The 288358-nt window shown below is 43.0% G+C and overlaps 6 protein-coding genes across 6 annotated transcripts; 4 read left to right on the top strand and 2 right to left on the bottom strand.

Moving 5' to 3' along the window:
* The first annotated feature begins 89207 nt into the window (after positions 1 to 89207).
* LOC128711088 (discoidin domain-containing receptor tyrosine kinase B) lies at positions 89208 to 207499 on the top strand. Its single transcript, XM_053805951.1, has 17 exons — positions 89208 to 89322; positions 115352 to 115457; positions 137688 to 137919; positions 140024 to 140171; positions 149168 to 149347; positions 162247 to 162386; positions 167722 to 167929; positions 176505 to 176645; positions 178550 to 178767; positions 179722 to 179860; positions 184575 to 184953; positions 187424 to 187669; positions 189905 to 189997; positions 200481 to 200640; positions 200723 to 200872; positions 206093 to 206223; positions 207475 to 207499. Exons 1-17 carry the CDS (start codon positions 89208 to 89210, stop codon positions 207497 to 207499), a joined length of 2811 nt encoding a protein of 936 aa, XP_053661926.1.
* A 39962-nt stretch (positions 207500 to 247461) lies between these two features.
* On the top strand, positions 247462 to 250490 carry LOC128714547 (dynein axonemal heavy chain 1). Its single transcript, XM_053809421.1, has 2 exons — positions 247462 to 247605; positions 247677 to 250490. The coding sequence occupies exons 1-2, from the start codon at positions 247462 to 247464 to the stop codon at positions 250488 to 250490; spliced, it is 2958 nt and encodes a 985-aa protein (XP_053665396.1).
* A 15645-nt stretch (positions 250491 to 266135) lies between these two features.
* Positions 266136 to 271304, bottom strand: LOC128714050 (protein ABHD13). The gene is made up of 3 exons (XM_053808927.1): positions 271151 to 271304; positions 270319 to 271081; positions 266136 to 266244 (listed from the first exon to the last, which is right to left on the bottom strand). Exons 1-3 carry the CDS (start codon positions 271302 to 271304, stop codon positions 266136 to 266138), a joined length of 1026 nt encoding a protein of 341 aa, XP_053664902.1.
* Positions 271305 to 272327: 1023 nt separating this feature from the next.
* On the top strand, positions 272328 to 275039 carry LOC128714497 (nuclear pore complex protein Nup50). The gene has a single exon (XM_053809372.1). It carries the CDS (start codon positions 272328 to 272330, stop codon positions 275037 to 275039), a length of 2712 nt encoding a protein of 903 aa, XP_053665347.1.
* Positions 275040 to 275433: 394 nt separating this feature from the next.
* On the bottom strand, positions 275434 to 279182 carry LOC128712450 (DNA repair and recombination protein RAD54-like). The gene is made up of 5 exons (XM_053807342.1): positions 279119 to 279182; positions 278850 to 279001; positions 277426 to 277934; positions 276860 to 277355; positions 275434 to 276792 (listed from the first exon to the last, which is right to left on the bottom strand). Exons 1-5 carry the CDS (start codon positions 279180 to 279182, stop codon positions 275434 to 275436), a joined length of 2580 nt encoding a protein of 859 aa, XP_053663317.1.
* A 343-nt stretch (positions 279183 to 279525) lies between these two features.
* Positions 279526 to 283544, top strand: LOC128711075 (ER degradation-enhancing alpha-mannosidase-like protein 3). The gene is made up of 12 exons (XM_053805940.1): positions 279526 to 279695; positions 279869 to 280015; positions 280838 to 280990; positions 281066 to 281219; positions 281283 to 281846; positions 281913 to 282002; positions 282071 to 282323; positions 282391 to 282659; positions 282731 to 282965; positions 283036 to 283131; positions 283196 to 283368; positions 283437 to 283544. The coding sequence occupies exons 1-12, from the start codon at positions 279526 to 279528 to the stop codon at positions 283542 to 283544; spliced, it is 2412 nt and encodes an 803-aa protein (XP_053661915.1).
* Positions 283545 to 288358: the final 4814 nt, after the last annotated feature.

Genomic DNA, 288358 nt, shown 5'->3' with positions numbered 1-288358 from the left:
GGAGGGAATTTGAAAAGCGGTAAAACGTTGGACACATTTTCGCGCGCGACCACGAAACCTTCCGCACGTTGATGGATTGGCAGCTTGATTGGTTAGTGTCGGGTTGTACCGCACCCGATCTCCCACTGGGAGGACACCCGGTTTTTGGCGCTCGGTGAGATTGCGTGCGGTTTATGCAAATGATTTGCGGTTAACCGGACCAATACCCGGTTTTGGCCGGGGGTAAGATGCGAAGGAAGTGAACCGGAACGACTTAAAGTGTGTAAGGCAAAGCCACAGCCCCGTACGTTCGCGACCACAAACTATAGGAACTAAATTGGCACTTGAATTTCCTCTGCAGTTCGCTCCATCGGTAGCAAAGGTTGCATATCAAAGCAATCTGGGAAAGCTGACACTTCATTTCTTGTCTTGACGTTTACGTGGGGTTTGGGTAAGCGAGAGGCCGCGCGAGGGTGTGTGTTCAGTGGTTACAACGAATTAATTGTGGTAATTCCAATTTTATTTCTTGATGCGTGTATGTTTACAGGTTGAATTCGGGAATTCAGTAGTTCCGGTGCTCTAGTGATGATTGTGTGAGTTAACTCCGCACTGCACGTGTGCAGTATGCACCCGTGTGGTGAAGAATGTGAATTAAGTGTTGCACCGAAAGAGTCATACGTTGGGTTATAGGGCCCACTTGGTAGAAAGGTGCGCAAATTTTCGATGACGCACAGTGTATGAAAATAGTTTGTAATGTGTTTGAATCTGAAATATAACAACACAGTGCAAGGCCGAAAAAGTGTTTCTAGTGATTACTTGGATAAATTTGTGGAGTATTGTGTGAATATGTGCTGTGGTCACATTTAAAACGGTGTACAAATACTTAACCAGTTGTGAAAAAGGGAGTTCGTGTGTGTTGTAATGATTGCAAGAAAACGTAATTGTTAAGGAAAGTGTAACTTAAAACATCCACATTTTTGTAGACGAAATATCAACAAGTGCATCGAAAAGGGCATCTTAAGTGTAATTTAGCATCTGATAGGAATTGTTCAAGAATTGGCTATCATAAGCAAAATCGGCAAGGAACTGCAGCTCAGGAACTGCAGCTGTAGTCCAGGAACACTACAATACTTGAAGGTAAGTTAATGTTCAGTTATAAGTTTCATCCAATGCTTTCTCTGATTAATTAACTTGCCTTGCTGTTGCTCCGAGGTTGCTAATGGCGACGAATTAGGGACATAATTTATTTCCTTGTGAAAATGAGCATCGAAACGAGATGCTCATAACGTGGCATAAATACAAAAGAAGATATTCAAGATAAATACGTCAGCTTTTGGGCGATGTGCAGATGGTCGGTGCCACAAGTCGTTTTCCGCCCAGCAACTTTCTATCCCCTTTCTGGGGGTCGATGATGTAAGCGGGTCACATTTATCATCGAATCCATTCAAGCTGGTGGAACGAGTTGGAGCAAATGTTTGTGTTTTCGACCAGTCTCACTGACTGCGGAAACATACCGCCCGTTGTACTGTCCCACAAGTTCCCACGATAAAAACTAAAAAAAACTGCAGTCAAACCGTAGTTGGAGTGGACAGAGATGTACGGACAAAGGTACAGCGCAGAGGTGCATACAAAGAACATAATTTGTCAGTCCGCGCTAGTTTGATGGGGTTTTGAACGATTATGCTCATGTGCAGCAAAACCGAGCGAGCATAAATGTCATCTCGAGCGGCGGGTTCTAATGCGTATTTAAAAGGCACCAAAGAGTGGAAGAAAGCAGACACACGAAAGTTCCTGCACGCAGAACCTTCGTCATCGCAATCGGTCTATCTCGATCGGTGACGGTGCTTGGGATCACTTTTACAAAGTTTGTCTCTTCCAGTTCTTGGCGACCTTGGTACCGGGACCGGGTTTGGAGTGGTCCATTCTTCACGATTGATTGATTAAGATTTCCCTTCCTAATGATGACAATCGAGCGGAGCCAGCACGGCAAACCGTTTATTCTTCACCGTGGACTAGTGCTTCTGCCGATCCTTCAAAAACTATCGTCACACTGGAGAACGCAACGGGCGGAAGATCTCAAGAGCAACTTATTTTTCACCGGCGAGCGTCACGGGCCATGATAGAGTCATGGCAGTTATTGGTTTCTGACATTCCCGGGACGTGGTGGAATTATGATTGAATGTTTATTTGATTTCAAACGCACCCGTCCGTGCGGCCGCGGAGAGGATCGTTCCCCGGGAATGTCTTGACGAATTGAGACAGACATCATCAGCGCGGGCACAAACATTTGCAGCTGATTCGTATCGCGCGTTCGAGAGGGTCGGCATCCGTCGACCGCGAAAGGTGAACGACGACCACGTACTTTAGTGTTCCACCCTGGTTTCGTCTTCGCGAGTTTTAAATATTTGTGCGGATGGATTTCTTTCTTTGACTAAAAAGAAACAGGAAAAAAGGCATGCCAAGAGAGACGCCAAGAAGGAAATACATTAAAAGGAAAGAAAACAACCATCGATAAGCGACTTCATGGTGGAACCTTCCTCAACTTGAAATTTGAATATCGATTCGATCGAGGGAGGAACAATCTTTCCATCTTCTGGGGTTATTGGCGGGTGGGGAGTTATAAAAACATGCGCCAGCTAAGTAAACCTGCTGCAGCTGCAACGTGGTTGGAGCTCACACGGTTCTGTCTTTCAGCTGAGTCATTTGGATATGTGCGGGTTGTGTGTTTAGGATGGCATTTGTAGGTCATCGTTTTTTTTTTATCGGCGAGATATGTCAATAAGTCTCCTGAGCGGGATCACGCAAACGAGGATTGTGAATGGTTAGGATATGTTTGAAGCAGCAGATAGATTGATAAGAACATGTTTTTTAAGATGTATCTATTTTGATCCCACAACGTTGGGTGGAATGTTTTATTAACTTATAAATGCATTCATTGATTATGGAGATACCTTTGATGTTTGTCCCTTACAACGCCGGAAGGACACAGCATATTAATATGGAAGAAGTTTTTATTTAAGACTTATATAAGTATGCCAACTTCCATAAAGAATCAATCAAAAGTCCAATTTGCTTGCTAAATATTATATTAGTACCTAAGACTGGTAAAAGCTTTCATAACTGATAGGGCTATTGAAGCAATACTCATACGCTCTTTAGCTAGTCTTTCACAAAACCTCAAGTAAACACACTGTGAATCAGCCGGACATACCGCATGCATAAGTAACACTTTAACACCTATATTTGCTTGCCCTCCGATAGACTTCTGTTGATCAATTTCTCATAAAAATAGGTGCAGCTGATGGTGAGATAAGAAGGCCGCTGCTTTGCGATAAAGATGCATTCCTTTATCATCATGTTGCTACAGTTCCTTGTGCCTTTGCCTGGCTGTTCCAAACGCGACGCTAGATTCGTGTTCCAAAAGAGGCCATATTTAGTTTGTCTACCGTTTAAATCCCTGCAGTCGTCATCGTCTGCGACTAGTTCGTGTTTGTGCTATTCCATCTGAAGGCAAAACAAATTTGCTTATCAAACGCACGGAACAACTCGGGCTGAGTGTTGTGCACGAAACGACGCTGCGGTTTAGCGGTGGTACGATAACGAGAGACTAGAAATGTTGATTTAACTTCCCGCTTGAAGTGCGCGGGAGGCTTAGGCTTTGTGTATGTGAAGCCGCACGTAAAGCCTCGTACGGATGTGAAGACTACTCTTCCACCATGCAAAAAAAGGCGACGTAATCCAAGAAGTACGGTAAGGGTGCCAAAGATCGCGACCAGCTGTCGCCATGGGGGTGATGGTTCGCGAAGGCGCTAAGAGGGTCAAAAAAGGCACACCGTGGAGAAGTAACAGCGGAAGAAGAAACTGCTGTGTACAGATAAAAAAGCATAAAGGGCTCGCGTACGGTGTCGGGGTCATGAATTAGACCCATTGTTGTCCTTTTACGGGAATCTTCCTTTCTTTCGACGAAAAGGCAGAGATTACTGGTCGGTATGTCTGGCACAGTTTGACCCTGTAGTGGCTGGTTTCGTTGTCGTTCCATTCCGAAGCATCATCGCGATCATCATCGACAGCACGGGAAGAGGATGCCAAACCCGTGTCGTCATCCAGCTCGATGGATATATGCGAGCTAATTAGTAAAGCAAACATCGGTCCGCGTCCGAGAGCCATTAAAGTTATGCTTTCTTTTCCCTGTGACGGGGTTGACTTGAGGTTGGAAAATCGATATCTTCTAACCTTCCACCGTACAACGTACACCCATACATCGACCTAAACTCAACACGCTACAACACTTTCTTTCGTGGAATAAGCCACGGTTTCGCTGTTGGTGGTTCTTCGCCTCATGGTAATGAACTCATCGAAACGCATCGCCCCCATCGTGCACACCCGTGACGAAGTAAATTAGCGATCGCGATGGGTGGTGGTGTCAAGCGGGTCGTTTGTTCCCCGTTTTTTGTTCCTTCGCTCTGCATATTCCCCACTGCTCACAAGGAAAGTTTCCATTGATGTTCAGGGCCAGGGAACTAAAAGTAGGATAAGAAACGAAGACACAAGAATGAATCGAATGCAAAACATATTTTTCTTATGAGTGCCTTAGTGAGTGTGGCGAGAAAGAGAGATGTGTGTATGTACGAGTTGCCTGTTCCTCCTGTAAGTATTTTTGCAGTGCAAGAATGGATCGTTACACACCAACGTTCTGAACACTCGATATCGAACCCCGAAGCAACAACAGTGCTCCATCAAAGCAAAGCACACACAGACTCCCGCACCTAATCAGGCGGGTGCGTGCGTTGATAATTAGAAACAGAAGTGCATATGGATGCAGCTGTATGTGCAGCGTTGCACTCGTCCGCATGGCGAGACAGTTTTCTGCCTTGTGGGCCCGATCTGTTTGCCCGCGTCTTCACCACCACCGGCACGAAGCTGGCGACGCCGGTGACGACGATGGCGACGGTTGGTTGGCTGTATTTACATTTGTTTTAAAAATGGATATGGAAACATGATCTCATCGGTTTGTTTGAAGGGGGACCTATTCGATACGGTGGAGGTGGATTTGATTGTTGGCTCCCGTAACGGGCTGGAGCACTCATGGAACCGTGTACGGATATGTACATTTGCCCTGCGCGCGAGATCTTAATTTGCTGCCTGTGCCTGACGTTGAATTGTTTGTTGCTAGTGTGGTAGGCATGACATTCATGTCATGCTGTGGAATGTTTGCCGGTATGTAAGCATTAACCCCACAGATTGCCACGGATTGTTTGTTACAAAATTAGGGGGAAATTGTATGAATGAGTGCGCGACTACTGACTGTAATTGATGTTGGGATTAAGTGATCGAATTAGCTGCGATTGAAATTGTTTGGACGAATACTGGGACAAAATGATGTCAACCTTTGCTAGTGTAGATCTTTAGATCGACCCTAACTACTTTAGACAAGATAAGATTCAATAGCCTTACTTAAAAATTAAAAAATACTTTGATATGTCCAACTTTTATTGTTAAGATTGTATTACATATATGTCTTTTCATGACTGTTTTGTTATTGTATTGATTGTACAATGACAATTTATTGTAAATTTTAACAACTTTATTACTCAGCCTTAGAGCTTTATGTATTATTGAACACATTGAAATTACTGATATAATTCTGAATTAAATCCTTCATGATTTTTTTTTATAAAAGAGTCAATGAAGTTGCTCAAGTTTTTCAGTTGCATAGGGGTTCCAATTATTTATTTTCAAACCCCAGTTGCATAATAAGCTGTAACCGGAAAATTTTCACTAACAATTAATAATGAGCTCATAATGAAGCATCAATCCAGTGGGTTGTGCGTGTGCGTGTCTCTTGCCCCATCACCGGTCGGTTCGCTTCCCGGAACCCATTTATTGAACATCAGAGGTTTTTGTTTGACGTCGAAAAGCCGAAAATCACATCCACACCACACCTGCCATGTGTCCCCCATCCAATCCCCCATCGCTGTTTTAGCCATGTGTTCCCGAAAAAAGAAGGGGATGTTGGTTGTTGCTGGTTATTTGGCGCCTGCAACCAAACAAAAATCAAACAACCCATCCGGCTTTTCCGGCATTTGTGTGTGCGCTTTTATCAAAGCGCAACGCCTGCGGTATGATAGCGGTGATAATTTATGCTGCACTCGCGGGGTGGTTGGTTCTTTTCATCTTTTGCCGATCGAGTTTGTTTTGAGCTGTGGACGTGAAGGTAGGAGGGTGCGCAGAGACACGAAGATCATGATAAAGCGTGGAAAATGGTGCCCAATCCAGCTGGATTTTCCGGAAAATCAATTTATTTTTAGTGTCATAAAATTACAACAAACTAGGGACACTGGTTGGGTTTTGATTTGGTGGCCAGCGGAGCCAACCATAAAACACATCAAAGCTGTATCAAAGTTTCTATTTAATGGAATGTCACCCGAAGAAATTAGTCTGTAATGCATTTCCAAACTAAAGCCCATTATCGATCGCTTATTCGTTTTGAATTTCGAATTATTAGTGTTTTAAGTCGATCATCAAGCGGAAGAGAGTTTTTGCGCATACAGTTGTTAATTACGTGGATCTGAGATTTAATAGTAACGCCACGCGTTAAAACAGCTCAATAGAAGTGTCGTAAAAGCTCCAATTTGCAGGCTCTCCTAGAATTCTAGTCTCCAGAAACTGAACCGGACAGTTTATGTTCTCACCATTCTTTTTTTAGCTTCAAGTTCTTATCATGACGAATCACGAAGGAACCACAGAACGCTGCTTTGACGCTGTCGCCATAATCGGTCAAGCGTGGCCCTTGTGTAAGTCGTCTAATTGCTCACTCGGTGCAATCTTGGTCACTTTTTCTGCCTTAGCAGTTTATGGCACGCGCATTAGAAGGATTGTGCCGTTTTATTGTTTTACAACAGCTCCCAAACAAGCTGCGAGAGACGAAGAATGAGTAGGTAAAGCAGAGGTGATTGGTTTAAGTTGAACGTTTCCATGAAGCGATTTGTTGCGCCGGACGATCGGATTCAGAACTCCACTCGATACCCCAGCAACTGGATGGATCGTAAATTTGAGCATATTTATGTGTGTTCCACTTCCTTTCGCATTGCTTGCAGTGCTTGAGCATCGTGTGCGGGGCGTTGCTTTGGAGCCTTCGAAACTTCCCGTCCCCATGTTCGAACTCGTTGGAGTTTGGTCGTGCCGTTCGCGGGAAATAAGAGCTCCAATACGCACGCATTCGACGTACTCATCTCGCCCGTGCGTTCGTGACATTTTTGTGTGCTCCAAACTTTGGCATACGTTCTCGGTGGGGCTTGTTACGGCATGAATCATACGCGTGTGTCTCATATGCTCAATGTGTCTGTGTACTTCCGCTCGTACCGAACACATACCCAGCCGATTGTGTCCGAATGGGAAGAAAACGTGTGTCGCGCCAAGTGAATATTAACCAACGAGCTATTTCCGATTTTCGTTCCGGATTTTGTCTGCTGTTTGCGTGTAGGATGTTTTCTTTCTCTTGTTTTTTTGCGTTCGTCAACGGCTTGTCTTTCTCCAGCGCTTTGTTTTTCTCCACACAATTGAATTTATCATCCCCTAAACTTGGTTCCGTTTCCGAAATATGAATGATAAAGCAGAAAGAAGGGAAAGGAACTGGTGGAGCTGGGGTAGCGAGAGCGTTAGTTTCGACGGGTTGACAATTTTTATTATCTGAATCAATTTTTGGAACGCAACTCGGGGCAGACACTCGGTTCGCACGATAAACATGTGTTCGACATGGTAGCATAAAAATGGAAATTCAATAAAATTTTAACAATACCTTCGGCAGCCGGCAGAATACAATTCTGATCAGTATTTTCAGCTTTTGAATTCATTTACAGTTTTGAACAGACTAACGTTCGTGCGTACGTTTGGTTTACGATCGACGGGGTTTTTGTTTTGGGATCTCGTGAATTGTGTGTTCTTTTTGGGTTTCGTTTTGTTTTGTTACTCATACGTGATTGGGTTGCTTTATCAATAACGATTGGTTCGTTTGGTTTTGGTAGCTAATAGGATTATGAGCGAGTGTTTTGTTCGGCAGTAATGCATTTTATTAGTTAGTTTTTATTGAAGTTTGGTGGCTTGCATTCACCCGGTTTATTGAACGCAATGCAATGAATAGTGTTTATTAGTTCGAAAATTGTATGTCTCTTCACTTTGTTTTGGCTATTAAAAATCATTTGAATAATATAAAAGACAGAGATTTTTTATATTCTCTAGCGGATTTTTTACACGGGGAGCTTTAATTAAAACTCAACAATGTTTAAAATGTTGAGAAATATCGCCCCAAAATTACAGACCAATGTTACGCAATCCGAATGCTTACTTTAATTTGCCTAAGTGACAGCGGAAGTCTCGGGAAGGATTTCTCCACACCATCACGGGCTGCATTGGACGTCAATGCATTAGCGTGCGTCTGAAGTATTTGAACGTTCACTTGTAAATGCCATCCGGTCGTGGTGTGAATGATGCTTGGGCCGGTGTTCCAGCGCTGAAAGTTATACCGTGGCCGAGTTATTTGAATGATTAAAAAAAGCAATTCTGGTGAAAAATGATTGATTTCGGGTAGCACCTTCCTGTTCTGGGCCACCATACCCCCCCCCCCCCCCCCCCCCTCCCCACTGTTTGGTGTGGATGGCGATGAGTTAGAAAACCCTAGTTTCAGGCACATATTTTGTGTGCCGTGTGCGTTGTAGTGTTACGGAGAGAGAAAGAGAAAGGTGTGCGTATCAATTTCTACTAATGGAAACACTCGAGGTGTAAGTCACACACATTCAGTTTGCAGGTAGTAAAGAAAAACCGGAACGGCATCCGTACAAGGATGTTACCTGCAGTAAAGTACCGATCCGAAGGGGCCACAAAAAACGGGCCAACCCAAGGAAAAGGTGTGGAAAAACGAGTTGCTTCCGGGTTGGGGTGGGACTGGGACGTACGTCTGTGTGTATGTGTGTAGCAGAAACGTTCCCGACAGGTTGGTGGAAAGTGCCAGCATTTGGGAAAAAGCAGGATTTGATTGATCGAGGGCGTCCTCCTACCTTAGTGTGAGAGAATGCTTTTAGCATAATGACGAAAGATTTCGTCGTCGGATGGATGGTGCGGGTAACTTTTGAGGTTGTTTAAACCCGACGACCGGATAACCGACGGATGTGAAGTGGACCCGACGCAACGCTTCTTGCTACTGGAAAGTTCCGGACGGATAAGATGGTACGTTTTGAAGTGTGCAGTATGTTAACATATGTAGATCCTGCTCGTTCGGTAGAGAATGTAATCTTTTGCTCGAAGAATGCTGAAACAACTCGCCCGCTCGTTTGTGGGCGAACAGCAGTGGCGTTCCGGGGGCACATTGTTCTACTCGGCAAAGATGTCTTCCTGATGTTGGGAAAATTGAAAATTACACTCTCATAACTATTGAAACGTTTTTCTGGTGGTGTATTAAAATCACTGGTACGTACGTGAAGTACCGTCGGTGTGTTTTGTAGGAAAATGTTTGGAAACAACAGTAAATGCTATTACTGCCTACGGATGCCTTCATCTTCCTGGCTGCTCTTCCTTACGTAGGTTAGGTTGATTTTTTTCACTAGTTTTCTTACGTTTTTCTCACTTCCATACATACCGAGCGTAAGGACGACTCTTTGGTCTTTATGTTCTCGAAAAGCATCATGATTCCTGAAGCCACACTAACAAGATAACCTGTCTTAATACGATTAGGGCAATCGAATTCTGCTAGTCACTGTCAAAGATCGGCTACTGCCGGGCGGACGAGGGTTTTGGTGAAGCGGTGAAGCATAAAGGCAAGCATAAAAGCGAATGTCGGAAAATAAGTTGCTCGGCCTCGGCTCGGTGTGTTGGTGAAGGTGGCTGCCGTCATCCCAGCAGTCCCCACAGCAGCATTGTTTTTTTCTTTCGTCCCCGGCAGCGAGATGAACAAATCATAAATTAATTGAATAATTTTATTTGAACGTGCACGACTCGGCGAATTGTCGGCTCGGGTCGGATGTGGACGGACAGTGCGTCAAATATTTGTCAGTGCCAACAATTGAGCATTACGACGCGCTACAGAGAGTGGCCGACGTATTCGTGTGTAAAATGGGCAAGTAAATATTTTATTTTGGATGTTGATTGATTCAAGGAAATTAAGTGAAATTACATAACATTTGTCAAGTATTATTTGACTGATATATGTTTAAACATTAGTTAAAGTCTTAAATACCTTTTGAAGTAAATATTCAATTGGCACCTTTAATTATTCTTTTTCAAGGTTTTTTTCTCCAATTGCAAACAAATACCACAAGGCACTGTACAAAAACCCCCCGGGTAATTCGAATGTCATGCCCACTATATTGACTCGGGCCATCTAATTCCCCCGTTGACGGAATGATTCGTCATCTTTCGGGGTTAAACATAATCCCCAAACCGCGAAGAGTCACCGGCTTCCAGCTTCTTGTGCCGGAATAGGATGGGTCAGGATGGGTAGCCGGGAGGATTAGGGGGAGCGGTTTTGCTTTATGATGCTTTATTGTTTTGGTCGTTTCGTTTGCGATTGCCGGTAGCCCCGGAGTGGGCAGCACCAGAAGCATGTTTATGTTGGGTTGTAGTGGCGCGGGACCATGTACGCGGCCATGTACAGCCGGTCACAAACTACACAAGTGTCGGTCCGGAGTTTCGCCTTCTTGTGGCATGGGATACGCAGTGTGTTGGCCCGAGTTCCAATCAAAATCGTTCACCAATGCTCCCTTGCACATTCCGGGCGTCGTTAAAAAGTCAAACGCGGCTTAAGTGTCGGTGGAAGATTATTATTTATGTGTCGGGCGACGGGATTGTTTCGCTCCCGAGAGGATTGATTGTTGTTTGGAATGTCTGGAAAGTGTGTGAGTGTCTGATGAAGGGGTTGCCCTCATCTCATCGTGTTTGTTCGATCAAGTTGTTATCTTCATTAAAGTTTAAAGCCCGTAAAAGGTGTAGGATGGCAATGGACACGGACACATCCCACCAGCGTGTAGAAGTTGTTAAACGAATCGAGTGTGTGAAAAGCAGTGCTTTGGTTTTATGTTTACCACTAAGATTGATGTTTGAGGATATGCCACGATTTACACTTACAATAAATGTGATAATCATTTCTACGATGCAATAAGAAAAACCATCGATCTACATGAGAAATGATGTTCAATCAGTGAGGCATGCGAGAAATAATTACACTTGCAACAAACAGTTTTTTGTACGTTCATGTTTGCCTTATGCTCCATTGATGTTTGTGATGCATTTTCATTATTGTTGTTTTTTGTTGCTTCGCCCCCCAAAACACTCGAACGTATATTTCATTTGCGATTTTCATGAATTTCAAGTGGCACATTAACGTTACCCGCCACACCAATACCGTGTGGCGGGTAACGCGGAAGGAAACACAACATAAGAGTAATGATTGTTGAACACGAGCAACAAATAGCATCCCGTGAAGCCGTACAGAGCGTCTCTGAGCGTTTGCCAGAACAGAGAGGAAGGTTTGAAATAATGACATTCATTCATTTATTCATTTATGGTTATGCAGCCTTAAACACTTATCTCGCTGTGACATATGCTCGCTGGTGGTGGGGGGAAGGGCTATGAATGCATTTTTCCATCGTATTTTTTCCCGTATGTTTGGAGCTTTCTTCATCGTTCATTTTTTTTTTGCCTCCTTGTTTTTGTTGCTGGTTATGGTAAGAACTGGTGTTTTGCAGTGCTCTTTTTTATGTTCTATGCAAAGCTCTGCTTCACTTCTTGCAGCAACAAACGCCACCAGACCTGGATGATGGGTGTGCAATTGTAGATGGGGGGTTTTTATGGTTCTGTATATGGGTGTTTTTTTTTCTGCGCATTGTGTTATGTTTTCATGAATCGTTATTCATTTTAATTCCATCATGACCACCTTCTGATGGACTTTTGCGTGCTTGGGTGCAATATTCGTCGTGAAGGAACGTTCTTTTGGCGGTGATTTTACGGTTGGTTTACGAACGTGCAGCTACTTTTCGTGGTTTCATTTTTTGGCTTATGATTATTCTTTAATTGAAAGAAAGTTCTTATGGTAATTGCAGTTCATAGGCGTAAAAAGTAATGTAACATAATATCATGCAGTGAATTGTTGGTTTAATTAATTTGTATACTGCTATAATCGCTATACGCTATACAATTGCTATATGTCATATTTAAGAAATGGAATCCATTTATCATAGGAATCCTTTACGTTTTTACCTAAAGAAAAAAAGGAAATCTTGGTTGAAAATAATTAAAAACTTAGGTTTTAATTTCCACTACTTTGAGCAACATCATTATTGTCTATCTCTTCGACTTTGTCTTCTATTATCAAAAAAATGAATGAACTTATATTTATACTAGTTGCTCTTGTGCAGAAATACAAGGAATTCAATATTTCGACAAACAAAGTGGATAAAACTGTGAGCAGAGCACCATGCACTCAAAACTCCCCACGGTGTGATAGCCTGTCCAAATAGCTGCACCATATTCCACATTATGCTCACTGTCTGGAAATTCTACACACTTTCAGACACCGCCCCTGGGTGAACCTAATGTTGCCATGCGTTCGTACCATTATCGCCACTGCTGCGTCCAATGTTGTCAAAGTGTTTGCTTTTGGCGTACATTTTTGTCCCGTTCCCCCTTGTCACCGAAACGGAGTGGATTGCCCTTTCGGTTCAAACCGTGGTCCAACGGACGATGATTCGACGCCAATACGACAACTGTCGGTGAAGGTAATTGGAGAAAATGGAAATATTTTCGTCCCTCCACCGGGCACCACCGGCCACAGGCACTACAGATCAAATCAGGAGGAAAAACAATGCAATGAAAGGTGAAATGTAAATAGCAATGATTCAAACCAGCACCACCGCCCAGGTTGCGCCATGTTCACGACGACGGGAATTAACACTTCAAAGCGAAATGTGATCAAGCGAAGTGCGAGTGACAGAACGATGGTGAAGCGGATCCGGTCGGTATTTCGTGTCGCCGGGCTTTTGAGATGGCCCGTTGGGGTGGGAATGGGCGGACAAGGTTGCACGCCTGGTTTGGGGCATGTTTCAGGCGCTGTTGTTTCGACGTTGCTTGCTGATTATTCTGGTTGCCGTGTATCTCTCGTACACGTCATCCTGCGGCGACCCGGACTGTTATGCTTTATTGGCACATTTTTTCCGCATCGCACCGATTCCCGATTTGCTGGCGCGCTCTTCATCCGCTGTCATCATAAAATTAGTTCCATTGGGGGTTATTATGCTGCATGCGCCATACTCTCCCGACAGGAGGTCTAGTCCAGTCTCATATTGTATTCTTTATTATTTTTTTTTTCTTTTGCCTCTCTCGTACCACATCTACCGGAGACCGTACTATGTTAGAAGGGGATGATGTTGTAAGGCGAGTTCTTTAATGGTATGCAAATTAGTTTGAGAATGTATTTTTCGTTGAAAAAGGAATTTTATTTCTGTTTGATTTGCTTTGTGTTTTCTCTGTGTGCAATGAAAGCAGTGCATGAAGTGGAAAAATTAATAAGATTTCGTTAAAGTACAGCGAGTGGCGGTAGACATTGTTGAAGTAGCTTCCTGTTGCTTATTGTGACGCGGTTTTCGTAAGAAAGTGAGGTTATGTTTTATTAATACAGTTGATTTGTCATATTTTATTAAACGGAAACAAAAATAGCATCAAGTAATGTTTATGTTAAAAGGAAAAGTATTTTATTTAATTATTCATGTTGGAGGAAACGAACTCAACTTCAACAGCATCCAAAACTGTTGAGAACATGTTCTAATGATTTTGACCACTCCCCGTACTGCCAATGAGGGAAACAGAATTACAACACCATAAAAGTCGTAAAGCCAATAACTTACACTTTCGATTCAGTTTGTTTTCCACAATTCCCTGGAAACCCATTTCCCAGCCTCTGTTTCTCTAACTTGGACAACCATTCTGTGTTTGTGTGTAGTGTTACCACTGTACTTGGCAAGGTTACTGTGAGCAAGTGCAATGTTTTCCCTTTTTTATTTTCAATTTCCCTGATTGCTCACTTCACCGAAGGGGCCACATGTGTGGACACTGCAGGACTCGCAGCTTATCGTCGCACATTATGGCATTGCGGTGTTGCGGCATATAAAAAAGGACAAAAAAAAACACACACAAGATATTCTTACGTTTTCGGGAGAGTTTTGGTGCAAATCGTATTCGAACGAGGGTGCCAAGGACAAATTTAAGTGTTTTTTTGTTGCTCACTCTTGCTTTACTTGTCCCCGTTTTGTACCGTCACAGTTTGGACTGAATTTTCCGTGCCGTGGAACACCATCGCAGTTGTTAGAAGCAGCAGAACCAGTAAGGAATGGTAAAGAGCGGCAAAAGAAAACGTAAAAACCTTCACCGCCCGGGTGGTCATCGTGCCTTTACTCTCACCGGCGGGAAATTGCACAGAAGAAACGCTATAGTGTCACTCTGAACAACGGTTTTCGTGGGTTTGGAAGAGCGAGTGTTTGCTTGTGTTCTCATTCATTATTCATAATGATCTACCACGGTGAACATCTGGTTCACATTTTCTGGTAAGCTCTTTGGTACCCCGTTCTTCCAAGCGGGCCCGAGGTTTCGGTTCCTGGAAATGGTTTTTCCATTCGTTGATTCTGTGTTTTCTTCTGTGCGTGCGTGGGCAGGATTTGCGTCCGGGCGGGTTTTAAGATTCCGGATCTCATCGGTCTATAGCAAGTTTGGTTTAATGGTGACAGTAAAATATACCAACAAAAAAGTCACAAAAACTATGCTGCCAGAAATGTCCTTGCGGATGGGAAAAGGTTTTTGCCACGGTGACTCCATCAACCTTGAGTCTATTTATCTTTGTAAAGGTTGCAAATGGGATGGTCAACTTAGAGCCATGTCACCGAGGGCATTAAACTCTCTTCTAGACATTTTCACGACCCCACCAAAAAGCACCTCCTTCCATAAGGCTTTTCCTGCTTCGAACCATGTCTAGTTCTCATTTACTTCGCTTGCGTATTGATGAGTTGTTTGAAGCGCCCTACCGGTTTGGACGCTCCGTTTGGTCGACCGAAAAAACCACTGTGCGAGTAGCTAAAGAATGGCAACTGAAGTGAAAAGTTGCGAAGCAGTCAGAGGGTGTGGCGGTGGGCTTTGCACTGCGGATTGATGGAAATGAATGTGGGCTAAGGATGAAGCAAAAAGGTCATGTAACGATCCATCGAATGTCGCATCCGTTACGGTCACGGTCAACGATTTGTTACAGAGTTTTTCCTCGGTGGCTTCAAGTTTTCGGCACCTCCTGGATGTTTGGGTCGTGTGCAAGGTGGAGGATTCTTTTAGCAGTTGTCTTGGTGCGGAGAGTGGATATCTTTTTGGAACGGTGAAGGATTTGGATGAACCCACCTACCGGTTGATTGAGCGAACCGGGATTACTAAGAGAGCAGGAAGAGCCGCATTACCCGTATTTACTTCTGGGAAGTTCCTTACTGCTGCTACGCTGTAGATCTATCACTTTCTTTTGTGGCGTGTACTTTTGACATCGTGGACTTTGTCATGCTCCAAACTACCCAACAGACCTACTGTCATTTAGAAGGTTTTGGGGGTGGTATTTGTAAATAAACTCAAGCAAATCCACCTTTAGTAGCCACCCGGTGTGTACTAACCGGAGATGCGGATCTATACAATTTGCCAGATTGTTCGCCACCGGAAGAATGCTGTAATGCTGAGATGCTTCTTGAAAGCTGTGGCACCAGTACGGTGTGTGCTTGTAATTATTTAAATAAAGCTTGAAATTTAACTACACCCGTCAGCTGCTGTTGGAGGTGTAGCATGAAAGCAAATCTTGATAAGACGGAATATCTTGTCTTTCGGATGGTATCGCGTCTAGGAAGTTCCTGCTCGGCAAGACACGAGATGGTTCTTCATCTGGGTTAAGGTTTTTTTTTTGTTGTCGTTGAGGAAGTTGTTTGAGACAGCTGCTTCGTTATTTATCTCTCATCCGTGATAGGCAGCTGACGTGGACCATTACGCTTGGGACACATTTGCTTGGCGCTTTAATTCGCCTAATTGGAGTCACCAAGCTTCCTGTACAAGGTACAGCTACTTGATGAAGGGTAAAGGAATTTAAAATTGGAAGATACTTTTTTGGTATAATGACGAAGTAAGAGAAGATATCTTCCTTCTTTGTAGTATACTGTTAGTAGTCTATTCTGGAAGTTTCCGGAGAACTCTCCTGTAAGTTATTTTCTCCCGTGGGATGTTCTAAACTAAATGTCTGTTAAAGGATTTTTGAGTTAAATACTTTTATTTAAATTTATTTTATCCGAGATGCTCTCCAGAATTGTATATTCCTCTTGCCTTGAAAATTACTTAAATTTGAAGAAAACTCTCTAAAGATCTATGAAATAATGAAATTGCTCCAAATTGTGCAGCTGGAATTTCTGAACTACTCTTTAATTTGGAACCACTCGATTCATCGATTACCGCTAGGTCATAACGTCTTAACTCCTCACTCCTCAAGGACTCTTGCAAAATGTCTAGGCATACATTTTCACGCTGGATTAGTGTCCTACATGCATACGGATCTTCGAATCACGACATCCGATCGATGACCTGTTAGAATTGCTATCTTTTCTTGGGCACTAATCGGTCGGACGTTCTCTAATCGCCCAATAGTGGTAGTGGAGAAAGGGAACCGGGTCCCAGTTGACTTGGCCGTGTTCCGGTCGGAAAAACATGGAAAACCATTTCTCAACAACACTCGCACACACTCATTCCTCTCTGCTCGCATTGTCCGCTGTGTGTGTTGCTGTTATGTCCATTTTCATCCAATGCTTTTTTGTTGTCGCGCCGCTTCGTAAACTAGAAATCCGAAAAGCAAACAGAACCAACGACCGATTTTCGACCGGAATGGTGGCTTCATCATGGAATTGGCTGCACATTGTACAACGAGTGCTTTCGATACATTCGTGTTTTTTTTTGGTTGTGTGTTTTGTTCGTTCCGTTCCGTCTTTACGTCTAATCGTGTTAAGGACCACTTTTCCGTTATTTGTATGTTTTTCGTCGTCTTTTTCTTGCGCCGTTCCTGCCCCCGAAGTGAGCTAGTTAGTTCTTTTGACGGTTGTTGTCAGCCTGTGGTTGTGTCGTTTTTCCACGCCATTTCCACACCGGTTCCGCTCGATCAATGGTGGTCAATCTATTTGGTTATGCTTTCGTACATCAAATATGCTTGGTTCCTTCCTGTTGCGTCGCCCGTCGCCTAACTTACGGGGCCGGTGACGATGGGCAGGTCTTCCAGGAGGACGGTAATTTCGAATAAAAAAAAAAACGAATCAACGCTTGTTTCATTCGTTGTTTGCATTGCGCGCACAGTGATAAGATAACACACTGTTGTCAGTGATTGACATCGAGCAATAAATTATCGATATGCGGCTTATGAGGGAAGCAAATAGACGTACGCACTTTCCCACTCGGCGTTGGGCTTTGCGTGAAAGCGAGTTGTCGGGTGGAGTGGAGTTTGTGAGTTGAGTTATGTTTTTTTTTCGTTGTCGTTGTTTGTCTGTTGCCTACGCCTTAATCACGGAGGCACACGCAAACCGGACCGGATAGGGCAAGGGAACGATACAAATCAAACAAGCATAGTTCGAGAGTGATAAGATTAAGATGAGAGTGCACGCTATCTTCCTTGCCGCCATGCAGGGGTCTCGAAGAGGTAATGTCGGTCAGATTTGTTTTTCGTTGCTGTTGTCGGTGTTGTCTTCCTAATTTCTCAAACATATTCTAGATACCCCGATACTTGCAAGCGGTAAGTTATGGAGCGGTAGATTGGGAGATTTTTTTCCGTACGATCAGTCTTGGCTGTCTATGGTTGTACCTGTGCGGCACCTTTCAACCAGCAGTTTCAGATCAGATACATGGTTGTATAATATGACCGTTTGTTGACTGCACCATGACTAACCTGTCACCAAGTGTGCAGACCAACAACCGGTATCGAAGAAGTTGCACCCTCAACCACGCACAGGGTGCAGCGAACTTCATCGTCATGCCGCTTGAGCGATAGTAATGGAAAACATCTGCCAGTCGCTTCGACATTTATGATCCGTACCGAATGGCGATCGAACCGTACGAACAGCGTAGTTTCACGGTGAAGATTTGGCACGGACATGTTTAGATGGTTTGATCGTGAAATTGATTTTCTTCGCTGCTCGAATATTGATGTGATGCAAGTGCACAGTGTTGGGGTGTTGCTTTTGGGGCGACAAAATGGTGATCATAATTGGGAATGCAATTAAATGGCATAAAATGCTTTTATTTTATTGTGTGTCTTGTATGGCATGCCCTGCTATTGGAACCAATCAATTAATAACAGTTCTAATCATTTACATTTATTTGATTGAAATAGTGGAAATGCCATATGTGGACAGAGAGGGTCAACAAAATGTAATAAAACAATGATACTAAGCAGAAAAAGTTTGTATTAGTAAATAGAAATAAACTTTAAATAACGTTAGAAGATAGTTTTTTCGGATCATAATAATTGGGACATTAAAAAAGAAATTGTTGGAAAAATAAAATGAATTCTCTTCACAAATTTCCGTCCAAATCCTTACTTGTATGTTCCTGAGAGCGAATTACTCTATTTATCATTCTGGGCACAACTATCAGAAATTAGATTTAAAAGATCGTATCCTTAAAGTAAATTGCTTAACCGCTGCTATCGTGTTTGGTTTGTAAGCTTCATTCACTAGCAAAATGTTATTTATTGTCAAGTTATTTATTCTTTACCACACATGGCAAAACTTGTCGGTGCAATCGTTGCACCGTACGGGAATAAGCTGTCAAATAAGGACACCGGCATGGTACCGGCAAACATTACGGCCACGTTCGACCGCCATCCTTCGTTTCACCTTCCGTAATGTCCTAGCAGCCGTAACAATGTAACATCGGAGACGTCGCGTAAAGCGAGCGCATCTTCTACGCTCCGCACATGTCGATGTTGTTGGGCGTCGTAACGAGACGTTTCCGTAGCCATTTCTCAACCGTCGGCTTTTGCCCCGTACAAGTCACACAAAATCATCATTCCTCGACGATGGTACCGTTTTGCAGCAAGAAACTAGCAAAGAACTTGCCACCGCTACAACCGTATGTTTCGTATATATTCATCACCGAAAAGTTTATCCTTTCGTGTGCCCGTTACAAGACGCTTGTTTCGAAAGGCCACACAAAAGGACAAGGTTTCGCCGGGAAGGAAGGATGAGTTTTTCAGGCACGAGCAGCAGTGAGTAGCGTTCTCTTCTCAGCACATCGCAACCAGGATCTGGCCTTTGCGTTTAACCTCACAATGTGTTTTCCCTTAATGAGTTTATGATTGCACACCCCCGGGAAGGATGTTTTCGCTCCGTTCGCTTGGAGCCGCCGGGTGGTGGGAATATAGTTATTTTTCAAGCCCGCTTGCGTGTGGAGGCTGCGGGTATGAATTATGCTCAGTGATTGTGTTAGTTTGGTCTGGTGGTTCCTGTTTCCGTGCCGTTCATGCCGTTTGGGTTCCTTCTGATTGATCTTCGGGAAATACGATACTTTTCATCGCAGACAAAAGGCTGCGATTTTGCGTTGCTGCTTGAGATGTCTCGCGCCGTGATGAAGATGATGATGATGATGGAAGGGCCCTCGTGGCAGTACGCCCGGCTTGTAGTGTGACGGTGCTGACGTGGCTGCTGCCGGTTTTTCGGTATTAATTACAGCCGGCAGTTTTTCGGTAGCGCTGGGTGCGCTGACTTGTATGCGTAGTGAATCATGTTGGTGGCAAAGCACATACATAAGAGGAATGATCGCGCATTCCAGATGGGATCTGTTTGTTTGGATGGCACGGGTGACTTACTGGTGGTGTAACGTGGTGTTTTGTATTTATTGAATGGTTGGAACTGTGCTGCAAGAAGCGCAAGGCTTTCAGTGTTTTATGCCGAAAATGGTGAAATTTATGCGAGAATGAATAGTGTGCTGGGAGAGGCATTTAAGCGTATCATACATTGAATGCGGTATTTGACTATCGTACATAAATAGCAGACATATTCATTTGCTGCCACCAATACTTCTGCTGGCGATAGTTTCGGGAACTTTAAGTGAAACTACAGTATTAAGTGACACTTTAACATGACATGACTCATATTGCTAAGTATCTTCGCTGTATTATTTTGATCTGCTTATTTTGATGTGAGATATCATAACATATCCCTGTATTGTGTCATAGCATAACACATCAGCATTTGGTTTAAACATATTTCACATTTATACCAACATATGCAGCAAGCCAATATTTTATCTTCTATAGCCATATGGTAGCAATTTATGCCCTTCCCATAGCTTAAGCTCTTGCTGTGTTTGCTAATCGGATATAACAATGTTCTTTCTTTTTGGCTCCTTGCAGGTAACGTATCGGAAACAAATTAGCTCGTTCATGTTCGAGGGAGAGCTGATACCGCGTCCGGGAGTACTTTATTCCGGTTTTCGGCAGCTGATACGCAGGATGTATTCACAAAAAATCGTCCGACCACCTATAGTCGTTCTACAAATGTGACCTAAAATTATGCAATCATATTCAACGTGCCGGTAATTGAATTCGCGATCAACTCACTTGGTAGAAATCCTTTTAACGCAATGGTTGGGTTCGTTACCGCCGGGTTGGATGAAGTAAGGCGCACGCAACTTTTCAGTCCCGCTTTGGTGTTTCCTTGCCCCAGTTGGATTTTGATAAATGAATAAGGATGAATGGGAAAGTATTTCGAAATTACCCAAGCAACAAACAGGAGGGTATGGGATTTGCTGAAAAATGGAGTATGGTATGATGGGCAAAAAAAAACTTAAATACGCTAACACCCTTTCGATACAACACGAAACTTCGTGGACGCGAAACGCAAACTTAACTAATAATCATGAATACGGTTGTCTAATCATCGCAAATAATTTATTCAATATGCACCCTTTTACTGCCCCGAAACGCTTTTCCGCGCGGTCCATTTGGCATCGAGTGTGTTTGGGAGTGTTGGGTCGGCTTTTGGTAAAAAGGGGTGGCGTTTTTCCATCTTCCCTGTGGTGATGTGTGTGAGTGTTCCAAATGCGTTTCGGTCCCGTTTACCGAAAATTTTCCCTAATGTTAGGCTCATTTATGGTTTTTTTGTGCCTTTCTTATAAGCCTATTCCCCGGACTTTTGTTCCTTTGCTGTGCCTTTTCTGCTTTCAAGTGGTCCCTTTCACGAACAGGCCGGTGAATCCTTTACCTCACGTGCGCCATAAATCTCGAAACTCTCCTTTCTATTTATCAACCTGGTCGCGCGGGGTTCTCTTCGTTCTCTTTCGCAAGTCCCCAGTTTTTTTTTTTTTGTTAGAATATGGCAAGATACACGTCATAAGCGCATCATCATCAGCAACAGCATCGTCACCATGGGGGTTGATCCAATTTTTCTAGATCAAACTCGACGCAGAAAGGGACGCTTTTGAGATTTTTGGAGAAATTACGGACACTGTCCTGTTGCGTAAACCAATTTTGTGAACCTGTTTTGGGGATGTTTTTTTCTCGTTATTGTTGTTGCTGCTGCTGCTGTAGTTGATGTTATTGTTAGCCTCATCCTATGGGCGCAAGCCCAAATTGTACAAAAATTCCTATAAACCCATCAAAGCGCATTCATACACTCAGAGCGCCTATGCGGGAGGTTTTATTATTCTTTTATTTGGTCCCTTTTAGAATTGGCCCACCTGTCGCGTGGCCCAACTTTAGTTTGACAGCCGAGTTAGGGTGCTTCGAAATAACATAAAAAACTGGGCCAAAACTCCCACTCAAAAGTTTTAAAGGATGTTGTTTTTTTTTCCATTATTGCATTTACCTATTTTTAGCACACCTTTCGTAGAAGGATGAAGATTTGTGGATTATACGTAGTCGGACAAAAGAGGAGATCTTCACATATCCTTGATTGTTTGTATCTGTGCAACAGAGAAACTTCAGAGGAAATTTTTAAGGGAAGTTTGGTAGAAACAATAACAGTTTTGAGAACTATACGACACAACTGGATATCGCTCAAAGCTAATGTTGCCCTTAGTAAACCTTGTGAATCTTTCATGAGGAGTCATTCAAATCGAGAGATCACTCGCAGAAGATTCATCGTAACATTGATCGATCCTCATAGATTAATTATCATGGTTTTGTGAAATCTAGTTAAATTATTTCAGAAATTTTCGATATTATGAATCATGATTCCTAGGAGATTCCAGAATAGATATTGAGAGCCATTCGTTCTGTACTGTTATATTACAGAATGGCTGGGATAGAAAATACATTTATAGAGTTAAAATTGTTTGTTTATTTAAAACAGACTTTCCGATCAGCCTTGGATCTTTTAACTTGGCTTTAAAGATAACCTTTTTTTTAGAAAACTTTGATACTTCCTGTGTTAAATGTTGCATCGATTTAACAAAATCCCACTCACCTCACTCACACGCCCTACCTTAAACCTTCTTAACACACCCATTACTCGCATTACCAAACATTCCAGAAAGGGAGATGGACGTAAAGGCTATCCTCCAGCTCCAGCTCGAACTCCATCGTGGCCGAGTAATTAATCACTCAATTTTGCGTGGTTTCTCTCGATTTTCACTCCACCACCCGGTCTGCTTTCGGTGATTCTTTTGCATGAAAAATTGAAGAAAATGGTCTGCCTCGGACTAGCTTCTCTCCACGAAAGGGTTATTTATCAAACCGCTTTTTCATGCTGGTTTGCCTGTCCTCGTCCAGAACCGACTAGCATGCGAACGTACGAATACTTTGTTTCTTTGCCAATCTCACCCTCTCTCTCTCTCTTGTTTGGTCTGGAAACGGAAATGGGACTTTTTAGTGTTTTTCATCCAGCTTTCCATTCACGCTCGGTATCTCCTGTTGCGCGCACTGGCCATGGTGCATAAACCATTTCCTGGACGCTGGTTAGGGTTTGGTTTCCCGAAAACGTGTGTAAGCCCTTTTCCGCTCTGCAAAGAAGGAAAGAAAAATTGCACAAATATTTTAATATTAAGTTTCAACGAACTAGATTCCTTTCGACCAGTGCGGTGTGTATGTGTACGGTCCGGAGCGTTGGCAAACCCGAAGGCACAATCGTAACGCTGGCTCGCAAGGACAGAACGAAACGCAAACAACCGGTGGAAAGCGTAACAAAAAGCCCCCGGAACGGAGATTTGATGGTGCTGAAGATAGGGTGTTGTTAAAACAAATACGAATGCAAAGCAGAAATAGAACGCACACAAAAAAAAAGTTCATCAGCCAACGCAACGCGCATTTTAAACGAATATGAAAATTTAATTAAAAAATTCCTCCATTTCCGATTTTGGTTCGCCATTCCCCTGGGGGTGCCTCTGTGGAGGTTTGTTTTTGTGTTTTGTTTTTTTTTTATGCAAAATTCTTCAGTTAGAAAAAGGGGAAATGGTTTGTATTTTCCATAGGGTTTTCGGGGGGTATAAACTTGCCAACTAAAAACTGGACGAACACTGTTCTAATCTCTTCCTGTGAATTGTTTGTCCACTGGACACTGGGACTGGGACTATTGTAATGGAAAAAAGGTGAGGCTGAAGGGATACAGGGTAGAGGAACAGATTCCTGGGAAAGAGGACCATCATGTCCTGGAATTGCAAGTGATGATGACGCTTCATATTATATTCTCTTTCCACGTAACAGATTCGAAAGTTGTATATTTATCTTACGAATAAGACGGGACTAGAATACATTGGCCAAATGTTGTAAGTGTTGTGATAGTCCGCGACAAGCACCGAACTATATTCCAGAGGGTGAATAAATGATTTCGTCATTAAATTTTGCGGTAATGCATTTAGTTTGTCTAAAATCTTGAACGCTATTGATAAGTCTTTTCCCCCACGTATCGTGCAATTTGATTCCATCAAGTTCATTAATAATATCCGTTCCCGTGGTGATGGTGTAAGAAATTAAAGGCTTCCCTTCGGAAGGCAGACATTTGGAATGTTGACGCAGCTTCCCTTTGCGTGATGCGTATCAAAAGCAACACAACATGACATCCATTTTCACTTATAACTTCACCCCCCCCTCGGATCGGGTCGGGTCATTTTAAATGAGGAAGAGTAAGCGGACGGGTGATGATTTTCAATTTTTCCAGTTTACATTTTAGCCTCCCGGTGCAGTGCTTCGCTGTCCCGCTTTTGGCCATCCTGTATTTGTAAATTGTTATGAATAAAAACAACAATAATCATGATTTATTAAATAAATTTATCGCGCCTCGAAAAAACAAGAGGGCCCGGCGTGTGTACACTGTGTGCTGTCGTATGCCGTGGGTGCGTTTATGTGTGTATTTATGCTGTATTTATGCTACTACGCACCGGAAAGGACACACCGACCGCGATGGGCGGTGAGTGAATCGGGCTCTTCATATCAAAAGTAATAATAATAAATCAAACTGGGGAAATTAAATTTTTATTCTCACCCTTGAAATGTGTTTCGGCCATTTTCGGTCCAGGGGAAAATCTTCGGTTGGGAGTGGAATCGGCGAATGGTGACGTATGTGCGCCTGCCATTGAATTGCTGCTTTCCCTATGATTCCGTGGGCTCTCTCATTGCCCTCAGAATGGCCTTCGTGTGTTTGAGCATTCTTTTTTTTTTGTCGACAAGCAGCTGGACTTTCTTCCTAGCCACATATGGACTCGTTCCCACCGAGCGGGGAAGAATGGTCCGGTTTTGGGCAAGTGGTGTGTTATGCCCTTAGTCCAATTTTTCCTGGAACTTGCCCCTGATGGCGAGAGACGGCAGAAAGGATAAAATCGATCCATAAGCACGTTGGCTGTTGGAGAGGAATATTCAACATTAATCAACGCCATCCGGCCACTACCCTACAGCTGAAACTCCGGTTTATTTAAATGGTTTAAATCATTTGCTGGATAGTTGTGTTCTGCTGGCATCCAACGAACTGAACGTCCGAAAGACGCCACAATGTCTGAGGTGCGCACTCTTGGCTAAAGTGAGGAATTTTGGCATCGAGCCAGCAGTTTCTGTTAGGTGTGCCCTTAACACGGTGATAACATGATAGTATTAAGCAAAGTCGTGGCCCACAGCAGCCAGTTTCAATATGTTCCTGGCAATGCAAACCGAAGCGTGCCCGGGTGAATTCAGTTCATGGTAACTAGCAGCAAGGTTAAACCCTATATTGGTCGACCTGGATAGAAATGATCTTTTATTGTTTATGGGCTTATTTGATTTGTATTGCATTACTTTTCATAAAAAGTAATCAAATGTAAGTAAAAATTGGTTTTGATTTATGTACCTATGATCTATTGAGTTGTGTATCATGTACTGAATTTGACTTTATTTTCAATGAATAGATGCAGATTAATATTCAGTTTTTGCCATTATGTTTAACTTTATTTAAGAAATATTAATCATGTTTGTCTTTTTAGTTGATTATTGTAGATTATTCTTCTGATCCAAATGGGCCATTGTCTACAATTACCACTAGGTGCGTAGAAGATGGCGTAGGTTGTTGATTCTTAGCCTAGCGCTAGCTTGGCCGTCCAAGACTCAGTAGTTGACATTTCGGGAACCATGTTCTTTAAGTCGATGCAGATCATGACATATGTTGGTGGACATAATCGATTTACGCTACCCGATTAGACGATTAGATCCTCGCTCGGGAACTGGCTGCCAAACGTTTCATCTTTACTCGGAGGAATGTTGGAAGTGGACTTTGACCTAGATGCGAGATTTTGTATAAGAAACGCTCAGAAGAACGCTTGGCGTCTCAAAAGGACATATTGGCGTGGAAGGTCTGCAATGAATCTGTGCAGGACGAACTTTGTGAGTTGTAGCACGTACTCACTATCGTTCAACGAATTGAACTCTTCAGACTCCGGTTAGATGGACATGTCTTTTAAATGATACCAGACGACACAGCCTGTAAAGTGTTTTTATAACAACCACGTGTACAGAGAAAGCTTAACAAATCCCCAATTTAGATGACGTTGACAAGTCCGTCAGAAAAAAAAACCGGGGTAATGGGTTGACAGGCGACTTTCGACCAACAAAGGACTCTTGCAGGACTCTTCACACTTTGGTATGAGAATTGTGCCTGATTTATTAATAAGATTGTACCAAGTTTTAATTATTCATAATAATGATCTTACAAGCGCCGATAATTGACTCTCCCTACGTTTGTGAATCAGAGCTGAGGAAAGTTAGCTAATGAAACATTTATCACCATATTTTACTTCCGCAGGGTGCCAAAACTATCACCATTTTGTTTGATTGAAATCATATGATGTGTTCTGATTGCTTTTAGAATGGATTGTGCTCTTCGCCGTTGTTTCAAAACACATTAAATTGATTGAATCGATCGTTTTAGATCACTTTCCCTTTTCTTGCCGGTGATTAACACACCCACAGTAGCCGGCTGTTTCTGAAGTGTTGTTGCCAAAAACCCAGACCGAAAGATTATGATAAATTGCTACTGCACTACCCGGGCAGCTACGCGACACGATTAAAGGCCGGGCGCAGGTGTAGCCGCTTGACGTAGTTTGATGGCTGCCATGTTTGTTGCCGGAGATGAAATTAACGGGTTTCCTTAAAATCATTTCTTTGTCCTCTCGGCTGGAAACCTGTCATGTGCACAAGAAAAGACACATACACAAACCCACATGCCCAGGGACACGGGACAAAGTGGCAGGAAGTGATCCGTTTTAATTTATACCCTATCACCGGCAGACTAGCCTCCCGAAAACCGCCCGTCTGATGAGGGAATCATCAGTGATGATTTTCGCTTATTGGCTCACCCTTGGCAGGATACTGACCCAAACCCAGGAAGAAATACCAGAGTTAATGCGGGGTTCGGGGTGGGTGTGGTAGAAACAACAACACAGCACATTAATTCGAGTTCGGTGTGTTCCGGTACCTTTTGTTGGGACGAATCGGCACGAAGTCCTAAGGCATGGCACCCACCTGAAGGGCTCAGCTGGGGGTCTACATTTTTGGCGACCGTTACCAACCTTGCCAGCCCAGACCGATGTTTGCGAAATAATTTCAAAACTTCTCCCACTGTTGCCCCGTACGACCCTTTTTCGAGGTGAAGGGTTGGCCGTTTTTTGTCCTGCCTTGCTGAGCAGGGCGTCGTGTACGACGGTGGGCGTGTGCAGACGATTGAATTATTAGCTAATTTCATCCTAACACACATGCACGCACCATGGTTGAATGCGGAAGGATACGCTTTCGAAGGCTCTTGATTTAATTCAAGTGTTTCGGGGACTAATGGGTGGACAGAAGGTGAGCTTTATTTGTGTGTATGTGTGATAGGTTTCGACATTCAACCCGTTAGGGGGCTAGTGACCTTATGTGGTTCCTCCTGCGCCCCGTTGAGGCCTCTAAAGTGTTACTGTTTTTCACGGCTCTTAAGGCTCGTGTGGATAAGCGAGTAGTGTGACACGTCAGGGTTATTTAGTGCCTGTATTTTGCCAGCTGCGTGTGTGTGTGTGTGATTTTCCATGCATACACGAGGGAATTCATTTCGATTATTCACGTGTCCTTTCGGTCGATTATTGGCCCGACCTCTTCAGTTCCGGCAGAAGCGAAAAGGGATTAGCTTCACAGCTTCGCGTCACTGTAGCAACGCAATCTCACCGTTGTTCCGTCAGTCCCTACGCTCCATCGCAAAACCAACAGCGACGAAAGTTTGACGCCTGTGTTGTGTTGTTTGTGGCCGTACCGTTGAAGTGGTTCCGCTTCGGTGTTTCTTTTTAGAAACGAAGGGTAAAAGGGTTCCGGTGGATTAGCTGTATAAACGGTAGCTTAAATTAAGTTTTCAATTTGAAGGAAAAACAGGATCGACACTAACGCGCCACCACTCTGTTTGGTTTCATTCCCTTGCTACCTTTCCCAGCGTCCGATCGTTTTGAGGTTCAGCTTTGGACTCGGTTCCCTTTCGGATCCACGAATTCACGTACCGTGACACACTCTTGCTTTCGCCGGGCGTAAAAAGTACCCTAGCAATGGGTAAAAGGACACAAATCTTTCGTGCACTTCGCCGAATGCTTTATGGGCAGTGATTTTTTGGTGCCCTTTTTGTAGAAAAAAGGGGTGCCTTTGAGTCATGAGACCCCGAACACACCTAATTATCCCCTTTCGTGAGGTCGCTTTTGTTAGAGGAGTTTTTTTTCTGCTAAGGGATGAATCGAATTTCATCCATGAATAAGGTACTTAAATAAACGCCTGACGCATCGTAATTAAAATGTTTGCGTTGTTTAATTAATTTCCATGCAGAGCAGTTTTTTGCCGCTTGCAACAGTCTACATTTAAACGACCTTATTTAGGATATTTCTTTAGTACAAAATTTTATTTTTTTCAATGACGGATTAAACATAAGGATTTTGTATGAAATATTTTAAATGTCGATTTTTCGAAATTTCAAAAATTTAAGAAATAAATTTAAGGATCAAGACTCTTCTATATTTCAGGAAAAATCAAGTCACACTCTTCAGTTACTTAGAAACTCAATATGTTTTGAATAAGATGTGGACACTTTAGTTTCTTAGGTGCTCTCCACTTTGGGAATAAAATTTGACAACTTACCCAGGTATTCGCATCTTTTCCAGATAAAGTTGCTAAACACTTCAATAACTCATGTATCCACTGATTTTAAGAATTCTCCCTTTCTATACTTAAACAAGGATTACCTTTACAAACACACAAACTTAACCCTGTAATTGTTGAAAGTCAAGTTTAACAATGCAGAAACAATTTTTCTTGTGGAATTGTACGACAAACTTCGTGAAAATCACCATAAAAATGTCAACTTCGCGGATGATTGCAGTTTTATGGTGGACGATAGCTTTCCGCTTCATAATCGCTGTGAAGCAGGGCTTTTTTATTCTTGTATCACCGTTTTGTTCCACTTTTGTACAGAAATGAGCATGAGAAGAATGTCGTGAAAAAAGGTAAACCTGAAACCCGGTACCCACCAATGTTGAGCCCTTGTAACGTGCTTTTCTGTTGCTGTTTTATTTGAAGAGTTTATAAGGGCATAGTCACTAAAAAAAAGAGGAAAGGCGGCATCGTGTTTTACCGGGGTCATTCTATTAACTGCTAACTGCGCCAGTCCGTTGGCTGTGTGAGGTTGTGAGGTGTTTTTTTTTACTTCTGTTGAAGAGTGGTACACCGCAACTATAGCACGCTTCGGCCTTATGCTGAAAACGTGCCAAATGGCGATAAGGGGTTACATTATTCATGATTTCGCAAGTTAATGAGCGCTATCCAAAGCTTAATTCTTGTCGTTAGTGTATAATCAGCGCCGAGTGGAGCGCCGACTCCTCCTTGCTGGTATGGCGCTTTTGCGGTCTTTTTGTTTCGATTTTGTTGAAAATGTGTGTGTGTGTGTTTGGAGGGGGTTTTTAGTAAAGGACCGATGGGATTAATCGGGATGGAAATGTGTCCCGCGTCCATGTCACCTTCTCTCCGGCCTGGAATGACGACCGTTTTCCAAACTCTCTACCTCCAGATCCAACACCCCTTTTTCCCGGCGCACATGGTCAGTATGATAATGTGTGAGCAAGTTCCGGCGTTCGCCCTCCCGCTTAACGGGTTCGTGAGTGACCCGTTTGATTTGGGGCTCGGCACTGGGTGTTTGTTTAGTGGCCGTAGTAAATCATGTTGTTCTTAGCAGCCCAACGACCCATCAAAGGATTGCATGACTCACGGGAGTTTCGTGAACGCGGGTACCGCTTATAGAATGTACAATGTTACCTTATCGGAATGTGGAAGAATTTGGAGAGAGTGCTTTCTTTGATTTTTAGCTGCTAAAAAATTAAGCAGTTGAACATAATTATTACGTGAGTTTGGGTAATATTTCTTTCGCACTGTTATACTCAGCAAGAAGATGTGAATGTTTTTAAAGCATCACTTAACGGCGGGGCTTCTCTTTTCTTTTCATTATTTCTTCAACATATTTCGCGCTTTAAAACTGTTCATCAACCAACGACCACTTTCATGCGGCAACCAATAAAGAACCGCCGTCGTAAATTGACTCAATGTCGTGAAACTATGAAACACTTCTTGCCCCGAATCGCATACACGCTTACTAAGAACGCTGGTGCTTGCACGGGGAAGGTTCGTTCCGTGTGGCGTTACTGCTTACTTTCCGGCACGCCAACTAACGGACACTTTGGCGCCATCGCACATGGACCGGACCGCCGAAGAAAGGTCGTAAAAATAGAAGCTCTTCCGGATGGCTTCCTGTCTGTCCTGTCCGGCTCGGGGTGGTTGAAAACCCCACGTATGAGGAGCAACGTATGGGTAGTACGGTATGTGGTTGATGTGCTGACCTCAAACTATCCTGTGTCCTGCCCTGATGGTGGGGAAATTGGACGAATGGTTAGGAAGGAAGGAAGGAAGGAAGGTGGTTTGTTTTCGCTTTTACAAGTATGGAAAATTTCACACCGTCGGTTAGCCAAAGCGAAGATAATGGAGCAAACGAGGTAATGGACAAAGACTCCAAAAGGACACACCTAGTAGGAGTGTTTTGTTGGGAAAAGATGGCGCCCAGTCCGTGGATGGTTGTAAAATATTTTAATATGAATACCTATGGGTGGTATTATATTGTCCTGTTGGATGATTTTGTTTTGTTCGAAAATATCAGTTAATTGGCACAGCTCAGTAAAATCATTGTGCAAAACTCACATATTTGTTGGTTTTTCTTTGTTGCCTTGTGAATTCTGATGCAATATATTTGTTTTATTTGTTAAAAATAATTTTAATGCCTCCTGATAAGCTCAATGTATTGCAAGCGAATAAACAATACAAGTAGACTCTATTACTTAAAATATTGCTTCCCACGGACTCGAATCGAACAACTTGTGTTTTAGACTGTATTCCAAAATATAATAATTCTTGATAATAAAACGGCTTCAGTTAAACAATTGTTTCTATTCTTTCCATCAACCAATATTCCTATCTTCAGGGACCGATGTCTCAACATGATGAATAATAAATCAGTATTGTTTAAAAATAAAGCGCGACTCGCGATCTCTGTACCTAAAACCATAATAGTAATCTGAAACATAACGCGACTATTTGAACTGGTATAAAACATCTACACCGAAAGAAAAAGCTTCTCTCCGACAGAAGGTGCAACACTGGCCCTATTGGCCAACCAGTTGCAGGAAGCAGTTTGCAAACCACATTCGACAATATTTTGCCGGCGTCGCTTTCGGACCGAATAAGTGTCCGCCATTTATTCCTTCTTCATTCATAAACTACCACTGCAACATCAAAAAAAAAAAGGATGTGCACCTCCCCGATTATTTCGCTTCCTACCACCACATCCCCAACAGTTCCGGTGCTGTGTTTTGTTACTGTCTGTGGATTTTTCGCTCCTCAATTTCCGTGCCCAAAAGTCACATTTATCACCGGAGCATATTTTACGCCGACTGGCCCAGTCGCGACACACGGTGTAGCGGTAGCCTTCCCGTTTCAGTTTTTGCCCATTCTGGTTCCGGTTTTCCGTGGCGCTTTCGAACAGATAGCCAGGATAGTTTGAGGCGAACATGGCAATGATGATATGTGGGCATGTGTTTTGCTCTAGAGTTCCCGCACCGCAAGGTAGGGCGTTCGAGTCGGGTGTTTGGGCCGGTTTGCAGGTTCTGCGCTCTCGGGAGGGTTTTGCTATTTTCCACCCGGGGTAAACCGGCGCCACCGTGACTGCTTCCTATTACTCATTCGCACCGTGTTCTGCACGTGGTGTTTCGGGGTTTTCACTTTCACCTTTTCGTGCGCTTTGTTTCGGTTTGGGGTGTCCTGTTCCGTTCCGGGTGTTGCGGTGCGTTTGTGTCTATCTGTTTGCGATAGGGAGGTTATGGCGGTCTTCCATTCATTCCGCTTTTCCCTTTGATGTTGTAATTTATGTTCTCTCATTTCCTCGTGCACCGTCATACAGACAGAACCGGTGAAATCTCGTCCTTATGTTCCTGGTCGTTTTTTTCTTCTTCCCTCTCTTGTCCCTTCTTCCCTCTCTTGCACCATACAGATTGGGCTTCCCCCATGGACTATGTGCCGATTTAGCGCGTTTTGTGATAATTAGTTTAGTGTAATCTTTTTCCAAACAGAAAAATCTGGATTTCCAACGCCTATCCCGCTGTGCCTATAAGCGCAGCGTGGGGTCTCTGTTGAAAGAAGCATAAACGAAACCCGGCGAAAAGGGAAAAAATGGAACAAAAACAACATCAAAGGCACCATACAAAAAAGTGCTTGAAACGAAACGACAGAGAAGAGATCTTTCCCAATGTCAGCTCGACTATTGCTGGAAGTAAAGGTGACTGGCTCGAAGGGTCACAGAGGGTGAGGCACTGCATTTGTTTTTTTTTTTTGCGTACTTCCATTCTTCTCGAACGAAGGGAAAACTAGGCTTAAGCGAACAAATACCACAACGGCCGATAGGATATGGTATTTGGGGTGCTGGCTATTGTGCAGTTGCAGAAAAGCGTGAAGTGATGTGATAAAATGCAGTGCGCACACTTCGACCGATTTGGGTTTTCACCGGAAAGGAAATGCGAGAGGTTTTCGCTTTTCTTTCCGCATATCTGTGCCAGTACTTCGTTTCGTGTTGACATTCGCTGTGAATGAGTAGCAGCAAAACGTGGACATCCATATGGCACGTAATGTTGGGTGGAAAAGAGGCTAGTCATTCATCCCTCGAGATATGATCCCTTCTTTCCACCAGTTGCGTAGAGTTGGTGCACGTCCTATGTGGGGAAAGAAAACACACACACACACACACATACATATAGTGTAGGATTTGTACGAATAAAGGCTACATTTGTAACTGGTAGCATGGTAGTAAGCATCGAGGACAACACCATTCTTCCGCCGTGCGCACGACGATGCGACTGTAGCGAAAGTGCAATATCAATATTTGTCCATTTTACTGCTCCCGTGCACAAATGCTGCCCAGACGTGAAACTCCCTCCTTCCATTCACCTCCTTTTGCCCTTGGATGCTAGGTTCGTTTACCATTGAAACGTGACGTGCCGGGTTTAAACGGTTCCGCCAGCCCAGTTCCGATCGGAAATCGATCCGGTCGGACAAATTCGAATTGCACTCTTTTTTTTTTGTTGCGCTGCAGAACCGAGGTGCTGGTGGTGACCCGGGGTTTTACCCCCTTTGTTAAGGGTGGTAACACAAAGAAAACATGACTGGAAAAATAAAACCCCCGGGTGCGGGAATTGGGAGTGCGAGTTGCATATGGGGAAAATGCATGCTGAATTTAAAGGACCTTGCTAAAGTCCGGGGGTCCGCTGTAAATGGTCGTATTAAATAAATTGAACCAATAAACAGAACCGTTTAGTAGTGGATGGGTATTAAGTTTGGTGTCTGTTAGGTGGTGATACGTGGGATGGAGGGTTGGAATGGTGATGGCGGGACGATGCACAAACCCTGGTGCAATGAGGCAATGAATATTTTGCGTTCTGTTTTTTCATCTCGTATGATAATGTTTGCATTACAGTTGTTTTTAACGATACTTCTCCGGTGCAATACATCGGTGTCCTGTTTTTCAGACCATTCACGGTCACAATGCAATGGTTCGTTAGTAATGGCATTGAAGCTTGAAGTGTGATTGTTTGCATTGAATTGAAAGCATATTGAGGTCCAAATGAGGCCAATTACTAATCTTAGCTGGTTGAATTCTTTTAGTAATAATTTTATATCTTGAATGTCTTTGAACTCTTCAGAAACTCCTCAAATTAACACCTTTATTTATAATTATTTCATATTTAAGACTGTTAAAATGTAAGACTTATATCAAGCGTTTAGCCTGTATCGGGACTTTACAATTGGATATACATTAAAATCCATTACGAAGAATAGGATCTCCACCAGTGGTCTTCACATTTATAAAAAATCTCCCAGAATAGACTAGTACGGTGCTGAGTAACTCCATTTAAATGAGTTTTCCTAGAAAACCATTCCAAAAACACGTACTCCACCAAAAATGATCCAATCCTCTTGAACAGTGTGCTTTCCCGGGTGTTGTTTCCTTTGTGTCAATGTTGCACTTTGATGCTTAAGCACACTTCTCAACAGTCTGCACCCGGGCGACGACACGCTGCGGTGGTAAAGCATAGTTCCTGCTAATTTATGTGAACATAAGAGCAGCGACTTAGCATTTCAGCAAGCAAGCGCGAACCGAATGTCTGACGACACCGACGTTGCCCATTTTTTTGGGTAGGATGAAGTTGAACCGCGGGACACACAAGGACGGAGCTACGTCAACGGAGATTAAGAGAGAGTGAGAAAGTAGAAGGATACGATGTAGTGTACTGGTTGGTGTATATTCGTGACTGTAGTGCCGTATGCCCGAGAAGGATACCGTGTACTCGGCGAAAGTAACCATAAAATAGCGCTTTCCATGTTTTCCTCATCGCGGACGGGTGTGACTATTTGCACGACTGTCGGGCTTTTACTTACACCCGGGATTGGGTTAAATGGAGAAGGTAATTTTTGCCATTTGCCCAAAATGGAGCGGTTCCGTAGCCGAAAGGACTAATGAGTTTTTCCTTGATACGACACCCCGCTGTGGGTAATATATCTATCCATATGTCATGGTGAAGTATCCTGGGCCAAAGTATTGCCAGTGTAAGCTGATGAATTGCTGCGTTGAAGAATGAGAAAGAGGTGCAGAATAAGGTTTATATCTGAGAATATTACCTGAAAGGTTGTAATGGTTGATGTTTTTAAAATTATATTTGAGTTCTTCGATGGTTTCATAAAATATACATAAATGTCTAACACTATCATGATCTTAATGTTTGACAAGCGTTTGAGTTGCAATAGGATTTCATTTTATCGACGTCGATAATTTACAGTAGTTTAGGTAGCCCGTCACAACTTTCACACATTTTAAAGGATTAACCTAATCAAGTGTCGGTTTGGGTAACAGCTTAAATTGATAATGCCCGGGTGGCAGAAGCGACTTATCCCATGAAGCGCAGGCCGAGACTAAGCGGTTCAACCAATATCCGGATGAAAATGATTTCTTCCACTTCACGTTGAATCGATTGCACCCAAGCAGCTCAGCATTTGGCTGCATAACGTCACACCTAATCTCTAACTTTACTGCTGCCCTCGCAATCAAAATACTTTTCTGCTTCGGTTTGCTGCCCAGCGTTGCTCCAAGTTGTTCCCACCGAACGGTTATTCCCAAAATGATCATTTTCCGTTTGGTGCGAGTGTCGCTCTTTGGATGGTAATTTTATGCTATGCAAACGCTTCGCCACCTTCTTTCCAGCCAGCGCCAGCGGCCACTGGCCGCCAGGTTTTGGGAATCTGTTGAGTGAGTTTGTCGTTGAAAGCAACGAACCGTCCCGATATGATAATTATGTGCACGAGACACACAAGGTTAGGAAAGGTCGTCATTTTTTTCTCCACGATTTTCTTTTGTGCTTGGTTGTGGGCCCCGTAAGAAATCGACTCACCAGGGACTGCATCTTTAGGCGGCATTCGATCGCACATCATTAGTGATAGAGTTTAGATAGGCAATCGTTCGAATTCCTGTGGTCCTTCCTTACGTTGTATTATTTTCTCTCATCCGTCCTCCCCGGGGCATTAGGGCTTTAAGCGAAGCGTTTATGCTTATGTCCAACCCCGGGGTGGGATTCGATCGAAATCTATCCGGAATTTGATCGTTTCAACGTTAGGTTATCGGAGTGCGCCGGATATGTTGCATTTTCTAGTTTTCTCCAGCATGCTTATCGATTGATTGTTTCGAGTTTGGGGAAGAAAATTGAATTCTCGCTGTTGGAGAGGCCGCAGGCCATTATGCTAATTTGATAATTTATACGATTTATGATCCGTCGCTCAAGCGACGTGGTATGGAAATGTTTGTTTGGGGAATTGATATTAATGTTTAATATATTTGGTCATCAAAACAGGTGGTCAAATCAGTGGTCAGTTGCAAATAATTAGAGAATAGGGAAAAGATTTTAATTAACTAATTTGGTGAAGTCGACATCGTTACGCAGCCTGATTAATAGAATGGTTTTAATATGTTAAATTTATATTGATTTAGAATCATTTATTCGGGTACTTTAATCGTTTTTCTGGTCTCTGTCTGACTGGATTTAGTTTTAATACTTTCGAATCAATTGTATTGGATGCAGTGTTTAGACTTATATGATAGACTTATATGAAAGTTAATTAATCACTCATAGAACTCAGTAGCCAAAAGAGCAAATTATCGATTTATATTTCAAAGTTCTACAGGCACTACCAATTTCCGATATGTTTGCTGATGTGTGCCTTGCCGGTTTTAAAAATAGTTATTTGTTCAATGTAAAATGTAACAAGGGTTTTTTTGTACCGATCTTGTACTTTAATATTTATCGCCATTTGTATCGTTACTTATCGTTGTTGTTTATGTTGCCATAAAAGCAATCTTTTGCGTACATGCCACAAAAAACAGACACGCACATCACACGCGAAAAAGCTTGAACACCGAAACCATATGGGGTTGTATCCTTCGATCGTGTCCTCCCGGAACCGCTGCAAGTAAACTGCAAACGAACATTCTATCAATATTCTTAATGGGTTATTGATTTTACAGACGAACGTGCGTGGTTTGCTCAATGCATGTATGCAGATGCAACACCGCTGCACCCATACTGCACATGGTCTCAAAGTGATTGCATTCGCTTGCATGGCTGCACGGAAGTTGGTAAAATGTTTCTCTGTGCGGTGTCTACGTGTTTTTTTTTTTTTATTTTTTCGTTTTCCTCGCATTCCCCGGGAGGCTACCAGATATACTTGTCGTGTTCATTTTATCATTTTCGTTATTTGCTTTCGAAATCTGTATGCGAGTCTTTCGTTTCAGTTCTGTTTTTGTTCTGTTCTGCTCCCTACCATTCATTTCTTTTTCCCATTTGAACATTCGCTGCCCATATTTGCGTATGCAAACGGGCGGTATCGATGCACTTCGATCGTCGACCGGACAATCGCAGCAAATGCGCGCTTTTCTGCTACCAGAGCACACGCGAGTGCGTTGGCGGTGTGCTACCGCGATGTGCGCCCACCGGCGACAGCGATGATGGTGCATGATCGCAATAAAACATACTTTTATCTTGGCACTTGCTAAACGGCTTACTTTTCATGCACACAGTGTAGTCCTGGCGTGCTTGAAGGGCAGTAGCTGGACATCCGTTTTAGGGCCGTTCTCGCCCATCCCGGAAGAAGCTTTTTGCTGGACAGACCAATTTCTCACACTTCGACACCGGGTCTCAGGCAAATGGGCGGAGCGGAAAGTGGCGGGAGAAGATTTGAAAGAAAATCATGTTTTGTTTTGTTGCCTGATTCTCATCATGATGGAATGAAACGTGATCGTAACGTACGTCCTATGGAAAACACGTTTTATTCGGTTTTTTATGTGTGAGGACATGTTGTGCTTGGAATTATAAAACTGTAATGTGAGTTGATTCTTCAAAAAAGGAGTTAAACGTGTGATAAATTTCCTCACTTTAAATGTACAATAATTAAACTCACAAAAGGACTTTAATAAATTTATTTTTTAGTACATTTTAGTACATTTGTACTAAAGTTTAAATTGTTTCGTCCTTCATAGAGCTGCTGTTACTCTGTATGAAAAAAGAAGCTTGTATGGCAGCAACGTAACATTACCGGTTTTACAAAAGAGAGACAGAACCATCACGGGTGTACGTGCCTAATCTCGTACTTGTACCATCATCTGTACGACTCGGCTGCAATGTAAAACACGAAGAACTCCAAAAGTTGAATCCTCTTGAATCCTTACCTACAGAGCACAAAAAACGCAACACCGTATTCGATTTTCCCTCGCAGTGAAGTGGAAAACAAAAGCCACCTAGCCGATAGGGCGCTGAAAAACGGTTGCCTCGGTTTACTCTATGCAGGGTTGTGTAGTGGCACTCGTTCGCTTAGAACAGAGTTAAATGTGATAGAAAGATGCACAAATCAACTACCGAAAAAAAAAGAAACAAAAAAAAGGACAACACCACTATAGTGTTGGACCTCAGCGGTGTTATCAACATAACTCCTTTTAAAGTCCCTTCGAGAGCCCGCTCGGATGACCTTTTCAACCAGCGTCTGGTTGAGATAAGGTGCGCGCCGTACTCGGACAAAACAGGATTTGACACCGTACTATGAGGTGGAAGTGGCGCTGAGGGAAACAAAATAGAACACACTCCGCACATAGCACACACTCACTAGTATAAATAAGTGAAAGGATAACGCACTGAAGTGAAACAACCGGAAACGCAACGAAACTATCTGGTGTATTTTTGTTCGAGCTTGGTTTGCTGTTGTCTTTTTTTTGCATCCACCCTGAGCACTTAGAAATTCATTGGAAGTTGATCGCAGTGGAATCCAGTTCGCGGAAGGTTTTTTTTGCAGTGCCGGGTTAAGCCATCGCAAATGCACTTCAGCGACACGTTTTTGTACTTCCGTTGGATTTTTCGCAGTGCGTAGTGTATCGCGTTTTATTTCCTTTTGCTTTTACCAGTACAATTGGATGTCCTGTGCAGCACACTGAGCGAAATGTTGTGTGCTTGCGGGAAGGATCAAACTGAAAATGGAAATGATATGAATAGAAAAACTGGTGGGTTTCTAGCTTAAAATAGGCTCGAGGTAAAATTGTCACTTTTTGTTACAGTTTACAAGCTATATGATGAAAGGTGAAGCTAATTTAAAATGCGTTCGTGATAAAAATGATAATTGCTTCTGTTGAGGATTTGCATAGCACCCATGCAAAATAAATTCCATTTTATTACGTTTTCAATTAACCTATTCCTAACCTAACCTGGAATCGATGTAACATTTAACATTTTGTATTAAAAACTGCATCGATGTACTTTTGACGATGGCCTGGACTTATTGCAACTGCGTCAAACTTAAGTTACGATACTTGGTTCTGCTTTTTAGATGCCTTGACGATCGGATGTTCTTCAGTTGTGTCGATCTCGATCTTGAAGTAGAAGTCTTCCGTTTGATTTGTTTGAACCATTAAAACTGTTCTGTCGGACCAGCCATGATGCCATTGGAAGTTGAGGAGAGAAGCTCTACCAGACCATTCGTCAAGTGATCTCTTGATGAGCATGATGAATTGATTGTTCTGAATCATCATAAGTTGTAGGAGAATGACAGTTTTCATTTCCACTGTTCTTCAAACATAGAATCTTCTTCTTTGGGAGCATGGTGTGGGACTTGCCAATGTTTATATCATTGGTAGAACACCTTTGGTATCTAATTCACTCACTTGAAGTTGTCGTCTAGGTTCAAGAGGATCGCCCAAACCATTAGAACACAGTTATCGTTTTTTAGGTGAGAAATATTTCAACATAACTTTCAACTGTACCTTCTGCTTACGACTCACAGTTTCGCACACAGTTAAAGTCTAAATCTTAATCACCGTACAGTACAGCCGGCTGTTTTGTCATCAATCAAAAATATCACACCTAATGGAATTCTTATCTTGTCAATAAATCATGTCTTTTTACTACTTCCCATTTAGTACCCCGGAGTTGTAAACAACTGAGATTTTAATGCCAAAAGAAAATACAAACCCCAAACATACTTTCCCGTTACCGTCAGCAGCACCTCCATTTAAAATGATTTTTCAAATCATGAAATCAAATCATGACTTTGGTATATTAGGACGCTTGCTCATTGGTACCGGCAACACAATTGCCGGGACAGTTTGGGAAGCCTTTCGCCAGAAAGATCCTTAAATCCTTTTTGATTATGTTAATTATCGTGCAAAGTGTGTCCATAAACCGTCGCTTTGATCCGGCGCTACTGGGCAAGATTTGGTGCGCAGTTTCCGTGATGGTGGTTCCCCGTAGTTGTGAGAACCTTCCAGAAGGTCATGACACGCTGTTGTGAACCCCAAACAGTGAAGGATCCTTTCGCAGCTCATTTCGCCTCCTGTTGGTGGGAGTTCTCGGGCTGGACAGGGGACTGACGGGCTGGCACGTTGTTCGGGAGATTTAGAATTAATTGCCATCCCGAAACAGAGCGGATTACATCCTTTTGCTGCATCTCGTTCGGACCATCGGCCGACGAGGTACACTGTCGTAAAGTTTGATGTTTCGAAGGTAGCCTGATGATCTGGTGGCGATGTTGCTTCCTGCCTAATGGAATGAATCGCACCAGATTTGCTCTGGTGTTTTGTTCCACGGGAAAAACGGTCCTTCCCATGCCCGTAAACGACAACGCTCTTTGCTACCTCAATAGAATTCTATTGCCGGGTTTTCTTACAAATGGAGCCAGGTCGTGCCATGCGGATGATGTTTTTGCGCTACCGTTGCGCTACGGACATTGCCGGCAGAGGGTCATTAGGGTGTTGCCTGATGCTTCTGGGAGCTTCCAAAGAAAAGGAGCTGCAAGAATTAACAATTTGCTGGCCCATTTGAAGCGTCCGGATGCCGGGTGGGTTTTTCCCTCCCATTGCAGTGCGTTGTTGTCCGGAAAACATCCGGCAGTACGGAAAACATCGAACAAGAACGGCAACTAGACAGGAACCGGTCAGGAATTTGTGCAGCCAATTTCACTTGTTCCTGTGTTGTTGTTTTTTTTCTTCTCTCTCGGTTGTTTCATTTCTGCTTTGTACTAAAAACTGTTTCCACTTACTTTCTTCCCAGTCCGCTTTGCGACAGATTTACGTAACGGAAAGCTTGTCACAGGAGGTTGCGGTAGTAGCTGATGGCATTTTATTCCCATTTCCGGCTTTATTTCCAACCGACATTCCTGTACGCTTTTCCATTCCGTCAGGAAGGGCGGGTCGACCAGGAGGGTGAAACGCACCGGGGGCGGACATAATAAAATGTTGCTTTATGAAAGTACAATTATTTTGTATCCTCGTAAAATAAAATCAATTAACGAACGCTCGTCGTAGGAGCAGAAGCAGGAAGGAAGCAGAACCAGGTACCGGCGGGGTGACTGATGTAGAAGGTAATCAGGGGTGGGAAAATCCTGTCCGGAAGGGCAAAAAATAATGCTAAAAGCATTAAGCTGCTCAGGCCTGCAGAGAGCATAAATCGATGGGTGCTCGGAACGTTGAAGAAGCGGGGCGTTTGGGCCGACCCGAATGGAGCAGCAGGCACTACCACCGGAGATTGTATTACCCGATTTCCCGGACTCACTTTCCATCCTAAAAGCGCTCCGAAATGAAAATCGATACAGGAAATGACCTCGATGATGGCATGTTGAGATAGGCATGGTAAAAACGCGGGAAATGGGAGGCACCGACACCGAACCCGGCTGCTACTGGTTGTTATTGTAACTGCGCTCGCTTTTAATTCTCAAGGTGGCAAGGACGTGGAAACAAACTTCGCCGGCTCGGTAAATTGAAACGAACTTTCCCGCGCTGCGCGCAACACCCGGACGCATGCAACTTTGGTTCGATTGTTGCAAGGGAGGTTTTGATTCACTTCCCCCTGGGACGAGATGGGTCGGTGAAATGATTTTTGTTTCTCTCGTTTCGATTTCAATTAATCGGAAACGTGCAACACGGAATCCAGCACTTGCAGAACGAGGTGAAGGGCGATTCACTCGGACACCGAGCGCACAAGTTTAATTTGGCGCTCTGATAAAAGACATGAAGAACAAAAACTCTGGTTTTAAGTTTTATAGAACACTTAAATCGAACTTCTTTGATAACGTGAGAGAAGGTGCTGAATGACCTATTTTGTTGTTTTTTGGAACATCATTTGACCGTTTTAGTGTTCATTAAATGATAGTAAAAAATCTCACATTTGTATTTTATTCTTTTCATTCCAGGTAATCGTCGTTGGCTGAAATTACACATTAAAATGTTCGACGAGAATGAAAATTGATCAAGTAAGCGTAAGCATCGGAAAACGTTTCATTCATAAGCTCCTGTTCGTCGAATGGTCATCCAATGGTCGACAAATGTAAATACAAACACGCTAAAACGGTTTCCACTGTTACAATATTGCCACCATCTTGCTATCTTCAATGACTGATGTAAATTTGTGTTACCTTTTTACTGGCTGCTCCTATCAAGCCTTCTTGGTAAAACTGATTGTTGGGAGAAGTTTGTTTGAATACTTTTTTTCTCTCACCCCAGAATTGCCTTTTCTTGGTCCTGTGATCCTTTCTGTGATGGGATTGAAATACGGAAAACAGCTTATTTGCATTCGATTTCAGCTATTGTGGTGGGGCGACCCGTACAAAGAAAGCGGAAGCGGATGAAATCAAATAAAATAGTTGCCCATTTGTGTAGGAAAATGGTTCTTACATGTGTGCACACAGAACTGTTGTGATCGATTTTTGTACGAGAATTGGGCGGCTTGTATCGGGAAATTGCTTCCAGTCATGAAAGAAGCTTTTCGACTACCCCAAGCAATTGTTTGTTGTTTGAACAGTTGTACTACATTTTTATATCCTCTTGCTTGATATTACCAACAAATATTTGTCCTAGAACTTCTTTTCGATGTTGTTGTTCGATGCTCATACACGCCGTAAATTTTGTTAAACATGCTATAATGGACAAAATGGCGATCTTGTTGGATAACTTTTCCATTTCAGCTCACATACTCGGTTAAAAACGAATGTTTACATAGAAATGTTTGCTGCACGATTGAAAAACCACAATAAACTTGCGTGAATAAGACTATCTAATGGTTTTTTTCTCTCTCTGTTGGATCGAATATGCAAAACAAACGTCAGATTCCGATGATAAAGTGAAGTTTCGGCAGTTTATTTATCATTCTGCTGGAGGGAGAACAAAAAAAACCTTCCAAACGATTACCGTCCCTGACCTTGATGATTTATTCGCATTTAAATAAATGCCGGTGCTGACAATATTTATGAAGCTCTGGTGATTGTTTTGTGAGGCGTATTTTTTTTTTTGGTTTTCTGGTCTGATTTTCTATGCAGATTTGTTATCGTATTTTCGGTAGGAAAATTGCTAACACGCAATGGTAAGTTTTCCCGAAGGCAATGCGTGTCTAAATGTCTTATCACTGAATCAAGGTGGGAAATTATATCGTTTTTTTTTATTTCAGCTAAGCTTTGTTATCCATTGAACTAGTTCTTTCGGACGGTTGGTTCGAAATTATTTTACCTCATTGTTACACAACATAATTTTCCCCGGCCTGCAAGACACACTTCACTTCGGCGCACAATTCGAAGACGGTTTGTAGTCCTTCAGCTGTCTGATTGAGTGTAGGCCGCATAAAACTTTAACTCGCTGCACACCGTACCACTCCGACAGTTTGTCTGCAGCAGGTTAAAATACTCCACGCGCGATGAACATCGACCGTCGGTGGGTTTCAAGAAGCAGCCGGCGGAAAAATAGGAACATTGTAAAAGTGCCAATGTTAGCTGTCCGGTGCATGTTTGACCGTTTGGGTGGCCATGGACACGGTGGCACCGTTCAATGAATGGTGTGTGCATGCAGAATGCGAAGCACGCAGTACGAACGCTTACCCACACTCAGTGCTTCTTTGGATGTGGGAATCGTGATCGAGTCTGACAGCTCGACCAAACTTCTGCACACTCAGGGTGGTGTCTGTTATAGTTCGGGAAGGCTCAATGAAGTTTCAGAGTGGGTAGCATGGCCACGCTGGAACATTGTTTGTCTGGGTGGTCAGAACATTCAACAGTGCCATCGTGAATGTATTGAACTGAATGATTTATTATGTGTTGGGAGAAATGGAGGATGGGAGAAATAAGCCTCAAATATTGGTTGTATTTCAGAAAAGTCAAGTTTTCTAACATAGTTTAAAGGATATAAATGTGTTGTGCTTAAAAAATCTTATATCAAAAAATGAGTTCTTGAATGTATGTTAAAGATTCCTCAATCTCTAATGCTTACGAATTTGAGAATTATTAAAGATTAGTGGAGTTCCAAAGATCAGTGAATCAGTGAATTTTACATCTGTATTGGTTTCTGTCAACGAAGAGTTTCAGAACTTTGATTATACTTTTACATAGTACAGCGAGATATATATTCTTCAAAAGGAGATTCATTCCTACTTATATACATTTATACAGCTGTAAGAATCTGATTTATATTCACCCAAAACTCTGCTAGCAATTAGAAGATTAAATGTCTGCTAGTGACAGCAGTGAAGTTTAAAGTTGCCTTTAATGTTACCGTTATTAAAAGCGTTGTTCCAGCCGATGAAAACAAACCTAGAACGTGGAAAATAATAAAAGTATTCAAATATTTGGCTTCGACTCACCAACCGTATTCACCTGCTGCGTGCAAACAGTGTGCTACTAGCGCCACAAACACACTGATGACCCTTAACCCACAGAAGAAAGTGTTGGAAGTTTGGTCCTTGAATGCGCCTCGGTACTATGTTTGTGTCCTACGCCCATTGCCGTACGGTGGTACCTGCATACGCACGGTTATACAAACAAATAGCATAACCATTCATTTTACTAACTTGGTGCGTGAAAACCAGTTCACAGCAGAGGGTGTAAAGGATGAGTTCACAAACAAAATAAAGGTCGGAAGAGGAGAAGGACAAAATATCACTCGCACGAATAAAACGAAGCATATAAAACAGTGTGTGGCGAAAAAACGTGAAAAATGGCAAGCGAAACAAAAACATTAACAACGATAAATGGATCACGATAAAGCGGAATGACCATGTGGAGGAACAGAACTCAGGAAGCGAATGAGTGATATCGAGGGTGTTTCGGAAGGGCGTTTCGCTTATCCGGCTGTCCTCGGAACACTCGGTGCAGAAAAAAAATCATCGAAATTGGTGTAATTATTCCCTGCAACAACGTTTGACCTGAACTTCCACGCATACATCACGGCAGTGGAGTAGATAAAGCGCGTAATGGAAATGAGAGTTGGCGAATGTTTTGAACGGAGAGATAATCGGATATTGTAACAGATTAAATGGTAGTTGATTCGGAAGCGCTACCTATCGCATAATTTAGTTTCGTCAAACAACAAACTGTTCGATCGGTTTAGGTTGGTTTGGCTTTTGTTTTTTGAAACCTAATTGTTTTACCTAATGAGTCAATCTCGCACGTTTTGGCATTGGACAAAATCAATGGTGAGTTGTTTATCTGAGCTGGAAATGAAACATATTTATTCAGCAAACTCTTTCCCACCCATCGACAAACGGTACCTTGTTCATCGATCCAATCATCGCGACATTGTTCCTGTCATGTTCAATTAAGGCTAAAAACCTTCGCGACGCCCTTTGCATTCAAATGCGTTGCGTGCTCTTTTCGCTGGTAGGCGTTTTTAATGACTCCTATGCACTGGTGGTGAAATCGATGCAGGATGCACTGCCGGAAGAGAGGAGTGCATAAAACGTTCCATCTTACTTCACTGTTTTTGGGGGTGCATTTTGGTGCTCTGTGGTGTGTTCCCAGACAAAATCCACTTCTCCACGAAAAAAATCGACTCGGCAAATGGCTAAACTGCTAAACAAAAGCATCACAAAATAACTTTCCACCAGCAGCAGCACAGCAGACCCCCATCGCCAAACCTGGTGACATGCTGGTGCTTTATGTACGAATGCATCTTTTGCATCGGTTGCAGCACGTCGGAAGTGGTTGCGGACGGATGCTTCCATGCCTTCATCTCACTCATCGACCAATTCAAGTGCTCATTTATGTTTTCGGCGTCGATTCGTTAGCGAGACTCCGGCTGTCAGCCAGACTGATTCTTAATTGGTCTCTATTCCTTTTTTTTCTTCTTGCTCCCTGCGTGCCTTCTTGCTGTGGGCGCCAACGCCAAGTCTTTATTCGGACGACGACTGTAGCAGTATCCATTTTGTGGGGGGTCACCTCTGTGGTTCACTATCGCCGACGTTCCGGTGAATCGTAAATCACGCGTTAAAACAAGCAAACATAATAATTTCCAATCGAGTTAATTTTCCTGAATTATTAACGCACCCAAACGTTGTTGTCTCGGGGGTGTCACTCGCACGATGTGGAAGGATATAGCAGACAAAAAACATAAAAAGGTTGTGTTGCTGATGGCGAAGTGTATTTTTTTTTTAATGTGAAGTCACCGATCCACGAGTGGGATTTGCTGATTTGTGAATACTGTGGTAAAACATATGTTTTCCAATGCACTGCACATTGTTCAATTTTTGTGTTCTTTCTTGATTCATTTAACTTATCATTGATAAAAATGTTTAAAAACAGTTAAATAACAATTTTGCCTGCTAAACCTAGTGTTGTCTTCGGTGAAATGTCATTCAAATGAATCTTTATTGGGGAGTTATTAGGTTATTAAGTTATTATTACGAGGTGTATTATTTGCAATAGAAACTACAGTTTTAGTGAAGTTTTAGAAATAAGACATTATTTATTATTTCAACTTATTATGTCAAAAGCTACTTTTTGTTAATTTTTATTCGTTCTTAATTTCTTTAAAAAATCACTTTTTGATTTCACAGAAAAGGCATCCCTTCTTAACGCTTATTTTCGACAAAGTCCTTCAGCTCTTCATAGCTCACCCGTGGATAGAGTGCTTAAGAATGATATTTTAAACGTTTTACCAAATTTTTCATGTGTTTCTATTCCCGCCCAAAGATGTCTTATTCACCACTCCATTGAATAACGAGTGGGTTAGTGTGGGCACTTTAATCGACCTCCTCACGAAGAAGTAAACGTGTCGTCCGTACGCATTTCGGAACTTGTTCTTTTCTAGATGCACCGAAACACCACGCAACCGGATGAGATGCTTCGCGTCGTTTAGCTACCAATAAATTGACCAGATTGATCCACATTATTATTTTTTCCCTCATTTGCGCCTATGCTTCGGTGTGGACTTTCCACCCCATCGCTTTCACTGCCTCCGGAACCATCGACCGGAGAGAAGGCGGAGATGATGGGGACCCAGTTAATGGTTGGATTCGTTAGCATCCCCGCTGGTTACTGTCGATGGGGCAGTGTGGTTGGTGATTTAGTTTGGTTTAAAAATTTGGTTAATCCAGTTGAGGGACTAACTAATGGCTGCTTACCGATGAGCTGTTGGGGGAAATGCACGCCCTAGTGTTTTGCTAAGTGGCAATAATTTTTCCCCGATATTTGGTGTTTCGTTTAGTGGGTATATTTTTAACTAATCTCATTTGGCTTACGTTTGATTTCAAACAAGCTTACCAAACAGTGGAGTGTGTGTGCATGATAAATGATTGGGAGCTTTCTTACAAACGATTTCGTTACAGCATTTCTTTGCGCTTTCTTTTAAACAATTTAAATCAGCACTGGAAAATGTGGCCTTGTGGTGGCGTTTACATAATAGGCTTAAACATTGTTTATAACCATACCGCGTGCGTTCCGGCGGCGGAAAGAAAACTCCACCGGCTAATAACGTTACGACGACCAACAGCAAAACCTGCTCATAATTTATAATTGTTCTTTGCTAACTAGTTTAGATCATACTACGTCAACCGCAAAGTCGGCGGACGGTCTGCAAAAAACCGTTTGTCGGAAAATTGTCCCCACGACGCCTTCTGTTTCGGTGGGCTATTGCTATTGCTGTAGAATATTAAATTACGTCAAAATTGTCTCTGATTAGGAACGGGCCTTTCGTTCGTGCGGTCGGCCAACGAGCGGTACAAGGCATGTAGCAACGTACCTAGCCTGGCAAAAATGATCGTCTCGTAATGTTTGCCAGTTTTCTCATCCGACCAACCCGGCCTACTGCTACTTTGTGTCGTATGCGAAGCCAAAGGCCATCTACGAAGGAATTTTCCAGCCTGAGACACGGGTCCTGGTGGTGGTTCAGAGAAAGAAAAGAAAAAAAACACGAAACCACTCTCGTTCCACCCGTAGCGCCATGTTTTGCGGCTTAACACCGTAACACAAGTGAGCGCGAAACGGCAGGTTTTCCAGCAATTGGAAAACCCCACTTCATCACTCAATCAGCAAACTAAAGGAAAGAAAAGCCGGGAAGCCGCAGAAACGGCGTAACCGTTCGTCGGTCACCCTTACGACAGGCTTCGGCGGGATTCTTCAACTGGCACGGGGGTCTCCTGGTCTTTGAACGCGCATTGGTCAGAATGAAAAGAGGGACAAAATGAAGATGATACGTGCAGAAGTTGTTGCTTTCCTTTTTTCTGTGCCCTTTGTGCACTTTGAAACAAAGCTAGAAAATCAAGTTTCGCAACGTAATGAGATTGCTGTTTGTTTCACTTCACTTACTTTCTAGCTCATACACAAACACACACTCTCGGTGTGGTCAATACGTCGAGTCCTTTGGTTCCGTCGTGCAAAAGGGCAAAATATGTCCGTTGTTTATTTTTGTGGAAAAATACGGAGACAAAAAAAATCGAAAAGTTTTCCCAGCTTATGTATCCTCACTTTTGTTTGTCTGTGTGGTGTTTTTTTTCTGCTATGACCCAAACGCCCAAAGTGTGCACTAGCTGCGTATTATCCGCATTGATTTTCCCAAGTTTTTCCGCTTTGAAATATTACATTTCCAACACCGGAGTGCCTTTGTTATGGTCTTTCCCTCCCTCCCCTCTTTTTATTTTGTTTCGACACCTCGCATTGTAAAATGTGCTCTGTGGTCGAGCACACTCGAAACAAACAAAACCTGTGCGGAAGGAGTTGAAAATAATACTAACACAACTTTTTTTTTCTAAAACGAAGCAACCGAGGGGAAAATGCGATCGAGTGACAGCAATTGATGCAACTGAAGCGTGCGGCCGGTCGTGGAAAAGTCATTTTTCCTAACCACAACTCGTCGACTTAGTGTTCGGGGGTTTCCGTCCCGATTTTCCTGTCGATTTAATGATATATTGCACACAGTGTAATGGGTGGACGTGTACAAGGATATCAGGTGCACGGCTGTTGTTCCATAGCCGAAACAGTGGATAACAGTGGATCGTTCGGTATTATTTTGTTATAGTGCAGCGAAAAGAAAATGCAGCGTAATTGAATGTCGTGCTGTAGTGCGCGAATGGATAGTGTATTTGGTTTTCCACATTTCGAATTTTCCGCACAAAAGAGGGAAATTTTCGTTTCTTTCCAACAAAGCCCGAGAGAAACGAGTAAATTTAATACTTTTAATAGAGTGTGCAGCTGGCGAACGTGACAGTGGCTCGTGATCAGGGATGGAAAAATCCCGACCATATGTGCCACCGCGAGGACTGTGTGCGGGTCTTCCGTTTGTGTGATGCTTTGTAGGTGACTTTGCATTATCGATATTGTTTTCCTGTGTTGTGTGTTTTTATCACCTTCTGTTTTAGGGGGTTGGCGGTGGCAGAAGAAAAGGGAGTAGTCATGATGTGGTCATTTATTTTAGCCATTTTATCGTCTTCCATTACCGAATTAAAAGCAGCAGCGAGCAGCACATCATTACCGGAGACATATTTGATTTTTGGTTGCAATATGGACTGTGTCCCTTTTGTGTGTCCTCTTCAGAAACGGCAACATTTTGCAAGGCTGGTTATAAATAGTATTCCCTTTAATTTCTCTTTTTGAAATTGTACTCGCAGGCGCTTCTAAACGATTTCTTGAGAAAGGAAAAAAAGTAACCAAAATGATAATGCAATAAAAGATCCCTTCGCATCATCGCGCCGGTTGACATACAGGCCCGGGAAGCAAATGGCACTCGTCAGCCGGTTTGTTGCACCCTCGGTGGGTCTTGAGGACTTCCAAAACGTTTGGTGTACGACACGTGTCAAGCGTTCGACACTGATTGACATAACCTCTTCGCCCGTTTTGCGCTCCGTCGGATGTGTATGTGCGTCGGGTTGTCAACGGTGTGTGTGTTTTTTTGTTGCTTCTGTGGCAAAGCTACTATTTGCTTATTTATTTGCCTTCTTTCGTCGTAAAGTGGCCAGAATAGAAATGGTCCCGTAGCAAAACGATGCAGTCCATGACGCATTGGATAGCAGGAAGTGATGGACATGTTGCGATGTAGTGGAGTTTGTCACTTTGATGTTGGTTTGTTTGAATTCTTGCTTGATTTTTTCATCGAGACGTCATCATAAAAGTATGAAATACAAATTTTACTGTTTTTGAAGATTTACAAAATTATTCCGTTGCGATTGTGGTGTAGTTGAATTGTAATTTATCGTGTTACCTTATTGCCATAAAATTCTATGCAATATGTTCAAATTAAAAGTAAAAATTTATTTAAAATTTTGAATTTCTAGGACTGTCCCTGGGCATACAAAGACACTACCATGACTGCTTGTTTCCAAGCCTTAAATTATCTTAATTTAAGCTCCTGTCAAACTTTCTGTCAAATTCAATCTACTTCTGTTGCATTATCCAATAAAAGACAAACAAACAAACCAATCCCGAAAAAGTGGTTCCGATCTCAATTGTAATAGATAGCAATTGGACACTAGGATCCCTCCAGTAAACTTCACTCATTGTATCAGGAGTGACAGTTTCCTTTGTGGCATTGTGCATCCAAAAACAGCAACATGATTCAAATTGAATTCCCGACCTAGCTGGCTAGCAATACAAAGGTATGACGCGACGAGTTCCCTTGCATCGTTTCTTTGGGGATTCATTTTTTCTAACCGTCACCGGACACACACATCAAACACCATTCCGCCCGTTCGATTGGGTCAACCGAAAAAACAAACTTCGATAATTTAGTTGCCAGTTGCTGGGCTCGTTGGTGTGTAATGAAGCTCCTTCTGTCAACGCTAATCCCTTCCCGGAATTGACAGATTGGAGCCGCTTATCGGTGCGTTTGCTCACGGTCTGCCGGTGTCCGCCGTCCGGATCCTGGAGTTGGACTGCTGTAAGCTGTGGGTGAGAAACATGTTGCGCCTGTCAAAATGGGACGCACAGGAAACAGTCCTCCACCCGATTTGCTAATGGTTTCACTCACTGTGCGTAGTGGACTGGGAAGGGCTGGCTTTTTTATTTCTGTTGTTGGTTGCCTGTCACCTCCAAACCTTAGCCAGCGCTCTAAGATATTTTTTCCTCCTTCAGCTAAACACAGTGATGTGTCGTCCCGAATGGGAAGCCTTCTGATTCGGGAGCATTTCCGACACACTGCCGCCCCTAGACGCACGTCAGCGGTGCGGGGTACAGTGAGGAGACTAATTTGTTTCTTTTATCTCGCTAATCTGACAGCACTCGACCACTTTCGATCATGCTTGGACACACGTTGGACTCACGATGGGCAAGCTTTTTTTGTTGGTCCGGTGCAACTCGGAAACAGCTTTGCCCCGCGCTTGTTGTTCTTCTTGCCGGGCAAGTTTGTTCTTTAATGATGCGTTGGTACGCGGAGCGGACCAATCGATTACGCCACTTGACCCAGCGAGAAATCGACCCAGCCAGCGTAAGGAAATCGATGTCAGTCAAATCCGGTGCGACGATAAAATGCCCAAAAAGTGCCACGCAGTTGCTTCTTAGCACACAGCTCGGGACACGAATGATCGATGAGATCGTATCGTGAAGGCATCGGTTTGATGAGGATTGAGTGCTGTATACACTTTGTTTTGTTGATTTTCTTTCTTTCGCTTGAACTTTTGCTGTTTGTATAGGAAGCTGATGGTTTTTTTTTGTGTGTTAAATGCGATTGCATCACACAGCGAGCGAATTAGTAGCTAACTCCATTTCAATGTGGCTTTCAGCCTTATCGGCGTGTTATGCACAATGTTTAGCGATACTGGTTTGTGATAACAAGTGTTCCAATTTCAGACACAATCGATTGTAATAATAATCGATTGGATGTATAGGTTTTTAATCGATTAGCCTCCAGCTATGGATAAAATATTCCCTGAAATGGTTGAGTTTAGTAGATCAATATATTTTACGTACTCTTGGAACCCCTGAGGTAATACTCAGAATGTGACTTTATTAAATTTGAATGATCTGACGTTCAATTCAGTATTATGTTGTACTTGTTTCGAGTAAAATACCATGATGAAATTTGACATTGAGAAGGGGCATAAAAACAAACAATGATTGTAGAGAAACTTCACTACTTTTTAAGTATTATGTATAAAAATTGATTGTTGTGGAGATTCGATAACGTAAAATAACGTTTCACAAAATTACAGAATTAATAGTACTTTTACTACTTGACGAAATATCAAAAAACGTTTAAAATTTAGTCATTTGAGAGTTTTTTTTTAAACGGTTGTAAAAGACACTTTTTTCTGTTTTGCCTTTTTTATCGCATGACCTTTCAGTGCGTCCGGCCAAAGTGGGTGAAAAATTACCAACACAACACTTCGTAAAGTGTTTTTTTTTCTGCGTTTCGTAGTACCGTTTTGCTTCCAGCTGCTGTTGCTGCTACACAATATCTCAGGGCACTCGAAAACAAGAAGGCGAGTTTCATCAGTGATAATTCCAGGCACTCGCAGGCACCCGGCCGCGGATAGGGGGACGAAATTTATCTTAATAGAAAATCAGCATACTGTGTGTTTCCAACGCCCGCTGTCGCTGGCAGCGGCGGCGGCTGTCGATAACGACGCTATCGAACGACAGCGATCAGGCGGGATGCCACGAATAATTAGCATAATTTAATCATTCTATCATTAAAATTGCTTACGAAATTCCGCCAAACGCACGGTCCTTTGGGGAGGGAGATGGAATCATGGCGTGTGTATTTTTTTTTGTTGTTTTGCCTTTTCGCAACTCCAGCTTCCACACCGGTGCTGTCGAAATGTTGGCTTTCTCCGAAATAACGATGCCTCAACATTTCGCTGTGACGCGGTTTTTGATGTTTTTCTTTTGCGCTACGCGAGCGTACAAAAGCCCATGTAACGCAAGCTTAGCGGCGCACGAAAAACGGTCGCTTTTGATCGGTGGCAAGGATCGGTGGCGCTTTGATGTGTACGTACCGTGCTTAACGATTTTCCGTCCTGCCGTCAACAGGTCGCGGATGGCTGGGAAGAAGTAGTAGCAGAGTAGTGGGTGGGTGATGCTAAAATATGCTTTATCAATTTTTCACAGGATCCATTTTCCAGCTCGCTGCCTGTCACGGTGGTTGTTGATGTTGTTGTTGTTGTTGTTGTTGCTGCCGCTTCTGAGCTCCCCAATTGTGTAAGACACACCTTACACTGGGATGGTTTTGATGTGGTAGGCTTTTGGGCGATGGAATGCTTTACATTCATTATTCTCAACGATGGTAATTTCACCTGCAACGCGTAGGCAATTGTTGATGTTTTCGTTCGGCAGAAGCCTGCGCACCAGAATGGCGAACAAGACTGCTCCCGTTCGGTTTATTATTTCTTTTCTTCCTGTTTCGTAAACCGGAAGCTGTACGGGGTTTGAATGGAGAAATTGGGAAAATGGCACACAAAGCACATACTCATCGCGCTGCGTTGCTGGTGCTGCACGAAAAGCACACATTGTTGCGCCCTTTTTTCCTGCGGATCATCATTGTCTTGCACTGGATGTTGGTAGCCCTGTGAGGCAGAGACTCGAACCAACATGAATACCGTCGTGTTTAGTCGATTTATCATTCATAACGCATAATCAACATATGCAACACGTGAGCACGAGAAAGAGTAAGAACGAGCTTACGCACAAAACATCCGCTTCTCACGTACGGAAATCGAAGAAATTCGAGGGCATACTAGCTGTCGGTTAGGTGGCTGAGAAGCGAATAGAAAATCCCTTCCGTCTATGCAGCTTCTGAGAATTTTTCCAACGGGAAGAATACATCACCCCAGTAAACAACATAAACACACCGATTTAAACGTCACCAGATACGCGTGTTTGAGCACGGCTTCCGGGTACGCTTTTTATCCTTTAGTTACCAGCCCAGCCATGGTCGTAGGTTCGCGAAACGTAATACCGTGAGGCGGTTCAGGTGTAATTGCACTGAAGCAAAACCACGTAATCCTAGTGCAAGCTAGCATTTGGTGCTTGTTCTGGTGCTGGTTGGCTTCAAATGTGTTGAAGCAAAGTGTGACGCAATTGTTTTGCCTTAAATGGATACATTTTTCGACAAATAATGTTCCATAATCCTTACAAATTCTAGGTGTAGTCTAAACCAAAAATCAAAGGAAAGGATTATTTTTTATCACTAGAGTACTTTACGGTTTAGACAAACTAGGTGGTACTTTGTGTATCTAAAGTCTATTGCCTACGGACTTTTTTTGATAATCATTCAACGTTCGATTCGAATGCGATAGCTGGCTTCGTGTGTTTGACCATAGAGGGCGCTACATTGAGCGGCAAAAGCGATCGAGCCTCGGATACCCGATCGAAGAGGATCAATCTTTTCAATGTTTCGGCATTCATGAAATCCATGTGATCAGTGATTTTAAGCTCTCAATATAGTCAAATCTGAAGCAATCGAAATGACAAATTAAGTTTGCTAAAAGAAGTTTAACGAACGCTATTACAAGTCGCATCAACCTGTTTTTTTACAGTGATGTATTCTTATTCTAGCTGACTTTTAATTCTAAGCATGATGAATCTACTACTGAAATGCTATTGTATACCAGCAGATAGTCTCTTCATCGGAGAACTTATTTTAAATGTGAATTGGACCAGTTAATGTAGTTAATGTTGCACAACATAATTTAAGAATAATTAAGTGTCGTAAGAGAAGCCCTTATTATGTCGTTGTTGACTGTCGTACACTCTTTGTTAAGTCGTGAACTAGTGTAAATGAAAATGTCATTAGTAATGTTTTACTGTATTTTAGTTTAGTTGCTATTCCTGGTCAAAGTTTCAACGTTCGTTAGTCCATCTTTTTCCCTTCTAATCAACAAATACAAAACGAAACCTATTTTGGTACATCCTTTAGTCATTTCGCACCAAACAGTGCAACAGTAATCAAAATAAAACTAAACTTTTTCCCAGAATCTTCCCGTAGATCGTATTTCCGAACCGTACGACGAAACGTGTGTTTGACGCTCTTCACTGCTTTATGTTGCCGCCTTCCGGCCGGTTTAGGGGGCATGATATTGCTGCTCCGAAATAAATGATCTTCGAAACGAGAAATGAAGCCAACTTTCTTTCCACATCAGTGGTGGATGCGTCCCGTGATGATGCTTCTGCAGCCCGTATCTGCTCGGAAGGGAAAGAATACCTTCTTGGTGATATTCCTCACTCAGCCCAACCACGGATATGAATCCGGAAATTTGGAAACTTCTGCCATGTCGCGCTCTCTTTCTCTCTCTCTCTCTCTCTCTCTCTCTCTTTCGCTCTCTGTTATGCAGTCCCATCGAAACCGAGCGCCCGGTTTGATTGCTTAGCGAAATGGCAAGATTGAAGTTCTGCACTCTACTTTCCCGGTTTTTCACTCGTTACCTTTTGCTTTTGCACAGCCCGAAAAAGGACATTTGGCGCTCGGCAGTATGGCTGTGGCATAGATTAGCTTTCCTTCATCCGGAATCATCCACTATCCTTCTTTGCAGGCTGGTAGAATTGTTGAGGCTGAAGCCAGAAAGTAATCCAACCAAGGATAGGTAAGGTTGTTTAACATTTCTTCCTTTCTAAAATGTAGCCCGGGCAGGTTTTTAGCCCTTCGCTTAGGTCTCTTTGGTCCGCGTTGGTTAGCCCCGAAGTGGCGATTCACTTTGAAGTCGATGCGATGCAATTTCCTTACTCGAGAGTGTATCAGAGGCTTAGGGAATTGCAATTTGGGTTATTGGAATGTGGCATAGCGCACCGGGTTAGGTGCAATGAAGAGTTAGTTCGCTTCAAGCGTTGGTACGCTGATTGCCCGTGGGGTGTATTAGACTTTTGAGTGAACCGGGCGCATGATGGAGCATTGGGATGTCACTCGGAGTGATCGAATATTTACCATCCAGTGCAATTTTTCCTATTATCTACAGAATATGGAAGTAGTGCTGTAGCTGTTGGTGGAAGTACTTGTGGCAATCGTTTGATTACTCAAAACCGTTTTTCAATATAACGTTTTGAGCATATATCTTGCCCTATTCACTTTTCAGTAACTGGCACCGGTTACCTTTTTGTTGAACGGTTAGTCATCGTACATACAGAGGCAGAACACCACGAACCTCATTAAATTGCCGTCAGAATGATTGACATCCTTAATCACGCGCTAGCGGTACGGCACCCGGAATCTAGGCGAGTTGGTTAAAGGACGTCCTAACGTTCGCTTCAAACGAGTCCATGTAACGAGCGGAACTCGTCCTAATCCCCAGTTTGGAGCTTAAGCAGAATGTGAATGTTTATCCTTTTTCGGATAGACGTGCCAGTACAAAGAAAAGCCGTCCATGACAGCATAATTTCATTGTTTCGTTTCTTGAAGCTCAGAACAGAAGGATCTAACCCCGGTACAGGTAGATCTTGTCTTTTGCTCTTCGGTGATCTACCGATAGAAGATGTTCGATGGTACATCTTCCTGCCTGGTGGGCCGTACTGTACACCCCACGTATTGGTGGCACCGAGAGTAACGAGTCGATGACACAATCCCACCTCATGACTCTGGACCCCGGTATACGTTTATAAACACGTGCAAAGCAATAATCTCCAAAGACAAAGCAATGATAAACGCAAGACTCTGTTTCGTTCGTGTTTCGTGTCGTTGCGTTGCTAAAGCAGAATCGAAAATCATCCCAACTCATCTTCCCGATAGCATGTGTTTCGCCGGCCCACACACACACACACACCTGTGTTGGGTGGCAATTTTGAGGTCGATTGCCTGACACATATCGAATGCGAGGAAAGAATCGTGAGCTTGTCTCTCGGAGAAATGCCGCATAGAGATAGGGGCCCGGTAACCTGAACCATGATGAGCCGCATGCCTGGTGCGGGGGGAAAGGAGCATTGCAGGCTTAATAAAACACGGGTGACAATAACAGGCTAGAGTGGGATTTTGAGCGCAAGATAGGGCGAACCACCCCGAAATGGAATTATCCGCACGTCGCATCCGCTCGCCGTGACAGACATGTTAATTTAATTAGCTTTACTTTCACTTGTCACATGTATGAGATGAAGATAATACACTTCTTCTCTGCAACCCGAGCACCGGAGGATGATGCGGTCGGTTCCGATAAGCGAGACGCGTTCCTTGGCGCTTGCATCCCTTCGTGCTTGAATGCGTACACGCGCGCAGTGTATGTCGATATGTGTGCCGGCATGCGATGCGGCATGTGAAGCTGGAAAACTCGAGCACCAAGGGATCGGTTCTGTAAGTGATATGTAATGAAGGAGCGAATGTGAAACACCAAACGGTGCAGGGACGTGTGTGTACGTGCGCTATTCGAACTCACAAGCAGGGACGTACAGTATCCTTTGATGGTGGCAAAAAGGCTCTGGAACGGAATGGACGGAACGCTGCTACCTCCCGGACCATATTAATTCCCGATGCGATGCGAGCAATGCTGTACGGTCGCTGTGGGGCGGGTTTTGATTGGTGGGATCCGCATTATACGGTCACTGATTGTGACGGTTAGCGGGTGCGTGTTAGGATCTGGCGTACAAGAGAGCGCCAAAAAGTAGCATAAAACGGATCCGTAAAAGGTTAAGAGGACTTCACAGCTCGGTTCAGCTCAGTTCGCTCGTTTGTTTCACGGTGAAGAAGCTACAAGCAACAAGCGACATCGAACCTGCCTTCCATCATGCGGTGGCTATCATGCTCGCGCTCATCACACACACACACATACTGGCACACATGCGGTAATGTTTGTGCGTTTGTCGATATCCATCGGGACAGGAGCGACGGCACAGGCACAGATGAGGACGGGGTCGGTTAAACCAGGGCTGATTACTGATCCTTTTTTGCAGATAAGCAGATGGATGATGATTTTCCGTTTTCCACGGCTTCCACAAACGCTTTCCTGTATGTGTAAGTGTGGCGGCGTGATGGTATATTTCATCAAGCTCTACTATCTCCTCCAGAACGGTTCGTCCAAAAGTGGCTGCAGAGGTGGGCTGGAAATTTATTAACCCGGGATTTATGACCCTACAAATGGCAGTTTGTTGCGTGTGTGTGTGTGTGTGTGCGTTTTTTTTTGGGTCGTTGGAAATATAGGGTGGTACCACACGCTCTCATGCCCTTTTGCTTGCGTTTATCCGTTTTGTTCAACTGGCGGATGGCGAAACGACCGATCCTTATCGTAATGATGAATGAATGAGGTCACAGGACAAAGTTTTGGTGTGTTTGGCACATCGCATCTGGTGTGTAATTCCTGGTCGAGAGGCGCGCGTTATCGGTAATCAAAAACGTTTGCGACGGGAAGATGGAGAAAATGCGTTACGATTTTTTGCTCGTCCAGCAAGTATAGTTGAATGTTGATCGACAGTCGGTGCTTGCTTGTAATTGAATTAACAGGGTTTGATGAGCTTCTGGTTCTGGTTGATAATGGAGATACTTTGTTTGATTAAATTGTTTCGGTTTTAGTAACACAATGGACTATTTCCGAGAACCGATTAAAGGTTTTGCCACGTCAATTGCACGCGTATGGTTCGGTTTCAAAATGGAATATCAATCGGTAATTCTACTAAATTGTTGTCAGTTCTGCTAGTTCAACGCAGTTGGAATACCCTGAAACGTTTAACAAGAATAACAACAGCTTAATCCATTACAAAAAGGCTTGACATTTACGTAGAATGCCATAATTTCGCGTGTATAGGTCCATCCTTGTGTAACACTACCTCGAAATTTCAAGCACAATTCTAATGGAAAAAAGTGCTAATTGGCGTTTACGTATTGGATTCGTTGAAAATGAATTTTCCGTGAATAACACTATCCTTAATTTCTGATACACAAGTGAAAAATTTGGAACGTTATGATTGATTAAAATAAATTAAATAAAATGATTTTTAGAACAATCATTTTCATAAAATTCTTCAGCTATTTAATGAAAATCTCATTCGCTTCACATTAAAATCATATATGTGCTATACGTGTAATGAAGAACCAAAGTTCTAAAACAGATCATTGATTTATCTATGAACATAATAGAATTGCGGGTGGTAATATTGGGCGCTATTCTGTGCTACCACACTCCAACCTTTTTACATTACAAACTATTCCAAATCTCACAGATAGAGGAATGTTCGTATACTGTTCCGATTCCCTGCATGAGTCCTAAACTTGCTTCCATGATAAAAACCCATGAGCCACCCAATGATTACACCCGAAGGCACTGTGGGTTTCGGAGAGAGTACGAGAGAGATCATTGAATAAATATGTTGGTTCACCCCTAATGTGACTGACTTAATTAAAATCCGAACACTCTGCACCACAAACGCTTTTATGTGCATCCCAACAAAGCGATGGTTATTGGGAGACCCGGGTCGGGAAAAGAATTTCCCGACAAATAAACATAGCTAAAAGTTGACTTTTGGACTCGATTGCGGACTCATCGCCGTGTTTGGAAGCTTTGTTTTGTGATACGGTGTTGGTTGGTTTGTGGGGTTGATCGGAATGGGGTTAAAACCTTGGTATAGATATGCATGCTGCAAATTTTTCTTCAGGGTTTTGTTCAGAGTTATCAGGGTACATTTCAGAGGTTCAGGGGTTTAGCGACGGTTTTGTTATGACAGCCAGATGGGATATTCCAATCATTAGCCTGTGGGTGTTGGAGATGTAATGAAATTATTCTCCGTCCGTGGAAGCTACTTTATACGATAAGTTAAATGGGGTATGGTCTGCCACTTAGAGGTTGCTGTGGATAACGATGTGCGAGATATGAACGTAACAGGGTTGGTTGGGTCTGTTATTGGAATTGACGATATGGTTTATGTAATTATAGAAACATATAAGTTGGATGTTGTTAACAGATATTAATCAAACTCAAAGAGGTTGACGTATCAAGACGAACTGACTGTGACTGTGAGACTGTGTGAGATAGATAGTTGTAAGATTCTTGATTCTTTTAATTATTAATTGAAATGTCCACAAATGACCTGAGGAATGCAACTACAATTTGACGTTACATTAAAAAATGGAATAAAAATAATTCACTTCCAAAACCTCTCTGATTTCCGAGGAAGTTAATTTACTTTGGGATTGAAATGTTATTTAATGACACGTTTTTGCATTCTTGTCAGACACGTGATTATTCAATTTATCATTTTTATAGCAAATTTGATTTAATGTTTGATACAACAGAAGAAATTTCAAAGGGTTCATTCAATCCTCCGATTGGCTTTCCGTGCACGATTTTCCCTAATATCAAAAGAAAACACGCCCGACATTAGTTTGGGATGGAACCAGCTCTGACGATGACTCAATAATTGCAGTTTAGCGCAGAACCTTTGCCATCCTTAAGCCTTTGAATTTCCTGTGTCTGGACCGAAAAGTTTATTGATGGGAACGCGTGCCGCTTTTCCCATCCCACCTTAATAAAACCCCCGGACAGCTTTCTTTCGCCTTTTAACTCCCTGTAACTGGGACGGTTCTCACGCACTTGGCACGGTACGGCATGTATTTTATGGGATGTATTTTGCCACCAAGGACGAGGAATTCAATTGTCATCGGTATATTACTTTTTACGGCCCTGTTGCTCGCGCCCTCGGGCATCTGGTTGGGTGGGATGGTAGTACTTTCTTCCTCTGCTTTTTTTATCAACTTGTTAAGGGGCCAGCCAGCTGCAAAGTACAAATCCCTTCAGGGAGGAAAAAGTGGTTGATTTTATCCAGCCTCCCAACCCCAAACGACCGGGGCGCTCGTCTTACTTCCCATAAACTCTCACGCATTTGCTAACTTTCACTCTCGGAGGACATGAATAGGGGCAGTACACACCGAAAAAAAAGAATCCAACATCCCGAAAAGAAATCCCAAAACCACCTCTGCGTACGACGACGCAAAGAACGCGCACGTCTCCGTGGCCGTGGTGTTTTCCCCCTTGTTGGCAAAGTAGCCCTAGAAATACCCCGTCAGGCACCAGTGATTTTTGAAGGGGGCGGCATAAAATTAAATCTGCATCAGGCAGAGCATCATCGGGCACGGATTCCACGGCAAAATCTGTGTGCCCTTGTGTGAAGAGTCCTGATAAACACTTTAACCACCGGGCTGTACGCTGCCAATGTTAAGGGGCACACGAGGTGGGTGTGTGTTGTGTCGCTCGAGCGTAACCCTGGGAAACGAAAGCGGGAGCAAAAGTTCTGATTGCTTTTCTCGGCCCTGTTCCGCGGCACTCGGAAGGAACTCGTCGCCGAGGTACGTAAATGGGCCTGCCGGGGAAGTAAACATATATATTAGCATTCAATGACAGTAATTTGTTTTGGATTATAATTACGTTTTAAAGCAGTTTCAATGAAATAATGCTACCCCGGGCAACGCAAATATCGTCCTTGACGCGTAATTGAACCTCGGGGATGTATGTGGTCTCTTTTGTGAGGGAGGTTATAAGTTGAAGCAACTACTTGACGGCTTTATTAAAGGACAGTTAGTCAAGTTAAATAAGTTTAAGTATTTTTTTTTTGCGGGCCATTGTTTGAAGTTTTTACTGCAGAACATAAATTCCCCTGAGGATATTGGTTTCCCTCGCAGAGAAGAAACATCTTGGACAAATACATCTTGTATGACCAACGCTGTTGTGTGCAGTTTACGTCTTTAAAGTAAAACAATATGGGGTGTCCCTTTATGGAGAGTGTTTTTTTTTTCGTCCTCCAAAAGTACACATCCTTTCGGTAATCCTTCATCTTTGTATACTCTTCGACCATCAGAGTTGGTGGTTTCTGGTGAAATCTCCGAAATCCCTCCCCTTATTCGCAGTGACAGAGTGTTGGGGTTTCTAGATGCTGTACACTGCAATAGGCATGTAAATTTTACAATTCCCACCCCTCTTCAACACGTTTCGGGTCCAAGGTTTGGGGAACACACACACACACACTCCTGGCTTGAAAATCTTGGAACTCCACCGTGGCGAAGTAAAAGGTTCCGGAATCATCCATTGCCGGGTCCCACTGGCACATGCAGAACGTTCTGCCGGGTGGGTCCTTATAATGCTTTTCTTGTCCTTACCCATATAAAGGAACATATTTTTGCCCTTAGAATGGAAACCCGGTCCAGTGGAAAGATTCTCAGATACACGGGAAAAAGTGCGTACGGATGACGTGACTTTTCCATTAACGCTCCACCGAACAGGAGAGCTGAGGAGGGTGTGCTGGGAGGGATGGGAGTGTTCGTAAGCACATGTCCGCTGGGAGTGGTAAAGATTTTTCGTTACCGTCCGCAAAGAAACCGTTCCCTTCGCAAAACAACAACCACAACAAAAAAACAGCAAACGGAGAAAAAACCAACAGCAGGAAAAGTAAAATTTGTGTTTTGATGCTTGGTGTCGTTTGTTGTTTGTCGGAGTTTGCGTTGCTGCGTTGATGTGACTTTAATGTCTTCCGCGGTGCCTTCCATTTGAGGCTACCCTTCCAGCAGGACGGATAAGGACACTCCTGGTTCAATCCCATCGGAGACCAAGCACGTAGTGAAGGTAGGTGAATATGTTTTTTATTAATGTGCTTCGGTGTGCGACTTTATTGGCACACACTCGATCGGTGTGGTAAGGGATTCACTGAGGCACACTTTAGAGCGCGTAGCGCAATGGTCTTAACTCAACCAGCCGGTATGGTTACGCATTCGGTAAGGCTTAATGGGTGACATAATGCTTCGCCTGCGGGGTGATTGTGGTTTCGAGAGAAATAATGAGCCCGTTGGGTATTGCTGGTGAGAGGTAAGAGGTACCATTTCATTACTCCACTGACAGCTGTACACCTCCCGATGTAGTTACTATTTGCGTTTTGCGAGAACTGTGTTGGATGAACTAATTTCGAATGCAAATGTCTTCACACATTGAAGAGCAATGTCTGATCCTGCTTCACACTAAATGGATTTTTTGACGAATCTGTTTACATAATTCCCCAATTAAGAGCATTGGCAGGGAATTGATTAAACCCTTCTCAAAGTTCCTGGGTCTTGCTCCCTCTGCGTAACTGTGTGTAATTGTGTTATGTAAATCCTCCGGATTTTGAACTACACCCTCACCTCATAAACGAACTGCTTGGTGCATAACTTTCTTGCGCACACAACAGCTCCAAATGGGAGCACTATCGGTGTGCTCGGCTTTTTGGTTGTAACCTGCTCTAGCATTCTAGCTGGTTCTACGTTTTTGCGCTGGTACCAGAAAACAGTGTGTCAACCTTGCCGTGCAATGGTCCAAGCAGAGGAGCGCGAACATGGCAACTCGTACCCCGGATGATGATGCCCGGTACGTGTTGGTAAAGCTTGCCAAAGAAATAACCGGCGGCAATTAAGTAGTTTGTTCTCTAATTTAAATTTCTTGCAGCGCGTGCAGGACGAAAATTTTGTGGGTGTGCAGCCCATCGCTGCCAGTGAGTTTAGTTAATGAATGCTCGTGTGTCGCACGAAAGCTTGCTCTCGTAGGAAGGTTACTCTGTGTTCCCGTTACCAAACGACAGGCAAGTCAATCCCTCCCTCCCGACAACGGTGTACATTATTCGGGGCAATTTCCAGCCAGCCGTTTGGTTTGGCAACAATGTCGTTGACGTTGTTTGACGTAACAATTTCCAAGTCCTGTCCGCTTCCGGTGCCTTCCTGTTTGCGTTGGTTACGGTGGTTCACCCTACCTGTCCTATCATGGTTTGGAGTAAGTTCGCATAATGTTTACCCATCCGGAGCACCGAGAGCAGTGCAAGAGTTTCGGGTGGGAAAAGTTGTCCATCTTTAGCCACTCGTCAGGTGACCACCGGGAGCTGGACCAGCATATGGAAACGGGCGCGGGTGGGAGGTTATGTCCGGGATTAAAAGTTTTCCCCAGCCACTCCGGACGTGTGCATCGGGACACCGGGTGTCGATGAACTTGCGCTAACTAGTGGTTCTTACTGGAAGGTGATAAGACACGTCAAGCCTAGCAGAAGGACAAAGCTTCGGGCGCGTTCACTCTATCTGGTGCCCCATTAAGCTGGGAACCAGCATGCAGAATGGGTTCCCAAAAAAAAAAAAAAACCAAGGGACGATTGGAGACAGCAGGAACTTTTAATCACTTGTGCAAGCGTTAAAGGCACACCTTTCCGCGCACACTCATTACGGTGCCGGTCGTGCCGATGGTTCGGCTATGCTGCCGAAGTGTTTTCTTTGGGGCTGTAATTTAATTTTGCAGCACCACCATTAAATCTGTACCGGCTTTCTTTCCCACCCGTTAAAGCATCCACCGATGGTTCACCGTTCGCTTATGGCGTCATAATTCGTGCCCGAAACGTGTCATATCGCTGCGATGTGCGGTACCTGTTTGGCAAATGGCAAATGATGGGAAAACTAAACGACTTTGCGCCAAAAATTGATTGGAATTTTTGACGAGATATCTTTCATCGTACGAGAAAAAGGGAAACTAACGACAGTGAGAAGTTTTGTGCAACATTCTCTAACTGTCATGCTTGTGAGGTGTAATAATCGTAGTTTGATAAGTTTAAGTAATTCCTCACGAAAATATTATGTTTAGTAAAATCATCATGATATGTAGATGTTGTTGAATACTTCAAATGTACTAATCAATTTTTCTTTCATTATTTTCAGGTGAATCAACAAAATGCATACTATTTAGTGAAAGGCTGTTCTTCTTCATAGTTGAAATATTAACCAAAAAACCATTAAAAGGACATTAAGAATTGTAAGTGTTGTCTCAATTTTCCTTTCCCAATCTCTCTAGTTGAACAATATGGAAAATTTGAAAACGACACAATGCACTGATATTTTAAGGATTATGATTTGTTCTTTCTTTTACACTGCAAGATCTAACTATAATTCTGCAAAACATCATTGCGTTTCCTAATTCAATCAAATCAAGTCACACCAATGAAAACAATATTAAGACACATACTTTTTTCCACCACCAAAGCAATTCACTAGATTAATCCATTGTCCGATATGATTGGACCCTTTAGCTCCGGTTTCTTACTCTGCCGGTGATATACCTCCTATATCTGGTCACGGCAATCGCTTGCTGTCGGCTTACGATTTCATTGCTTTGTTTTGTTTCGCGTACAGAAAACAACCCCACCCGCTAGGCTTTCTTCGAGCGCCATCCTCTTGGAAAGACACCGTGTGTTGCGTTACCTTCATAAATATAGATTTCAGCACTGCATCGGCGGACTGCTACTTCCGTTTCCTTGCGCGAATTGGCGAGGCAAAAGGTATTAAGGACGGCAGCAAGGAATGGCAAAGATGAAATAGAGCTCAGCGCTGCCGGACAATGGAACTTCTGGCGTGGAACAGTTTCCCCTTGCCCGCTCACCCCAAACCACCGGTCACCGGAAAGGGGACAGTAAAGCAGATTATAAATATCGTTTATCTAAACGAAATATTAATGGACTCTTCGCCAGTGGGCTTTGTTCGGTGGCGAGTTTTATGTTACACTGGCGTGCGAACGTCTGGAAGGTTTTGGGTAAAGGAGGCCGTAAGCTAGCCAACCTCTCTTCCTGCCCACACCATTACAGCTGGGAAACACTAGGCACCAACTTGCCGCACTGCCAACATTTGCCCTTCCCGGTGCCCGTGCTCGTGATGGGAATTTTGTCACTTGGTTCGTTTGAAAAACCCATCGGCAAAGTACGCGCTGGGTTTTTTTTTGTGGGACGCATGGAAAAGCATGAAACTGTAGCATGAAGCGTGCCTGAGCGAAGTGTTTCCACTCTCCCGGCTCCTGTTACCGCCGAACGGCGAACAAACTTACTGTGAATGTGACACACTCCGAGTGCGGGCGCCGAAACGTTCAAGTACAGAAGTTTGATCGATTTTCCGATAAAGTGCGCACATTGAAGAGAAACGGCATAAAACATGAAAAGAAAATATAAAGAAACAAGTAAAAAAAAACTGTACATCCTTCCCGTCGTCGTTACCGGCTGTGCAGGGCCGAAGGGATCGTGACGCGACCGTTTCCGGTCTCCCGATCCCCCCTCCGAGGATCTGCCCGGTCGAGTCGTCATGCCTTGTTGTCTCCCTGGGTCTCGCGCTCACGTTGGATCGCAAATGGTTTTTCTTCTGGGTGTGCAAAATCGTAGTCATGTTTCCAATTAGGGGGAGTCACACGGCGCATTTGATGCGAGCACCACGCGTACACCACAAACCGGTGGAATTGCTGGGAGTCGTGCCAGATGTGTTGAACTCCCGTGTGTGTGCGTCGAGTTGGGAGGCGCATGCGGCTGGTCCCCGTGGGGTTCGCATTACGTATGTTGAGCTGTCACTGGCTTCGGCTGCTGTTTTTTTTTTTTTTGCCACGATGAAGAACAACCCAAGTCCTCGGAACTGAGGAAAAGCTTGCCTGCCGGTAGTCGGAAAGTTTCAGTTTCACACCATCAATCTTGATGAGAATTCAAATCTGAGCGTGTGTATATCGGGAGAATCTGGCGTAATCGCGTGAAGGTGGAGCAGGGATCCGAATGGAACTTGCTACTCTCGTCGAGGTTGTCACGCGCGTGGGACTTTGGGGTGGTTTGGTTTGTGAAGTCTTGATGAAACTGAGCGATCCTGAACGTTGTTCGTGCGATTTGCGAGAACCGGCTTGGTTGATACATACCAGAATTCGTTGCCTCGAGGACATATGTCAATCGAATTAAGATAACCGTCACCGAAATCAAATCACCCAACGATCATCGATTGGCTCGTGCTCATGAACATGAGTGCTTTTATGGTCAGAAAATGGGGGAAAAAAGGGAAAGTGAGCGATATCGATCACGTGAATTTCTGACAGCAGCGTTTTAATTGTGAAATATACTGCGTGTGTGCACACATAAAGCAGCAATCAAGACACAGAGCAGCTAGACGCCCTTTCCTTCTTGACAATCGATTATGATCGGCAAAGGTGTGTCATCGCTTCGAACCGGACGAGCAACAGTGGCACACTGTTTAAGCTTGACATTGATATAGGTCTCGCTGGAGGTGTAGTGGAAATAATATAAATCCCATGGCCCGGACCTCAATGGAGCGAAACTTTGGGTCAGTTATTTATGCATGCAATGATGCTGCCAGCATAAAGCTGATCCGTCTCGAGCGATAAGCCGGGGCAAAATATGATCAAACTCCGTCCGAGACCACACGCTACGCTCACGAGCGACCTACGGGAAGGAGTTGTATTTCAACGTGAAGCAGCATAACGAAGCAACACGGTGTCGTGCTGTCTTGGCTGTGTCGAGCAGGGCCTGAAGAAGTCGAGAGTTACTCAACATCGCCGGTACTTCCTCCCCAATCCCCAAGTGCATTGTCGTTGTGGTTGGCAGAATTTATTGTCCATTTTTATGGATTTGACAGAAGTGTTTCGATGAATTGAAAGTAATGCAAGAGCGGGAGGATGAGAACAGAATGTGTGTGGCTGTGTAGAACACACACGCAGGAGGGCGAGTGAGAAAAAGCCAAAGCGGGACAATATATGACGGTTATAAATAATGACTTTTATTTTTTTGCGATCCATTGCAGAGCTACTTTTGCCCTACAATGAATCACAGCAATTCGTACGAGTCGTTTGTGTTTAAAGATGGGTCACATCTAAGATATGGCAGCTTTACTTACTTGTAAGATGTTTTTTTTGCGAAGCGGAAGTTTGAAGCTTTTTCTTGCATGCGTAATGCAATTGGAGTGACATTGAGCAATATTTTTCTTGGGGGAGAAGAATGACTTCGACATCCGTTATTATTGTCCGTAATGGCAATTTCTGAGGGTTAAAACTTTCATTTACTAGCGGAATAATTTTCATCTCTGCTCCACAGTAGTCCATCATTGGTTAAATGATCGATAAATCCTTATCGAGCGCTACCAAGCTAAACAAACCAGGCGCGTGTTTCCTCGCCCAAGGATAAACGCGACGTTCCTCGGGGCAATCTTACGTGATGAATGACTTTTACTTGAAATGTTGCCTCGAATCACCATCAACAGATGGCACTCGGTGTGCCATAAAAAATGACATCTGGCCAGTTCGTGGTGTTGCCCCCCACCCTCCCAAAGACTCTCGCAAGACGAAGTTGTCCGAGAAGGATCTCCAGAGCTTAGCTCGGTGCTTAGTCGAACCATTAACGCGCACCCGTAGCTCCAGATTCATCCGGAGCCACGTTTGGACCGAGTGGAGATTTTCGCAATCTTGCACTGGCAATCGTAAATTAATCCCTTCCTAACGAGCCTACTTTGGGGCGGGTGCTAGAGTCTCCACGTTCAAGAGTCTGTTGGATCTGCTAGTAGGCAGGAACTGTCAAGACGTTGGATCAGGGCGGATCTTGAATCAATTCCCCCTGCAAAAAGAGCACGTGCAGGTCTGGGCGCAAGGGAAAATTGATGATCAGTACCGAAATCCCTGTCCACCCTTGGCTTTTTTCCGGATGGGCTAAGCATTAGAAAGAGAGAGGGAGAGAGCGCGGGAGAACTCGGGGTCGATTATCGCGTGTGCGTCTCGTTCGCTTTTGTTCATTAATTTCACACAATTTGTTATCGTATCGACGAACTGGGTGTTAGCCTTCTGCCGGCACAGCCATGATTAATCATATGCAGTAGAAAAGTAAACAAACAACGCCCGTTTCACGTCCACGTTCGATAGTTACTTTTTTGCCGCCACTACTAGCACCAAGAACACAAGGAAGATGTTCCAGTCTTGTGGTTCTTCCGAAGTTCCACTTGAGACTTTCTTCACATTTCCTTCAAGGACGCAGGAAAATGATTGTGGTTTAACGGTACAGTTCACCCATCGTTGAGTAAACCGATTAATTAATTAACTGTCTCGTTTGACTTGTGGGACGATTAATTTAAAGTGATAATTTTTTGCTCCCCACTCACCACACTTCCCATTCTTCTTGTTTTAGAAGGACAGCTCCAGAGAAGGTTGCTTTACAAGATGGGCAAACATGTGCTAGAAGTTTAAAAAGAAATGGAAAGGAAGTGAATTAATTATGTTTCAATTTCCTCTCCATTACCGGGTTACACCAGAGTTTGTGGTTCTGGGTTCTTTAAATCGCCAAGCTAATTCGAGCTGTGTTTTTTTCCCTCCTTCTGTCTCGCTCTGTGTGGCATGGCCAGGTTATTTCTGCTATCCCGCAGCGATGTACATGTAGTGCAAACGTAATGTGGTTGGAAAAATAAATCTCTCCATCCTGGCTGTTCATTTCCGCTTGTGATGCGCTTCTGAAGAGTGGAAAATTTGCGTTAGCCAACCCCTTTTTCTACTCAGTCGCTGGGGTCTAGATTAATGTGTAATTGCCAACAGCTCCACCGGCATGTGTGTGTGTGTATGTGGGTCTCATTGGGAGAACGAATGTTTTATTTTCTTTCTCAAACTACAGCACACCGACGCCTAGGACCGGCCACATAACCCCACCCGAAACCCTGCGCACTCCTCACACGCTGCTGGTGCATGATTTATCGAGACAGGAAAATCGATTTCATACCACTCGGTAAATGCTCAACGGGTGTTTGTTCGCTCGTGCTCGTGAAATCAAAATCGAATTGCCAATCCCGGCGGATTAATCGACCGAATGGTGTTTGGGTTCAACACCGGGGTCCGTTCCCTCCTGGGGCGGTACAATTGATTTCTTCCCGTGAATGAAATAATTGGTCGGTCCCAACTCCCCGATGTCGGCGCAGTGTCCGAGCACCACGGGGTAACTTTCGGCACGATCGATGCGCGCTGGGGCTGATAATGTTCATGCCGCTCCACCACATTCGTGTTGGGCATCATCGCTTGGTGGCGTGGCGCATTACTACTGCGTGACAGCTGGCGCTGTCACCTTTCATTTGACAGCTGATTGGTAAGTGGAGCACCGTGGGAGTTGGGGAAAAAGGATTGAGATGTTAAAAGCTACCTTTGCCGGTGTTCACTAGACACCTTTCACAACGCGTTGATCGTTTGAAATGTGACAGCCTGATCGATCAAACATATTGAAGAGTTTGCTTAGCAGAGCTTTGTTTTTAATATATATAAACTATTATTATTTTTCCCTCAACGGTTCAACATTCAAACTATTTTATACATCTTTCTTTATCTCACAACGAAAGAGAAAGACACTCTATACTACCAAATAGCTGGAGGCTTTTTTATTCGCTACGACATCAGTAACTAAATTTCCCAAAGTAAGATGTCCTCCCATCATCGGACGTAACGCCATCAGGAGACGAAGTTGTCACCCCCAGGGTCCGCTTTGGGGAATACTTTAAGCACCGTAATCTGCTAAAAAGTTATTCCATCTATTTCTGCTTCGCTGCGAGGCGACATGTGGGCTCTTCATAGTGGTTCGTTTGACACCGTTGCGAAAAGCATAAGTTTCGGGGCAGAGCTTTTGTTCCACCAAAGGTATTGCGGCTTGTTCGGGGGCTTTTCAGCTCGTGTGGCTGCAGTAGAAAGAATGAAAGCGAGAACACATTTCGAGTGAGGCACTGGATGTGACACCGGACTACGGGTATGTGTTATCTTGCTTTTTACCTGTGTCTCAAAAGGAATTTTCCTTGTGATGCTCCCATTCCCAAAACCTCAGGTCTGCTCGACAGAGGACAGAAGAGAAAGAATAACAAAATTTATATTTATATATTTTCCCCCCTCACTTTTCCCATGACCTTACTGTCTTGGTGGAACACAGCACACCTTCAAAACCCCTTCACAATCGGTCGGTAACGTTACATAAGACCGGTCTCGTACTCGCAAAAGTTTGTCACGACTTTTCTACGGGTAGCTTCGTTCTTGGGCCACACGGAGGATCCCAAGGCTGAAAGACACCGGAAATCGTTCACTTCGGAGCCCTAAAACGTGCGCTGGCCTGATAGGACAATCCCGGAACCCGGACCCACCTCCGGCACTCTCAGACATTATGTGCTCGACCGTGTCCCCGAAGGAGCTGATAGTTTCCTGTAGGGTGACTTGAACCGTCTTCCTCCACGGTCGGTGGTGTACACGGTCGTGGGAGAAAATACCATCTGCTGCCGTTTTTCCGTGTTCCGAGGCCCGGGCATGTGTCGTTTGTACCTGTTTCGTCCCAGCGCTACCTGGCGTTCGAAGCGATGCCTCGGAAAAGGACATGAATGACGTGGAGATTTCACTCGGTATCGAAGAGAGCGCCAGGATGTGAATGGTTGCCGTGTCGATGGCAGACGGGCATAACTTGTACTTGCGGCACGACGTCCCCAAGACATCGTCGGGAAAGATTAGTGTCAAAAAATGATGTTATATTATTTTACCCGGCGTTCTACCTGTCGGAGGACTTTACCGCTGATTAGAGTGGCTCCTTTTTTTCGTAGAAAATATATTTCACCACCACACTCACCATCTCCAGCAGGATGTTTAGGAGCAACGTGTACAAAATCGATTCCAATGGGAACGGTATGGTCTTGGAGGTTATTTTTGTGGGAGTAGTTCTTTCTCCACTCACTCAGATAAGGACATTTCATCGAAAAATGAACAACGGCAAACAACCTTTTCCAAGTATCGGAAAGTGTGTTAAGAGTACTGAGTAAGAAACCCCTAAATGGCCATTGTTGGGACACTAAACTGTACTTGGAATTTCGATGCAGTTTATGCCGAACAGAGCGCGAAAAGTCCACCGTTCAGACTGGGCTTCTTTGGCTGTGATCCAGTTCGCCTGAAATTGTTTCGTGGAATGCTGAGGAAAGAATTTGCTCCATTTTGCAAACATTTCCAACAAAGTACCTAGCACTATGGCGAGATTCAAAACAGATGCTAGAAACTTTTCCCCATGGCGAGATAATGTTTTCTGCAGTAAAAGAAAAACAAAACCCAAAACGCAACAAAGAAAAAAAACGACCTGTAGGAAAATGGTGGCTATCCAGTGGCTCCTGTATGGTTGGACACTGGCTGATCTTGATAAGAACACAAATCGGAAAGGATATGCGGAAGGATGCTAAAAATCTCTTCATCTCCCACTTTGCTGTTGTTGCGAGTACATTTCTTTGCCATCGGGGTAAAGCGTACGCTGCATAGTTGGCAGTTCCGGTTTGAATGTTGGCGGCAACCAGGATTCCTTAACGCAACTGGCACAAAAGTGGGTGCCAAGGTGGGAAGAAGGGAAGAAGCTTTTCGAACAAAACGAAAGCACCATCACAGCACGACCGGTCCTTGTTTTTCGTCCTTTCCATCCACCGCTAGCTTCCTGGTAATGAGACGTAACAGCGCAGGAGAAAATATTCCAACCGTGTGCCGAGCTGTTTCCGGTCCAGAACCACAAAGCACCTCTTCACACACATACACACACACAAACACAAAGCAATGTACTGAATGCGGGCCAACGGGGGAGAAAGCGGCTAACGGAGCTTCCACTACCCCTATTCGGGACAAGGCATTCCGCACTGTAGCTGACCGGAACCCAACGACGATGCTGCCGGAAGGAATCGGAAAAGAAATAATAATCCTAAAATTACAACTAATTAGAAGCAAATTGAAACAGTACGAGGCGTGCGCGTGCTTTACGTTTGTGTTTGTCTTTGTGTTCAACTGGTGCCCGCAGCTTCCGGTTTGAGTCTTTAATTGGTGGGGGAAAGCTGTGGCGGCTCGGCCAGCAATGGATACGTTCCGGATGGAAGTTTGAGCTTCTAGAGGGTAAAATTGGAATGTTGCTGATCCGAACGGTGAGATACGAGCAATAGGGTGGGTTTAGGGCAAACAGGGCCCAGGCAGGAAAATAAGAAACTGGAAAAGCATTAGTGTCCTGATTAGTATAGTACGAGCTGAGGGCGCTAGAGTGAGTGTTGTGGGAATGGCCCAGCTAAAAAAAACCGCTCAATAAACAGGACACGGATTTAGGTCGGCTAAGATTCATCTGACGGCTTACGTCAGAGATGTTATTTGTGGAAGGTATATCTGCGCTTGTAAGATGTATTGTTTTAGTAAGTTTAACAACAAGGTTTTATAAATTGCAAAGAGTTAAAGCATCTTCGACCAGCAATTTTTATATTTTTTTTGTAATAAGACTTCTTGTAGTTGAATTCATGACCAGAGGAATATTTGTATCAATTACTAAAAGAACTAGCATATTCTAAACTCATTTACTCAAAAAATCAATTGGATCGAGTTTAGTTCACCCCCAACAAACTCTCTGTAAATAGGCAAACATTCAAAACAACGCTGTCTTCGTACACTTGCGGTGGTGAGTCAACAATATTGCCGAATTTCTACGCAATAAGTCACGCTCTGTTGTTGTTTGAACATCCACCACATTTGGGAAGGATGATGCTTTTAGCTCTTCTTTTTCTATCCCTTCCGGACCGTGGTTTAAAGTTAAGTGTGTTTATCGTGCATGAAACGATCCGATGACTGTGTGTGTTGCCGTCGGTTTTAGCAAGAAGTGTGAGAGAAGCGGTGGTTGTTTGGTCAGTCCATACAAGACACGCGTCGGTTTTTTTAGTTAAAATCAGCGTCAAAACGTTTCGAATGGCATTCAGCCTTGACAAGAGTGTACATGTCGAATCGGATGTTTAGCCATATTTGTTGCAATGCTTATCTAAGCGCAAAGAACGTAACTCAACTTCCACGGGTGTGCTGTGGAAGAAACATCAAGGCAGTGCATATGTTTTCCGCAAGATGGGTATCTTTACTTTGAACTTAACCAGAATGATGCAAAAGAAATAATTATTGATCTTCAGTGATCCACCGACCAAAACTAAAACCACTATATCATAAGAATTCTTTACGCATTGTTTAAATGTGTTTTGATTGGTGCAAATGTTTGCTTCGTTATTAGATATTTTCATATGAAAATCAGAACAATTGTATAGGATTTTGTTTAGTATGTAGCTAGTATTTTTTTAATTAGTACAATATTCCGCCATGCTTTTTTATGAACGATTTTGATTTGAAATTTTTTAAAAATATTTTTGAAAAAAACTCGATACTGCATTTATTCTACAGTTGGGGTTTAAATATAACTTTTTAACATAAAAATAATATTTAGTTTTCTTTAATATGCTTGATTTCTACAGCTTAACTTAACTATTGCAACATCGAAAAAGCCGTGTGTAAGGATTAGCCTTACTTTCTACTAAATTCAGCCCTAAAGCATCATAAATTGACCTGTGTATTGCGGCACTGAGGTTGCAGTTGTGCACGGAAGTTATAGATTCCTTAATTTGAAGCAATTCGCTGCACATGCCCCCTTTTGTTTCATGTTTGTTTTTATTTGCTTTGCACCGCGCACATAAGTTTCACTGCCGGCAGTGCAACCCGGTAGAACAGCAAGTGCAGCTATCGGTTCACCTAATTCGCTCACTGAGCCGAAGCTATTAATCATCGTGGGAGTTTCCGTCTTTCCGCAAACGCGCCTCCACAGCATCCGTACCGAAACCATTTTCGCGAGCACGATTTAGCACGCTTTTCATTTTTATTTCATCTTGTTCTATATAACAAAAAAAACAGAATCCCCATTTCGCGCCCGTGTATGTGTGGCCAGCCACCAAACATATGGAAAAGGCGACCGAACGTTTATTTGGTTGGAGGTTTGGAAAACTTTACCTTTTCCACCGTACGGTGGAAAGTACAATTTTCGCATGTTCCGATGCACGATTCGGCTACACATATGCACGCCTCGGTAGGTTTGTGTTTGTGTTCGGAGCTGTGATGTGCGTTGTGCCGCTTCCGGGGGTTCCGTGAATGATTTGCTGCCGTGCTGATGCTGTCTGTTTTTGAAAGGTTTTTTTTCTGTATCATCATATTTATTTTGTTTCGTTTGTTCACGGCAATGTTTTTGCGGGCGGAATAAGATCAGAGAGAGAGAGAGAGTGGACGGGGTGAAAGAATGTTTCGTGTGTGGGAAATTGATTTCATCTTGCGGGAAAATCAAATCGAAGCGTGGTTGTGCCTGTTCGATCGGAATGTGAGGGAGGAAAACTAGTTGTATGACGGCTGCTGCTAAATATATATATTGCTACGAGTCACGAAATGCACCCGATGCATCTGGATCGGTTAGTTTGGAAATGGGAAAAAGTTGTGAAAAATTAATTATATCAATTCCCAGACGCTACTTGCATCGTCATGGGAGAAGGAAATTCCTATTCCATGTAATCATAATGATGATATGTCAGAGCAAATTTATGATCCAGGAGAAAACCATATAGCTTTTTTAATAATCTATTTTAAACTAATGTTTTTTAACAATATGAAAGAAAGGGAACACATTTTTTACTGCGCTGTTTTGCAATAGAAACTACTCAAGATAACGCCACACTACGGATAAAGATCAAAGCCAAATTCACCGTCCCTGGTGCAGAATCTTTGGGCATAAAATTTATGTCTTAACGTTCGTTTCCTCTATTATTGGAAACAATTTATGAACCCTTCCGTACTTTCTAGCGATGTCTGGTGTGTAGTGTGCGTGTTTTCTGGACGTACGCCTTTCTGCTCTCATTGCGAAAGAACCAATGGCATACCACACTACATCATGCAGCAGTGGAGTGATGCAAATGTTTCTCTCGATGCTACTGGGTTTGGCAGATTTCGAGCCGTTTTCGAAGCGGAAGAACAACAAATAGTCGTAAACATTTACACTAATGCCGGCTATAATTCAATCGAAGCAGAAAAAATTCCCTCACACTTTGAGCGTAGCTCATCGGCTCGTGTGTGGCTCTCGAGAAAACTCGAACACTTGCGATGTGATCTTGCAAAACGGGAGCTAGAAGCAGCTTCCCAGAATAGTAAATCGATCGGAACATCTTCGTGTGTGAACGTGAAATTCTATCCTTTCCTGGTTGGGGTTGATGATGATGTAAGTCGTACGACGAGTGGTTTTCCACGAAAGTAATGACGATGAGAAAGGAAGGTTTGCTTTCGGTGTAAATCGATACTATCTCCGACAAGTAAATGTAATTGCATGGATTTTTTTTAAGTTTAAAAAACTTGAGGCGTATGGAGCACAAACAACATCTTTGAGCAATATGATCAAAAAACGGTTGCATACATAAACCAGTAATCGCAAACGATCTTCAACACGTTGGGCGCTTCGTCGTTCAGCAATAATCAGTGAAGTTTTCTGCGGGCTCAGAATCTCATTATCGCTATCTGGAATAGGAAAAAAAGTATCAAAACTGCAATAGAAAATGATATTCTCAGTGTAAAAGAGCGTCACCCAAACGGGGTGACACGAGCCTGTGTAAACTCATTGGCAACATAGGACATTCGACGTCACCCATATTTTGGTTTTGTGGCACGGAACAGTTGCGGATCCTCCGGTGGGCGGAGTAGTCGGCCGCTTAGTGCCGCACCGAGACGGTTGTGGGGTCCCATCCAACCTCAACTATTATTGTGCCCAGGGCCTCCAAGGGGATTGATCCGCCACTGGATTGTTATAATAAATAACCCTTATCCAAATGAAGTTCAATCAATCAGTGTATCCGTAATTTGCTGACTTATGCTTTATCCAGAAAATTTTGGCTATTTATCTTATGGACGTAGAATTGTGTTATTGAATACTTCAATTAATTTTTGCGCTTTTTATAACAATTCACCAGAAACTCTGTATTTTAGGTGATTTTGAACCAAGTATGTTCCAATTTCTATCAAATCTACTAAGGCTTTGGCATGAAACAGAAACTTTTTTTCCCAACAGCGCGATGACACCACGGCTCGTCACCTACCGCTGGGATAGTTCCATTCTACAACATAATATAGGGAGAACACGATGCCTTTCCAAAAGAATCCATTCATTTTCGAAACAAAATAAAAGATCTCGGAAGACAAAAAAGCGACTTGTACAACTAGCAACAAAAAGGCTGGCCCCATTCTTCATACAATCATCATTTTCTTTCCACGTTGAATGAATGCGGAAATCACACATTTGAAAAGAAAAGAACTCGACTAGATTATGTGTTCGAAAGTTTGCCATGAAAATTTTCACCTTCCCACCTAAAGTTCCTCAGCTCCCGTGCAGCGCATAAATGGGGCGAGCGGTGGATGTTGGCAAAGGTAGCTACCAGCTAAAACATACACACCCAAGTACCCAAATCTTTACCTATGTTCAACGACGTTGTCTTTATGTTGGGTGATTTCTTTACCAGCCATTTGCCATACAGCCAGAAGAAGGGCTTCTCGAGTGCGCAGGAACTGGGAAACTCTTTTCGTGTCTTCCTTTTGGCGAAAGCTAAATGGGATAAAACTTGAGTTTCTTCAAGCTTCCATTTGTACGTTTTTCCCCCTTACGGTGGAAACTTTTTCACACCGTACCGGACCCCGGTGTACGCTGGGATGAAATTGAAAAGAATGTGAAGCCAAACCTCCGTCTTGTGTGTATGTGAGGAAAGCGAACTTTTGCCAAGGTTTCTGGTCGGTCGGTCGGTTTCCACCCGGGCTCGGGTCCCGGGTTTATAATTTAGAGACCAAAAGCGATCGAATAGTTTTGTGGTTTCGGTCGTGCTGTTCGGTTCCATTCCCGCCCAAATGTGACCTGTGCGCACATTCGGGCATGATTTTTTTTGCATACGTGAATGTGAAAACATAGTATTTTCACAACGCTTTGCCGGCTTTTCCGGGTTGTGGGAGACTCGAAGGTACGAAAATTTGTCGGTGAGAAAACTGCATTTCCCCATTATCGAGTTCCGGTTCCGGGAAAAGTGGGCAAAGCAGTGGCACGGCTTTCAAACGAATCGGGGGTGCGAATGAGACAGTTGTTCACACATGGTAGGGATTGTTTTTTTTTCGTACTTTGCATCTTACCGTCGGTTGAATGGAATTGTGAAAAGTTTTTTGAAACATCCTAATGCTTTTCTTGTCACACTTTGTGCATTTCAATTTCGCTTTCGTAGTAGTTTCTTCACACTCTTCCAATGGGTGTGCATTTTGCGCCAAGCTATCGTAAGTCAAGCACCCAGTGCTGAGCTCCTCCTGACGGTCCATTATGCAAAATGGGGTTGCAAAGCAAATGAAGAAAAAAATGCGATTTATCAAAATGTGATAAACTGAACTCGGCTTTTCTTTGCGTTTTACGAGCCTTAAATTTGCGATCACTTTCGTTCTGAATCGTACAATCGCAAGGACGAAATCAAACATCTCATCAAATATTGAAGCTCCTTCGGTGCGCTTCGAATTTCTTATTGATTTTTTAGTGTTTAAATATTAAAGTTCATTTATCTCTACAGCCATTGAAAAGGAATCAATAAACATCATATTAATGGGACGAAATTGAATAAAACCATAAGAAAATTGTGGCGAAATATTGCAGTGCAAAACGTGTTTTCCCGGAGCTGCCGGTGTGCTGCATAATGATCCCATCTGAAGATGTCTTTAACGATCATGGTGTTGAGATTTGAAGTCGATGCTGGTTATGATGATGATGACGTTACTGCCAGCTCAAACTCAGCTCCACTACAGTGCATGAAAGGACGACAAATGCTGATTTAAACGGGTGCGCTCAGGAAAAAACAGACTCCTCGTATGCAATAATACCGTGGCAAGGACTTTTGCTCACTTCCGTTCCGTGTGCCGCGATAGCTACGAACGTGCAGGCCGGGAAGGAATAAAAAAGGCAGCTACATAAAATATCGTTGCATGCTCAAAAATGTACAAGAGATTCTTCGTCCCCTTCGCTTGTCCGTATCGTTCCCTAGTGCCCTAGTGCTGCCCTTCTTCGAGGGTTCTACTAAAAGGCGCCTGCCGAAAATTACATCAAAGTAACCTCGAGCCACACGTGATAGAATGGTTGGGAGATACGCAGGGCATATTAGAATTTGCTGAAGAAAATGATGGCTGAACGGCTGATGTACCGGCATAAAAGGTTTGCAATAAAGCTTTATTGCTTCTGGGTGAGTTTTTTTTGCCCTCTCCCCTCTGCTTCCAATAGACAGCAATAGAGCGTTTGAGGTAATAGCATATTAAAAAAGCCATTCACACACACCTACACGCGCAAGCTCTCACACACGGGGCGAATAAAAAACCTAGTTGAGCGTGAACTGAATTCGAAAACCCAACGGCACCATCAGAGGGTTTGACAAACGGGTACGGTGATCATGTAACACCCCGGTTGGCAAAACATGCACCAAAGCGTCCCCAACCCCCGAAAAAGGGGCTGAGATGGGCGGGAAAATTAAACCCGAGCTCATGCTAGTAATTAAATAACCTCCTTTGATTCATTTAAAATGATATGATGGATGTTTCTCGTAATTAATTAGAGTTTTTATTGACCGCATCCATCAGCAACTGCCCTGTGTTGGTGTGTCAGCCGGTGTCAGTCGTGTCCTGTTCTGTCCATCAGTCTAGCACTCGCTATGAAATGGTGCAGATCGGGGTTTCCATACCAGGTCGGGAGTGTGTTTTTGCTCACTTACCAAAGTAGTCACTTCTCAGTATGTCCCTGTGGGGATATGGTTGGGCGATTCCTGCTATCTCTCTCTCGCTCTCACCCACACAGATCTCTTTGCGTGAAAGTGTTACGAGGTTGTAACGAAGGCTACCACCACCCCAGCTGGGATCATCTCATGAATGGTATGGTCTCTATTGCGTGAACGGAATGCAAAGTGTGCAGTTAATTTGTATCGCCATTGAGTGGGACATAATGCGCAAAGGGCCCGTCTGTTGGTTGCCGTGCGGTTTTGACGTACGATCGAGCAAAATAGAACTCTTTGTAGTACGATAAATTAATCAGGATACTTCTTTTAATGCAATTAATTAAAACGCATGTAGTGTTGAAGTTTTTCGTTTGTTGTCTACGGTTTTGCTCGTCCACATAGCATCATAAATGATATAATTCATTTGGAAAACACGCCATAAGATACAGTCAACTACAAGTAAATTTACCATCCACATTAAACCGCATCGATGCGCATCAATACTTATCTTCAAAGTCATTAAACTGTATTAACTATAATGCAATCTATTTCCGCTATAAAACTGGCTTAAACTGGTTGCTCAGTAACTTGCACACACATAAAAATCTAAATAAACCAGTCACGCATTGATTTAGGGTCACTTCGAGAACAGCTTTCCGTGCAAGACCCAGCAAAGACCTCTTACTCTTAATCGTGCGAAATGAGCTTCTCATTACGGAATCGGTTCAGGTACGATTTCTTCCGCCTCCCCGGGGTTCCCGAAACCACTGGAACCGTTGTCAGCGTCCCCAAGTACATGGCCATAAAAATTCTATTACCTTCGGCCCGGGACAGCTTTTGGATAAACTTTTTCTACCACGCGGTCCCTCGTCCAAAGCCGGACTGTGCGCAACCTCGCAATCACGAAACACCGGAATCCTCTTTCCCGGGCCCATTAATCATTCCGTACCACGCCGGAGAACATGGTTCCGCTTCCTGTGTTGCGTCTCATCTGCACCCAGTTGATGAATGGTGTGGGCCTCACGGGCAGAACACGGCTATCGCTGACTAGCGGTCGTGCCCGTTGTCGTCATTCGCGCGTATCTGCCTCTTCCGATCGGTGTTTGCACCTTCCGATCCGATCGGGGCCCCTCATCGAATCCAGTAATGTCATCGATCTCTGGTCACGGCACATTTCGCGCACGTTTTCCGTGGAAGATTGTGAATCCACGCTGGAATCGGTGCGCGGATGTGACCGAAGAATGGGCCCGTAGAAAGATTCACCATCCGCCCCATTCCGATCGCAACTGGTGGAATGCGATTGATGTCATTACATATTCTACCAGCAGCACCATCGGCAGTACACCTTTGTGTTGTTACTAGTGTGGTCAATCGTCAGTGTGCTTCTTTTTCGGTACCTTTAAAAGGATGGCACGTGAGTGAAAGGTGTAGGCGGATACTAGTTCCGAAATTGGGGGATGTACTGCCGGTTGTCTAGCTGGATACGATTAAGATCTAAGTCTCATCTCCAAAAGGGTGGTTGTTCCGATTTGCATCTTTTCATGGTGAAACAGCTAGTAAAAACGTTGGTAATGTAAATGAGGAAGAGTGTTCGCTCGCTTTTGTTTATTGATCTGTCATCAGTAGCGGTCTATTGATTCGTGATGAGTAATGTTCCACCTCCGCAACTTGTAACGCAATACCGAAGTGCGAATTTCACAAGCCACACACGGAATGTTCAGGTGTTAAAAAGACGCTACCTCGTGGCACATTTACATCAACACTTAACTCAATGTTCAACAGCCGATCGGGCGCACCCAATCATTCGCTCCCTGTAAACCTTTCAGCAAAATCAGCACACAACCTCCATCCCGTTTGATGAACGATAGCTGCCGAAAGATAAACTCGCGCGCTCGCACGACACAATTGCGGAACTCAATCGCTCCGAAAACCGGTGAAACTTTTGCCCGAATGTCACAAATCTTTCACGAGCTCATCCTTCGCCAAGAACGCTTTCCTTACGCCGGCTGGAAGTCACATCACAGACACCTCGGCATCTTTGGTTGCTGCCCGCGAACAGCGGTGGCCCACCAGTGCGCGCTCGTATCCCGGACGGATTGGCGGCAGTTAAGTCAAATATTTTCACAGAGTTATGTTTATTTACATTCCAACGAGTACGGCGGACCAAAAATAATGCGCGAACGCACAGACGCTCCATTCGGCAACACGCCGCCGACGGGCGTTTCGATTTCGCGACGATGGCTAGTGCGTGGATTCTGCCTGCTTGTCCCTCACGTTCCGTATTTATCAACTCCCAACAGAGGGAGTTTTCCCCGATTTCGCAGATGCCCCGTTGGGACACGCTGTATTTTCGGAATCTCGTCAGAAGTATTCCATGCCGTCGGGTACGAAATATGAGCTAAAATCGAAGTAGTAGCCTGGTGGGAGTGGAAGAAAGTCCAGAGATCCCCGAATCCATACGGCGTTTCGGAGATGATGTCCTATCTGTGAGGGAAATCTTTTATGTGCCTGTGCCTTGCCCGGCACAGATGTTTTCTGGGGCGATGTGCTGGAATTACAATAAGCCAGAAAACCGCCCAGACGATTGAGTGACGTGGGAAAGCCGTATCTAAGCGGGGCTGCAAACACGGCCCAGATCTCCAAAAATCCGACCACGGCAAGATTCATCATCATCTTTTTTGCTGGCATTCGGGTGCACTGAAGCGTGTCGGAAGTAACGCATTCTGCCATTCGCTCGCTCTGCTGTGTTGCTAATCGGATGAGTTAATATCGCTAGCTCCCTGTCTGCTTGTTCGTACGGTTTGGTGGGTGCGTCATGCATTCTTAGGGTGATTCTAGAGTGGCGTGGTTCAGCTTGAGACAGATTTGTTTGACGTAGGAAATAGACATGAATGTTCGTGCTGTTCGTGTGTACGATGGTTATTAACCGTGAATATTTGCCGGTGAGAATGATAGCACTCATTGCTGGTGTTCAGCAGATGGCAGATCCTCCCTATCGCTTTCGGATGATGATTTTGACGTGTGCCTTCATTGAGGGCGCCACCGGATTTCGTCCCTGTAATAGCGGATTAGGTTTGGTTCATGCATTACACAATTATCTGTTTGCTATTATTGGAGTATTGTGTAGCAGGATTTTGAACAAGACTGTACTTTTACGACATTCACTATTAGGATACTCGTCTACTTTTGGCAAAACAGCACAACAGCAGGTGGCTACGGTAAAGACCCTGTCATCGGTGCAATGCGCCGATATGCAGTTACGGGTAGTGGAATTTATTAGCACTATGGTAATGTTGTGGAGCAGTTTCCTTGACGTTAGTTGCTTGCACTACACTGCTGTCTGGAAATAGTTTGACCTACACTTTCACATCCGCTCCACTTCACAATATAACACACTTCAGAATATAATTTGCCTGCTCTCGAGGACACCGCCCTGTTGAAAAGCGGGAAACAAGGTACTTGGGATTCCGTTTTTTGTTGTTGCTTTGCTTTCGTTTTTTTCTCTCTCACCTGACCGCACCTAGCCATGACAAGGATAATGTGTGCTGTACGCGCATGCTGATGGAACCCATAGCTCTGGGACACACAGGACTCACGGGTGCATAACAAGAAACCTGGTCAAAGAAACCGTCATTAGCACGCACGGTGACTGCACCTTTTCCCCCGGACACCGGCGGATATATCCTGCACGTATGGAAAATAGGGAAAGGTGCTTTATGTCGGTGTGGCATGCACAAATGTTTCCTTTCGTGTACAGCGCTGATGGAAAATCGTCGTCCCGACGGAAGCCACCATCCTGCCATCCATCGCTGCAATACTCTAAAATGAAGCAGAACACACGGTACCGCTTTGAAATGGAGAAGGGAGTCTCCGAGAGAACTCGGGATGGTTGGGAAGTCTTGCGCGCCTTATGTTCCGTTCCGTTGTACGCTAGGTGTCGTTCAGTGTTGAAACGCGTCCTCACACACAATCACACCTTGAACACAACGGTGAAGTAGGTTGCATGCTTTTTTAATTAATCAATAGCCCTCACCACGCGCACGAACCTTCCCCTTTGGTGAGAATATCCTCCTCGTGCATGTGTGTATGTTGTGAGTGATTGCAAGAAGCACTACATGATAATGTGCAGCCCAGGTTCGTTAATTACGTGCATGCGGTTAACGAGAAAACAGTAATAGGCGGGAAACGTCACAAGACAGCATTACATGACACAAACACTGTAATGGAGTGTATGTGTGCATATATGTTTAGCCCAAGGATAAAGACGGAAAGTGACGTTTGATTTTACACCTTCGCTCGAAAAGCGATGTATCTCCCTCAGCACAAAAGGGAGTGGTTCCATCGCACTTGGCCGAACACGACCAGGACGTACCAATCGTTGTGATGCACGGGTAGTGCACGAGTGGTTTTTATCCGCTTTGTGTGTAGCCCAACAGTAAGATGGTGGGAATTATGTTGCTTGCCGCAACTAATCCCAAACCCCCGACACTTCTGGTGTGGTTGTGGGAGTGATGAGTAAGGTTGGGACGCGTAAAAACTACATTATCCTTATGGAAGCGATACAGCGCAACGGTGCCTGAGAGCATTATTTTTTCCACCTGATCGAGCTTAATCGTTTCGGTTTGATGGTTGAGGTTCAATATTGAAGGAACTAATCAAACGGAAGATTATCATCGATGCAGCGATGCTTAAACCGTTGCTGTAATTTCCTTAAACGCTGTCAATAATGATAAGTAATCAAGCGGTACTTGCAGCTGATGAGATTATTGTTGCTCTGTTACATTTACTGGGAGGGTTCTAGGTTAATTTGTTGTCCATTGGAAAGACTTTGCACTTTGTTGAACTCTCAATAAGAAATTCATTTACAAATTCTGTCTGCAGAATGTTTTCTTTACTATTACGAAATTCTTATAAGTAGTAATCTTACAGTGTATCTCACTCATGTTGCTCATCAATCCATTGGCTATCACAAGTGATTTTAATGTTCATATGTTATTCTTAATATTTCATATCACTCCTATAGTTTAAAACATGCTTTCGAACCTTGAAAAATTGTTGTGAGTTGTACATTCGTTCGAAATATCATAGCTCAATCTTCTTAAGAGTTATCACTTGAAAAAGAAATGGGATCATTTTTTTTTTCGAACGATCGTCATCTTCTTCAATCTGCCAGCAATTTAAAGTTTACTTGTTTATGGGGATGTATGTGAGTGCAGTATTAAATATTGCAGCAGTTTTTTTTCAACCTCCCCATTCTGTAAACCATGCCTCATCGACTGGATGTCTACACAAGCGTTTGCAAGTACTTCATTTCGCGTAGAAAAAAGTGGAGTTGAGTTTTATGATCTTGGAAGAGGCAATACATGTTCCTTTTTTATGACGATGAATTTGGATGATGATGGTGACTGGGGTGCCAGATATTTTATCGTTACACAACGCCCGTTTCGGTACTAATACAGCAAGCGTTTAGTAAATTATTTCAAGTTGCAGCTTTTATCGGTTAACAGCCATTTACTCGCGAAATTGTAATCTGTGTTGATGCTGCATTGTATGTTTGATGTTTAAATATTCAAGTGCGTAAGAGATAAGTAACATGAACGAAAAAAAATCCTATAACTCATCGTTCTTCAAGCTAAAGCAGTGCTGATGCACATTTCAAGGAACTCGTTTTATTCGTCTTTTGCCAATTCTGCCGAAAATTATTGTTTGCCATTTATTTTGATTCGGAGAATCTTAAAAGCGCCGATTGTCGGAGCCGTGAAATGCCGATACGTCTTTACGTGTCAGTTATACGTGAGTGGGGGTACTTGGTCCCTTTCATATCAATCAATCTACGATTGAAGAACTCGTTTCGTTATTTATTCTCCACAATATCTACACCATTGTTCAACATGCTTAGCTTAATTTCGCATTCCCTGTGCAAAAGGGCAACTCAGTGTTGGAATCTTTAATCTTTGCCGGTTTTTTAAGATTCTTAATATTCAATGTCCATTTCTGTGAAATCTGCCGATACTCGAGCTATTCATGTGAAATCGTCCCGTATCTCCGGCTAACGATTATGTTCAACCTGTCCATGATAAAGACCCCCATAACAGGTCAGCTATTTAATTGAATAGCCCCGCTGAATTGTTGTAGCAACACGACGTTACACCATCGCATGCTCGTTTTGGAAAATCGTAATGTGAACGCGAACACAATCGAATTACCGGGCCACCAGTGGCCGCGTAGGGAGTTCCTCCCGGCAGCATGCAACATGTGCCACGGCATCTTCGGTGGAGCGCTGCACTTGGGAATGTTATTTATTAATTGCATCCCACACGCTGACCAGTGTCTTCGGATGGCAAGCGCGCACATCTTGCACCATCGTGAATGGTCGTGACAGCGGACAACATTATATACACAACGCCTCCACAATACCTGTGCCACCCCAAACGACGTGGTCTATGATCTATACACGTTGGCTTCCACCCGGCACCGGTTCCGGTCCCGGGGACCCGTTCGAACTCCCAACTTCCCAACCGATCGGCACAATATCCGTCACGTACACGGTGTTACGGTAATTTATTAGGCTTCCACGGCGATTACGGTCGCACATGATGTGTATTCCCGCGGAATACACGCGCTCACCTCGCTGGTGGTACGGTGAGGCAGGAGAAGGCAGTTTTTGCGTTCGCGATTCTGTGCCGTGGCGTGTCGTTTCGGAGTTTTTGGAAGGGAATAGCTGGCAGGAAATTATGACCCGACGCGACCAAACCGACAGGATTGCACCTTTTGGGCAGGCGGGAGAATGCAGCCAGTTTTTTTTTGTTTTGGTTTGCTTCAGTCGTTCACTTCTTGCGGCTCTAGTCGTTCGGCCATGCTAATGCGTGAGTGCACGATCGATGAGCTCATTGGATGGTGGGGCGATTGGTAACGAGCTCTACGGGTAATGGATTTTAATGGGATCAATTTATGCACGAGCGAAAGTCATGAGTTTAATTTCCTTCCAGCTTTTATTATTTGTTGGTCGTTGGCAGTGTGGCATGCACGAGAATGAATCATGTCGTGGCCTCTTTAAAGCGTTTGCCCATTTTGGGTAGAGCTGATGAGCGCAAGTTTATTTAAAGGCAATATGCCATTCGGGCTCATGTTTATATTCTGTAGCGAACTCTACTTGAAGTGTTAAATTAGTATTGTGAGTACTGCTCAGAATTCGAAGATACGAAGATTGAATAAACAGTCTTGTACACTTGTCAGAATACCCCCATATTCGATGTTGATTGTTGAGACTTTAAAAATTCAGCATGATCTCGTATTTGGTACAATCCCGATACGTTTGATGCCCAACCGTGTGCATCTCACCATTGTGTGCCCAATCTTTGTAACCACTTCGCAAACCACCACTTGCGTCAGTTTGGGCATGATGTGGCAATCATTCCGTTTGCGCGATCATTACCGTCCCGTCGGCAAGAACTTTGATGAACTCGGCAACACCACAGCAGAAAGGATCCGTGCGCACACATGTGGCCGGTCGTGTTGCAATCGTTGCGCTGCGCCAGAACGTGATTACCCGACGAAAGTGGCTAAACGAGCGGTAATAATCCGGTCCACTTTCATTCGACGCGAACAAAACCATCATACGGTCCCGCCCGAGTTGAACATATTATTTTTTTGCGCTTGTACGTATGTTTAACACCAACCATCAACACAGGACGGGGCTTTGCGGCGCATCTGCATACGAGTAGCTTGCATGCCTGATGGGATGGGTCGTAATTTGGCTGACGGGTTGGACGGGAGGGAAGGAAAAAAAAGCCCTCGCGAGTGCGGTAAGAAGCGGTGGTCGTAAATTGAAGTCACGATCCAGTGCTCATCCGTCAACCCAGAAGTGACAGTTCCAGGCATCGCGCTACCGACTGTTTTCAATTAAAGTGAAGTTTTAAACGGTTTTGTGAAGCACCAACCAGCTGCCTCCGCTGCAGATATTGTGGTACTGTAACACCATCTCCAGAACGATATGATGATACCCTTGACCTTAGGGCGTGTATGATGTCAGGGAGAACGAGAGAGTTCACTTGTGTAATTATAGTGGTTCAGTTGGTCCATGGTGATTGATTTTAACAAAGTTACGATTTGGTTCGATATTGAGAATTATTTAGTTCTCACGGTGCTATGATTTTTAAATCACTAAAGAATACTTATTTTAAACAAAGAGAGGTCATTTTGCATGTAATGAAAATAGCACTGATTGAAGTTTTAAAATCCGAACGGAACGCATCTTTCCGTTCTTTCGATTTATGAAGCAATCGCTACCACGTGCAATGCTGATCGTAAAGATGATTTTAATTAAAATTTATGATATCATTTACTCGTCGTAATTAAAACACACCCAAGGCGTGCTGTTTGCGGAACTCTGCAAACTGAAAAGCGACTCGTTCAGCGTTGGCTCACATTTCCGTTTGAATTTTTTTTTTGCCTTCATCTGTCCTGGTTAGTTTTCTCTGCTGGTTTATGGTTCTAAGCGTAAAGTTTTTAATTATTGTAGTAAACGGAAAGAACTCTGTTGGATTTTGTTGTCGTTAAGAGTAGTTAGTCTGCTGGGTGTGTTGTTGAAAGTGTGATTGTTTGTTAGTCTTAACAGATGAGTTGTATGTGTATGTTAAAGTATCTTCATCTGTAATAACATATGAACTTTACATTATTCGATTTGTTAACAAATAGAAAATAAAAATCAAAAGTGCTTAAAGATATCAGAACTGTTAAGAAAAACTCTCGTAGTGAACTGTTCATAGTGCTGTAAATTACAACTCGCTTAAATGAATTGATACAGAGAGAGCTAGTAACGTTAAAGAGTTATTTTTCCATTTAAGTTGAACTTGAGTTAGTCTTAAGTTAAAACTCTTTACGGTTAACTCACTCATGAGCGTTATAACACACTCACTCCCTGAAAGAAGTCATTTTACAGAGAGCTGCTTAACGAAACGAAATAATCTGTACTAGGTTAGGCAGAGGGTTAAATAAAAGAACAACAAAATGATATAGAATTCGATTAGCACCATACATTGGAAGTTTATTATGACAATTCTTTCGGCAGACTCAAATCAACTCACTCATTAGCAAGATATAACTCTCTCATCCTGGGCCGTGGAACCCGGTGGCATATTGATAGAGGCGCCGGACAGGACCGGTGCAAAATTTGATCCGTACCAATCCCCCGTGGCATGGACTGACTACGTGGTAACATAAAGTCTAGTAAGCCAGAAATGTCAGACATGCCTTAGAAGGTCGTTTCGTCAAGAAGAGAGAAAGAGATAGATAGAACTCTCTCACCCATTCTTACTCAGTACGCATATCCCAACTTTCATATATCAACCTTGATCTGTAGGTCATTATCATGAATGGTCACTCGCCAAGTCACTTAGTAAGCACTGCTTTTTATTATTTCTGGAATAAATGACAATTTTTTATTTAACACAAGTCGATTCCTGTTTTACTCGAACTTTTAATAATCTCGTCGCAACGAATTTTCATCAATATAGCATGATGCATTCACCTTCAAGTTCTGATTGATGTACACATTGCTTATGTTTTTCCTTTCCGTTTCTTTTCCACAGAAATGACTAGTTCCGGTTTCATCCTGCCGGAGATAAACATGTCGAACGACACCACCGTCTAGGGCGCGGAAGGACCACGTCTGCACGTAATTGATCGCTTTGGACATCGTCATATCCAGTCTGGCCGTGCCCTGAATTTCGTGAACCATCGAAAGTGCGTGTGTGAGGAAGGATAGTGCGTGATACCGTGTTTATGTGGCAGTGTAAAGGCGTGTGGATGTATATTTGGGCATCGATTTGCCCACTATCGAAACCGAGTGAATCTGCTGTACGCAATAAGTGTTGAGAAGTAGAGCACTTTTTCTAACCCACGGTCCCCCGCTAGTAAAGAGACCGGCCAATTCGCCCACACCTGGTTTTTGAGGGTTCGGTACGCAGATTTCTCAGCATCCGAATCGTCGACGACGACGTGTGTGTGTGCGGACGTCGGTTGTTTTATTTTTCGCTCCGACTTTTGAATGCGAACATGGCAGCGGTACGGTCGCCGGAAGTGCTGGTAAATGCCTGCACGTGGTGGATACGGTTCGCGCTGGTGCTGCTGATTCTGCAAACGTTCGTCGGCGTCGAAACGCTCGATCTAGGTGAGTACGATTGATTTGCCTTCGGCTTCGGGTGTTAGTTGATGAAATTTACTTCTCAACCGTGGCCGTGGAGCGCAAGATTCATTAAGCCGTCGGTAATAATCGGTTGCGTTTATCATCGGTTGACGGTGCCGAAAAGGTTTTGCGGGGAGTTTCACACCGAGACGAACCACCCATCGCATCGCGCGTTTTAACGAGTGACAACAGGGAAAAAATAACCCGGTTGTCGAGATAAAAACTCTTTACGGTCCGCGCTGGTACCGTGTACAGATGTTTGGAGTTTAGTCGTGCTGGCTGGGCACGCTGGCAAACGATGCGCCAGCGTTCAGACGAGTGAATAATAATTTAGTCAAACAACCTAATCAATCAGTGAAATAGGCACCATCAACAACCGGTGATGGTAACGAACTATGAAACGATGCGATCGCATCATTCGCAGAGTGTGCAAAGGCTGACTATTCATGAGCTTGGTGTCATAATTTAATTTCGTTTTCGACAGATACAAAAAAAAAACAGTAGTTTAAATTATTTTTAATTTTTAATGTAATAATGGAAACAGAAGGATTTCAACATTTCAGCAAATATGTTGCGTGCGAATTAGTTTACGGCTGTATATTTAATTAAATAGCCACCAGCAGCACCATCGATCAGTCACGGTGGAATGTACTTGACTTATTAAACGGTACGGTATTTCTCAAACGTGCGGAAACCTCAAGCAACTTCAATTGATTACGAATTTCCGTCCTGGCACCTTCAACCTCCTGGCTAGTCGAGCAAAAGCTTCGGTAACCGGTTCGGATCGCCTCATTATTGCAAAAGACATGCACAATTATTTCAAAACCAACCTCATCTCAAACTTTACACCACATCGAAAGCGCGCACACAAATTACTTCCCCCTCCTTCGTCACCTCCCACCCACTTCCGCTGAGAGAAGTGATGGGTCGAATGGGTAGTAAAGGTATGGTGGTAATTCATTTCCTCCAATCGATTCCCAGCCCGGTCCGAAACACTTGCGGAAGGACTGCGGGCACAAAATTTGCCGTCAGCGAAAATGAGCTTCTAACCGCACAGCCCGTGGAACGTTCATATGGATGTGTTCAACCAATACCACCCCAGGGGGACCGCTTTGATGTGTGTGCGCGCGCGCCAGTGTCCTTACCCTTCCTCCCTTCCCAGCGCGAGTGCATACCCGCTGCTCATTTGGTGAGAAATTTTGCCAAGCAAATTTTAAGGTCCGGAATTTGTAATTTACCTTCCACACATACTTCACAACCGGATGCTGCTGTGGAGGTTGCGGTAAATCGCCATCCGCTTTATCGAGTGGTACGGGGGAGGGGGGGGGGGAAGTTTTACGAGTGGTGGGACTCAAACTTTGAGCCGGTTCAGCGAAATATGCAGTACGTAGTCCTGTGCATTTGACATTCCTCGTGGAATGATTGGTTGCAAGGTGCCATGGAAGCTGTGATTTAGCTGGTGGTGGTGCATCCGGAGACAAACTTAATTACTTAAAATGTAGTTATTGTACTGCCGTTTGTTGCTAGTCATGTCAGACATGAATTTGAACTATATGCTGGGGTTTTTGTGAATGATTTGTATATTATTCATGATAAAGTCTCTTATTAATTCTGCAAAATTCATGGCTCAAAATTCAAAATTATTGAACTCGTCTAAGAAGTCCATTTGAACCCATCTTCTCATTGGCAAACATTTTAAACGTTTCATTTATACTCCATTTGATTCATTTGTACGAAGAGCGTTTCAAAGACACAGGAACATTGAATATTCCGCCTGCCATCCCAGGGCCGAGAAGCACTGGCTAGCACTCGATACCTTCTCAGTCTCGTGCAAGCGATTCGATAGGAAAAGTTAGACACATTCAAAACGCATCACATCTCTGCAGTTCGGGAAAATTTTACCTACGAATCTGTTGGGAAATCGATTACATCTCACCCAAATTCTATCCCAAGATGTCCGGCATGCGGAGAGGGAGTCTAAGTGAGGATGCAAAATGGATGAGTTCATCTCGTCCCTTCGGAGGGAATGCAATCGAAACGCACCGTGGCAAGGAAAATGTTGCCAATGGTGGCCGATGCTCCACGAAAAAGGATTGCAAACGAGCAACTTTTCGCAACCAATCATCATACCTTTTGTGCCTGCCTTCTCCGGTGCCTTTGCCCGGGTTACTGGCCCCACTGGGTCCATAAAACCCGGCCATCCAGGCGAGTGAGCGAGATATTGATTTTATTTATTTACCCAAAGTTTTCCGTTTAACTTTTCCAACCCGGTGTTGTAAAGAAGGGTGGGGCATTGGAAACGATGCGCATATTTTTCCATCTGTTTGCTGTGAAAGTCATCTACCTCGGCTGTTCACCTCGGCCGCTAGATACTGCGGGACTCCTCTCATATTTCCACATTACTAATTGCAACCTGTGCGCGGAGAGGAGCCGGAGATGTCGGGCCGGTTGGTTTCCCCAGGCCGTTGTGCTCGAGGAGCCCTTCTGTGAACATCTTCATTTAACGATCGCTTGCTCGCTCCAGACATTGTGGATGCTGCGGGCTTTTTTCGTGCCGGGTCAGCCTCACTCAACATCACGTTCTACACATCGGAAATATGCTGGCGTGTGTGAGTAACACCGGAGAAGGAGCTGTGTGCTTGTGGAATGAAAGTTATCACTTTTCATTTCATTTTAAATTTTTGCCATGAATCAGAATTCCTCACCAGAAACTCCGGCGCACCTCCGAGCGGGAGGGAATTGCAGTTTACCGAGCGAAAAGATACAGTTCCCAGGTTTACTCTGCTGCATCAGCGAAGTTAGGTACGGGGTGATGATGACCTGTTGGACGAACCGAGCCTGTTCCTTCTGCCGGGCATGTGAGCGGAGGGTGGCACATAATTTCAATTTCAACACAACATTTGCACCGTCCGTCCGGCCGATTATTTGTTCGGAAGACCGATGGATGACAGGCTGGTGGTGTGTAAGGTTTGTAAAATTTCCTTCAACTCTTCCAGTTGCTTTTACGAGAAAAGTCACGATTTCTGACTCGTGCACAAGAGTGGAAACCTTCGGTTGGGCGGTACCGTATGTTCGGAGGCTTTAGACGAAACCGGACGGGCTGTTTGCGGTGGGTAAAATATGCAAATAAAGTTCCTTACCCAGTTTGCTTGACCAGTGCCAGTACGTTTGGTGCGGTGTGTATGCGTTGAAGCTTGGGCACTGGTTAAGGAGATAACTTTGACTTTCGTCTCTTCTCTGGGCGATACCGTCTGTCATCCATCTAGTGCCCAGTGCTCGGTCACTCTGCATGCTTCTAATACTTCCTGACTGTCTGAAAGAAGGTAGTATTTAGTGAGAGCTTACCATACCTACCTCACTCACACTCGCGTAATACACTGGGTGCTGTTACCAGTACACCAAACCAATTTGCTCGTCCTGCAAAGCCACAAATTGGTCGTAAAGTTGAGCGGAGACTTTTAATTCGCTCTGCCGAGTTTGGCACAACCGAATCTCCCAGGATGACCCATTACCAGTAAGGATCAAAACTTTCTTCGCTAGTGCCTGCTACCCAAAATTGTAGTTTTGCCCGTACTTTATCTGTCGGTGTGCAGTTTGATTTCATGGAAAAACAAACCATTGTAAATCATTACACCAGCGAGCCAAATGTAATATTTATTTTCTTCTAGCATGGCCGCTAATTGATCATTACAAAGTCTTTTGCGGTTGTAATTATTGAAGGAGATAAAATATGTTTAATAACTCACACCCGCGGCACGCTACACTTCTTGAGTTCGGGTCGGCGCATCGGCAGAACCGCCATGAAATGAGTGAATAATTTACAACAGATGCCGCTGAACTTTTCGGCCAAAATTGGTAACCATTTATCATGTTTGCCCTGGGATGCGGGGAACGTGCTTGCGACCAGCGGTAGTCCTTCGCGTTTGGCGAATCGGCCATGCCCTGTAATTTTCTTTATGGTTTCTAAGTTGCGAAATATTTGCGAGTTAATCATCCTTCACTTGTTGGGTACGGTGAGGATTTCCGGATGAGGAGGTGGAATTTATTTCCTTTTTTATTATTTTATTCTGTGGAACTCCTAAAACCCAATGTCTAATGAACAATGCTTCCAATTTCTATTTTCTTGTTACTTCTTAAAGTTTTTGTTAAGTTCGACAAAGTTTTTCTTTGGGTGAATTTATGTTTAATTTTACTGGTTTAAATATCTTTTATTCATTTTATGTTTTAGTTTACTCATTTATTACTTTTAAACGATACAGGCATCCTTCCTAAGCACAAATGTGCACGGTTTTGGTAGTTCCGAGCCACGAAAAGGGCGTTAACAAGGGCACCATTCGCAGAATTCGTTAGCCTTATCCCATTACACGGAGCGGACTAAAGTTTGATGAAAAATTTGATTAAAATCTGATACTCTCTGCTTGTTCATTCCCTAACTTGTTCACTCCTTTTCAAAGTGCAGTGCTCGGCCGTTGCCAAACGGTTGTGTATTGGGTTAGTCGCGCTTTGGTACGCACTTCAGTGGTCTGCCGGTTGTGTCTTGTTATAATTTTATTTTTAATTTCCCGCTCGCTTTCCTTGGGAGACTTTCAATTCCGTCTGTTACTTTTATACCGAGCTCAACCCACCAAACACCGAACGCAAGGCGCGCTTCAATCGGATTAGGGCGGCTTCCATCGCTGTCCGGTTTCGCCGAAGGTGCTTACTTTGCTACGGTTGATTACATTTTGTTGAGCATCCCAACGAGCAAACATAATCGGTTCTGGTCCCAAAAACAAAAAAAACATTGGTCCCTCTTCCTAACCTTCTCTGCCAACCCGGATGGGTACCGTAACCTTCGATGCCCTAAAGCGCGCCTTCGGGTCTATCGATGTTCACCCTCCCGCCATTTGGGGAAGCGTACCGGGTTTTCGCGATTTTTTTCTGTCTTGTGTTTGCCAATCGGCCGGATCAGCAGACCCTTTCGACGGCTTGCTGGGTGCAATATTTCTTACCACAAATCGGTTCGCGTTCCCCGCTTTCGTACGTTCGACCGGGCCAAGATTCCCATGGTGAGATAGCTTGGTCCCAGCCGGGCCTTCCCCCACACCCCTCAACAAAAAAAAAGACGCCAAAGGTCTTGATTCGTCGATCCCGAACAGTTTTGGGGGGCAATAAATTGGCAACTTAATGAGACAGATGCAGCCCGCGTATCGGGCTCGTAAATCCGGTGCTACTCAAACTCCTCCAGGCTCCGATGCGGTGTGCCGTTTAGGAAACTGTTGTTTCGCTCCTCGTCTCGGCCGGGTACTCCGCCGGCTGGGCAAAGTTCGACTCTTTTATTATGGTTTGGTTGGCTCTTCGCGTTTGGCCAGCTTCCGCTCGCATCGTATTCTTGTCCATCGCAAACAGAACGCTCAGCTAGGCGCACAAAGTGGCCCGCCAGTATTAAGCGCTCGCTTTAGTGTAGTTTCTCACCGGGCTGCGTCCGTTTGCGTGGTTTTATATCGGTAACCATCAAAATACATCATAAATGTAATGAAATTTGTGATCGAGTTCCCGATGCCCGTTTTGCTGGCGTGATGAAATAATGCAAACACTTTATGATGGAGTGCGTTTGTCTTGTTGCGACTGTGGGAAAAACGGCAATGCTGTGCTGTACAATGCGATAGAGGATTTTGTTTATTGTTCAGTTTTTATTTGCAGATGACTTAAATTGATGTTTTGAGTTTAAGTATTTGCGTGCCTTCTTTGAGCGCTTTAATTGCTGGGAAAGGAATTTACATTTTCAACCCCAGATATTGAACGAGATGTAGATAATTAGTAATTCGTTTGTTATTACTTTTAAAGGCTGTTAAACGTCTGTTAACAATATATTAAATGTGTGTATGAATGTTTTCACGAAGAGCTGTAAAACGTTAGGGTATTTTTTTAAATTTATGCGCAAGTTTAATGCGTGCGATTGCAATAAACAATAAATGCAAATAAGATTTTATGAATATTTGCAGGTCATTCCTCGTTGCACTCTGTTAAAGATCTTCAACTAAATTGTACTGATGCTAGAACTATCGGACCAGTCTATATCCATCCTAGTTCATAATTATTTTACGTAACAAAGTTATCGCATGCTGATTAAGGTAATGCATTTAAGATCAGCAAAAGTCCAACCAAAGAAATTGAATATATAAATTTATATACCAACCTTGGTAAATATATATGGCCTGGCCGTTATTTCGGAAAAAAGTCGTAGGTTGCTCTAGTGTTTTGTTATATTTTATTTTAAATCACCTAACTTACAACAACACATAATCAATTGCTCTTTTTACTTAGGCTGTGTTCACCCCACAGCAACACACAACATTATCGATCGACCGAGTTCTTTCGCCTCTTAACTTCCAATGGCGACCGATAAATCACGTAATTGACAAATGGGAATAAAGGAATTCCAAAACCACATAAAAATAGGATCAACCATTTTCCCTTTCGATAGGCTGCGCCCCAACAAAGTGGCGGGAACGTTGGCGGGGTCGGATGGATCTTTGCCCAGTTCTTCCCTTTTGCTTGCAACTGCTTGTAGTTGGAATGGATTTCTTCGTTCGCGAGCGTAAAGAAACGTACGGTTACGGGGTTTTGCTAGTGCCAACCCTTGAATTATGTTTCAGACCGGTCAAGTGTCATCTAATATGAATCATTTATTTCAATTTCCCGATTCCCTTCAGAGCGGCGTCTCACGTGCGCTCACCGCTAAGGGATGTTGGAACGCCGCGCGGCTATGTTGTGGGGAAAATGGGAAAACAACCACCTCACCGCGGCCCAGTAAAGGTTGAATTTTCCGGAGCGAGTTGGTTCACCTTCCTTCAAAGGTTGGTTTTACGTTTTTTTTTCTTTAATTCAATTTAATGTTTTTTTTCCTTGAGTATCGATTTCACTACTGTGTTGCTTCGTGGAATGTATGGAAGTAAAGTTATTCCGACGAGAGAGAGAGAGAGAGACAGAGAGAGAGAGAGAGAGAGTTTTGCGAAGCGTTTGTAAACAACCCTTAACCTAACGATCATCGATCCGTTCGACCCATTGGAAAAGAAAATCCTCCTTGGTGGTTCTTCTTCCATTTTAATCCTCATCTTAAATGTTCTCCTTTGCTTTGTGCAATGTTGTAAAGATGCAAGCGGATGTACCGAAAAGGGTTATTGTATTCTTTAAACGTAACAAAACCAACCGGATTGTTTATTCAACAGTACTTGGCTGTTTTTGATGTAGGATGAATTTTCCTGGAAGATGGTTTTTGCTCGGTACTGAGAGCAATATTAATGCGTTAAGAAACAAAAAAAAGGTAAACCGAGAGTAAAATCCTTTGTCCGTCCGCTGTGGCCCGGGTGGTCAGGAAATGAAAGCATGATGGAAATGCTTTTTACTCATCGATGCGAGATGAATTTCAATGAGTCCCAATGCGAGACGGTTAGCTAGTTAGCTTCGGTAAAATGTTCACGTTTATAATATTTTTATTGCAAAACGTACTTGCGAATGCTTGGCCATCGTGGGTTTCGCACTGGGTATCGCATACTGTATTTATGCTTCCCAAAACACTTGCAATTGAAGCGAGTAGCGGGATGGATCATTTCAAGGTTTTACCACTGAAACAATCACCATTTTGGAAACATCGTAAAATAGTGAAAGCAATTTTCACTCAGCAATTTGCAACACTCCCGCACTTTGAACTCCATTTGCGGCGAAAAAAAGGTATGTTTTATGACTTCGTGCTTCAATGAGACACATCAATAATACGCAACCGAGTAGTTATATCGGCAAAACGTTCCATTTCCAGCAGCAGCAGCAGCAGCACTGGAGCTGTGAGTGGATTATCGCAGATCATTCAATTTGGTTCATATTTTGTGTCCGATTTTGTGCCCCGCAGTGCTTGCGATGCTATATTTGGCACTGTGAATCGAGCTACACTAAAACGAAAGCTGAAAGCCCTGAAAAAGATAAAAGCAACGTAACGCTCGTTTGTACCAAGCTGAAGTTGGGTTTTTTTCCATTAGTTGTGCTTGTTCCTGAAACCAGCCCGGCATATGCTTCGGCGCAGTTTTGTGTGAAAATCGTGACGGCTTACTGATGCTATCGATGGAACGTCGCGAGTAACGTAGCTTTTTCGCCGATGGGCGCCAGGCCTCCTCCCGCAACCCGATTACTACGCCAAATTCCCCAAAATGCAGTTGCACGCTGCTGCTCCAATGACATTTCAACCTTGCTCCACCACCGGTGTCACCCTCGTTCATTCACCTTTTTCCCCTGCCGGATGTGTGTCCTTTTCCGAGCCAGTCAGTCATTTCAACGCTGTCAGGCGAAAATCAATATTTTATGTCACGAGCTGACCTTTTCCTGCTCGTCGCTTCGTGCACAACTGTGCATCAACAAGCGCGCGTGTGTGTGAGTGTATTTATGTGTGCAAATGGCCAATTCCGTTCCCGGCCCGGTTGACAGAGGCCGGGCATTCGAATCGAAAATTCTCTAACAAATTTGACGAAATTTGGCGCACGATACGGCGCTGACGATGGCGGCATTTGCATATTGCAGCCAATGAATCATTCAGCAGCTGCAGTGACCCAGTTGCGAATGTGTACTGGACCGCTTTCCTTCGAATGCGGGAAGGGTTAGTGTCCTGTACAAACGTACATGTGTCCAAATTAGGACAGTTAATATGTAGCAAATTGGATGCGTTTTGAATTATTTGTACGCTACAACTTACTTCGAAAATGCAGTTTTGGACATTGAATTCTTAGCTTATATCTTTATTGTTAAAGCAAACTTTTGCAACATTGTGTTGCATTAGTGGTCTTTAGACGTTGTTAGAAAGATTAACTTTCATATTTACCAACATACCTGTCTACCGTAAGGTGCGGGAAATGGTGTGCAAGAACACAAATACCCGCCTACGGGGAAATATTAAAATTCTTTCACAAAATATTTCCCCTTCACAAGAATCGTTTCTGCTAGAAGTAAAAAAAAAACGGCCTCCACCAAACCTGCGAAGTGCCATGAGACTAGGCGGAGAAATTCTTATTAAATTTTTATGCTTGCCTATACCTTCGTTGGTGGCACCGTGGTGATGTCTGGGCGGGTATTTGACGAGTGGAGGGTATTTGTAAAAATTCAAAAATACCAAAAAACCTACCTCCCATCTACGGAGGGAACATGGGATGCCAGAACGTTTGCCTTGGTTTTTTACTAAAGTATGCTAACCTGTGTGTATTTTTGGTTGTTGTTTGCCACACGTTTAGATGGCAAGGTACGAACCTAAAGCTGCCATCGTGTCTTATCCTTGCCGTTTGGTCGTCCGGTCAACTTTTTTACCGCTGAGTTACAAAATGGTGTAATTGAGCATACCTGGAATAATGTTTTCCTATATTTTGAGTAGATTCGGGAAAGGTTTTAAGTGAAGATCCCAAAATTCCTTGTTGGACGGAAACGGATTTCTTACTTTGGGGAGGTTTCATGGTTATGATACATTTTTTTAAAACTATTTTATAAATCATTCTTGACTTTAACGTTGCGGAAAAATAAAATCCTTACTATACTTACGTTTGACGTGCTCTGCTTACCTTTGGCACGGTGCAATATGCATGCAAAGTTGCAATAAAGTTACATTTATTGCTAAAATCATACATACACAAAACCCCCCAGTTTGCTGGGTGGGTAGTCGTAGTAACGCAGTAACATTCCAACCGCACCATATACACGCGTCACCTGCAAGTTATCGAACGGTAATTTATTCCTGTTCCATGTATTGGAAAACGGGAAACAAAACAAATCGGTCTACTATCTACTATCGCTGGAGCTGACTCCTGGTAGATTTGCTCCAACATTCCCATTCAGCGATGAGATTCCAGTTTTAAGGGGGAAATTCTTACGAACTTTGTGTAACGGAGTGTAGTGCAGGGGTTTTTTTTTCCTCCCACAAGTACGCCATAAACAAAACCTCCTGCTTTCCGTTGTATCGAGCGTCGTCTTCTTAAGAATGCTTTCCAAAAACCTCATCCCATCGCTATCGCCCTTCTTGAGCGCTACAGATATCGTAGAACGTAAAAACCACCGGAAGGCACTGCCTTCCCCCTTACAGGTGAATTGTTTCATTTCCATCGAGTTTGATATTCGATTTTCAATAACACGAGGAATACACCGAGCATTCGCCTTTGGGGGTTGTTCCCGGGTGATTGATGGCGGTGAAGACACCGAAAATGGAATCAGGTTGTGAAGGAGGTTTTACTGTCGTTCGATTGATATTTGAGTTTCGGTTGGAAACTGGTAGATAGCGTGCAAGACAAACCGGCGTGTACTCACCGCGAAACGGACCAGACAGACAGTTTTGCCGCAGGGTACTAAACGTCGTCAAATATCCTCTTGTCCTCAGTGTTCCGCAGCGGGAAATTTGGTGGGGAGGGTTGAAATTTTTCGGTAAGCTGATCTCGAATGAATACAATTTGACAAATGCAGAATGAACCCTTTTTGTTCACCGTTTGCCCCACTTTTATGGTGCTGCTAACGGTGCGAGGTGCGTCGTAGCCTGCGGGGCTTATCTCGTAGCCTCCAGCTTGGTTTTAAAGAGCAACCCCTGGCTGAAATGCTGCTGTTTCTCCACCTAAAACAGCACAGCTCTGTGGGATATTGTTCTGGAGCTAGTTAGATTAATACCAACATCGCGTGATTCATAAGGATGTTTGGCGAAGAGCGCGCTTCTCGCTCGTAAGATAAATAGTTCGATTGAATTTTAAAATTCATAACTTCCAGTCATGGTAGGGTAAAATTCAATTTAAAAACGGCATAAATTTCCAACCACTCCCGTCTTGCTATAGGAACACTCTTTGGTGGGAGAAAGCGGCAGTTTATGAGAACAAACGCGCAACTTTTCGTCAAGTGAGCTCAAGAACTATCTATTAAAGGATTTTTTTTTTAAATTTGACTATTTTTAACATAATACTGCCGTCTAGAGATGTGAAAAGTGGTTTTCATAATGGCGTTTTGTTTTCCTGCTCCTTTCTGATCGGTGATATATTTAAAAGCATGATTTACAATCGCACGCGCAGCAGCTTTTCAATTCACCCTTTAATAACATCCCATATGCCACGATGCACTTGCTGCAGCTATAAACTGCAACTGTGCTTCAAACCCGTCTGGTCGTGGAAATCCGTGTCCGAGCCAAAGAAGAAAGGGAAAATAAACAACAACGCGCCAAAGATGGCAGAACAAACTTCTCTGGCTCGAAATGAACTTCCACCGGCGGGCACTGGGCAACTTTTCCGTCGGCCAAAGGATAAACCGACGCAACCCGTCCGTCCGTCCCGTTGACCAGTTTGAGGAGTTATCCATGGAGTTGAGGGCGTAAGTTTTCTTACGCTTTGCGCGGAAATCGCTCATGCTTTCCTTTAACTTTGGCAACGGAGAGGAAAAAGAAAAAAAACGCAACTTCGACACCGAAAAGCATGGCAGTTCATTCGCCAGTTCTGCTGGCGCGTTGCTTTGTCGCTCTCGTCCTCTATAACTCATGTTTGTGGAAGAATAATAAATCACTGCGTTCAATAAAAGTTTCCACTACTTTTAAACAGGCAGCAGTGTCTTGTGCTTTTGTGCAACGAGGTTGAATGAAAGTGTCCGTCTTTATGTTGCGACAAAATTCACACACTCTCCAAACAGGGGAGTTTGTTGCTGTTGGCGCACTCTTTTGGGTGGATGAAAGAGTTTTGGACTCTCCGAAATGGGTCGCGTCAAATCATTATGTTGCAAAGTAGGTGGTGGTGCAAAATGGGTAGTGTGGTTGGGGTCCACCAACCTGCGCTACCAAGTCCAAAACTTCATATGATATACGGCCAATAAGAAGCATTGCAGCTCGGAGCGCTATCAACCCCGTCCGATCAGCGTGCGCCGTGCGGCGGAGTGAAGGTATGTGGCACGAAATTGCAATAACTATACATCATCTCTCATCGCATAGAAGTGAATATGGAAACCCCACCGCTGTTGAGATAAACGGCTGGCCGGTACCGAAGTGGAATAAAATGTAGTGCAGCTGTGGATGAACCGGCAGCAGCACCAGCAATCCACCCCGAAAAAGGTGCCGAATTCATTCGCCTCATCGTCAGCAACTTTTCTCACCCGGTTTTCCTCCCATTCCGAACGCCATGGCACCCGACGAGAGAATGATGATAAAATCGACGATAAAGGAATCGATTTGGTGTAATTTAATAAACGATGCTGGAGCTCGTTTTTAATAGGGCACGCAAGGCGAGGGGCAAATTTTCGTGTGGAAATTGGTTTTATGCGCTTCGCTTATTCCGAAGGGATGTGTGTTTGTTTAGGTTTGAGAAATGAATGTGTGTGCGTTTTGTATTTTTTTGTGTATCTGCTTTTGTTTTAGCAATATTAACTGGCGGTGGGTTCGTTTGGAAGAGTTTAATCTGCGGCTTTCGATCTGTGCGTGGGGCTGACTTTAATTTTGTTCGAACATTCTAAACAATCCGTAAATACAGGGTTGCCCGGTAATATTTTCGCCCTGTGGTTTTTGTTTTAAAAAATGAATGGTTTACTCTATTTTCTCTATGCAATCGCTAGCAAAAATCTTAATATAATATACCAGCAGTTATTAGCTAAAAAAAATTATCGAAACCTAGCTGACGGACTAACTTGAAACATTCTTCAAAACATTATTTCCATTACATTTATAAAGTTGATTAAAACTTAAAAGACTTTTATAAAATCATTAGATAGAAACTCTGCATTGATGAACATATTGTCTATTGACGCACGCGAATACAAAACCTTCCAGCTTTGGCCAGACGCAATCGAATTAGAAATGAAATCAGCAGCAACTGACCACCATTTCCTCAAGAAGCAACATAAAATACCCAACGCCAAAACAAAATCCCAATCCGATCCAGGAATAGAACGGAAACTCTGACCTTGGCCGCCTGTTAATGGATGAAGTTATGTTAATTTCCGTTGTGTGTGGGGTTTTGTTGTGTTGCTCTTTGCTCATCTCTTGACATCGAACATACCCCTTTTCATTTTGGAGCAGTTTTCTAAATCGATATCGAAACCCGAAAACCGACCCCGAAATGTATCAATGTTTAACGGGTTTCATGTTCAATCGGTTTGCCGATCTGCTAATGATCAACACAATGACCTGATTCAAGAATCGTTTGCGCTGTTTTTATGTTCCCTGTGTGTGCTACCAAGATTCGGTTGGGGTTTTTTCGCTAATTGGAAAATCAACGCATCAGAAGGAAGAAGAAAAGCGTTTCAGCGGTGAATTTGCATTCGACGAACGCGCACTGGAATGAGTCGGAGCATCGTCGTTGTCTCTCGGCAGCAGTGGCATAAATTTAAGCTAATTAGGGATTACATTCATAAGCGGACGTTTATGACCATGTGAACACTAATCGGGTTGAACTTTCGGGTGGGTAAGAGCAGTTTTGTTAGGCTGGGCACACACGTACGTCCACTGGACGTCCAAAATCCACGAAGTCATACAAAAATTCAAAAAAATTGGGTCCTGCCGTGGACGCGTCCACAAGACGTCCACAAAGCACGAAGTGAAAGAGGATTCGGAAATAATTCTCTCGAGAGCAGATCAGTGGACTTGTTCTTACCCGCTTACGCAGCCTTGCTGTTGTAGAGTAAAAAGGATGGATTGCAAAAAGATGGGTTGTGATCGAACCGTTGTGAGAACTAGGAAGAAAAGCATTGGTTTTTTTGTGATGAAATGTTTAAACACCACAACATATTGCGAAGCGGTTCCCGATATTTTGGAACAATATTATTTTTTTTTATTAACTCTTTATTTGCAATGGTTTATCTGAAACCTACATGAAAAATATAATTACATGAACAAATTTTAGACTAGGCAAAATGAACATCATATCTGGCTCTCAAAACGCAAAGAAAATGTTTATGAAAGGAACTAGGGGGTAAGATAATAGATCCTCTCTGAATTTTACATATGCTTCTATTAGAAAGACGCGTACGGAGCATACGGGCTGATCGTGCGACTATTGTGTCTCGCTCGTGCGTACGGTAAAGGATAGGCGTTTATGTTCGGATTTGCACGAAGTTCGATGTGGACGTGGGCAGGACGTGGACGTCCCGTGTGTGCCCAGCCTTAGAGCGCTCATATCTCAAAGACGATCCGGAATTCGGAATTGGGTTAGAAAATAAACGGAAAAAATTGTCTACTGACACTGGAGCAGTTTTTAAGTTAATAATTTGAAACATTTAGTGTGGTTTACGAGAAAATAATAATTACATTTTCAGCATGAAACAATCAATAACAACGGAAAAAGAATGCCCATCGAGAGAGCAAGCCTGTGCCAAAAGGCAAATTGGCTAAGAACATTATTAAATTAAGACCGGCGTGAACGTTGACGATGCTCATCACCATCATCATCATAATCATAGGCACGCCTAGCTATTTTGTTGTTATTTTTAATCTAAACCACTTGGCCGCGTTTTCGGTTGTGCTCTCCATTCATTCTCTCTTTCGCATTATACGCTTTGATGCTTTGGTTTTTTTATAAGTTTGTTTTGTTTGCGGCAGAAGAAAGAGACGATCGGTTCCGCTGTTTTCCCCTTCCTCCCCGTAGCCTTTGCCTTGGCAATGGTTATGCAAATTAGTGCGGGAGCAATTATGTATGCAAATTGCGGTTTCATAATACGCTTATGTTTATCCGTCCCACTTTGCCTTTGAACCCTCATATCCATGGGACAACCCGAACGTGTTTGGAAAGGAAGCAAGCCAAAAAAAAAAACAAGCGAGACATTTAAAGTCAATTGTTTCGAGGCGTAAAATAGAATTTTTCAGCTTGGAAAACGATTTTCACTTCCTCGCAGGCTGCTTCTCACGGTTGGGTAGAAATTTTTGGCGGTAGTGCCCCTGTTCGAGGTGCCTAAAGCTAATGGCTTTTGCTATCATAATGTTGTGATAGCGCTCAGTTGGTAGACAAACATTCCATTTGGCTCCGGTTTGGAGGTCGATAATGTGGAGTGTATCTTTCACCGTTCTGCACACCCATTCTACGTTGGATGGTGTAAATCAATCAAACTTTCAAACTTCTCACCGTGCGGTTTTGCGAAAGTTCCACGACCGGAAATCTACCGGTGCGGAAAGACTGATTTGCATAATTATGGTGTTCGCTTGCCGGTCACCTGATGCGGATGGATGAAAGCTTGCAAAATATTTTCGAGAAGAAAAATTAGAATCACTTTTCCCTGTCCACGGACGGCGAACTTGGACGCGAAACTTTCTACCAACCTGTGTACCGTTTGGTTCCCGGGGGTGGATACACACACACACACAGTGTGTTTGGTGGTAAAGTAAATTTCCGTCCATCATCCCGAAGCCCCCGGTAGCATAATAATCTTACACGCCACATCCCATCAAGAAGTGATTTTGTGCTTTTAAAGAGCTTTTACTTGGGCGAACCTTTTGGGCGTTCGGGCTCAAACAAAGCGAAATGCGCTGATGAAATAATGACGCAATGGTTTGGAGCTTTGCACTCGCCGGGAACATCGGTTGTTGTGTTGGAGGAAGCAGCACAGTTACTGTACCGAAAACAAAGTTTATTTTCTGGGCAGGATAACCGCTACAGTTTCCCAACCGATGGCGGAAACACTCGCTGCGCCCGGTGAGATAATCTTTGTGCTGGTGTAAGCATTTTCGTGGAGCACGAAAATGTTGCTTTGTGTAATGGTTCGTACCGAAAGCCAACAGATGCAACGGTGGGTAGACTTTGATGATGCCTTTTATTGCACTTTTTGGATGCAGTTGGCTTTGATGTACTCGCCTCAAGATGCACCGGGGATATAAATAAAGTTAGCTTAGTCAAAGGAAATGTAATAAGCATCTGTTGGGCTAAGATGTGGAAGAGCTCTACAGAAAGCTACCTTTGATGCTGGTTAAAAATAGTTCGTCATAACTTTCGTCTAAAATCTCGTTGGAATTGCATTCAAAGTGTTATTAATAAAGTAAGCTACAAATCTTGTGCAACTCTGTCGAATAACCGGAAGAGCTTTCGCACAATAAGACATTGACGGCATAATCCCGCAATATTGTCGTCATCGTTTTATGGCTGATTTGGCACTCAATTGGGAACCAATATTGCACGACATCCGATTAATTTCCTGTCCTTTGGCGGGAACCATGCGGGATCAACAAACCGAGCAAGAAAAACAAATTGACCCAGAAATTAAACCTCGAACTCCTTCACCTACATCCTTGTTTCTGGGCCAATATAATCAATTGTACGCAACTCTGCCGCCATCACCATCACACCGCCATGATGCATCCGCCCCATTCGGCACAACAATCTATTATCCGCACGGAGATGGGAAAAATATTAATCAATAAATTTGACCACAATTTTCTGCACCTTCTGCTAGGGAGGGTGCCCACCGAATGAGCTGGTCCTCTGGTTTTCGTATCGAATTTCCCAATGTCCGATTTGTGGGTCTCGGTGTATGCGGTGTTCGGTAACAATGGATTTGTTTTGTCCTTGTCCTTGTGTGCCTCGTAGGAAATGGAATTCTCGGGCGAATTTCATCACCGATGCGGGTGAACATTGTACTCCGGGTGGCATTACTATAGTTCCCAAAGCAATAAGCTTGCCTGTGGTGGTTGGAATGGTTGGGCAAACAGGAAAAAAAACCCAACACGCATACTTAATTTCCGCCATTGTTTCCTTTTGTGTACTTTGTGCTGCTCAATTGAGGACACAAATCTGGTTTCTTTATTTTACGGCCGATTGACTACAGTGTGGCAGCGTTGCGGTAACAAATCCTATTAATCTTCTGCGGTAACATTGGGATAAATGAGCTGTGTACGAATGATTTGAGAGTTGAAAAAAATTTCCTTCTGAAGCTATTTTGGTTTAACAAGCGGTTAATATATTGTAGGATATTAAAACATTCCAAGGAAGTAAAGCATTTTGAGGAACGGTTGTTTTAAATTTATGAATTAATGGCTTTTTCATTTTCTACAATACATTTTGTTGAGCAAAACCTATTTTGCAATCGGATGAAAATGAGACATTTTTTCACGTATGTACTGCTTCATCACTCTAACACTACCAAAGAACTCTTTTCTAGCAACTATCGAATGAAAATTACATCATTACCTCAGCTCACTCAACACTACATTGTTCTAAACATAGAATGTTGTAGCTACACATGTAGTTTACACGTCCAAATGTTCCCTTCATACAAAAGCCATCTTATTGGCCTCTGGTTAGCAAATAAAAAAAAACCTATGTTTTCCATGCATTTGCTAACTGCTGGTTTGGAACCATGAAATTTAACCTCTAAACACTAGCACCGGCAACGGTTCGCCCCCTCCCCACCATTCGGTTTGGCTATGGTGGGAGTGAAAATTACAGCACATCGTTCCACTCACATTCATTTTGAACCCCGTTCATCAACATGCTGCATTTTGTTGCACCTAAAAACCACGCTCCACTGTTCCCGAATAGCAAAACCACACACGTTGTTACTAGTGGCTGAGAAAAACTCTCCCGTTGCAGTACGTCTAAATGGGTATTGGGGTTGTGTTGGATGCGGTGGAAACTTGTCTCCACCACATCTGCTCACCCATGCATCATATGTGCTTTCGGTACACAGCACGGGAAAATTTGCACCTCCAAAAACGGAAAACCGTTAACATTTGGCATGCATTTTTGGAGTTTGTTTGTTGCACAGGTAAGCATACCAGCTTACAGAATGCATCCCGACGATGGACAACCGGAGCTGGACTAGACTGGAATATGATCGTTACGAGGACCGGGCGCACACGTGTGCACATGAGCAAGATAATGTTTTCCTAACAGACTTATAAACATGTCAAATATTTCTTCACATACCAGTTGACTGCTGTGCGCACGTACGCCGAGTGTGGCTTTCCTTCGTTCACCGATGGTAAAATGGGTGCAACGTTGCAATAATACCCAACACCCAGCCATGCACCAAAACCCTGTCCAGTGGCTGGCGGCTGTCCTATCGAAACATGAACAAATCAGAAAAGTAGCGTTAGTTATGCAGCCGACAAGATGCAGCTAAACATACACCGGGGGTCAGACCCTCGGACATTTGCTAAATACATTGCACAGAAAGTATGTCCGGTGGTCGAATGGGTTTGAAAATGCATCCAACACTCAACCTGAGGCTTAAGTTGTCCGGTGCTCTCTCCCGTCGTCCTTCGACAGTGGAACAAAGACGCCATCTAGGCGCTTTATTCCTTCTTCTCCTTTCCGCACCGCACTGTCCTTTTCCGTAATTGCATTGTGCGCTGGTCGTTCGTCCCTGATTTGCTTGGACAGCTTCCACATCCCAGTTTTCCATCACCCGGCCGGTCAGGGAATGGATGAATGTCGCAGTGATTTGACAAAAGGGAAGATTCTCGTTCCCCACGTGTGCAGTACGACGAAGGCAAAGTTCGAGCGTACGAAAACGGTGTCAGTCAGGCGGGAGCAAAGTTTGTGCAAATTACTGAAACAATGGAAGTAATTGGAATGCTGTTTGCGTTCTGTACATGCTCGGTTGTGCTGCAATGATGGAGAGGGATTATTTACGTAATTTTTAACACCGTCCATGTTGGTTGGTTGGTGGTATGAGACTTTGGGTAAAAGAAAGGAACCTTCCAAACCGCAATTGTTGTCCTTTGAGCTCAAATTGGTTGGAACAGTGACATAATGAAATGGGCATTATTTTGAACGGCTATTTATGTGCACTATATGCCTAGCTCTGTATTTACTTATTAGCATTGCTGTGGTTGCAGCGGTGCATTGTGAGTAGTTAATCTTAGTATTCGAACCTGTTTTAGACTGTACATATTTTGAGTTTTGATTCATAGAATGCTGTCAAAAATGTGCGCTTTCCAAGAATAGATGCATGACTTAAATTGAATGGCAAGTTTGCAACCAGAATTTATGGAAAGTTCTACCTCAATTATTTAACATAAAGTTAAGTGCTAATGATAGGCGTCAGATCGTTTGCTCAAAGACTGTTAAGCCAGAATGTATGAAAACTACGAATATAGAAAGCTCGGCAAAAGGTGGGATCAGATGCTGATCGCATATTACGAGCTATTTTGGAGTGGTCAAACCAACGCTGAGAACTGATATTAAGCTCAGATAATTTGAAAATTTAAAGTTGAAAGCATCTAAAAAAAAGATGTTGGTTATGTTGGACAATCCTTTGCCCACAAAATGCCCGCTTTTTTAATCTTGAGACAAAATGTCTCAATAATTATTAATAAAGACCTGTGTAAATTAGCAAGCACTCCCAAAAATTAATCAAAATGTATGATATACCTCTGCAAAATTTGCCCGAATTTACCATAATTATTAATATGTTAAAATGTAAACCTTACGTACCTTAATAAACATAACATTATGGTTAGTCCACCTAGTCCATTCCTTTAAATTGTCTTTGTTGTGAAAGTGTAGGAGAATCGCCCTCATTGCTAAAAATAGAAGAAAAAATGGTTGACGAAAAATCACGACATCGCCCAAAACAATCAAACACATTTCAGACGATTGTCAAATTTGCACATACATTTCAGCCAAATCGTGCGTAAAGCCCGTCAGTGAGGTCTAGGCCCTATAGGCTTGCTGATAGCAAAAAAAAGGGTTTCAATTTGATTGCCTTCCGTCCGAAAGGACACTAAGAGCAAAAGTTGTTTATGGGAAGTTCAACCAACCCATTTGTGCTGGGTTGACCGGTTCGACCGGCAGTTGTCTTTCTGTCACCTCACACCTCCTTAACCGTCGCCCACCAGCCAAAGGACGACGGTAAAGGAATTAATCTGCTATAAAATTCATATCCGTAAACATTACTCGACCTCTCCGGCCGCTAACCGAACGGGGCACCAGTTCCGGTCCAGTTTTGGGTTTACTGGAGTTTTGTCTCTTTTTTTTCTCCTCCGTTGCTTGCTGGCTATCTTTTGATGAGCTTCATTCCAACGGTAGAGCCACATGGAAAGATAATTTAATATTTTTATTTGCTTCCTCAAGGCATCTCCGGAAAAAAGGGTACGACCCTCCCACCCTGTTTTATAGTGGTTCAATAAACTGTGGACATTCGCTCTGTCGTATTTGGGGGTTGGGTTCGGTAGAGGTGACAGATAGGGCAACCTTAGCCCAAGTTGCCCAAACTACCCAACAGCATGGGTCATCCTGCCCGAAAGGGGGTGGCTGGTTGGCAAGATGAGGTCAGAAGAAAGGTCGGAAACTGATGGAATGTTTGGGATTATTTGTGTTCTACACTTATGTCCGTTTCCGTCACGAGATGATCCTTGACTGGTGCTGAAGTCGCACCAGGCCTAACGGCCAAATCTCCCCCATTCTTTGCCTCTAATTCCCGGAAGGAAGCAAACAACAACAACAAAAAACCCCGTTGTCATGCAATTTTATGACGTCCTGTACGTGTTTCGGTTGTGTCCGAGCTTGCACAACCTTTCCATCCTCGACCCGAAGGACCTATAAAACCCATGCTCCACGGCGTTGGATTTACACCGACAGCCAACAGGGGGACCATAATGGGGGTGGCTCATACCACACGTACACACAGGTAAGATCCGCGTATCGGCACGAGATTCGACCCAAAAGACGTGAACCCGTCGAGCTCTAAATCCTTCCTTCTCTCGTGATGGTCATCGTCTCGACGAAGCATACCATCTCGGTGTGTTTTAGCCGCTGTTGTTGGAGAGTAACTTGTGAATAATTTATTCTTCCCGGTTTGTGAATGTTGTTGTTATTTTGTGTGGAATCGAGCCTGGGATGTGGGGGTCCTGGGTTCTCGTAGTCTCATGCAACGTTCGAAGTTCACAAGTTCCCCCACAAGTTCCAAGTTATAGTGCAACAAGAGCGCCAACCAAATTGGTGCTTCCAAGCGAAGAATTGCTGAATTGCTGGGGCAGAAAATCAATTTATTATTGATGAAAGTCGTGTACCCGTCCGGAATGGGTGGATGGCGCGCCATTTTCTTCTGGGTAAAATTCTTCTTTTTGCGCGAATGTCCTCTTTCGTGCACAAATCTCCTGTTGGCATTCATCCGTCGACTGTTCTAGACGCCGTGACGCGACCATGAAGGAGCATATAAAACCTTTTGGGCATGGTTTAGGTTTGTTTTTTTTTCACATTCACGCTCGCGTTTCACTGTGGCCTTTGTTAAAAGGGGGGAAGGTGTTTTTCTGTGAGCCTTCTCGATTACATGGTTCAGTGGTCGCTTTTCGTAACTGCTCGCGCCGGTTGTAGGACCTTTCTTACTCCGTACGGGCACGAATGCGAAAACATTGAATGCCAGCAGCGTAGCAAATAAAAGCACAGAGTTCACCTTTCCACAAACTGGAAAACAGGAACAGGTGGAAGCGCGCGAAAACCGGATCCTCGCCTCGAACGGCGCATGAGCGAGAATAATAAAAATACATATTTTATTTAGGCACGCGATTACTTATTTACAAATTTATACTGTTCATCAGTGAGAAGGGATTCCGTCCCGTAACGGGCTGTAGCTCTGGGTTTTGTTTCTTTCGCTTACTCCGGGTTACGGCCCAAATAACTGTCGTTACTGGTGCGATTTGAAGATGAAGCAGCGACCAGCTCCACTCCCGGAACTCCGCTCACACGCTCTGCGTCACCAACCGGCCCCGAAAGTGTTGATGGAGAACAATCGCTTCCGGGTTGGGTCGGGTGTGCATGCTGCAATAGTTCCGTTTTATGTCCGGACGGCCCCACAGATAGATAAAACGGAATCAAAGATTGTGCTTACACATTCGGTGAAGAAGAATCGTAATGCACAACTTCACTTTCCGGCCCGGTGTAGTACACCGATACGCTGCACACATGGAAATTGTACCATTAAGTATTCATTTAGCCGGGCACACGGAGCGGAGGTGTATGAACAGCGCATACATCACGTGGAACAGAATGCCACTCCACGGAAGTCACTTTTTGTGGCGAATTCGGGCGAACAACCGAACAGAAATAAAGGAAAACAACCAACCATCATCCGTTTTTACGAAGCAAATGGGAGTCATAAAGAGTGAATGATTGAAGTGGATTTGAATGTTGGTTTTGGCATAGCATGAAGCATGTTTCGTTGCTCCATCCGATGCAGAGCATTCATTTTGGATGACTTCTTCATTTGTTTTGCCTTTTGTCTGGTATGGTAATATATCTGATTAGTTTCAAAATGCATAGCGCTTCATCATAATAGCGATGGTTCAAAATCAAAAACTGCCTCCTTCTCTGTGCAGCTTGAATAACGTTTTAATCTGATAAGCTTTCGATTGAAAGGCGGCTTAGTTTCCATACTAATGCTTGGAGGTGTGCCAGCACGATGCATCGCAACAACCGCATCGAAACACTCGGATATTGATGTTTTCAGTGATGAGCGAACACGAGCCTTTCGCAGCCTTTGGCGCCCCAAACCGGCTTAAGGTCGACCGGGAGGGCACGGACATTCCAGAACTCATTGTTTCAAGCTTTGTGCCGAAGCAGCATGCGCGGGGTCGCTGATATCAATAGCCCTTTATTCCGATTCTCCCACCAACGAGCGGTTGTAATGATGGCAGCTGCTGTGTCTGTGTGCGATCGTTTCGAAACCGTGAAACCATGAGTGTGGCAATTATACAGACATCAAACTTTCCGACAAACTTCGCAGAAATTAAGGATTTGTTTGTGTGTCTGTTTGCGAACGCGTCGTGTGGTGATCTTCCATTTCATCTCGACCACGTCCACAGCATCGGGACCACGGGAGCATCACACCGCAGACGATTCGAATTTAATGATGACGAATCGAGCACTGAGTGACATTTAAATGTCATTCTGTGGGTGAAATTTGATTTCCCCGCTGTTGTGTGCGTGTGCGTTGTTCTCATCGACCACAGCACGAGATTGCGAGATGTGAGAGGGTAGAAAGAGCTAACGATCACCCGGTGAAGAATTCCCTCCATCAACGATGACCGAAAAATATGGAGGTTCGGAGGTTCAAATTTCACGCAGGTCTCAAATTGTGAGCCTAGAATAAAATGGATAATTAGAATCGGCTGTCAGTTTGAAAAGATTTCGGAAGACTTTGGGACGTTGGGGTTTTAGGATGTGGGACGGTAGAAAGCGGGCTAGCAGTTCCTAATCAAAGGCTAATCGATGTGCGTTCGTTAAGGGTTAAAGCAAAAGTGTCCAATTTCGTGAGGTTCGTTTGCGCAGACGGTGAAATCGGAGCATCTACTGCCTGAAGATGGCAATTAGTGTGTTTGAGCGAAACGTTTTCGAGCACATTTTTTCGAAGTTCCTTAAATCGGGTACCATTAAACCTTTCGGAAAAGTTATAAATAAATTATGTGATGTTAAAGAGTTGATGAATTTTTAAATAAATCGCTCAGTTGTTAGAAATCCCAAATTAAAAGAGATGTTTTCGGTGGTAAGGAATTTTCTAAAGAGTTACAGTCATTAATAAAAACTTGAAATATGACAGAAAATATCCTCAATTGGTGGTAAATTTTGTGAAGCAAAATGATTTATATTAAATTGGACAAAAGAATGAGATGGAGAACGGGTACCCAGAAACAAACAAAGGAGATGTATTTTGGAATAATTCAATAGCTATCAATAACACTAACAAAGTGTGATCATAACTTAATAATTTAGTTAAACGCTTCTCGAACTTTATTCCCTTTTAGATATTCGCATTCTGGTGACTTAAGTCTATAACAAATCTCTTCTGATTTCCATTTCACTGCAGCTTTTCACAACAGATTCTCTGTAACTTTCATAAAACATTCTTTAGTTGATTTTCATGCGACTTTTTCGTTTATTGTCCTTTCCCCGTGAATAAAACTTCAATTACTCTCCCTGACATTGTTACCATCTCCCATCGCCCAATTATGTTGAAGTATTCTCGAACAATTTGCACTGCATTATCGTCTGAACAATAGAAGCTTGAGTCACATTCCCGGCGGACCATCCTTTAACCATCCAATCAATTAGTGATTAGAAAAGTTTTCGGTAACGAAAGTTTCTTTCCCGTGTCTCCGATTTCCGTTTCCGAAACGATCGGTGGTCCGCTTTGAGGCAAATAAGATTCGTTACCATGGCGAGACGAATGGGAATCAAATTCGAGATCCAAATCTATCCTCCGTCACCGAGGGATTAGCAGTGCTTTTGACTCAAGTTTTCCGACTGGATGATAACGGCGCTAGAGTCTATAAGTGGGATAGTGGGCAAGAGTTTTTCCAAAGCTAAATCACGAACGTCAGAAGAAAAAAGCGAAATCATAAGCAGGTCACGGTCACAAGGGATCCGTTTAGTGGGGTCGGCCACAGATCGTTATACAGGATTTTCCCTTTTTATGCCCTTCGTGTCCTTCCCTACAGCCATCGGAAGCGATGATGATGAGGCGAAACTTTTGCTGCACTTCATGGCGATTAATTGCGAATGAGTTAGAACATTCCGCGGGACGGATCGTGCGTCTCGCTGGGAGGTGTAGTTATCTTGTAAGCATTTCTCGTTTCCAGTCCTTGGGGACTCGTACCGTTTGCTAAACTGGTCGAATATTTCTCATTATCTAGCAAGATCGGATCGTCTTGAATCAAACCTTGAGAAATGAGAATTCCCCGGAATGGAAGATCTTTTGCCTGAAAAGACGTGTAATGCACTTGAGCATGATACCAACAGTACCGCTAATGTCTACCGAGAGGTGACGAGAGATTTCTCCTGTGCCACTCGAATGGGGTTTCTGGTTGTGCGTTCACGCCATTCCACACTCTCGTACGGAGGTTCCTGGGATCTGGAAAAGTGGCCTTAAATTTATGACGACCACGGAGGGGCATAAATTTTGCAGGCGTATCCACACAAATCTAGAGGAGTTCCTGCTTGCCCATCCGTCTGTGCCCGGTCTGGCAGTGGGATTGCATCTAGAATTATGGTACGCTGGAAAAAGCAGGTCGAGCAGATGCAATTTAGCTCTTCAATTGGGACTGCACCGCTGAAGGTGCGCCGAGCTCTACCGCATTTTCAAGCCGCATGCCTTAATTATACTCTTGAAATGCCGCTCTGCAAATGACCGGCCCGGCAAGAGCCGCGCACAAGAATGGCCCTTCACGACACGGGGTTCGCCTTTTATTTCGAGCAGTGAAGCAACGCACCTTCGCATCGGACCGCGCGCACCGGATGATGGAATTCAGGGCTGCGCATTTTCATTTCATCAATTTCCTTCTCAACGCCATATCGCTAGGAAACGTGGAACGGCTTGAGAAGATTGCAGAGAAGGCATCTTTGCTTCCAACGAAAGCGCAATGTGAGGGCCGCACTCTCGCCATTGGGAAGAAATAATATTTTAATGAATACGTTAAAGCACTGCTTTAGTAACTTGATTACGCGAGGCTTCAATTATTCATCGGATGCCGAATGGGCGATGACGTGCGCTGTTGTTGGCATTCAAGGTGACCTGTTCGTGCGTACTGTTATAGAAGAAGTATAGTCATAAATAAGCTCAAGAGTTCATTGGAATTGTGGTGCCGATTGGAGCTGCAGGGCGGGACTATTTAAATCTTCCACTTATTTCTTGAATGCTGTCTGTCTGTTTCAGGTTGATATAAGGATTAATTGTTGCTTACATTTTCTGCATTGCTTGGGAGTCATTCTTAATTTCGGGTGTCTTTAAACTTAACTAACCGATTTGATTTGTTCTGTAAAAATATGTAAAATCTTGTGCGAAGTTTGGAGCTCAAACATGGACAGTTTCTCATTAAATTACGCATCATTATTGTAGCTATATTTACTCATTGATTTCTCTTTACTTTTGTATTTTCCTGGTTACACCAAGTTTCCTAAACATTAATTTCGTTTCAAGAAAATCTCAACAGAAACATATATTCCAATGATATTTGTATGTCCAATTACTAATGAATCTTTATTGCGTAAAAGTTACCGTGCGCATACGTAAAACACATCACATGCTAATTGATGTTTCTAACCCGTTTCATCTCATGCCCCTTTAATTACAGAGAAATGCAAAAACCCATTAGGCATGGAATCGTTCGCGATTAATGACTCACAAATAACGGCTAGCTCGGCACACGACATCGGCAACGTAGGACCACAACATGCCAGGTAAGTGTTCTCGCACCAAAAACTCACCACCCTTGAGGAAGGAGGAGGGGTGATGTGGGGGGAAAGCCTACTGGCAGAACGATACAAGATTCTTTCATTAAGTCTGCGGCCAAAAAGGTCGCTCAAGCGCAACAATCCAAAGCTAAAAAAAAGCCAGTCCCACCCATGCACATGGTGTGGTGGGTTAAGAAAAACTTTCTCCCGAAAGCTTTTTCCTTTCGCTGTGGGAAAAGGAAAATTTCTCCCCTGTTTTGTTATTTTCTTCTTCTTAAACCTAACCATCTTTATGCGTGTGTTGTGTATGCTGTGTATGTAAGCTTCCGTACACTCGTTGTTTAATCTTCACGGGATCACTTTCCCACACTCTCTATGTGTGTGTATGGGGAGGGGGGAGGGGCTACAACATCCTTCCACCTTCGATCTTTGGCCATGGAGGAAAGATTTCCGTCTTTCTTTTCCGCCCCAATGCTGTGTGATTACGCCAACGGGTGGGATGGAAAATGTGGCCCACCATTCGTCTGTCTTTCAGCGGGAGCACTCACCAGCGTGCGGAGTGAACAATAATGGGCCCCGGAACTCGAAAGGATATGCCCAGCAACAAATGGCTGTGTTGTGTTGTGTTGTGTTTTGTACTGCCACGCGTATGTGTGTGGTGTGCATGTACCGTGCACACATACACACGCACAACGGGAGGCAGGATAACAAATCTACATTATCCTCATCAGGGATAACAAATTGCTCTCATTTAAAATGAAAAATCACTATTTGTATTTTCTTTTCTTGGGATCTGCCACCAACAGATACTGGGGTTGCTGTGCATGCAACCCGACCAGGGACGTCGCTTATTTCGCTGTGGCATGTTCATAGATGCATGTTCCTACGTGGCACCCATCCAAAGGTACAAAGGGAAGGTTTGATCACAAACAGGCGAGCAGTCAGAATGGAAAGACAATGCTGAAGAAAATTCCACACCCCACCGTTGTGTGCTGCACTGCCATATCAATGCTTTTCCACAAGCACAACCATTCTTATCCGTTTTTGCCGTCTGCAACATAGGCTTCCATCCGGTACGATCCATCTCCATGTGGCTCTTTCTCGTGAACGTTCATACGTTCGTTCATTTCTGCACAATGGGAGAAAATTATTTTTCATTTTCAAACCACGGTTGCATGCTGGCATGGATGGCAGGAGAGCCTCCATTCTTGCCAACTCCATCCACTACCACCATTGTTTCAGGTGAGCAACGAGCCCGCTTCAGGTGCAGAAAATCTGCAAATGGATCACGAGTTTGCTCTTCCTTTTGCGGGGCCATTCTTTGGCCCCACACTGCGGGCTGCTGCACGGAAGGAAAATGATTATGTTGCCCAATTTCTGATATGCACTGGCGTTGAGGGAGACTTGGAACCGTGACTTGGAAGATGACAACAGGATTAACACGGAATCGTTGACGTTGTCGTCGTCGTCGTCGTCGACTCGGCTGTTGCACAATGCAGGTGCAATGAATGAATCGTTTTCGTTTACCTTTTAGCTTTCCAACGAAGTTCTGACGTTGTTCATTTAGCAGCTGTTGTGTTCGTGTATGGGATACCATCGCTCTGGATGTCTTTTGTGGAACCTTTCTGCAAAAAAAGGCAAATGAAATTCTAATGGCGCCATTTTTTATCACTCCCTCAAACATTTGATTTTTCGGGATGAGTGATTGTTCTAGGGTTTTATTTTTCATTTTATTTACTTTATGGAACATCTTTTAAAGTTGTTTTTGCTGATGAATTGGAAGAGAATTTTTGTGTAATTTTCTATACTTGTTAGTACATTTCGTACATTTTAAACCTCAAATTAAAGAGATTCTATAGCGTCATTTCAACTACTTCAACTATTTTACCAAACATAACACACGTTACTGCGTTACATGCAAGCGTTATTTTTACTGATTTACGTTAAACTTGTGCTTGCGATCCTGTTGGTTAAACTATTCGTACTAAACGTCATGGTTCAATCCAGATTGCACTCAAAACCCTACGATTTGCGGTATGTTACGATGGCAATTTTACATTGCAACACTTCATCGCCTAACATAACACTTGTTATATGGTCGATTAAATATTTCGCCTAATAACTTTTAACCCGCTTTTACCATTTATCGGTAACGACAAGCACATCCAGCCAGATCATGCTAAGCTGAAGCCAAACAAAAAAAAAACGTTCTATACCATGTTTCTTTGAACTACCGGGCCTAAACGAGCGATTCAAATATTAACGACCGAAGGGTGAAGTCTTTAACCGCAAAACATTCGAATTGAAATTACGCAAACACCGTTTGGTCGTTTTACTTGACGCAGTGGCCTCAAAAGCGTACTGTGTAACAGCGCACTTGGCGCAAACGTCTTATTTCACTTGCCGGTAGAAAAAGGGAAGGAAAATAATAAAACGTCACCAAACCCACGCCCTTTTGGGAACCCACTTCCCGCTATGCATAATCAATAAATGTTCGTCGATTTTTAGTACACCGTATAAAACCGAAACGGGGCACCTTTTGATGCCTGTTGGAGTTGCTGCTTTTATTTCCTTTCGCGCCTTTGTAACCTACCGGTTCCGTTTCGCAAAGGCCGAAGAACGAGCATTTTCCATTTTGCCGTGATATATGAAGGATTTATGTTTCAGGCTTTTGTTTTTGTTTGCTGTGGCCGTTATGTTCACTCCTGCTGCCGTCCCAATTCCGATCCCATTCCGATATGTTTGCTAACGGAGCCCGCTTTGGCTGGAAGGTGGACGATGGCCGGGTTGTTGTGAAATATGTGTGTTGAGTGTGGAGGGAGGGGGGTTTATTGTTGTTTTTTCCTCCAGGGACTGGAAGTAACCAGTGATCCGTCAATGTTGTTTTCCTTTTCATCAACCATTTATGATTGTGCCTTAGCCCCCGGTAAGTCGTCAGGTTATCGCTTTAGTTTTTCCAATCAACCATCGGTGTGTATGTGTGTGTGTGGAGTGTATTGTGTCCTTGGAAACGATGGTGGGGACTCAACGATCCCTTTTTGCTACACGAAAAGGACATTTCGATTGAAGTTGTGCTCCGACCGAAAGGGGGAGCTAGTAGCGTGGAGAGTGGCGTCGTACTAGCCAAGCTGTTACGGTCGGCCCATCGATGGAATGGGTGACCAATTTCAGGTCAATTCCATACAATTGACGCTGTGCAAACACGCGTCCATGTATTGCCAGTCCAGTTCCAGCACTTGATGGGTTTCATTGCTTTCTGTCAATTTTGACGTTTATGTCTTTATTCTGGTACAGCTTTCTAATCGACGTTTGCATGATTGAACCGTACCGAGAAAAAGATTTGCATGTCGAAGGAAGCAAAATCATTTTTGTGTATCGATTCTCCAGACGTATCATGTTTTCAAAACAGACCATTAGTTTTGGAGCATTAAAGTACGTGATTTGCAACTCAAAATGTTTGGGAACTGAGTTAAACCGAGCACCACAAATGGCGACTCTTTGTAGGTGGGACGCAAAAGGGAAAAATCATTTAGTACCCCTTGCAACCCGTTCCCTTCTACACTGTGTCACTCTGTGTGCGTTTTGTGTCACGAACTGGCCGGTTGTTGGAGTGGTTCATAAAACTAGCAACAGATTGACGTTCACGATGATTGCGAATGTGTGGGGTACCGTTGCCGTTCAACCGAACAGGACATGAATCAGCAAAGGAAGACGAGAAAGAGAAAATCAACGCCAGGACCGGGGCCAGTCAATTTCTTTTCAAACGACGCGCAGCTGACTGGCGACGTACTTCATAAATCAATATGGTGTACGCTCGTACGCTGGCTGCGCAGCGGACCCTTACACTGTCGTAATTTGTTTGAACGGAATAAGCCCTTTTTTGTCCGCTATGGGGCACTTCTTTGCATCCATTGCAAGATTGCAGGCAAAAAAGTCAAACCGATCATCAGTGTAGGAACTATCGGGAGAACCTTTCTCTCCTGCAAGCACGGTAGCTTCGAATCTGCCAATCCTCCACTCGATCGATAGCAGGTCAACATGGTTCAACCATCCAACAGGAGGGGTTCTCTACATCCGCCCCCAGTATCTACTGGTCATAGTTGTTTTTTACTTTATATTAATGCTGCTGCCGGAAGCGACCTAACTCCTTCTCGAGTCCCAAGAACGGTGGAATGGTCGCCCGGTGGAGCACCATCGATGGAGCAATATTTCTCTAAAGGGTCTTGTTGAGGTGAAGATTCTACCGCGTTCCGACTGGTGCGGAATGACTTCATTATGAGCGCCGACAGTGAAATACGTGGACGGGGTCCACTTCAGCGCCCCGGAGAACGGGCTGCTCTGGTCCCGGTTTTGGTGGAATCGAACAGGAAAATTACGAACCAACGCTCATCTGTCCGTTGCTGCCATTTCGATGACTTGAAGACCCCAAGTGCTCATAATTTCTGCACAAAACCTCTTGTACCATTCAACCGTTCCGGGCGCATCGTTTGCATTTCATGCATCGTTAGCGTTTTCGTGTGCGGTGATTAATGGAAGGTACGGGGTTTTTGTGCGCATTTTTGGTAGCACTCGAAAGTGTTTTTTTTTTTTTTTTTGTTGATCGCATTCTTTCGCAATCGCATTCCTGAGCGTTTCTCATTGATGGATGCGTTCGCACGATCGAGTCAATCGCACGAGTAAGATGTACCAAGGTAAGCAGATAAAAATAATGCACAAATCAAAGCTCTGTCATGATGACGAAGGGCCTCGCTACATTAAACAAGACGACTAGTGTGTTGACTTTCCTTCCTCTTCTCACGATGTGCGGAACTTTTGACATGTTAATTTAGCGATCTGAAGCATCCCTTCCAGTGCTTCGGATGGATATGACTGCAAGCTTCAGGTTGCTCTCTTCACTTATTCCCGAGACACCCGAACAAAAACCATCATGACGGTTCGGCCCATTCACCAATAAATCTTCTCCGTCCTATGAATGAGGTCTCCATAATTTCTTTGCGCTTTGTTTGGCGACGTGCATAGACCTCAAGAAGTCGCGCACCCCCAGCATTTTCGCGCAACCCGACTGCGACTAAGTGGTGTTGGTGCGGAACTCATAACTTTATGGTTCACCGTGTTCGTCGTAAAAAGCGAAAATTAATCTCCATCCCATACATAAACCCAAGCCCCACCGTTATGTTCTCTCCCGTCCCGCTTTTCCACCCTTTTCCCCTCTGTCCACGCAAAAAATGATGTTCCACTCGTCGCCGCCATGTTTGTAGGTATTTGGGCGGCTTTGAATGGCACGGTTCGTCTCCGTGCGACCCACCAAACCGTCGTGAGCGACGCGGCCACTTGCCATTAAATATAATTAAAAACAATAAAAAGAAAAATCCGTCGTCGTAAATTAACACCCTCCCCCGCCCCTGCACACCCTCAATCATAGCCTTCCGAAACGTCCACTTCAAGCCTTCAATCTCCAGCAAACCACCGGCCCCGGATGGGGGTGGTAGGTAGTTCCGAGAATCACAAAAGAGGGACACTCCTTACTTCTTGTTGGAAACTGACGACGGCAAAGCGGTTGTGGTTTGCGAATGCGATGATGTTGATTTTTCTAATGACGTTGGTTAGTGGCGGAGAAACGGTGTCGTAGTACGGCAGTCCTGTTGCTCGGGCCGTCACCCGGCTCGGCCGGTGTCCTGTCGTGGTTCGGGTACGATTCCTTTGGGGAGATGGTTTGTGGTGCCGTTGAACGATAGCCGTTAATAAAATCTAATATTTCAAATCCTAGTCGCCATTAAAAACATTTAGAGTCATTGTTTTGTGACTATGCACTGGGCACTCTGTGGCTCTGAAGGGACCGGCGAGAATGGGACATGGTGCAAATGGTGTCGGTCCCTGTTGGGTCATTTCCATGGGAATGGGTGAACGATGATGATGGTGATGTGGGCCTGACGGTAAAGGCGCTCAAGGCATAAAGAGGCAAAAATATGGGAAAGCGACCTTCTTATCGTTATGGGTCGGGTTGGTAACGACTTAAGTCCTTTAAAGGTGGACCTGTGTTTTTTTTATTTCCTTTGTACAAAACCAAGTAATGGACATGGGAAATAAAACATTGACATAAAGGTTTCGTTTCGGTGACATTGTTGCAGGAATTTAAATCAGTTTAATAAACATTTAATAAGTCCTATTCGTAGGTTTTAAAGCTGATCTTCTATCAACTATTCAGGTTTACACATAAAGTGTTATTATTATTTCATTTTATTTGTTTATTAAGTGGCACTAAAACCGAATATATTTTAGTTTTGAAAGCATATAGAGCTGGATCTAATATCTGGATATGCCATTTGGTTTCGAAATTTCACCATTTCGGACGAGTAATAAGTTTTAATTATTCCATTAATACCCTATTAATCATATAAACCATCACGAAACTGAGCGAATGTTTCATCCTTTCATCGTCCTTTTCGTAACATCAACACAAAAATAGAACCGCCTCGGCAGATCGGACGCCCGAATGGCATTATTCTCCAGAAAATGATAAACCAAGGACCGTCAGTGGGTCGAATTTGATTATTCTTTTTTGTCCTTGCATCTGAACCGGGACTAGATTGCACTAATGGAAAAAATATGCTTTTTCCGGAATTAATGCTCCATCATTTGCCATTTGACTTGTAACCTCGCGTTTCTGTCCAGATTCAGTTTATCCCCCCTCCTGGCCACCTATTTTCGGGAACAACATTCAGTCGGGAAATCAACAGTACGCACCTTTCACCTGCAAATGGTAACACCAGCCTTGGCAGAGCCCTGTAGTCTGCATTTTGTTTTCCTTTCGCTGTGTTTTTCTTCCGTCCCCATCCGATCCGCGTGCATCATTTCCGGTGGCCTCCGGATCGCTACATTAATATTACATTTTCATTTTCCGTAATGACCGTCCCATCAACGTTATTGTTGTCAGGCATCATTCGGTGAAACATACCGCCCGGAGACGACATTGTGGTTAGCCTTTTTTCGTATCTCGGTTCCGAGCCGATTCGCCATTAGTCACTGGTGACGTGGTCACCATGGTTGTTTTCCTTTTTGGCGCGACAGGCAAATCCAACGGACCGGTACCGTTTCGTGGTTGCAGTGGTTGGTCAATTCGCTGGTGCTTTCCTTTTTCAAGTCCATTTTTGTACTGTTATTACAGTAATTTGGTTGCGAATACGAACCATAATTATTCGTTGTTTGCAGTGGGTCTTGTTTTTTTTAAAGAAAACCTTGATTTTAAACATGGTTAACGATGTGTTTCTTTGAAACGTTTGTTGTTTTAAATCCTTAAGCTACATTTTTCCAAAGTTCAAAGGAATCCACTACCTGCGAGAGAATTCACTTCAAGATGGAATTAGTTTAGATCGATTCTAATTCTGAAGCATTAACGTATCTGAACTGTTATTTCTAATTCTAATCTCGGACTCACATCATAAGAGATTCTGTTGTGATATGATTCAGATCCGGACTATTGTTACGGATCTTAAATCTCGATCTCGAATTCCTGATCCTTACTTATTTACTTATCCAACGCTACAACCGCCTCGCGGTCTTGGCCTTCTGCAGGAGTCCTTTTAAATCGCTCACGGGCGAGCACCTTCGTCTGCCAATCCATTATCCCGACCTTTCTGGCGGACGCATCAACGCCAACACTAACATCTCAGTTGGGGCCTACCACGCCTCCTCTGTCCATGTGGACGATCTAGAACTCCTTTCCTGAACTCCAGATACATTCCATCCAAAATTAGAGCTTGAATTCGGATTGTTCAGATAATCGATGACAAATCCAGGAAACCGTTCCGAATCCCATTATTCTTTTCTGCAGTGCAAAAATATTAGATTGAAAACTAATTACATCTTTTAAAAATAACATTTAATTGATGAAGCTGTATAAACTAATATAACTTTGAGAACCTGAAGACAATCAGTTCAGTTCTGATTAGAACCAGATCCAGCAACAAACCTGGATTTGGTTTAAGTACTATTTTCGTTTCTGGAGTATTTTTTCCATCGTTACAACATGGCGCATCCTGCAACTGGTACAAATGACGATAACAAGCTAAACCACTACTACGGTAAATTCTTCCCGAACGCAACTCCAAACTTGTGAATTGTGTGGAGCTTATAATACACAGGCACATAACGAGGCATATAAAATTGGGCTAACGAAAGAGTGAACAGATTTGCTCAGAAATTGACTAAGACACCATGACCATGGTCATTATCGTGGTTTTACTTTTGTTTGGTTGGAGATGAAAATTCCATTTTTGTATATTTTCCTCGCTTTTCATTTTCGTTCACGCTCGACAGTGAGTGCTGACGTTGATGGTGATGACGAAGCCGTTTAGCACCAAGAGCCAGCACTTTTAATATGTACCGGCGTTCCGTGGGTGGGTGTACTCCAGTGTATGTGTGTGTTCTTGTCGCCCACTTTGTCAGTGCCGGTTTGTTAGGTGACAGTCGAAACCTTTTTCGCATCGCACACGACATACCTACCGGCCGGAAACGCATGGGTCATCAAGGCGGAAGTCGCAAAAGGACCACTCATACCGCACATCCCTACACACGTGTGAATGTGTGCCTTATCATTCGCTCGGTGCCGGAGACAAACTTTTTATTTTCATTACTCTCCTGCGTGGTGTCTGCAAAGTGTCTATCATCAAAAAACATATAGAACCAGCTTCCGCAACGGGGCCATTGGAAACAAAAATGACCATTCCAGGGCACACTTCACCACAAGAAAAAAAAACAGAAGCAAATCCAGGAAGTGTAACCACTCCACAACAGTGCGCTGTAAAAGGTGCTCTAAATTGCATCATTGAATATGCGTTCGGTGTAACCGGATGGGATGGAAGGCGTGGATGCCTTAAGATTCCTCATGTTGATGAAAAAAAGGACTGCTTTTATCGTAGCCGCCGGGCCACTGCTCACAGCGGAAGTGGCAAGATGTTAGCTTAGCTCTTTGGCAAACATGGCAACCTACCATAGCCGTGTCTGGGCCCGATCGTTTCAGAGGAGCTCGTGTGCGTTATCTTTGCCAGCGGCTCTCGGATGATGAGCTGAGACTGTTACACCATCCCTCTAGGGCGGCCATTTTCCCTTTCCGAACAGCAATAACCGTTACCGGTAAGCATAAAAGCAGCAACATTATGCTTGGGGAAGGAAGGTGGAGATGTGGTGTAGCAAAGGTGGAAATGCTGAAACATCCTATGAAATCGACTTGTCAGGAATTTTTTAAAAGAGAGTTCAAGGTGGTGGGATCATCATTATGTCACCGCGTGTGTCTGTGTTTGTGGTAAGTGAAAAAGCATTTGCAATTAATTTGGAAATATGTGTGGAACGTTTTTCCTTGTAGATACAGCAAATTTGTAAACAAATTGGTACATCAAATGTAAAACAAACAGAGTTGAAAATTTTAGATTTTATAACTTTTATAACTAACAATATTTCCGTTTTGATGTATTTCGTATTTACATATATTTAACAAAATACCTGTGGGACATCAGAAATACAACCCAAGAAACTATATAAAAAAATCCTAAACTTCACTTTGCTTACAACTTAGCACATCCCAAGATGTTTCGTTATCGGTGTTTTGTGCCTAGCTCCCAAGCCGCAACGCACGCACACGTGTCCCTAAATGGAACACTTTATTTTATCGAAACTGTTCTTTTAAATATCATCACATTCCCCCGGGTGGTTGGTTTCGGTAACAAGGTACGGAATTTCCCCCATCTCGCGCTAACCATAAATTGCCGACACATTGTCTGGTGTCGTTTTACACATTTTAAGCTACTCCAGACTACTACTGCCATTATTAACATTCACCCCCCCTTAAAACGGGACCAAATTTGCGTGTTCTTTCTCCAGCATCCGGGCCAGTCTCAAGCCTGTACCTACTCTTTCCAAAAAGGGATGATTCCAGTGTGTGTTTGAGGGTTTTTTTTTATTTCATTCTCTCACCGTTTCCGTTTCCCATCCACCAAAGCGAGAGTGACGAAATTTCGTTCGAGCGTTTCAAAATGCTTTTTTAGTTAAAAATGTCAATAAGTTCCGATGAAAAATGTGCTCTTTCCCTGCCACTCGAGTGCACGCGAGAGCGCCTGAGCTAATAAAAGCCATTCACGATAAGAAGGAAACTGGCGATGTCCCTTGGCCCTGGCTTCTGCTGCTGCTGCTTTCACGGGCGCCGGTGGCGCCTGCAACGTGCTCAGTCTGCAGGTCTACGAGAAAATGCTGGCCAATTTTCCCCCCAAGGTTTTCATCCTACGCAAACGGATGAAAGTGAATGGACTGCAGGCAGGAAAAAAAACGTACTGACGAACCCGGTCGTCCTTCAGACGGCATCGCTTGTAGTAGCCCGGTGTCGGAGGCTGGAAAAAAGGGCCCGAACCACTTCCTGCCTTTTATTCAGTCTCAGCCTCCTGAATTTCCTGTGCATTCACCGTTTTTCTGCATTTTTCTTCTTTGTAGCATACTAAGTTCTAGGGAGGAAAATAGAAAGACCTTTAGTTTGCCAGTTCGGCTTGTGTGCATGCGAGAATATCCTTGCAGCCATTTACTATGAGACCCTTCTTTTTAACTCCCAATCTTTTTTGCCGTACGAAAGGAAACTATGTGGGAGGATACATTCCCTTGCAGTCTAGAAACACCCAGCAAAGTGTAAGATTCTCTTCCAAAATGTTCTGTCGCAGAGTAATATTTACATCCTCCGGCCACGCTTTATCGCACGGTGTGCGCGACGCTAAGGAGATGAGATCATTTATTTATCTGGGATGAAAGTTCTCGAGCCCCGAATGGAAAACCAACACGGCCTGTGAGGCCAGCCCACGAAAGGGCGCCCATGAAGCATCCCCCAACAGGATCGTAAACCCGTGACACTGACGCTTTGGTGCGCCTCGCCTGCTGATAAGTGAGAATATTCAATATTGACTATGCTGTAGCAAAAGGAACTTGCTTGGAACTGGCTGAGCCAGGAACTGTATTTTCCACTCTCATCCCACTTCGTTTTGCCACTCTTTATCGTTGAACCACACCCGCTTGTTGTGAGCTCGATGAAGCAAACAGTCCGGGGACAGCCTAGCCCTCGTACCGTCCGCTAGTGTTTGATCAACTTTCTTCGGTCTCGGTTCAATTTTTCGCCGAATGTTGAATAAATTGTGACATTGAGTGGGAAATTTGTACGATAAACCATCACACTTCTGCATACTCTCCATGCACCTGCTGTTCCCGTGCCGATAGAGCATTAAACTCTCGTGCCGTAAGATTGCGTTCGATTTTTCATCCCCGTTCGATCACTGTTTGTCCTTGGCAAAGGGAATCGAACAAAATGGGAAGATAGCGAGTGAGAGTACATATTTATCTTTCCATTTGCACTTTTGAATGTGGGGCCCCTCCGCTTTCAGGGGTAATGACGACACTATCTGCCGGATGGTCACGTGTCACCGTCATCATAAACGGCTTTGCAGTAGGTGGATTTATAAATAAACTGATTTATGTTGCGCTTCATTAGGATGCAAATTTTTACCAAACAGATGCTTGGATTCGTGATACATGTGTGATGTAGGTTCTTATGACGTAAATGTGTCCCTGCAGGCACGTACTGATGTGTACTTTTTAATATACTCGCTGATTGCACGTGTATCGTTGAGCAATGATGTAAATTCAATTTAATATATTTATCCACTTAGTTCATTTCAATTTTGATCAGAAACCAGATGATCGAATTAAAGCTAATATCAATTGCCTCCTCACTTAATAATTGATTTATTTGTTCAACAAAATACCCCCAAATCAACATTTTTTTTGTAAATATATTAGGTATATAATATAATATATAGGTATATAATGGTATATATGGTATATAAAGAACCATGGTTATGACTTCAGTTATGAATAACAGAATATTCATCTGCAATTACGACATTACATTAAAGACTCCGAAGCTGGCTCTGAACGATCAGCTCCGGTGGTTCTATAATTGTTGGAGCTGATTGGAACCGATTCCGTTTCTGGACCCGTTTTTTCAATCACTATTTACCGTATAATTAAAATTTGTGGGGGATTTTTTGTAGGATATAACTAAGATCCAAAGACAACTTTACACCTTGTTAAATTGTACTAGTTTGGTTAAGGTTGTAATAATTTTGATTTTTAGCACTGTTAGAGTATCGTAAAATTTAAATATTTTCAAAACAAAAATATATTTATAAAATAATCTTTATATCCGGATATTTAGTTGAACAAAGTCAATATTTTAGTATCTCAGTTCTTTAGGTTTTCAGAGTTCATGAGGTGCACGCAGTTCAACTAGTAAATTTGATTCCAGTTTCGTTGCCACCGTTACAGTTGCACAATTATTCTTTCCACACCTCATTACCGCCATTATGCAAACGCAAAACATCAACAAACGATCCTTCCAGTTTGGTTTGCGGTGTGAAAAATGGAAAGTAAAGGAAGAGAAAAAACGCTGTCGAAAACCAACCATCGCCAGACTCACAGCGACACAAAACAAACTGCTGTCATGACATTCATGCCCCCGGCATTTGGTCGGCCAAAGACGTCTGTTCGCGTCCTTGTGTGCGACGGTAACGAAACCTTAAGAAAAAGGGAAACCTTGGGCTGAGTACCCCGTACCCGGGTGTCGTCGGTGTGTTGCCCTTTGGCTGCACTCCAAAATCGTTCCGCAGCTCGGGAAGCTGGAATTTATTGTAATCGTGAGCGGCAATAATGCTGCGGTGCTGCTCTTGCCGTCTGTGAGAAAGCTTTTCCTTCGTCCTTCGCTTTCTTTTGGGGCACATGGTGAAAAAACATTCACCAGCTAGACACCCGTCGCTCACTGGCGTCAGCACCTTCAAGTGTCTGTCGTGAATTAGAGCGACAAAAGCAATGAGTTACCTCGGGGGCAGAATGACTTTCGACCGAATTCAAAAGATCGTGCCCTTTGCGGAGGCTGTCTACAAATTGATGCTACTCTGAACCGGACACTCCCGGCCACTCGTCTATCATGTGTGAGGTGTGTGGGTCGTTGTTTGCGAGGGAAATGCCGCTAGTGTCAGAAAGACAAGTGTCGTCCGAATGGGAACAGTGGGCAGCGGTGGCCCATTGTGTGACCACTGCATGTCTAATGGTTCAAGAAGTCGAGCCATCTTCATTCGTCCTTAGGACCGAGAAGATGGAAGATGGTGCTTATCTTTCCATTTCGTCGGGGGTTGGCCCTTGGACACATGGAAACAAATGTTCTCACAGTGGAGAGCTTTATTGGCTTGCAGAAGAGCGTATGTCCATTGGGTTCCCCCCATACACATCTCCTCATCCATTTCCATGGACACGCGGGGTGGAGAGGTCATCGTGAAACATACATACGGCCAATGCGGGATGATGTGTTTGTGAGGTGTTTTTCTTGCTTCAAGCGCTCGTCTAGCCGGGTGCAAAGTTCAACGATTTAATTTTATTGCACTGATTATGCTGTCATTTATTCCCAACTTCGTTACGTGAACTTTGCCCACGGGAGTCGTTAGGGCGAACGCAGGCGAACTTTTTCGTCCATTACACTGCCTTGGAACCCTGGAGCGGAGTTTGAGCCAGTCTGCTGGCAGCCTTTAACCCACCCAGCCCGGCGATGCATGTGAGGCGGGATTCTGAACTCCAGGCCTGCAAACAACACATTCCACTCCCAACGGCGTACGCACAACTTTAGTAATTGATTTCTAGTGACAGAAACTCTTAGCACACTTCAGCCTCAGAAAGCCCCGGGTGCGTTTTCTGGACTTCGCGAACAAACTCCACCGTGTGTCTCGGTGTGGTATCGGGTGTGCAAACCTTATGAATATTCAATTGCAGTGTGCATTAGTTTCTTTCCATGCGCAACCCGCCAACAACCCGTTTTCGTGAGGTCACAATGGAATTCTTGCCAGTGCGTCGCATCATCAATTCAATGTTTGTGTACTTACGCTGTTCGGGCTTTGTGTGCAATTTGGTGCTTCCAACCCATTAGCGACCCATTTGAAGAACGGAACACCATCGAACTGCGCTCGTTTGGCGGGTGTTTTCGAATGGCTACCGAAAAATGTCCAGCCACATTCTTCTGCTATTGAGAAAAGTTTGCGATTTTGGACCGGGAGTGTCTACATTCAAATTCTATTTTCAATTTGCTACAACGCTAAGTGCCGCTTATCGTAAACGCTCCGCTTCATTTGCAACCTTTCGGTAATCGATTTGCATCGATTGTGTTTAAAGCTATCGGAACCTCTGTTCTTGAAGTCACCAGCTTGAAGACATTCCTGATGCGATGATTAGAACCGGGAATGGCAAAGATGTATAAATTAGCGTAATTTATTTTTATTTTGCTTTAGGCAGAGTTATGCAAAGCGAGTTCTTTGTTTAGTAACAAATGGAAGAACAATGCAATTCGTTTCTAAAAATAAAATACGCTAGCATATCATTATACACCGTTGGGAGAAGCCCATATAATGTGTAATGCATTCCAGGACAGTGATCAAAGGTCAATGACACAAAATGTATTCAAATCGTTATTTTACTTAAAAGCGAAACAATAGAATATAAATTGTTGAGTTACACTGATCTTGGAGTTATAGTTTCTGTCCTTCTCAATGATTTTTAACGCAATAATTTAGGAATATTTATTTTCCAATTCAATATTTATTCATTAAATATGGTTGTTCAAATTCAAATACACAAAAATTTATTTGACATTGTTAAAAATATTCCAAGATTTCAAGACTTTTTATGAACATGCAAATTAGTTTATGGATCCTAAAACTCTGTGCAAGTTATTTCACTGCAACGAAAGTACTTTCCATGTATAAATAACATTTTTTTAACATTTGGCGTTTGTTTGGGCCTATCGTTAGTGTAAACGCAACTCCCAAAAATAGCTAGGCACTGATTATTCTATCGCTATCAGTTACGATTTGTTCGCTTGCAACGCAACCACCGCAATAAGTCAACATTTTTATTAGCAACGATACTTCCGTCCTCCCGGAGATCGCCTGGAAAGCGAGGCAGGAAAAACTTCCCTTCTTTCTGGTGCGTGTGTGCGTGCTAGCGAATGATTTCCTCCACTACGCTACATTTGGTGGGCACGATACATCTTTTCGGTTTGGAAGGTCCCGTGCACCATCGCCCACAAAGAATGAAACAAAAACAGCCAAGGGGAAACGGTTTTGGCCGGAGATCAAGGAAACAAATCACTTTGTCGCAATGTTTACCCCAACCTACACAGTACAGGGCACAGCGAAACAGAGGGTTTTGGGGATGAGAGAGTCACCGAATGCCGAAGCAAACAACTCCCCAGCCGTAGGCAGAAAGAACGGATATCCGGTCAGTGTTTTCCGCTTAACGTGCCCCGAACGCGCTGAACGAACCGTACCGCAGCCGATGTGGCCGCTACCTTCTTCATACATATTTATACAGTTATCAACTGAAAAAAGGACGTACGACGCATTAGGGAATGGGAATGGAACGGTTCCCTAAAACTATTATGGCGCAAACAGCCCGAGCACTATAATATTCATCATGTTTGACGGTGACTGCGAGGAGAAGGAGAAGCGCACAACCCCATGCCCGGGAAAGGAAATTAAACGACAACCATTTCGGCTTGGTCCTTCCTACTGGACCATGAACTCTAAGTAACTTCGGGGATGGGGGCCGAAAACTGGCCATCGGCTAGCATTCAGCTACTCCGCGATAAGGCACCTACATGAATGCAAGGACACATTCAACGTTCTTCTTCACTATGGCAAGCTTTATGTGTAGCCGAATGGTGGAAAGGGTCCCCAAAAAATTAGCTCCCCACACACCCGGTGCACCCAACTGGAGTAAAAAGGCATTTAGCTAGGACGGAAATACAGCGAAAGATTAGCGTAATACTGTTTCTCTTAATCATCCGCCACGTGGGACGTAATGTAGCGAGATTTCCTTGTTTCGCCTCTGCCCATTGTGTACCCTTCCGTTTCGGCGATAGGAAACCAGATTCGCAAAAAGGGAATAAATCTGGCTCGCTACGTGTGCTGGTGGGCTTTCAAATAACACAGCCGGTTTGCTGGATTTGTTCGCTAAGCTGCTGCCGCTGAAAAGCAGAATCCTTCGGGGGGGCTTTTTTCCTCCAGGAGTTCCAAGAATACACAAATCTCTCTCTCTTTAAGGTAATCCAGTTCGCAGCAAGGGATTTTATTCGTCGATTCGAATTAGTGCCGGTGAGAAGAGTAAAGTGATGATAAAAATACGAAACAGACGTCCACATTCTATGGCTTCTGTTTTGTTCAGCTTACTGGCCGGATTTTGTCGTTAAAAGGTAAAGCAAAAGGCCACCGGGAAAAATATCGCTCGATCGATTTCTTTGCTACGCGTAAGATCGAACCCGGGAAGCAACAGTCATGCACAATCACCATGGGAAGGACCAAGTGCTAGGACGACGTAGAGACGCTTTTCTCAACCGTGCACGGGAGGAGAACGGTCGGTTGGTTGTGGAGGAAATACATTAAGAGAAAAGTTCGAACGCGATTCGAATAAATTTCCCATCCGCCCTTTCGCACCCGGTCGGTCTGTCGGTCGGCCGGTCGGATGGTGCTGGCGTCATAATTTCGGGCTCATTTAACTTGGTACAGATTTTCGGAATGCTATCGCCATCTGCAGCCAGCAACGCTAAGCGGGGAGAAATCTTTGCCCAAAACGCTGTCTATAAAGTTCGAATTTTAATGGTAGTCAGTTTGTGCAAATGTCAGTTTGTTACGGAAAGCGTAAGATTCGCTCGTGAAAATCGATTCGCATCAGCAGCGAAAGCGGCTAGCTGTGATCTATAAAAATTGTTTATTGACAGTTTGCTTAAACACAAGCTTTAAAAGGAGAAGTGGTCAGGTCTTAATGGAGCTTAGAAGTTTGAGGTTTCTGTGGCAATTTATGTTTTTTATCGTGTTATTTTATGTTTTTTTTGTGTATAACATTTGACTTAAATATGTTGTAGGTTTACTATAAACGAGAACTCTCATTGTTGCCGCCGTGGCAACCGACTCTTGGCACCAGAATCTTAAATCAAACGAAAGAATATCGTATAATTTAACACACTATCTTTATCAGGCGAAGCTAAAAAATCACGTCGATAATCTCGGGTTAGTTTGCCGGTCAAGTCCTATCCACCAAGGCCACTCGGTCATTCCCCCTGGCGATCTTGGACTCCTCTGTGTCACCGATCGCAATATCTTTTAGTGCCATCTATCGTCGAATCCTTAGTCTGGTTTGACTGGGGTAGCTGTCATTCAAATTGACGGTTGATTTATCAACATTCGTTTTATTAAACGATTCAGCTAGCAAAGATTATTACAAGAAGTAACATATACAAGTTAAGATATACAGCATTTTCTAGTTGAACCGATGCAAGTCATAAATGAAATTACCTTTTCAGGTGTCATTTCAGAACATCATGGTTAAATCTGACTCTGGGTCAACTGGAGTACCCATAACCTATCAAGTACTAATGGTTCATTTTCATAGCTTAACAGAATGTTTGCATTTTACTATTTTAGAAAATTGTTTGGAAGTTCTTATAATAGTTTATGAAATTCTTTAAGTTCACTCATTGATTGGGTAATCCCACCTATAAATTTAATTCTTTAATTCAATATAACATCCTTCACTCTGCACCATACACTCGCTCACCATGAAAACACTTAACTTGCTGTTTAAATCATACAAAGCGTTACGCGGAAACGTTTCGAGTTTACGATTGCACCGAACGTTAAACAAACGAACCATGGTAATGGCAAAAATCACGGTTCACTTGCTAATTTATTGAGGAAAGTAATCAGAAAATAATCAAAAGTTCTCCCATTCACATTTCCAACTGCTTGGGTGGGCCGACATTTCCCTTTCGCTACCCAAAAAGGACATATTTGTTTGTCCTTCAGCCGTGCACCGTGGTACCGGTCGGCATTTCTTCGCGTTTCGGGTTCCATGTCGTTGGCAGGAAGCAGTTTTTCTTACGCTATTCGTTACGGCAAAATTGAAGAACATTTCTATTTCGAGCCGAAGTCTGCCTTCTGCGTTCCTGCTCGGGCTGTAATGGATGTGCAAAAGCGCACGGATCGGAGGACGGATGAAGACTGCCGGAAGTTGTAAGCGTCGTCGTTGTTCAGTCACAGGAAATTAATCGTCCCTATAGATTTTTGGACGGTTAATGGCGATTTATCCTGCAGCAGAACATGGTTTCATATTTTTCACAGCACAAAAGGCTTGGTAACGGGTTTTAATGTGCTGTGGGAAAATCTGAAAAAAAACCCGTTTTCCAAGCCCGAAAAGTGCTACGTATGTACGGGCTTACAGCAGCAACATCACCACACTTAATCTCTACGACCCATCATCCGGCAGTTTCGCGTGTCAAATAGCATCGAATGCTGTCAATAGCACGAAAAACGATGATCATCGTACAATTCAATGCTCCATTCGGCAGCATATTCATTTTTATGCCTTTCCATACCATATCCTCAGTCATTGCAGCTCGTGTCTCATTACCGTTTCGCATCAGTGGCTGTGTACATCAGTGCAAAACCACATGTGTGAAAAGAAGAGAACAAAACACAAGAAAAAAAAAACAATAAAAGATAAACGAAATTGCTGATCAGGCACGTTTCATAGCGAAACCGCACCGGACCGAATTGCGACAAATTAAAACATAAAAGAAATCTCCGTGCAGCATAAAGATTGCAATCGCGATTCTGCAACTTGTGTCATAAAAAGCAGAGATAAAAAAGATAAAGAGCAGAGACAGAGACACTATCACTATATCGATAGCAACACCCACATTGTGAGTGCATTGATCCAGTTTCATTCACACACGTAATGTGTGTATGCTGTGCTGTGGGAACAGAACAGAGTTGTCCTTTCCGTTGGCTTCCGAACACTCACCCAAAGAATCCCGCCTTATTCACCCCGAACGATGGCTAAACAATGCAAACGTGTTCGGGCATTATTATGTCGTTTTTGACATTCGTTTCGATCGCCCGAATGTGTGCCAGGACGGACCGGAATGTGGTGTTGAAGGAACCCGCACAGCAGCCTGATCACATTCCCGACGACGTTTATCGCACGTTTCAATCAGGGGCCATTGGGAAAACACACTGCAGTGCGAAAAACCATTAGTAGAAACGGTGTCACAAATGCAAAGGGTGGCATTGGGCGAGAGAGATAAAGAAACATTGCTTTTACTTACAAAGAAGAAAACTGTCGAACAAACAGAAAGCAGGACATCTGATTGGAATGTCTTTGAAAACAGAAAATTCCCAGTGCGAGTGTGTTACTTTCTTGTTTGAAAGTCTTGTTGCACAATAATGTCGTGCGGGATGGGAGTGAAAACTGCGCTACGGGGGTATTGCGAGCACTATGAGCACTGTGAGCAGATAAAGGGCACTGTTTGTTTTTATATATAGTTAGAAATGCATACATTACAACCTTAAGATATTCAGGCCTGCAATATCTGACACGCTTTTACTTCGATTTAACCGTAGCTGAATAGTTCATCCTGCGTACGAGAAATTGTTCCGGATTAGTTTTGTACTTAATGAATGTTTTGAGAAGAATATTTTGTATTATCTCAGATATAAATAAATCTTAAAATTTCCAGTATGTCCAAAACCCAAAATGTTTTCAATAACGTACAATATAAGTTGTAAACTATGTTCCAAATATTTATTAAGATTTCACAACATTTTTCTTATTTACGTCCACTGGTCGATGCGGTTCGAACCGTAAAAGATTTCTGATTCGTTTTAAAGAGTCTTACAACATTTCTCATTTATTGTTTTTTTAGTCCTTCATTTATACTCCTTTGGTGAACGTTATATTAATTTATTCATTTAATTAGAAGAAAGCGTGTTGATTGTATCCCATTTTTCGCTTGGTGAGTTCTCCGGAAGCTTGTTTATTTTACCAATAAACCAACATCTAACTTTTGCCAAACCAAAGCTCCAAATCCACGAGCCTAACCCTCGAGTTAGGATTTGCAATTTGTTTGCGATCCGGTATTGAGCAGGGAAATCGAAACCATTTTCTACCTTGCTTTCCCAACGTTCGTATGAATAATTGAAAAATTATCGAACCGTAAAAGATTTCTCCATGCCCGGCAGTAGCACGGGGGACACGCGAAAGGAAGTTTACACATTTTGTTTGTGGTACACAATACAAACAAGGCAAAACACAAAGAAAAATCATCGTCAAAAGTCGCGTAAATTGTTGAACCACAACAGGGTGTTTCGACAGCAGCGTACTGACCGGTCTATTAATTTTTTTTTTACCAGGCTGGCCTTAAATTTTGGTTTTTCAAACTTAAAATCCCCCGAAAGGTGTACAAATGGTAAAACGGAACAATATTTGTGTGTATGTGTTGTTTTTACTTGTCACGATTTGGTGTCGCTCCGGCTGTACGGGGTGGTAGATCGCCGGAAAAACTGGCGTGCATAAATTGTGCGCAAACTTTTGCCATTTTGTGTTTCACTCCTATCATTTCCGTTCTTGTCACGCGCCAGGAGGGTGCGAATACTCGGGCGGCAGGGTGGCCTGTGCTTTTCCATTTTCCGGCCAACGCGGCCTAACCGTACCAAAGCTTGACAACGTCGCCACTTTGGTAGAGTTTCCCGGCTTTCACGGCCGGGTCGTGCATTATGGAAAAGCCGAAACGGAAAAATGGTTTCAATAAACATTTCCCACGAATGAGCCGCGAGGCTTTTCGGGTGCGCTCACCGGATGTGTTTGCCATCGTACGGCTCGGTGGTGATGATGAAAATACATGTATATGGCCCGGGTTGGTTGCCATTTTTTTCTGCGTTGTTTTGTTTTAGCCAACCATTTCGTTCAATCAAGCCGCGATGTCGACGACTTGTAGAAGTTTTGTTTCGCATAATAATACACCTCGAGCGCCAAAGCTGAAGGAAAACTTTTCACACAGGTAAAAAATCGGTAACTTTTCCACGAGACAATTCGCTCGTTGGCGTGCGCCTTGTTTCTTGTTCCGCCCTTTTTGGCTTTAGCGCAACGCATACGGGTAGCAAACTTGTTGCCAAGTTTGTTTCTGGCGGGAAAGTAATTATTGTCGTAAGTCCGGGCATAAATTCAATGAATTAAAGCAGACACATAGATTGAATGGTTGAGTGGTTTCGGTCCCGGTTAGAAGTGGAAACACACAATTTTCCCGCTGAACGCGAGTCCTTTTCCGGATCAGCTGCAGCATGAAAAGGTTGTTACTGTTTGCCTTCTCCACGTGCGGTTTTGCCGCTTCGATGCCTCTTTTCTGCCTGCTTTTACTTCCCACAAATTCCCCAGAAAGCCTACGGCACTTGATATTCAGGTGCGGTAACTTTTCCACACTTTTCCATCTTACGCCAGCTGTACGATTGTTTCTTTAAGCCCTACAATACTTTGGCGAATGCGTAAGAATTTAAGCGTAAGAGAATAAAACCGAAAAAAAAAATCTTCCCACTTTTGCAATTGCCTGCCGATTTGAGAAAATAAAGGAAAATGGAAATGTGAATTGAAGAGAACAACTTTTCTCGAAAGGTCGATAAATTTGATCACGATTGCTTTGGGGAAAAGCATACGACAAATCGAAAATAAGGCAACGCACGGAGGAAAATCTGTTGGAAAATCATCTTTACCGACTCGTAAAAGAATGTTACCCCAGGAGCACAGCGGGAAACATCCCAATTGACGACATGATATCGCGTTGCGCGTTGCTCGCGATGGCGACACACTTTTTCAACTGTTTTCGATTACGAATTAAGCTTACGAACGAGCAGCCTACCAGCGGGGAGCGTCAGCACCGGGCATGAACTTTGGCGTGAAAATGGCAGGTTGAAATTGGTTCACCCTGTTGAATGTCAAATGGTACCTTCCGTTATGAACTTGAAACATACTTTGATTGATAATGGATGTTTGAGTTCTGTTTGTTTTGTTAACCATGACAAATGGGTTTTTTAAACAATCGATGAGTGGGATGCTGCGTAAATGTGTCATGTAATGGTGTAGCCGCAGAACTATTGGAGATGATGATTTTAATTTTATCAACGGTACAAGCTTAAGTTAATAAGTATTTTTTAAATAATCATCAATTATTGGGAAAAATTTGTTGATACTTTACACAAATAAAATATCCTTTTTTCTTCGTTGTTCTTCACAGTAAAATAACTTAATTCTTGTCTGGTTTACTCTTCTTTCACTGAACAGATTAAAGGTGGACAACAATGGAGGCGCCTGGTGCCCGAAGCATATGGTGTCCCGCGGCCTAAAGGAGTATCTGCAGATTGATCTGCTGAAAATGCATGTCGTCACTGCCATCAAAACGCAGGGCCGGTTCGGCAAGGGACAGGGCCGTGAGTACACCGAAGCGTACGCGCTAGAATACTGGCGGCCCGGGTTTACCAAGTGGAAACGGTGGAAAAATACGCGCGAAAATGAGGTAAGTTTGTTTGCGAAAAGTTAACCTTAATTTAGTTATGCAAATATAACGCAGAAGGTTCGCGAGGCCGTAACACGTTAGAGAGCTTTAAATGGTGTTCATCTTTCCTTTTGAAATTATGCCTCACGATAACCTAGATCCTATGCTCATCCATCATTCCCGCAACTCATCGCATTCGTAATAAAAATTCTCGCTTGTATTTAAGGCCACAAAAGTGTGGTATTTTATTTCGCAAAATGCAATGGAAACCTGGATTACATTCTCCATGGTTGCAGCGCTCTGAGATATTCAATGGATCAAACTTGAAAGCAACCACTTCAAAGCACCGTGACCTGGTTACGGTGTATTTAAAACCGACTAAAGCGAATCTTTAAGGTGCATTCACTGAGCATTTTGCTTTTTGCTCCTGTCAGAAGTGCAGATTTCAATGCTAGAATAATGACTACTGCGTAAATATATAATATCTTAAATTAACGATAGAAGAACAGTTAGTCAACATGATAAAGTACTATAAGAAATGCCTTTGAATTGTGTTTCAATTTTAGTTTACTAATGTTTGTGAAATTACACCAATCCGACACCTATCGGTGAGTAATAATAGAAAAAGTGAACAAGCTTTTGAGCTCCCAACAACTTAGTTTGTTTGCCCTTTTTGTATTACTAAGCGTGATGCACTGCAATGTTGCTTTTTCATTAAATTTGTGTGGGTTTTGTAAGCTTTTGCTTCGAAGTGGCAGTTCGTTAGGCCTAAAAAGCGAATGTTTAGCGAACTCCATCAAATTCAATGATTTGGTAGGTTCCAGTTGAAAAACAAAGCTAAATTTAATTACTATCATGCTTTTGTCAACGACTTGGAGAATGTTACTCATGCACTTCTAGCAATTAATGTAGAATTCTATAAAAGCAAGCAAAGTTGGATAATTGTTTTGATAAAAAGGACGCAACAACACGCGTACAAACAACACAAACAGGTGTCTCCAGCACACATTCGCAATTGAAAACAAGAAGAAAAAAAACATTCAACTAAACAATGGCAGAAAGTGAAACCTCCGCCAGAAACAAAGCTCGCCGGAGCGAAAACATTCGAAAATGGTGCTGCAAACGATAACCACGATTAAAGAAAAAGCGGCAAACCCCAGCCCAGGGAATGGCAAAACAGTTAATGAATAGAAACTTGGAAAACAAAAACATACACACAGCACCTCGCCACCACAGGAAAGTCAACAGAGGAAAATTGTCCTTTAGGCCTGCGGCATAATTTCATTCGCTTTTGCTGTTTCTTTTGTCTGGGCTTGGCTGGGCTGTACCATCGCTTCATTTATGGGGTTTCGCACAACAGCACAAAGAAAGCATTCCTGTTGGTTTTCGGTTTTTTGCTGGGTGGTCTAGAGAGAACTGGTAAAATTTGTCATAAATTAACAAGAGGAATTCAAATTACCTGAATTTAATTAGTAGATGTTTGTGACGGCACTTGGCTTGGTGTTGTTGGGATAGCCGTGTCGCTCTTAAAGAAATGCTTTCAGTGTTGGGAATAAGCGTAAGGGATGAAGTTTTTTTGTGTGTCTATTTTGCTAAAAAGTTAAAACTTTTTTTAAACTCCTACCTTATTAATTATGAGACCTTTTTAAATCTTCAATATGCACTTTAATTCCATGCTTAAATTGTGCTTCCTTCCCTTCCTTTGTGAAATATCCTTCATGGTCTGTATACAACACAACTGCAATTCAACGTACACTGTTTCAAGCGAGTGTAAAATATATTACTCATATCAAAGGTACGATACGTTCTCCAAGCAACCTCAATGCATTTGAAATTCTGATCAAAGGCAAATGATTTGCCAAATACATTCGACACAATGCAAATAAGCAGAACGTGATGAATGTTTCCATCGCGAGAAAAATTAATGAATTTGGAATGTAACCGTAAAATGTTGCCACGATGCCCACCAGTAAATTATATGCTTTACATCGAAAACAAAAAGCACGAAACATCCACATCCCATCTGTTTTCCCTCCATTTTTTCCCCCCCAAAACCAATCAAAACGTAATTGTATTCAAACCGTGCTGTAATGCCTTTGCCTCCTCTTCTGGTTTCCAATTGCAGATCCTGTCGGGCAATATCAACACCTACAGCGAGGTCGAGCAAGCGCTGCAACCAATTATATTCGCCTCGAAAATTCGCATCTACCCGTACAGCCAGTACGATCGGACGGTTTGTCTGCGCGCCGAAATCATCGGCTGCGAGTGGGAAGGTAAGTGAATTCCGCCTAACGAGCCGTATTATCCTGCAAGCTTCAGGTGTGTGTGTATAACCGCGTTTCAAAGGGTTTTCGACTAGGCAGCATAGAGCCACGACGAAGAAAAGAGTTTGACAAAAAGGAACGAGTCAAACCAGTGTATGAGTTGGGGGTTTGTGACTCTTCCACTCACTCGCCACAGTGCTGATGTCACGTTACGCCGTGATGACGATGATGATGGAGATTTGTGACGGGGGAAACATATCCTTTCTGCAAGTCGTTCACCTTTGGTGTTTTGTGTTTCGGTCGACTCAATGGGGAAATAACCTTACACGCGGCACTAGAAATGGAATGGCTTTCATTTGCTGTGGAGTTTGCTTCAAGGACTCGTTTGCAAATCGTCTACAATGACAATGCTTCTGGTTCGCTAAGCATTTGCAGACATTCGTATTTCGTTTGTTTGTACATCAATCATGACTGGTAGGGCTAGAATCAAGTTCCGCAGCATAGAACAAGTAAAAGCCACCTTTTTTACTAAAATTTCAAACAATTTTTCGATAGTTTGGTAGGTTCTCCTTTCTCTTCTCTTCAAATCACTCCTGTGTGGTCTACATTGGATAGCTGAAATACCTGCTAATTGTTAAAAGGGACGTACAATACATCAAAATTCAATTAAACCAAAACTCTCTTATGAGCATTTGATGACTACCACTCAACAAGGATTTAGAAGCTAAATGATTTGATGATATGGAATTATTTGTACCTCTATGCCTTTTAGAAATACTTACCATTTTATTCGGTCTTCCTATTATACTTTAGTCTGTATTAGTGATGTACTATAAATATAACGTACCTATGTATGTCTAATTGAATATTTGAATCCTAGGCCTTAGTAATATTGTCCTTTGAGTTACATCTGATCAACTTTGCCTACGTGAGACCTAGTAAGAGGTTTATTAAGACTAAGCTCAACCTGATCGTTTTCTAATTGCCAATTTTTTGTTTATATATAAGGTCATAAAGATCGATGATCGTGCAAGTAAAAGACACCAGCTGATGTCTAACAAAACAAGATAACACAGTAATCTGTACTTCAAAACCTTTCTTCCTCCACGAACCTATCGCAGCGTTCCATCTTAAATACGGTCCATTAACCACTGGATCGGTAAATTGAATCGAACTGTTCCAAAATCATCCCCACAATCAATTATCATGATGCTGATTGTTGATTGTGTGAGGTTTTGATAGTTAAACAATGCTCTGCGCTATCAAGATGCAGTGCCCTAATTTATGCAGTTCAATTGCATTAAGCTGTAGAAGAATTTCAGCACCTTCCGGCCATAATTTAATGAATTCTTCGCTCAATCAACACTGTTCGTTAAATGGGAATAGCTTCTTCCTGTCAATCTCGTGATGAACGATTCGCATGTGATTGAATTCGTTACTGCAGGCCAAATTGCCGGTGCATACCGTTTCAAGTGACAATCATTTAACCAGTACTTCCATTTTCAAGTACATAAAGTGCTACCAGTTGATTGGCTCTATCTGTTGCCGAAGGATGGTACCCCCGCGTTGCGAAGAGGGTAAACGCCTTTTTCCGTCCCAAGCCTTTTCTGATGGGTTGTAAATTAGTCATTAAAATATTTCCGTTCGGGGGAGGTCCCGCACATCAGTGTACTACTGCTGTGCTGAAGCTTTGGAGACTGAGCAAACAGCAAGTACGACCTGCTGAAAATATATAAAAACTACAGTCACTTTGCGTTCTGTGCAACCTTCTCGCAATAAACCGATGGTCGGTGACGGACGCCAGGCGCTGTATCCCGACTCCCGGATAGGATAATAAATTACCCATCAACATCTCCATCCATCCATCTATCATTTTACGTCGAAAGGCTTGGCCACCCGCGGGGGTTACGATCGCCCTAGACACGGCACCCGTCGCCTCGTGCACATCGGTTCGCTTGTCGTGACTGCGGCTCCATTGATGGTGACCCCATTAGGACAATTTATAGAGCGATGGGAGTTAAAAGAAAACTTTAAACACGGAAAACTAGAAAAAAGGCAAAAAGAAATGTGTTATTGCCACCATCGGGCAGACAAAATGTCAGAAGAAAAAAAGAAGCAAGACTGGTAATTTATTTAAAATTGCATTAAACAAATTACGATCACCCGATTGGGGGGGCGGTAGTGCTACTTGCGCCTGACTGACGGATAAGGTTAAGGAAAGGATATCGCTTCCGTGGAATCGATTCACAAAAGTGCTCTTGCTGGCGAGCGACTGTAAACGCTTTTAAGCTCCCGCAGAAGCATGCTGACAGACGGTGCAAGATGTGTTTGACCCTAAGTAAAGGGCAAAATGGAATGCAAAACAGTAGACTGCGCTACAAAATACGAGAAGAAAGAGATGAAATTGCCCACGGACTATAATATGCAAATTCATTTATCGAACGTCACTGAACCTCCCGAACGTGCAGTGGTGGTCGAGTGCATTTATGAAACCTTTTCTCATAATTTTTCACTTTCAATTGTTGCCATCGTTGCCTAAAACTCCTCCACACCTTCAATGCTCCAACGCATTCTGCTAAACCGCATCAAATGCAAATTTGATTTTTCCTCCCGCGATATTCAGAAGCAAAAAGAGCGTGACAGTGAGAAGGAGAAAGCGGGACATTATCCTGTCCGCCGATGGAACATGAACCTCAAACCTAATGTTTTTGATGCCGTCTGTCTGTCTGGCTGTGGTTTTTGTTTGGCCTATTGGAGTGCAAGCTACAACAATGCTAATATAACGAATTGCGATGAAAACGTCGAGTGAGTGAGTTGATTGGTTGGAGGATTATTTTACATTACAATTGTGAAAGTGAGTTTTTGATGAGGGTATTTTGAACAAACATTATTGGTGGTAGCCGTCGTGACACCTGTCTCTTTCGGGATATGCAGAGATTTTTCGCTGATGAAAAATTTATTTAACTTCAGTGAAATATATGTGGATATTAATGTTTGAGTAATAGTTTTTGTTTCACAATTTATTTCAATATATTTAAACAATTAATTAACTCAATTTTTAGTCTTTTTAAATCTGCATAGATGAATTAAAAATAAAAATCTTTATAGTGGCATTTATTTAAACAATTAGTTAAAACAATGCGCTTTTTATAATATTATGAGAAATATCAATCATCAAACTACAAATATCTCTAGGGTTCTTCAACCGTAACGTAGTTTGTTTCGCATTGATCGATGGGTTTATTATTAGGGCGCTATGCTACCCAACGTTGAATCGATATTATTTATATCACTGTTGATTAGCGTTATTGCTTATTTAGCTTTTTGGAGTGCTTCCATTTTTCCACTTCAACCACAATTAACTGTTTTAGCCGACAGTACAGCAGTAGGATTTTAAGCGTAATTACATTCGCAAAAGCGCACTTGTAGATTTTAAAATTGTTAGTCAGATAATTTATTAATTACTTTCTGTGGTAAATATTATTAAATAAAACTAAACATCACGTCTTTGTGATGTAATTGCTTACATATTAAGTATTACAGCATAATCACCTATCCAAAACGCGCGATATTATTCATGGGTGGTAACCATAGGAAAGCAACAATTCCACCACACACCATGCTGTGCGATTTGATTAATGGCACCCAATTACTAGAATATGCTCTCAATCGTTTTCTCTATTGGAACCCCTTTTGTGTCTTGTGCACTCCACAGATCAACATACCACTTGCAGCGCCGTGTGCCATATTTTATGTTTTCATATGTGATTTATTATCCCTGGGTCGATCATTCGTTCTTTACCAGAGAAAAAGGGGGCATAAAAATATGTCTTTCTTCCTACTCAAACGCACCCATAAACGCATCCATCTTCTCCGTGGGCCAAACGGACGCAACAAGCATAAAACAATGCCGTGAAAGATACCACATTCGAAAAATCACCCAAACACCCGCACACATGCGTCTTGTTATCATTTTCCACCAAATACCCCCCGAAAAGAAAAAAGATAGATCATCTGGAATTCGAGAGCGTTATCCCAAACAAACACCCCACGACTCCAAAAACCGGTAGCTCCTCGTGAAGACAAAACATGCTCTCTGCTATGTAAGGGGGAAAAAGCACACACACACACACGACACAAGTATGTTTGAACGCGTCTGAGTAGGGAACAGATTTTCTCAGGCTAGAAAACGTACCACCCAACCATTGGGTCTCTTCAATTCGAAAAGATCGAACAAGATGGCATGTTGTTATTGTGAGTGTTTGTTTACATGATGCCAAAGTGGGTGCTCTTTTGTTGTGACTGTTGCTTTGCCGTTCTCGGTTAGGAGAGGCTGTTTGGTTTGATGTTATTTTTTATTGAAGAATTCGCTTAAACCTAAAACCCAAAAGAACTTTACACATCCCTGCCCAGTCCAACACACGCACATGGTTCTTAGGGCTTTTTTTTTTATTCATTCGCAACGTGCTCCGAAGCGGGAACCAGAACCAACCAGTATCAACAGCACACCCTGGCCGTGTTTAACCCGACCGTTTATCGCGCCGTTGAGGCCTCTTCTTCGGACATTCTTTTTCTCTATTTTCACTCTCCTTTGCTACAGCGCCTGTTACAGCAATCTGGCACCGCATCCCGTGACGGTGCATTTTTATTGTGTGCGCTCGAGTTCGAGCTTGTTGAGTTCTTTCGGGTGAAGCCCGTCCCCGTCCGGCTAACGACCATTTCATCTAATTGGCCATCGCAGACAAACGGGGCGGCGTGTATTGCGCACAGATGGCACAGCTGTCAAATGGAGCAAAATGCTATCTGTCTGGAAGTGGTTCGCGAAAGGGAACGATGGTACCGCGAGAACGCGGTCCCTGGTTTTTACGATTGCGAATTGATTTTCTTATTTGATTTGCTTCCGGGCCGCGGGTTTGGGTTGGTTGCATCGCGGTTGATAATTATTTTAATGATACCCAGCGCCCGCAGGGGGTCGGAAGTCGGGGTGATCGGGAGGGATATGGACATTTGGGTTTGAAAGCTTCAATAAATTGTTGTGCTGTCAATGGCCGGCTGGCGGATCGATACATTGAAAGACGGCGCTGAACAGTTTTCCACTCAGCAAATGCAAATATCTTTTTATTGCTAGTCGTAAAACGTGTTTCTAACGCTTGACTCAAGTAACGTACAAACGTATAAAGTGACCATAGACGTGTACGTATGACGCAAGCATGAGATTAAAAGAAATGACTTCGAGATTGAAAAAGAGGGTACAAGTAGAAGAAGTAAAGCCTTAATTTTTATTTCTACTTTTCATAAGGTAAGCAAGTATTAGAAAAACCGCTCCAGGAGAGATATGCATTTAAAAGCCTAAAAATGGACATATTTTCAACTACCTCCAGGATTGGATTAACGTTATTTGTACATCAACATATAAACAAATCGTATATGAGGAAAACATTTAGAAACGTATAAAAAATATCATTTTTCAAGGTCTTTCTTTTATCAAATCATTACATATCAAATTATTATCATCGGAAATTATGTTTCAAAGATCAATTTTCTAAAACTTAACGTGAATGTTCGAAAAAAATAGTTAACAACGAAATGGTGAACATTTTAAGAACAAAAAAGCAATAAAGTTCTAAAAATTTGTGAGTTGTTTTTTCTCGAAATGACTCTCATGAAGTACTTTTGAGTGATTAAAAAATATCAAGTGAATATTTAAAGTCAATCAGATGCCACATTTTTAATATATTGAGGAGAAAATCATTTTTGCTGGACTATAACTTTCCATTAACCAACATCTCCATAGGCTGAGACAACTATTCGGTAGTAACACACGTTTAGGCACCATTCACTCAAATTACTTCGTATTGATACACTTAATGCGATAACTAACCGGTCCATCGCCCACACAGTTCCTAATGGATTGGTATGCATCACCTTAGCGAACGATCGGGAATCGAACTAATGGTGACCATTAATAGCCTTGCAGCCTAGCATGAACCTGATGTCCCTGCCGTTGGTATATTAGGTTGGTACACAACCAGTTGAAGAAAGTGAAATCAATAATTACCACCGACCGGGTAATGATGGTGACTGGGATGCATTAACGAAATAATACTAATGATTGCACGCAATTGACATTAACGTGCCCTGTACCATACAAACTCCCACACACACACACGCATGCTTTATTCATGCATCCAGCGCTCACCGGTCGATAAAGGCACGCAACCGATGTATCGGGATTGTTTCGGAAGACTAAAAGCCAACGCATAAACATATATTCGTGCGATAATCCATTTGGTGTATCTGTGTGGCTTTCATTTCCGAATGCTTTTCGTTTCTGCTTAATTCAACACGATTGATGGTAACCCCCCGATTGGATGATTATGTGATGTGCCGTTTCCATTCCGATGGCCGCATGACACACACGCAGCTGCCTAAGCGCTGTAATGCGGCAGTAATATTTGCTGCCTGATTTCGTTCGAGGCAATTAAATATTATCCAGACAACACGGTTGGCGCCACTTTGTTCGTTTGTGTGCTACGGACGTACGCCGCCAAACCCGTTGACAACTTTATTGAGAGTACCATTGCCTGGGCTAGCGGGTGTGGGCAAGCATTCGTTTACTGGTACTTCTCTTTGATATTCTTTGATGTAAGCTTAGGTTTCTTCGTCCACCGAAGGCATTTCTCTTTCACACCTCATTGCCAGTGTTCTTTCATTACCCAGCGGAAGATTTCCTTACTGACCAAAACTTCGATGCACGGTTTTCGGTTGGGATCTTGGCATAAACAGAGTCTCAAGTGCTTCATCTTCAGACAGTTATGATTGCCGGCCGAAAAATTTAAATTCATTGCACCTTGGAGTTGTGTAAAGGGCGCCACCAAACAATAACGCTGCCTCTAGACTGAGCAAAGCGAGAAGTAATTAAATTCACTTCCTTTTTGCATAAATCTTTGGAATTTAGAATATTACAGATCGCAGAGAGGTAGAGATTTGTTTTGACGCTTTGTGCTGATATGGAAATCTTAATCGAGGGTTACCTTATTTCTTGCGGCACATCAAAGAAACACAACGATGCTACATTTCATTTGTGTGCCGAAAGTTCTTGAGGGTAGATTTCTTTGATCTTCTAAGCGATGCTAAGTAATAGCTGAATTTATCCGAATCTTTTTGCGGAAGCTGAACCAGAGCTATTCTTATGCAACTGTACCTTAAATTAAATGACACATTCTACAATGTAAGCTTTATGTAGAAAATAAGTAAAAATGCTATGATCAAAACTGATTTTTCATTCCCAAAATATTCCACGTTCCATCTTATGTCCATGGGCTGTGGACTTACCATCGCCACCATAAAATTCTACGTGGGATGGAATCAGACTTAACTGACGGTCCTGCTGGGATTATCTCCCATTACCTTTGTCATGCTATGGCCTCACGAAATAAGGATTATTACTAACAGTGGAGCAATTTCAAACTCAAACGAAGTGAGACGTATTATGGTGAGCTGTCTGGCCAACTGAGTAGGAGCTTTCAATCATCGCAACACCCTTCTCATAACATGTCCTTTCACCGATTGTCTTACGGTGTGTGTTTGTGTGTGTGACTTACGCCACCCCGTATGTCATTTCAAAACTAATCTCGGGTGTCGAGTCCCTTGAGGGCCCGTCGGTCCACGACTGGAAGGCATTTGTCACCTACGAAGTGGGCTTTGTTTTTGCTCCTGTTTTTTCGCATTATGTCGCTCAATGTTTCTGCTGCGGAAGAGAACGGGCGTTATCGGATCTCTCGGTTCAACACCAATATGTGTAGGGAAGAATATGATGCCGGAAACGGTTGATAGCGTGCGTGTCTGGCTCTAATGGCGAAATTACAATTCTCGACGCTCTGCGAAATGGTGGCAACAGTGGAGAATGAGCACTGTACCATACGGAACCCGCCTAAACCCACCTACCCAGGAGTGTGGCAGGCTCGCGATCACCAACGGCTCAATGCACCGCAAGTCAACGTCCGAGCTTTCCGACCAGCTGTCCACCGAGAGGAAATTGTCGCTGGTCGCTGGAAACACAATAAAAGTTGATAATGACTCCTGGGATCGATGGGACAACGGTTCCCGCAGCTCGAAAGGAAGACACACCGGAACCCACTGGTGCAAAGCTACACTTTCCACGAACACCATGGCTGGTACGGTGGCGGCTGGAAATTGTCTTCCTCCTGTCTGTCACTGCTGCTACAACCGGGCACAACCATCGCCACCACGAACCAGGCTTATTGCAGTGGCAAATTAGATTGGCGCTTTGCCGCCGTCGTCGTTCACACTTCCCCCTCGAGATGATTGCTGTTTCTATTCGTACGTCCATGGAGCAAGTTCGCCATTACGGTATTTGTTTGTAATTTTCCTTCAATAAAGTCATCAGGAAAAGTTGTTAATATGGCGTAGTCGATTGGTGGCAGTTTGTCCTTCGATGAGCTGCGTGGTTCGCTATCGAGTGGTGAAACTTTTCTTCCCGGCGGGAAAAAAATATCTAGAATATCTGAGATGAGGACTTTTTGGGGATAAAAAAGGTTATGTAAGTCTGGACTGGACCGTAAGTCAACTATAAACGCATGAACATAAAAAGTGTTGATAAAAGATGATTGAATACCTACTCGAAAAATATTTTGTGGAATATTCAGAGGATTTTTATACAGAACATTCCTTGTTGGTCGATTTGCCACTCAAAATAAATTATAAATTAATTCTAAAAATTAATTTATTCAAAGTTATTAAATAGTGCAGAACCCTTATTCTCAATTTCAATATTCTAAGACGTCCAAGATGAAGTAATCCAAGCAAAAAATTTCTAATAACTAATTCTTGTAACTGATTTCTTCACTTAAGTAAATGGATAAGTTGTGAACCCCAACTCAATTGACTTAAATATAAATGCTGGCTCAATTTCCTCCCTACAGCTATATTTACAGTGTGAAACATAATAATGATTTGATATTTCATTTCTCCTTCCATTCCAGAGGGTCTCATCTCGTACAGCATCCCGAAAGGAGTGATACGTGGCGTTGAGGTAGACCTTTCGGATCGTACATACGATGGCGAAGGTGAAGGTGATCGGCTTGTTCACGGACTCGGCCAACTGGTGGACGGTCAGAAAGGTGCCGATAATTTTCGCATCGATATACACGGGTTTGGCAAAGGTGAGTAAACACAAATGGAACATACTGTAAATTATATACAACGTTAAAGCATTCAACTTCAAGCTGTAACTTGAATAGAATGCTTGTCTTCCTTTCAATGCTTCAAACAGTGGAATGCAACCATTTACGAACCATCGTAGGCATCTCTTTTAAGTAAAGGATCTTAATCGATTTTCCATCCAGTTTTGTGAAAGAAAATCTTTCTTGAGCATTCCTTACTGTTACTTATTCGGGGTAGAGAATCGATGGAAATATTTCCTTGCCATTCCTTGAAGGCCTGCTTGGTATGGTGTTTCCGTGCAGAAGAAAAGAACCACTCCTGTCGAATACCTGCCGCCAGCTGACGGATAGGCTCAAAGTTGCAATAATTCAAATCCTGCTCGAATGCCACCGTTTCGTGTGTGTATGTGCTGAAGACTCTGGCCTTTGATCAACAGTAGCAGAAGTAGCTCCACTTTGCTAGTGTGAAGCTGTTCAGTACTCATTGAAAACGAGCAAATAAAGCTTCACAAATGTTCAAACACTTCGCCCCGAGCAGTTCGAGTGCGCTTAGAGAGCCGGGTTGGGATCTATTGAGAAGCGTCTTGGAAGGAACCGGGGAAGTATTTGTGTTCGCATTAAATACTTTCGATTGTGTGCAATTTGAAAAGCTACACCTCGAATCCCTGGAATGGAGCCGGGCAGAAGGTTTTTGCTTGAGCACGAGCTTTTTCTCTGAACTATGTGCAAACATATCACGTTCCGGTTTGTTTTTGCCCTCTTCAGTGGTGGAGCAACCTTTTGTTTCTCTCATCAGCAAATAAGATCGAGAAGATGTGTGTGGTTGTGTGCTGGTGATTGCTTTCAAAAAGAAACTGCAGCAAAAAGCAGCATATGTTGGGAAAATTGTTTGAATCATTGGAAAACATTGGGGCTTGGGACTTTACGGGGAAAAGCGTTTAATTTTTCCTTTTCGTTCGCTTCGTTAGCCCATTCGAGTGAAATCTTTCTGCTAATGGTTTTTCTTCTAATGGCCCCCCCGTCGTGGGTGTGTATTGTTGGGGCCAGAAACGATAGATTTCCCTCAACAAAGCACTCACACAAACACAGACACTCTCCCCACCCGATGCCATGGTGTGAGTTTATGCAAATAATTGTGTGAAGGAAAGAAGCCTTCCCAGGGCCAAACGACTCTTGACTCGCTTCTCCCGTTTACTTTCCTTATTGGTGATAGGGACCTATTCCTATTGAGAGCGGGGGTATTGGAAGTTTGGGTGGGCTGTGTTTAGCTCTATTTGTTTCGCAAAGTTAATTGTTTCATGGATGGCAACATTCCTTTCGAACGGTTCGGTTAAAAGGGAAGCAGTCTACAAAGGCGTCTTCTGCAACTGACACGTTCAAGTATGTGAGTTTGCAGTTTTGTTTTGCCACAGTTTTGCCTCCACCCCGACGGGAACTTCTGGAGGTTCAGTGCTATCGCCATTGCACTAGCAATACGGACTGGAAATGCAGAATGTTTATGAAAACCCATAAACCCTTCGGAATGGTGCGTCTACAAAAGTTAGCTGAACTGCTTCTCGATCAAAAGGCTACGATGACTTGCAGCAGTAAGAATGTACCGTGAGGGAGTAGTTGGGAAGTGAGGGTCAAGGACCATCCGGTCACGTCAGTGTGATGCACTGTGTGTGAGTGCAGCACGGCAAACCCAACTGCCGCTTCCAGTCCACTGGTGTTGAAATGTTGTTCCTATTAATTACCTTCTAGTTGATAAATTTTACAACAACTTCTGGTACCGCTCAGGCAAGGCGGAGTGTGGGTGGTTGAAGTGGGAGAAAGTTTCCCAAGTAATTTCCACCATTTTGCTAAATGATGCTTACAGCATTCGTACGTACGTACGTACTTTTCCCATGAGCGATCGCCCCCGAAGCTCAAGAATACCGAGAATGGTGGAAAAACTGATGGGAAAGTCCATCGTTTCCTTGCAAGGAAACATATTATTTCCGCGTAATATGTACAAGAACCATGTCCGGGGTTTCGAAAGCGCAATTTCTCAAACACAAACTCATGCGCGATGGCCGAGGTTGGGTTTAATCTGCACAACCGGACGGCAGAAATCGGTACCGAACCGTCCGCTAATGGTTAGTGGAAAAGATTAAACTTATGATTGCTTTTTGCAGTCGCCAAGCTGTGAATTAGTGTGCGCAAAGTCTTGCTCCGGCCGAACCGTATCGAAAAGCTTTCATAATCGCCTCCGCAGTCGGGGAAGTGTTGAGTTCAATTTCATCGCAAAGCTTAACCGGGGAAGATGCGAATAACTCAACTCGATTGGAACAGCATTTTACATCGGAATCGACAGTTCTCCGAACCCGAAAGCTGAAAGACAGCCGTCAACTACAATCTACATAATCAATAAAGCTTAATAATCTCGCCACACCACACACCCTGTATATAATTTCTGCACAATCCCGACACTCGACCACGAAACACCGAAGCGCTCAGGTTCGATTTTGCATGTCGGTCGGTCGGACAGCACCAACCGATGTATGCAATTCGATCCACATGCAAAGCTGCACTCGTTGATGTTCACGGGAGGATGGTGGGGCTGGTCGGTTTTGGTAACGCCATCCTCATTTTCCTGCCCATGATGATTGAGGTTTTGTGGAATCGAAATCGAGTAGCATACGGTTTCCGGGAAAACACACATCCCTTTCCTTGCAAGAAGGCACGATGTGGCCCGAGTAGTGCTTCGAGGATTGGGAAAATGGAAAAACCACTCCAGGTGAGCTGAAGGTGGAAATGGTTGCCCGGGTATTCTCAAATCCGCTCCGAGTGTGTTGAGAATGTGCCGTGTGGTTACTTTCACACAAGCTCGATGCTTTTCCCTTCACTTACATACACTCGCCCTCCGATCAAGCACATTGGGGACTGGGGATGCAACCCCGAACGACATGAGCTCTGCTTTGTGGTTTTCCTTTTCTCTTAATCTGTCTCCTCCGGGAATGGAAAAGAGGAAGCACACACAGTACACTGAACGTATATGTGTCTCCTGACCAGACAGGCTCAGACAGGCCACAGTAACCTTTAAAACCATTGTGACAATAATTTTCGATTAAATGAATATAGAATGACCCCGGTGTGATCTGCAATTCAAAACCATATTTTCCATTTTCCATCGTCTCTCCGTTCTGTGGTTGTGTGCCAGCCTACGTCAAATGGGACGGCTGTGGTGTACGGTGCATGGTGTTGTACATGTGTGCAGGATAAATTGCTCAATTCATACCAAGCACATGGGAAAGTGTTTTGGGATTAAGCTAATGCATACATTTTACTTACATTATGCTGAAAGAGTGAATAAGGAAAACTGCATTGGAGTGCTTCCATTGCGTTTTTTGTTGTTGTAAAATTGCATACATTTAGTTTCAATTCAGACAATAAATGTGTCTACATGTCTTATTAACTCGAAATTTAGCTAATGCACGGTTAGGAAATAATATACAGCAAATGCAAATGATAGTTCTTAGCGATTAAAAATCAAAAGTCACTATTAGATTATTTTATCTGGCAACACTGTCATTTTGACACTTCATCTTTAAGCTGTCTTTAAAAAATATCTATGTTATTATAAAATATTTCAAATTCGGAAATTTTTGTATTTAAAAGTTATTTGACAACGATTTCATATTTCTATGAACGTATAACTCCAACGTACTTTTAAATTCTTACTTCCCAAACTCAACAAATAAGGTAACAAAAAACAACAAACCTAAGGTAACGGTTAAGGAAGATTGAAGAAGTCAAACGTTCCTCAACATACTTTTCGATTCATAACTTAACGTAAACGATAGTCCTATTATTGTTCGTCAATTTCATCCCAACACATAATCAGTTGCCTATCAAAAACAGTACCAGTCAAATATTTGTGAAGGAACTAAACTCCGTCCCCTAAAATCACGCGGCAAAGGGTATAATTAATTCACTTCGTTTGCTAAAACGCGATATCGATATAAAACCGGAGATATTATTCATTCACGTTTCATCGAAACCAACAGGAACGAAATCAATACCATCATCTAAATCAATAAACTTCATCGCACGTTGTGGCCGCTCGCAGTGGTTTGAGTTTTTGCTCCCCCAAAGTCACACAACCAGGCGTCTCCATTCCGTGCTATTAACAGTTCCTGGTTTCGTGGCATGTTTTCAACCAGCTCTAGGTTTTTCGGTGATTGAAAGCAAAACGCTTTCCACCAATAACGAGTTGTTGAGATGAATGACGATGTGCTTCGGTTCGCTTTTCTTTGTCGTTCATCATAAGCATTCAGGATACGCATTAGAATCTGCTCGAGATTTGAGTGTGGAACCGCGCTGCTGCAGGACGGTACGATACGAACATTTTGCTCAAAAGTCTCAAAAGTCGAAAACTTCTGTACGACCTTCAGGTTGCACGAGACGAGACTTTACGCTCAAAGCGGGGTTTGGCCGGATCGAAACGGAAGAAGTCGCAACGAAAAATCTAATAATGGAAATCATTACTCCTGCACAGGGAAACCCGGGACGAAGCGAACGGATGTCATAGTAAGAACGACCCTTGTGTGTCGTCCTGTCCCGAAATGCCTCCCGGGCTTACGCAAAAGAGCTGGTTGTACGGTGGGAAGAAATCCCCCACTGCCCTGGTGTGGGAATGAACAGCAGTGTGTGTAGCAAACGATGGTTCATCGTCTTCATCTTCGTTTCATTTTTCCGTCCGATAACAAACTCCCGGGGACTGCCTGTTTGCACCCGTTTTATGCACGGAAGTTCGTTCAGCTCTTCAGCACCAACCGAACCATGGCGACAAAGCGACATCAGGAAGCAACTTTTTGGGGGAGGGCCCGCACCCTTACGCGACGTTTGTTTGGTGTCGTACCGTTTTAATCCCTCGCAATTACCGTGAAAAGATGATCGGTTTTAGGCGGGATTGGAGGTCCGCGAGCGAACGGAGCACACTAAGACACTAGCGACTTCGAATCGGTTGAAAGCTTCCACGCTGCGGATGGATGAAAGAGAAAGTATGCGCCACTTCAGAACGACCAGAGCTGGGACAATTTATTTTGGAAAGGCAAATTTATTGATTTTCCCACACCGTTATCGTGTCGTTAAAGTGGTGTCGGTGAAGGAGTTAAATCGATCTATGTCGAGGATGGCTGGTGGTTGAAATGAAATTAAAATGAGATCACGCCGCGTTGTATGTGTGGCGGATTTTTTAGCATGTTTTGCATAAGTATACAAATGTTCAAAGAAGATGATGAAATGATCTTTCCAGATCATGTGAAACTGGCCTTAAAAATATTAGTTGCGGTCTGTCAGTAATGTAGGGATAATTCAACTTTGAAATAGAAGCGACAATTCATGAAATGTACTAAACGCTATTTTTGATCATGTGGATGAACTTATTACGTGACAACGGAGCCTCAAGAGCCCTTAAGAGTTTACTCTACGACAGTGAGTTTATCGTACAACTCGTAGAAACCTTCCTCAATTATCAATTATCTACATTGTCTGGAGCGATAAATCCTTCCAGGCATCTTCCTCATACAGGAGACTAAGTATGTTTCGTCTACAAGTATAAACATATGGCTATTTTTTATAAATAAGTTAAATAATATATCCCTAATAATGGATTCTAAATTATTAATGATATTAGTATTTCATAAAGATCAATTCAAATTAAGTTATGTCTTGTGTTTAATTTGCAAAACGAATTGTATTTTGTAAAGCATAACATTTTCTCCAATATCTTTTCTCGCTTGCTTTCGACAATCAATACATGGGTTATGGGGAAGAAAAAGTTCAATAGAGCAAGAAGAATATTTATTTCTCCCCTCGTCAAGCTTCCCAGTTAAAACCGAAACGAACAGGACGCTCGTTAGTTTCGGTTTGCTTTTGTGACAGCGGCGTTGCGTAACGTTACCGAAGACGAAAATGCCATTTTAAAACCTATTAAAGAACGATTTTCCCCGTCCAACCGCAACATCGTTTGAAATTCCAAATCGTACCGAATGGCACAAAATGGGCAGACAATGCGGCAATGCGACGCGTCGTTTACCGAAGCACCCTTGCCGGGAGCCTACAGCAAGAACTGGCTGATATAAAAAGGGAGAAGGAGAAACTGTTGGAAAGGTAACAAATTAAAATATTATATCAAAACATCGCATCTTTAACTGGAGTTAAAAGGAGCGGGTACAAAAAACTGTTTTCTTTGGCGGGCATTTGCGGAACCGCTAGCTACTGCGCTGTTTAGCGACGGTGTAAATCGGTCTTTTGCTATTGCCGCATTGGACGGATCGGTAAGAAGCATTTGCACCAAACCTGATTGAAAATCATGCTCCCAACCCTTCGCGAAAGCAGTCCAAGGCGTTTTGAACGATTTCTTCAAGTGAATCGGACATTGAGATTGGAAAATGGTTGGGAATTTATTCCGGCATAACAAATAAGCCAGTGTCTGGTAGGGTTCTATTTTACATAGATAGCCATTGGAAACCAAGGATACGTGTGGAAGAAACATACCAAATCAGACAAAACACAATAGCCGTTTGAAATAGGTGGCGGTGTGTTCCTTCCAAAACGTCTAAAGGAAATAAATAAATAGTGATGGAGGTTGTTGGGAGTTCTTTAAATTGGTGTCCATTTTTTCATGGCCCTCCAACCAATATCCTTCCGCTGGTTTCACTTTCTTTAGCCGCTCCACACACACATACATTTTTGTATCGTTCGTTAGCATGCCAACCAGACGATTATGGAAGGCAAGAACTCCAAAAGCCGGAGTAGACACAAGGTGATGTTGCTCCCTGTAACACAAAGGGTGCAAACGAATTTTGTGACGTGCTGGAAGCGGAAACCGGAAGATGGAACTGGCCATTAACGACGCCGAAGCAGGTCGTTTGCCTTATCATGTAACAATCTCGGATGTGGTTTCGATGTCCTTATCTATCGTTTTTTTTTTACTATTCTACAATGTATCGAACGATACGGTAGGTAACTTTTGCTGATGGTGGATGCTAGCACAAACGGGAAAGGTCCGTCCGAAGTGATGTTGTGCGACATACGCCCGAAGGACATCATTATATTGAACCAGCGGAGCGACTTCTAATCTAACCAATCCGACGGAGGTTTGGGTGCTATGTCCTGTGGGGAAAGAAATATCCTTTTCTTGGGTTGTCGCTTGAATAAGTCGACTTGTCCTTAGAGGAATGGAGTGAATATCTTCTTTAAAGGGATGTTTTAAAGATAGTTCCACGATATGCACAGCGTCTATCGCTAGTTCCTGGTTTCGAAAAAGAAAGAATGTAGGCCTACACAACGACCCACCACGCGAGGATGGACGAAAACATAAACAACGAAATTTCCACACCGTTCGGAACGCGGTTCGAATTTCAATTTCCGAAAATCGTTCACTAGCAATCGTTCCGTGCCCGAAAACAGAAGCAGATTGAATTTGCCCGATACCAACCATTTCCGGTTGGACACAAAAACCCCTTATGCGCTCCCAATTCCCATTGCTAGCCGTCGTGCCGGATCGCCAAAGCTCGCGAAATTCAACTACAGATCATGAATGAATAGTTCCGGATCGATGCACCTAATCGCGTCGCAGTGCATGACGGTGCATTCTGTTGCCTGGCGGGATCAACTACAACTCCCCTTGCCTATTTTCCTGCTCATGCCCAAGCACCCACTTTTACAGCACACTGTAATAGGCGAACCTATACCCGGCTCCTGGACACTAGCAATTACCCCAACCAGAACGTTGGGGAATGGAAGATTGGACTCGGTAAATCTGTTGAACATTTCCGCCGGAATGAATACGCTGTGTCCGCCGTGTGCTGGCTAGTGCTTGGCATCGCGGGTGCCGTGTGGTGTGTCGCACACATGCGAACGTGTCCCCGGCTGTTGGTCCATATGCCGCGGGATATTTTCCGGAACATATCGGTGGGGCTAACAAATAAAAGCAAACGCGGAAATGCTTTTCCAACGGTACGGCCAAACGATTCCATCTCGCGAATCATAGCGTGTCGAGTGGAAAGGTGGAACAATGTATGATGGCGATGGTCATTTCATCAGGATGCTCGGGATGCTTCCGGTTCTATTTGAATGTTGTTTTGATTTTTTTTGGTTCTCTCAAAGTTGGCACTTTGTCCGCAGCGCACTATGGGTTAGAATTAGGACGAAAATTTGGCTAAGACACCACTTTGAGAAGTGAATTCTATTTTGTGATGTTTTGTAGTATATTCTTGTTATTACTGGAAATTTATTGTAGGAGTTGGATGTAGTAATTGTAGTTGATAATTAATTAATTTATTTTTCAATTGCGTTAATCAACTTATTGAATTATCAATAGAATCTGGCGAAGAGCTCTCGGCGCCAAAAAGAAGCTACAGTTATGAACTCAAATTTCCATCCAATCTCCAAACAATTGTTCAGCGCAAAACCTCTAATCTACTTTCTGATACCTCACGCGTACATTTACGCATTCATGGAAGCTACTTCGACGTTCGCAGGAAAATGCATCACGCGTCCAAACGGTGCATCTTGGTGCAACTGTGAAACGGTGCAACGGTGAAACGCGCAGTCAACATTGGCGTGAAGCTTACTGGCCGGGATGGAAATTATTATTTTTATCGTTACCGGTAGCCATTGCACGGGAAACCATCCATTTTCGTACCGGTTACAATTCCCCAGGACATTGGCTACGAGCATCGTCCACAGGCTAGGTTTGATGTGAAATGTACCGTCATCAGTATCAGGTGCTTCATTGTGTGGTTGGTGACTAGTAAACGCGCAATCGGCGATCGGAAATTTGAGGGCTTTCTGTATGGGCTTTTCCTACTTTTACTTTGCCGATACCAATTTTTACTTACTATTGTCGATGAATAAAATATTTCTCATAACTAGCACTGGTAAATGTCCGTTGAAGGTTATTCGACAACTGTATAGCGATCATAGTATATAGTAGTTCAAGATGCACATGAAAAAAGAATATATCATCCATTTGAGCTTTGTTAATGTACAAATCTGTTTCGCTGGAAGTCTGATATGATCAAGTCTTGTTAGACAGTAACTAAATTATCATTTTGATATTTAACATTTCTCTGGTTTGCAAACTTGATAAAGAATTATTAAACTTGGACCATTACTATTTTGCTGACATCGTCTTGAACGTTTACACTTATTACGTTTATCTTACTGTTGATATTAAATGTAACTTAATCAATATATTAGATGTGTAAAATTTTAAGTATTCAAACGCAAATATTTTTCTGAAAGCTTAAGTTTTTTCCCATTTTTGCTCCTCTTGAAGCATAACTGATAAAAGATCACTTTAATACCAAATTTCTCACCAACATTATGTTTGACACAGCGAGTGGTACAAGCTTTCCGGTATTTTAAACATTCCTACGCAGAATATGACAAAAGAAACAGCTGCCATTCTTTTCCAGCCCTATGTTTCTCTTTGTCCTTTATTAGCCCAAGTGAGGAAATAGCGCCCTGTTACAACGATACGACACGCTTTGTAGTACCGCACGCGCACACAAGCGCGTTTCCACTGCTAACCCACTTATGTTTGCACTGAATTAAAAATATTTCCCGGAGATAAATTTAATGAAAAACAAACACCATGCCTTCCGCATCACTGAATTCTCGGTGCTCTCCGGGACGGGACGGAGCTGGAACAGATATTTTCACCGTACACCCGGTATTTTCCCGGTTATTTCTAAAGTACGTTTCGCTCCTTTTCCTGGGGATCGCTTCTTGCACCGTGAGTGAGAAAGTACACGTGCACGGTGCTTCCTTACAATCGCCTCCATTCAATGGAATGCCGGAAGGACCTTTTACGACATCTACTCGACGATGTCTTATCACACCAAAATGGCTGAATTCGGTGGGTTTCCTGAGGTTCCTGAGTGAAATTCGATCCCGTAATGATCTTCTTCAGGGACATTTTGCTCGTTTTGGTTTGTTTAACTGGTCATTAATGTTAGATTTTGTCACAGTCTGAAGAGACATAATTTTACCTTTTCTTATTTTATACTTTTTCGTCATTCCAAAAATCGTATTGAGCTTCCAGGAAAGTAAGATATCAATTTATGGGAATTTATGTTTACGAATAGAAATTCATATCGAATCACAAATAGAAAAACAGGAAAAATTGTGAAATGTTGAAGCAAACCCCTCAAAAATGACATGAAATCTCATCTCCCGCAAGATAAATATTCGCGACTAATGGCAAACGGTTGTGATTTCTGGGCGCGTTTTTCGCCGCTTCTTCCGACCGCCAGAGACAACGACAGAGACGTGCAGCATAATTTACTCACCATCGTTGCGTACCGCATGCTAGTGTATGCTGTCATGGTCACACAACCTCGCAAGCGGAAAACGCATGTGTGTGATCTTAAACAAACACCATGACAACCATCACAATCATCACAGCAGCACAGCGACGTGCGCTTTCGACGCACGATTGACGGCGCTCCCGTGGGAAATTTTGGCACATGAAATTGGATGATTGCGTACCGTACCGGTAGAAAGCGCCACTGCTTCCTTAGCCCATGAAGCATGAAGTTTTCCTTTACCCAACCGAGCGTTCGGGCGCTTGTGTTGACAAATGTGGGTGCGCCTGGGTGGCATGCGTTTGGAAAATGAAATAAAAACAAAAGCGCGTACGAGCTGGGTATTGGAAAGCTTGCTGTCCTTAGAGTAGAGGTCGGCGATGCTTTTTGCGCGTTTTTGGAACGTTGACTTCGCTATTACGCACGATTCGAGCAACAATGTGCGGCAGATTGGAGTTGCTGTAAAAACATATGATTATTCAAGCATTTTCATTCGGTTACTAAAAATACTGTTACTAATACCACGGTGTGTCGTAGAAAAGGCTAGCTTCAACGCTACAGCCAACGGGGTGGGTTTGTTTATTATTATTTCATCGTAATGAGTTTGTTTTCCATTTAAGCTACTTTTTCTGAGGCTCAGCTAATGTGGGATAATTTGCAACAATAAACTACCACATGATGAATTTTCAGTTTTATATTTTGTATTGACAGAACGTATCTCATGAAAAAATATTAAGAGTATGTTTCTTTTGAATTAACCTCAACTATAACCCCGTTGCTTTAAACAATCATTCAACATCCAAGTCTTTAAGACCCTTCGTCCTTTAAGACTATTGCTTTAGTTTTCACCAACCAAACATACTGTAGCACCAGGAAGCTTCCATCAAGCTTCCTTGCAGTAAGCCAACCGCTGCTCTAGCTGCTCTACATGAGGAATGGAATTTGGTAAAGTATTTCGTCTGCTTTTCTTCGTCCCATTATTCGGGGCAGTTTTCACCTTCACCGAGACACAACCAACAGCGAACTTTGTGCAGCTTTTCGTTACATCCCGAGTCCAGAAATGAAAAATAAAACACACATATCGGACCATTGGATACACTTGCTCTACATCGGGACAGAAAAAAAGTGGATACATTCCTACGAGCACATGGTTCTCGTAAAGTATGGTCAACGTTTTAAGTCCTAGAGCACTGGGAAGTGTACGGGCAACTGAGCTTTACCATCTCCCAGGTCACAATCGAACCATCGCAACATCGAACCTCGTGATCGAGACGAAAGGATAGGGTTCAAAGATCTAAGATCCTGGTTCCAAGCTGGATGAAAAATGACAAAATAAAACCCGACCGACCAGCAAACTATATCCCTTCGGTTACCGGGCTTCCGTATCGATGTTGATCCTTTTTCTGGACAAACGATGGGGTGGGAGGGAGGCTGTGGTTGAGAATTGCTCGGAAAATTGGAAGCAACGTTCGTTTTGCTTTAGAAGCCAGGAAGCATTCTAACTGAAAGGCACACTACTAGCAATAGAAATTGTAATCTTATCTCCTCTGGTGCAAGATAGATACAGTGTGGTGCAAAAGAAATAGAATTCGGTTCGTATTCTATTAAATTATTTGTATTCTTCGCCCAACGTGCACCACACCGATCTCCAGTGCAATGAGATTTAAAACCGAAAGCGATGTAAATGTATGGCCATCACCGTCAACTCCATCATCATTATCACCACTATCATCCTCCTTGTGTGGGATAATTGTTATCGCTAGCGTGTACCGGATGTGTACGGATATCAAAATACCTACAGCAATTCGCACCGACCTTTGTTCTTTCTTCTCTCGAGTGCACTTTTTACAACCGGGCGGCAGCACACGGTCCCACTTGACTCCGACAGCAATCCATTCCGCTTGCAACGCTGTGTGTGTGTTTGTCTGTACCCCGATTGTCTGGCACAGTGCCCGAATGGGTTTGATCCTTCCCCCAAACTCACCCAATGCCTCAGCCGCTCCAAAGCTCCATGCTCGGTTTAAAGCTTTCGCGTCATGCAGGCAATGCGAGAAAGAAAGCAATGTGCAATTGCACGCTAGTGCACAGGCTTGCATCCCGCCGACACTAACACGAATGGGGCTTCTACGTGCAAATGTAGTGAAGGGTTTGCGCACCTCTTCAACCTCTTGGTTGATTCTTCCCTTGTTCGGCTGTCCCGGCTTTACCAAAAGGGGGAAGCATTCCGGGAATGCCTCCAAGGAACATTACGGCTGCCCGAAACGTTCTTGCCTTGCGCCGGCAACCCACATTTACTTCGGAAACCTGACTGTTCCGGTTGAAGATTTTATTCGTTACCATTCGCTTGGAATTCGTTTTGTTGAGAGGGTGGATGAGTTTTTTTTCCACTTCCAGCCAGGAACTGAATACCTTGAAAGTATCACATGTTGTAGGAACATAAATTTTAATATGCTCACCGAAGCCTTGCCCGACATTCTACCCTCCTTCCGCACTGTTCGTTCTTATGGAAATTTTTTCTAAACCTTTTTTCTCACCTTTCTCTTTCTCACCGTCTTGCAGGATACGACTGGGTCGGTTGGCGTAATGACTCACTCGGATGGGCCGGCAAACCGGTCGAGATGGTGTTCGAGTTTGACTCGGTCCGTAACTTCAGCTCGATGGTGCTGCACACTAACAACATGTTCAGCAAGGACGTACAGGTAAGTGTTCGCCATCGGTTTGCCATCGCTATTGCTATTGCTGCTGTTTCCATCTACGCCCGGTGAGGTGAGCGGCGGGCGCTATTGAAGGATAAGCATTAGGTTGTGCCCGGGTCTTTATACCGTGGCCGCACGGGTGTGGTTAAATTCCAGCGCTGTCACATACACGGATATAATGGCGTCACTATGGTTCAGTTTTACTTACCGAAGCATATTATGCACACACTTGGGTTTGTTAAAACTGAGTAAAGATGGTATCACTTTTAAAACCCTCCGTAACGAGTGTTTGAAAGATGGTTTGCTGGGGCCGGGTAGAATACCTTTAGAATTTCATTAAAACTGTTTCTGTTTCTTTTTCTGCCCTCATGCATTATAATTGCTCGCGAACTGCAAACCGAAACGTTGAAATGACATAAGATGAAAATGTGTAGATCTATTTTCAAATAACTTTGCAGGTCAAACTGGCTAGTGATAAGTTTTGTACGTACAATATCTCCATTCTAATTAATGAAATCTTTTATTGGTTTTTTTTAACCTTGAATTCCTTAGTGATTGCTTAGATTGTCAAACTCGATCGCTCCAGAACGCACAATAATTCCAAAATAAATGTATGAAAATCTTAGAATATGCACAACGAGTTCCCTTCCACACGCATAAACGACACATACAAAACACTTCAATTGGTTATTTTTTTTAATGTCCCAAAGATATTTACATTCTTTACAACCCAAGTTTGGATTTCAATCTTCAATTGTTTTGATGTTTATATGTTTAGAATAAATAATAATGTAAATAGTCATTATCATTACGTATCAACAGCACACTTTCGAATAATAATTTTAATTACGGTCAAACAATAACCCAAATTTATATTTGTTTCCCGCGAAAATGACGCGGGTATCAAATTAAACTAATTGTTTTTTTCGATCTACTGTTGAAATTCAAACGACATTTCAAAAGACATAAATTACAAAGTGACGATTTTCCAACGAAAACCTATTGCTAATGCGAGAAAATGAACCGCAATTCCAACCAGCTGCTAACTTCATTTTTCCAATCGCGTTGCAATAAATGTGGCCTTTCCATTTCCCCATTAACCTGTTTCGCCGTACCGCTAAACATTTCGATACCCTTTTTCGATAAGGAAAACATTTTACTGATTTTTCCGAGAAGAAAAGGCAGAAGCATGATTTGCCACCAACCGCCCTCACGCCGCCCGGGGATGATTTATCTCCGTATGGCAGTCAGTGTGCCGAACGAGTAATGAGCTGTTTTGGGGAACGCGAAACGGCACACAACTTTTGCAGTCCGAATATCAATAAACAATTATCAAACGCATAACTGCTGGAAAAACCTCTTATCGTCTGTCGCTACACACCAACTCGTTAGATGGTGGTGGTGGCCATCGTTTCGATGCTCATTACTGCTGAAGCCAGGAGCATAAAGAAGTCAGCCTAATGAAGGGTAAATCTTCTTAACTGCAACTTGGTGCTTGTTGGGAGGGTTTTTTTTCCTTTGCTTCTTTATATTTGTTTGGGTTTTTTTCCTTAGCAGTGTCTCGCTTTTCAAATTCTTGGCTATCAGTACCGAAACAGAGAATAGTATTTGGTGCGGTTCCTTTCGAGATGCCATTTTTACCACCACCTTGTTTTCCCCGGAGCTGTGCTTTAACCTTTGCCGTGGTACTTACGTGGTACCCGTGGCGCCAACATGCTAAGTATCAATAATTGGACTCGGCTCGTAAATTTTTGCTCACTTTTGCTTCACTTTTTACCATTTTCGGGTTTGTGTTTTTCGAGTTCTTTGTTGTTTTCATTATATCGAGCAGCTTTCTGTGCATGCAGCAAAAGCGAACGCTCCAGTTTCCTAGTGGCCCGTTAAAAGTTTTTCCAACAAAACCCAGCCATCGGTGCCCATTTTTCGCTCACTTCTCAATTCATGACTTTTGGCGCTGGCTACGTTTGCACGGTTGCCACCGGAAAAACAAGACCCCGTAACAAGAAACCGACTGCAACCTGGTACTCGCGGAATAGAAAAAAAAACAAAGCAAAAACGCCTTTTCAAGAGCTTCGTTTCGGAGGGTGTGTTCTACAAAAGTTTCCACACCCGTGTGGCAAGGGACGCCTCGCCTGCCAGGTCGAAAATTCATGATAAAACTTATTTTCTCGTTAATTGTTCGAGACGTTAAAATAAATTTTCTGCAAAATATAATTAAAGAAACTGGCACAGCCCCACACACTCTCACACACACACACACAGAGGAGTAGCCAGTCCATCGACCGTAGTTTAAAAAGATACCGCGGCACGAAAGCGCATTATTTCTAATGCCGATGCGCTTTTTTCCCTAGACAGGCCTGCAGGCTTCAGCTTCAGATTGTAACAAGCAGTCAAAGCGAGGCATTCATGCTAAAGTTAAAACCAAACAAAAAATTCCAAAGCGAAAAAAATAATCCTTTCAAGCGGGTCACATAAAAGGTGAAAAGCTTTAAAGTCCACCGGTGGACCATACCATTTGAAAAGCAGAGGATTATGCTTTTGATGCAATGACAATTTAAGGACAGCATCCAAAATAAACCTTCCCTTTCCATTTGCCAGCACAAAGCAAGTGAATTTAGCAAAGAAAAGCGATCCCGAAATGGGGTTTAAATAGCATACGAATGAAATAGCCATCACGGCAAGTGCTCAATGGGGCGGAGAAAAGCGAAAGTCAATTTAATTAGGTGTAGACAAAACCCCGTCATCGAACGAACCACGGTCAATTGGAATCGAAACCCCAGGAAAGTCGTCCGACCGAATGATGCGGTAAATGGGGTTTTTAGGGTTTTTTATTTTGGAAATGTTCATGTTCTGTTTGTTTTGTTTGGTGTGGTTTAATGGGTTTGTAGGCCTTTTTTTCCATTTGGTTTCGTGATTTTTTTTTGTGTGTAATTAAAGTTTAGTGTCAATTTACAACTAATTATTATTCATCTTGTAATCATCGAAAATGTTTCGAAAAAAAGTCGTTAAAAGAATAATGCTGTTGAAAATATTTAATTTCTACTGATAATGTTTATATGCTATGGTAAAATCAAATAAGTCTCAATTTTTATAACCACAATGTATTTTTTTTTATCTAATATGCATTATTTATTTAGCTTATTTTAATTTACAAGAGCTACCTGCAATTTTTCAGTTTTACAATTGTCCTAATCAACTTTGAAAATGAATATTTTTCATATCAATTGAATTTAATCAAACATTAAGAATTGATTTTGAAGTAAAACTTTCGCAAGATACATTACAAATTAATGAAACTAGTTAGCAAGCGATAGGCAGAGATCGCATTCGTCGTATGAAGACTAGTGTATAAAACACTTCTTTCTTAATATACTCTAAGGCATAATCTGGAGTCTACTGCTAAGAGTCGTAGTGTATGAAAGCTACACACAGACCGCTTACGTTATGGTCAGTCTTTACTTTTATGGCACTAGTACCTCAAGAGGTCTGCAATTTCTGGCTATCTTTGACTATATTTACCCGTTACGTACGGGAGTCTGATTTGAAAGATTCTATTTTATGAAGTCCGATTTCTTTACACACGATCGAACCTTCCTAATAAACATTACTGTAATGAGCAGAAAAATCACAGTTATTACAAACAAAAGTTTCGCTCGATATTTAGGTATTTTGAATGGATTAATTAGATCATGAAGGAATTTAGATTTAAAAGGTTTTATAAGATATTTAATGTGAAACGTGTTTTAAGACATGAAGGCTATTAGATTTTTGTTGTGTTTAGCTTGTGTTATTTTGTCAAGTTCTTAAATAACTGCTTTTTGAACAATTCAATAGTAAAATTCCTTTGTTTAATTTGTTTATAGAATAGTTATAGTCCAGTATTTATAGAATTTGTTTTAAATTATTCACATATTTCAGTTGAGCAGTTGAGTCACATTATTTTTACTTAAGTCAACATAATCAACCCAATATCGGACTAGTGCAGCGAATTACTGCACTACATAAACCTAAGGACGAAACAAATGGCAATTTTACAAAATGGCTGCAAGTTTGGCTGTCTACAGTGTTTATTTTCAACTAGTTGCAACAGCCATCAAATACCATTCTGCTTTCAATCAATGGTACCCCATTCGCTCGAGTTGGTAATCTGCTGGCTTTTTTCGCTCTGTTTTTAATACCATCATCCATTCCATCTAATGAAGTGACAATGTAAATAAAAAGCGCACTCAAACAGATTCTTTCCATTGCGTCTCGAAACTAATAAAATGAAAATGTTCATGTCCATGCATCATTGGCGGGTCCGGCTACGAGAACCATCATTCGAAGCGCAGTAAGACGACATTTCCATCTTTCTGCCGGGGTTTGTGCCAATCCAAATGCCACCATTTCCGAGTAATGGCTGTTAAATGGCTACCTCCCACCCTCAGAAGCGGCAAAGAAGCACAGTGCTGGATGCGCTAATTTTCGCAGCGGGATTTTCCACCCCCCCGGGGCAGGGCGTTTCCATCCCACTGATGTCCATTTTCCGGTCTCGTCCACGCACCCCGTCCCCCGCCCCGCTCGGCATAAGTCTTATCAGTGCCCATTCGATTGGCAGCGTTGATGGCGCCCCTAAAAACGAGGGTTTTTATCGTGCTGCACTTGCTGTTTGTATCGGTCGGTTGGCGACGCTTATTGTGCTAATAAACGTCGCACGGAGAAGCGGAGCGATTGGAATTAAAAGGATCGTCGGGGATTTTTTGTTTTGTTGATGCTGTTTCTTTCCATTTTTCCACTTCTCTTACGCGTGTTTCATTCCTTCGACGGCCATTTTATAGCACACCCCCTCCAACTTGGGATCGCTTGTGACACTGGAACGCTTTACCATTAAGGAAAATGACACGCTAGCTCCAGTTTCATAAGCTGCTTATTGCCATCGATACGTCATCCGTCCGCAGGATGGATCGAGTGGACACGGATGCTGAAGAAGCTGCTGTTTTTTTTTTACTTTTTAATAATTTTTCACTCGAGATTCTGAGCGTGAGCAGCTTAAATCACGGATGCAGGGCGAACAAGTGCTCACTAATTAGTTTTTAGCAAGAAATCCCGTGCAGCATAGTTTCTGCGATGTAACCAGTAGAGTCTGATTTGATATCGTGTCTCTCTTCTACCGGAAGGAGTCGATAAATCCACCATTAAAAGGGCATAGTGTGAAATTGCTTTCCATTTGCAAAATAACAAAAACGGCTTTAAACTTCTTCCATCTTTGCAACAATGTTAAATTATACATGTATTAAGTGTTTTGGTTGCTAATTGTTAACAAAATGTTCTCCTTCTCTCTCTTTTTTCTGTTTCACAGGTGTTTGTCCATGCAAAAGTGTTTTTCAGCATCGGTGGTCAGCACTTTACCGGTGAGCCGGTGCAATTTTCCTACATGCCAGACACGGTGATGGAAAATGCGCGTGACGTCACGATCAAGCTGCACCATCGGGTCGGTCGGTACGTGCAGATACATCTCTACTTCGCATTGCGCTGGATCATGCTGAGCGAAATCTCCTTCACCTCAGGTAAGCTCGTGGAAGTGTATTCGCCGAGGTCATCATACCGTTTGATTGTGGTTAATTAAAAGATACCTAACAACCATCATAAAAGCTATGGTTTATTATCTCTTGGAATTGCATTGCAACTCTGGGTTACAGATTTTATTATTTATCTATGCGGAGATTTCATGCTTTGCTATGGAACATTTCCCTTACTCGGGTGTCTTACAATGTATTTGCGTTCATTTAAAATGTCCGTTGGAACTTTGGAACGATTGCAGCACGAATCAATCGAACCGCATTCAAACGTCGCTTTCTTATTAACTTAATTTCGTTCGCGTGGTTTTGGTATCCAGCGTAAATTCAACATTTGCTTACGCTCGGGATGCAATTTGCGGGACTTCTGATCCACGGAGCATGAATGTTTGCTCATCCGTACGATGTTTCGTTTGCCGGTTCGTTTTGTGGTCCTTAAGCGCTCAAGCGTTTCGAGGTGTTTTTTTTTTTTATCTGTGCCTCTTTTTATCTGTGCCTTGTGACACTGATTCAGCCGATGTGCATAGTGGGTGAGCAATTTGCAACAAAATAATCAAATTTCTATCCCGTGCATAATACTCACTGAAATGCAAACATTGTTGCAGAGCAGTTCATGGCGCAGCAGTAAAGTCACCGAACTAGAAATATTATTTGGTTAATGTTTCATTTCGCACTGGTGAAAATTAATAAGGATTTTAATTGTGGTAAACGAGAATTTATGGTGAAGATGATAAAGCTTTTCTGATTTTTTGATATTCAATGGAGCATGAGAAGATGTACATTTCTTCGTTCGTCTAATATGTTCTTTAAGCTGTTTAATATTATACATGAAGAAAAGAGCCAACTGTGTACCAGACAAATACCTCTTACTCGATTTTGTATTCTCAATATTATAAAAATGTATTTTTCAATTTTAAAGCATGATACAGTTTTGTAAAATTCAAACTACCACAAGCAAAGATGTTGGTACCTTCAAGAGAAGATTGATAACAAGTATCTACTTGATAGTAAACTATTAGATAAACAATTCAATTTTCACTCATAAACAGAGTAATTTAAAGTCTTAGTGTGCATCCACCATGTATGTTTCTTCATAACATTTTCATGTTATTTTACATCTATCTATTCTATTTACATATAATGATGAAATTTTATTTTCGCTTTCGCTACTAAGCCAACTTAATTAAATTGATAGCGAACTATATTGCACACTGCTTACCGCCTTATACAAATACAATAATCCCTTCCCTTGCCATCGGTTTCGAAAACGTAATGTTCTTGTTGCGATCCAGCAAACACGCCGGCTGAAAAGGTTTTCCCACATCGTTAGCGATGTGCCGGTTTACTTTGGCACACAAACATTACGCTACTGCTCCACAAACGCATTGTGCACTCACTTTAGGTGCATTGGCGCGGTCCCATTTCAAACAACAAGTAAAGGCGGCAAAGAAAAAAAAAACCTCCGGCAGAATCTCTCTCACTCAACTCAACTATGAATGATGGTCTCTTGGTTAACAAGATTTTAATGAACGGAAGTTATGTTTCTTCCGCGGTCTGGTTGGTTGCACGATCCTTTCACCGGACTGTATGGTGATAAATTTAGCCGCCCATTTGGCGCACGAATGGCACAGTGCCGTACAGAAGGATGCGTTTTATTTCAGCAACAATGCATCAGCAGGCGGTACGCCACAGACCCGCAGAGCTACAGGGGTGGAATATGTTTTGTCCTTTCACCAAATGATTGCGCATCCCGAATGGGGATTGCATGGAGAAGAGTGTTTCGGAAAATCTAGTACCACCACTGTCTCCCAGCTCCAGCAGCCCTGTTTTGACCGAGTGCAACTCGCCAACTCGTTCGCTTCATCATTCGTCGTAATAAATAGGGTGAAATTATTCAAAAGATCTCGTAAATAACCTCGCGCTAGTATTTATTTGTTTGATCCTCAGCTGTTTGTCATACTCGATGCTCAACTCGTCCCGACCAATGCGGCACGGGTGCGGGGCACACATTAGCAGCGGTAGTTTTACGCCAAACCGCACCCGGATTGTCAGTGACCAAGCACAGCAACGCACCACCAGCACCGTTGGTACTGGTGCGCCGGTGATGATTCGTTCGTTTGTCGGTTTTGTTTGCCACCATTTACACCGGGGTTTTCGCTTCAACATGAACCCAGCCAGAGTTCCCGAGTGGGGAATGCATTTCGCGAATCGGTTGTGGTCATTGCGCCATTTGTACATCGAATGCTGCAGGAACGGACAAACGGGAGCTGGAACCCGCGGGACGGGGGAAGTTGTTTAAGTAACTGATCTATAACAAAGCGTATATTTATGATGGTCAATCTGAGTGTGGATCCGTGCCATTTGTGAAGACGCTGTTTGTGCTGGGCAAATTCAACCAGGACGACCCTGTCGCCACAGTCTGCTGCGAAAACATTTCTTTCCATCGCTTTGTTCCCCAAGTTGCCGGGCCGGTCGATGAGGCGAACCATCTTGCAGGCAGCAAACCTGCAACGAGAAGTATAATTCCCCACCGTGGCACACGGTTTGTGACCCATTAGATTCGCGACTGGTAGCGCTTGGCCGGTGGTGTTGGTGTAAATTGTGTGCCGCACGGGGCCGGAAGGTGGTCGTGTTAATGTTTCAACTCCACGGCCAAGTTTGAACGTGGCAGCAGCAGCATCAAGCAAAGGTTGTAAGATTCATGCCGATACTTTACACACTTTCCGGAGAACCGTTTATCACCGACGGAGGATAAGTTATTACAAGTTGCTTCTCGAATCGCCCCACCAGCAGCTGGTTCCATGCGCTTGCGAGTGGCGAGAAAAGTGGAAACTATTTTTCTTTTGCACGTTGCACGAAAATATGTTCCCAGCAAACTTCGTACGCAAGCGGCACCACTGTGCTTCCTCCATTTGCTTGGGAGAATTAAGCAACGTGCAAATCGTACCGGAAAGAAACTACCCCGTATGGGTTCTCGAATTAATTAGATAATAACGTATCGCGATGAAAAATGCACATTAAACGATCAGTTATTTACGTTTGCTCGTTTATAACTCCGGCTGGTTGGTTTAAACAGCACGAAGGTGTAAAGAAACCGATTGAAAATTGTTATTGATCGTACCATTAGCAACGGATTAAGGCGTGTGGATGCGTACGCTCGATACAACCAAATATCATAAATTCAGATTTTTTTTTTTCATGTCCACGTTTGGTCCACGAGAAACATCCAATACTGGTTCGAAAATCGTCCTCTTCGATGCCCTCGATAACTGTCAGTTTTCATATAAGTTGCAATAATTCTTTTTTAGCACATATCTCTGCCGTTTGTTGTTTTCTTCTTTGTTTGTTTGTGCTTTGTGTTGTTGTTCCAACGTTGTAATTCATGAGAAAAACGCGAATTTCGCAAAAACATTCATTATTATTCATGCACGTAAGGTCAGTTCTAGCTTCTTATTTATATTTAAATATTGAGCTGATCAGACGATCATCGAATGGTTCTCATCTGCAGTGAATACATGATTATCAATCTGAGATTAAACCAATTATTTATCTGACAGGCTTGGTCAACTTTCAGGATCGTTACGTTTAGAGGAAGCAGGAAAAATAGTAAGCTTCTTTTTTGGTGACACAACCTCAAAAGGCTCCGTTTCTTACCCTTTTTGGGATGTTTGGGAGTATGAAGAACTTATTCTATTAATATTCCACTTTCTGGTCGAGTACACCCAGGTTAAGGTGACCTTTCACTGTTTGGAGTAGGAAATGTCTTCACACGAAAGTAGATTGTTTCTTAGATTAAGTTACCCTTAGTTATAAGCAATACGGCCTGGCCGTTCTTCTAAGAATAAAGGAAAATATCCTACTTTCTCTTATTGTACATATCAAAGAAAGTAATACCATGCTGTCCTTGCTAAGTTTTTTACCTACTATTATTATAATACGCACAATAGATCTCCCACGAATCTTTAAAGTATCTTAAATTTAACTCATTATAATATATGGTCGATTCAGTATCCAACAACATTTTACATCTTCCTTTTGAATTCATTCAATAAAGATCGCATTTCATAGGGCCATGCACGACAGCGTTTGAAATAAGCTTCCCAACAGTACTGTTGATAATTAAACACAGCATTACATACCATTATCAACAGAGGCAATAATGCCTTTGCATTTCGGTAATGTTCTTGCAGCTCCAACGCATACCCCTGGAACGTAATCGCCCGTCCACAATTTAACAAGCAAATGGTCCAATCCCACAGAAATGCTTCCTTTTTGAAACGCGTGCAAAGAAATTGCACGTCCATTAACCCGTTGGCCGTGTTTTGGCACAACAAAACAACAACCCCTTAGCCAACCGGAACTACCTCTTCCTCCGTTCCAATCGGTCCACCATCATAAATTGCTGTCAACGGCAGCAGAACACAGCACACACGTTTCGTGGAATGCTAAATTTAGCGCTAAATCCCTATTTGGGACTCACCTAATTTCCTGACCCAACGCCATCCTTGCATGCCATCAATGCGACCCGTCATTCCGCAAAGCAAAGAATGGCTGGGGAGGGTGAGAACTAAGTTCTTCAAAGGGAAAAGAATTCATCTGCGCCTTCACCTTCACCAGTGTTCATGGCACGGTTTTGCCTCATGCCGTTGACTATGTAATTGGTTCGCCAAACCAAATACGTGATGCACTTTTACTTTCGCGTCGCAAGAAACGTGTGTCTTCGCGCTAAAATGTCACTGCGCTTCTTAAACCGGTGCGGAGAAGTGCCGGGGAGAAGTACAGAAAAAGCAGCAAGTCATTAAATTTAATAAATCAAACAACCCGATCTTGCACTCCTAACGAGGTGGGCGCAAAGAAATGCACGACGGTTAAAGACGTACGGTTCACTCCACTCACCCCCGGGAGTCGGGAGTTCCTAGTCGGAACCGTTCCGTCGTGGGGCAGTTAATCATTCTACATCCTCTTACATCAATCCACCATCCACCAGCGTTTCCCGGGCGCATGCACCACGCTCAAGCGGTGGTAATTTATCAAAATCTGAAACCCTAAACCATCGTCCCGCGGCCCCCGACCACTTTGCGGGATAGTCAATGGCTGCCACGCACATGCATTTACGGATTTGAAGCTAATTTATGTTTATTTTCCCGTGGCTTTGATATCAAATTATGTTATTAATTCCACTCGGCGTCCGTTCGGTGGTGGTTGGGCGTTAGTGCTTCCGATGCAACTGTATTTTTGATTAATTTCCTAGTGCTTCCACGTGTGAAGGATTGCGTACGGGCGCTTTACGGTGTGCCTTGCACTTTCTTGACCACGGCCGTTGTCGTTGCAAGAGATAATAAATTCAATCCTGCTTAAAAGGCTTCACAAACCGCCCATCCGCCCATCGGCATGGATAAGAACCAATGAACCCCATCGTGCAGCTACTCCCATACGGTGCAAGAGACTCCATGCACCAACATGTGCATGTGAATGATTGAGCCCACTACTCTTCATTATTAGCTTCGTTTACAGAATTCTTCAAAGGGCCGCCCCTGTTCCTTCATCGTGTTGCAGAAGAACAGCTTCACTTTGCGCACATTTCTGCTAATTTGCCTTCGTCGGTGGAGGTTTTTATTGCGTTCCGCAGCGCTTTTACTTTGTGCGGGTTCACCGGCGAGTGCGACACGTCGCAAGGGCAATTAATATCTTCTCTCTGGTGTGCGCGCGAACGATGTCGTGTGAATAGGTTTCCATCTTTCCTTCTTGGGAATGTTTATTCACCCTGTCACGTTATGCCACACTCATTACGCACCAGAAAGTTGGCTATCGTGTGGAGTTTTGGAAATAAAAAAAAAAACGGAGACACTTCACTTCCACTCAGGGATGATCTCGAATGATCTGAGAATGAGGTAGATCATCCCAAAAGTTAGAAAGCTTAAGCTTAAGCCGGTATGTGTCAAATAATCGAGCAGATTTCGAGCGGCTAATCGGTAACGGGTTGCATCAATCACATATGGACATAGATTTTTGACATAAAGAATGACATTAGGTATTCTGTGCCGAGAATTTCAGGATATTATTTTTTTTATTTTAGTTTAAAATTGTATCTACATTTTTTATATACATAGATACTTATAATAATTAACCTTATTTATATCTCAGTCAATTGAGCCGTCTCAACAAGAAAAGCCGGTTCAAAAACCTTTATGAGCATATTAATCCTACTCGGTGTTTACATGTCTTTCAAAAGATTGGTTCAAGCATGTTCAAACCGTTTTTTATACTCATACTTATGTGAATACGTAAATACAAGCTAAGAAATTTCCTCAAGTATCGTGAGTCAAAAACAATTTTATGTGATTTATAAAGGATGAAATTCCTTTATTTCAACATTAAAAAAAACATTCAACTTAAAAAATTATCAATTGTTGAGTCGAGCGAAGAACTCAAGAATTCAATCCGATGCTGACAACTAACCCGTCACCCGTCACGCCACATGTTAAAAAAAATCAAAGGATTATATCTCATTCGCTCTTTCGTTCTCATTCGTTTAAATACTGTGATTAAAGAAACATCCTTTTTGTGATCCTAGCGACAACATGTAAGTAAAAGCAATTAGGTTGTTAATGTATTGTTAAACACGTTGGTAGCCATGGCTATTATGTTTGATAGCCAAAAGTATATAAGTTATATGTAAATCAAATGACTGACTTTCAAGAAAATACCCGGCAACTAACGTGTTAAGCATAGATTTGAAATTTTCGATAATTGATACATTACATAGCATAGCATAACATTGCATTGATACATAGCACTCTCAAGCATCCCATTTTCCAAAACTGACATTCCAAATGGTGCAGGTAATTAAGATCTCTGTTTATTCTTAACAGCACATGCTTAATTTTAAAGCAGTCGGTGAATCTCGAATCTAACAGAATGCCAGGGTCTTTTATATAAAATTCCATGTACAACGGTAAACCGCAACGGGTTTAATTAAAGTAAAGGACTACAAAATGTTAGTTACTCTAGATCGCTTAGTTTGGGTTCCGTGTTGTTGAAGTTTGACATCAAACAGTAAAAATGTATCAATGCACGAAACAGTTCCATGAAGTAGAAAGTAATACATCACCATATTTTTTAAAAGGATAGAAGCTACGAGGGTGAGCTATATTAAATGAGCTTGCGCATCACAACGCAACAACAAACGGTATGTTCATCTGTATGCTATTATAATCGAGAGAAATAATCGGAGGATGCAAACTTCGGTTCAGTTTTAAAGCATAATTTATGTTTCGTGTTATTTTCAAGGCAATATTTAAGTGATGTTTAGACTTTGTAAACTGTGAACTGGAAAACTGCAAGTAAATTGAAATAATAATTTACCTTTTTTGATAAATTTTTTTTTAACTGATTTTTTATAAAAATAATAATTGTTAAACACCAGAACACCAGAAATTAAAAAAAAACTTATTAATTATGCGTATTTATGTATTTTTTTTCCTTTTTTAACATCCTAAACCTATGGGAAATATGGCCTAACCTAGTTTAAACCTGCTAGAAAAATGCTTTGTTTTGATATTTGTCGAGCAGCTGTCGAGCACTTTTATAAGCAAAACAATCTAACCATCGATTCCCAGGCTTATCTGGCTTGGCAGTTTGTATGGGAAGCTGTAAGCTTATAAGCCTGGAAACGTCAAAACGCATACAAAAAACTGGCTTATCCCGTGATCTACCCCAATGTCAGATTCCGTATGTTCCGCAGCGTACAGTGCAAGCAAGATTGAATGTAGCACAATATAAAAGGTCCCAAGGTCGCTATAATAATTAATAACCGGCTGAACTTTTCTTGTTATTCTTTATAACTCATGACAATAGGCTCAAGTTATTTCACTTCTGCTGAAATAATAGATAATTTTATGAGAAGGAATTTGAAATACCCTGAAATAATTTGAATCTTAACTATCAAACTTAAAAAGAAAATATCAAAAAAAGATTATGGACAGATTTTTTTAACCAAATTTAAACTAAAAGAATAATTGCAAATATACCTAAAAAAGTGGTTAATTGAAAAGAAACGACAAAGAAACGAAAACGAAAGAATGACCATGAGGTATTAAACATTGGCCATATATTCTGAAAAAATGTCTTTAAGATTCTTAAAACAATCAATTAAGTTATCATTCTGGGCATACAAAATGAGACAGATGGGATGGAAAAAACGAGCCAGAAGGTACTAAAACAGACTAGAAAACTAGGTTAGTACATCTCACCAAGCAGGAGGCTACCCATCAAAATAATTGAGTAGTCTTGAAAAGCTACACTGCTGGAACCTATTGAGAATCAGATATAGGCTTTATGGATATGATTTTTCCAACTAACGCATCGGTTTTTACTCCCCCCAGAATGCTGACTTGATTAAATCGGCAGTAAATGAAACTTTCGTTAATAATGTAAGCTGCCAATAACATACACGTCCTAGCAATCTATGCTATGGAACGTGCTAGAACATTTTTTTTTCCCGCTCAAACACGCATTCTGTACAACCCACGTGTAACGCAAACACTTTTCTCTTCATTTTTTACAGCACCAGTAACGGGTAACTTTTCCGACGAAGAAGTGAACGGAAACTCCATCTCGCAGGAAAATTCCATCGAGTATCCACTGCAGCGCGACGAGTCCGGTATCAACATCGTCAACAAAGGCGAACGGAACCATGTAACTCAAAGTAAGTACCACAAGCTGTCCGTTTGCTACGCTGACACCTGCGAACTACAGCACTGGACACCGTAAGAAGGGAAGAAAAAAAGAAAAGCATGCACCCACGTGTATGCAAGGTGATGCCAAACACCGGGGCAGATTCTCAGGGTAATTTCCGTTTCATGCAGCTCGGTTACCACTTAGAACCTTAAGTGAGCGCCACAAATTGCACAGTTCGGTCAATTCCCCAACAGCGCAGTGGCGTCAACCTGCCCCGGCTGGGTTCCCAGTCCAATCAATATCAAATCAAATATTCATCTTAGAAATTACTTAATATTTAGCATAAAATAATTGCAAATTAACTACAATCAATCCAGCGGACCGTGCAGGGTGTAGGTCAGGTTGAGTAATAAGGCCATTATGCTCGCCAGAACGGAAGCAAGACTTTCGACGTTGAATAAGACTTGCGTTGTCTACACTGCTGGCCGGTCCGTTTGTTAATGCTCTCCCGGGCAGTGCCACATTTTCAGTGCGATCAAATATCTTCCACCAATTTGCATTGCTAATGTGACTCATCAATTATTCAAATTATCACATACTTTGCCCCGGCGTGAACTAGTTGTTTGTTGAGCGTACGGCTTGCACTTGATGCCCGGTCCCCTTAGTCTTTCGTCCCGGCGCATTCCGATTTTGATCTCCGGCGTCCGGCGCTCGGCTATCCATTTGCTTGCCGGAGACAGTAAGCAGCTAGTCGGCATACACGTCCGATCAATTCCCTTTGATGACAGGACTGTGGCTGTGCAGGTACGTTGCGCATCACCATCATCATCATCATCGCTATCATGTGCAGTCGAGATTCGTTCGAGCTATCGCGCTACCACTACGCTACCACCTTCCAGAGTGTCCTGCAGCGGCATAATGTCCAGCTCGTGCTGCTGTGAATTCATTGCTGCAATGATGAAAAGATGAGTGATGATAAACGGCCGGCCGCTTCCGGTGCCTTGGCTCCCGGGAGTTTGTGCTCCATTGGCCAGCTGGGTCAGTCAAGAGTGAAGAATGAATTTATCTACCTCCAGGCTTCTGCCCGACGTTCAACGTACTATCGGGAGTCAACGTAAACCATCAGCCATCAAACGAATGTGAATCTGGTTTCGCTCGAGATGTGGAGCACGAACCGGAGATAATTATAGTAAACGAATAGGCCTTTAGGCGCCTTAAAAGAACAACCTCAGCTTCGCTTGATACTGATCGGTTTGGTGACAAAATCTGGACCCCTTTTTCGTGCTTGTTATATCGACCACTTGACCTTCATGTTAATACCGAATTTTCTCGCCTAATGAGTATAATTACGGCACGTTTGGCGAAGAATTACAAACAGCTGTCCGATATATTCACCGATTGGCTCTCCTGGGGGATTTTTTTTATCCAACTACAAGTGGCATTCCACACAACTGTCAACGATGAGTTAAGAAGCATCGTAAATACATCCTCTTAAGATGTAATCCTTTCGTGACAACAAGGCGCCAGTTAAAAACCGGCTTGGCATCCACCGTCTTGTCATCGATTAGAAGTGGTCGGGTCTTGTAATGCCTGCTGCTTGTAATGCTTACTACTTACTATCGAGAAGGAATCAAGATCTCCTAGTGGCGATTATGTGGTATTTGCAATTTAAATTAATTTCAACCATAAAACAGCTCCCTGATACCGATGCCTTGCCAGCATCGCAAGTGCTTTCCGAACGAGTAATGTCAGCATGTCTCACCTGAAGACGACGACGGGAATGCGCTAAAGATGCTAATTAACGATGCGAAAACGGATGAGGTACACCGGTAACGAATTGATTCGTCCATTAGCTACTGACAGTTCCGTCTCGGTCATTTTTCTTACAATTACTTACGATTTGCCACGGTGTTTTCTTCCCCCCATTCGCAGTCATCTCGCCGAAACCGATCGACCAAGAACCGGAGCCCCACTTCATCGGTGTCGTGATAGCGGTCCTGACGACCATCATACTGCTGCTGATCGTCATCATCATGTTCATCGTGGCCAAGAACAAGCGCACACGGACGGCGGCAGTGCTCGATGCGCTTCAGCATAATTTGCATACCGACAGTTTGGGCATCGATAAGCGTCTGAACAGCAATTTCAAGGTAATTATCGTGCTTTTTTCTTTCGTTCTCTCTCTCTCTCTTTTGCTTACTTGTGCGTGATCGCGTGTCCCGGGTGAAGAGTTGTGAACGTTACGATAAGTGTCCGCTAATGATGATGAGATGTGGCATATTTACTCTGGAGAAGAAAAACAAAATGCAACAAGAGTCTGTTGAATAAAAATGCCTTCCTACAAGTGTCTCCATAAGTGGACAAATTAAATTGAATTGATTTACTTGTTACGGATGGATTATAATTTGTACTTCCAGGCTTGTCTGCCTTTAATATTGGTAAATTGTTATTGTATTCGTTTAGTGGCTAATGTACAAAGAGTCCGTTGCCAATCAATCTACCACTCATTAGCCACTGAACACTACGGACGACTTTTCAATACATGCTAAACTAATTAACGTTTGCTCGATTTCAACAAACTGCCCTCAATCACCGGTTCGGCTGAGCCTTGTTGCGATAAATTAATCGTATCCACATGACTCCGGCAAACAGCAGCAGTTGCAGTACGACCCCCATTAACTAGGGCAACTTTTCCAATAACACCTAAAAGTCGTACCGAGCTAGTGAATTCTTGGTAAAGTTTAGAGCTCTCTCTCTCTCTCTCTCTCTCTCTCTCTCTCTCTCTCTCTCTCTCTCTCTATCTCGCTCTATTAATGATTGGGATGCATTTTCTCGTCGGTATTCCCTGCGGACACTGATCGAAGCGTCCTATTTGCATGCATTTGCTTCGAGTGTGCATCAGCTAAGTAGAACCGGAGTACATCCCGGTTTTGGGTGTGAGCTAAATCATCATCCCAAGTACGGCACCGTGTACGAGAGGTGTTCCTGCAGGATGTATCTATTCCCGGGACAGTTTAAAACTTATCCATGTTGAATTCCACACACACCGTACGTAACACGCTTCTTGAGCCCGATCTAACGCCCGGCCCGTTTTCTCTTCACAGGTATCGATAGACGATAATGAATCGATTGATAAGAGCAGCCTCTATCACGAACCGTTCAATGTAAATATGTACACCAGTGCCGCCAGCGGATGCTCGATGAGCGACATGCAGCGCCATCACATCACCCCGGACTACACAGGTAAGCATCCGCTCATGCAAACGGTTCGGCTCCGGGAACGGGAATTAGTCTCTGCGGTTAGCACACTCTCTGCATCCCCGCTTGCACTGGGCGGACGGGGTCCTGCCGCTGTCCATAATTACACTTGATGCAGCAAAACACTTTCGCACAAGGTTGGCGTGAATGCAGCAAATACTCTTCTACCCGTGCTATGCTTCAGCGGGAGGGTCCTATGACGGTACTCGGGGTAGTGGGACTTAAATTAAATTAAGCTACAATGTGGAGCACGTTCGCTGCTGCACGATGGGCTTAATTTTGTGCCCGGTATCCATACATGCCCACACACCCAGTTTGATCGGAAAACATTTAGGTACGTGAATAATTACGCCATCTTCAACACGCAGCACACGCACCCGGTCAAGTGTGTGCGAGTGAGTTTTGATTGCTTAAATGCTAATGTCACTAAGATGCTGTCTGCTGGATGGAAGATGCTTGTAACACTTGCATTAGCCAGCAGCCGCTGGAATGCAACAGGAGCGATAAATGCTTTACAAGCCGGTGATAATCCACTCGGATGCTCATAAATACTTTGTGAGTGACGATAAAATTAATGAAAAAACGTCTTCTCCGATGTATGATGCAGAGGGGACGGTGTTCTTCCACCCGCCAGGAGACATTATCGGACCGTTTTCTTAGTCCGGATGCAAGTCGTCGGTTCGTCGTCGCTGTCAAAGAAGACGTGCAGAACTAATTTATTCATTGCCTGTCGACGATCGTCCATGCTTTGCTATCACCACCATCATCACCATCGTCGTCAGCTAGCGCTCCGTCATCAAAAACATCCCTTATCGCATCGATCCGCGTTAGTACGGCGGGAGTCGAAAGCTCCTGCAGGTTCGGAAGCCATCTCCGAAGGCCATTACGTACAAGTAGCATAAAAAGATAAATGTTACACCGTGAACATAAAAACCGTCCGACGAGAGGGAAGGAGCGAGGGGATGGACGGGAAACACTTGCCGAATTTATGAACCTTTCGAAGCGGATCAAAAGTCGTCCAACCCGTCATCCCGATTCCCGTCTCCATTGGCGTCGATCAGGACGACACACCGCAAGTCGATAAATTGTTTTCACCCCTTATGCATATTTATGATGGAATAGCTGTCGCACACCTTTTTTTTTCTTCTTTTGTTTGGGTGTTACTTTTCCTGCGCCCATCCAAAAACAACATCCTGGTGGCGGTTGTAACGTAAAAGGACATCCACATCCAACCAACAGTCAAAGTCTTTATCGCACTGCTCAGAACACTTGCCTGCAGATGTCTAAACCTGTGTTCGCCTGCAGCTTCAAGCAGAAGAATGGAAAATTGATTCGTCAATAAAAAAAACGGACTGACAATTCTTGGGGATGAAAGAAAAAACAGCAGTAGAAGCTTGCTAAAGTCAACCTAAAGTTCGGTACTCGCTGGATGCTTGAGGCAAACATTTTTCCTGCTTGAAGATGGCCTGATGGTTTGGCATGTGAGGTGCTGAAAACCTGCCACAGTCTTGCCCATCCCGTTGGGTGTAAATGGCTTTGGGGGAGGAAGGAATTGGGGTGACTTTCACCCACCCATAATCGACCAATGATGCGGTGTACAAGTGTGGAACACACTTCTCCAGGAAAACTGCATCATAAAGATGTTGTTATCCGGAGCGATAACAAAAAAAAAGCCACGAAAAAAAAACCGAAACCGACACTTTAAGGGCCTGTGTGTGTGTGTGTGTGTGTGTGTGTGCGGCCCTTCACGGGCCTTTACGGCTGAAATCATTTAGAACCACTTAGCACGTGTGGGCCACCACCGGTGGTTTGGTGTGTGTGTATGTGTATATGTGTCAATTGAGGGAACATTTATTTCCGATGTTTCTGCGGATGGATACGGCCACCCGATAAAGGTGTCGGCTAGGTCAAGCTAGGGAACAACCAGAGGACGAGAGTTGGTGGCCCACCACGAAATGATATGGGTGGGTCGCTTTATATTTTGGTCTTTGAGATGCAATATTGTTCACGATTACTTCCTTTTCGTGCGTCTTGCGTGACGTGTGGGTAAAAGGAAAATGCCTTTTTTTTTGGGGCAAAATGTTACAAATTGACCATAAATGGTCGTATCTTTACTGTGCGATAGGTACATAAAATTTGTTTTATTTCCTTTACGAGCGCATTTCATGTGCTGTTCGGCAATCAAGTGATGCTGAATGTTTAAAATGGCTAATAAGCTTCAATTAAATCAAAACGCTTTTTTAAATTGAAATACTCGTAGAGGCTCAAGGTACAATTCTTGGAAGGTTTCTTAACAGAAGATCAAGGCACTAGAAATGATTTTCTAGGGAACTAAGAGCGACACTATTTCATTTGATCACATATGAAAGCAATATTGACACATTTGTTAGTGTTCATTTTTGACATTTTTGATCATTTCGAATTTAACCATACTTTACACGCTTCAAAACACAATATAATCGACCATGATTAGCTCACATAGTGTTACGACTAGTACAGATTTAAAAAAAGGAATTTTTGCATCTGAAATTTCATACGCTCTGATGTAATGTGTTATAAATTGCATTTGCATAAAGAAATCAACGCCAAACGATCATCAAAATGCGATTTGTTCTTCTATACCCAAACCGTCTTCGTGTAGATTACAGATACCTTGGCTGACTTCAAGCATTAAAGGATTTGTCCAAAATTCATAGTGTTTGGAACAACAAGGATTCTAGAATTCATAGATATTCTATCGATTTAATGCGAACATAATGCACACAATGTGTTGAACTCAGCCCAAATATTGGAAGGACAAAATAAATGCACCCGCAACATAATACACAAGCATATTTTAATTATGGTTTTATAATATAAAATATTTATATATACATATAATCTAAAAATGGTTATTGGATATATCACAATCACTATTTTTTTTTACTATCTGGCCCCCTTTCGAATGTTATGAATTAACACTTCACCTACAGAGGTCTTATCAGCAACGTTTGCATGCCAAATGCTTGCCAACTGAAGCGCACACATACATCGGTTTGAAGTGCATAACCGGCGCGACAACCATATCCAATCGGTTACTCTGTTATGTGTATTCCGCTTTTCCAATCGATTGCATTTCTCCTTGAGCTTGATCGGTGGTCGTACGCGGTTACGATTTCCGCTTTCCGGTGAAACCGCGAAGATTGTTTGTCTCCCCCATAGCCAGTTAGCGGAAGAAGGTTCCCCCCCATGTATGTGTGCATTGCTGATGTTTTCCTTCCTGTGGGTATATACGGTACGGGCATGGGGATGTAAATCCGCTAAACACAAAACCGCTGGAACGCTCGCAATGGTATTGCTGATTTTGCATTAACCCATCATGACATCGCCTCGCGCCTGTCCTGTCGTTTGTGTGAAGTGTACGGTGAAGGACGCAAGCGTTTATTTTCCCCTCCAAAAACACACACACACTGCGCCATTCCACAAACTATCAGCGCAGCAAAAGTTGAAGGACTTTGGTGTCCCTTCCGTGTGATTCGATGCTTCGATCGAAATTGGAAATGACAACATGCACATAAAATTTTATTGCAATTGCAGCAATAATGGTACAAACTGTTGGGCATCGGTCGCTGCTGGGCACTCGCTTTAGCCACCGGAACTATCGGTGCTGGTAGGTGCTAGTGTTGCCATCTACACCCTGCCTTCCCACAAACTTTCATGTGGTGTAGCACATAAAAAAACAACAGATCGCTTCCTTTTTATGCAATTCCTTCCAGAGTTGGTTCGAAGAGCGAGAGAGGGAGAGAGAAAAACCATACTGATAGGTTCCCATCGCACGTACCGTTTTTCTTCTGTCTTGAGGAAAATTGAATTCCGAAACGAAGTAATTCTGCTACCCTCTGTATTGCTCCACCATAGAAACTGGGACACGGCACAGCATTTTCCACCAGTAGGAAACGATTTTTTCAACGCTAATCCAACCCAACCCAAGGGGGGAAAGAATGATAGTGTGAACCACAAATGGCCACAAAATGGCTACTGTTGCCACAGTTGCCCCAGGACACAGGGAAAAAAGAATGATATTAATAGAAATTTATGATAATACCATTTAATATTTTAATGTTTCTATTTGCCTCGTCCACCGTGTTGGTCCCAGTACCGGAACCTGGGGTTTAATTTGCTCGGCAAGAAAGCGGACCGCATTCTAGAAGTTGATTTTTTTTTTGTTTTTAGCATCAGATTTACCAACCAGAAGTGCCTACCTTTTGTGCATAACGGTCAGCAGCAGCATCATATGGAGCTACTCAGAAAAGGGGAAAAGTTTATGCTGACCGTCTCGATTCTCGATCGGTTGCTGTAGCTTTACGTCCTTCTGTTCGTAATTATTATCCACACTGATAGAGCAGTCCTTGCGAGTACAGTACTGTGGTGGCATGTGAGGAATTGCGGGAAGAGTCTCTGATGTCTCTTGTTTCTGTGGTGTATGCGTGAAAGTTGCTACTGCCTATTACGAGGGATGTAAACTTGTGTCTAATAAACCGGGCGATACCCGGAACAGCGGGGCCGGGCGAGGCCAGATTAATGTTTATCCTTACACCAGCCGGTACCGTGTGCCTAGGCAGGATGCACTTTCCATTCGAAACATATTTTGCCCAAACCCCCCAGTGCTCATTCACTTACCCTCGGGTCTCGCTCTCTTTCTCTCTCCTGTGTTGTGCAGATGTTCCCGATATCGTGTGCCAGGAGTACGCCGTGCCACACATGCAGGACCTCATACCGAAGATACCCGGCGGTTATGTGAGCGTGCGGTTGACGCCACCAACGTTGAACAACATCTTCCCGAAGCCACCGCCAGTGCCACCGCCGCCGGAGAAGTACTACGCTGCCACGGCCATCTGCAAATCGTCCACCACGCCAACGACACCATCGAACCAGCAGCAGCAGAACCAGCAGCTGAACGCCTACAGCGATCTGGATCTTGGCGTGTCCGACGACGATCTGCAGCTGAGCGAGTACCCGCGCGACAAGCTGGTGATAGTGGAGAAGCTCGGCTGCGGTGCGTTCGGTGAGCTGCACCTGTGCGAGACGAAAGGATACAGGTGAGAATGGGTGGGCTTCCCCTGCATGTGCACGCGTTGCATCATGCATTATTCAAAACCGAGTGCACGAGAGGTCTAACTTTTCGGGGCGACTAGAGAACTACGTACACCGGAACCCGGTTTCGTAGTGAAGCGAAACGATTAATTGAAAAGTTTTCCCGCTTGCCACCGACTACATGTGTCTGCAAGTGTGCGTGTGAGTGTGTGGTATGGGTAGATGAGACAAAGGATCGCCTCATATAAGGTCGGGTTGGTATGTTCGCGTTGTGTTGCAAATTATTACTCGATTATCCTGCTCCACTTCCGGGCCCGGAGTACATATGTAATTTAAAACTCCACGTCTGCTCCACCGGGCGAATGGCGTTGGAGTGGTGGTAAAGTGCAACCGGCGGGCGGCATTAACTAAACCGACCCAAGCTTTTCACAAAACTTTGACAGCGTTCGTCGTGCAACGTCACATGACGCGGTGGAAGGAGTGGGTTTGGATAAAATAAGCTCAATCTCCCGTGCCAATCCACCAACGGTTCATTCACAAACTACGAACAACCCATGCCCGAAACGGTTAGGCAAACATTGGGTTCGGGTTGCGTTTCGTCGTTATAACAAGTAAATTAAATAAATATTTAAAACCGTTCAACTAAAGCAGTACCCAAGCCCTAGGATGGAGGGGGGGGGGACAATCTGGGGAGAAGAACGCGTCCGGAAAGCGTGCGCCAAAGTGAAACTTTCTCCAAGCGGAAGTTTTTGGTCCGTTTTTGTCTCCACCGTTTTTTTTCTCTCTCTCTCTCTCGCTCATTGCTGTTACTCCCTTTTTGACAACCAACACCAACCACTATCCGGTCCGGAACACGGTGGAGCAGCTGAAGTTGGTCGTTTGCATTTTGCAAGCACCGACAAACGATATCCTGGAAGTGCACCCAGCGCTCTGTGCTATAAATGCTCTTGTCATACACTGTACCCTGTCCAGCATAAGCACTTTGTGTGGCTGTGTGTATGTGTGTGTGTTTAGAAAGGTTGGAGAGTTGCATTCGTGCATAGAACCCGAATACGATCCAAATCGGACGTACTTCACTCGGCCCTGATGAATACTACGATTCACTATCCTGATGAATAAAAGAGGCACCAAACTTTGCATCGTCCGTACGAAAAGTCCCACAACGACGACGTCGTTCGATGGTACCGGGACAGCAAGCTACAAGAACATCGAAAAGACTGCCGGTGCGGATTGCTAGATGTATGTCCTGCCTGGAAGGATTTGGCACCCGTTTCGCTTGCAGCTAGCCACCAGCTCCATGGCCCTGTCACCGTGTGCCGGTGCCGGGTTAAAACCGGACATGAACACAACTCGAGCTTACAGAGCGTACTTACGAATAAACGGAAAGCCCAGAACGTTTGCCGGCCGCCCTTCTTCGATCCCGTACAAGGTATAGCCCTGCTTTTGGCCAGGGGGACAAGGTTCGTGCATTTTAAATATCAACTCGACTTGTTTACAACGGTTTCGGGGACCAACGGGGGGCTGTCCTTGTACCGCAAACGGGACAGTGGGTGGTGTCGTCCAAACAGTAGACCCTGGAGCTGCACCTTGGGAGGTGGGTGTCCAATGTCCAGCTGTGGTCATGATACAAGATGAGCCAGCTGCTTGTCTCGTACAGTGTGTCATTTAAATTCCATTGCCCGTTGTGTGATGATTACATTTTTTTTACTCGTTATTAAAATATTTAAATTTAGATTATGGAAGGATAAGCTCGCCGCACAAGTTTGTTACATTTTATTCCAGGCTGGACCCAGTTGACTTGCCTCGCAAGTTCGACATTAATAGGTACAATATTGTGTGCTTGCTTTTCCATGTTTAGCGATGCAAACAACCAAGGAACCACTGTGCAATAGCTAAAATTGGCGAACGACAAAGAAAAACGACAAGCTATCCAGCTTATGGATTTCAATTTCTCATCCTTTGGCGGACACACTGGTCCGTATTGTTCGTATGCCCGGTTCACACTGGTGGCACAGGAACTCATCCAACAATTATGAGCTCTGTTTTAGCAAACGGTGCCGACCCGCCCATACAAGAGCTGGGAAGTTTTGATAACCTATCCACTGCCGATCCGATCCAATCCAGGCTTGGTGCCGTTTCGTTTCGCCGGAAGTAAGCTTAAGAATTCAAATCGAGTTCGTTTCCGAGTGTTATTTTTTTCCTCTCTTTACGGGACCCAGACCGGATGAGATGGACTGAAGTTTTCGTGAACCACTTTTGGCGGGTTTCGATTCCGTTGCATATTGAAACGATGGTAACGTTGTGGTGGAGTTTCACTTGGAACTCTACCCGAGGTCCTCTAGGGATAAACAATGTTTTTTTGAGAAGAACGTTGGTCCATTTTTTACAAATGCAAGGGTATCAAAACGATACGCAACTGTGCAACATTTCAGACGACAGCAGTTAACACATTGAAATGCCTTTTTCTCATTCCAGCTCCAACCTTGTTGCCGTTTCGACGCTGCGGCCAGGTGCATCGGATCACATGAAGAAGGAGTTCCGCTCGAAGGCGAAGCAGCTTAGCCGACTGAATGATTCGAACATTGTGAAGCTGCTCGGAGCCTGCCTGAAGGACGAACCGATCTGCATCGTGCTCGACTACAAGTTCAGCACCGACCTGAACCAGTTCCTGCAGGAGCACACGGCGGAAACAGGTTCGCTGGTCCAGCACAATTCCTTGAGGTGAGTTGGTGGGTGTAGAAATTCAATTCTTCAGTGTATTAGCTCCATTTCAATGCGTATTCTTACTGGAGCTTGTATACATCGACCTCAGCAGAATGCTTCTTCACTCATTGCAAGTTAAAATACGCACGTTACGTTATCTTCATATTTAATTTCACTTGAGCATATTACATTCACCATTCAACCCGATAAGATAGGATAAAGACAAAGCCGCTTCCTTCAGTGTACATCTTGCAGGACGATACCACCACGAAGCGGTATTATGTTGTCCGGAATGTTTCACAGTAAAACCACCATTCCGTCGGCACCAGCAGCACCAGCTCGGTTACTTAATCAAACGATAGCTTTTCGGTGCATGGTTGAGCGTTATTATCGCTGATCCGCTCACCGTCATCAGTCTACCCGTGGCGGGGGCGAGTTGGGACAAAACCCGAACCCGGTTGATGGACGTGTCCACGTCGACGTCCCGATTTCCCGAACTCCCGGCTAACTTGCCGCTCGGTTGGACAGAAAGCCTCCGGCAAACCACACACCGAAAGCTCCCGTCCAGACGGTTTCGAGGTAAAGCCGGGAGCTGCAGAAGCTGCCGTGGAGTTGCACATCACGAAGTGTCTAGCCCGTCCTGTCCCGTCTGTCACATCTTATCGCTGTGATGACACTCTCAGACGATCCCTATTCTCCGACGATGGCTGCGTGACTTATTTCGTTATTCGGTGCTGCCTCTACAACCCCCTTCCCTTTTTCGGAGCTGTTTTGCATCCATCCAGGGCCGAGGTCGAAACAAAACCCATCACCATCATCATCCTCATCATCGGTAGCATTGTGAATTATCTTTGTAAGATTAATAATTGATAGCTACACCGCATGGAAGCAGTCAGGCGGTGTAGACGAACCAGCAGACCTTTTTGGTGCAGTATTTCCGTGTTGATCCTAGCTGCATCCGAACGGTACCGGGTCGGGGATACGTCAGCAGATAAGGAAGTAACAGCTACAAAACCACATTCTTCGGACGGTGGTGGAGAATTGGTGATTGCAAAACCCCAGAAACAGAAGGATAAAGAGATGGTATTATAATATTACCGGACAACCCGGGCAAAGGGGGTAACACAAAATTCGTATCCCCATCTTCATGGAGCAGCAACTGTGCGGCCACCGTTGTCGTTGCATCTGGCAAACGATAGTGACTTCGCCGTTCCGAACCGACGCGGGCTTATCCACGTGCTGTGCAGCTGAAACAAGTGACCTACCATTGGAACCGCTTCCATATCCATGCGGTGTTCGCTAGCAAAACCATTTCAAGGTCCAACATACGATTCATACGGTAGTGTTTATTTGTCCGTGACCGGTTCACGGTTTCGCTTCAACACCATGCACACGGGTGGCAAGGATTTCTTTAGGCCACGAGGTTACGTCACACACCCGTTGCGATATCACCGAACGGATGTGCCCGGTGTTGTGGTGCACATTCTACTGTGCATTTCGATAAACTCTCTCTCTCGAAACCTCGAATGCAACATTTTCCAGGACATCACATACTCGGGCCACGGGCCGCACGGGGAAATTAAGTTTATAAATTTAAGGATTTTTGCACCACGGTCAGGCAAAAACGCAAACCAACACCCGGCACCGGGGCTTAATGGCCACTTGCGCGGTGAACCGTTGCGGTGTTGAGGAATCGACGGGGGGGTGGTTTTGCGACTCTACCCTGGGCCGATTTCATCCGCACACCGAGAGCGTCGTGTGCACGAGTCCTAACTGCTTTAAGTAATTTACAGTTGCACTTCGGGGTGGCATTTTTTTTTGTAATACTTTTTATTCCTGCCACATGAAACTACCGCACACTCTCGGGGGAAGTGCAACGGTGTTATGACAATGGATAGTTCCCCAGTGCGGGCTATCGTTCGGTGTTAGCGGTGTGGAACTGCAAGATATGTGTTTTTGGTGTTGAGCGTTCCGAGCGTGCGATAAAGTAGAGGCTTGTGAAGCGGCATTAACACAGCATAAGCCGGCACACCAGTGGAATTGCACTTTTCCGCACCACAAATAAATCGTTTCATTGAGCGTTGAAGTGAAGTTTTGCCGGTAGCCTCCCAGCGAGAAGCTGTACCGAGCTGCTTTGCAAAAAGGATGGTTTTGCTACGATAAGACTATATAAAACACTTAAAGCGTTTGATGATGTTCTTTATCCGATGTATGGAGGCAACTTTTTAATAACAACGTTTCGTTTGATTTCAGTTACGGGTGTTTAATTTACATCGCCACTCAAATAGCATCCGGAATGAAATACCTAGAGCAGATGAATGTAGTGCACCGTGACCTAGCGACAAGGTAAGTAAATGTTTGCCCCAATTGCTCACTTTTCCCTTATTAGTTTGTCAACACAAAAGCAGCTTTGAAATGCAATCAACTGGGGTGGTGGGGTGAAGTGAGTTCCTTTAACATTTTCTCTGTGATTGCATGAACACCGAAGCGGGAGAGCTTGTTTATTTCAGGATTGAATTACGTCTAATTTGAATGGTATCGGGTTTGGCAACCCGATCGCGCCACCAGGAACTTCTGCCAAAGTCGACATGCATTAGAACTTCCAAGCTGCAAAACGGGAAATGCACAAATCGCGTCACAGCTTCAATATTGAGTGGGTATTCATTTAGATGCTCCACGCTGGAACTCTACCATTTTGTTCTCGATTGGTTTGTTTTTTCCGTCTGGCATCCAGACCAGCAGTCTTCCAGCATTCTGAAGGAAAACAAACAAACCCTCCCCGATTGTGGAAGTTAAAAACGAATTCTCGGCAAAGATTTGCTACATTTGCTTGTGTGTGTGACGTTTTGCATACAATTTTCTTTTCCTTTTTCACCGTGTCGATTTACTAAACGGTTTTTTCGGTACCGTTCCAACCATTCCAACCCATTTCGATAGACCTGCTGCACCGTCCCCTGTGTCTGGGAATCAACTTAAAAGGGCTCTGCCCACCCGAAAAGGGCAGACATCCCATCTTCCGGTCCGAGGGGGTAGTCGAGTGGTGGTCTTGGGTAATCTCCCCTCCTCCCCTCTCCCCTGGGTTCGGGCGATGTGCACCCGAAGGGCTAATGGATTCCGCTTTGCACAAACTCTATTATTTATTCAAATGATTTGCTAATGCACTTTTCACACCGTCGTGTCCTTAAAGAGAGAGACAGATAGTAGAAGGGAGACGAAAGAGCGAAGAGTCGTTCTGGGTGGCTGCGAAAACAGCTTCTGGTATGGTTTCGGGGCCCAAGTGGGTCGGTTATCAATCGCAGCACTAGCAAAGAAGCCCACGGTGGGTTTTCTCCGATACGGCTGACGGGCAAAAGCGTCGGGTTCACAAAGCTGAAGAACACTGGTAAAGCACCGTGAGTCTGTCACGGGGAAAAGTGGCAAGATGATCGCCACGGATTTACCAAACCCGGGTGGGGAGCGTGGTAGGAAAATGTAGGGTGAATGGTGAAAATTTTCCAATTTTATTTACCACCTACCGGCACTGATAAATGTGAACACCCCCACCGAGGGCAGAAAACGAGAGAGAAAGCGTGGCTGAAACTGAGTCGACGGAAATAAATCACTATCATAATCATTACCGAGGGCGGTAAAAGCTCTCGGAATGATGAAGCCCCACGCGATGGAGGTGTTGGTAGAAATAAAGCAAATATTATCTACCTTTCCCAGCTTCAAGCGAAAGTCACTCTCACCTCACACACCCACGCCACCCGAAGGACAGGTGAATCGGTGAAAAGTGCTTTCCATCTAGAGTGGTCAGCACATACAAAAAAAATAACCAAGGCGACGAATATCCATTCCAACACCTCGTGTAAATGGGATGTAGTAGAAGGAAAACAAAAACCACCAACGACAAAAAAAGCGCAACATGGGGCACCATGCCAAAGGATTTTAAGGGATGGTTCGCTCGTTTTTTTTCTGCTTCACTGCCAACCATTCTCTTCAAGTCAACAGATTGCATAATGATGGCCACCCTGCTCCCGCGACTTCACGCAAGCAACGCCCCCCGAACGAATGGATGCCCACATAATGAGGTCCATTCATCTCGCGTCACCTGACAACCTAGGCATCCTTGCGCGGTGGCATAACAGGCGTTGAAAAGGTGGCAAGATCGGGGGAAAAAAACCTAGCACAATCGAGACCCCAAGTTGGGGTGCAGGTGGTGGGAATGGGCGGGAAAATAATCATAATTCTCGGACCGGAGTTTTTGGGTGCAAGTGGAAGAATGGAAAACTTCCGGCGACAGACGAGAAATGAATGTTGCTTTCAGCGGCGTGATAAATCAAAAGAATGCGCTCGAAGGAAAAAAAAAGCAGATAGGGAAATGACAGCAAAGATTCCGCAACCTGTAGTTAAGGGAAACGTCAGATGCGGGGCTGGGGAAATGTAAAAAGTGTTTTAAGAACATTTGAATATGTTAGGGCAGATGGCAGATTGAGTGTGAAAATTATTTTCTAATCGCTTTTTAGGTCGTGCTGTAAAACTGTATGTAGCAGTTTCATACAATTCAACGTCAATCGTTCCTTAAATTGAAGGGCCCATAGTATTTTTCCTGTTAATTGAAAAAAAACAGTTGGATGAGTGTTCCTTCCAAGGTTTTACATCAATAAATAATGTTTATAAATTGTTGAAAGGGCTTAAAGAACTTTAAAGGAATTTATTGTATTTTTCAGAAGTTTCATTTTTTATACTGGTAGTATTAACGAAACAGCACATTTCTAAAGAGCTTAATTTATTATAAACATCAGAGCTCATGTTCTTATACTCACGACATGTAGAAACACATATAATTCATATAGTTTTAATATTTTTAGTGCCCTAGAGATGAATTAATTTCCCTCCAGTCTTTGTCAGAGTTAGAGGTTAGACTCATTAAAGCTCATTAATCTAAAAGAATCAACCGCATTACGTGCTGACGGCTATTATTGAACTCCTATTTATAATTTTATTTAATACTTCACTAAGGACTGAAACCATAAACAATGTACAAACAAGTATGCAATGTACTTTGGCTCACTGCAGACAGGATTTAGACGATCAACACTCGAGACTAGAAATAAACCACACTGCAACAATCGTTGACATCCTAGCGACAAGTGCTGTCAACCACAGCTAGACGACATTATTCATTAAACCCAGCAGTACCGTGTGTCCTTATGCATGCCCCGCACCATTGTGTTGCCGAACAGAGGCCGCTTCATGCCATAATTTTATCTCCGCTCCGCATAGTTTTCCCCAAACTAACGCAGCACTCCGCGTGGTTAGCAGGGTGTACCGATCATGTAACGATGCCGTGTCAAGCAATCATAAATCGTAGAGCAAATAAAAATCATCCTACCGAACAAAAATGGCCACCGCGTTTTCGTCCACCGTAGGTGTGATGGTGTGCGTTGATTTCAATGGATTGGCACCCGGCAATTTGGCGCAATGGAAGGTCAAAGTCTCCCCCCGCTGCACGGCTCGGTGTAACATCAGCATAAAAATGCCACATATTTACGCTTCCCCGTTGCCGTTGCAATAAAATTCAAATTTGACGCCCTCCGAACCATTTTATTGTAACAGTGGATCGATGGAATAGGTGGCAGGTCGATCATAATTCTGACCCCTCACTAAAAGGGATTAAATTTTGGCTTTTTCTTTGCGGTTTCTCTTTCAATTTCTCCAATTACAATCAAAAACTCCTTTTACAATCAACAAATTACACAAAAAGCTTCATTTTTATGTGTTTTTTGCTCCCTTCGAAAATAGCACCGTATGCGTATAAATTAAATCCTAATCCCTACTCAACGGTCATTAAAGGGATGTCGGTTGGTTTGGCCAAATAAAACAAAACAGCAGTCAGTACTTCCGAGATGGATATTTCAACCACCTCCCCCAGGACTATATCGTTGGTGTGAGAGCCCCCACGCTCTCACGGTCAGCATAATAAACGATAACTAATAACAGTATTCTTTCGGTGCCTTTTCCCCCTTTGTTTTAACGGTACATGGAGTAATTGAGTTGAAGTGCTCACGAGATGACCATTTCGTGGTGAACCCCACGGACATTCGGTTTGTTTAACGACGAGTGTAAATAACTGACCACGTAAGGGATAAATTATGTAATCACTATTACGCATGCACGCATGTTACTGCTATTGCCCTTGTAGCGTAGGTTTTTAATTGTTTGAAATGTTTCACTCTTTTAATAAACAAAAGATTCCCCAATTAATCGGAAGTAATAGACCAATTTCTGCTATTTTTCCAAAATATCTGCCAAATTAGTGCAGCTTAGATATTACTTATTCATATTTTTAACAAAAAATATGCGAACTAAGAGACTTTAATTCGTGTTTAATGCAAAACACCAACCAACCAGAATGGCCAATTAAATTCCACATCCGGGTGTGTACATGTTCACTTCTTCAGAGCAAGCGATTATCCGGCCATCGACATCGATAGCAAATCGTACCGTAATGCCCATAAGTGACCATAACGCTGCTCACGATAATGCTCGACGATAATTCTTTTGCAACCACGGCTTAACGGATGCCCTTGACAAATCCCTCGCACGGGTCGAGTATCCTTCCGCGCCAACCTGGCTGCTGGTGGGGTCTTACGCGCAGATTAGAGTGAAGACGTAAAGCCTCAAATTTATGACACTTAGCAACGGCACACACATACGGTACATGGCTTAGTGGTTGGGTAGGTAGCAGCAACAGTAGAACACTACAAACACACCATTTGGCAATGTGAGTAGATAAAGAAATGTGCTGCATTACTTAAACGCGTTAAAGGTAAGCTTTAACTATTGTCCATAAATTAAGCAGGTTGCTTTGGCTCAGGTGTTGCTATTGACAGCGAAACCATCCCGCAGGCTAGTGAAGGCTGATGAGTCTGTCGTTTCCATTTTCCGATCAATTACACACCTTGACTGAGGTGGCCCGAATTAAAAGTGTGTAAAACATTTGCACACACAACACAGCCTGGAGCATCGGGCGATCACTCCATCCATCACTGTCATTCCGCGCGCGCGTGTGTGATGCATTATCCCCACAGTGCTGCCGGGGACAGTTTGGTTGTCCACGCGAGAAGAACTCCCTGCTGCAATTTCGACCACTCCAATTTTGCACCATCCCCAAATGGGAAATTTGGGGAGGAGAGTGTTTGTACCCATACACACCACCCATCTCCATCACTGATCAATCAATCCGCCATCGTCAGCGTATTGGTTAAACGGTTTTCCATGCCCACAGTGCCAATCGCTAACGAAGGCTTTATTATTATTTAGCTATCGGCTTTTTATTTAATTCACGCACCTCCATTGATACCGGATGGAGCTAATTTGTCGTCCACGCGCGCGGTGTTTGCGAGAGCACTACTGGTGTATATTTACCGTCCAAGTGCTTCACCTGTCCATCTCGTTTTTATTTTCGGATGTGGTTTGTCAACTGTTGCTGGCGGGGAAAATATTGTTCACGGAAAAATAGTACAAGCAATCACACTGGCAACATATAATCTCACCACGAGAGGAAACAAAAAGAAAACGCCACTGTGTAGGACTCCCCCGTCACGATCGCTCTTCAGAATTGTGCGAATTAATGTGTAAATTATTCAACAGGCTCCATTCCGTCCGAACAATGCGCTTCGTTTGAAGTTCGCATCGCGGGTGTATTGTTGTGCGTCATCTTGACCGACTGGTTCTGCGAGTGCGTCATATTCACGCGCTGGATTAATGGGAAAAAATGCAGTTTTATTTTCAACATGTATGTATAATGTACCACTGGCTTTGGGTGGCAACCTGTTGACGGGTGAGTGACGAACGCGCAATGTGCTGAATTGTGTCAATTTGATGGCGGTACTGTTGATTGGTTTCGTGGGAAGTGTTTTTGGACCGATATTTCCACTGGGACCAAATAATATTTTTGATATGCTCATGACAAGTCCAATTATTTTTGAAGTACCTTTCATCTTTTTAAGTGTTGCCAATTTTTTGACTTTGTTAAGCACAAATTCAATCAAAACAAACTACTCGTAAAGTCAACTTACTAAGCCAAAATTACTCCAATACTAAATTACATATTTGCACCACATAGATAAGTAAGCATTAGCGCCATTTTGAGCTTTTCTAGCTAAATCAGTTAGAATTTTGCTAAATATGAGCGTTATCTGTAAATAATGCATTCTTTTTTGCTTTTTCATGGCTTGCTATGCAATAATGCATGTCCCTTGTAACTCAATGTTTCCCCGGATCGCATCTGGGTTACACAACTCATTCCATTATTCAGACACTACTGAATGACCTGGCGGTAGCAAAAACACAGGATTCGTCAGAGAAAAAAAAGTTGCCCAGTGACGGACATTCGGTCACTTTTCAACGCCAACCCTTATTTCCTTGTCGAGCCAAACCACTTGCCAATCGCGCACACACACACCCATTGTTCCATCCAACATGTGGAAAGCTTTCATGTGTGTGGGAGCTTTTAGTTTTTTTTTACCAACATGGTGGTTTAAACTCCGTTCGCGTCACAAACAACCGGGATAGTATGGGTTTTGAATAATTTATTTATTTGCAACATGACAAAGGTTTTTGTTTTTTTCGTTGTTGCCCTTTGTTTTCACACTGTTCTGCCACACATCACCCCACCGTACGAAAAGCTGTGTGCAATTGTTCGTTCGCGAGAAAGGTGACTCCATTTTGCCACTCAAACAATTTGCTTTCAGAGCATTCCGGGTTATTTTTTTTTTTTGCAGTATAATTTTGACAACTGTCATTTCGCGCAATTTGAAAAATTTACTCTTCTTCTTGTGCAAAGAAATATTTGTGAATGCGTAACGGAGAAATAGAGTGAATGTAAGCGTTTGTGTATTGTTTTTTTATTGCATTTTTCCATTCACATACACACACAGACACACACAAAAGCGTAGGTGTACGAGTTCGATACCGAACCACAAAGGCAGCAGGAATGTCCTGAATGTCCGGGAAACAAGTGCCTCGACACGGTTGACATGTGACAATTTTACCACATACAATTAACCGCATCACCACCAGCTACATATCCGTTTCCGTGACAGCGGAACTTATGATTATGAATGCAATAGTGCAGCTTAAAATGTTGTTTCCATTCCTTGCTGAAGAGAGGAATAATGTGCCATCAGTTTTTTTGTGGTTAAAATAGACAGAAATTTAATCAACTTAAACTTTCGGTTGGTTGAATGCATTGCAAATATGAGTGACTAATGATTCTTTGCCAATGAGTAATTGTTGCTTTTATAGCCTTTTGAGCTTTAATATAACGTGTAATATTTTTGAGCTTATAACTCAAACCTGTAAATCGAAAAACATTTCAGTTAAATATTTTAAAAGCCTGTTTCCGTCCGCTAACGTAAGATATCTTCCTAGCATACGTTGCATCACACTGCAATCCTGATGGCTTAGTTCCACCCTCCGATAAACAGACCGTATTATCAATTTACTTAAGTTACGCAACTGTCATGTAACCGTTTAGCGTATGAAAAACAGCTCCACACATAGCTATAAAACGAGCAACAACTACAAAAAAAAGACCAATTCGATTCACGCTCACACTGTTTGCATCATTTGTTTTGATTACTTTCAATAATCTACAGTGTGCGCGTAAACCTTACCATAATTCATTTTAATAATTCATTCCGAGGTCAACGGCAAACGAAAGCGATGGCAAAGTTCGCTCGTGAGTTTAATTTGCTCGATATGTTCGGTTTTATGTGTGTACCCATTCCTTTCCACATTTACTTTGAGTTTACCATCGATCGATAATGCGGATCGCACATATGGACATTATCACCGGCTTTCGGAAAGATGTGAGATACAACAATCAACGCGCAACATCGTTGGACCGATGGTGGAGGGGAAAGAAAACAACAACGAATCAGAAAAAAAGAAACCTTCCAACGGTACAACTAAGTGGCCGGGATAGTGTGGCAAGAGACAGCCGGGTTTGGGGATCATCTCATCTCCGTTCATGCCTGTAGATTGCGATAATAAAATATCCAATCAAGAATATTGCACCGGGTCTCCGGGTCCGGGGCCTTTTGCTGCATTCTGTCGGCGTGTCGGATGCAATGCGAAAAATGCATGAAGCGCAGGGTGACAACGGAGGTAAGGTTGGGCGGCGAAACCCATCGCCAACCCATCGTTAGTGGCGAAATTAAATGCAAACAGAGCAGGAATTGGTCGCAGGTCGGTCCTTTTTCCGCCGGCCTTATGGCGGCAACGGACGGTTTCCGACTGGGCGTGTTCGCATGAGAGGGCACGGGATCCGAGGGTGATGATGCATTCGACCATTAAAAGGACCGAAAATGGGGCTTCCACTATGGAATCTCTCCGTGGTCGGTGAACCCAACGGCATTGGTTTATGTTCTACAACACTCACCCAATAAATTACGTTATCCACTTGTTTCGGTATAAAGAATAATTAAACTGTATTTTATTCCCAATCAGCATCAATATTGACGATACGTTATGTACGATATATAAGAATATAAAAGTTCTAAATACATCCCCTAACGTTTGAATTTATTTGCTTGAATAATATTGGGTGTACATGTAAGTTGCTCGTGTTTTTTCCCCATTATTTGTGGTGTTATTGTGTAAAAGTTAATAAAAAGGTTATTGTCGAAGAATTGAACATCAGAAACTACAACTTGTTGACAATGTGTCCAAGGAGACGGCCTACTGGGTTTTTACATATGTTCGGAGTTATCCTAAGTTCTTCCAACTATATTCCCTTAGACGGGAAAATCCGTGGACGGAATTTTGCACTTAGTAAAAAATATCTATTTGATATACATTTCGGCTGATGTTCTGATAATTTAAACGATATAGAACTAGCACTTCCAGCAAATGACGTTGTTGTGTCTGACATCTTGCCATGATTTAGGTCGAAAAAAATTACAACTTTATTAAGATTGATCGTATTGTCTAATATACTACATGTTTCATGTCAAATATTTGAAAAAATTACTTTACTACAACTACTTACTTGTTGGCGCACTATATCATATTCATGCTTTTATAAAATTATTCACTCGTTGTAAGCATTTGACCCTTTTAACACATTCTTTACAAACTTCTCATATGTCAACGAACGTATCGAAAGCTGTCAATTATGACGAATAGTTCACGTAAATTGAAAACCGAGATCTGATTAACAATCAAACGTTTCCTATTTTTGCATACCGTCCCTTAAGTAGTGGAATTATCTTCCCCATTACTTCATCAATTCCGATCACCAATCGCAATAAGTCCAGCGGCACATATAGCCCCGACTCAGAGGAGGCAACATTAAATAATGCTTTCCACTTTGCAGCCTTTCCAAAAGTCAGAAATTATATTTTCGCGCCAATTTGCGCTCATTCGAATGGGTTGCAAGTTTTGCGGGAATCTCTTATGCAGCTTTTAGGGGGGCCATCACTACTATGAACCGCATCGATGGAGTCGCCCAGTTCGACGGCAAACAACGGAACATCGGACCGAACCGATAGGTGGCCAATAATTTATAAATGTAAACTCGCCTGCCACAGAAGGGAAGCCGCTGTTTGCGGAACGATGTTGCATTTTTGGGGGTTAAAATTAAGTTCCCTTCTCGTTCCACCGGTTTCTCATCGGTTTCTTACTCCGCAGCACGCGGGAAAGGTTGGCGAACAACCCGGGACGCTATGGTTACCAGCAGTTTATGCGTTCATACCCATCGTTACCAATGCGGGCAGATTCTTCCAATGTAGTTCCGTTTCCAGTAACGGTCGACCATTTCGCTGACCGAAGCAACGTACGGAACCGACCATGGAATGTCGATGTGCATAAGTGCGTTTATTTATTTAGGATTTAATTTATTATATAAACGGTGTGTGCTGTTCATTGTTGCAGAGTGCCCCTACGGGTACGAGTGGTTATTAGGCGATTTTCGGCGAGTGTAAGAACCATCTACGTCTTCCCGTGTGTCGGATGGCGAGGCGAATATTTGAACCCGAGCTTGCAAGAGAGATGGGAAAGTGGGCAACAGATACCCATCGATCGGAAGGTGATGAACGATACCAGGTGAATCGGGAGACATAAAATTGCACATTTTCAAACGTAATCGACCCTGGAGCCGTACGCTAAAATCCAATGAACGAGAGCCCTTAATGCCAGCCTGGCTCAAACCTCGCCTCATTTCGCTTCGGCATGAATCGGAGGCCAGTTAGCTGGTCTGCCGGTGAAACATTTAGGACCATGCACACACGCCCGCGCGCCACTCGTCCATAGTTGGTTTGGAGTGCAGGGCAGGAAATTGATACGGTTACTTCCTTTGGGAATGAGTTATGGCAGTAGTCGGCAGCGTTGAATAATTAATCTGGAGTGTAGTTGATTTATACAGCTCTGCTCCGTTCTCCATCCGAGGAGTCTAGAGTGGTTTTTACTCCCCACGAATCGATTTTGCTGCGGAGGATGTAAGCGAAAGGTACCATACGAGTTAAAATTGGCGGCAGACAGCCACATAAAACCGGTTCCGAGTATTTACGATTGAGCCGTAAAACTCCCGATTAGAGCAATTCGAAAACCGCGCACATCATAAGCCTCAAAGGTTTGAATAGGGGGCTCTATGAGTGGGCTTTTGGTAAATTGTACCGCAAACCGCGAACTGCGCGATTGAAAAGCAATTGGAATATTTTACAAATCCCTTCCTGATTCGTATCTACCCAAATGTGTGTCTCTCGTTGTGGCGGTGCTTATACTAATGGCGTTTTTATTTTAAACATATTTCTCTATTCTTTTCTATTTGCTCAACCCACAGGAGTTGCTTAGTTGGACCACAGCTGGAGATAAAAATCTGTACACTAGGAACTGTGATAAATCGCATAGCATATCCTGCAGACTACTGCCACCTTGAAGGTGCCGGAAGACAATCACAACCAATGCCGATCCGGTGGATGGCCTGGGAGAGCGTGCTAATGGTGAGTAGGGAAGAAATCTTCCGATCAAGCGCGTCTTTCTGCTTTCCGATTCTCATACGTGGTATTGTGGTTCCTGTTGCAGGGCAAGTTCACGTCCAAGTCGGACGTCTGGTCGTTTGCCGTAACGCTGTGGGAAATTTTAACCTTCGCCCGAGAGCAACCGTTCGAGAATCTGAGCGACGACAAGGTGATCGAAAACATCGGCCATATGTATCAGGACAACAAGAAACACGTAAGTAAATTGCATGAAGCTGCTGCAAGATTGATTAACAACATGTACAATGATGAATTAGGTACTGCTCAATTATGGTTCCATTTCGTACATAACTTTCTTACAAAAGTACACATGGTTTCGATACAAATATTAAAATTTCCTGGTCACGGCATCACAGCATATAGAAAAAAGGGAGTATTTAAACAAAAGTTAGAAACAAAAGAGACCACTCAATATTGGAAAACGTACTTTGTGCGATCGAATAATGGCTGCCGTTGGGCGACGATTCGTCCAGTGAGCAATCACAGCAACCGGGAATCCAACGTTTTGTCATATTTTCCAACCACTACATGTCGATGAACATTATCATTCCATCTGCGTGATGTACATGGGAACACCAATGGTTTCAATGCACGAAAAATGTACTTCGTCAAAATGGTTCGTTTTATGTTCAGTCCCGGTGTATTTGTTACAGTTCCTTCATGTGTTTGTATAAGCTTTCTGTGATGGTTTTTACAAAAATAAACAGTAAACGTGAACCATATTTGAGCGAACGTGATTTCGTTGACAATTTGTCATTTGAGGAGATTTATGGAACAATTTGTAGATGAAGATGGTGTCCTTTTTTTATTTGGCAAATTAACGATTTGTACTTGGACGTTTATTAAGATTAAAAAAAGGAAAAGCATAATAAAATATTATGTTTGCTTTCAACAGTTTGGCAGTATGCTCTCCGTATGTACAAAATTATACAAATGAACATCGATCGTGAGACTTCATTCATTATAAAGCTATTCAAGGTGTCGATCAGGATGTCAGAAGTATTCACCACAAAAAAAGTATTAAAATATAAGTAAAAGTAGTTCACAATTGTTGTTTTGTTCTCACGAGAACCGTAATTGATTGTTTTTCATCGAATTAATCGTGTCCTTTGAGAAAGTTTGAGCAAAACCCATGCCCAAATGACATCCGGTATGTGTTAAATATATCAGAGATTTGTCACATAAGAGCAGCACACAAACACACCGAAAAGGGTAACGTTTGTAAGAAGCGAAGGATTTTCCCGAAGCTATTTATAATTTGAACATTTATAATTCATAACCACACGTCGTTGACATCATATGTTACGTATTTAGGGGTTGGCTTTGGTGTGTTTTTCGAGCAACCCCAAATAATCTACGCCTCAAATTTACCGGCAGGGATGATACCGACCACACACACATACACACACTCGACCCATCAGTCAAATGTGTGTAATTTTGTCCTATTTTGAAAAGCCGGTTTATGTGGTTCCTTAGCACTACTGAATGAATGATGAACCTTGAATAATCCATGCACGGTTCCCGGCTACCTGACAGGCGTACCATTCTAAATCGAAAGCAGCAATACACAAAACGGCTTTAGCGTATACTCCCGGCACGGAGGCAACCCTTGCCGAATCAAAACCCCGAGTGGTAGTGTCGGGCAGCTTAGTGACGTACTTTAAATCGGATCGCCCCGGAAGCATCCTTTGTGTGTCTCGCAAGTGTAAAAATAATTAAATTCATCATTTGTTCAAACACCACTCTCACTTCGGGTGAGGGTTGCGCGAGAAATAATCACGCTTATTAGGTTCTGACTGTAATGAAATTCATGTGTCTTGCGTTCCTAGGCTGACACCCGTTTAGCGGCGTCGGCAAAACGATGCTGCGATCCCTAATGGCGTCACACATTTATGACGCCGCGGTGGGAAATTAAAGGTAGGCGATCCTTGCGATCCTTGTATCTCTGCTTGAGATGAAGAATGGGACCATGATTGACGCAACCAAACGCAGTTCCCGAGGCCGCTCGTTGAGTGAAAGCCAAGGTGCCGAAAATAAAAGAAAACACCATCTGTATCATCTGGAGCGGCACAAGATGCGTTGGTAGCGTTTAATTGCCGCACCAGCCAGTGCCCAACCAACCCTTCTACGTTCGGTTTGTGGTGTGACGTCGTGTGAAGAAAGTACCACCACCCGAACGGTTGAAACTTTAATCAGGTAATTAATATTAATGACTAATGTCGCGCCCCGTGTCACGTCTTCGGAAGCGAGCACAGTAAAGGCATCACTTCAGCGAAAACCGTGCCAGAAGGCGATGTGGTGACTTAAAATTCAAACGTACCAACACACGTACACGACCAGCCGGAAAGGATCAATCTTCTTGCCGTTTCTCTCGTTATGCTACCCCAAACTCCACAGATATCCTGACGAGGCGTCAATCATACGAATATGGCACACATTAATGCCCCCCCATGGCTTTCGTCTTGGCCCCGTTTGCTAGGGGGTTCCGTTACCCATGATGGGTTTGGTTTAATTCTAATCGCAACAGCATGCACGTTCGAAACAATTCCTAGTCGGCTGAGGTTTGAACCCAAGTGCGCACGCACAATCTGGCGTTGTAATAAATATTAAATTACACTATGAATAATGATTATTCGCAGCTCTTGCCGAAAGAGGCTTTCCACAAACCTCCACAAATAAGCGATTGCTTAAATGCGATCGGATCGCTACCACACCGGAATGATTTTCTACTCCACCGGATGCAATCCCGGATGCAACCGGTTCGATCTTAATTACATGTACACGACTATGTATGCCAAATTCCCCGGGCTGCAATTCACCGTGGAAAGCGTCCTGAGGCAAAACACACACACATCCTGTCTTGAGTTGGAAATTAACTTTAAGTATCACAAACTGTGCAAAACAATTTGTCCTTCCATTACGCTCACTAAAGCTTCACCGGAAGAGCTGATGCATGATTCAGGCAGAAACCATCCCAACACTTTGTCAAGAAGCCTCAGGACGACGAGGCACCGCGTTGGTAACGATGGTGCGGTACGGAAAAAGTGAACTTATTAACATGCCCCAATAAACACGAAGGTTAATTATGTATGAGCATTAAGTGACGCTCTGTTGCACTTGGCTGATGAACTCTTGCTGAAACATGACGTTCATAGTTGCTACAGGGCTTAAGTCATGAATCAATTTTACAGCCGCTTGAATTTAAACCGACGCAAGAAGGGAATTTTTTTGTACGCTGCAAGCTTTTTTTTATAAAGGCCATAAGGTCAAACAATAATAAGCTCTACATGGGAAACGAAATGGCATTTTAGTTGCATTTCAAGATGAATGATTGCGCATGAGATTGTAATACCAACGTATTCAGACAAACTTGAGCTATTACAGTAGACAGTACAATGTTACATGATGCTGATGTAAATACTATACTTGTAAAATAACTCTGTTGCATACAAACAACGATATAGCGTGCATCCCGATATGATCTATTCCCTCTGGTGTAGAGTTGGGAGAATTCAACCTTCAAACAACATGAATCTATGGACCACCCTCTGTGCAATTCAGGAAAGAATCTTTAGAGAGTCCTTTCATGAGTCGTAAGACTAAGATGTATTTCGTCAACATCCTAAATATTCAGTTCTGCACTTAAACGGACATTAGTCCAGAGTGACTTAATGAACTGCTGCTGGAATTGCTACTTTTCCAATCAAATAGTGAAGTCCTTATCCCACGAAGCACCAGTGCTGACAAGCTAAAACCTGCGGGTTATTCGCAAGGTTCGTACAACTGTACCGTCGAAAAAATGTAAAATGATTAAATAAAACTATCATTGAATTTACCACCAGCGAGCAGTTTTATTGGAAATCAGTTACATTTCCGCTTCGAGGGATGATACAAAATTCAAACCACTCCTGTATTAACCATCGCAGTGAAAGTGTCTTTCTTCATCAGCGATAATTCAAATTGATAGCCTTCCCACCGTTGGTAGCGCAATAGAAACAAAAAAAAAACGAAGAAGGAAGCATTCATCCCCGTACAAGCAGGACATGGTGAAGAAGCAACCCGTTTTCCACCTCCAATCACTCAACCGTCAACCGGAGAGGCACCTTCATCTTGCAGTGGGACGTCGGGAAGCGCAGCAATGGTTTTGTGTGCTGTTCGTTCGTTCGGTTCTGTCGAATCGAATTTCGATTGATTGACGGTGAGCGAGAATGGTGGTGTTCGCTTTCGCTTCGATTTTACAAGAGCCTCTTGAATTTTCCGGACATGCTTCTTGCCATCAGCCTGTGGTACACTTCGTCCGCGTCTAACAATCAAGACAGACGGCGGTTGCTGGGTGTATGAGGTTGTTTTGTGCCTTCTTCTACCAGGTACATGTCTGATTGTGAGGCACATTACAACAAACGCTCTCTGCGGAGGAGTGTTCCTTTCCGCAAGTTACACACACACACACAGGTTCTTGATGTAGTGCTAAAACAATGACCTAACGTGGAATGAATGTTACACATTCCGTCATGATGTAGCTCTTTTCAAACGCTTCCGGCGGCACTGAATTGCAATCGATGGATTAGGTTGTACTATTTCGTTTGGTCTGATTTTCATACATTGTGCTGGCGTAAAAAAGAACTTCTCTTGCGGAAAATCTGCATTAATTCAGTGGAAATAAAAATGAATACTAAATTCCGGTCCCTAGTAACAGTTCCAAGTGCTACACACTCCTTCGTGCGCTAGTTTTCCCCCGCTTTTCGATCCTCGTCACTTCCGATACACGGAAGTTCCGTTTTACTCATTATTTTTGATGTAGTGCTCACTCCTTGGCCCGAATGCCGAAACTCAAAAACCCACTTCATCTTTTCAACTCTAATGAACATTACACAATTGTGAAATGTCACTTTTCAACAGCGTAAACCCGACCGAGCACGTCTCCATTCGGACACCACGTTTACTGGTAAATTAAAACGATAAAGTGGTCGGTTACGGCCGGTTTGCTTCTTCCACCAGTTTCGCAGACTGGCACATTTTTTTTTTTCACAAACTCAAAACGGAAGGATAAAAAAATGCGCCATCTCAAGCGGTAGTCACCACCACCTCAAGCATCTGTCTCGAGTGGAAGTTTAGTACTTGAGTGTGGGGAGTTTTGTAATTTTTAACAACAATCACTCGTAGGAACAGCCTGCTGAGTTAACGGTCAACTGTAATGTTTGAAGCGTTTTAAATCCTCTGTGTGGTTTCACTTCTCTAGCTGAGTTGTATCTACGGACAGGTGTTTGCTAGGGAATTGCTTAATGCAACACGTTAACTTGTGCCATTCGTTTCTCTTCATTCTAGCCACAGATTTGTAGAATTCTTTACTTCTTGAACTCAAATTTCACCACTAATTAACCGTTTTTTTCTGTTTATTCTTCCAATGTGCTTGCAGATTTTGCTTCCAATTCCCGTCGGATGTCCGCGAGAAATCTACGATCTGATGTGCGAATGCTGGCAGCGTAACGAGGCGAGCCGGCCAAACTTCCGCGAAATCCATCTGTTCCTGCAGCGGAAAAATCTTGGGTACAAACCGAATGCTTCCCTTTAGACTAAAAACAACACACACAATTCCAACGTACACAACCCACACTAGAAAGAATACACGGACCCACTCACAACACCGAAACAAACAAAGCGGAAATCATCACCTCGCACACCCATCTATCTTTTGTTTGACGCGTAGCACCTTTTTTTGTCGTCAAAAGCAAATAGAAATGAGTTACGGAAACGAGACTAATGAACGAACGAACGAACGAACCTCCAGCATGGAGAAAGTATAGTTTAAATGTAAAAAGAAACGAGAAAAAAAACACACGCACGTCCATCATTGTACAAAGCATGCATATTGTTTAAAAAAATTAAATTATTCCATTCCCCAATCCAGTTTGACGAATGTGTGTGTGTGTATGTGCGTTTTTCCTGTCGCTTCTTCTACGCGAACGCTTACTTAATTAGTGCAACGACCTGTTTTTTTTTTTTTTCACAGCTTCACACTTCATTTCAATTATATTTTTGTTTAATCGAGGATTTGTTCTAGTTGTTTTTTCCAACTGTGATTTTCATTGTTTCCGGCGTCCTTTTTTTCCATCACTTTCATACCTTTTTTGTCGTTCGATCGTGTTCGCTTTACCACCTGGCTGTTGTGTGTCGAGTTTTGCACCAAGTTTACAATTTTTGTTGTTTTTTTCCAATCGTTTTTGCAAGAAGTGAAATGAGTTTTTCGGTTTGCAATTGTATTTTGTGTCATTGTTTCTGTTCCTTTTCGTGCTGTTGTTGCTTTCTGTTTTCACGTGTGATACGTATACAGGGGTAGTATTTGCATTGTTTACCTTCTCCATTATCCGCATTCTACCTACATAAAGGTAAACATTGGTGTGTTTCTTCTTTTTGGTGAATTTTACAAGTGTTTTTCTTTTTTAATAGCACACAAACACCACTCTAAACAATTACAGAAAACAAACTTTAATGACAATGAAAAAGCGGATCAATACCAGGTTCATCTCACTAACATGTTATCTTTCCATTTTCTCTTCCATATCGTTCTCTCTCAATTCCTTCTCTCTTCCTCTATTTTTCCATTTGCAGTGAGTATTTTCACCACAATTAAAATAAAAGGAGCAACAAAATCCGTGCTGTCGCACACAGTTTACTGAAACAATGTATTTTTGTTTGTTCTTTTCTTGATGAACATACAAATCTCCCTTCCGAATCGAATCCTTGGCACTCACAAAACTCATTTCCCCGCACACACCCACATACACTCACGATCCGCAGCCCAACCGCACACCGTTCTAGCTGATCCAGTCCGGTTGATGACGGCCAAGCGAACGAAAACGCTAACCAGAAACTAGTGAGGGCGAAACCGGAGCCCACTGTTGAAGTGAGAGTCTTTCGAAAGACTGCTTTTGACAAACCGAAAACTCAACTTTGGTGCGAAACAAATCGATGTCAGTAGGCGTGGTGAAACAGAAAACAGATGCGACGACTGGACGTGTTGGATGTAATTATTAGTGTACACGATCAGCGCCAGGACGGGTATTGGACGGGTAGCTCCGTGTCAGACGTTCGCAAGTGATCATACATCCTACAGGTCGCGCGGCACATCATACGCGGAACATTTGGTAGCAGTAAAAACAGAACCATATCGAAGACAGGATGTACTAGCTCGAACTGAAAATGTAAAAGCCGCGCACGTAAGGAACACCGAAAGTGGGTAAAACTGTGTGTAATGTAATTAGGTTTGCATACGGCAACGAAATGAAAAAAGCAAAAGGACACAAAACCTATCGATCCCACCAACAAACGAAATTTGGACACAAATTTGTGCGCACGAAAAGATCAGCTTTACGCTCCGTAAGTTACATGTGCTTTACTACATTCGTTTTGATATTCGATGCCATTGGTCCTCATTGGTGTTCTTTTTTTATAATTTTGATGTTTCCTTTGAGTGCTTTAGCGTCACGGGGAATATTTTATTCTAAAAATGCAATTATGCGACAATTTAATTCATAAAACCATTGGATCATTTAAAATGTAGATCAAGAGGAAGGAAAAAAAATGGTCACACACACACAAAAAAACGAATTCCCAAATAATGCGCCATGTGTAAAAAATGGAAACAACAAACACACTCTGTCGGTACCGTAGAGCGTAAGGTAATTACCCAAATAATTGGTAAGAATAATGTAAACGACACACTAACAACAATGTAAGTAGCACTGTAAAGAACCATTATTCCTGTGTACATTCATGAGGAAGCACGCCGGCGAAGAATGATCGCGATCAGTAAGTTTCATCTGTTCCTTTACGAAAACTGTTCTTTTCAGTTCGTTGTGCATTTTTTTTTGGGTTCTTTTTCTATAGTTCCCTCTATTTTCCTCTAACGACACACATACAAAAACACTAAAACACACTTACCGGTTTCAGTTTAAGATGTATTTATGAGAGGGGATAATATTGACTTCTTAGTGATCGGCAGTTTAAAGTTTATTGTTTTCTACAAAGAAATCTATTTAACGCCAACGCTATCTTTTGGTTTGGTAAATTGAGCTTAACACTTAACGAAGTAAATATAAAAAAAAAACAAACAAACAAAACCGATCGATATCGTAAGGGTAAACGCGTGTTTTTTTTTTAATTCATGTAAGTTCCATTCAACGTGATGGCAGTAAAAGTAAAAGTATTCAATATCATTCGAATCATTTCATCGGTAAGCAATTATCAGGCGCGAGTCGAATTTAATCATTATTTAACGTAAAATCATAAGGCATACGAAATCAGCTACAAATGTAAGGTAGTGGAACCCATATGCGTGTAGGAAGCGTTCCCCATTTGTATGCCGCTCGATCTCTGGCGTCTAGCAGAGCAATTATGTAGTTATTACAAAACCGGAATCGAAAAGTACTATCTCGTCAAATAAAGAGAGTCAGTTTGCAAGCAAACAAACACAAACAACAACAAAACCACTACAACAAACAAACTTGTTTTGCGTTCATTCCGAAATATTGTTTTCGTTATCCGTTTCGTTGGTTTGCTGTTGTTGGTTCTCTTTTGTGTTGTCTTTATTATTTCAAATTTGTTATTGTTTTGTTTTTCTTTTTTGATTCAAATACATTTCTTTCCATATTTGTTTTCTGGTTCTTCATTGTTTTATTATAATCCTGCATTTTTTTTATTCTTATTTAACTATATTTTAGCATCTCTTGGATAAGTTTGAAAGAAACCCCCCTCCCCCCTCGAAAAAGTCACAAAATTGGAGTGAGCATGCAAGTGTAGTGAATCTGAACGTGAATATGTATAAGTGAACCTTGTCTTCCCGCTAAACTAAATTGTATATTGAAAGCAAAACCGAAACCGATTAGAAGCTTACCGATCCGATGTAGAGTAGAGAAGAGAAACATATTAAAAATGTTGCATAAAAGTGAACCAAAACTCGTGCTAGAATATTAAACCACACAAAGGATTGCAATTGGCTGGTTTAACAATTTGCATTCGCTTTTCTTTTTGTTTTGTACAAAACAAAAAAACAATTCCTCTAGAAAAAGAAATTTCTAAACGTAAAAGCAAAGAATAAATTCGAGTTCGTGTTACCTACAACCCTGCTAAAGGATAAAAGGGATACAGACACACACCATAACGTAAAACTAACTTTCCACAAATCCCAACAAACCGTGTACAACTCTTGCTAAATTTCACGCAAAACGGTGCTATCTTCTATTTTTTGTTTTCTGGACATGAATACACTTTTGTGACAATAAGTATAAATACGATACGATGCGGAGCAGACCCGGCTCAAGATGCTCACGGTGCGTAGAATTACTGCACTAGACCAGAACCAGCCGGTGTTTGAAAGAACAGGGAAACTTAACAGGAGTTAGAACTCAAAAGAAGAAAAAAAAACAAACGACAACAGAAAGAAAGAAAAGGAAAAAAAAGGACTAATAGTCAAAACTATTGAAAGACGTATATTTTTCTTATGAAAATATAAAAAAAAATACTATCACGATTTCATCCTAACAAGGCTCGATACGAAAAAGGGAACCAAACGGAGTAGAGAACACATTCGTACCGCAAATGGAGAGCGATCGTTTATAGTTTTAAATTTGTTGTGAATTTAAATGGACCTATCCAATGATCCACTTTATCTCTCTCTCTCTATCTCCTCTATATCTCGCTCTCCTCCACACTCCTTTATTACATGAATTGCGTATATTTTCTTACCTCTGATGTACACTGTTAAATACTCGAATGCAGCAGCAGTAGTCAGGATGAAACAAACGAATCACCGATGGTTTATCCCGTGTGCTGAACAGCTTTAAAATCCGTGCATTGTTGGCCAGTTGGTAGAATGTGTAAGTAATAGTTTAGCAAACGTTTAGCATATTTTCTTCTCCTTAACTTATTCGTTCGCCTGTATCTTACGCTTAGAAACATTGTACTATTTTGTTCCTGGTACCGAAAATCGATCAAGCCAATAGAGATAGTTCCATGGAGGAGAAACAAACTGTTCTTCCTTATGAGTCGGTTTTATAATTTCCATTTTATTTTCTTTGCCTTTTAGGGCTTGTTGTTAGAGGTATAGCATTTGTATTCCATTTACTACCGCTTATTTGTTTTCGCTAGATGCAACGTCTATTGTGGTCAATATTCGGAAAATGAGCAATATTGTTGTTCATCGAAGAGGAAGCACTAACGCTTTTGGAACAGCTTGATGCATGTGTGGAACATGGAGCCTCCAGCAAGTGTACTTCACTCAATGCAGTAAAGTTCTCATCACTGCCGGTTGACTGAAGTTTAAGCCGAATTTTTCGTAGTTCGGCTGGCTGGAAAATATTTGCACAATTTCACTCATGCATGAGCATGAGCAGTGCCTAGCGGTCGAATAACTACTAGGCCGGATCTTAACAGGACTAAGACTATCGCCACCAAAAACAGGTTGCTCTACTGTACCAATAACGGGCAGTGGATGCATTTTAATATGGCCGTATTTATTTATTTTTTTTTTGGTCGTTCCCAATATCCTCCAAGGAGTCGGGAAGCCATGGTGCAATATCTATCCTGCTGTTGCACGATACCACCACACGATGGTGCGATTTGCATTGATTTCAAGATTGTTTTGCCGGGCTTTGGCAGTGGCCGGATTTGCTCTGCATGTTGCACGGTTCAATGGCAATAGGAGAGCAGCAACCCAAGCTTTCGGAAAGAAATAAGTAAAACCCTTTTGGGCGGGCAAGCTACAGGAATTCTTCGCTGACTTTATGCTAAAAAAAACACCGCCAAAGAAATACGGATGAGATTGTTGGTGAGTTGCCCCCTCTTCGATCATGCAACGTCAGCTCTCTACCGTTGGTACAATCACTAAACAAACCACTGAACCGAAAGTTTGGCCGGAAGAAACGATCCAATACGAGACTCACCAATCCTTTCGTTATTTTTCCTGTTCCGCAAGCACTGCACTGTCCGGGGTTGCTCGTTTGTGATATAGCTGTACAACGAAAACCCCCTCCGAAACCCCATCCATCATTGCTACGGGGCTGCGTACCCCGTTGGCAGCATAAATATGGAATTATAAAATAAAGTTTTTAATTAATGGCATCAGCCCCGTGGGCTCCATTCAATGATGGAGCACGCGATTCCGGTGCCATTTTTCGTTAAAGTTTTCCTCTCCCCAACCTCGCCCGCCTTTGGAGCTAAATATGTTGCTGTTGCATCAATTTAGTTGGCTATTGGAAACGCTTGGCTCGGTTCCCGACGGTTCATACTTTGCTGCGCGTTGGTGTAACTATTTTGCGGAAGGAAAAATTACATGGAACTTTGCTACTCTCACATCGCCTGACGTGGAACTGTATATAATTGTACGTTGTTGCGCAGTGAAGTTACGGCGAAATCACTTTTCGATGCAGTTTTAATTCGGGGAAAAGGTGGAGTCTGATGAATGACACGCCATCGAGTTTTGGAATGGTGGAATGGTTTGAATACTTGTAATTGGGAAAATGAAATGCGTTAGAGTTTCCTCCCTACATTCTAATCAAATTTTATTTCTTGGGGGTTATCGATGATAGAGGAATTCTTCTACAAAGAATCAATTCTTAAGCTACAAAAATAAATCAAATAGACAGCAGGCAAGTTGCCGCATCTTACACCATTTGTTATAGACTGTGTACCAATATCCAGAACGGCTTTCAAAAGATGATCTCCAAAGAAGAAAGATTGATGGATCCAATGCCCTAGGGCATTTGGGAGTGTTGAGAACTCATCACCTACTATTTACATGATCATGACGATCTGTTAAGCCCGTTAAGATCGTTATCTTCTCTAGGAGTTGTCACACGTTGAAGATATTGCAGCAACCATACTAACAAAATGATTAACCTTAGGAATGAGGAAGGAATTGAGAAAGGTAAAGTCAAATATGGCTAACTTTTGATATTGAATAATATATTCAAAAAATTGTATTAATCTGAATTGCTGGCATGCGAATTAAAATGATTATTTTGGAAGGCTCAACGCTAGCTCAAAGATGGCACCGTATCGGACCATCGTCATTAAGAATCCCAGACCGATTTTAATCCTGCCTTACTTATCAAGCCAACAGCGGGGCAATATTATTACCAGCTGTTGGTATAAATTTTGCAGCGCGCCCGAAAAAAAGTGCTCCGCATTCGTTGTGCGCGTCCGTTTTCATCAACAATAATGATTACAGTATCGCAAACGAATGGAAGAAAACCACTCGTGGAAGGGAACCACTACCAGCCGGTTCTCTATCGCCGACGCAGGAAAAGTGAAAATTCATTGAAGCATTTTAATCTTATCACTGGTCACCATTTTGGCGGTAAAAATACAGCCGCGAAAGATCACAGTCAGAGTCCCATGGTGTAATTTAATTCCATGCCCTAATTCTAAGATAAAGACATCATTCTGTGCTTTCATATTTGATCTTTTTTTTTTTCTTTCTATTTTCTTTCTCCTTTCTGGTGTCGACCAACCAAAGTGGACAAAAAGCTAGTGGTTTGCTTCAGCTAGCGGGAGTGCTCGTACTGGATGAGGGTAGATTTCCACTCTGTTTTCTTGCTTCTTTTCCCGGAATTAAAGTCGCTTTTATTTCCATTTTTGTGTGTGTGTGTGTCGCCTTTTCTGCTGACGTGGACAGATCCTTATTTTAGCGTTTAGCGCCAAGCCTCCCCGGTTTTAGCGTTTGTTTTGGCTCTCCATTGCACCACCGACTGGAGGTTGGTCTAACATTTCCAAAGCAAACCGAACCGGTGGCTGCATTGAAAGAATCGTAGAATGGAATGGAAGGTCACGGAAGGGACTGGAATTAACCGCAACAAAAAAATCTACCCCATGAAAGGATAGTTAGCAAGAACGTAAAAATAAACCGAAATGATTTTTAGACCACAGCGGAGGAGGAGAAAACAAATACCGAAGGCTTTGCGGTAATCTTTCTGGCGAAGAAGATCTTTGTAAGATAATTCTAATTTTGTGAGCAGTTTTTTTTGTATTTCTAACGCAACCCAACGAGGAAGTTGCAGAACAAACTTTAATTTATTTATGAGAATTAATTTTGAAGTTCTTACAACACTATTTATTATTTTTCTATTTCTTACAATTTTATTGGAAAATGTTTGTACTAAATTTCCCAAAACTTTTTTTCATTTCTTCAATGCAATACCATAAAATAAAATTTATTTATCATCGCAAATTAATAATGAAAACAAAATAACTAATATATAACAAAATCTTAAAATTCTAATGCAACTCAATCGCAATATTAGCATATTGTTCTCGTTTGATGTACTTCCCAGTATGAATATAACGATTATCATTTCATTTTTTCCCGTAAAGAACAAACAGTAAAAAGGCAGTTTTTTGCTCTCCCGCTGCTTACAAAGCAGTAAAGCAAAGCTTGATTGTAAGCAGCTTAAGACAATCTTCCCTTACTTTGCTGGAGACACTTTTCTTCTGCACGTCGTCGCACACTTTGATCTTGGACAATCGCTTGAACGTTGAAATCTGGTTGGACAATCTTGAATGGAAAACCAAGGGGCTGCAGTAATTATTCTCCAATCAACTTGCGCGAGCGCGATTTACTGTTACCCGCCCATTGCCTTCGCCTTTCAGACGCCAAATGGACCGTCTTGGGCTATGTAATTAATTTACTTCCCTTTTTTATTACATCGAGCAAATGAAAATGGACGTTTTTCAATGGGAAGAATACATAAATGGAAAGCAAATAAAAAAAAAAACAATCCCGAACAAGATAGTGTTTACTACCCAACCAAGCAACCCATGGAGCTGTTGCTGTTGGTGTACAAAATGGGGAATCCAACGTACCCCCGCTACGTGGCATGCACTTGATCGTGTAATTGATTTTCTATCATCCCATATAGCTCAACTTTGTGACCCGGTAAAATCAGGCCAACCAATTAACACACACGCACAACCATCAGAGGGAGCACACTGGGGATGAAATCCTTTTCCCAATGGTTCGCGTGAAGTGCTATCCCGACCGGCTAAAAGCATCGCCAAGCCTCCTTTAACTACATACATAGTCCTGCCACCATCGGTGTATTGGCGATCGCAGCAAACCTTGACCGTTAGCGGATGTGTGATATTGAACTGCCGTGTTCGATGCAGTGATGGAAGACTTTATAATTTGATTCCCCACGGATGATGCGCGCCATTTTTCTCTCAAGTTTTCCCAACGGAAGCGCATGACTGCCCAATCCGTGGCTCTGATGGAAAATGGGCAGATACGCCGCGATGGTGATGATTATGATGGGATGGATGTACCGTTTTTCTCACCCTTTCCAAACGAACCCGGACAGCGTCAATAGTAATCAAGAATTCAATTATGAAATTTCGCACCCATACGCACCCCCAACTGCCACGGTCCTTGGCCGTGCCATGCTGCGAATAATCACATCGTAATCATTTTAGAGCCTGGCTCGTACTCTCGTACTTCAGTGGACGATGATATCGCCCGGGAACGGCTTCTCAACATCCTGCACACAAATACACGCCGGACCACTCAATTTTCTCCGGCTTTCGAAGAAGATTATGAAAGGCCGCCCTCAGCGGTAGTGTTTTAGCAGCGTTTTGCCTGAAACATCGACCATTCTCGAACCGATACATCGATGATGATGATGATGATGTGCTGCTCGCGAATGATACAGCCCGGGTCTTAAGATAATTCAATTTACCATTGTCTCTCCGCTAGTGGAGTTATTCAAGTGCGATACTGGTTTGGCTTCTAGCAATTCAGACCGCTTTTAGCTGGATCTTTCAAGGTGTTTACAATTTCGTCTTAAGTTTTGCAAACATAAATTTAATATTACAACATTGTATTTATTCAAATTAAAAAGTGCTTTTTTGATCTCATAAGTCACACAAACAACTCAAGTCAACTAATTCGTTTACCAAAAATCAATCATCCTGGCCCGATTTTGCATTGCCGACGCGGGAATCATTATTAATGAACCATGTCTCGATCGTACAGCTGTGTCACGACAGACAGGACAAAAGGTTCCGTCCCGGGAAAAGGACACCCATCGTCGCACTAAAATCCGCCGGGAAGCGAAACATAATAATATGAAAACCTAATAAGCGACGCAACAGCTGGCTTTGGTGTTGGCGTATCGATTGCTTCCCAGCGGCGGAGTGAATTTATCGAAGACAAGGTCTTCAAACAACCAATCCCGCCACCCACCCCGGCCGGGGAGCTTTTGTTTTACCGAAAAGCCATACAAATGAAGCGAATTACTTTTCCGATTACCATGGGAAGCAATGATGTAGATGCTTTCTTCACAAGAACAATGGGTTGCGTTGGCATTTGAATATCTTTCGGAGGGATCTGTGCGACAATGTGGTAAATGTGCATGGTGGTGTACAGAAAAGACAGCCACGGTTGTCCGGATTGTGCTTCTGTAATATGCAATGAGATTTTCGAAGATATCTCCCTTTTAAGACATTTTGTATCCGCCGAAGGAAAAGGGGGAAAGGTTTGAGCGACATACGTGACCGTAAAGTGCTTCAGAGACGAAAGATTAAGATAAAGGTGAAATTTTCGTTCCCCGATAAAGTCGGAGTGAAGTGAACTGTGAAGATGGACACTGCTAGTTCGACTGTGCAAGTTGTGGTCAAGCCTGTCTCCAAGAGGGTCAAGATATGATCCCAAATGGCTTTCTCGAAGTTATCGATTTCAAGTATGGCTTATCACTGGAGGTGATGATTAGATTTTCCAAAGATCATCAGATAAGAACCATTGGAAAATGTCTAATTCACAAACGGAGAATCTTTTCCAAACAGTTTTCACACCAATCGAATAAACGGGTGATCGTCAAAGTTCAGGAAAGCAGAACTAAAATATAGCCTTTATGTTTGTTTAGCCTTTGCTTCAGTAAGGCAGCCCGTTGAGACGTCGGTGTATTTATCGTGGTGATTAATTGAATAAAGTTTTTTACATTCAAATACTTTTAGTTTTTTATGTTTTAGGAATTTTCTTTTTAAAATTCATACGTTACGATGAAAATGTTGAATCCCCATGCAAATACTCTCATTTGGCTTGATCAACTCAATGGATCAATGGATCTTTTCGCTCTTTTTTAAGTTTATTTCGTTAATAGACCCATAAAGCATTAAAATTTAAAAGAAGAAAAAAAAGCGTTTAAAAAAAACAGGCTACACGTAGAAAAGCTTCTAGAACGAACTTTACCAACACTCTTTCCCAGCAGCCCAAAAGAACACACAAAAAAAAACTTGAAACAAAACATGAAATTTCCTCGTGCCTTTTTAATCAAACACTTTTCACCGACACTACGCCACGACTGAATCGCGACGTTGATACTTAATCACTAACGCGCACTGCAACACATTCCTCACTAAAAAGGGAAAAGTGTTTCCTGGTGAGCCGAAACTAAAAAGCTTTTTACCCTGTACCATCACTGTTACTGATGTGTTTCGCGAAACGGTATGTCTCGGTAGTGGGATTCCTCTTCCGGTGTTTTACGTTTTTTGTTTGTTTTGTACAAAATGTTATTAAACTTTCAAAGGAAGAGACACACAAATTCACGCATCTCATCCCACATTCTACACCAAAAGAAAAATGCACACACGCAAACGTACATATAAAAATGCTGGAGAAGAAATCGTAGCCGTACTGTAAATACGATAAATGTGTATTGGAAGCAAAATGACACTCATTGGCACCGAGTGGCGACGATTTGGTCGGATTGGTGTTGGAAAGACACCCACCAATACGATCACGATCACGGGCTACGGTGTGCAGCGACGGAAGGCTGGTGGTTTAGGATAAGGATTAGGCTTAGAAACATTAAGGCAACAGGCACGTACACAAACATACACACCTGCCCATAAACACACATACACAACAGCACGTGTTCGATCTGTACAGCGAGCGACACGGAGGATGCAAACAATGTACGCACTAAAAGGACCCGAGAATTGACGAGCTAATGCAATCTGCCGACTACAACAAAAAAAAAATGGTGGACCACGATCTACTAAGACGATCGCCACTTGTCGGTGATTGTAATATTTAAAACAAAACAAAAAGATTATTAGAAACGAAAGTAGAGCTTTGGAATTTATGCTTGGCAGGTTGGACTGGTTTTACTGGAAAATTGGGCGCAAACCAACCTACAGGGCTTAGAGTGTGGACGCTTTCGGACTGGAAAGCTTCAGCTCAACCGTGACGACCGTGATTGTACATATGCAATAGATAGTGAAATTAACAAACAAACGAAGCATGAAGAAACTCCCAACAAACCGCGAAACTACAATCCGCAATGTGTAAGATATTGTGTATTATATCGAGATCAACACGTTAGTAAACGCTCTCTGTGTCTGTTGTTAACTTACTGTTTCGTGTACATTTTTGTTAACTAAGATGCATTTGGCTTGATTCTCCATAACACTGAACTGACACTATTGGAGACAAGAGTTATTATTAATTATTTTCTCCTATTAAAAGTCTAATATGTTTGCATTTCGCAGTTTCTTTCACGTTTTTTTTATATAAAAAATGTAAAAAAATCATATCAAATGAACGGTTAGTTTGCGACCCATTATTTGATTCAGTTCAAAAGCATTCAAAGATCATTTAAGAGGGAGCAAAAATTCACAAAAAAAACTAATTCAAAGTGTGAAATAACGAGCCACGGCTGCTTGGCGATTTGCTTATTCCAAACCCACGCGAGTGGCATAATTGGATAAGCGCAGAAGAAAGGGAAAATATTACATTTAAGCAAACACACCTTAGAGCCGTGCTCTAAAACCCGACTTGATAATCAATTTTTATATAAGACACCCCCTTACGAGACTTATACCGGATACAAACAAACAAAAAAAAACGCAGTGAGAGTGAAGAACTCGCATCTACTGTAGAGGAAGATCCATAGCTTAGTAGTTCGTACATATATTCACACCTAGTAAACCCAAATAGGAGCAAACTGATCACTCCACTTGACTGCAGGGGGTAAACTGAAGCTGAACAGCCCCTGTGCTAGCAAAGGAGGCATAACCTGTCGTATGCTTTCAATCCCTTTGGATAGGAAACGATGGAAGGCTGCAAAGATATCCGATAAAGGCAATGGCATAATGTTATTACTGTGTCGTAACTTTTACATGCGAGAAAGAGACGAAGGGAGAAAACCAACACGAAACACTAAACACTCATTCAACACAACACAGCAACTATTGGAAGTAAGAAAACAAAACCGGAAAAAACAAGATGGTATTCATATCCCCCTCAACGAGTAGGCATATATAAAATCCCGACGGATAACTGATCTAAGTAAGTTGAAGAAGTATGAAAATAAAAGAAAATGTTTAATAAAACAGTAATACTTTATTAAAGCTACCGTAGAATGAAAATATTGACAAACAAAAGCATCATTTAAAGAAACCTGTCCACGATAGAAGATGTTAAACGGACATGGTAAGAAGACCCAGAAAACCCACACACTCACGCTGTTAAAAAGGACCAACGCAGTCAATCGTTCACCACCGAAGGCGAATCCGCGCCTCACAGCAGGCCTGGTTGAAACCTTCGACCGATGGTAGAGCGATGATGACAAACTAATAAAAAAAAACGGTAGCTTAAATAGCTGTAGAAAGAAAACTAAACGGAACGCATCGAAACGGTGGCAACGGTGTGAAAATACTATCGTAGTGTGAAACCAAATCAATCTAGTGATCTGAGCCAATCGTTTTCTCGCCTACTGCGGTGAGCAAGAGCAACGAAATGATGACGGTGTAACGGTCGAAGCGGCTGTATGGAATCAATTTTAGAAGCGTATAATAAATTTATCAGTTTAGACGATCACAAAATTACAAATACAATAGCGAACGGAAAAATGTTACACTAAACCGTTGTATGTTTCACAAACATACACTGCAAACCGGGGAAAACGAGAACTATCACAAAACTCACATGTGCACGGCATATGTGTGTAAAGGCCCAGAAAAGGAGCGCTAGGGAATAACCATCCATGTAACATAATGGCATTTATGTTTATGGTTTTACTCCATTGCATAAACTATAACGATACAGGACAGAACATTAGAAATGAGCCAGACAGCAGGAGTAAAGGTGAGACGCAATTCAAACACTTGCAGAAATACCAAACTCAATATCCGTTGCCCATCTGATGCACAGTTCGTTTAACACATCCAGTAAACATTATAAATTGTTAGAGTTTTAGCAGGTAAACAAGCAAACATGCAAGAAGAGGAATATCCCATGGGAAGGGATTCTCTCGCACCCTCTTCAAGTGACACGAGCAGGGAGTTTATGTGAAACTTATACAAAAGAAACAAAAACACTACCGATTGAAGAGTATTGTACAACCCTCTAGCTAAGAACTCCACTTCACCTAACGACAGTTGAAACCTCCCTCGAAACACACAAATCAACGCACCGATCGTTCACAAAAAGTCCGACAAACTGCAGCACTAAAAACAAAAGAAAATACGTTACAATATCATACAAACAAACAAACATCACTATAGCCAGTTGTAAATGAAAGAGAAATAAAATGCGGGAAGAAAAGCTCTATGTTTTGCGTTGACAAAGCAAAAGGGAAAACAAAAAACAAACCAAACAATGCATATTTTCTTTCTGTTTTCCCTGCAAATCCAATTCCCCTTCGGTAAAATTGTAGGAAGAGTTAGGTTAAGAGTGCAAACACGATACAAGATGGAAACAAAACGGGGGCGAAGTGAAGGCTCAACACCTGGGAGTGGTACATGAAAACCTGTAAGCTTCTATTGAAAAAAAATAAAACCAAAAGGAAATACTATTAAATTAATATAATTTCATGGTGTTATGTTTTGCATGAGAATCCTTAAAGCATGCTTAAGGAAAAAGATAAATTATCTGTATTATATTGTGGCAGGTGTGGTAAGTAAGGTAAGTATGGTAAGATATACTTTATAAATAGATACTTATGTAAAATGTTGCCTCAAAATAATAGATCCTCAATAAGTTTCATGTTTTGAATGATACACAGCGGTTTCGAGTACAAGTGAGAAGGGTGCATCCGTTTCCAAACTTTCTTCAGATTGAAGTGGAACACGTAGAACCCAATGTGGAATCTTTACACACATTGCTTAGCACGTCTGTCTTGTAATTAATTGTATAGAATGACTTTATTCTATTGAAAAGAATAGCTGAATCTTCTCACATTTCTTTATGAAAGAAGAAAGTGGACGAGCTTGTGAAGTGGTATAAGTCCAAATGATTTAGCTATTCGTCCTTGTTTGCCAAAGCTTATTAATCATACAAATATTGTAATATTATAAATAATATATTGTTAATATATCATTATTGAAACAACAATCATTGTTTTCCGATATGTAGTTTTAAAGGGGAATTTACTAACCTTATTTTTACCAAAAAACCAAAAACGACTGACAACATGAAATTCTAGTCACGATCATCAGTGTACTACACGGAACATCGAAGTAAAATGATTCGACTCAACAACTAAACGTTACATATTTTTCAAACAATGTAATCTCCTTTCCGTGCTTACTTATTTTATACATAATTCGTGCTACATATAAAACTACCATTCTTATCCTTTACCTTTGATTGTGTGAGCATTTTGATTTGGTGTACATTCCATTGCGCAATCCATTGCAACTGCATCTCTACAAAGAACGAATAATACAAAATCGACTGTGTTACATGGTTTTAATCACCAAGCCTTTTGCATTTTGCCAGCTTCATATCCTGTCCTGTACGGATGATTAAAATTTTAATCCCAAAATGCTCTGCCAACAGTGCCAGTGCCTTCGGTTTCGGGATTCCAGGGTTGTTTTTCTTTTTTTTTGCCATTTGCACTCCCTATACAGTACAGCCAGCAAGTATCGTGCCTTTGCGAGAGCTTCCACATCCATTCGGTGTGCTAAATCCACCATCACGCTAGAATCGGAATCATTCCGTGGTGCGCACAAGAAGCTCAAAATGCTTTGCTACGTGGAAATCGTTCCACTCGAAGGATTACCTCAAAGTGTGAAGTGATATAACCATCGCTTCCATTGCTGTGACAAACGTGCCATCGTCTTTGCTCGGGAACCTCTTGCAGAAAGTTTATCTTTCAATGCTGCGTCCTTTCCCACCCTCTTGCCCGTTCCCTTCCGTTCACACTTTCCCCTTACAACGGCGAGTGTCCCCGTTATCCATCGCGATTAATTTCTTACAACACCGAAACTCTTGCTGCAACCAGCGTTCCGGAAGATCGAAGATGGAAACCCATGGTTCCCGTTCCAGGCTGCATTCACGTACGAGGCAGGGGAATGTGCTGGGATTTATTTCCCTCGCTTCGTTTCCATTTTCGTACGTACCGTTCGTTTGCCGCGCGACGCAAACATCAAGATAAAGGAATTTTCACGTTCCAACGATTTGTTATCAGCTATGGCGTCCGTGGATTTGTCTCTTTCTTCTTCGTCACACCTCCTTCACCATCGGGCTTTGATAGACACACATCGATACGGACGCGCTCGGCCGTCCGGACTAAATCCTATTGAAAGCAGATAAAAGCCTGTAACCGAAAAACGACCAAATAAACGATTGCAAAAGGACTTCGGTGTCGAATTTACCTTCACTCCAACTATTGCCCCCGTTGGTGAGGAGCAGAGGTTTGCGAGACTTGCTTCGGGTTAAACAATATCTTTACGAAGAAGTCGATCCGCTTTTCGTTTTGGCATCCGGGTTTTACATGTTTTCTCCCTAGCAACGCATTTTATCGCTTGCTTTGATGCGAATTACACGATGTGTTCGTATCAGACCGTATAATTTCGCTCAGGATTAGAGTTTAGTATTAGCTCAACCGATCAACTGATGTTAAAACGATAAAATTATACATCTTATGAAATAAAAAAAAACCTTGCCAACCAAGCTTTTAAATTGTAACACTACAACTTTAAGACTCATTTACTAATGACACCCACCATTGAGTTGGAAACTGACACGTTATATTCGTTCACATACAATAAAAAAAAAAACATCACCAAAATTGTTCAATGACATGCACATAAAAAACAAAATTTATCTTTTTCTTTCTCTATCTTTTTTCTGCCTAAAACAATCATCCCGACTCAGTGATCATTTCTCTACTCGCCTGACCGGATGCTGTCGAACGAAAACTCCTTACAGATGAATATCCTCCCATAATGATGGGACAGGAAACAGAAGAGGAAACTTTCGCCATCCCAACCGCGGTACGCCATCACCGTTACGGATGCCGGTGCAATGATCGATAAGCAGTTAATCTTCATCAAAAAAGTGAGGAAGGCGAATAATTATTTCCTGCCTTCATTCCGGTTTCACCGCCCTCGATGTTCTTTTGTTTCGGGCAAAAATAATTCCCCACCCCCAACGCATCCAGCTTATCGTTTGCAAGCGATTTGAAAGAAATATTTCCCAACAACAAAAAAATCCATAAAACGATGGAAATCTATCCCAAAACAAAGCACAGAAAAAATAGCAACAGCAAATAAAGCACGGAATCAATGGAGCAAAAAACAGCAGAAAGTGAATTCCACCGTTTGGTCCGTTTGATGGCAAAATTTTTGTGGGTGCTTACTTTTCACTTCCTTCCGGGATGGCCACCCACCTTTATGTTGCCAAAGTAAAAATTCCCTCCCATTTACGACCAACAACCGTGTGGGGCGATGATGAATCGCCATCACATCAGCCCATTCCCCGTACTAGGCTCCGTCATCCATGCAGCCACAAAGCTTCGCCAAGATGTCGAGTAAATCTTGGGAGGATTTTCGGTGATTCGCTGCCCCCGATCCCCAATACCGTCCGACATCAGGTATCGCACACGGGTAAGGATTTTCCAAATCGGGAAAGGCGACCACGAACGGCACAAATTGAAATTGATTACACCCAAAACGATACCGGGGGACTGATTTCCCGTCACCCGGGATCGTCACTGAAGGTTGATCTTCGTTACCTTTGTGGTGGGTTTGTGGTTTTTTTTTTGCTCTTCGCCTTTCTTTCTTTCACTGGCAACTTTGTTTTGACTCCGCCGGTTTGCCGTGTTTCTGGGCAAGGGCTCGATTATTTGGCACGTTTGATGGGCAATGGATTACCGTCACCTTACCGATGGCACCAGCTCCGGTACCAAAGTTTATGGCGGTAATATGTTAGAAAATGAGCTCCGTGAGCCAAAACCATTAGGGCATTCAGTAATGGTGAATGGGTGTGAGGGTGAGTTCCTAACGATGCATCCGGTTCGACTTGTTCGCACAGTACGAATAGCTTCCAAGCGGACCTAGGGAAGGATGGATGGACGCTGAAGCGATGGACGACCCCATTAGTGGTGTGGATCCACCAGCTGGCAAAAACGAGCTACAAACAGACATATCATTTGATCTACCGTAAAAGGGGCAAACATGCGAAAAAGAGATTTCAAGCGTGCTTTTGCGTGGTTGGATGTAGAACGTGTGTTTCATACAGTTCGCTCATTGTCAAATAACACAATTCTGCAACGTTCTATGGCTAATATTTAGAAACGGTTGAAGGTATTTTGTATTTTAGCAAATTGATTTACTGTTCACGCTGCAATAAAGAAAACCGTGAAATGATCAAGAGCTAAAACTGTATCCTCAAATAATTTGTAGTTATTCCACTGTTCCTACAACAGAATAGTGGAGTAGAACAATTGAAGGATCGTAAAGCATCATCTAAAGCAAGGGTCTCCAAACTTTTCAGCACGCGGGCCGCATTGGTTGAAACTACCGTAACGTGGGGGCTACACATTAAACTACGGGTCGTTCACAAAGATATTTTGCTGAAGATGTTTTCTAACCTCAATTTCTAGTGTTTAATGTTGCTAACTATAATAGTAAATAATATTTGGATTAAAATAAAATATTATAACTTCACAATTCCTTAAGATAATAACATAAGCAAAAGTGTCGCGGGCCGGATTGGAGACCCTCGAGGGCCACATGCGGCCCGCGGGCCGTAGTTTGGAGATCCCTGATCTAAAGCATAAGCAAACATCTTGTATAACTATTCAATGCATTGAGCACAAATCAGTTTGGCAGCTAATATATACGCAGGACAATAGATCTTGGCTTAAAGGAAAGATAAAATCTGCGACAAATGTTAATGTAGAAGACAAAACTATTTGCATCAAGTGCTACTACACACACACTGAATTCGCAGTACCCATCAGATCTTTATAAAGAACGACATATCTAATGTTTTATTCCAATTCGAGCAAACTTCAATACATTGTAAAGCTCGAATCAGTACGATGTCTTTCCTTGTAAAGCGATCATGCCCATATAACCTTACTGCACTGCTCAAAAGCTCATCAATGTTACAACCGAGATGGTGTTAAAGATTAACGATGCAAAGAAAATCAACCTCCGGGTTACTTACTTCCAGCAACGCTCGATGCCACTCCTGGTCCAACTGAGGGAAAAGTTCATCAAAAACTTGCAAAAAAGAAAGCGCATCACCTGAAACCGTACATATGCACAGCCACACACGTTCCGCCGCATGGCTCAGCCAGCTCAGACATGTCCGACGGCGTTGGCCAGTAACCGGTGAAAAGTACGTGGTCAGAATGTGATTACGACCCAGCATCACCGATGACAGCCAATGGCCGATAAAATCGTTTTGTTACTGCCAGAAAGTCAACCGGACTGTCTGAGCTGGCTGAATCGTGCCCGCGGCATTCGTGCAGGGCTAGGGGCCTCGGGTGCGGGTCCGGTGTGCAAAAAAGGGAATTGATGGAGATAGATTCGCTCCGTTGGTCGCTAATCGAATAAATTGCCAGCGGAAATAGTGCGGAAAAAGCTTTTATTATTAATTGAAACCTTTGTCACTTCCGAAAGCCCCACGATCAGGGAGGGGGCGCAAGGGGGAAGGTGGCGGCGAGAAGACAGGGGGATGGACAGGTCAGACAGTTGACAGGCGAAAGTGTTAGTGCCCCGTTTTCCCACCTGAGCGGGTCGGTAAGTAATCCTGTGCCGGTTTTGGGATGGCCACACAGCGGTATGGGCGGAGGGATAGATTAGTGTAGAAACATTTTCTGTCCCAGCCAGAATCGGTTCGAGTGCCGTGGCTTCGAATGATACCTGCGTCATGAATTATTCAGCTGGGCCGCATTAGGATCGAGCATTAGTGCGATACCGCCCTATAGCGCGACTCGAATGGAGGGCAATTTAGAAAGGTAAACCCGGTCGAGATGGATTCGGTGCGGGTCGTTTGCGTTTGCGATTGAACTTTGTTTTCCAATCGTTGCGCTCCACGGTGGTGGTCATCCGTCATTAGACAATTACTGCAGAGTACCGCTACGCAATGGCACACGGAGAGCACAAACAACTCCGGTCAAAATGTCGAACAGCTGTGGTTTAATTTTAAATTAACATGCCCGTCGTTCCGTCAGCTGACATTTGTGTGTTACATTGAGGCAATTGCTGTTGTTGTTTTTCAATACATGGCAATTGACTTTCGAACAGTGGTACGCACTCGTCACAGATGACCCGAGCGTCATGCGGGTATTCATTGAAAGAGAAATGATTGCAAAGTCTGTTATGTTATTGACATTTACAACTAATAATCGAAAGAAAATTGACAAATCATATTAGGTGTTAGGTTCTTTTGCCAGTACCGTTTAAGTCCGTAAAGGTCTACCGGGAGTACCATAGTGCGACACCTACTACATGCCGTGTCTCGATGAAGTTTTTTTGGATAGAAGGAACCCACAGTAGGTACGATTTTCATTACAAAAAGCCTCCCGATTTCCATTAATAGGTTGTTGTCCCGAGTAAAGATAGTAAACGTATCTTACCAAAGCAGGAAAACAACTACCTCGATGGCGTCTACTAATGGCGTCTACTCCTCAACAGTATTAAACTACTTATAAATTCCATCTAATTGACAGTTATACTCTCAAGAAAAGGACAAACAAAATAACTCCTGTTGGGTGCAAGTCTATATAATTCTTAAAACAATAGCTCTTAGGAGTTAATTCTTTACTTTACAAAAGACAACAAGAGATTTTAATGTCGTTTTCGAAAGAAACGATCAATATTGCAAGACTGTCAGGTGGCATTCCTTTATAGATTCTGTACAAGTTGAGACGCAAAGCTAAAATTTCCTGGATATATAATCGACAGAAAAATGATTCTGTTTAAAACTCAAAAGCATTACATTTACACAATAATGAAGCTTTCAGTGTGTATTTCGAGAAAGCTTCGACATGACATAGCTTCTTGTTGAGAAGGGTCCGTATGAAGTATGAATATTTCAAGATCCATTTCTATCTAATTTTATTTTCATTGAATTCAGAAAAAGCTCCAACTTCACCAGATAAGATCGAAATTCCTGAAGAGATCAGCTTCGTTGTAGCTCAGTCCAGAAATAGCGAATTATCTGACATCTATCAGTTCTATTTGAATCAAATTCTGAAACAGAACTGACTGTACCGGACAAAAATCTGGAAGTCCCAAAAATTAACAGGAAACAAGGGACAGTAATTTCCCTACTGATAAGCTGTATAAAGTTAACTAAATGATTGGTTCGAATCTTGACATTCTTAATAGCCATTGATAATTCTGAGTACACTAAATGTTATCCACTTTGTCCCATTCAATCTTACCACACTTGTAGTACATCTTCTTCAAAACAATTATTTTCCACAAAACTTTTTCCACCCAAGCACACACTCACAATCGTGCGCCGGAACCGGCTAACGTTACACACCGGTGGATGGGGTTTTTTTTTTTATTTCCTGTCCATTAAATATGAAGTGTTTCCTGCTCATGTAAGAGTTTCATTCGCTCATGAATGCTTAACTTGCGGTCAGCTCATCCACAGCCAGAATCGTCAGATGGAATGAAAACAAAGCACAACAACACAGCAAAACAAGCAAACTAATATCATCTGCCATAAAAGGAGCAAATCACGACCCAATCCGTGATCCTACGTACTACGGATACGATTTTCTTCTAGTGCTTTTTTTAATACCTGGTCCAGTTCTTCACCTTCCCCGTATTCGGCAACAAAGGGCACAATTACTGCTGGAGAGTGAAAATTATTCAACAATTCATGGCAATTCCGTTCCCACCTGGTTGTGATATGGGAAGAATTAAAATTAGTGCCCATCAGCCGGACAACACGGGTCGCAAACAAACACACAGAGACTGGCGTACACAGTCACAGAGCCCTATTGCTCACGCCAGTCCAGCATTCGGCGGTAGCATAAGTAATCTTTTTCAATTTACTCCGTACCATCGCCGGTGGCCGTGGCGAATCGGTGGATGGGATTGAGGATTAAAAATTCATACACCTTTGTTTCGCTCCACACACCGGGCAGGTTCTGCGCGGCGCTGGTCGTTACGTACATGCAGGTGAATTGTACTTACACACCGACCCGTGCCTGCATGTGGGAGGAAATTGTAGAAAGTTATTTCGGCCGTATTTTATCCAGTTAGATTAATTATTCAGACTAATTCTAACCGCTCTAACCGAGCCCAACTCTCGGACTATCGCTCGAGCGTCAGAGATTGTGGAAGGATTATGGTACCCTCGGCAGACAGTCCGTCGTGTGTGCTTTTGTGCGGGTGTACACGGATGTGTGAAAGATTCCAGGTTTTCCATTTTTGCTGTTGAATTGTTGTTTCATCTTATACACTGCTCGCTGCTCTGGGCCACCATCAGCAATAATTTGCACGCTTGTGTTACATCTCAATGGCATCATTTTAGTGCTTCGGGTAAGCAAACTACCCTCGCAGCACTTGAAATTTATACTGGAATTATAATGGAAACTGAAAAGCTTTCCCCATGACGTGCTTGAACAATATTCTTCCAAGAAGTAAATAAGGCTTTCAGGGAATGCTGCATGAACAAGTTTGATTATACTGATTACACAAGTTTGACTAGCATCGGATGAAACGTTTCAAGTTAAACCAGTAGATCAAGCTGCAACTTACATTAACTTTGTAAGTGAAAAACGCGTTATATTAACTGTTGTTAACTATTATTGAATAAAGTTTAACCAATTCTTCTTAAACTTAACTGCACCCAGGGTTTTCCATGTCCAACTGCCCAAGTCATAATCATTTTTTGATTTTATTTCAAATTGAATTTGACTGGTTACAAGTAATTGTGGGGTTTTCCCCTCTTTTTCACGCTTTTGCGTAACTAAATTGATCCTTTTAGCGAAAATGTTCGCCATTTTGCACTCTCGAAAATGTGTTCAATATGGCGGCTGTGTCAAAAGTGAAATTTGAGAAAACTATGTGATTGCAATCCACTTTAACATGGAAAATAGTCTAGAAATGACTACTTAAAGTTAAATATTGTACATTTGGTAAATAAAATCTAGCTGTTGTTCACCTACAATTTTTAGTTTTAGGAAGACATCACTAACCTTAACGTATATGAGCTTTTAACGCTTAATTATTTGGTTTAGTTTCATAGTCGTAGTTATGTGCAGAAAAAAAGACAATCTAGGTTTTTTATGCGTATTTGAACTACGCAATCTTTGGAAAATTACCAGCGGCGACGCTCGACTCAACCTGATTCCAAAGATACCTGATGCATTTTGAGTACGATGATGCACTTTGAAATTAGAAGTGACTAAGTAAATGCAAAAAAGAGACAAAGAAGACGTCTCCATTAGTTTCTTATTATAAAGTGTGCTACATGTACCTACTTGTGGCATTATTCCATATTGCGCACAAGAACTCCACCATTTGTTGAAAATGTTATTTGCATTTTGATCTATTTTATTTTATTTTTATTTTCTTCTGATACGAATTTTTAATAGCAATACTAAAAAATAAAATCTTCAACTCTTACTGCAGGATTAGATCGATGTATAACATACTGAACTGAATCGTTTGGTGTCACCGGTAATGAGGAAAATGTATGCCAAAGCGTTAGCGGGCACACAAAGGTGTCCGATGAGTGGTTCGCTTTTCTTTCCATTTCCTTTTACGGCTCTCTGAAGGTAACACGGAGTAGTACAGAACTCATGCTCGTCCTTCGAACAATTTCAATTCGTAAAGTGAAGGAAAAGTAGAATAGTAGACAAACCAACAAATCCTTGCACGGTATGCACAGACGCGGCAAACGATCTACATTCCGAACATTTTTACTACCATTCTGTTTGCTGTTATTATAATCACCTTCCATGTTTGTGTTTGCACAAGAAAATGCGCAAAGACGGTGCAACACAGCAACGATGCACCCGTGTGCGATGCAATAGATGAGCATCGATGCAACGCTATCGGATGGAACGTTGTGCACCGATGTTGGCTGTTGGTGGAGGGAGAAACCGACCTCACACACCATCTGTCCATCCCGTTGAAGCTTGTAATGAATTTTAACTTTATCTATCCACTACCAAGTCCACTTCGACAAAGCTCCCTCCCCTTCATATACAACGGGGCTCGTGTCATGCATCGTGCATCATGCGATGCAGATCGTTGCAAGCGATTGCAGCTGAAAGGTTGCATATTACAGAAATAATAGTAAAAAAAAAAGTCCAACACCGCCACCAAGCAGAATGAAAGCAATAGAGGCAGCGCAGTAAACAATAATCACAAAACGGAAACCCATTTTCCACAGAATGTGCACATTTTCGAGAAACCTAACAAAACAGCCGGGGCAAAAAAAAATACAGACAATGCATTCGATAAGGCACGTTCGAGCTGTGTTGCTGCAGGGTGTGTTTTAGTCTTCACTCCTCCGTTGATTTCCTCCCGTCTTTATGGGGAGACTTTGAGGACAGTTAAATTGTCGCTTTTTTTCATTACATGTGCCCGCCCGGTAGGCACATGCAGTGGCCAACAACTGTGACCGAGGGGTGAAAGGCTCTCGTCAGCATCAATAAAGCATGTGAACAAGCGCTCTAAATTAAATGGAGCATGTTTGAGCAGGCAGCTAAAACCCCGTTCAACCCCGTCGCTCTCTGGGCAACGTCGCAACGGAAACACTAATAGAAACTAGCGATAGTGTGGCCAAAACCGATGGACTTTCGGAACCCATCTCTCATATCTGTGCCAAGCCACCGTGACGCCCAACCGAAGCGACCATCGCACTGAACGGTCGACAATGTGGCTGGAAAACGGTTTTCCCAACGAGGAAACACACACACACATACACATAAAAACCCTCCAAAAGCTCATCAAGCTCGGTTGTCCAGCTGCTTTTCCCCCGTAGGGACACAAAGGGGAAAATATGGCAAGCACTTGTTCTCTTTTTTTGGTTTTATTTTTGCTTTCCGCATAGTTTGTGCGCCATTTTGTGGGCGCGCGACCCGATCCGGCACATTCGTACATCATTGTGGTGGAACAAACTGTGCCTAGCTGGCCAGTCCGCGAGCAACAGTATAGGGAGAAAAAAACTCAAATTTCCTACATGAAGCTCCGTTTGGCAGTCCTTAGTTACGCCCCGAACATATTTCCTTTCGCTCATCAGCATTTAGAGTGCTCATAAACGGGCTTGGGGCCGCAAAGATACCTGATGCTGGGTGTTTTTTTTCTTTTTTAGTCTTTGTTTTTATGCGCTCCATTACCAGGGATCAGTTGATTTGTGTTCTAGCAGCAGATGAAAATGAAACGCTAAAGTTCACCCTGTACCCTTACCAACCTCCAGGTCTGATAGTCAATTTCGCGCCTAATGAATAGTGTTATGTTTTCGAGTGTTTTTCCCCCCTGCTGTTGTTTTACCTTTCTTTCCAACTTGTCGCTCGTGATGGACGTAACATAAACTGCGCATACAGCCACTGGCAGATCATGATTCACACAGAATCAGATTCAAATTTGATGAAGTGTAAACTGAACAAAGAATGTACAGGTTGCAACAAGCGCTGGGTAGTTTTTACGCAGGTTTTTAGAATAATTGTTATATTGTATATGTTTTAGTATTGAAAAATAAAAAAATTTACATGAAAAATTCCAATATTTTGATGGAAAAATAACAAACAGATCGTTCCATCTTACAGATAAATTAAATTTAAAAAATATAGACCAATAATCATGGGCCGGTGGCATCATGGCGATCTTCACACAAACGGACCGGACCAAAATCCCATCCGGACCAATCCTCCGTATCAAGGACTGACTATCCGGTTACGTGGTAAAATAAGTCTAGTAAGCCAGAAATGGCAGGCATGACATAGTAACGACCTACGCGAAGAAGAGAGAGAGAGTGAAAAAAGGTTCAATAATATGTTATAATAATAATATGTAGTAATAAGAATTCAATAAAACCATGATATAACTTTGACAGTTCTAATAATATGACGTAGATGGATGTATTCGGAAACTAACAAAATCTATCCATTACGGTACCACCAACTTTTAAATCTTTTTTCTTTTAAACTTCCATACTCAAGTAACTTTTGTGTCCGGTTTATTGCCCAGTGTCACGGATGCTACGGTTGCACTGACGTTGCACTCCTTGTGTGTGTTTAACCAGTTTAATTGTTCGAATGATCTCCTCTCTCCGAATGATCGCTGAATTCAACAATCAGCCTCGGTTCGGATTCTGTTCATTTACAGTAACAACAGTCCAACGACAAAGAAAAATCACCGATATTGGATTAATCCGATATCTGTTTAAATGGAGGCTCATTGAAGGCGTATGATCGAATGATATTTGTTAATGAGAGAATGAACAAATATAAAAAAAGTGGAGAATATTATAGCAAAAAAGCGAGTCACTCAATGGCATTCACCTCGGATATCGTTTTATATTTGGCTTTGACGAAAAGTTTAGTTCTAGAAGAGAATAGAATTGTAATTAATATAAACTTTCTACTTATCAGCAGTATTAAAGGCATCATTTCTGTTTCTAAATCAGTGTGAGAATTTGTATTAAAATTTAACGTATGGCCTAACGAAGAGCATAAACAGATAACCCTATCAAATATGTTTTTTTTTTTTTTATTATATCAATCAAATATTATATTATCAATCAAATTATTATATCTATCAAATATCTTTTTTACTAGAAAACTAGTTCTTTTGTTACGTCCACATTCTATGATCGCTTCACCTATCTTTTACTATAATACCCATAAAACTTTTACAACCACAGAAATTAACTTATTGCTCGAAATATTTCATCAACAAATTACACAACAAAGTTTCATGCTGGTGTAGTCAAAGAAATGCTAAAATTTGTGCCATTTCCCTTCCACGAAATCCCTTCAAACGTTGACTTCCGTCTGTACAAAGCACACCATTGCAGCGTAATATTGCATCGCAGGGAACAAATTTCGCCCAACCAAACCCGCTGCGGTTTGGATGCGAAAATTCAGCCCGGCCCGTCCTGTTTCCCAACATGCCCCAAAAAACTCCCCGCTCAAGTGGGAAGCAGTGCAATAATGAAGAAACTTTATCTGTCTCGCTACCTTCATCGTGCATCGCTGTCGAACACCGCGGCTGACTGCACGATTGCTGCACTCAGCAGAAGGGTAAATGTTTGAGCACCTTGTCTTTTTTCTGCTCCTTCCATCGAACACTCGCTTAGCAGGTCTGGGTTCGGCGAGAAATCACCCCCCGAATCGTAGGCCGCAACTTTGCGTATGAAATTTCACTTAACCGGGTCCCGGAAACCTCCAAACCGTCCGAGGTGGCACAAGTATGCAAACTATGTGTTGGAAGAGCCATTTCGGGCTAACTCGCGTCCAAAAATTGTACGTTCCTTTGAAGGGATAGCCGATTTCGATCGGGAACAATGGTACTTTCTAGCTACCGTTGCAAGGCTCGAACGTCCCGAGAGAGCTTATGACCGGGCCCGAAAGACAATCTCGTTGCATGTTTCTACCTCCCCCGAACCAGCAACCGACCACAAATGGTGACAAAAGGATACCGGTATTGCATTCTCGTCTCCGAAATCCATCACGTGACGATGAACAGCAGCTATTTCTGTCGTTGAGCATTTACAACAGTGCACAAGGTAGGACGGGCCGGCAGGAAGGATCTTGCCAACGTCCACCATCTTCTACTGCTCGGTCTCAGGTTGAACGATGCAGATATGGGCAGTAGCATCGTATGACTTTCGAACCCAACCACAAACGGTCAGCTAAGCCGACTGGGTAATACAAACGGCATACCTTGGACAAGAGGTTCCAAAACCCAATACGACCGCTTTTTTGCTCTTCTTTGTAACCATGCACCTTTTGCACTTGGAAAAGCTGCAAATTGGACGCAGTAACAGAAATCTACTTTGAGCCGTTTTCTTCTGTACATCACAGCACACACACACACACACATCAGCCGCTTTGACCGCAGAGTGACAGTTTGTGATGGAAGCCCAATTTCTTGAGCCTAGCAAATGCAGACATTCGATTGAAATGGATTTCCCAACCCCGAACCCCGAAGCGTTGACGGATGCTGACAGACTTTGTATTGGGAAAACTTAAAAAGCGTTTCACCTGTCTCCGCTTCCGAACGCTGCTGCTGTCAACGGAAATAATTAGTTTCTGTGGGGGCTTTTGCACCTGCGGTTTACAATTGCCCCGATCAGGGGATCACTTGCAGTTGCAACCAATTCAACTTTTACATTCGACGCTTCGGTGGACCAGTGATGGAACAGACGAAATGATAAACGAAGTTTTTAACGTTTAAGCTTTACTGCTTTTAATTGAAAAATGGATGGAATGGAAAAATGGAAAAATGAATTAATTTTAAATAATGGAGACGCCCAGTGATTTTACAGTAGCGATACGGGTTTTACAACAACTACGCCAGTGGCACCTTCAATCTGAACCGCTTCATCCATATTTAGGAAAGTCTATTTTAAAATCCTAAATATACATTTAGTAGGCCACTTTATTGCACTTTTGTCATAGTAAGCTGTAGAGCCAAAGAGGATGGAGACGCCTTGTACTTCACGTGTACCCCATGCGATAAGACTATTTTCTAAGAAAATTAGCGAACATTGTGACTTTTCTTGCTAGGTTTTCATTGTAAAGAATTAAAACTAGTTCTTTTGTTTGCTTTTTATCAGAAAATTTAATTAGATTGTTCTTACACAACAGGAAAGATGACAATTCCTTTCTGTAGCCATGGACAGCCATTTCTGATTGTCTTTGTGACCTCTTAATCGAAGCTCCAAATGGATTAGGAGTTTTCAGGATTTATTTATTTTCATAAACTCTATTCATTAATTTAAATTATGACAGTAATAAAACATGAATGAAGTTTTAGAAACGTCTGTATAAAAAATCATAAAATAAACATGTTTCAAATGGCATTACGTAACAAAAGCAACGCAATAATGAACGGCTTACATTCAAAGAAGTACAAATACAAGTATGACCTGCTTCTTTTATCTAGCTATAAGACAAACGAAATGCACCTAAGGAATCCTCATTTGCTGTCGTTTTGTAATCCACAAACAAACAAAAACTCGACGAGACTCGAGTCGTAATTCACAAAGCAGTACCACAAAAGACAATGACTCATTACTGATTATATAATACAGTTGCAAATGTTGCTGGTCTATCAATTTTTAAGTTTTACTTCAACTTACACACTTTTTTAAACTATAAACATTTAACTATGTAAGTCGTAACAGCTTTTCCAACCTTCATTAACCAACAGGATGCAATGCTACAAGACACAAACTATCGAGCTCGGCGAATGCAAATCCTGTTCACAGTCTATAAAAGACTTTTAAATAATGCGTACCATTTCAATCTTTCTCTGTTAAAACGAGCTCCATCGCATGACAAGCAAATGGCAACAAAAGAGGAAACGCTTGGAAGAAAAGATTTCTACGCTGGTATTGCTTCAGTTGAAAGACAGAGCCAAACAGGTCAAACCCTAAAAAAAAAATACGCGAAAACCTTGGAACGAACCATGGTTGATGCATTATATGCGATCGCTTTTCGAAGCGCGGCTTCGAATAAAAGGCGGAACGCATGAAAAATTTCCTTTTGCAAATATCGCCTTCAAGATTATGCATTCACATTTCATAATTCACCGTAGGGAAGCAACCAGAACCCCACTGTCTGTCCGACTGTCTTTGTTCTGTCTTAGCCGTCTTATTCTTATACTATCTTTGACGCAACACTCGCAACACGCAAAGGGAAGCCTCCAATTGGACGGATACGAGGACAATACCCTTGCTCACACACAAACACACATACATCTACACAAGAAAAACAACATTCGATTCAAGTCAAATTCCTCAACACCTTACAGCAGCCCCGTTTTTTTATCCAGCAAGTGGTAAAAGGTGGAGCATAAATCTTTCTCCAGAAGCGTCATCGCTCGGCCGAAGGGTTTGCAATGGCGGCGGATTCGCGGCGCAGTGGCAAACGGAATGGGGCCATTTTAAAAATGGAACCACCAGGATGGGGTTTTTATGCAAACAGTGTTTACGATGCCGAGGGAAACACGCCCAATTGGGAGAGGCAGACTAATGTGCGGCCACGTGTGTACAGTGTGGTATCGGTTGGGGGCAAAGGACGTAAATGATTCTCCTGGAAATGGACCGCATGTCTGCCTTCTGCTTGTGGGGTTGTTCGGGATGTAACTGAATGATAAAAGGGTATTGTTGTATCATCAAAATGTTACATTCTTCGCTTTCTGGCTCATTATAATAATGAATAATAAAAGATACTGTGACGCTCACGTGTCTTTGTTACTGGGGCAGCAGACACACGAGTGCACACATTTCGGTTCGTGTGACAGGGCAGGACAATATTTTTGCCGCCATAATGATCTTCTCAGTATTGGAAGGTATTAAGCATCTAAAAAAGAAGAAAAGAGGCTATCGAGTTAATTTGTTAATTGAGGTAAACAACTTTAAATTATGTAGAAACGCTCAATATTTAATCAACTAAGTTTAATTATTCAGCTACAATATCGATTGATCCTCCAAGATAGATTAAGTGTTATATTATCCATAGGCTGATAATTTAAACCGTTATTCATACTTTGCATGCATTAAAGTCAAGTAATTTGCATAAAATTATCAAATGATACAGTCACTTGTTCGTCACTGTACGGAAGCAACTGCATTACTTGCCAACTCCAGCTGTATCCGCCACGTGCACAATACAATACTTTCCACATTGGAAAGCGTCAAAGCCTCCCAGTTAATACTCACCCGCCAGAGAATATAAACCCACACTATTTGCAACATTCGTGGGCCCAGAATAGGAATAATAGGGCGAGCATAAACAAAAGTCCATTCGGAACTAATACGTTTCAACTACTACTTCACTGCGCGAGAGCTGGCCCTTTTTCCTTTTTGCGCCAAAATGTGCGCACAGGCACTGCTGCACTGCGCCGTTTACTATGCCGCGTTTGTTTCTGTACCGTGCTCTTGTGCTGCTGCTTTGTAATACTACCAGCCTACTTTTCCCATCATTTTTTTACAACCCATCGCCCTACTCATCATCATCACCATCATGCACGGTACCCCAGACACGAAATTGTTTATATTCCGAAATACCAGCTCAGCTCGAAGAGTTTCTCCCGAGTGTCACACCGGGAGCACATAATTTGGGTCGCTAAAAACCCACCCACCCCAGTGGAAGCAAAGCTAACCGAAACGGTTCGCCGCCCCATCCTGCCCTGCAACAAAACATACATCAAATGATATATTCACGTTTTGTGCCAGCTTTTTATGACACCATCAAAGTATGCTTTGGCGGAACGAATGGTGCGAACAAAAGGGGTGGAAATAGGAGAAGTATGAGGAAAGGAGAGTGTGGTTGAAGGGGCATATCCTACACGTCCATCGTTTACATCCCCATTTTTTTGGGTTATAAAATGGTGCCCATGTGTGTGTGTGTGTGTGTGGCCATGCTTTTAGATGATCACGAAGCGCGTGAATAAAATACGTCCTCGAAAATGAGCATAGATTAGCGGGCACCGTTCGAGTCGCTTATTTATGTTGCACTCCTCGACCACACTCGTGTGTCTTGTGCCTTTTTTTTGTTAGACTTTTCGTCTAGGTTCATTCGTCCTTGGCATCGCACAGGTGTAACGACATACGGATGGTACACGGCCATAAAATCCAGTGGGCTAGAACCAAAGCGTTCTAAGAAAACGTACACCAGACGGGACTGGTTCCATTTCGACTGACATGTTCATTGGCCTCGTTGTCCGATGAGGGTGGATGGGTAGACAATGTATTGGCGTGGCAAGGAGTACGTGTGTCATCCGTAAGAATTAGCCAACTTTAGATACCCTCTCTCCGGTCTCCGGTTCTCCGTAATGGAAGTGGTACGGCTGCGGTACGGTGAAATTAGGTAGTTACATTCTTTCATCCGTACAACGACAGCACGTAAAACGGATGACACTGTTCGTAGAGCTTTTCTTGCGGCACTGCACGTCAAGCTCTCGGGAGCAGCAGCATCAACGTGACACCATGCCAACCGCATTTCGGTTACTCATCAAGCACAAACCCAACGGCTAATGTATCCAGCACGGGCAAGAAAAAAAGAGATCTAACGTTGTCTTTGGCCTTTAGATCTCCTGCGTCAAAAGAAAGCTTTCCGTACGCCAAAAGTGGGGAAAACCCTCCCCGGGATGTGTTACAAAGATACATCCGACATGTGTCAAGCGTGAAGGGGACGTTCATGTGGCGGCTCAAGATACTGAGTGACAGCGACGATGAATCCCTTCAAGTGGCGTGCTAATACATATTTAGGATTCAGATACCGGTCAAACCGGAGTGGAAGGATGTAACGTTCCAAGCTTTATGCTCATCATTGTACCGCGGGTAAGGATATTTAATCATTGCATTGAAAGGTGGATGAATGTTCGGGAGTTACACGATTTTTTCTGTTATTTCATACAATCTTAATACGAACTTGGTATACAACGGTCGATTTAGTTAGCTTTTAGAATTTTGCCATAGAGGGCGATTCACGCATCTACCGAACGACCGAAGGAGGCGAAGATTTCCGGACAACGCTATGAGTCAATAATTTCACAGAAAGCCAGAAATGGCAGACCTAGACCTCTTGAGGTTGTTGAGCCGATGAAAAAGAAGTTGATAATATCCGTTGAAATTAAGGATAGAGCAAAGCGAAAAGATTATCACATCTTTCTTTCTCCGAGTTCGCTTTGCTCGCTCCTTAATTCCATCGAATATTACCAACTTCTTCTTCATATTACGTACGTATTACGATATTACGGATATTACTTAGAGCAAGCACGCTTTCTCCCTATTTAAAAGAATCAATATCGAGAAGTTCAATAAATATGCTTTTGAATAATTTTGTAAATGTGTGGTAATCCTATTCATTCAATGTTCTTGACGTCTCTATTATAAAATTAATATATTTTGGTTGTACGAAGCAAACGTTGTGTTTCAGATTTATTCTAAGAACATTTCAAAATATCAATATTAACCATAACCAAATGTAAAGAAATAATACAAACATAGAGATTAAATCTCCTTTACGCCAGTCTTTAAGTGCATCTGACTTTCTTACACCAAAGCCAATTATTACTAGCATTAAGTTCATCTTTTCAACGCTCTTTAAGGTGGTGCGAATAAATTAACAATTCCAATCGTTATCTTGTTACAGCATTCGACGAAATCCTTAGCAAGTCGTCCACAAATGAAGCCGAAGAGCAAACAAAAAACACTAATTGAAGGACAAAATGAAGGATTTGGTCGTTTACCACCTTCCTGCCATGGTGCTGCTGTGAGGAAATGTAACGGAAAAACAGCAGCATATTTAATCATATTTTTCCATCCTACTGGGAAACGTTCCTGTGAAGAACACGAAAACGGGAAAGCGAATTTCAAACAACAGCCGGGTATCAAGTTCTACCAGGCTGCAAGCCAAAAACCGACGAATTCGCGATATGCCTAACACCGTGTTTAGGTCTCGAGATCTCCGGGTGCCCCCGAGGGAGTATCCGGCTGTTTCTTTCGAGACGAGAGTTCCAGCGATTCGATGTCTTGTGCGGTTGGCTTTGTGGGGTGGCAAGATAGGAGGGTAGGAAGTAGGTTTCTGGAGAACGACGCAAATTCTACGCAACATGAGACATTCGCCGAAATGTGCCTCAAGCGAAACCGTGTGCTTCGTCAGCCGTTACGCTGCGTTGTCATTTACGAAGTAACAGTGAGCAAGACAATTCCCAAGCAAAACGAAACGAGATGACGCTTGGGTTGTCGTGCCTGGTGCTCATATTTCGCAGCGTCTTGCCAAAAAAATCTCGCTTGACGTTCATGACTGTAATGGTACCGTCATTGATTCCGCAACAGCACAGAAGTAATGTTATTTTAATGACTTATTTATAATTTCATATGAATTTTGCTTCTACCCTCGCTTGGTATCGCTTCTCGCAATGGCTGCAGTGAGTTTTCTCGGGAAAACACATCCCTCAACGGTAATGGAGAAGTTTTCCCAGGTAAGAAAGCACACAGCGCATACGGAGCGCTTGTACAGGACATTCCGAATGTTTGTTTACCATTTGGTTGGAAACGGAAGCATCGAAAAACACCACCGGAAAGCAGATAGATAGCAGCAGCAGCAGCAGCAGCAGCAGCAAGAAGCAAAACAAAAACATAACCCCAAACTCCTGCACATGAGCACCTCCCCTCATATGCCTACCATAAACATATAGAGTGATATCACCGATCCACTCTTCAATGTACTCGGGGTATAGTTCTGTTTCCGTTTCCTGCTGGGTTGGCGCGTGGAATTTCGAGCCGCTCCCGTGGTGGTTCGCCGTATCAACAGCCAAATTGGGAGATTGGTGAGCTATGGTGGAATACGAATGGGATTTAGCCTGCGTTATTATACTTTTGCTATAAATATTTCACCATCCGCAAGCAGGAAGTAACGTTAGGAATTATGTTACAGCGGTGAAAGGATCCACTGTGAATGCTATAAGTGGGAAATAGAGTTAAGCGCGCCCACATCAATCGGCATCTGTTGCTGTTACGAGATTGCCGTGATTTGGTCTCCATTCGGTAGTTCGTTACTCTATTTTATACAGCACGAATAGCAGTTTTAAGCATTTGTAGTCGACTTTGTTTGTTATAAACGATTCGTGGTAAGATATGCGGCCTGGCCGTTATGGCGGTAATTTTTACAAACGCTCAGCCGAACTAGGCGCTGACACACTTCTTTCCTCACTTCAGCAATACACTCTAATACCTAGGTGTTTCCTAGTAACTCTTCAAACTGTAGTCCTATAAATAATGCCAAAAATTGATGAACCAATACCAGAGAGAAAGATTTCCGTTCTGCCTGAATCTCAACAATACCACTGGTATGCATAAATTCATCCTGCAAGAATGAAATTAATTCCGGACAACTGTAACGTATCGAATATCAACCCATCCCAATAGTCCAACTAGGTTGCATGTTTTACCAAAACAAAGCAACAGTGCGCCAACTCAAGTGGGTGAACCGTACGGCAACAGCAACTGGACTGTGCGCTGCCAGGACCTTCAATTATCCTTCTTCACCATTATTCAATTAAAAATCCACCCGGTGCACTTTGAGCAAGGGTAGTCTGGCTGTGTGCTCGGTGCATTCCTGCCGGATCATACCGAACGCATGCCACCCCTGCCCGTAACGAAGCTTATTGTGTTCGATTTCGTGATGCATCCCGAGTGCTACCCAAAACAAGATTCGTTGTTTTGATCCAACCAGCCATCATAACGAATCTACGGCCCCTACCAATTTCCCCAACTCTCACTCACCACCAAGGTGAATCAACGGACAGCATACAGTGAGCTGACCAACAATCGAATCGAATCGATAAGAAACACCGCACTCCATCAGGGACCGGGTGCAGCCGGCCAAGCGCGATTTGCATTTCGTTTTCGTTCGAATGCAACACACGCGCACTTACCCACACTCGTGAAATGCATGTGTCTTCCGAACCGGAACCATGGGCGGGACGGGGAACTGGCGATTTGCAAGCAACACAAACATCTCCAGCACCCACCGTCTACAGCACCTGTGTGCAACGGTACGCTTGCCCGTATGCTGATGAGACGAGCTGAACCATACGTGTGGTGATGGACGAATTTACATCCACTGCCAGTCATGCAGCAATAACCGGAAGCCAATATCGATCGGTTTCGGTGAATTTCGTGGAAGAAATACAAAGTAATGCTGGCTCGTCCGACACACGCCAACTCCCGCCGACCAACCACGGGTACGGTGGTGGTGCCGGCTGAGCCAGTTTTCGGTCGCTCGGTGGCTTATGTTTGTACTGACTTTCGATCTGGCTGTGCCAAAGATTGTTGATCTAGCACAAGACTGTATATGCAAATGTGAAAGTAAATAAAGCAACCGGGCGAAAGTCATCCGTTTCTATTGACACAAACTTCCATGCTTTTGTACTGTTTTCTCTTTATTTTTTGTCATTTTGTTCGTCATATCCTTTATGAGAAACTGGAAAGCTTTATTGCTTTCACGTTCGACACGTCTCGAAAGTTTGCCGGTGTGCAAGGAGTGAAATTGTTCCGGAGAGATAGGGTATTATTTGCCGCGTGATTGATATTTTGGGGTAGATTGATATATTTGGCAGTTAGTGATCACGTATTTATAAAGACCGAACGTTTACATGACCGAACGTAAAGTATCAAAAGAGAGAACAAATTAGAACTCTACGAGCACTCTTTTTCAGATAAAGTTACCCACCAAATTACCCAACATTTTAAAATTTCTCATAAACTTGAAGTGGACAAAATGGATATACTTCATCAACCGATCGTGTTCTTGACTTTCTTTCGGACGCAGCAACGCCATCACTCCTTTGTAATTTGAACCTACCTGAAATTTGAAGCCTCCTCTGTACATGTGGATGACCTGAAAGTACTTTACGAGCTAAGTCGTCCGGTGTTATTCCCGTGACATGACCAGCCCAACCATGGTAGTGAGATCAAGTTAATTTCATTATAGCGCCTCCGGCTCTACACAGATAAGAGGTCAAAAATCTTTCTGATAATGTTCCGGAATGCGACTGACAGAGTTAATCACTTTTGGACAATATCCATGTCTCAGAGGCGTATGTGACTGCTGAAACAACAGCCCCAAGGAGAGAAAGAGATCTTCCTTTGTTGAAGGTACCTTTATAAATCGGTGCATAGTTACTCCACGTGAAAAAAATTGTCAGAATGTCCATAATCACAACAAAAAGGTTGATTCCCGCGATCAACTCTCTAAAGATAACTCAAAATTTCAATCCCCTTATTGTGTCGGACCTAGAAGCCAAACAAAATTGAACCAAGCCAAACCTGAATCCTCGTAGATTTGAAAGCTAATCGAATTTCTATTCCATCTTATTTTACATTTAATTTGCTGTAAGAATTCGTTTCAAAATATCTATTCGCTGGCAGTTTTATCTAATAATTATTACATAATTGTAATGCTTGATTATATGTTAAATTACACGTTGAGATAGAATATCGAAGGTTAATTCAATAAAAAATCAATCCACACAAAAATAAAATCACAACGAAAAATGTAGAAGAACTTAAACCGAATTCTATTTTCTCTCTCTCGATAATTAAGCTTGTTCAGGTTTATCAATGACACAATTGAGACACACACGGAGCATGCATTAAATTAGCGTCGAATTTACGATTCTTGTTAATTCTGTCGGTTAATCAATTCGATGAAAAATAATTTCCACACTCATCCTTCGTGCTAATTGTAACAATGGTGATACTTTTATTCCACCAATCACACTCCTTGTCGTTTGTGCTATTCAGTCGTGCCAATCAAATATGTATCATTCCAACCAAATACTCTCGATCGCTTTACATTCGTCAAACATTATTGTTCCTCCAGTCGTACAAACGACCGACGGAAGGAAAAACGATGACTTGGCTGTTGTAACGTTTCCAATACAAATGGCAAAGATAAACACAATTTGACATTTTGATGGTGAAAGTGGTTACGATCACGGAAAGCGCGGAACGTGTGTTGGATTTTAGGCGGAAAAAGCAGACTCGCACACGTGTCACGGCTTTGCGTGGCTTGTAACGGAATCCTGCGCACATTTCCTATTCTCCTTATTTTTGCCCCGAAATGATTGATATTCTTTGCCGAGAACTGCTTACACTTACAGGTTTGCATGAACGACGCTAATTGAAGCATTATTATTATTCTGAACCGTCTTGCCGTCTGCTGGAATCCTTTTCCCACCCATGTGCCATCTCGTGAGTTCGACGGTTGGAGCATTTTCTTGTCGATTTCCTGCGACAAGCCGGTTTAACGGCAAAAACTTTCCAACCCCGGGTTTTGAAAGGCGGACAAACTTCCGTTCCCGTTTGTCGGCGTGCCACCATTGTTGCCGGGTGCGATACAAAAGGGGTTGCCGTCGAACAAACCGGAAACACCGGCAGCACTCCGATGGTGGAAGATACACACATGCTTCCTTTGTAAATCGTTCAATCGGTAACGTCGGTTGACAATGGAACGATGGCCCTTTTTTTCGTCATCGTCGAATGACGACAGCCAACCATTTCGTGGCCACCGAAGAAAACGTGCGGTTTTCTCGAAAAATCTAAATCTGTTCTAAAATGTTGAGCCAAGCTTTTGTGTGCGATGGGGTGTCTGCCCTTTTGCTACCCATCCCCATCCCGGGTGCGTTCTGTCAAGATGACTGACAGAGATCGCCCGAACCGAATGCGCCTTCCACGAAGCGTATCAAAGCGAACAAAAGTGTTCAAAGCGCTATCTGCAAAAAAGGGGAAGCGACCGCTCAGGAAACCTCATAATCGATATGAATGATATGAGAAAAGTTAATAAAACTAAATTTTCCAACTTCCAAATCGAAAATCTCTACCCACAATGGCCGTGTGTGTATGTGTGTTCGAGTATCCATACATGAGAATAGTCCGGTAAAGTTTTGCGATCGATTCGGGTTTCCCATCAGGGTTGATACCTTCTTGAATTCTTGACGATTTGTTTCGTTTCCATAAACCTACCACCCCATTATGATTCTTTTGCCAACACAACTCCCCTGATGGAAGGGAACAAAACTTGGCGACTACTTTCACAAAGTCGGGTTTATCTTCTCCAAAGACCCACATCGATGGACAGCTAGCGGAAGGATATGGTGCAGGGTTCTATCGTGCGGAAATAGGCCAGATTTCCGGTGCTACTCTTTTGATACGGGGTGCTAAATGAATGGGAAAAGTTGTTGCGAGAGCTTTTGCGACAAGCAACACATCAAGTGGAATTTGCTAAACACAGCCAACCCGTCCGATTCAAATGAGAAGTGAGCTGTGAGCTTTGAGGGGAATGGAAGTATGAATTCTTTTCTGCTGCATGCGGTGTCCAATTAGAGATGAACAATTGATGCCAAAGGTGAATTCATATAGACTTGATAATTATTTCATACATTGATTGACATTGATTAATGCTAAAATAAACAAAAACAAATTAAATCAGATCAAAATAAGTAAAATTCCAATCACAAGACTACATTGAAGTTATCAAGAAATACATGTAAGAACTCTAATAATTATTCTAATAATTTTATCTCTAATGTAATAACAAAATGATAAACTCTCTAATTTAAAGCTGTATCAATTAACGTTACATCTCAATACTCAGTTCCAGGAGTGAGCAATATAATATAAGCCTCTCAAAAAACGCCAGACCTAAAATAATTAATGAGCACTTTGTATTTCTAATCACGAAATACACAATAGAAAACAACTGAACAACATATTGATCAATGAAGTTTAAGTAATATGCAAGAAGAAACACACGACGAAATCAGATACAGACATTGGATGAAGAACTCAAAAGTATCTTGTGTTCTTTTTTGTAAGAGCAGTAAGAGTTCTCAAAATGAGGCATCGACCATTTCAAATATTCCAAAAGATTATTTAATGCAATTTCTTTTAGATTTCTATGATTTACGAGATGATCAACAACCTTACAGTACAAACAAAACAATAAAACATGCAGTAAATAGTTGTAAAAAATTAAAAGCATAGAGTAGTTAAAGAAAAGAACACAAAACAAAGCTAATAAATACAAGAAAACTAAAGACCAAACAACATAGCAATGTTTGAGTGAAAAGTCACGTACAATTCAATCGAATTAAGAAACTTTGCAAGGCAAAAATTTATTTCTCCTGACAAGCCCATAAATTCTATGAAGTACAGCATGTAACAGTTTAAGCTTAAGTTCGGTTTAATGAACTGAATTATAGAGTTGTTTTTGCTCTTTTAAATCTAATTCCATCCACAGAATTGAAGCAAGAAGTTTAATTAAAACCTATAATACTCGCCTCTGCCGAGATGCTTTCTCAACACATTATTCACATTGTAAACGTACCGTTCGCGCAAAAGGTGCTTTTCTGCCAATCTATGCTATCTGCTTCTCTGGCGCATTACTTCACGCAAGCTTCATTGCTATATGTTTGCTTGTCTTCCTTCCTTTTTATTTCTGCTAATCGGATAAAGCGCACCCATTGTCAAGAAATCAACCAGGAACGCTTTACCAGCAAGCCATCCGCTCGGTGCTCTTTCTAGCCGTAAGGAATTTATGAAACAAAATACAACAAACTCGACAAAAAAAAACACCAAAGCTTAGAACAATCTCGAGAAAAACCCGACATACTTTAAGGGAAAGAACCAACAACAAAAAATGACCATTTTTGCGGTTGGAAAGTTTGTACCTCGCACAGGCAACATAACCTCGGACCGGTCCACTTCTTTCTGGGTGCCCGCAACAAAGGGATAAAGAAAAATCGCCACAACAAACACAGAAGAATCTTTGCACAGATCCGTTTATCTTTGGGCCCGCCCTGTCCTCGCTGGGGCCGCAGATATTTTTCCCAAACCGGCAGAAATGCCCCTTACGCACCCACATACACACCGCCGGGCAAAGGAAAATATAAAATGTTTCGCCACAAATGGACAGCCTTTGATTGGCATTGTTGAGGCATGCTGTTCAGGGTTTACTTGTTCTTCCGATTTGGCCTAGCCTTCTGGCTGCTTACCGAAAGTCCAGCCTTCAGAAAGAAGAAGATGGGAAATGAAGAAGAAACAGAAATACCGACTTTAAAGAAAACCCAAAATACACAACCGCAAAAACCAACTCAAAAGAAATAGAATAAATATTCCTTGCCTGTTAGTTCCCTTCGCCGCATGTCCTAGCGCCCAGCCCCAGTGGCCTGGCTTGATGGGTTTGTTTCGAACCATTCGTTTGATGTGGGTGAAAATGAGAACAAACGGTAGAGCCCGTTTGTTCTATCGTATTTGTGGCCCCTTTTGCAGAAGAACCGTGCCGAAGGTGCGTGGCGTGGGGAAAAAAAGATAATGTTCAAGCACTAATTTAATCAAAAGATTGGGTGAATTTAAAGTAGGCCTGCGCTTGATTCAAAAGTGTTGATTTTATGTTTAACTTTCCTATGTAGTGGCATTATCGTTTGCATTCGGTCAAGAATGATAAGGCGCGTTGTGGCGTATATTCAAAAAAAACCTGATCCAATTTGTGATAGTCTTGTGTGAGGAGTAGCGCTTTCGATGGTTTGATTGAAAATTATGTTTGGCTCCAAATACCGCTCGGTAATGTTCCACCGTTTTGCGAAATTATGTACAAACACTTTAAATATTCGGATAATAAAATCGATAACAACCAACACTCCCCTACCTGCAGACCATATGCATGTGTAAACGCCGCTTCGTTCTTCTTGGATAATTCACCTCGTATTTTATTGTCTTCGTAGTAGTCATTGGTTCAGACTGTCCGTGTGCTTGCAGTCAACGCAGAACAATCAACGTACACGATGCGTCGGCAAACATCGCGAAACAGCGTGCAATCCGAGCTAATCCACATGCCGTGGCACATATCGCTACCGGATGAGACGCCGAAAACGAGCAACGAGCTGATAAACCTGTCATCAAAAAAATTGGCAAACCACATTTCACGAGTAAGAAAAAACCCGTCACATTGCGCATCAACTTTGCTATAACAGTTTGAATTCTTCCTTAACAATTGCAGGCACCAAAATGCAAGAAATATCAATTCATTTCCAATTTTACCCTACAGCGTATAAACGATGCAAACGAGTTGGAAGCAATCTTGAAGAAGAAAGAAATTTACAACTCCTCATTCCGTGTATCAGTGGGCGAACAAATTGATCTTAACTCCACCGAACATTTCTTACCTTTGGAGATGTTTGACGATTGGGATTACGATTCATTCGATCCCGAAGCTACGGCTGTTTGGAAGAATATGGAAGCACTAGCTATTCTGCCTCCTTACACTGACTGGCAACGAGTGCTCGTTGTCAACTATAAGCCGGGTTTCAACCATTGGGACGTAACACCGACAGGTACGTCCACATCTTATCGAATTTCGCGTCTTCATCTGTACTTTCCCTTCGAAGATCCGTACAAGTTTGCGGATCGCTGTGTCACAGCACTTAAAGCCCGTGAAACGGCCGAAAATGCTATCCGCTTTCGGTTCCTCTGCAAACATATTTCCAGCGATGGATGCTTTGCTCCCGGTCGCCAACTCGAGCAAAGCATACTGAGACGCACTAGTGAAGAGATCTATTGCGTATTTAAGCAGCTGTATGAAAGCTTCCACATTGCGCTGGCTGTAGGGAAACATCTCAACCATGACGATTGTGCAGTAATCAAGCAACCGACCATCGGTTGCTTAGATTCGATGAAATACATCCCTGCAACAGCGTCTAACTCTACCAGTGTCAAATTCCTGCTTGATGGTTTCAGGCGCAAAACTTTGCTTAGTGATCGAAACGTGTTCCATGCATTGCGCTTTGTTAATCAAGAGTGTGAGATAGTGCGTAGGTTACCGCTGTTTATCGTAGCAAACGAGAAGCCTATCCCGCTGGAAGAGTACGAGCAACACAACCTTACCCAAACGAGCAAAACGATAAAGTACCTTCAGAACACTTGGATCGAACGTTCTACCATGCATGCGCACCGGCTATTATCGCGCATTGGTGAGGGAACCTTCGATATAGGTGTATCGAACTGGAAGATCTACTCGGTGATGAAACTGAAACGTCTTGTCGAACAGGTGCTGTATCGGATGCAGGATGCTCTGCGAGATCTCCTGCTGGAATCAACCGCTGCTTACGTTAATTATCTCATGAACGATTGCAGCGCCATATTGGAGATTGGAGACGAATACTGTTGGGACGGTAATCTCATCGACAGCCCGTTCGAACCAAACCGTCCAGCTGTGTTCTATCTCACACTCGAGATGGGTCAAGAATCCCCGCACTATTCGACCGATCCGTATACGTTTCCCGAAACGCTGCGCTACATAATGGACGATATCTTAACGGAGTGTCATTTCATACACGCTTTCGAACCGTCCTTGATGCAATCGCTAATATTCGCTGAAAATTTCTTCTTGTCCTCGGTGGGGTTGCTTGATCCGGTAATTGTTAAGCAACGAAAAGCATTACTAGAGTATTACCAGAAATCTCTGCTCCCACTGCGTGCTTACGCAACACGGTATACGGCCTATAGAGAGCTGTTCTTTACCAACGTGAAGGAATTTGTGGAACAGATTAAGAACGCTGATAAATCATCTTCCGAGATTAAAGAGGACATTGCACTGCAGATTCGCATGCGGGAAAATTTAGAACACACTGTGCCGTTCTTTATCGTAATTGGACCGTACTGGATCAATGTTCAGCCGCTACGGGAAGCTTTAATCAGCAAGCGTCTAGAACTGACCGCAGCCCTGCTTAAGATGCTGACAGAAAAGTTGCGTCTCAAGACGGCTGACGTTATAGGATGCTACAACGCCATCAATGAGCGGATGTGTGAAAAACCAGTCTCCATCGAGCACATCTACGACATCCGTGCGTACATGGAAGATGTGCCGGAATTAGTGACCCGGCTGGAGGATCGTATGCGAAGCATCCTATACGAATATGAGATATTGGAGGGCTTTCTGCACAATCTACCGGATGCGGACTTCCAGCAGAAATGGAACGCACTCGCCTATCCCCGGTTGGTGCTGAAGCAGATGGTTTCGGTGAAGGAATTCCACGAAACGGAGGTGGACCGGTTCCGCAAGCAACAGTTTGCCGATGAGGCCACCTTTACCGCTAGTATCGAAGACATCAATGCGTACATCTCCAAGTTTACCACACTGTACGATGTGTCCAAGGTGTCGGAGATGTCGGTCGAGGTGCGGCGGCTCTGGAAGACACTGCAAGAACTGATCGATCAGGGTCATATCATGAACCGCCGGCAGGAGCTGTTTGAGATGGCACCGATTAGTTTGAATAATTTATTCGAACTCCGGACCAACTTCCAAGCCTACCGGGAACTCTGGACGGTGGCGGCCGACTATTTAAAGCTGGAAGAAACTTGGATCGGTAACCCGTTGGTCAGTGTCGACCTTGAGGGCGTTCGCAGGGGGTTACAGCAGACGCACGATAGTCTGAAGGATTTGCTGCCACTATTCCGGGACCAGCCACAGCTGTTGACCGTTGTGGAGCACTTTGTAACGGTGGTGGAAGCGTTCCGACCGAACTTGGACATTATGGAGCTTCTGAAGTGTCCATACCTGGAAGCAATCCATTGGGGTCAGCTGGCAAAGGAAATCGGGGTCAAGGGCAAGCTGTCGGTGGACGTTGGGTTCGATGTGTTTTTGGAGCATGGGTTCCGGGATCATATGTACACTGTGCGACGGGTTGTTGTGAAAGCGGAACAGTTGCGTTCGGAGCAAGAGGCACGTTGGGCGGAAGAGGAACGCATTAGACGGATAGAAGAGGAATATAGACGCGCTAGAGCAGAACGGCGACAAAATCGAAACGAGATTTAAACGCTTTCGCATCAGGTTTTTTTTGTACAATTGGAAGGATTGATTTGATATTTTAATACAATTTGTTCATAATAAAAGCGTTGGGTTTGTGCAAATACTAATGAACATACAAAGGAACTTTACCATCTCCATCAGTAGTCAGTAGATTCTTAGTTGTAGCATCAGTAGTTGATAAATGCATAAATGCCCTTTGTAGTGAACGTAAGATGCCATTGTTTTATGACCCTAAAACTATCAGTAAACTCGGAATTGGATCGGTTTTTTTTCTCTTTTTGGCTTGTTTGAATCATTGATATACTAAAAGCCTAAACCACTGGGCGGCTCCATTATTTTTATTGAGTTTAAAAGCAGAAAACATTCATATAAGTGAATTTAAGTCACTTGAAAAATATTACAACAAAATCAATGCATTTAAATTAAATCACAGTACAGTGTTTAATGCTTGTTGATAATATATGACTCCTTCATTAATTTATTTGTTTAAATTTTAAAGTTCATTGACCTTACCATTTTGTTCCATTTGTTCATTGTTTAGTAACACTTCTCTTAGTTGTCTACCGAAGTACTTTTATCTTGCCAGAGTATCCGCCCGAGTGTAACGACCCAACCAAACGAACGGGTATCCAGGAAAAATAAAAATAAAAAAGAATTTGCCAAATAAATATCACCACACTCACACACCCACATAACGAGGATTGTGGAAAGTGCCGGGATGTTATTTCCTCGACCAAAAAACTCATCAGGCCACCCACCTTCTCACCGAAACCGATCATTCCTATCGTGCTGTAGTGGAAAAAGTTTTCCTCCCGAAAGAAAAACGAAAAACAACCCAGTCAACAAATAAGCGGATGATAAAAGTGAATGTGAAGCTGGTGGGTAATCTCGAGCACCGGGAACACCCGAGGAGCACGTCGGGTTGGGTCATCATCAAACCGGTGGTGGTGTAAAATCCGGCCAACTAGTTATATTTTGGCTGAGTTTGCTTTTATGTGCCTTTATTGTTGTTATTATCGCCCGGTGGATGTAAAATTAAACATAAATATTTAATGAAAGGCGTGCCGGGAGCGTGTACCGTAAATGGGGACTGGGAAGACGCAGACGGCGAAAGTTGCGACCCACGATGTTGAGGGTGCGGAGAGTGTATGGCCGGATTGCTGAATTGTTGCATTATATTTTAATGCTATTTGGTTTCCCCGTTTTTTCGGTTGTTGGTTGTTCACAAGTGTTTTTTTTTTTTCACTGTCCCTTTTCCTATTAGACGATTTTACAAATGATTTTTAGCGTAGCGCCATTTCTTATCCATTCACAATCACTACTAAAAGGAGTTGATTTTTGGGAGAGAAAGCAAAAGTTCAGTTTCACACACAACCATTTCCCACACAATGAAAAGGACCATAACACGTTTTAGTTACCCACTAATTAAGGTTTTTGGGTTAAAATCGAAAGGGTTTTGTTATTTTTTTTCATTGCTTTCTCTTTCTCATTTTCTTTTTCACTATTATCCATTTTTTATGCCAGTTCTGTGTCTGATTGAACTTGCAGCGAACCATTTCAATTGGCTCCTTATCTCTCTGCCATTCGGGTAACGTTTCCCTCTACCCCATCCCATCTTCGGAATGTGTTTTTTTACTCACTTTCACATCTTTATTAACTGGTTAACAACACGATAGAACGTAATGAGGTAAATACTCCAACAGAAAAAATATAAACAAACCGTGCACCATTTAAAGACTTAAACGGGGTTCGTTTAAGCGGCTAAGCTTTAACCAATATCGATCGGTTTGTTTCCTTTTTTCGTTAGAACGGCCTGTCCTTATCGACTTATAGTCAGTCCAGCGTTCGGGGGATTGGTCCGAATGGGATTTTAGTCCGGTCAATTCGTGTAAAGACCGGCGCCGCTACCATCATGCCACCGGGCCACCCCAATTTGTTTCCTTTATTTGCATTTTTTTTATTAGTTTAGTGATGTTTGGCTTAATTTTCTTGATTTATGAGTTTGACTATTACTTGCTATTGGTTGTTTATTTAAAGTTTTTGCTTGGTTTTCTTTGCAATTATCGATTTTTTTGTTTAATTTGTTGTTTTTTCCCGAGTTTTACAGCTTTGAAGGATTTTTGGAGTTACTTTATCGATTTAGTGCTAACTTTAGGATTTTTATTTAATTTTTCTGGTCGAGTTTTGAGATTTTTCTAGTTTATACTTTATTCTTTAGTTTTGAATTTTGACAGTGCAAGCAGTGTAACGCTTCCGTATTGCTCCTACACCAAAAACAAATTTAATATGCATCAACCTTTGTTCGCGTCACGTTCGGCGCGATTCTAAAATATTCCGGCAAGAAATAAAAAAAAAAACACTGGCATCATTCTAATGCTGCTCGCTTGGCAAAACCCGCTGGATTATTAAATATTAAACCCGCCCGAAAGGCAATACGACGCAATCTGCATCGCAATCGAGCCGATGAAGCGAGCGAATGCAAATAAACTTACATGCCAACTCGTTCCCAGTGCGTTCCCGGTGGAATTGAAACCGGGTGCTCCACAGAGTTGAAGAAAAATCTCAACACCCAAACGGACAAACACACACACACACACGTGAAACATTGGCGCTGGGAGCTTTCGTACCTTTTAAGGACGGTGGGTAACGATAATTATACAATTATACAATCGCAACAGCTGTGGCAGAGTCGTGGCAAGTCGACGGGGCTTATTAAATATCTTTGCCCTACTGCTCGATGGCTCAAGTCTAGCGCACCAAGCGAAACGTGCCGCTGCCGTTCGACCATGATTGGGGCGACTGTTAAGATTTTCCCAAGGCGCGCACTCAACGTCTAACCGGCCCGACTGGTGACGTTGAAAATCACTCCCTACTGAACTCCCTGCAGTTGGTGTGTGGAGCAACAACACTCTGGGCAAGGGCGTTTCATTTTACAGCTCAACATTAACGTTTTAGCAGGGAAGACGGGAAACAGCATATCCATAATTTCCTTGTCCCACGCCGACACCTACCCACACTCACAGACGACCCTATCCCTGTTCCGATTTTCCGCATCCCTCCCGTGGCAGAACAGCCACCCCGCCATCCGGTGCTAATTATGTTAATAAATATGGGCAAACATTTGTCGCCAACCTTTCAATGTCTTTAATCGTGAACGACTAGTGCCAGTGCCAGCCAGGTTTTACTTTTGAAAAACGTGATTTTCGTGAAAATTTCATAAACCCCGAAGCTGAAGTAGACAGGGGCGTGCGTTTAATGAGAGTTCATTGATATGCAAAAACTGCAACGAAGAAAAACAATATACAATGAAACAAATTACGCCAGAAAAACACTCAACTTGGTAAGGTGTGTTAGCTTTTAAGAATATGTTGTTAACTAAATGTATTGAATATTATCAATCATGTGTTCAACATGATGAACAATTTCATTTAAGTACTGAAGTGAAGCAAAAACAAAGTACAGTAGCAATATGATAATTAACAACATGGATAAAACCCCAGAAAGGTTAATTCAATAATGAAAAAAAGGAAAACTACAATCAAAACAAGATTATAAAGACTGTAAAATAATCTTAATAAAATATAGAAGAATGCAAAGGAAAAGGGAAAGAAAAGAAAGAAGATATAAACAAGAGGAATAAGAAAGAAATTAAAGAAAGATAGGAAATAGAGAAAAAGAAATTAAAGACAAGCCAAAAAAAGAAAGAAAACGTTGCTCTCTTACGCCGATGTTTAGGTTTCTTAGTTGAAAACGTGAACCCAACGCGTGTACGTAAGCGAATAGCGTAAGAAATAGCGCACACCACCACCACCACCTGCCACAGCAAGGCCGCTTGCTGCGATTGCTATAATAAATTAATCAATAGGTGTGACGGGAATATTAATTAAAGCCCATAAAATCGGAACAAAATTAATTACACAACTGCCACCGGCACGCATTTGCTGCCCGTGCAAAAAGGTGTCAAACGGGTATTTGCCATCGTGAAAGCATTGCGGCCCAGCTGCCGGTTGGAAAACCGCCCGTGGACGTTTGTCATTCCGGGAAGGAATTTAAGTGTTAGGCCCAACGATGCTGTCTAGTGTATTGGTATGCTTTGTTGGGAAAAGAAATAATCATAATAATCCTACTTAAAATTTTCATTTCCTCAGAACAATATTTTGCTATTGGCACGGCTAATTACGGGAGTAATATTTACCGTACACATGAGCTGCGCAGAGCCTGAAAACACCATCGCTTAATCCTCGAATGGGCCTTTTTTATAGCAACCATTCTTGCTTGGCCCACCAAGTGCAAGTGTCGCCCACCCACGTTCCTTTACACGTTTTCCGGACAATGTAATACAATTACACGTCTCTCTTACAAACACGATCCCACTAATTAGTGTCTTGTGAAAATTGTACCGAAGCGGTGAGAGGGTTTTCGCCCGTAGAAAAAAGAACGTTGTAATAACAAATGGGAAAGTGTAAAACACCAGAAAAAAAGTACTTGGACGACTTCGGAGAAGATTCGACCCGAGTGAACGCTCAACCTGCTAGACTCGGTCGGAACTGATGAGCGAACGGCAAGAAACCCAAAAGGAAAAACTTTAAATACCCATCAAAGGGAAAACTTTCCTTCGGTTCAGCCTCTTGACAAACCGACCCATCCCGTCCTATATGTTGTGGCCGTCACGTGCCGTCCATGTTCCCTAAACGGTATCGGAAGACGGTGTCGGTTACTGTGGACAGCATGATGTGATGCAACTTTCCCTGGCTTTCTTTTTGTTCTTGCTCGGAGGGTAACGTGACCACCAGCGGTCTGGCAGGCCCGGCGGTTTGGAAAGAAATAACTCTTTTTCTCGTCAACCAAGACACACACAAACACGAGCCCACCGCAGGACATGTAGTATCCCGAGGATGCAGCATGCCTCGACGATGGCAATTAGGCGTTGGTTTGCGCATGGCGCAGGCAGCATGAAGTCGCCGTGGACCCTTGCAAAGGAACGGATGAAAATGGAATTAAGTTCGTATTTAACTTCTTCGCAACACGACTCCCGAAACTCGACGCGCTCTCCGGAGCTCTGTGTTTAAGATTCAATTTTCTAATTGCCGTCGTAGCGTAAGTATGCGCATCGTGTAGCACGTGCCCTGTTTCGTTTGTTCGGTACAGTCACCAAGGCACACTGCCGTACATCGGCCCCTGTTGCATGTTTGACGAGCGATGGCGAGAACAGCCAGACAGGGATGGAAAGTTTCCCGACGAGGCGAGTTCGTAGTACGGCTTGATCCAAACTTTGGCGTGCATCGTTTGGAATTCGTCACCGTTAGCTTCTATGTTCATGAGTGATGTGTTCCATCTTTTTTTTCGACTAGAAGCGTGGATTAAAGTGCATAAATATAAATGTATAATAATTAATAATTAACCCACACATAAACTTGTTTGTCATTTTGGCTGAATTTTATCTATGATATTATCTTCAAATTGTAAGTATTGTAAGGTTGAAGGAAACAACGAACCTATTGCATGTAATCTTTTGACATTTCATTGTACATGGTCGACGGCTACTTCGATGAATTATTGGATATATATTCATGAAACGCCTTCAACATTGTTCAGTACTCAATTACACTCAAAAGAATCGTATCGTGAAGCGTGAATGTGCCTATTGGAGGTCGCATGTTGTTCGTTTGGAATTTGATTGGTTATTCCATGATTTCCGAGATCTTACAAATTAACTAGTTATGAGTTCTGAGTTTTTTCGTTATTTTGATGCTTTCTGAGTTGCCAAATACGCTTCAGTGTGTAATGAGTACGTTAAAGTTAAGTAAGTACGTTAAATTAAGGTAATAAGTGTGTAAATTAAATGAAAAGGATTTATCAAAACCCGAAACGAAAGAGCATAGACAAATAGACAAAAACACGTAGAGTAAGCCTCCCTTAAGGCAGTGTTGGTTTATAAATGTGGCGTTAGCTAATAAATCATTTACAAAACCAAATTTTGCATTTTAATCCTTCTTAACATTTAATGCGCGCTAATAGCATATTTATTAACTCCAGCAAATTTCCATCCCTTTAGTCTGCCATGATAAATTCCCTGAAAATTAAACTAACGTTCTACAGCTTTGAGCATGGTTTTGAAGTGAAAGGTAATTAAATTCCACTCCCTCCTCGCAATCTCCAACTCTCACCGATCATGGACGGGGCTTAATACAGCAAATCAAGTCAATTAATAAAAAACCATCCAAAAACGCTCCCGTTTATTGAATAAAACAATGAAACTGTTTTTGCTTTTTCATCCAGCTTTGATCCTTTTCACTGCTGAAAGACATGCTTGGTACAGCGGTGGCGAGTTTGATCAGTAAATATAGACGCGGAATTTGTGCACCTCAATGGAATTATGATTGACGAACAAGCGTCGTCCGCCACCCGCACACACTGGCACTGTATTACAATGCATTTATTTACACAAACACACACGTCGAAAGTTAATTTAATTTTCATAATCAACACTAACAAATCACGGCAAAGCGTTCGGGTTGGGAACTCGGTAGGTGTCTCCCTACCGCAAGCGCAAACATTCGGGCTTCAAACATAACTATTTTGTTTCTAAACATTCCGCGGTATGATTTTTTTTGGTTTGTTGATTTTTCTACCGCATTTTGCTGCGCCTGACGAGTATGGTTTGTGCGTTCACTTTGTAATGCAATGTTCTAACTGGCAAGCCGGTAGGGCTGTATAGAGTAGCGATCGATGCATTTCTCATACCCGTACACCTCTAAATGGCACAAAATCAATGCTCCCAATCATCCCCCATCAGGCTAAAGTAGCACATATTTGTAGTTTTTGCTCCTGCCCACAGTTCATCCTGCATGGGAGTGATGCAACCGAATTTCTCCAATATGTTGTTTTTCATGCTTTCGATTTCACCCGCCCAACCATCCACTCAGTTTGACCAGTTTTTGGTGACATATTCAACTACCATGTATGCATACGGGTACAACCATTTTGTGATGCTTTTATTAAAATTGATAAGCTTTGGCTGGTGCTGCTGCTCCTCCAACCTCAGTGTAGCCAGCCACAAATAACCATTGGAAAAGTTTAATTAATTGAGCATTGATTTTGTACGCTTATGCATTCACGAACACTATTCAGCAGACCCTGGAACGCATATCGTGGGTGGGTTATTACATCAATAAGCGATGTTTGAAGTGGAAACTTTAACTAACCGTTGTACTCGAATGATGATCAATGCATTGGTTGCACAGCACAACCTTTTTCGCTATTGTGAATGTATAATTTTCAATATTGCATACGGAGAAACAGGCTTAAATCAGCCATTCATTTAAGCTCCTAAATATTATGATTGATTATTTGGTTGTGTTTATATTAGGCCGAATCTTTTAGAATGTGAATATAAGCGTTCAGTGTTTCAAATACCATTGAATGACTTAATTAGCGTACCTGTGCTAATTAATTAAAATTTCCTGTTCATTAATTTGTTTCAACGTTAAATATTGGGTGTACAAGCAAGTTTACAGGTGTTTTACCAACGTTGACTAGTTGAAATACTGGTAGGAATGTCACATCCCGTGTGATCGTTGTCACATGTTTGCTTATGTTTGAGCTTGGTTAATTTTTTATGAGCGACATCGCAACTACTTTTCAGCTACCGAAGTGTCATTTGCAGGAAGCTTTACTTCTACTTTTATTTTCTTAAGAATTGTTTGTCCGAAGGATATCAACAGAACTCCAAACATATGCCAAGTCTAGTGAGCAAACTCAATCGAATTTTCCATTGAATCTGCGCGATCCTATCGTGTGGAAGTTTTGTTACGTGTTAAACATTACCATTTGTTTGTTAGTTTATTACTCTTTTCATGAATATTTTATTTGTTCTTTGTGTTTCATATCATGATAAAACAATCTTTCATAAATTGCTTTGCATTAAAAAGTATTACATTTTCTTAATGCTTGTAATGAAACAACATTAACAAATCAATGAATTTAAAATTGTAAATATTTTTAAATTTATACTTCTTTCTTCTTCATATGATGTGCTATGTATTATTTGTGTTAAACATTACCGTTTGTTACGTAGCAGTATTTTCTTTTCTTTGTTTGTTTATGTTTTTTTTTCTTTGCGTTTTTTTTATATTTATTTGTCATTAGTAGTAATTAATCTTTTTTTTTTCTTTATTTCCTTATTTCAAATTTAATTTTCATTTGTTATTGGAATGTTTTATTAGATAAGCAAAAAGTTTTGTTTATTTTTGTGAAGTTAATAAATACTATCCTCACTTGTTTTATATATTTTTTTCAAGCGATGAACGATGCTAGAGCGACCCGTACTGCCTGCAAGTATCAACTTGGTTGATTAAACATTATTTCCGCAGTTCTTCGAATTCACCGCTACAAATATACTCGTTGTAACAAAACCATACCACGGTTCACTATCCATTTCATTAGCTCTCGACGTCCTGTTTCCCCGATCGCGAAACAGATTCGATATTTGTCCCGCTATGGTCCTGCGGTTACATTGACTGTTTGCTGTCGTTGAATGAAATTTGATTGGTTTTTAATTCTGGTATCGGATCCATTATTTTGCTCAATCTATCCATCTCGGGCTTATCATTCGAGCCAGAGGGCACACACCGCACACACGCACGCTCTCGCGGGGCACGAGCGATGAGAGACGTGTGTCCAACCACAGAAGATGCAATCGAGATGCAACAGCAGTGTATTATGCACATTTCAATTAGATAGATCAATTCGTGCATATCCTTCCATGCGTCAAACAGGAACTTGCAGGGACATGCTGGTCAAGCCGCACTCACTCACTCTCTCTCCATCTCCTTGTCGCACCCCGCGTATACCACACTCGTAAAGGACGCACGTGCCCTTTGCTCTTAACTGTGTGCGTTCAGGTGTGAGCTAGTGAGCCGGGCGGCCAGGCCGAAATCCGAAGTACTTATCCGAAGTGAATTTAATCAGTGCATTCCGTTTCGGTTCCGTGCGCCCTGGTTGCAATGCGTTTCACCAAAACGCACCCGATGCGTATCGCTGCGATACTGGGCAGGAGGGCAAGCGTCAGCAGGCAGAGACAATATCGGGCACGCAAACACGAAACCAACCAATTCCCATTCCCGTGCCCGCGCCGTGCGAAATGCGTAACCTTCGCTAATATCCTGCGCGTTCAATTTTGCCTGCAATTACTCGGAGCAGTGCGCTGGAAACTGTTTTACCGTTCGATGCGCCTGGGGTTTTGATAATTTTCGAAAGGGATGGTCACCACGGGATGCCATGCAGTGCACTCGACCAGGCAAACAACACAGGAGTACCGTCGTTTAGTGGATATGAGGGTCGCGTTGCTTTCGAACCGAGCATGTTGGACTCATTGTAAGTTATTCCGTTATTAAAACCATCTGTTAGTAGTCTATTAAAAAAAATATTTACAATTTTAAAAAGTATAATTGAAAAGTACATAAAATGTTGAAAATGTAGTGTAGACAACGGTTAATTAAAATTTGTGTTTTGGCGAATATAAGTTATGCAATTAGTTATAAAAAATCAAACACATTGTAGTACTTTTTATAAACAAAGCTCTCGATGCTCCCAGTGGTGTTTTTAATTATTGTAATAATATCGAATATATATATATATATAATTGCCCTAATGTTACAGTGCAAATAATAGTAAATGGCAAATAGGTAACAACACATGAAATGGCATATCAACTTTAGTGTTTATCCCTGAATGACTTTGAGAAGAATTAAAATGTAATTATTGAACTTTCTCTTCTTCTTTTTTCTGTCAATCTATTCAATTTTATAAAGTGATGCTTCAGAGAATGAAACTCAGTAAATCCTGCTAATAAGTTCTCGTGAAGATCTAGATCTCGTGAAGAAAACAGGAATGCCTTTCAGTAAATAAGTTGAAATTTATGGTTCTTTCCCACTATTGCTAACTATCAATGCTTTGCTTATTCCTCCAAGAAAAAGTCAAAACAACTCTTTTTTTCACAGCATTTTAGCATTTTGCTCGGAAGATTGTTGATATCCCAGAAGATTTCTTTTCAAGAAAAGGAGCAACAAGTTATCTATTTCCCCATAAAGCTAGTTTTTTGCTAACCAGAAATACAAAGTTACTGTACAACTGACTTAAGCTGCAAACTCTAAAGTGACTACTAATACGCTCAGTTTGAACAACACACAATTAACTTCTTCACCTGACTTCCCAACACAATCGGGCACGGATACATCCATCGATCACAGCCCGGGCGCTCGTTGCCCTTCATTCAATTTGCAAGACCACCCATTGCCAGCCGACTGTGTTGCTTTTAATCGTAGATAATTCAGGTATCATTGCATACAAAATTGTGGCTTCACCACCGTCCACCAAACAGTTGCCCACCCAAAGCACGAATAATCAAGCCAATTAGCTGTGCAGTTTAGTCATCGCACCTCTAATTCACCGTTCCCATATTCCCAACACCAGCTGCCAGCTCTCGCACTACCCTCATCGCACGCCCAAATAGCTGGTTTTCAATTTCAACAAATCATGCACGGAAGCGGCCAGCGGCCAAAACATGACAGTGTGCACATATCGTTCCACCATCACCCAGAACCATTGCCCATGGGGCTTCGGTGGACATCAAACGAAACCATCGTCACCACCATTACCGAAACCTCCGTTAGAACTCGGACCAATTAGGTTGGACAGTTTGCAAAATACAATAATAATGGCACACTAGAAACTACCTACCCGCTTGTACCAACAGTAACACGGCAATAAAAAAAAGGTCCCCATAGTATAAACAAGTTCGCTAACTTTCATCCCAACTGGATCCACCTTCTACATTTTCCCGGTCCTTCCCAACCCAGTGTACCTCTCTGTGTGTCTGTGTGTGACCGTAAAGCTCTTTTCGCTTGCAACGTGTATAAAACGTTTGCGGTGGTTGCATAAATAGTAAAACTATCTTATACTGTACCGTTCTTTTTTTTTTGTTGGTTCGTATGTGCGCAACGAACTTTACGAAACGAAGCTCACGTTCCCCAATAAGGCGCCCCTTGTACGAATCAGTTGCCCGTTTGTGGTCAGGACATTTGCAAAACCATTGCAGCAAGATGAGCCCAAAGAAGAGCAATACGTAGTGGAACTATGTAGAAAACTTTTCATCCTGTTGAGAAATTTAGCTCTCCGTTTTTTTTTTTTGGCTACTCACACAAAAATACGCTTCAACGTATGCGACTAAGCAAAATCGGACATATTGCTGCCCCGTTGCTCAGTCAGCGGCAAGGACTATTAGTGTGGAGAATGATAGGCGAAGAGTGACGGGGAGCTGGGAGCGGCACGAGTTTACATTTTACAAACGCAAGAGATACTAATTAAAATGCTTACTGTTGCCATTTTCAAAGTGACTACACGTTCTCCGGCTGATAATGGAAGGGTGGGATGTTCAGCTTTTTGCCCACACACATGTGGCCCGCCGAATCCGAATACGGGCGGGCTGATAATACAACGGGACGGACGCTATTATTTTTCTATCGTGCCAAAACTATAAAAAACTCGAAACAGTGTGTGCCGGCGCATAATTTACACACGGGGCACGGGAAGCAGCGACGTGTCCCGGTTCCGGCTGACTCAGCACCAGAGTGCCTGGCCCAACTTTTTTGGGGGCCTTATTGATTTATGAGCCTTTTGGTAGTTGTTTTTCGGTGTGATTATAATGCGGGGCTGTGTGTAGCGAAAGGTAGTTTATTTTTCACAAGTATGTAGCAGTTTTTATGGCACTTTTTCGCATTTATGGACAATGAGGGGATTATGATTAGCAAATTAAGCATGTTCTCATTTGTTTCGGGGAGGGAAACATATTTAAAATATCCTTACAGAGAGAGAGGGTACAGTCAGTGCGCGAAACTAACTCGGATGGGACCGTCCAATGGTTTCGTGATAGTTTTGCCGGTGTCAACAGGACTGGTTTTGGGCCGAAATCCCATACGAATAGAGGACTGTTCCACAATATTACAGGACTCATTACCTCTTAATTAGGTAAGTACAGTAAAAAAAGGTAATTATAACACCTTGACACTATAACACTACCGAAGAAGTACATGGACATGGCATGGCCAGAATCAATCCAAATCCATGACCAAATTGACCAAATCAATTTCCGACAAGTATTGATTGTAATGATAGCTCCACTTGTTCCAGTCAACGCCTCATGAACGCATCATGGTGAGTCCATTTTCGTCCTCTTTGTTGTCCGCATTGTAAAGGACTCGTAGCGATACCGGACTATCAAAGATATCGACATAACGAATTCTTAGTGCTGAAAATTCGAGTCTTTTGTGCTTCTCAATTTCACACTTCTTAAGATATTCCCACTAATCCTCGCCATTTTGTGTGGCAACGCTAAAATATAATATAATACTGTGGCTAAATATAATACTTATTTTAGAAATATATATAGTAGGACACCTGTAATGATTGGTATTACCTACCTTGACTATCTTGTTTGATTCCTGTAGGATCCTTAACACATTTTTTCATCCAACTTGCTCATGCTGCATTCAATATTATCTCGTTAAATTATTCTATTCTTCGTCATTTGATATACACACATCAAATTCCAATTCTCACTTGCCGTCTAATGTTCTGTCCGAAACACTAAACTTCGCAAGTTTCTAAGAAAACACAGACATTATCAACACTCACTATCCTTGGTGCAGGTTTAATTTTTAAACAAAGCGCGAACAAAGTCTTTGTCAGCACGAAAAGTGAAAAGTTGCTGCATTTTTGGCTTTCACAGTAAGAACGCAAAAAAAAAGCTCACCGACAAAAACCTTCTGCTCACAGTGCTGGAATAGATGGATTGCACTTTCAATAACCGCCTGATTGCGCACCGCTGTCGATGCAGAGCGGAACCTTCGCTGCAATAGTACCCCGTGCGCTGTTCCATTAATAACTTACAGGCCCTGCATGGCACAAACTGCATAAAGCAACAAAAAAGTACCTTCTAAAGAAGCTTAAAATTTGTTCCGCCCAGACGCAAAAGCGCTGGGCCAATTCATAAAACTCTCCAATGGGGTTTTTTTTTTTTGTTTTGTTTCTTCCATTACCCAAGTACAAACAGAAGCAGTTCTGTTTCTGTTCTGTTCACTCTCGAAACGTTACGCCACTACGTTATACTTTGACTTCTTAAAAAAGCATATCATTCTTTTGAAAATATCATTCCACTTACAATAAACCGACCGGTGTCGAGGTGAAAATCGTTTTCCGTTCTTTTGGAAGGAGTAAAGAAGCCGTTAAAAGAAGGTAACGTATGGGGGAGGGTCTCCTTTTTCCTCTCTATCTTTATCTCTCTCTCTATCACGATTTACAAAGGGAAAGTTTTAGCAGTGGTGTAATACATTTCGCATTTCGTCTACTTCCTGGTGCAGCAACTAGACCACTACCACATGCAAATACCAGATAGATGTAACAAAGAAGCAAAAAAAAGGGACAAAAATGAAACAAAACTGAGGACTTGCTTCACAAAAAGGATTAATTGTAATATATTTCCTCCCCCGCCCGTAGGGGATGGAGTCCGGAACGAATTCGTTGCGGAAAGTTCGTCCAGCAACCGGGCGTTTCCACCTTCCGATGACAATGACAATGACGATCGTGGGACGGAAGAGTTCCAAGCGAGGGAAACGGAACGGACGGGACTCTAAAAAGTGCACCTGACACCGTAGGGCAATGAGCAGAAGTCAGTTTGTGGATGAAAGTAGCGCACGAACCTAGTTCCGCACAATTTACGTAGCGTTAGCGGCCCGCCGAACGTCCATTTTGCCTCACTTGTACAAAAGTAAGTGTTGTTTCCACTAAAAAAAAAAACAACCGAGCGAAATAGCGCCAGTAGAGGCGATTTGCAAAAATTGGTACATTTTCCCTTTCTGCATAGGGTTTTATGCTTATAAACTTTGATTCAACCATTTTCCTTCCTTCGCAGACTGTGTGTGCCCTTGTACGATTGAAGCAAAAGATCCATTCCGACTAGGCAAATAATGTTAATGTTTTTTTTCCTTCTCTTCCCTCCATCCAACCGCTTTTCCCCACTGAGGATACACTGGTGTTCTTGCTGGTACTTTTGTTATATCCTGTGTCAAAAATAGGTAGGTAATGCGGCTCCGCTTTTTTCCGACCACCAACACCCAGACGCTGTGAAAAAGAAAATGCAATATTATTAACAATTCAATAAGCAATTTTTCTAACCACGCTTGTACCTCACCTGACGAGCGAAGAGAAATTTCGGAAAGATTTATCTCAATGCTTCACAAAGCAATGAACAAAGAAGTTTCCTTTCATACATACCAACCAACACGAACCAAGCAGATGTTAAACAGTAAATCGTGCTGTGAAGAAATCTTTACATCAGTTCCATTTGTCCGAACCAAAAAAAAAAAAACACGTAACAGTGTGTATGCCTAATTTCGCTTGTGCCATTCACCGATACAAGTGAAGCGTAAAAAATGGTGATAAAGTATCGATGTAAGTTAATTTCATTTACACTATACGCCTCCCTCAGACACACCGTTTCCCAATGATTCTGCCCCATACCCGTGTTCAGTGAAAACAGTAACCTCCCCTTCCCAAGAAGCGAACGAAAAATCGAACTCAATAAATAGCATTACACGGCACGAAGCGTTCATCAATATTTAATAAGAACCGATGCCATCCGCAGGGCCGAATATTGATTGTGCGTACAAGGACTCCTTCACCTCGTGCCACCGTGGTTGAAATTCAATCATTGGCACCCTGCGTCCCAGCCAGCCACTGTCGATTTATCTGCTCTCAAGGTGTGACGCACACGTACCAAAATCTTGGCCCCAAAACAGCAACAGCACACCTGAAGCGCGGAGAGGTCCCAACCGGGCTAACGCAAGCTAATAAGAATTTTATGTAATTTTCTTTCGCCCGCCAGGCATCAGGTAACAGGTTTAGGGTTTTTGGCTGTCTGTAAAGCTGGCCATAACCTTACCATTGTTTCGGCCGGAAAGAAAAATCGTGGTACAAAGCCTGCCCCTACCTTGGACATTGGTTGGTTGTAGCGAATCTTCCCTGAAGGGAGAAGATGTTACTCACGCATAATTCAATAAACGACGACTCGAATGATGGCTCATGGCTAGGAAAAATGATTGGAAATGGATCAGAAAATACTTTAACGCTAATTTATTATTTTAATATTGTTATTATGCTAATGCTCAAAACTTTAACCGCTTATTGTTTACTGTCTCCCGTGGCTGTGGGGCGGTTTGTTACGGTTTGTTGCAGAAATCCCGTGCTGTCCTATAGTCCCTCATTATGGTGTGGGTTTTTTTGTGTCGATGTGGCGCTTGTTGGCTAGATTCTAATTGTTTGCGGGCGCTACAGCGTTAGCCGCGAGCAGCGTAACTTTGTGTGGTAAGGGTGATCATTTCGTACGCAGGTTAGGCTACCGGCGCGGTACCGCAGTAATGTTCCGTTCCGACAATCGCGTTAAGTCATCATCATCATTACGGGGTCAATTGCTAGTCTATCCATCAACCCTCCACCCGGGTTCCTATCACCCGAAATTTTTGGCAAGCATCACGGTAGGCCTATGTGCGGTGGTGTGCCGGATCGTAGCACAAGTCGTAAGGCGGAGCAGTGGCCTCACACTTCCTCAATGTTTGGCCACACATTGTGGCTTACCGGGGGCGTCTGTAGTGGTCCTTTGGTTTCTCTACACTCCTTAAGAAATTGGGCTACACCCTGGTAGTACCTGTAACGGGAAGAAAGGGAAACATTTGGGGGGTAAATTCGTGCGTAACCATTTTCACCACAAAGCACACACAATCACGGCACATTATTCATATTTAAATGAGGCCCTCCTTCATTTTTCCCAACGATTTGCCTATTTTCGGTCGTCCTGTAACTGCAAGCAAACGAAACACAAAATTTAACTCGGAGGAAATGTAATAAACTCAAACTTCGAAACCGCGCCAACACATGGAGTGGTAGGTAAATCAGCGGAAACTTCACTCGCTTCACAATCCAGCGAAAAGCAGTCGCATTTGGCAAGTAACGTCGCTTCCTAGTGGGAGCTAAATAATGGGCAACGATTAATCATTACCCATCGCTCACCATGGATCACGCTTTTTCCGGTGCAACTCGCTGCCGGAAAATCTGCTGCGAGGTTCCGAATTTCGCGAACAAGCAAAACTCGATGATACCCGGCCTGCGGTTTCGGGCCGGTCGATTGGAGAAGTTAATTTTCAACATAAATCATCTCATTATAGAATTAATCGCAAAACGGACAAGTGCTGCTAGGTGAGCTATTCCGGCAACAAGCATACTCTAAAGAGCCGTACAATAATGAACGTGAAAAAATGTTCCCTTAAAAATAGCGGCACTGTGCTGTATCTTTTAACGTGCAATAATCTCAATTCAAACGAACTTCAACCCACACACGCGTTGATTGGGACCCAAATGCCACAAACGACCAGGCGCCTCCATCAAAATGCGTATGGATTTCCAACTTTTTGTAAATATTCTCTACAACATCTACAGATCGTCCATTGTCCAAAGCAAAGCTGAATAAAATGCAGAAATTAGCGCTATCCAGTGTAATAATCTCACATCCAACTACACCACAAAACGGAACGTGTTTGAGTGAGAAATTCCCGTGCTCACACACCACCCCGGACCGGTCATCACTCTAATCCGATTACCTGATGCATGCACATTAACCGGGATAATGTGTACACGCTCGACCGCAGCCACGGTACATTAAGCGCCCAACCGTACCATAATGGTCGGACGGTAGTACCGTCTGTCACGCACCATTATACGACGGTTACATTGAAATGTGATCCACTGGCCGGAAGCCATCTATCGATTCGAAAGGCATCACCGAGCGTAGGATTCAAAGCGCGTAAGCTTGCGAAAGATAGGTTTGATGTTTTATTCACCTCCCAGAGCTCGCTAAGCCATAGGCTACAGGTAAGATGCTGTTGGATTAATGTGCGTTAATGGCGACTGTTCCGGTTGCGGATTCGCTCTCGGAAGCGCTTATGGAATTTACGAAATTTTCAAGCGGATAAAAGGAGCGTTCACCAACACAATGCGCTACTCTACGACTGAGGAGAAGTTAATATCTGACATCCAAAGGATCTCATTTTACGATTAAAACAACATATTGCTGTAATTTAATAGTTAATTATGAGGAATATTATGAGATTTATTATGAGAGGCCTTTAATATTCGTTACTTTTCTATGCTCCCTCAAAACATATTTCCCCGAAAGACTTCCTCTCCTGAATCGTACTCTCCACACAACTCATTTCCAGAGTGATCCTTTTTCAAGAGCTCTTTTAGCCATGTATGACTCATGCCATCTATTCGATATTCGACATCCTAGTATTCCAGTTCCGTTCCGTTATTCGCGATTGTTCTTCAAACTGCTTTCCGTAAATTTAGCAAACTAAAATTAGGCAAACAAATTATTTATTGCTTATAAAACATAACATCTAAATTGTAAATAAAGCAACAAAGTCCAATTCCCAAAACAAACAAATTAATCCGACCGACATAAATTTAAGGTAAAACAGGTGGATGCTATTCGATGGTCCACTCTCTAGGTGTGCACCACTTCACCACAAAAGGATGGCCCTGGCAACAAACACCTTTTCATATGTTCTTTTCTACTATTTGCTTAACCTCTTCTAAATCATTTGCTCAATGCGTCTCCATTAGGGGCTTATCATTCGGAGACGTTTGCTTCACAAAAACCCCATCCACGGCATCCATTATTCCTGTCAGCATCGTGGAGACATCGTACGAACCGCGATTGATGATGAAAAATGGGGTTCAAGCCTGGCGCTCCCTAAACGCTGGAAACAATGAACAATGTAAAATTAATCCCGTCAAGTGTTGTAAAGCCGGGCCCCCAAAAACTCGTACCGAAATCTAACCATTATCCCAGCCTTTCCAGATAGCGGATACTACCATTTTCGGAAATGAGTACGAGTACCGGGAATAAATATGCCAAACGGAAAGGGACAGGTAATGTGCGCTTTCCATTTTGTGACAGAAAATTCCTTCGTCAGCATTAATGCCATCAAACGTCACCGTGCACACCCATTAACAAACGGGAGGGTGGCAGTTAAAATGTATGCCCCCTTTCCGGCTGTATCCGTCACTCTTGCCTGTCTATCCCTTTGTGACATTAACGCACACACCGAGCGGAAGGAGAAACCCTTTCAAACAGTCCCCCCGTACGAACGTGTGCGCGGCCCTTCCCTTGACGTGCGCACTCACATGCAACTACGCGCCCGAATCGATGCCCGTTCAAGCGGAAAAAAGGGAAATCACAACAATCATTTCAATTTATGTAAAAGAGGATATCAAGTGATGTAGAATAATCCTATCAATGGCCTCGTTCTCTCTGTCACTCTCTCTCTCTCGAATGCTCCGGAAAACCGGAAATCATCGTTGGAAATGGTTGAAAGCATTCACCATGGCACGTGCAGGAATTGAGGAGGTGATGATGAGCATAAACACATCGGAGCAGAATAATACTGCAGTGTCTGCATAGCGGCTAGGAAGCATTAACAGATTGTGCGTTGACGACGTATTAGTCCCGTATTGGCCCCCGGACGTGGACGACACCCGCGTTGAGCAGCGCATTGGGTGAGAATTTCCTGCTCCATTAGCAATGGAGATGGGGCCGGTTTAATTACCATTGTGTCAAAATATGCTTTCTGTTAACTGTGCCATGGTTGGCATGGTGCAATTGATACATTATGGTCAACGGAATAGTGGATCCATGATGAGACAATGATCTACGGTGAGATAGAATGCCTAAATTTGGATGAGATATTGTCAATAGGAAAATGAATGTCCTTGTGGCAGTTAAATTGAATACAACGCAACGTTCAATCGAATTGAAATAGACGTTAATCAAATATAATTAGTACGATAGATGGGAATATACTAGACGGCAGTATCAGCGAATATCTGGTTACGGAATACCTAAAACTCACCGAAAACCTAAACCGTACAAACTTTCACCTGACTTGGGTCAAAAGTCAGCACCCACATTGACATTGAACATTGATGTTGAGATACACGCTAGGGTGATGGCTGCCAACCGGTCTTTCTACAGTCTGAGGAAACTTCTATATTTAAAACACCTGTCGTAATAACGACGAACGAAGCTCTATACGGCGAACTTACGCCAGGCTCCCGAGGGTTGGTCACGTCATGACCGGACGATCCTGCCCTTAAGAGGTCGTTTTAGGTCGTCCACATTGACAGAGGAGGCGTAGTATCTCCCCCGATCGAGAAGGAGTGATGGCGTTGATGCATTGATGTGGCCGGAAAAACCGGGAGTATGGATTGGCTGACGACGACACTCGACCGTAAGCGATTTAGAGGAGTCTTGCAACAGGCCAAGACCGAGAAGCGCCTGCTAAGTAAGTAAGCAGTAACTAAATTAACTATAAAAACTAAAGAAGAAGCTTGGCAAGTTTTGAAGTTCTTTCAACGTTAGGTATACTTATAAATATTATAAAGATTATAAATAAAGGTATAAGTGGCCGAACAGCGTTAACGATTTAGCTTTCCTTACGAACCGAAATAATACTGTTACAGTCTTGTTGCAAAAATCAATCGAAAAATGTAGAAGACATTGCGTGACACAACGTCGGCATACACACATCGCATTCCATTCCAATGAAATTCTTCCTTTTCCCCATCCTTGTTACACTGCCCCGTGCTCTTGTGCCCAGTTAAACTATCTTTAGAACGGTCGGACGTTGGGGTAATAAAATATGAATTTCGATCGGAGACTCACCCATTCACGGCCCACGTGTCGTTGTGGGATCCACCAACAATTTGCAGCATCTGTTTGCGGGTGCTGCCACATCGCGTGTGCAACATCGTCATCATCCTCGGAGGCACTAGTGTGTCGGCCAGGCCGGAAACGAACAGTATCGGGGCGGAAATGAACTGAATTTTGTCCACGGACAGGTACTGGTTTCGGTAGAGCAGCAGCGGTAAATATTTCACTGCCGGGTGTATCAATTCCACCGCCATATCCGGTATGCTGGTGAACGTGTTCTCCACAATCACACCCATGATCTTCGAACCGTACACCGCATCAGCGGCCAGATCGATCGACACGGCACCGCCGAGCGAACGGCCAAATACTATTATCTGCCCGTGGTCTAAATCATGCCGGCTAAACAGATGATCCAGTATCGAACGAGCATCGGCAAAGAAACCCTTCTCGCTCGCTGTCCCCGTTGACAGACCGTACCCACGGTACTCCACCATCAGCACGTTGCACTGTAGCGTGTGGTAGAAGCCGCTAGCGTTTTGCAACCGGTGACCCATATTACCGGCATTTCCATGAAAGTACACTATGGTCGGTACGTAGCGACCCTTGTCGCCTGGATGCCGAATCCAGAAGGCGTGCAGAGATACGGCATCTCGCGTCTTCAGGTGCAACGTTTCGTAAGGCAATCCGTGCATCGACGGAACGGGTATAAATATACGCGAATTGGCTGGCAGCTCTGGATGGTACAGAAGGTTGTCTTGTGCATGGTACAGGATGCCTACAAAAGGTGACCAAATAGTACAGATTAGTAACTCGAAATTATTGTCGACTGAGGGCGGATATTTACCCGACACCGCAAATAAAAGCAGAAGAAACGCAAAAAAGCCACCGTACACCATGTAGATCAGGAAGGCGGACAACAATGCGGCACCGCTGGCGGCCCATATCCGCATCGCTATTCCGGCCAGCACCCGCACTATCTTCCAATCGCGGAATGACATTCCGGACGGCTTTGGATTCGACGGCTAACAAGGGATTAATTCACTGCAGGGACAACAATTACGCACGTACACAGAGTACGCAATAAAAACCGTCGAACCGAATCAACACATTACGAAAACCTAGCGCGAAATTGGGCTTAAATTGTTAGCAGAATGTGACCGTAACGAACACACGCTGGTTGCGCTTTACGTTTGGTAACGTTTGCAGAAGCAGAAGCATGGCCATCGTTTGAGCGTGTGTACATGGCTTTCGGGTTTTGTACGAACGGAATAAACTGATCGTATAACCTGTTAACGTACGCTTACCACCATAACATTCGATTTTCTACAGAAAATACTAAACTTAAGTAAGAAAATATCGTTACGAAAGTAAGCTATTTTCGTTCGATTGGTTACGGACTGTGTGGCACGGCAATGTTTGTTGTTTTTCCGATTCTGTTCTGCAGCACATTGACAGTAGCGCGTGTTCTAAATGTTCTAAATCCTTGGGTTTTGTACTAAAACTGGTACTCTCCCGTTGTGATTTTTGCAATTATTTTTTATTTTTTATTTCCGTCTTTTCGCAACAATTTGCAGAATTTAAGTTCAATTTAAAAATATTGTAATTGTTTCAATTGAAATAAATAGAAAACTGAACATTTCGACATTCATTCTTCATTCTTTATCAATAGTTTATCTGTTTCGAAGACACTTCCATATCTTCAAACATTTGTAAAGCGATAATATTCATACTTTTTAGCTAAATAGTTCAAAAAATCCTATTCTCAAAACACTTGGCGTCAACGGATCTGACCGATTCGAAGCAAAAAAATCGAGTCCGCCAAAACACGCCATGCACACTGGGATTGACAATGATTTGACCGGCAAATTTTGACAATGCCATTTCTTGACGTTCCACTGCCAGAGCTCGGTTATTGTTAACGCGATCGCTTCACGTTTTCGTTCGTGAAAAAGTAGGAAAAGTGCTACACAACGCTTGCAATACGCTGCGAACACCCCGTACTCTAACTAAACCCTTTCGAAATGGCTAAACGCGGCCCGCAGTCGTCGTTAAACCATCTAAACTGGAATGAAATGGAAGAACCCGAAGAGAAGGGCGAGTTTGCGAAAGCGAGCGACGATATTCTAAAACATCGGGTCATCAAGAAGGCACGTCGCCGGGTTGCAACGGATGCTGCAGACAGTACAGCACCAGCCGCTTCCACATCCGTGTTTGGCGCGTTTAAAGGATTCGCATCGACCCCTGTAGCGAAAAGTGTCGACAGGCCGGATGGTGCGCCAACGTTTTCCTTCCTTTCTAGCCTCGGTGCCGGTGCCGCCAAAACGAACGGAAACGGCACGGCCACCGTATCGTCCAGCGGTTCAGACAGTAATGCAGCCGGTTCGACAAAACCAATGTTCTCGTTCGGTTCCAATCTGGGCACGATCGCTACAGCGGATGCTAATAAAAAGATGTTCACCTTCGGCTCAGCGAACGCACTGAAAGCGGACAGTACGGAGGGAGCCAAAAATGCATCATCCACCTCATCCGGTTTTGGCATATCATCGTCCAAAGATGGTGAGAAGGATTCGGGCAAGGGTTTGTTCAGCTTTACCAACACGGCGGCAAGTGCCGGAACGATGCCAGCCTTCTCCTTCAGTTCGGTACCACCGAAAGCGACCGATTCCCCCAAGCCGGAAAAGAACTTCACATTTGGCTCTCCGATCGGGAACAAAAACGCGGAATCAGATACAACGGCAAAGCCTACCTTCTCGTTTGGTTCCATTGCAGCTAAAACGGGTTCCGGAGAGGCCGACAAGAAGATGCCCACGTTCGGATCTCCAATTGCAGCGAAAGATACTTCCCTGAATGCTGCTTCCTCAACGGGCATGTTCAACTTCGGATCAAATGCTGCCAAATCCGACACTGGGGGCGATTCGGAGAAGAAAACCTTCACATTCGGCAGTTCTCCGGCAGCGGCAAAAGAAACGATAAACAGTTTGGGCAAGGGTACCTTTTCGTTTGGTTCCGTTGCGGCCAAATCGGATTCATCCGAGACGGAAAAGAAGACATTCGCTTTTGGAGGTTCGCCAGCAGCAACGAAAGAACCGGCAGATGCTGCACCTCCGACCAAAAGCATGTTTTCCTTCGGCTCTAATGCAGCAAAACCGACAGCACCCATCGAAATACCCAAAAGGGCAACCGTCACATTCGGTTCCCCCGCAGGGATGAAGGATATGGCTTCCGCGAAGGGTGCTTTTTCATTCGGATCGATTCCACCAAAATCAAACGCAGATGAGGGCGCAGTAAAGAAGGGTGCATACTCGTTCGGATATGTTTCTACTGGCGCAAAGGATACGGCAGTTACCCCTCCAAAGGAGACATTTTCTTTTGGGCTTTCCCAACCCACGAACAGCAATACGGTTGGAACACCAACTAAACCAGCCGAGAGTGAGAAGAAAACGTTTTCCTTCGGAGTTACTTCCCCGTCCAATGAAACCGCCGCGGACAAACGTAAGGAGGCGGCAACATTCGCTGCACCGAAGGAAAACAGCGATGATACGATAAAGAAAATGTTCAGCTTTGCCTCATCGACAGCAACGCCGAAAGCAGTGGACACTGGGAAGAAAGATGAGGAAAATAGGCCTGTTTCAGCTTCGTTCGCATCCACCACCAAACCAGCTGTAACCGGCGTTGAAAAAACGTTATGCGTTAAAAGCAACGTCATTGCACTAAACAAAGCATTCATTGCTTGGATTACTGAAAAGACGAAGGAAAATGCCTACTGCAGCCTGCTACCCGTGTTCAAAAGCTACGAAACATATTTCGAGGAAATCACGAAAACGGAACAAAGTTGCACTGCCGAAACCAAGACAACCACCACTGCGGAAGCTGCAAAACAACTCTTCGCTATGTCAAAGCCGGATGATGCACCAACTGCGGCCACATCGGAACAAACGAACGCGCTGGCAAACAAACCAACAACCGACCAGGTTTCGAAAGAACCAGAAAAGCCAAAGGAAAAAACGGGCTTTTTCTTCGGTACTTCAGCAGCGAAAGAATCACCGACCACAGCGAAACCAGTGGCACCCGCTGCGGCTGCTGCTCCGACCGGTTTCATGTTCGGTGGTACGGCGAAGCCACTAACGTTTGGAGCATTCTCAACAGCAGGCAATACCACCAACATCACAGCGACGACCAACAACTTATCGTCGGTGTCCACCACGTCACCATCGTTCTTTGCCGGTGCGTCCACATTCGCCAGCAAAGCCCTGTCTCCCGGTGGGTTTACGTTTGGCGGTGTCGTTAAGCCACCAGTTCCGGATAGTAGTGCGGCCAACGACAAGGACAGTGCCGGTGGTGGTGATGGTGGGGAAGCCGATGAGGATGAACCACCGAAGGTAGAATTCACACCGGTAGAAGAAAAGGACAGTCTATACTCCAAGCGCTGTAAGCTGTTCATCAAAGCTGACGGCTCATACTCCGACCGTGGTGTGGGCACCCTCCACGTAAAGATGGTGGACGGAAAGGTGCAGGTGTTGGTGCGTGCGGATACGAGCCTGGGCAACATCCTGCTTAACATCATCCTAAACGAATCGGTACCGCTTCAGCGTTTGGGAAAGAATAACGTCATGATGATCTGCTTACCGACACCGGACGCCAAGCCACCTCCAACATCGGTTCTGCTGCGTGTAAAGACTACCGAGGAGGCGGACGAACTGTACGAAAGTTTGTTGAAGTATAAGCCGAAATAGATAGGACGCTTTTCCCCGAATGACGCTCACCCGTGTTAGGTAATTCATACAACATTTACATATTAATATTACATACGGCATACATAACATACAAGTGAAATAGGGAACGGAGCATAGTTGTGGGGCAATCCTTTTATGCTTGGTGTCAACAACGGGATAATACAGTCGACACAGGCAGGCAAGCGCGGCCATATCTACCGGAATAAAAACCTTCCAACTAGACAGGGGGATCGTCTCTTCGACTCAACGTTATAGAACGGGTCTCGTAGCGAGGCCGCGAGAAAGACAACTCAGTTATAGCGCCAAAACGACAAAGAAAGAAGAGATTGTTTAAGGATTTAAAATACGCACGATTTCTTTAATAAAAAAAAAACCATCGTATCGTTGGCGTGAGTTACAACACAAAATCGGCATCTTTTTCATCATCTGCTTCCGGTTCGTTGTCCTCCTCCTCATCGCCGTGCGAATTGTTTTCCTTGTCGTCATCATCCGACTCTTCCTCCTCGTCGCCTTGTTGTTCCTTCGCAGCCAGTGCCTGCTGGCGCCTCTGTTCCGCGAGCTGCTGTTCGACTACGGCCGAATTCGATCGATGATGAAAAACGAATGAAACACATCCGGTTATATCCCACGACTTGGATAGTATATCATCCGGAATGCCCTTATTGTTGGCGCAATGGTACCAGTGTACCAGATCCGACATGCAATCACTGTCCTCGGGTGGTAGCTTCATCTGCACGCTATTCATACATCGTTTGCAACGGAATATGTCGTGGGTGTCAGAGCTGGTTTTTTCGTCCAGCTTGAATAGATCCTTCAGATCGTCCTGCGTAAAATGACGCTCACCGTCTTCGGCATTATCGACCACGGTTGTTGAGAGAGCTTTCTTGTGGGTTTGCCGCTGGAAGATCTTCTCTTCGATCGAACCCGTAGCCAATAGGCGATAGATAAAGCAGGGTTTCTTCTGCCCATCGCGCCATACGCGTGCCATCGCCTGTTCGTCATTGGCCGGGTTCCAATCGGGATCGAACATTACGAGCCGGTTCGCACCGATTAGATTCAGCCCGCAGCCGCCCGCTTTGGAGCTAAGCATGAAGATGAAGTCTGTAGAATCTGGTTTGTTAAATTCATCCACTACTTTGCCCCGTTTCTTGATAGTCATGGTGCCATCGAGACGCACATAACCGTAGCCGCGCTTCCGGCACAGCTTCTCAAACAGATCAAGCGTTTGCGTGTAATTCGAAACCAACACTATCTTATCGGTAGTGTTCATTTTTATCGAAGCTAGCATACAATCCAACAGCATTAACTTAGCGCCCAGCTCTGGACGCAGTTCACGTGGACTATAATTATCCGGCAGGATGCGGGCCGCATTTTCGAACCCATCCGCACGCTCCTGTATCTTATCGTACACCAGATCCGGATGATTGCACAGTTTCTTCAGCGAGGTGATGTTAGACAGCGCTGTTAAGCTCGCTTTTGAAGCAGATTTTTCCATTACGCTGCGGCGAATTGTGTCAGATTGTAAGAAGCTCTTGTAGAGCGCTGTTTGAACCTCGGTCATACGCACGCACACGACCATTTCAAACTTCACCGGAAGGTACTTCGTGAGTAGTGCGCTAGTACGACGGATCATGCATCGGTTTACGAGGGCAGCGAGTTCTTGCAGACGCTCGGCTGCCTTTTCCCGTTCTGTGTCTGTGGAATTTGCATCCTGCCCTCGAAGAATTGGATTTTCAAATTGTTTACGGAACTCCTGCAATGGTAGAAGGGACGAGCTTAATTTGATTCCTCTGTCGGTAGAAATGCTGCATGAATCTTACCGCAGTTGATCCTAACATTCCCGGGTTAACAAAATGCAGCAAGCTGTAATACTCTGTCAGATCGTTTTGAATTGGTGTACCGGACAACAGAACTCTTCGCTGTGTCTTCAGACCCATCAGCGCCTGATAGGTGAGATTCTCGCAGTTCTTCAACCGATGTCCCTCGTCGCATAACACCGCACCAACCTCGGAATTGTTCAGGATATTTGCATACAACCGGAAAGTTTCGTAGCTAATTATCAAAACAGGAGTGCCGTGTCGTTGGCTCTGATTGGCCATGTACTGTTCCAGTTCCTTCGTCGTTTGTTCTTTCGATCCTCCATCGATCGATAGACAATTCACGCGACATCCGAGCCACTTGCCAAACTCTTTGTACCAATTTTTTACTAACGAACTTGGACACACGATGATGGCCTTGTTAATGGTAGGTTTGCAATCCGGGCTTTGTCGTAACAGTGTCCATAGCAGGGTGATACATTGCAGGGTTTTACCTAGCCTTTAGGGGACAAAAGAACACAGTAATCATACAGCAGTCTTGTAATGCATGGATCCTAGCCACATCTTACCCCATTTCATCGGCCATGATACACCCATTGAAATCGCCCTTCGCACCAGTTACACAATCGTACATAAACTTCACACCTTCCCGTTGATGCGGTCGTAGAATGTTGCCAAGCAAAGGATCCACCACCACGTGCACCTGTATCTTGTTCTTGTCCATTTTAAGCTTATCATGTTCGGACAACTCCGGCGGGCTAAACAGCACGAGAGCATTGCAGGTGAAAGGATCATGCAAGGCGCGCCGAGCGGCCGATCGCTTCATGCCCAAACATCGGGTCGAATGTTCCGGCACGTAGTTTGCGATCGGTATCTTGAACGGCTGGGTCAATATTTTCATGATCATTAGCTCGTGTTCGGACACCGAAAGCTTGGGGGTGGGTGGCTGTTCCGAGCCGCCCTTTTCCGATACACGCTTGCGACATTCCCGCTGGCGTTTTTGTGCCGACAGTGGACTTTTGAACGGTGAGTGAACAGCATTCGACGGTGCACATCGCTGCGGTACAAGGCTTTTACGCTACAAATAGAGGGCGTGATATGTTAAATGAAGCCACTAAATAAAAGCTCCCCGATACACTGGCTTACCATTTTATTCAGGCAAAGTTGCCTTGGGTTAACACAAATAAATAACGTTCCAAGACGAATACATCCAGTGTGGTTTGTTGTGTTTTAGAACCAGGCGTCCCCTCTTTCGCGCCGTATGTTTTGACAATTGCGTAGCAAGTTCGTTTGGGGAATATGCCAGCCAACGTGATGACATCGCAATTAATTGTTATTATTACTTCGGAAATATATGCGAATTGCAACACAAAAATGTAATTAGGGTTTTGTTCAAGCTTTGTCTAAATGCAGCTAGAAAACAATTATAAGCCTGTTATCTCTGCACGCAATCAACGCACCATTCAAACGATATTCGGCGAAATCATCTGTCACGTAAGTTCCACATCTTTTTTTCACCGGGACCGTTTGAGTCGCACTGTCATTGCTAGCTGTCATAATGCGAGAAGACAAAACTAATCGAAAAATAACACATACGCACGCACGACCAGGAGAAAGGCTCGCACAGAGAAGAGTTCGGAACGAATTCTGTACAATTGTGAAGGACGGCATAAAGGCTAAATAATTTCAAACCTTCTACGCTGTTCGATTGGCGACAATCTGTTTCCGGGTTGTCCAGCTCCTGTGTACCTTTGCAACACCGATAAATCCATTCCGCAGCCGAAGGGTTGCAAGTGATTGTAGTTTTCTTTGCCTGGGTTAGTGGCCGAACAACACACGGGTGAAAACATCATCATCGTCATCGTCATCACCAAAAACAAGGGCATCTTCCAAACAACCAGCCCTTCCCACAGTGGCCCTATTACTATCCTACGCTTCGGTGTGTAACTGCGTGCATTCATTTCACGGCCACCAACATGTCCGAATGTGGTACCGTTTCCTGATAGTACGTTCCGTAGCAGTAGAGCCAAGTGGTGTGGTGTTGGCCGACGTGTACTTGTGAGTCGTGGGAAACAGGGAAGTTAATGAGAGCATGATGTGGCGGTGCACATAATGAAGATTCGAAGCTATGCTGACCCGTGGTTGCTGTGTTTGGACGGTGAAAGAATCAATCATCGGTGGTGCAGCGCCGGGGGTGGGAGGGCTAGTAAGAAGAACCGTGGTGGTGGAGGAACTAGAACAAAACAGCCGTAGCAATACTACATAGCGCTCTCCGTATCATCTCGACCTGCTCAACACATTGCCACACCGTATCAGATCGCTCCATTGGTTCGCGGACGCTGTATAGCAGCATCTAGCAACGGTGAAACGAATGGTAACAGCAGCTAAACAAATACCCGCAAACCAATAGGTTACATCGCGCCATCCACCGCACCATACTACGTCCCGTCCCATCGACAGCGAGTGAACGAAGGGGAGATTCTTGCTCACAACATTCCCGTGAGAAGGAAGGTCCCAACCTGTGTCGATTGCGTGGCATCCGGGCTTGTATTGCGTGAAATATAGTTGCTGTTTTGGTCCGTCGTGATCTTGCAATTTGTTCTGTCGGAACCATCGAACGCACGGCCCAGTAGTGAGAGTGTGCAGAGCAGTACATAATAGACATTAAAATGCGGACAGTTAAGACAGGGGGTGGAACCATCTCGCGCGAGCTGCCTACCTTCATAGCGATGGTGACGAGTGTGGTGTTGGTGCTGGCCGCCCTTTCGATGGCTCTGGCTGATCAAATACCGACCGTACCTACGCACAACATGTCCAACAAGGAGCGCAACGAGCTTAAGTAAGTAGCGCTGACAAATCACCACTAACTAATGTTTTGAATGCAGGAATTTAAACTAATTCATGTCTATGTTCTTTTCTCTCCAAAATTGGCGCTTTCGGGCCCCGGTTCCGGGGCCGGGCTCGAAGGGAACATTTTGAATCTCGCATCACACGCTTCCCCACGAAAACCAGAGAGGAAGCCAGGGAAATGTTTTACCATGCGTACCGGGCGTACATGGACAATGCCTACCCGGCGGACGAACTGATGCCGTTAAGCTGCACCGGCCGTTACCGTGGTGTGACACCGTCCCGAGGCGACCTGGACGATACGCTCGGGAAGTAAGTTAATTAGTAGTGGATTGGTTCGCGAGTTTGGGAGTTTGTAGCGCAAGGGTGCTTACGTGTAATGGGAAAAAATGATAACACCCCATGCCAGAATGCGACGTGTTCCCTAGCTCCTAGCTTTTGTCGTGTGGTTAATGTATATGATTTGTTTCTTTATGCAGGTGTGTTATGCAAACGCATACACACCAAAACCCGTGGCCTAACACGTTTGTTATCGGGTCCGGTACGAGTGAAACGAACAATACCTTCTTATCTTGAAACGCATTTTGGCTGGTGAATATACGCGTTGACCACTAACACACACTCTCGACCAATGCGTCACTGTGACGGCCATGCTTTTTTTTTTGCTCACTTAAATGTTTACTCAAAGTTTTTTTCTGTACTTCTTAATCTGTTGAGGCCGTAAAACGTTTGTCATTGGTTTATTTTCCCCCATTGACTTGAAAGCTATGCTTTACGATGGTTTAGCAAAAACCTCACGTTATATTCATGGTTTGGAAATGAGTTATAGCGAATAAAACTCTGTTTTTCTAGGGAATGAAGTTTTAAATTTCAACTTTTATCATTTCTAATGAACTAATAAGTCATGCAGTTGCATGTGTAAAGATAAGAAGCACATAATCCACCAAACATACGCTCAAACACACTGGAAACATATGAAAACATGCGAGGGTATAAATCAAATATCGAACCAGAATTATATATCAATCCAGGAAAGTATTGGTTTCGTGATTTATTCGGGATGTTTTGCCTACAAAAACAGTTTAGTTTAACAAACTACAAGCTAATGTAAAATTGTGCTTCTCTACATTTAAGCTTCTCGATGACCTTGGTGGACACGCTGGATACGTTGGTGGTGCTGGGTGATATAGAGGAGTTTGAACATGCGGTCAAGCTGGTGATCAAGGACGTAAAGTTTGATAACGACATTATAGTGTCGGTGTTTGAAACCAACATTCGCATGATCGGGTGAGATTGGTAGCGGATTTTGGGAGGTTCTTTATTTTGCTCACCGTCACTAATGATGTTCCAAATTCTTCGCAGTGGTCTGCTGTCCGGTCACATTCTGGCGGAGTATGTGCAGAAGCAGGCTGACGTAATGACGTGGTACCGTGGGGAGTTGCTTGAGATGGCGAAAGATTTAGGCTATCGGTTACTGCCAGCATTTAACACTTCCACCGGAATACCGCACGCACGGGTAAGCAAAACGGAATGATGGTTTTGGAATTTGGGAAATATTTTACAATTTGCTTCTTCGCAGGTGAATTTGAAACACGGCATGAAGGTTGAAGCATTGCGACATTCGCGTGAAACATGTACGGCTTGTGCCGGTACGATACTGCTAGAATTTGCTGCCCTGTCCCGATTGAGTGGTGAACCCATCTTTGAAGTAAAAGCCCATGCGGCAATGGATGCACTGTGGAAGATGCGCCATCGTAGCTCGGAGCTGATGGGTACGGTACTTAATGTGCATTCCGGCGATTGGATACGACGCGAATCCGGTGTTGGGGCCGGTATCGATTCGTACTATGAGTACTGCCTGAAGTCTTACATTCTGCTCGGGGATGAGCGTTATCTGGCACGATTCAATCGTCACTATCACGCCATTATGAAGTATATCAGCCAAGGTCCGATGTTGCTCGATGTGCAGATGCATCGGCCACATACGAAGACGCGCAACTTTATGGATGCACTGCTTGCCTTTTGGCCCGGGTTGCAGGTACTGTCGGGTGATTTGAAACCCGCAGTACAAACGCATGAGATGCTGTACCAGGTGATGCAGATGCATACGTTCATTCCGGAGGCATTTACGTTTGATTTCCAGGTGAGGTGATAAGATGGCGAATTGATTCAGGGGAATGTACTAAATCGCTTGTTTTCTTTGTCATAGGTCCACTGGGGTCAACATCATCTTCGACCAGAATTCATTGAATCAACGTACTTCCTGTACCGAGCCACTGGCGATCATTATTATTTACATGTATGTATCATCATCTATCGGAGAGATCGTTATCGCCGTACCTGATATCCCATTTTGATAATTTTTAGGCGGGCAAGAAAGCCCTAAAGGCACTTCAAAAACATGCCAAAGTTCCGTGCGGTTACGCCGCCGTGAACGATGTCCGAACGGGCAAACACGAAGATCGAATGGACTCGTACGTCCTTTCGGAAACATTCAAGTATCTCTTCCTGCTTTTCTCGGATCCAGCGGATCTAATCCTCAACATTGAAGACTTTATCTTCACTACCGAAGCTCATCTGCTGCCACTCACGTTGGGACAATTAGGCAACCATACATTCAGTAAGTTGGAGCGGAAAAAAACCTTCTTCTTTCGATCATCGACCACTTTTATCTTGCTCCATTTCAGATGGTGTGCGCGATCAGGACGAGCAGGTCCATATGCTCGATTACATGCGTTCCTGCCCCAGCCCGAACAAGTTATTTCCTGAAACAGTCCGGCGTCCACTCCGTGACCTCGTTACGGGAGTCTGTCCGCGCATATCGAGTGCCAAGCGACTTAGAGCGGCTGACTTTCAGGCAAGCAATACGGATCATCTACGAACAGTTTATGACATGGGCATTACGATGGTTTCTCTAGGCGAGGGCAAGGTTCAACTGCTGCACAGCTTCCACAATGTAAGGCACACGCGTGCACGTCACAATTGTCACATATACATTGTACTGAATTGGAGCCATTCGTTTTACAGGCCAAATCACCCGAGGACGCCGAACGCGGCCTTATTTTCATGCAGGAAATGGTGGAGCTGTCGAACTCGAACTCCATCCCCAATACACAGCTGCAGGCAGTCGCTTACAAGCGGGACGGTGATCGGGAATTGCGTATCCTTGAAGCCGGTCCCAGCCACTTCGGCATGGAACTGGTGAACGATCTGTCCGTGGTGCAACGGGCTGTCTTCGCCAAACCTGCAAAGGTTTGTGCTGGTAAGTCAATCATCGCAAAAATAGAATCTAGAAATGAAACTAATAACACTTCCCGCTTGTTGGAAATTAGCACTGAAAAATGTAGACGAAATACGTGGCAAAATCGTCATCATCGAGCGAGGCGAATGCACGTTCGTCGATAAAGCGAGACGTGTACAGACGGCGGGTAAGTGTGCGAAGAATTTTTTTTTTCTTTTTTTTTTGCTAAAATTGGCTTCCCGTTTGCACAGGGGCTGTGGCGGCAATCGTGTTCGATAACACGCCAAACACGTCGATCAACAATCAGCAAATGTTTGCCATGTCCGGTGACGGTCGGGACGATGTGCAGATCCCGGTCGTGTTCCTCTTTACCAAGGAAGCGGATCAGCTTATTAAGGCGGTTAAAGAGCAACCCAACCTCGAGGTATATAATTAATTAATGGGTTTATTATAAACATATATTAATATACTTTATCTCTCCACGTTCGATAGCTCACACTAATGTCCGTTACCGGGCTGAAGGAAAAATTAGCCAAGGAGCAGCGGGCAAGCACAACGAAGACTGACACGAAAAGTAGTGACGCTAAAGCGACGCCATAGTAGTAGCAGAGCAGAGTAGAACGTTAGTAGCCAAACGATAAACTGCTGCCGTGAAACCGCGTTGCCAAGCAACGGTGTGAAAATGAAAGGCAACAGACCGGTGGGTTTTCCGTTTCGACACACTGTGTTACTTTGCCGGATCTGGTAATTTCATCCAGTCACTTAGTGCACGTTCACGTACAGTGGACGGTTTCATCGCGAATCATACACAAGGGCGCATAAACGCGCGCGAGCATACGCAACGGGTTAGATAGTAATGAATTTATTAGCAAATTGTCGTACCATTGGAAAGAGTGCGGTTCAGAATGATGAAGAAACATGCCTTTCCTGGGCTAATAGGTGAAAAATGAAAATGAAATGGCGCTGGTGTTTTTTATACTTGCTCTAGCTCTAAAGTTAGATACAAATCGAGCGCATGAGCGATTGTGCAGGATGAAAGATGCATTCAAGTGCATTATATAGTATTGTGGTTTATTTCTTTGTTATTTGTTTCTCACCCTAAAACCGAAAAGTGATACATTAGTGTAAAATAGTTAACTAAAGAATGAAAAAAAAACGAAGAATTAGGCGTTGGAACGAAATGGAAAGTGTGTACAGTCAAAAAGCTCTTTAAAGAAATTGAGACATGGCAGGGACGTAGAGGTCCCTCTCGAATTGGGTGGTTTTTGTTTTGTTCGTTCGATATTCATTCCTTTCTGTGCAATCAACTTAGCCAATCAATTGTAATTTAATTGTTTTGTTTTAAACACTCACCAAACAAATGCAAGTGCACAAAAATAAACACTATGTTCACTCACACGTACGCAAACATATCGTAGGTTTATAATTTCAAACTGTTAACGTATTAATTTTCTTTAATTTAATTTTACGTTGAGTTAACTTTGTGCCTCAGCTTTTACTAGTGATTTTAATTATATATGCTCTAATACCGTTTGTTAATGTTCAGATAGAAATCATTTGGAACATTTAAAACATTAGCTAATAGCATTCTATTTCTTATACCTTACACAAAGAAAACGATTTACAGTGTAGAACAATGAAAAACAGGTGGCGAATAGTTTCTTTTTTGGACTCCTCTTATTGTTTTGGTCTATATCTTCATCAGTTCTTTCTTCCTTTTTCTTCATTTGTTGCAATATTCAGTTGAGCAGAAAGAATCAACAGATAGGCTAATTGAAAGAAGAAGAATGAGCTGGAATCCGTCGTTAGAACCAAATTTTCCCAACATTCATCCAATGTCCAGGATGTGATTTAGTGAGCGCGAGTTTGTAAATAACTATTTTGTACGAATGCCAGGGCCAGCAAAATGCCATCAGCAAAATGTGGGTTCCATGGAATAGACGCTACATGCCAGGGTGCATGTGCAGGTGAGCGAAACACTAGCAGTAAGTAGATTAAATTTCATGAAACATGTTGCAATATATAGCGCAGTTGGTATAACTGAGCGGTGTGGATAGGATATAGGAAAGAGTCCTCTCGAACGGGAGATACGAAGCAAACGACGAGATAGGGCGATGTGTTTGTATTCCAAGCCGGCTACCAATTCCGGCATGCGACGAGGCACCCACTGTGAGTGGGGCATGTCGCGACCGTCGGCAAGACACGTAATGCATTATTGTTTATTTTTTCCATTTACGGATGATGAGATTAGTTTCTGTTTGTTTCTTCCTGTTTTTCCCAATTTCAATGGTAAATAATGTTGTTTAGTTGTGTAAATAAAAACTGCAATTTTATATCAAAACTAACTTTCCTCCGGGGGTTGATTCGCGTTCATTGTTTGATGACAGTATCGATAGCACTCATACTGCAGTAGCCTTCAATGTAATTGTCTTTAAACTAAATTTAAATTAAACTTTTTTGTCCCTTTCTGCTATTGTTTTGTTCTTGTTGTATAAGAGTTTTTGATTCGAAATTCGAAACGGACAACGGTCGGAGTTTCGTTTCCTAGTGAAATAATTGCTAATTAGGAAACTTCCTGCCCCCGGAAGGCAAACGCGACTGCAACCGGGATGACCGCTGAGGTCCATTCAGTATCGTCGGGTGTCTCATTATGAAGAGACACTGCTGTCTTGGGCAGTTTGTACAAATCATTCCATTACCGCCGGGGCTACCAAGTACGTTTTGTTTTCCCATTACACAATGGTTGTTTCTAGCCGGATACGTTTCCTGACGACGGCCAGTCGAATCCAACCGATGGGAAAGCAAAAAGGAGAAGGATGTGTCGTTTTGTTGAACGTTGGTATGTTTCATTTGAAGTTATCCTTGTACGAATGGTCTACAGAACGTATACTTTTGGTGTGTTTTAGATAATTTTGCTGGTAGTTAATGTACAATGTCAATGTTAATGTTAATTGCATTGATTTGGAACGGATTGAAATAAGTTTTGTTTTATTCAATTATTCCAATTGATTTTTCTGCTTTTCATATTTTATTTCTTTTCACATTTTTATAGATTTTTCTATTGCTATAAAATCACATCGTTTCCATTTTTTAAATCCACAAAGAATGAGCTTTTCAAATCTTACACCACCTCTCAGCGGTCAGCGGTTGGACGGACATCTTTTAGCAGGTGCGTCCGACAGGTTTTAATTAAAACTTTTTGATGAATTATCGATTGATGCAACAGTCTATGGCACAAGGTTACACGTTGAACTTGAGCAATGTTGCAAGCAAAGAAAAATACTCCACGCGTGCTAAAGATTTCCTTCCGTCGTGGAGGAAAATTTATGATTTAATGAACTTTTCACATCGTGAAACACATATCTTTTAGTTATGTTTAAATTTTAATTAAATATAATGCTAACCAAAAAAATCCTACTCTCTTAATGTCTTTATTTTCTCTTGTTGGACTTATTGAATTGTTTTAAGTTTTTTTTTTTCACTCATTGGCTTATTGTGTCTTTGTGGAAGTGATTGTTACATTTTTATATCATTGTATCATTGTTTGTTTTATTACTTCTGCTTTTAACTATTTTACATCAAATTAAGTTAAATTAAGCTAGCGAATACCTGAAGTGCTGTTGTTATTTTGTTTATATTTACTTCATTAATTTTAATTCATTTCATTTCGAAAAAAGGTCTTTATTTCATGACAAAAATTTAAGATAATCACTTCTTTCACTTAGCAGTTGTGCCATCATGTGATTCACACCTGTCTGTATCAATGTTTAGTTCCATTCACTCTTGTGCCACACACGCATGGGAGAGTAGATTGCGTTAGTACGACATCCCTTTTTACATTTTACATTTTTTTTTCAGGGATTGCATGTGAGCAGTAGGACAACCAGCATAATTTGCATGCGAAACAAAACGAACCGTGTGTGTAGGAGTTTTCTTTCGCCCATTCATCCTATCAACAACGAGCGAAAATGTTGATGCTAACAACACAAAACAAAACAGTGGTGCAAAAGTTGGTACCATGCCCGGGTGCATTTTATTTAATTACCACAGTTTGAGGAGAACAATGTCGAATTCCCCACACACACAATGTGTCGTGGAAAGACTTTAATTGTACGGGGGTTTTTTTTTCAATAACCCAACATGTGCAACGTGTCCATGCATGCATGCATGGATAGTGTGTGTGTGTAGCTATGTGAACGTCGCGTCGGGTATATCCTTCCAGAACGTACAACAGAAAAAAAAACGAGATTGGCAAAATTAATAATAAAGTACATCGCGTACCGAACAGGCCGAAGTGGGTAAATATTTCACTTCCTTGTGTGAAGGAGTTTGCACCAGCTCGCGCCCGCTTCAAGAGGCCTTCCAAATCCTTCTGCTTCTGCCGCCGCGCTCCGACAAGTGGGGAGCTTGAACTCAATTTTAATGTTTTATCAAACATGCACATTGGAACACTATTTGCATACGTTCCGATGCACAAGCGAAAAGTGGAAAAGATAGCTCCGGGGAAAGCAGTAATAAGTTTCCTCCCCCGGTATGTGTGTGCGTGAGAATGAACGCCCGGAAGAAGTTTATAGAGACACAGGGACCGAACCGTACCCTTGTGTGCCGTGCTGTAGGAAACGTTTTTGGTCGCAATCCGCCGATCCGAGATGAGTTTAGGCGTAGGCACAGCGGATGCACTTGTGGCACATGCTCGCATTTCTTTCTCAGCCATGCCATCGACTGAAATTCCCCCGACGGAACGGGTGTTTTTACATTGTTTAGCAAACTTTTCATGTCATCATTATGCTGCGCCTTGCCCGTAGTTTGCCTCGGAACGGAACTATTCCGTACACATGGCGCTAGCTGGTAAAATATGAACTGAACACCTAAGCGCGAGTTAGGTGGTGGAAAATAACCGAAAAGTGGTGTGGAGGTGTGTGTCAAGTGTTGGCATTGAGTAGATAAGAATAATTAGAATACCTATTCACTATAGGAAAACTAATTTCTATACAACAGAAAACATGCAAGACAGCCATTGTTGTATAACATTGTTTAAAACCCCAAGAATTGCTTGAAGTCTTGTCGAAAGTCTTAAACACCTTAACGAGCCCTGCACGAGTGCTGCATGATTTCAAACGATCGAAATATGCACAAACCGATTTTCTACGACAGTAAGGTGGTATGCTGCAACAATGCCATTCCTCAAAGGTTCGAAATTCGTTGAAGCATTACGCCACCACAAACATGCACCACCAGACAGACGCTGCAGTACAGACAGGCACAGACAGCACTCAACAGCGCCCAACGTTCACGATGCTGCTCCGTGTACAAAGATGGGACGTAATTTTCGGGTTGCCTTTGGGGCTCGTTACCCAGTATCTTGCTGCGCCAAAATATGTTTGCCCCTGATCGCATCATATGCATCCGTTCGG

This window comes from Anopheles marshallii, chromosome 3 (assembly GCF_943734725.1).
Source record: "Anopheles marshallii chromosome 3, idAnoMarsDA_429_01, whole genome shotgun sequence".
Taxonomy (NCBI): domain Eukaryota; kingdom Metazoa; phylum Arthropoda; class Insecta; order Diptera; family Culicidae; genus Anopheles; species Anopheles marshallii.
The sequence above is the reverse complement of the archived record's forward strand: the minus strand, read 5'-3'. Positions and strand labels throughout refer to the sequence as shown.

Bases quoted from the DNA above. Each gene is read 5' to 3' on its own strand.
- LOC128711075 (XM_053805940.1), top strand. From the start codon at position 279,526: ATGCGGACAGTTAAGACAGGGGGTGGAACCATCTCGCGCGAGCTGCCT. The intron at 282,660-282,730 runs GTAAGGCACACG...TTCGTTTTACAG, and splicing joins TGCTGCACAGCTTCCACAAT to GCCAAATCACCCGAGGACGC. The intron at 282,966-283,035 runs GTAAGTCAATCA...GTTGGAAATTAG, and splicing joins ACCTGCAAAGGTTTGTGCTG to CACTGAAAAATGTAGACGAA.
- LOC128712450 (XM_053807342.1), bottom strand. From the start codon at position 279,182: ATGGAGCGATCTGATACGGTGTGGCAATGTGTTGAGCAGGTCGAGATG. The intron at 279,002-279,118 runs GTAGTATTGCTA...GTCCAAACACAG, and splicing joins GATGATACGGAGAGCGCTAT to CAACCACGGGTCAGCATAGC. The intron at 277,356-277,425 runs GTAAGATGTGGC...TGTCCCCTAAAG, and splicing joins ATCATGGCCGATGAAATGGG to GCTAGGTAAAACCCTGCAAT.
- LOC128714050 (XM_053808927.1), bottom strand. From the start codon at position 271,304: ATGTCATTCCGCGATTGGAAGATAGTGCGGGTGCTGGCCGGAATAGCG. The intron at 271,082-271,150 runs GTAAATATCCGC...CACCTTTTGTAG, and splicing joins GCTTTTATTTGCGGTGTCGG to GCATCCTGTACCATGCACAA. The intron at 266,245-270,318 runs GTGAGTCTCCGA...TTCCCGTTACAG, and splicing joins GACACGTGGGCCGTGAATGG to GTACTACCAGGGTGTAGCCC.
- LOC128711088 (XM_053805951.1), top strand. From the start codon at position 89,208: ATGGCAGCGGTACGGTCGCCGGAAGTGCTGGTAAATGCCTGCACGTGG. The intron at 89,323-115,351 runs GTGAGTACGATT...CTTTAATTACAG, and splicing joins CGTCGAAACGCTCGATCTAG to AGAAATGCAAAAACCCATTA. The intron at 184,954-187,423 runs GTGAGAATGGGT...TTCTCATTCCAG, and splicing joins TGCGAGACGAAAGGATACAG to CTCCAACCTTGTTGCCGTTT.
- LOC128714497 (XM_053809372.1), top strand. From the start codon at position 272,328: ATGGCTAAACGCGGCCCGCAGTCGTCGTTAAACCATCTAAACTGGAAT.
- LOC128714547 (XM_053809421.1), top strand. From the start codon at position 247,462: ATGCGTCGGCAAACATCGCGAAACAGCGTGCAATCCGAGCTAATCCAC. The intron at 247,606-247,676 runs GTAAGAAAAAAC...TAACAATTGCAG, and splicing joins TGGCAAACCACATTTCACGA to GCACCAAAATGCAAGAAATA.